The sequence below is a fragment of the Psittacula echo genome, assembly GCF_963264785.1.
Source record: "Psittacula echo genome assembly, chromosome: 18".
NCBI lineage: Eukaryota > Metazoa > Chordata > Aves > Psittaciformes > Psittacidae > Psittacula > Psittacula echo.
In genome coordinates, this window is record NC_137754.1 from 167,375 (window position 1) to 442,810 (window position 275,436).

General features: G+C 54.0%; 21 protein-coding genes and 1 pseudogene across 38 annotated transcripts; 9 read left to right on the forward strand and 13 right to left on the reverse strand.

The window, feature by feature from the left end:
• Window positions 1-13,636: 13,636 nt before the first annotated feature.
• On the forward strand, window positions 13,637-16,770 carry FOXR1 (forkhead box R1; the record flags this gene model as incomplete). The annotated part of the gene is made up of 5 exons (XM_080631623.1): window positions 13,637-13,754; window positions 14,118-14,149; window positions 14,583-14,851; window positions 15,203-15,435; window positions 16,664-16,770. The coding sequence occupies 5 exons, from the start codon at window positions 13,637-13,639 to the stop codon at window positions 16,768-16,770; spliced, it is 759 nt and encodes a 252-aa protein (XP_080487749.1).
• A 467-nt stretch (window positions 16,771-17,237) lies between these two features.
• CENATAC (centrosomal AT-AC splicing factor) lies at window positions 17,238-20,312 on the forward strand (the record flags this gene model as incomplete). The annotated part of the gene is made up of 9 exons (XM_080631534.1): window positions 17,238-17,557; window positions 17,624-17,789; window positions 17,862-17,924; window positions 18,094-18,158; window positions 18,469-18,574; window positions 18,933-18,963; window positions 19,328-19,414; window positions 19,520-19,652; window positions 20,048-20,312. 9 exons carry the CDS (start codon window positions 17,238-17,240, stop codon window positions 20,088-20,090), a joined length of 1,014 nt encoding a protein of 337 aa, XP_080487660.1. The 3' UTR covers window positions 20,091-20,312.
• A 396-nt stretch (window positions 20,313-20,708) lies between these two features.
• RPS25 (ribosomal protein S25) lies at window positions 20,709-22,552 on the reverse strand (the record flags this gene model as incomplete). The annotated part of the gene is given in 6 exon segments (XM_080631668.1): window positions 20,709-20,792; window positions 21,078-21,179; window positions 21,538-21,721; window positions 22,142-22,237; window positions 22,357-22,369; window positions 22,371-22,552. Coding segments are annotated over 5 exon segments (570 nt in total). The 3' UTR covers window positions 20,709-20,792; window positions 21,078-21,084.
• TRAPPC4 (trafficking protein particle complex subunit 4) lies at window positions 22,506-23,833 on the forward strand (the record flags this gene model as incomplete). Its single annotated transcript, XM_080631667.1, has 5 exons — window positions 22,506-22,680; window positions 22,750-22,924; window positions 23,002-23,105; window positions 23,197-23,323; window positions 23,719-23,833. 5 exons carry the CDS (start codon window positions 22,506-22,508, stop codon window positions 23,795-23,797), a joined length of 660 nt encoding a protein of 219 aa, XP_080487793.1. The 3' UTR covers window positions 23,798-23,833.
• A 1,607-nt stretch (window positions 23,834-25,440) lies between these two features.
• On the reverse strand, window positions 25,441-32,199 carry SLC37A4 (solute carrier family 37 member 4; the record flags this gene model as incomplete). Of its 2 annotated transcripts, XM_080631665.1 has the most annotated exons (8): window positions 25,441-25,635; window positions 25,922-26,060; window positions 27,330-27,443; window positions 28,315-28,400; window positions 28,754-28,912; window positions 29,965-30,208; window positions 31,396-31,628; window positions 31,710-32,199. In XM_080631665.1, the coding sequence occupies 8 exons, from the start codon at window positions 32,197-32,199 to the stop codon at window positions 25,469-25,471; spliced, it is 1,632 nt and encodes a 543-aa protein (XP_080487791.1). In that variant the 3' UTR covers window positions 25,441-25,468. The 2 variants fall into 2 exon arrangements, with proteins under 2 accessions (XP_080487791.1, XP_080487792.1); XM_080631666.1 differs by lacking the exons at window positions 28,315-28,400; window positions 28,754-28,912.
• A 15-nt stretch (window positions 32,200-32,214) lies between these two features.
• Window positions 32,215-45,629, reverse strand: HYOU1 (hypoxia up-regulated 1). Of its 6 annotated transcripts, XR_013958201.1 has the most exons (25): window positions 45,483-45,629; window positions 45,257-45,350; window positions 44,520-44,598; window positions 44,104-44,258; window positions 43,927-44,003; window positions 43,283-43,464; window positions 42,761-42,876; window positions 41,806-41,989; window positions 41,262-41,396; window positions 40,328-40,410; window positions 40,096-40,228; window positions 39,575-39,762; window positions 39,275-39,413; window positions 39,103-39,163; window positions 38,303-38,385; window positions 37,696-37,884; window positions 37,341-37,540; window positions 37,094-37,181; window positions 36,380-36,502; window positions 35,901-36,034; window positions 35,336-35,420; window positions 34,616-34,868; window positions 33,443-33,526; window positions 32,753-32,941; window positions 32,215-32,324 (listed from the first exon to the last, which is right to left on the reverse strand). XR_013958201.1 is itself a non-coding variant. In XM_080631662.1 (24 exons), the coding sequence occupies exons 1-24, from the start codon at window positions 45,553-45,555 to the stop codon at window positions 32,314-32,316; spliced, it is 2,949 nt and encodes a 982-aa protein (XP_080487788.1). In that variant the 5' UTR covers window positions 45,556-45,629; the 3' UTR covers window positions 32,215-32,313. The 6 variants fall into 6 exon arrangements, 4 of the variants coding, with proteins under 4 accessions (XP_080487788.1, XP_080487787.1, XP_080487789.1 ...); XM_080631662.1 differs by lacking the exon at window positions 32,753-32,941; XM_080631661.1 differs by having other exon boundaries at window positions 32,215-32,941.
• Window positions 45,630-46,439: 810 nt separating this feature from the next.
• Window positions 46,440-63,809, reverse strand: PHLDB1 (pleckstrin homology like domain family B member 1; the record flags this gene model as incomplete). Its single annotated transcript, XM_080631558.1, has 26 exons — window positions 46,440-46,580; window positions 47,105-47,190; window positions 47,285-47,504; window positions 47,614-47,760; window positions 47,841-47,931; window positions 48,043-48,334; window positions 48,745-48,789; window positions 48,986-49,079; window positions 49,193-49,309; window positions 49,624-49,788; window positions 50,185-50,340; window positions 50,849-50,986; window positions 51,784-51,906; window positions 52,216-52,305; window positions 52,489-52,599; window positions 52,680-52,835; window positions 53,979-54,107; window positions 55,963-56,100; window positions 56,183-56,320; window positions 56,393-56,635; window positions 57,368-58,452; window positions 59,836-59,961; window positions 61,687-61,857; window positions 61,936-62,059; window positions 62,451-62,552; window positions 63,723-63,809. 26 exons carry the CDS (start codon window positions 63,807-63,809, stop codon window positions 46,440-46,442), a joined length of 4,515 nt encoding a protein of 1,504 aa, XP_080487684.1.
• Window positions 63,810-66,704: 2,895 nt separating this feature from the next.
• ARCN1 (archain 1) lies at window positions 66,705-75,145 on the reverse strand. Of its 2 annotated transcripts, none has more exons than XM_080631789.1 (10): window positions 75,046-75,145; window positions 73,637-73,900; window positions 73,076-73,255; window positions 72,643-72,848; window positions 72,108-72,269; window positions 71,259-71,424; window positions 69,900-70,047; window positions 69,141-69,249; window positions 68,774-68,978; window positions 66,705-68,087 (listed from the first exon to the last, which is right to left on the reverse strand). In XM_080631789.1, the coding sequence occupies exons 1-10, from the start codon at window positions 75,046-75,048 to the stop codon at window positions 67,998-68,000; spliced, it is 1,533 nt and encodes a 510-aa protein (XP_080487915.1). In that variant the 5' UTR covers window positions 75,049-75,145; the 3' UTR covers window positions 66,705-67,997. The 2 variants fall into 2 exon arrangements, with proteins under 2 accessions (XP_080487915.1, XP_080487916.1); XM_080631790.1 differs by lacking the exon at window positions 75,046-75,145 and adding an exon at window positions 74,063-74,990.
• On the forward strand, window positions 75,053-78,786 carry IFT46 (intraflagellar transport 46). Of its 3 annotated transcripts, XM_080631792.1 has the most exons (11): window positions 75,209-75,306; window positions 75,381-75,575; window positions 75,644-75,771; window positions 76,003-76,077; window positions 76,188-76,281; window positions 76,605-76,733; window positions 77,133-77,254; window positions 77,436-77,502; window positions 77,746-77,806; window positions 78,065-78,150; window positions 78,488-78,786. In XM_080631792.1, the coding sequence occupies exons 1-11, from the start codon at window positions 75,298-75,300 to the stop codon at window positions 78,581-78,583; spliced, it is 1,062 nt and encodes a 353-aa protein (XP_080487918.1). In that variant the 5' UTR covers window positions 75,209-75,297; the 3' UTR covers window positions 78,584-78,786. The 3 variants fall into 3 exon arrangements, with proteins under 3 accessions (XP_080487917.1, XP_080487919.1, XP_080487918.1); XM_080631791.1 differs by lacking the exon at window positions 75,644-75,771 and having other exon boundaries at window positions 75,053-75,306; XM_080631793.1 differs by lacking the exons at window positions 75,644-75,771; window positions 78,065-78,150 and having other exon boundaries at window positions 75,053-75,306.
• A 665-nt stretch (window positions 78,787-79,451) lies between these two features.
• Window positions 79,452-81,355, reverse strand: TMEM25 (transmembrane protein 25; the record flags this gene model as incomplete). The annotated part of the gene is made up of 7 exons (XM_080631624.1): window positions 79,452-79,525; window positions 79,615-79,719; window positions 79,819-80,103; window positions 80,177-80,467; window positions 80,707-80,991; window positions 81,080-81,183; window positions 81,273-81,355. The coding sequence occupies 7 exons, from the start codon at window positions 81,353-81,355 to the stop codon at window positions 79,452-79,454; spliced, it is 1,227 nt and encodes a 408-aa protein (XP_080487750.1).
• Window positions 81,356-81,700: 345 nt separating this feature from the next.
• On the reverse strand, window positions 81,701-82,775 carry TTC36 (tetratricopeptide repeat domain 36). The gene is made up of 3 exons (XM_080631513.1): window positions 82,514-82,775; window positions 82,133-82,321; window positions 81,701-82,053 (listed from the first exon to the last, which is right to left on the reverse strand). The coding sequence occupies exons 1-3, from the start codon at window positions 82,623-82,625 to the stop codon at window positions 81,785-81,787; spliced, it is 570 nt and encodes a 189-aa protein (XP_080487639.1). The 5' UTR covers window positions 82,626-82,775; the 3' UTR covers window positions 81,701-81,784.
• On the reverse strand, window positions 82,770-124,619 carry KMT2A (lysine methyltransferase 2A). Of its 4 annotated transcripts, none has more exons than XM_080631511.1 (36): window positions 123,994-124,619; window positions 114,915-114,984; window positions 111,041-113,709; window positions 110,460-110,637; window positions 109,826-110,060; window positions 108,846-108,910; window positions 108,334-108,705; window positions 107,644-107,717; window positions 106,869-106,997; window positions 105,914-106,027; window positions 104,579-104,725; window positions 104,307-104,402; window positions 103,398-103,518; window positions 102,697-102,810; window positions 102,168-102,352; window positions 101,468-101,641; window positions 100,537-100,647; window positions 100,216-100,289; window positions 99,528-99,718; window positions 99,038-99,144; window positions 98,772-98,909; window positions 97,873-98,031; window positions 97,465-97,582; window positions 97,305-97,383; window positions 96,906-97,066; window positions 96,623-96,808; window positions 91,668-95,976; window positions 90,898-90,978; window positions 90,484-90,548; window positions 89,933-90,103; window positions 88,855-88,929; window positions 88,427-88,601; window positions 87,940-88,047; window positions 87,457-87,540; window positions 86,959-87,088; window positions 82,770-86,582 (listed from the first exon to the last, which is right to left on the reverse strand). In XM_080631511.1, exons 1-36 carry the CDS (start codon window positions 124,609-124,611, stop codon window positions 86,307-86,309), a joined length of 12,159 nt encoding a protein of 4,052 aa, XP_080487637.1. In that variant the 5' UTR covers window positions 124,612-124,619; the 3' UTR covers window positions 82,770-86,306. The 4 variants fall into 4 exon arrangements, with proteins under 4 accessions (XP_080487637.1, XP_080487636.1, XP_080487635.1 ...); XM_080631510.1 differs by having other exon boundaries at window positions 99,528-99,721; XM_080631509.1 differs by having other exon boundaries at window positions 99,528-99,721; window positions 100,216-100,307.
• Window positions 124,620-126,538: 1,919 nt separating this feature from the next.
• On the reverse strand, window positions 126,539-128,286 carry ATP5MG (ATP synthase membrane subunit g). Of its 2 annotated transcripts, none has more exons than XM_080631547.1 (3): window positions 128,144-128,286; window positions 127,219-127,379; window positions 126,539-126,723 (listed from the first exon to the last, which is right to left on the reverse strand). In XM_080631547.1, the coding sequence occupies exons 1-3, from the start codon at window positions 128,205-128,207 to the stop codon at window positions 126,625-126,627; spliced, it is 324 nt and encodes a 107-aa protein (XP_080487673.1). In that variant the 5' UTR covers window positions 128,208-128,286; the 3' UTR covers window positions 126,539-126,624. The 2 variants fall into 2 exon arrangements, with proteins under 2 accessions (XP_080487673.1, XP_080487674.1); XM_080631548.1 differs by lacking the exon at window positions 128,144-128,286 and adding an exon at window positions 127,465-128,133.
• On the reverse strand, window positions 128,252-136,991 carry UBE4A (ubiquitination factor E4A; the record flags this gene model as incomplete). 3 transcript variants are annotated; one of them, XM_080631545.1, is made up of 20 exons in its annotated part: window positions 136,899-136,991; window positions 136,607-136,765; window positions 136,350-136,526; window positions 136,059-136,171; window positions 135,644-135,796; window positions 135,360-135,519; window positions 135,047-135,249; window positions 134,624-134,815; window positions 134,151-134,484; window positions 133,799-133,925; window positions 132,665-132,972; window positions 131,939-132,071; window positions 130,811-130,998; window positions 130,387-130,487; window positions 130,172-130,285; window positions 129,672-129,846; window positions 129,411-129,591; window positions 128,901-129,048; window positions 128,511-128,668; window positions 128,252-128,390 (listed from the first exon to the last, which is right to left on the reverse strand). In XM_080631545.1, the coding sequence occupies exons 2-20, from the start codon at window positions 136,728-136,730 to the stop codon at window positions 128,252-128,254; spliced, it is 3,228 nt and encodes a 1,075-aa protein (XP_080487671.1). In that variant the 5' UTR covers window positions 136,731-136,765; window positions 136,899-136,991. The 3 variants fall into 3 exon arrangements, with proteins under 3 accessions (XP_080487671.1, XP_080487670.1, XP_080487672.1); XM_080631544.1 differs by having other exon boundaries at window positions 136,607-136,913; XM_080631546.1 differs by lacking the exon at window positions 135,644-135,796 and having other exon boundaries at window positions 136,607-136,913.
• A 1,778-nt stretch (window positions 136,992-138,769) lies between these two features.
• On the reverse strand, window positions 138,770-140,745 carry LOC308228334 (G protein-activated inward rectifier potassium channel 4 pseudogene; annotated as a pseudogene). Its single transcript has 3 exons — window positions 140,572-140,745; window positions 139,274-140,465; window positions 138,770-139,131 (listed from the first exon to the last, which is right to left on the reverse strand). The product of its transcript is annotated as a G protein-activated inward rectifier potassium channel 4 pseudogene (transcript).
• A 1,893-nt stretch (window positions 140,746-142,638) lies between these two features.
• Window positions 142,639-143,298, forward strand: CLDN25 (claudin 25; the record flags this gene model as incomplete). The annotated part of the gene is made up of 1 exon (XM_080631535.1): window positions 142,639-143,298. One exon carries the CDS (start codon window positions 142,639-142,641, stop codon window positions 143,296-143,298), a length of 660 nt encoding a protein of 219 aa, XP_080487661.1.
• A 3,081-nt stretch (window positions 143,299-146,379) lies between these two features.
• Window positions 146,380-168,302, reverse strand: USP28 (ubiquitin specific peptidase 28; the record flags this gene model as incomplete). Its single annotated transcript, XM_080631517.1, has 25 exons — window positions 146,380-146,555; window positions 146,954-147,152; window positions 147,684-147,807; window positions 148,816-148,895; window positions 149,202-149,280; window positions 149,364-149,542; window positions 150,270-150,365; window positions 151,635-151,765; window positions 152,059-152,253; window positions 153,652-153,880; window positions 154,196-154,266; window positions 154,503-154,705; window positions 155,210-155,389; window positions 156,117-156,212; window positions 156,364-156,491; window positions 158,438-158,586; window positions 158,961-159,037; window positions 159,536-159,609; window positions 160,041-160,178; window positions 161,014-161,100; window positions 161,982-162,144; window positions 162,723-162,834; window positions 163,935-164,067; window positions 165,277-165,354; window positions 168,264-168,302. The coding sequence occupies 25 exons, from the start codon at window positions 168,300-168,302 to the stop codon at window positions 146,380-146,382; spliced, it is 3,216 nt and encodes a 1,071-aa protein (XP_080487643.1).
• A 4,245-nt stretch (window positions 168,303-172,547) lies between these two features.
• On the forward strand, window positions 172,548-177,760 carry LOC308228282 (5-hydroxytryptamine receptor 3A-like; the record flags this gene model as incomplete). The annotated part of the gene is given in 10 exon segments (XM_080631554.1): window positions 172,548-172,670; window positions 172,673-172,772; window positions 174,523-174,686; window positions 174,858-174,902; window positions 175,238-175,347; window positions 175,920-176,089; window positions 176,275-176,435; window positions 176,694-176,904; window positions 177,061-177,294; window positions 177,462-177,760. Coding segments are annotated over 10 exon segments (1,617 nt in total).
• Window positions 177,761-183,200: 5,440 nt separating this feature from the next.
• On the reverse strand, window positions 183,201-235,482 carry ZBTB16 (zinc finger and BTB domain containing 16; the record flags this gene model as incomplete). 2 transcript variants are annotated; one of them, XM_080631580.1, is made up of 6 exons in its annotated part: window positions 183,201-183,430; window positions 183,706-183,873; window positions 185,666-185,836; window positions 200,290-200,376; window positions 208,780-208,877; window positions 234,221-235,482. In XM_080631580.1, 6 exons carry the CDS (start codon window positions 235,480-235,482, stop codon window positions 183,201-183,203), a joined length of 2,016 nt encoding a protein of 671 aa, XP_080487706.1. The 2 variants fall into 2 exon arrangements, with proteins under 2 accessions (XP_080487706.1, XP_080487707.1); XM_080631581.1 differs by lacking the exon at window positions 200,290-200,376.
• An 18,355-nt stretch (window positions 235,483-253,837) lies between these two features.
• Window positions 253,838-255,636, forward strand: NNMT (nicotinamide N-methyltransferase; the record flags this gene model as incomplete). The annotated part of the gene is made up of 3 exons (XM_080631625.1): window positions 253,838-253,997; window positions 254,232-254,439; window positions 254,534-255,636. The coding sequence occupies 3 exons, from the start codon at window positions 253,838-253,840 to the stop codon at window positions 254,967-254,969; spliced, it is 804 nt and encodes a 267-aa protein (XP_080487751.1). The 3' UTR covers window positions 254,970-255,636.
• A 988-nt stretch (window positions 255,637-256,624) lies between these two features.
• RBM7 (RNA binding motif protein 7) lies at window positions 256,625-259,943 on the forward strand. The gene is made up of 5 exons (XM_080631612.1): window positions 256,625-257,965; window positions 258,102-258,264; window positions 258,518-258,611; window positions 258,751-258,844; window positions 259,225-259,943. The coding sequence occupies exons 1-5, from the start codon at window positions 257,873-257,875 to the stop codon at window positions 259,567-259,569; spliced, it is 789 nt and encodes a 262-aa protein (XP_080487738.1). The 5' UTR covers window positions 256,625-257,872; the 3' UTR covers window positions 259,570-259,943.
• Window positions 259,944-260,148: 205 nt separating this feature from the next.
• On the forward strand, window positions 260,149-264,798 carry REXO2 (RNA exonuclease 2). Its single transcript, XM_080631655.1, has 7 exons — window positions 260,149-260,294; window positions 260,378-260,461; window positions 260,718-260,795; window positions 262,369-262,480; window positions 263,206-263,314; window positions 263,569-263,622; window positions 264,372-264,798. The coding sequence occupies exons 1-7, from the start codon at window positions 260,163-260,165 to the stop codon at window positions 264,499-264,501; spliced, it is 699 nt and encodes a 232-aa protein (XP_080487781.1). The 5' UTR covers window positions 260,149-260,162; the 3' UTR covers window positions 264,502-264,798.
• The last annotated feature ends 10,638 nt before the right edge of the window (window positions 264,799-275,436 follow it).

Below are 275,436 nucleotides of genomic sequence, written 5' to 3' on the forward strand. Positions count from 1 at the left end.
CCTGGGCTCCCAGCCCGGTGCAGGGTTCCCGCTCGCCGCCGCTGCCCCCAGTAAAAGCGGGGTTGTTCCAGCCGCAGCCAGACTTTCCTCCTGGAGCAGCCGAGCCGGCAGAAGCATTAGGAAGCACATCACCTAGCTGCTTTTATCCCTGTTTGCCCTCTCAGAGGATGCAAAGGAGATGCAGTGATCTCCAGGGCTCTGCATGACTGAACAGTGGCACGTGCACAGCAGGAGGGGACGTTTTAATTAAGAGGAAAAGGAGAGACTGTGGCTCCAGTGAAAAATGCCAAACAGAGCTTTAGCATCCAGGCACCAGAGTGAGAAAATGGATTTCTGCAGCATGCAATACATCTTCATCCCTGCTAGAACACGAGGAGCTCAACAAACCCTCCATCCCTGCTGCAGCAGTGCCTTACACTGGCTCCTGAACCACTAAATCACACCTTCCATTACAGACAGCCCTTCTTAAATACCTGTGTACAGATGCCTTCATCCACTTCACATCTGCCCTTTATGCGGTATGAACACCAAGAACCAGCCATCAAAACCTCTTGACTCTCCAAGGCAGAAGGCGACGTGAAGGGTTGCAGGAGAGTTCTGTGTCTGCAGCAAGGGTCCAGAACACCAAACACTGGGGCTGACATGGGGTCATTCAGATGCCAAGGTACTTGGCCGGGACAAGATCAGAGGCAGGAACTGAGTTTGGACAGGTACAGCTGGAGGGAGGCTGCCAGAACCCCACTGGCTCTCTAGCAGGGCAGCTATGCAGGGTGAGGAAGAGTGCTGGCCAGAGCGGTAAGGCTGAAGCAGCCTGGCTTCTAGCCCCACTACATGTGGGGCCAAGTAACAGAAGGAGAACCTCCTACGAAGGGGCTTGGGGAACGTCTCTCCTCTGCCACTGCCCCTTCCTCCTCCAAATCCAGCCTCTCTCCCAGTTTTAGCAAATAGGCTGTATTGGAAAACACCAAAGTGCAGCTACTTCTGGAACAAAGCAGCCAACAGAAGACAATTTGTTAAGGTGTAGGATCGCAATTGTTCACAACTTTCTGTGCATGCTCTTAATCTATCAGGCCAAGGCACGATCTTCCTGGACATACCAAAAGGCAACAAGAAGGTGACAGTGCAAGAGCTGGAGCAGCACTTCCTCCCTTACTGTCTCTCATCTGTGCAGCACTCATGACACCAGCCTGGTCTCTGCAGAAACAGGCAGGAAAATCCCTCAGCTACAGTGAAGAGCTGAGCATGTACCACCCTGGTGCTCAGAGAACTCAGACCAGGAGAGACCCTTGGGGTGAGTGGGTGGGCTCGTGGACAGTGGGGGTCCAAGACTCCCTTTCATAGGTGCGGGATGCAGAAAAGACCAAGCTAAAGGCCACATAAGCAGAATTACTTCATTCAGTCCTTAATGTTCTTGCTGTATTTCCCCAGTTCCTCTCTCTAACTGCTGCCTTCATCCTGGTTATCAGAAACCTCGTGAGCTTCCCCATCCTCTGACAGCCACAGCTGTGTCCAAGCTGGAAAAGGGGAGAGAGATGGGGAAAGGGATAAAGGAGTTTTTCCAGAAGCCAATGAAATGCAACTGTGAACATAGTTCCCATGGTAACAGCAGGATCCAGAGGAAGAAAAGGGAATGTAAATCGGATTATCAAGGGGATGAAAAGGGAGGGATGAGTGAACCAGTTGCATCCTCCAGCCCAGCCAGGCTGCTGGAACAGCACCCACAGTGTGTGCTCAAGCACCGCATCCCCTTCACACCTCAGCTCCTGCCCAGAGAGCCCCTTTCGCCCTGCATCACCGTCACCCCATGGGGCCAGGGCCCCACAGCACCAGGGCTCAAGGAGGGAGTCCTACCACCACCCCCCAGCCCAGAAACTTTCCCCTCAGTGGAGCAGTCCCCCTGTAATTGATGCAATATATTACTTTCATGCCTGACATCTTAATAGTAAATGAGGAGGAGGCTCAAAAATGCCCTGAACATCAAAAAAAAAAAAAAAAAAAAGAAAATCGAAGAGAACTAACTCATGAGACCCAAGATTTATGCTCCTCCACCCACAGGGGAAACTGAGCACTCCCCCGTGACATTCTAGCAAGGACTCATGAATACAATGAAATCAAGGTGGCTTTCAATAAAGCCAGGAGAAGCACAGCAACTCCCATCCGATGGATTTAAAGCAGCACAACCAACAGCAGCAGAGCCTGTTCCAGCTGGGTTCCCAGGCTTGGGAACAACCTTCCAAGCCTGAGAAAGGACTACAGCACCTCTGCTGCTCTCCAGATCTGGCCCTCTCTGCACCGCTCAGGCTGCTCGCTGCACACTCTCCCTGCTGGTGCTTCCCAGCCTGGAAAGGGTTAAGTCTCAAAAGCACCTCCTGGGGTTTTGCTGCTTCTTTTCTGCTCTGTTTTATTTCCTCAAAGACAGAGATCAGCTGCCTGGATCTGACTTGACCTCCCAGTAGAGCCCACAGCTGCCCTCTCTGCAGCACAGATTGCCTGCATGCGGGGGGGGGGGCGGCACAGGAGGGACACACGGATTTGCTGCTGGAGCCCTTTTGGAGAAGAGCATGAATATTTCATGACAGGGAGAAAATGCTTCAGCAGCATCATGCAGATGTGGATTTGCACTGTGCTGTCAGGGACACAAAAGGCCAGACTCCAGATCAGCACTCTGCAGTGCCCAGGGGCCCACTGAGAAGCCCTCCAAGGGTAGACTGATAGCCCTGTGAGTCCCCAGTAATCCTCTGTCAAAACGCTGCTCTGCCCCAAAATACAAGCTGCTACCAGACAGTCACTTGCAACTGGAGCCCAGGTTTCAAGGAAGGCAAAACATCCAACTGGAACCAGCAAAGGCATCTCTAGGGGGGCTGGACTGCATTTGTACAATCCCTATAGATGCCTTTGATTCAGGCACTCCATACCACTTCCACTGTTCAAAAGGAGAGCAAGGTTGGAGATCCCTGTTTTGACTCTTGGCAATATGTAGAGCGTGTCTTCTCTAAGGATCTCTGAGTCTGGCATAAAAGGAGCACTTGTGTCTCCAGGGCACGTGTAGAGGGCAGAAAGGAAATGGACTGAACAGCAGGAGACAACAGCCCAGAGCAGGGCTAGGTTCACCCCCAACTCTGAGGGGTAGAGTACCTGAGTGTGCTTCTATCAGCAATCCTGTGGGGATGGGCGGTCTGGCCATCCTGGTTCAAGTCCCCCCAAATCCAGCCATGCAGCAGTGATGCCAATAGGAGGAAGGAGCAAGATTTCAGGAAGGGGAGCCTGTGCAGGACCACAGCTCTGGAATTTAATTGAGACAAAGCTGCTACACTTTTCTTGGACATGAATTTGAGTGGGAGGTGTTTGCTACTGCCAATCCATTTTCCCTCAGACACAGCTCTTCCACATGAGGTTGAACCGTTAAGCACTGACAGTTCATCTGTTAAGATTGGCTCTAGAAACCAAATGTTCTCAAAAACAGAGAAACAAGCTGTGCTTGCCCTTCATTCCCAGCCATCCAGCTCCCAGTACCACAGGAAAAGCCACATGGAGCAGCCCAGATGCACACAGATGACCCAAGAGAGGCCATGTTCAAAGTACCCCTCTGTGTGAAAGGTGCAGCAGGCTGAGGAACACAGAGAAGATCCCCAAGGCAGGCAAAACTCGATGAAAGGGTGGCATGACAATGTCAGGATCATCTCTACTGACAATATAAGGCTTCAAGGAAAGGTCCTGCAGAAGATCTGGGGAAGGGCTCCAAACTCCTCTCCCCCTTTGTGTTTTCTTTTTACAACCACATTTCTGTCCTACCTCCCATGGCAGCTTCAGAAGGAATCTGTGCCCAGGAGACAGCACTAGGATCACCACAAACTACGAGCACTGGAAGAGGCCATCCCTGCAAACAGAGGAAGATGATCTTCCTCCAAGGTCATGAAATCTTTTCCTCAGAGGAAGTGAAAAAAACCCAACAAAAAAGAAAATAGAAAGGCCAATGCAGCCTCCTCACTTGACTCCCTTTAATTAGTAACCATCTGGTTTTGAGAGGAGCTGTCAACCAATGTAGAGCATTTGGCAAGCTTCCTCAGCTGCTGCTCTCCTAACATCAGCTCTTCTTGGAAACGCTTTAGGCCTCGAAATGCCAGAAGGAAATGAAAAGAAAGGCAAAAGAGTGCACGAGTGAAGCAGAAGAGCAGGGATGTGCTGTAACCCAGCGGACTGAGCGAGGCATTCTGTAGTTCCACTTCCAGGTCAGGGAGCAAATGCTCCGGCTGGCCATGCGAGAGGACCCTCACGCACTGTGTTCCAAACAAGCTGCTACAAACCTCTCACATTTTCTGGAATGCAGCCTGCTCCGTGGCCAAATAACCACTTAGGCAGTGATTTTCCATCATCTTCCTTAATTCCCTCCCTCATTTTAATTTCTTCTTTGTCCCAGCCACGCTGTGCCTGCCATCACATGTGCCGCTCTAGGACAGAGTTCATCATGGACACTGAACACCTTACAAACCCCATTCATTGTGCTCTGGGAATGAGCGCAGCGATGGTCTTCCTCGAGTCCTGCCCTGGCTCTGCCCCATGTCACACTCTTCTCAAACAGAGGGCTGCTCTGCTCCTCCAAGAAGCCACATGTGCAAAGGGAGAAGCCACACGGGCAGCACAGCCGAGCTACAGCACTTTTGTGTGCACTGCCTGCCTCATTAACATGCAGCACATGGCTCCTGCAGCTTCTACATTACTCCTTCCTGACTCTGGGACCTTGCCTGTGAGTCAGAGGCTTTGCACATTTGCTTTCCCTGATCCCTGTGAGCCCTCAGCACATGGCAAACTACATTTTGAACAGCCCCCTTAATATCTGCATGCAGACGGCCTTCTCACTTTCGCAAAGAAGCAGTCATCCCTTGCTCCCTCAGACAGCATCACGCTCACACAGACCACCACCACCCCCCTCTGCAGTACCCTCATGTGAGCAGGTACATCTGACTGCCCTGCACTCACTCCCCTCTATTTATTCCCAGCCCAGCTCCCATACAGTGCTTTAGCTCCTTTTCCTTTTTCAGGAAAAACTTCTTTACTGTGAGAGTGACAGAGCACTGGAACAGGTTGCCCAGGGGGGTTGTGGAGTCTCCTACGTTGGAGATATTCAAGGCCCGGCTGGACAAGTTCCTGTGTGATGTACTCTAGGTTACCCTGCTCTTGCAGGGGGGTTGGACTAGATGATCTTTTGAGGTCCCTTCCAACCCTTGGGATTCTGTGATTCTCTTCTCCAAAGCCATGGTAATGGGGTACCGGCACAGCTGAAGGAGAGCAGGATTCCCATGTTAAACACATTAATACCCCACTACAATCAGGGCAGATATTTCCCAATGATCTTCCACACATCTGTCTTATACGGTAAAAGAGTCTGAGATCCAAACCTAGGAGATCCTCCCATTACAACTGCCCCAGCATCCACAAGCCTGTCAGAGCATCAGAGCTGTCATCTCCTTGACTCCTGCCCCCTGTCACACCTGCTTCTTTTAAGACAACGGAGTGCACTGGTCTGACACTCTAGGGACTGAAAATCCCCATGCAGGGAACAGGAAGGCACCCAGGCAGGCCACGGAGAAGCGCACATGGGTCATCAGGCCTGGACCATCTCTCAGTGTCTCAACACAGCCAATTTACCTCAAAGAACCAAACACAACAGGTTGTGGATACCGTTCCTCTTTCTGGTTTCCCAACCTCGGCTGGGAAGAACAAAACTTCTCCTTTACAGTAACAAGTAACAGCACAGTACAGTAACTTTCCTCTCCAAGGCGCAGGAGCTGCCACACAATACTTCCATCTTCCCTGCTTTTCCTCCTTGCCTATTAGTGTTATGCAAAGTGCCCAACTGTCAATGTCAATGAGACTTCAGGCAGAAATCTATCTACTTCTCCCCTCCAGCTCTTAATTAACAGGTGGCCTTTAATTACATTTCCAGTTTTCATGACAAAATATGTCTCTGTCCTCCACTTGCCCCTCCCCAAGATCATTACAAGAGCTCTAATAATCATCATCATCATTCATCTACCTGGAGAGCAAGGTGGGGGCACCTGCTCCATCTTCCCAAGCTACTCCATCCCATACCTATCCCCAGTCACTCATTCCTTGGAGAGCCACATGCCTCGGTCCTGTGCCAATGGAGGGGGGTGGAAGCACTGCTAACAGGTTGGCACAACATATTGCCAGGGCTGCAGAGTGCCTGCAGGCTTTGGCTGCACTGGAAGACCATGCAATTCAAGCCTGAACAGAGAAACAAAGGCAATTCGGGGAGGTATTAGGAATTCTCTTGCTTTCAAAGGTCAGGATGCACCACCCTCCTGTTGAACCAGCTCTATCTCACTACCTATCAAAGGTGCAGCAAACACTGATAGGAAGCTGTGCAGTAACAGCTGCTCCACAGACCTACGCAGTAAAAAAAAAAAAAGGGAAAAACTTTCTAACCAACCTCCCCATCCACATGCATCCAGCCACCTGAAAATCACCTCAGTAAATCACAAAGCATCCATTTCCTGGGAGGAGGTGAAAACTGAGGAATTCTTTCCTATCCAGCCAGCCAGGAGCAGGTGAGGAGCCGGTCGGTTATCACTTACTCAAGCATGGACCTTGGTGCAGTCAGGCTTTCATGAAGCTCAGGTCTAAAGGCAACAAACTGCTGTCACTGTCCTCACAAGTCTGGGAACCTCATTCAGATGCAATCTGTCACAGCAGGGAGACAACTGCAGAACTTGACCTTGGATTTGCAAACTCAAGATCAGAATCAGCTCTCAGACCTAGTATTTTATCTGAATGTGCAAAATTCGCCAGTCAGGGGGCAGCTTTGTCCACTCACAGAGGCCCAGGAGTGAGATTTTCCTTAGTGCTTGTTTCACATCTCAGACTTTCAGTGCTCGTCGAAGACAGTCCCCAGCCCTCCCCGCAGCACACAGTAAGGTGATACTGAGTATGAAGCCACGCAGTGTTTGCTTTAGCCTGCAGACAGGCTGAAGACAGGGAGCTGCCCACCTCTCCCATTGCAGAGTTCTGAAGAATTATCACTACTTCACAGAGCAGACATGACATCAGGCTCTTGGGACAGAGACAGTAACATAAGGGCAGCATTGAAGCAATTGCAACACAGAGATACATGAAGGACTCAAAGCATGGCCCAGAGTCCTCGAAGCAAGGGCTGCATGATCCAAACATGGAGCTACAGGCATCACGTGTAACTTGGACAGCAAAAGCTCCCAGCAGAACTCCGTGCATGGGCAGCAAGCACACTACAAGCACAGAGGACATCTCTGCTGCTCGCAGAAACCCACATCCCTTCTAATACACCAACGATGCAAAAAAACCAAGTAGCTGAGTGAGCAAGAGAGCGTGGCCAAGTGTGGCAGAAAGGAGACGATGTCTCTTTAAATGTGACTAGAGTGTTGTCAATGGATCTGCCACGGTAGAGGAGTTAATCCCCCCCCAGCCCCTCTCAGCCACTGTGATGGGATAATTAGATGCGAGGGCTCAGCGCAGATGATGCTCCAGTTGCTTAGCAACTAATGGTTTCCATGGCAACGGCAAAGCACAGCCTTCGGAGCAGTAAGTGAGCAGTGCAGCAGGGCAGGGAAGGATGCCTTAAACTCCTGCACTGATCCTCTTCTCCAGAAACACTCCGAGGCCTTGAGGTATTTGGGGAATGAGGAGGGGGTGCCTTAAAGATACAACATCCTTGTTTTACCCACAGTAAAATGAAAAGGTTTGGTTTTTTAGACTAAATATTCCATGAGTCGGTCCTCCTCATCTCAGTGATTCTCTACCAGCAGGATGAGCGAGGCCGAACCACAGAGTGGTCTTATGCAAAGGCACATGCCCTCATACATGGGTCGCTATAAGCAGCTGAATGTGATTCCAGCATCAGCAATTCTTGCACCCAGGGCTGAGCGCTGAACATACACACACACACACACAGATGTATTTAGGTTTTCAGCACTGTTCCCTAAGAAGCCATGTACAGGCATCCAGCCTGGCTCGGAATCAGCAGCAGCAGGAGGTTTCCTCTCGATTCTGCAGCTCTGCAACACATACAAAAGTGACACCGGCCATAAACCACGAGGAGTCTCACCAGAATTACAGAGATCAGATTTATATACCTTAGCCCAAGTCTGTCATCTGGTACTTCCTTCAACATGACCAATTCCTACTGCTTTATTGCCGCTGCTTCCTGCACCGAGTCAGCATCCCACTGCTCCCTACATCGCAGTCATGACCTGCATCACTTCCCACTACACACTGCATGTGCTGGCCACGCAGCTGCAGTGCTGCAAGCCACAGTCCTGTCACCTCATGAGCTGAGTGGAGACAAGCTCAGTTGGCACTTTGATAAGAGAGCTCTGCACACTTAGGTGAGGTTGTTGATTCAGTACCAGGTGGTCTTTGGCACCTTTACACGCTGCAGGGATGACCTGTGATGTGTCATTTGCCTGCTTGCAAATAACAATCTTATGTGTTAAAGCTTTGCAAACATCCCCAGCCATGATGGCACAGAAGGAGGTCTGGAAACTCACATCACAAAGACAAGCCCTGCTCTCGTACCCTATCCTCCATCCTGCCCTGGTGCTTGCGACAGGAAGCATCCCTTGCAGTGACAGCAAGCACACTGTGCCTTGGGCAGTGGCTGCAGGACACTACTCGCTAATTTTCCTCTTCCCACCGGGGAGACTGGTAGTACATGCTCTGCACCAGCTCTGCCGTGTGCCCCCTCTCCTCGGCACAGAGCACACAGAATGGAGAACAGGGCAGAGCCCTCCCTCAGGCAGCAGCAGAGCCGGAGCTGGCACTGCCCAGCGACGTGCAGCTGGGCTGGGCTCTGAGACCCCCGTGTGCATCAGTGTAAGCCACCGACTCCGAGATGCTCTGTGGCAATTTCCTTCATGCATTACCTTGCCCTCCAAACTGGCTGTGACAGCCAGGAGGATGAAGCATCCCATCCGCCAGCCTTTGCCAACAGCTAATTGAGCTGCGAGCGAGGTCTCCTCCCTGGAGCCCTGTCCTGATCCCTCCAGCACTTCAGGAAGGTACAGGAGCAGTCACCAAAAAAGTTGCGGAGCGTTTCAGCCTCTGTCCCCTCTGGCTTTCAAAGGGGGAAATCAAAGGGAAGCGCTGCGCTTTGTTCTGCGGGGGAGCGGCGCGAAAGGTGAGCGGCGGCGAGCCTGGCAGAACCGGTCGCTTCAATCGTCCGCCAGCTCACCTTTGAAGTGGTTTTTAAAATCAGGGAGGAGGGGCAGAGACCTGAGTTCAGCTCTTTAACTGCAACTTCACAGACTCGGAGGACGTGGGGGGTAAGAAACTGCCTTTCCCTCACCAAAAAATAGCGTGTCTGTTCAGAGAGACTAGAATACAGCTAATAAAAAAGGCTGCCATGCTCATCAAGTACAGCTGTTGAGTTCTTTTGTCCTGAGGAGACTACAAACAGCTAACAACAGCAGCAGCATCTACCTACGGTACCAAGAGACCCACCCGGCATCTGCGGGATTAACCAGGCACTCTGACACTGCCCCAGCTCCAGTGCCAGTGGAGTCACCATCTCTCATCAGCCTTCTCTCTGCCTCACATTCCCTCTCCCCTTGCCCACCCATGTTGTCACCACTGCCTCTCTGTAACAGAAAGGACTGGTTTTAATCCCAGCCCATGCATATCCTGGGAGCTTTTTCTATATTACAGTCACAGCATCACCCACTTGCTGCAGCACCAGGAACTGAAGCAACACCAACACAGCAGGAATGATGCTGTGCCAGGACAAGCCAAGCACCTAACATACACCCTGTGCTAGGAAGATGGGGAAAAGTACCAATTACTTAATTGGAAATTAATCTCTGTTCTACCACAGGGGAAAATATACATACACACATATATATACACACACACGCATACAACCCCCACAGTTGATTGGCACAACCAGCATTCACAAGCCCAGAGTCCGCATCAAGTCCACCGAGCTTCCCTCTAAAGGAACACCATGAGCTGGGCAAAGCCAAGACAACAGCAGTACCCTCGTATCACCAAGGACAAACAGATGTCCCTCTGTACACATTCAAAGCTTTCAGGGGCTGTGGAATACAAAAGCCATAGAAGTCAGACTTCAATAAGAACCCTGAGTTGGAAGTGAAGTTACAGACCTCCCTTATCTTTAGGGGAGAGAGTGAGCTTTCATCCAACATCTTTTTAGAGAAGGGAGCTAATCCGGTTTCTCTGGCTCGCAGAAGACAGCATGTTCACATGAAGCCATCCTGGCCAAAGACATCCACCTACACCTCACATGCATGTGCAGAAGTCAGACAGCACAAGAAGTAATCGAGCACCTGGAATCTGAAATGTCTTTTCTCTTGATTTGCAAACAAGTCTTAATCTAAAGCACCAGAAGATGAGAATCAACAAGGAAAGAGAACTGTCCCCCGACCCTCATCCTGACAAAGCTTCCCTGTAGTTCTGCTGGTTACAAGGTGTGTGAGAGTAGGTGAGACTGGTTTTCAGCAAAAATATTCCATGAGTTGGCTTCCGCATGGATAACACTCACCTGAAAAGAGCCGGCTTTGAAGAATCCAGATGTCCCGAGCAAAGACGCCACTCGCTTGTCACCTCTGTACCTTTTCAGCTCCATTCATGATGCAGATAGAGATGCTGGCGACTTTGGCCTTCTGCACATGTCAGCAGGTTCTCTTCTAACTTCTGTCTCACCTTCTGAAGCTAAAGAGGGACCAAAAATGAGACAGCTTTAGAATACAAACATGAGCTTCTGCGTGGCACAAGGAATTGGCAGTCTTAGGTTTTGTTTGCCACAAGTTGACTCAATCAGTCTGATCAAGATCCCCCTCCCTGGGAAAGCAGAGAACAGGGGTTATGATGCTTCCACCCAGAATCTACAGTATACAAACTGATGGGATTGGGATTCAGCAACTGAATGGCCAAAGGCAAAATTAAGGCCTTTTAGCCTTTTCCTGGACTTAAGGGAAAAGTCTGTGCTTGCAACTGTATATATCTAAAACATTCTTATGCTTTAAGCTGGAAACCAGCACCTCTGTTTCCAGTTTTGCTAGCTCCATTGCACACCACGGGGCTCCTTTCCCTGCTTTACCTGTTCGTGTTACAGCAGCACCTCAAATCTCTACCAGTGAGAAGTAAACATTAGTACATGGGGAATGGTTTCCATCCCTGCAGCCCAGGCAGGAAATATCAGCAGGCTCTTTTCACACCTCATTTCGGGAGGGTGTTAAGTACAACTGCCCAGAGCTCCTCAGGGTGGAACACTGTATTGTATTAGGTTATGCCCTACCCCTGGCTTTTCTTACCAGCTCCACGGAAAGCTACAGCCTTCTCTGAAGACACTGAAAGCGGGGGGAAGATGGAAGAATGGAAGATCTTACAGCTGCTGCCTGGAGCTGTTTCTCATCTCCTTTATTGCTCTGCAGGAGCTTTTGCTGGGGAGCCCGCACCTAACTCCTGAGCAGCTACAGGTGAAACCAATGCGCAAAACACCAGCTCACACGGCCTCTTGTGGCCAAGCCACACGCCCTGGTTGTCCCCCTCCAGCTCTGCCAGGGCAGCTCCTGCAAAGCAGCACAGGGAACAGTGTCCTTCCCATGGACAAGTTCTATCCCCAAACATCCTTCTGCCTTTTATTCACATCAGTGTGCTGCCCTGCTTGCTCTTGCAAAGCCACGCTGGCTGAAGAGGAAGCAGGGCAAGACACTTCACCTGCATGCAAGATCCAGCTTTCGCAGGACCTCTTTAGTCCCCCCAAAATACTCACGTTGTTTCAAGATGATGGACATTGCTGCGCGCAGCCCAGCACTCTTGTGTGCATTTACTGTTGAAGTACCAAAGGTTATGTGGGTAGGTGAGGCATCAATTCACGGTGCACATAGATAACCACAGGCTTAATGAATTACTCTGCCTCAGCTGATACATACACCACTGTGTGAGAGTTTAGCTCCAGACAGAAAGGGGAAAGCAACTTTGTGGTGTGACATGTCCAGTGATACATGGTAAATTATTAAACTGTAGTAGCTGGATTGTTTGCAACACATCCCAAGTCAAACAGCAGGCTCCAGTTCCAGGAAGGGGAAAGGGTTTGGACTGGGGTTTTGAGGAAAGCAAGCCAGCGAGTGTGTCCTGCTCACACCCGAGGCATCTGACCGGGAGGGAGCACACATGTGTCTCTGCAAACAACTGAACTTTGTCACACGAGGGTGGGAAAAGCAGTGTGAGGAGAGCCTTTTGCATTTCACAAAAGCCACACCATACTAACCTGATAATCATGGAATGCCTAACAAGGACTAAGCAAACCTTAGCACAGCCGAAAAGCTTGGTTTAGTGTTTGACTCATTTTTTAACAGCCTGTCCCAAAAGATGTAAACACTCAAAGGTTGAGAACAGTGACAGCAAACAGGGCAGGGACATCTGGCCCAAAGCACTGCAGAGCAAGCCTGCAGCAGGGAGAAGCATCTCACCCTTTTCTTTCATTACACAGAAATAACTCAAATAACCCCAAGACAAACCTCTAGTGCAAGGGTCAGGGAATTCACTTTTAAGCTGAGATTCTCCCAACTTCATACCACCAATGTTATGACACAATCTTTTCCAGCAATTGGCAACACTCTGCCTCTTTCTGTCCAACTCCCTGCTACAGACTGGCAGCAAGTCCCTGCTGTACTCATCCGCTGCCAGCATAACCTGTGCCCTCCTGCAAAACGGTCAACATATATAGAGAGTCTGAAATCTAATTGCCTGCTGGTACACAGCCAAGCCTTGGTTTTTGGTGTGCAGCTGCTCCGTTTCCACCAGTGCCACCCGCCTCCCACATCCCCTCCCCAAGCAGAGGAGTGAGAGTGAGTGGGCCAGAAGGATGAGGACGTATGACAAGTATCCTTTACTAGCACAAACGACATCGCTTCCTTCATCAGACCTAGGACAGATTAGGCAGGGGCCATGCGTAAAAGATGTTGTTGAAGAAACAAAAGCAATCCAGGAAAGTGCACACAAAGTTTCTAAGAGACTGAAAGCACACCCAGGATCTACTCAACCTGGCTCCTTTACTCAGCTGTGGTCCCCCCTTGGTGTTTTGCCTAGGATGACCTAAAGCACTTTCCAGTCTTAAAACCCACTACTCCCAGGCAAGCAGTGTGAGGGAGCTCCTGGTACCTGAGCACTCTGTGCATCCCTCAGAGATCCATCCTGCTTCCAGAGACATTTATTTTCTCAGACCAGGTAAGTTCCTTGCAGAGTGTAGGTAAGGCTGTGATCTCATCATCAGAGGCAGAAAGAAATGAAACGTTAGCTCAGTGAGCACAGAAGTGGCTGATCTATCGAGACTCTAGCAAAGTAAATGGGCAGAAAACAGCCTGCATGGTGTGACCTATCCCACTCTCAATCAGCTCCCTTATTCCACCAGTATGGAGCATTGCCTCCCCAGAAGGGGCTCTAATAGGTATTTAGAAGTGTGAAACAGAGACCAGCCCTTTACCCACCTGTGTGATATCCTTTTTAAAACATGGGTGACACTGAGCCAGCTCCCAGGGCTCTTTAAGCTCAGGGGATCCTTTGTGCTCCCCTTGCAGGTCCTGCTGCCCTCGGCACCCAGAGGTACCTTTGGCACGCAAAGAAAATGGACTTGAGTTTCCAAAACAAGTCATTCTGGGAAAGCCTGCACTTACAACATGGCCTTGAGGACTGGGATATGGCAGAGGAGCTCAAACTCACCAGCACTGAAGAAGTTCTGCAAGGTAAGGACACAGATATAATTACACCTGTGCCCCCCAGATGCAGCCTTTCAGGTAGATAAACTCAAAAAGAGGGTGAAGGGGGTGAGCTGCACTCATCTGGCTTCACAGAGGAAAGAGAAGGTAAAATTTCAAAGCTGAGCACTGTTGTTTGGGCTGGCCTCAGTGGTGTAAGAACAGGCAGGCATGCACTCTGTACAGAAAACAGGAAAAAACCCACTATTTAGAGGGATGAGAAAGCAACTGGGGACCTTTGCCTTAGGATTTGCAGTGCATTAGAGCTTCCCCAGGCTGCCTGTGGACAGCAAGTCTGGAAACAGTCCTTGGGCAGGACTGGCAGGGTGACATGTCTCCTTCTCCTTTCAGGACAGGGTGCTCAGCCCCATCTGTGGATGTGGGTAAACCCCAGCCTGGTCTGTCCCCTCCCTGGGAGCCCTGGGGCAGACCCAGCCAGATCCAAAAGCCTGGTGGCCTCAGTTGCTGGTGCCACAGAAAGCTGCTCTCTGAACACATCCTGGGCTGTCTCCTGCTCTGACTTGGACTGCTCCAAGGAGGATGTGCTGTCACCTTCCAGTAAGGCTAGAAAGGTACACAGAAGGGAGCTGCCTGGGCAACGAGCGGGCTCAGCAGCTCCCATTCTAGCCATGGTCAGCCAATGCACGGAGCCCGCCTGACAAACAGGCTCAGAGTACAAAGTGCAGCGACAGAGGCTGAAATTTAAAGTGTATGAGCTTTCTATAAGCTCTCTACCAGAACAAAGCAGCTTATCCCTGTCCCTCATTCTACCCAGGGCTAATAAATCCATGTTCTTTTTTTCCTTCTTCTCCCCAGCTTACTGAGGATAAAGATGCTTCGTGTGCGGACATCCCAGTTCCTCAGGAGATGTCGAAAAGTCCTGAAGTCAGGATGATGCTGGTGCCTTGGAAATCTACACTCCTCAGTCCTCCAAGCATGAAGCTCAAGTGCCCTAGGCAGATGAGTGCCAAAATTGAGGGAGGCTGGCCCCGTCCCCCCCTTAATTACTGCACCCTCATCAGCCTTGCCCTGTGCAACAGTGTGGGTGGCAGTCTGACTGTACAGCAGATCTACCAGTTCACACGGTACCAGCTCTTCTCCCAGCTCCTAGTCCAGAATGAGGGGAAGAGGGACTGCAAGGGATACAGGAGTCTCTGATCTTCCACTGGGAAGCAGGGATGTGGCAGCCAGGACTCACATTTGGGTCTTAGCTCTGCCTTCAGCTCAAGATGCCGCTGAGGAAACTTTTTCCCCTCTTTGGCAACACCCAAACGTGTGTCTCCAGAGCTGGGATTTCGGCTTTGTGTCTCAAGTGCACCAGCCAGTCTCCCACCGCAGGGCTTGGGGAGGACCCTCCTCTCCTTCCCCCCATGTGTTTTGTTATTTATCACAGCCTCCAAGGGCTTCAGCCCAGGACAAATCTTTTCTCTCCGCAGGCAGCACTTCCCATTTTTTCAGACGTCCCCAGAGGGCTGGAAAAGCACGATCCGACACAACCTGTGCTTCAGCAGCTGCTTCGAGAAAAACACCCGCTTCACGTGCGCCAAAGGAAACCACAAGTCCTGCCTGTGGAAACTGACTCCAGGAGGACACAGAAAGTTTCAGGAGGAAGCACAGGCCCTGACTAAGGAGGCACTCGACCTGGTGCGCCAAAGCATGAGCAATCCCGGTACGTTTCTAAGGGCAGGAGCCCTGCAAACTGCGGAACGCATCAGGTTTTACGAGGTTCCCGCAGCAGGAGGGCACCCAAGCACTATGCAGCCACCAGCACTGTGGGACACTGCTCTGGGAGGTGACACCAGAAACTTGGAGATCCCTGCAGAGAGACTCCACAAGGAGGGCTTGGTCATTGGGCTGGCCAAGAGCCAAACACAGCGAGACAAGCCAACCAGGCTGCTTTCAAACACAGAGCTGTCATCTCAGTCCCTGCAATAGCTGGCAGTTTAATATGGGACAGGACTGCGGCTGCAGCATCAGTGCCTGAGCAGTCATTATGGTCCTTGTACCTATCCCAACTTCTTCTCACTCTCTCTTTTGCAGATCTGATGAGCTCTCTGTTTGGGCTATGATTCCTTCTGGCTCCCTGCTTCTGAAAGATGTGCCATGTGCTTTCAAACCAAACCTATTTTCTGAGGTGATGCCACAGGTAGCTTCACAAGAACCACATGTGGAAATTCTGAGCATTGTGACATCAGGACTCAAATTTAGAAGGGGGGGGAGAAGAAAGATGGAAAATACTTAATTTCCTTCATTAAGGTGAGTTTCTACCAGCCGCATGAGTTGCAGAGGCATTCTGCACCCGCTATGCCTGTAACACAAAGTCCTCCATGCACGCTGCTGCCTCTGGCAACGTCCCTGCAGTGCAGAGAACTGAGCTGCAGGAAGAGGTTAATCTGTGCCTTAACAAAGCACCTCAGGCCAGAGGCACAGAATGCTTTACTTGGCTGGGTGTGGGGACTCCCTACCATACAGATGTTATTCCAAGTCCATGCGCCTGCCCCCCGCACTGCAAACCCAGTGGGCAGGGATCTACATCACTGCTAGGCTGGAGGCTGGCTCCTTTCACCTGCGTGCCCACAGGAGCATGAAGGAACAGGCACATTAAAAGGGATTTAATTGGGTTTTAATGTGCACATTAGGGTGGCAGCTCCTTCCCTGAGCAGCACACAAAGCACTCTGTAGGGTGGCTCTGCACTGCTGGGTGCTAATGACACCTGAGCCACTGCAGGAGTGCAGGATGGCTGTCAGTCCCACATGTTGTGGGTTGTGCAGGTTGTCTGTCTGTATGTCCGAGCAGGACCTGACATAAGGTGAACAGTCTCTGAAGGCCTTAGCTGCCCTGGATGGCAGCACTGAGGTAACCTTGTGGCTGTAGTTTGACGCTCACCTTTTGTCAGGCCAGGCTGGAATTATAGAATCAATCAGGTTGGAAAAGACATTCAAGTTCATCAAGACCAACTTCTACCCCAGGACTGCCAAAGCCACCACTGAACCACATCACTAAGGGCCTTATCTTAGGGTTTTCTGAACCCATGCAGGAACGATGCTCTGGGCATCTGCTCACTGCTCTGGGCAGCTTTTTCAAATGCTTGGTTCCCCTTTCAGGGAAAAAATTCTCCCTAATACCCAGTCTAACCCTTCCGTAGACCATGAGTATCCCCTGCCCTCACTAAATACAAACCCCAAACACTTCAGATGCCCTTAGAGGTGCAGATGGGTAGGAAAACAGAGGCATCAACTGATGGTACCCAACAGACAGTATCACAAGGCGGTTAGGTGGGGGGTCAGAGTGTTTCGGGGATGTACGAGGCGGCTTCAGAGCAAGTCTATGCGCGAACTACGGGTGCTCATACTGAGGAATGAAAGCAGCCCGAAGCCAAGGGAGGTTTCGGGCAGGATCGTGGGACCGGGACACGTACACGCCGCCCAGCCTCCCGGCCGCGCCTGCGCAGTGCGAGAGGCGGTCCGGCCATGGCGGTGCACTACTGCTCGCTGTGCCGCCGCTCTTCCTTCTCCGGCCGCCGGCACCTGTACAGCGCCGCGCACCGGCGGCGGCTGCGGGAGGCGCTGAGCCGGCTGCAGGAGGAGGTGGCGGCGGCGCTGGCGGCGGCGGCGGCAGCAGGGGAGGAGGAGGACGGCGGCGGCGATGGCGTTGCGGCCGTGCTGCGCTACGACCCGGCGGAGCACGACCGGCGCGTGTGGTGCCCGTGCTGCGGACGCGGCGTGCGGCGGGACGGGCGGCGGGGACCGCTGGCGCTGCCGCGGGCTGCGCTCCTCCAGCACCTGGCCGGGTGAGCGGCGGTGGGGCGGTGGAGGGCGGGAGCGGGCGTGCGGGCGACGCTGACCCGGTCCCGCAGGCCCGAGCACCGCCGGGAGACGGCGCGGTTCTGGCGGGAGCACCGGGCGGAGGCGGCGCTGCGGGAGCAGTGCGTGGTGCCGGCCGAGGAGTACGAGCGCTACGCGCGGGCGCTGGAGCGGGCGGTGGCCGCGCACCAGCGGCGGGAGGAGGAGCGCATCCGACAGGTACACCTCGGACCGGCCCCGGCCCCAACCGGGCCCCCGCCCGGCCCGGCCTCACCCGCTCTCTCCCCGCAGATGGCAGCTGACATCCGGGAGGCCGAGCGCAGGCAGCGGGAGACGGTGCGGGCCGCCCTGCAGGTCGGTGAGCCGTATCCTGCCCTGGCTGCGCCCCGGTGGGGACCGGGCACCGGGACACCCACCCCCGCCGTAACCGGGCGTGCTCGGGAAGTGGAGGTGGGAGGGGATGGAGGGGGGTGTCTCTGCTCAGCACCAGGAATAGTGTTCCTTTTTCCTGAATCACACTCAGCTTCAAACAGAGCCAGAGCCTCGCGCAGGACCTGACTCCCATGGCCCCCCCGCAGCACTCCAGAGGTGAGAACCGCATCCCTCACATATACCCTGCCACAGCAGCGGCCTCGTTCATTTGCTGCTGCCATCATTAGCTCGCTCAGATCTTTCACAAACTTTTATCCGTCGTAAGAACCACAGAGATTCTTCTCCCCTCCACACATGTATAAGCACTGACAACCACAAAGTGATAACACTATGGTACCCCTAGAATACTTCTTTCCCTTCTTGCTCCAAAACTCTCCAAACACAAACTGCTCCAGAAGCCTCTGGACAGGCATTGTCTGCCCAGCTGCAGCTGTCACTCACCTCTCAGGCTGCCTCTGTGTTCCAGGGACACCTCTCATGATGCAGAGCAGCCTGGCCCAAGCGGGACACACATGGGACCTGACTTAAACTGGATGGAGCCTGGCCAGGCTTTGACTTTCATTGGCCACCAGGTAGGGGTGACTGGCTAATGAACACAACTTCTATTTAACCACAGGGTTACAGAGGGTGTTACGAAGGAAAACAAGGGGTTGTAGTCTCTGTTGCAAAAAACACAGCTGTGCGGATTCAGGCAAGCAAGGAGCTGAGGGTTTCACTCATCCAGCATGAAGCTGTGTTTCATTAAGCAAACGTTCTGTAACACACCCTATAAAAACAAATGTTCCTAAAGAAAGTAGAGGAGAGCCTCCCCCTTCGTGTGACAGAACCTGGCTCTGGAAGGGAACACACAGAGTACTTTTCAGTACTGGTCTGTTTAGGAACACTCTTAAAAGCATGTTTCTCATCAGTGTTTTCTGTTTCTGTTGACAGGACACAGAAGGGAAAGGGAACATTCACACAGGTACTTGCACCTGCAGCTCGCTCAGCTGGTGCCCTGCTGAAAGCTCTTGGCTTGTCAGCATCACAGGGGTAACTCAGTTATTTTGAAGCAGCCACAGCACAAGCAGGAAGTGCTTGAGCCTTTGCTGATAGGTGACATGCTAGAGAAGAAAAGGGCTCTGTATTTCAAAAACTCAGTTGGTGCTGTGTGGAATGTACGGTGTGGGGTATGCTCTGCCACTGCCAGCTGAGCAAAGCCCCAGGGTTACTTGTCCTTCACTGCTTGCTGGGTAGGGAAGAGCTGCAGGGATGAGGGAAGGGAGGATGCTTCTCCCCATCGTTAAGTTTAGGATAACTACAGTAGCTAAATACATTGTGTCTTCTAGGTGCAAAACCTCCGTGGCTAATGGAGGAGGAGGAAGAGGATGGAAGCAAACAAATTGGACCTTCATATGAGGAATTTCTCAAACAAAGTGAGCAACTTGTGCTCATTTCAGTTAACCTCATGTTCAAGTTTCCACACTAAAGAACCAAAAGCATTGTGACAGAAAAACTCACTGAATGAAAAACTTTTCTAGAGGAGAAGCAGAAGCTGAAGAAGTTGCCCCCCAAGCGTGTGGGCGCCAACTTTGACCATACCTCTCAGACCGGCGACGGCTGGCTCCCTTCCTTCGGGCGCGTGTGGAACCACGGCAGGAGGTGGCAGTCCAGGTGAGCTTCAGGGCAGCACAGGCCGCTGCGGAGCGCAGGGTTTGCGGCCTCCATCCATACAGGCCACTCATGGAGCAGGCTGTGTGGCAGCAGCAAGTGTCAGGAGGGGTCTCCCTGCATGGGTCACGCAATGCCAGCCTGGCACTGGGTTAAGCGCAGCAGTGGCTGCAGAGGCAGGTGCCTGCCTTACCTTCCACACCCATGTACTAGCCTGCTGGCACCTCTTGTATGTTACAAATCTGTGTTGGCTACCTGGAAAGGCTGCTACTGCTCTGAGAGCAAAACCAGAGCTGCTGTTCTAAAGCTGTGCACTCTTACTTGTCTTGTGGGATGAGGCAGTGTTCATTACCTCTTTCTAAAGGCTGCTACCTTCTGACTTCTATGCTGTCTTTCAGGCATCAATTTAGAACTGAATCGGGGGAAAAGAAAAAAAGGTGACCAGGAGAGGAGCAGGGAAGAAAACAAGCTCTGACTGTTGTGGGAAGGTGGACTGTAGGAAGCTGCAGCTTTGTCAGTGCTGCCGTGCGAAGTTTAGTGCTCTTATTTAATACATACATCTGGTTGTGTTTGGTGCTTGGCCACAGTGCAGCAGTCCCAACAACAACAGCTCTGGTGCCACGTGTCCTGTGCCAATGTGTAGCATCACATCCCATTAAAGACATGAGGTTCTGAGAAATAAACTTTTTTCATTTAGATAAAACTCTTCTAGCCTTATTTAGAGCTGCTTATCAACACTTCCCCCTGAGACACTAACGCAACATCTGCTGTTGCCTTGCACATCCGTGGCTACAGTTGGTCTGCAGGGACTTTAGAAATACTGAAAATACCCTGCTAGCACCTTCCCTAGCCACAGAACTGGGCTTCAGTTTTTCTCCAGCTGCAACTAAACATGGTTTAACATCTCTGGCTGCTGTAGGTGACACAAAAGTTCCCTTTCACAATACAAAAGCATGTTCACAGGACATTGCAAACACCATATAAATGCAAAAGCTGGCTGGTAGAGGAAGACAGCCACGACCTGTCCCAGAATCCACTATCAATAATGAAACATAGACATTCTTGAAAAGGCAAGAAAAATTATTTCAATAATTTTATTGTGCATCTACATAGGATACATTGCTGACGAGGCCACTGGGTAACCTGCAAGGCAAGAAGTCCTAAATCAGACAAGCAGGTCAAAACACAAACAGTCCGCAAGCTCTGCTCCAACAAGAACACTTTGAACAGCGCCCTGTGACAGCAGGGAAGGCACACTGATGGGATAGCACGCACAGGGACAATCACCAACTGCTCTGCAGCAGGAGTGATGTCCTCTAAACACTCGAAGGCACAGCCCACCCACAGCAGCACAGCCACCCAACGTGCAGCCACGTGTTAGCTCCCAACAAAGCACAACCTGGCTCCAACATGGAGCCACTGCCTCACCTCCTCGCTATGCGTCCTCCCCTGCGGCAGGCGCGTCTCCACCTTTCGTGTTCCTGGTGTAGATCACTTGCGCTCGGTGCTTGGACACCAGTTTGATCAAACCTACAAAAAAGGGAAATTATCTGAGTGTGTGTGTACTGGAGGAGTCAGGGACCTTGTGCTCCCTTCTGAGACTGGCCAACGTGTGAGAGGGAACACCAGCGCACCCAATCACACATGTGCTTGTGCATGGCTTTTGTTCAGGTCTGGGAGCGGTTCTGTCACCACCCATCCTTTGAGCAGCATTTCCTTAGCATGGCACACCAGTGAATGCAGAAGAGCTGCTGCTCCTCACTCTGGACCACTTTTGGAACACAAGCTAAAACAGTGGCTTGCCAAAAGCACACCGCTTTCTATTTCAGGTACAGCACGAGATCTGCCAGGACTGCAAGGAATGTACCCAACAGTTCTGAGCACTTACCTTTGCTGAGCAGCTCCTGGAGGGCAGCCCTCGCCAGGGAGCCTCGAATCTTCAGTCTCTCTGAGACAACCGCAGGTGTGATGAGCTTGTAGTTGGGCACTTCCTTGCACAGTTTGTCATAGGTGGCCTTGTCAAACAGGACAAGGTTGTTCAACTTGTCTCTCACTTTCCCTTTGGACCACTTCTACTTGGAAACAGAAAAACAAAGAAGCCCTAAGCCATCTTCTAAACTATAATGAAAGATCCAGCTTTAGAATGGCCCATCAAATGTCCCCACATCACATCCCAGATTAAAGGCCTAACAAGACACACAAAATCGTCTTTATAACATAAATATTGCAGATAACACCTTCAGCATCTCCAACCGATGGGACTAAAGCTCCGAAAAAAATCACAGCCTTTTCTTCCTCAGATTTACCACCACCACACGCGGCTTTGCTACCAGATGAAGCAGCTCCCCCAACACCACGATGTGCCCCCATCCCGCCGTGCACCAGCCACGGTGAGGGGCTGGGGGGGCCCAAAAGCCTCCCCTAGAGCCCGCGCCAGCCTGGCCACCCCCCCACCCCCCTCGCTCCCCCGGCGCGGTTCTCCCGGCTCCTACCTTCTTTTTGGCTTTGCCGCCGGACTTGTTGACCGGGTCTTTATCCTTTTTGGCGGACTTGCCCGCGTCCTTCTTCTTCTTGTCGTCTTTGGGCGGCTGTGGGGGGGGGAAGAGAAGTGCGGCCGATGAGCGGCCGGCAGCGGGGCGACCTCCCGAAGCTCCTTCGGGCCCCGCAGGACCCCGCCGCCCGCCGCCCCGGCACGCCCAGCGCTCACCATGCTGCGGCGGGGCTGCTCCACAAGATGTCGGCTGAGAAAGGAAGCGGCTGGAGCGGGGCGCAAGGAAACCCCGTGCTCGAGGGCGACTTCCGGGGCACGGCACGGCGAGGCGCCGCTTCCGGGCCGGTGGGCGGGCTGGGTTAATCATGGCGATCTTCAGCGTGTACGTGGTGAACAAGGCGGGCGGGCTCATCTACCAGCTGGACCACTACGCGCCCCGCGCCGACACCGAGAAGACCTTCAGCTTCCCGCTCGACCTCGTCCTGCGCCCGCACGACGAACGCGTCGTCGTGGCCTTCGGACAGCGCGATGGCATCCGCGGTGCGTCGGCGGGCGGGTGGGCCGGGGGCAGCGGGGCTGGGCCGGGCTGACCCCGCGCTGTCCCCGCAGTGGGACACGCCGTGCTGGCCATCAACGGCGCCGAGGTCAACGGGCGCTTCACGGCGGACGGGAAGGACGTGCTGGAGTTCCTGGGCAACCCCGCCAACTACCCCGTGGCTATCCGCTTCGGCCGACACCGGCTCTCCTCCAACGAGAAGCTCATGCTGGCCTCCATGTTCCACTCGTGAGCTGCGCAGGATGGACGGGACCGCGGGGCAGGGGCGGGGGGTGTGGGGAGAACTGAGGACCCTCTCCCCACAGGCTGTTCGCCATCGGGTCGCAGCTGTCCCCCGAGATCGGGAGCTCCGGGATAGAGATGCTGGAGACAGACACCTTCAAGCTGCACTGCTTCCAGACGCTGACAGGTACAGCTTGGCCCTGGGCACAGCACTGCTTGGCCTGGCCAGGGCTGTCACGGAGTTCAGCCTTCCTGACCTCCTGTCTTTATGGCTCCAGGGATCAAATTCGTGGTTCTTGCCGACCCGAGGCAGGCAGGGATAGACTCCCTTCTGCGCAAGATCTACGAGATTTACTCTGACTTTGCCTTGAAGAATCCTTTCTACTCCTTGGAGATGCCCATCAGGTAGAGAAAAGCCCACTTTTGATAATGCAGCTGCAACCCCTCCTCACTCTGCCTGTGCGGTAACAGATGCTGACAGCCCCTCTGTTTTGTGGCAGAGCAGACCCAGAGGTTGAGGGAAGGGGAGGACACAGCACATGGCTGAAGGGGCAGGACACTGACCTGTGCTCCTTCTGGTGCTGTTCTCCTTGGGAAGTGGGAGGCACTCTTCCTCGGCACAAACCCTCATGCCCTAATGTCACACTTGAGCCCATACAGGAAGCTTTAACCTTAATTAATGGCCAGGCCAAAGTTTGATAGCAGCAGGTCACGGAATCTCTCTTTGAAAAATGTGGAGATCCTGCCTTTGTTAGCCTGTTCCATAGGTAGAGTCAGCCCCTTCTGCTTTTCTGTTTCAGATGCGAGTTGTTTGATCAGAACTTGAAACTTGCTCTGGAGGTGGCAGAGAAAGCCGGACCCTTTGGACCTGGGTCATAGAGAAAGCCTCACCTGTTGCAATGATTCTTCTCTCCCCTGAAGAGCAGGGCCTCTCCTTCACACCAGAGACTGCATAGCCCCCAGATGTGCTCCACTATCTCCCAAGATACTTGTTTATCCCCCCCGTTGTGAGATTTACCTTCAAAAGATTAGTCAGGACTGTTTACACAGGACCACAGAGGCTTATTCTGCTGTGCCCTCGAGTGAAGAAAGGCAGCGAGGCGTGGGTCTGCAGCATTACTGCAGCTGATGGCTTGCTTTCATTTCAGAACTGTACATATGTATTTTTCCTGTATAGCTCTAACTTACGGTTTTGCAAAGGGTTTCTATGTAGGAGTAATAAATGTTCCTTGAAGAAGTGGATGGCTCTTTCCTGTTGGCAGGGTAAATTTGTGCTAGTAGCACCCTAAGAGGATAAGCAGGTTTGGGTGGTTCTGCCTGCACCATTCTCCCTAAGACAATCACAGCCCTTGTGACACTGCTCCATTTTTATTTCACACAGAAGATCAGAGAATTAAGTACAAAATGTAATTCACTTCCACTGTTTTAATTAAGGCTGGCTACCTACTCTTGCAACCATGCTGTTCAGCACAGTACCTGCATGCACGTTCTGCATGAGAACTGCCTCTTCCAGAGCCCTGAAGCAGTAAATCCTTTTGGAGAAAGCCAAGAATATTCAACTAAATCCTGGTAAAAAACCTGAGTATTCATTGCAAACAGTGCTGGGCCCAACTGCTGCGGGCTGCCAGTGGTGGCTCTGCTAAGGCTGACTCGGAAGTAGCCTGAGGCCATGCCCACAGCTGTGAGAAAGGCAGCTCTTGACCAAAACCACTCTAGACTATACTCTGTGTACTGACAAAACACAAGCCAACACTAAAAATAGGTGTTTTTCCAGAGACCTGGAAAAAACCCACAGCTGCTGTCACAATACCTGCTGCTGCATGTGTTTTCCAGGCTGACGGGCAGAGTGCTTGCTGCACACTGCCATGGCAGCAGCTGCCTCCCTTGCAAATCATTAACACTACACAGAAATTGCGACGGGCAGGATCAGTTCAATAGAAGGAGCTTCTCTAAACGCTCTCCCTTAAAGTGCCAAGGGTTTCCTGGAAACATGCCTGTTTCCAGGTGCTCCAAGAGCCCCTCCGCAGCACCACACCAGCGTTCCACCTCTCTGGAGCAAAACACCTCCATCTCTCCTAACAACTAATCCTGGGTCAAGCTAAAGCCACGCTGCTCTCAAAAGAGCCATGAGGCCCAGCTTTAATCATCACCATTCACTGCTGTTCCAGGGCTGAGAGCGAAGCAGAATCAGAAAGTTAATGGCAAAGAAAAGCAACAGGGACAAAACTCAACAGGACAGCACCTGAAGCCAGTCATTTCAGAGTCCTTTCAGCAGAAGAGCTCGGGCTGCAAAGCCTGCGTGCTTCCCCAGCAGTACTGTGAGGAGGTGCAACAAAATCACTGCCCGTGTAAACTACCTGAATTATCACATCTTGAGGGAAAAAGTGATCAGCAGCAAGAACCTTGTGCCCTCTGGCACCTGACAGTGAATGAGAAATTGAGATATTTTTATCTATGTTGCAGCAATAGGTAAACTCACTCCAGTTAAACAAAACTCCGAGCATCATTCCCATCAGTGAGAGAGGCTCCTTTTCACTGAGCAGCTTCTCCTCAGTCAGCCTTCCTGGGAATCCGGCCCATCTTGGTGCGGATGTTGCGCAGTAGGAAGAATGCCACTGTGCTGCCAGTGCAGGTGATTTCGGCTACCCAGAAGGCTGTGGCCCAGCTGTAGTGCTTGGCAATGGTACTGAAGGGTAGTCCAGCCAGAAACCCCCCAACTGCAAGGAGAAACAAACAGAAACCCAGCAATGCTTGTGCCTCAATTTGATCTGCTGATCCTTGGTTTTGCATATGTAAAGATTTCTCAGGCATGGTTTGGACTTAAAGCACAAGGCAAAAGCCCATCAGACACAGCAAGAAGCATCCCTGAGGCTCCCAGCTCTACCACCTCTGCTTCCTGAGAGGCTTCCCATGACCAGGAGCTTGGCACCCGGCAGTGGGCAATGCTCCAGCAAGAACACACGTGGGTTTTGTTTGGTTTTCAGGGAAATGAGCACTACTCACCATTGGCCATGAGAGCCACTATGGCATGGGAGGTGCCGCACAGGTTGGCAGGGGCACTTTCGTTGGCGATAACCCCAAACAGGGAGATGGGCCCGTACGAGGAGAACCCGAACACAGCTCCCAGAGTCAGGATCCACAGCTGCAAAAACACGTTAAGATCAGAAACAGGATCCGTGCACCCTCCCCTGTCAGTCAGCAGCTGCCAACCAACCGTGACACTATGCGCGGGATGGGGGAGTTTTGACATTTTTGGGCTGACACCGACTCCCTGGCCTGCTGACAGAAGAGCTCGCCTGTGACAGCCCCCATGTGGTGTTCTTGGCCACCGTGAACCCCCCTCTCTCCCACAGTTCTGCCCCTACCCCGTGCCCACACAACAGGAGCCGTTTTGCACGAGAACCAGATCATTGAGGAGAGATGGACAAAACTGCAGGGGAGGTGTGGATCAAGTCGCTTTAAAACGATCCCGGAGTCACCAGCTAAAAGCTTTTCTCATTTTAGATGCAAGCAACCGGTCAGAGCATCTTTATTTGCAAGAAGCCACCATCTGATAATCTCTCTGTTACTAAACAAACACAAACCAACCCAAAAAAACCCTGACAGCTTGAACTTCAGTGTTAGCTCACGTGTGAAACGACAGCAAAGGGTAACTTGCCCTCCTCAAGGTTACAGCATGCTTTCTGAACTACAAACACCATTTCAAGACGTGCAGAAGTACGTAAATGCCATCTTATTTTCCAGATGGGAAACAGAAACAAAGAGTTAGGAAAACACTTGCAGAAAAGCAAGCAGGAAGGCATGTGCAGGAGCAGGGTAATTCCTCCTGAGCCCACTCGCAGGACTCCTTCACTGGCTGCATTTTAACTGAGGAGCAAATGTCCTCAGAACTTCTGAAATAAGAATTTGCAAGTTTCATATCCAGACTTTTAAAAGTCAGTCAGTGTAGTCAAAAGACTACAAAACTTACAGTAATCTCAGTGCCCTGGTTTTAAGTTTTGTACTGCTAACCAATTTCCCAGGACAGGAAAAGGGGAGATCAGCAAAAGCAGAAACAGGCAGAAGGAGGAAAAATGCAAGGCAGAAACCTCATGTTCCTTGAGGCCTGTAAGGTCAGCTAGAGGTTGCAAGGCTACAGTCCAGAAGTGATTTTCCTGAAGAAGAAACAAAGGAAAGGAGAAAAGAGGTTTAATTTATCCAGCAATCACACAGGCAGAGGCAAGCCATGTCAATGCTACAGCAGGTAATGAAGGCCACCCACGCCAACCTTGGCAGAAGCTGCCCAGCCCAGGCCAAGGGAGGCTGCTTCGCTGTGCCGCAAGGCAAGGGTGAAGACAACAGGCTCCCTGCCACCAGTCTCCTGGTGGGGCCAACCTGACCAGGTATGGTCAGCGGCTCACACATGGATTACCTTGGGAGACTCGCTGGTGACCGTGACTCGGAAGAGGAACATGGACACGCACATCCCAGCCATCATGGAAAGCAGCAGCGCGTGCCGGGGGTTCCCGTAGCTCGACAGACCCACCTGCAGCAGAGGGAAGGAAACAGGAGTGGAAGCTGGAAGGACTCTTGCTTTATACTGGTGGTACCTAATGCCATCCACACTGTCTGGTCAGACATACGGAACGTGAGCCAAAGTGGACCTTTCAGTGAGGCTTCTTGGTTCAGTTCAGTTTGCCCGCAGTCCAACTGTGCTAAACAAGATGCTCTTAGTGATAAATGATACTTCTGTTATCAACTGCACCATACTTCAACCCTGAATTTGGCTTCAGGTCCCACCACTGGATTTTAATGCAGGTTCTTTTTCAGCCAGAAGACAGCTGCCAACAATCAGATCTCCTTCAACAGGGAAACATGGGGAGCACAGTAAAGCCAACAAATAAAACAGATCAAACATCCTAAACCCAAACATCTTCAAAAAGGGTGTTTGGCAGCTGTCCTCATGCACCCAGCAGAGCTGCTGCGGGCCTATCTTTCAGCTGTACCAGGCAGCAGCACCACCAGCCTGACTGAGCACCTTTCTGAAGCTGTTGAGATGGGTCCTGTCCCTCCCAACCCACCCCTGAGTGAAGGAAGAGAGATGGATTAGTCAAGAATGCTCTGATTTTCAAAAGCCCCACCTCAGAGCAGGGTAGTTTAGACACAGAACTGCTTCCAGAAGAGCAGCTTGGGAAGACAGAAGAAAGAAACAAAGCCCTGAGAGTGGCTGCTCTGTAGCATGAGGCAGCAGCTCCCTAAGTCTGCATTCTGGGTATCCTGAATCTCCAGAGCAACATGAACAAGGTAAGTGTTCTGCTCCACTGCTGGTGTGGGTATTAGAGAAGGGGGATATCTGCAGCAGTTCAAATCAATGCTGTGATAACTGCCCAGCACACCTGAGGGTCCAGGTTACTTACTCTTGCTACTGCTCTGTCAGAGAGATATCCAGCAGCAATGCTTCCCACCAGACCCCCGATCTCCAAGGCACTCATGTAGGAACTACCTAGAACGCAGGTGAAGCAAACGACAGGCCATCAGGTTTGGTCACGAAGCTGCTGCATGCTTTAGACTCAGCTCAACCCTGTCAGCTCCCAGCAAGCTCAGAGCAGCTCTGCTGGACAAGACTCTCCAGCTCATCCTTGTGCAGGGATGCCCATCTGCCAGTCCCATGAGGGCCCTGGCACTGAGGCTGTAACTTCAGCACTGACTTATGTCAATACCTACATGCACCTATGCAGACAGTTAGGATGTAGGTGAGCAAGTCCCTCAGACAGATTCCTGTGTCCTTTTCCTGCTCCCAGTCAAGCTCTGGGCAACAACAGCCACACAGCTTAATAATGCAGCTTCGCATCTTACCCACAAGCACAGATTGTCCCCTCTCCTGGATCAGAAAGAGCTGTCCCCAGTCGGTACAGCACGTTTTCACTCCAAAAACAACCAGGTAGCCTGTTGAGAGCACCCAGAGGTACGGCGAGAGCAGCAGCTCTGTCAAAGTGCTGTTGTCACTGGAGGAACCTGAGAGGAAGATCAGGAGGAGCATTACCCCTGCTTGAGCATTACCACAGCCTGAAGCACACCAGCTCAGCAGCACTACAGATCTGTGAGCAGGATTCATGCACAAGGACATCCCTACAGAGGAGGATATTCATAAAGGGAGATATTCATAGGGAATGAATGGCTTTACCTCCCCCTTGTTCTGGGTTTGCTGTGATTCCAGAATCTTTTCTGTCAATTTATTCCACATTCATTCAGGATTTCAAAAGAATAATCACAACACTCCTCCCAGCAACGTTCTGTGTTGGGGCTGCCAATAAACCCTCTGCAGAGGTTGCTAGGGAAATTGTCTGCTCCTCCAGACTTTGTGCTAATGTTTTCAGCAGTGCCTGTGACAGCCACTACACAGACCCAAGCCAAGATGCTGGCTTTCAGGTCTTCCCTTGATTTTTGCTTCAGTCTGCGAGGAGCACCTACAAACATAACCCATCCTCCCCAGAAAACGCTCTGGGGAAGCAATACTGCTTTCTTACACAGAGAGGTCAAGTCTGGGCATCGCAGGACAGTGAGGAACATAGGCTGAGTTTCCACTGGCCTCTCAAATCCTACAGCAAACTTGTGTTGCAATTCCCCTCTACCTGTTCTGCTTTCAGAAAAGCACCATACTCAGTGGTCTGAACAAACATTTACTAACTAGCTGTCCTAGGCTAGGACACAAAACCCTGAGCAGAGTCCACCACAAGCCAGGGGTCAAGAGAACTTACACAGGGTAAGGGGAGATTTGCCCGTCCTCTGCCAGCGTGGAGAGGCAGGTCAGGCTTAAGGAAGCATTCCCTGCTGTTGCACTGCTGTAGCCCAGACACAGTCCCCTTCCTGTAAGATTACACTTGAGCTTGGTTTAGGACTTCAGCATTCAGAATAAAGCTGCTGAAAACAAGGCCTTGCACGTGCCCGCCACATGGTGACTGCGGGAATTGGGATGGAGGGCTCAGGACACCGGCAGCAATGCGCCTCTGCTGGAATACACACAGAAGGCACCACGGGTGCCGCTTACAGTGAAGCCTCGTGCTCACCTTTCTTCCCTTTCTTGGCTGCTTGGTCAATGTTGGGCAGCCCCACATCCGACGGCTCGTTCTTAATGAGGACAAGGCAAGCAAAAGAGACAACCACGCAGATGAAGCCAGAGCAGGACAGAGTCACGCGCCAGTCGTAATTCTGGGACGCGAGAGCAGCGACAATGGGACCTAAGCCTCCGGCCAAGTTCATGCTTGTAGACAGGATTGACCACCATGTCCCGAACTGTGACGGCTCAAACCACTGTGCAACAAGAAGAAAAAGGGCATAAGATCTGAGGAAGAGAGCAACACTGCGCCTGAAATCCTGCAGTTGAGACCCACACTGCAGGTTTGGGGCACTGCAGGCGCCCACAGAACCACAGAATCAGGTAAAGGGAGCAGCCACTGACAGTCCTGCAGGAAACCCCACATGGCTCCAAGGCGTTGCCATTTACAGACCATGAAAGTGAGACGTGGTCCGGGAGAGGCAAACTGGAGAGCAGAGGGTTCTGCACACCCCCTTGCCAGGAACAGCGTCCTCCTGGAGAGGTCTGCTGGCACGACACTGCATATGGATACACGGGGAGTCACAGGGTAACTTTAGGACTCCCTGCTAAGAACCAGGCACGATTGGCTCTGCACTGCAATGTGCTCTCAGAGCCAGAACCGCTGGGGTGCCTGCTGTCAGCGGGAAAACATCTGAGAGCTCCATTCACACACGTCTTCAGCCAACACTCTGTTGTTTCTGTGATTTGGGCCCTTCCTTTGTGTCCTTTTCTGGCCGGTTCTTTTCTGGCCAGCTAGATGAGCCAGATGCCGTGCAGAAGAGCAGGGCAGTTGTCAATCCCTCCCCCCCATCCTGCAAGCACGTGCATTCCTGGATCTGACATCTTTTCAGAGAGGCACGTACAGAGCTGACCTCCCTGCCTTCTGCCCAAAGGCGCCAATCAATCCGATCCCAAACACACACATGAGCTGGAGGCTCAACTCCCGCTGTTCCTCCACACGTTACCCGCTTTTCTACCCGGACAGGCTGCGGTTTGCAATTCCCGAGCTCCCTGAGCGTGCGGATGGAATTCTGCTCATCGCCCTTTGCCCAGCAGCAAACTGCCACAACAGCAGAGAGACAGGCAGACCTCTGCCTTCAAGCTGGATTCCCATGGAGCACATCTCTTACAGTGCAGAAAGTCTGTCACCACAAGACATGATTTTTCAAACTGAACTAGAACCAAGGCACCTGCACGCACGGGCTGAGAAGCTTTTGGGACCTTTGCCACAATAAACAGATCCTCATACATGGGCAATTGCTGCGCAGGCACAAGGCTCCCAGAGACTTCCATCTCCTTGGCTGGAAGGAGGCGGGAACAGGCGCGAGTTGCTCTGGAGCTGGAGCTCACGTTCCTGCATAGAGCAGGAGCCGGGAGCAGCTTCCCCACCACCCGCGCTCACCTTCCGCAGGATCTTCCCGCAGGGTGGCCAGCCTAGCCCCTGGGCCAGCCCGTTGAGGAACCAGAGCCCCGCGAAGGCCGTGACGGTGGAACTCCAGGAGAAGACCACGTTGACCATACCCACCATCAGGAGCCCGGAGGAAAAGAGCCAGCGGGCGCTCGCCCGGTCCGAGAGGACGCCGCTGACGAACTTGCTGATGGCGTACGCCGCGGACTGGCTGCTGGTGATGAGACCTGCGGCGGGCCCGCCCGTGAGACCCCGTTACAGCGAGCAGCGGGGCGGAGGTAGGGGGGAGCGCGGGGACCGGCACTCACCCAGCTCGTCCTTCCCCAGCGGCACCTCGGCCATGACGGCGGGCATGACGAACGAGAAGGTTTTGCGGTTGAAGTAATAGAGCGTGTACCCGGCGAACATGGCCGCGAAGATCACGGCGCGGTGCTGTCTGTACCCGCCCGCCGCCATCCCGTCGCGCTGCTCCGCTGCCGGGCAACGGCGGCCGCAGCGACCTCGGGACCGGCAGCAACAGCGAGAGCAGCGACCTCCCGCCGCCCCGCCCGCCAACGCGCCGGACCGCGCTCCCATTGGCAGCCCAGACCCGCCCTGCGACCCGCTTCCGGCCCGGCCTCCCCGCGCCTCCCATTTGCCGCGGATCACCTCAATCAGCCCCGGTCCGTCCTTCCCGCCGCTGCCATTGGCCGCCTCGCTCCGTTCTGTGCCCGGTGAGGCAGACGAGGCACCCCGAAACATGCCCGTGTTGCTCCTGAGCCGCCGCCGCGCTCCGCATCCCGCACCCCCCTCGTCCATTCACGACCAGCGCTGCCCCTTCCGAACTCTTTATTTTACAATCAACTCGAAACACAAGCGTTTTGTCAGCTCCCGGGTTTCAGACTCCGCTACAGCGCATGGATAGAGATGACTTTAACAACAACCTGTGGAAAGCACATATCCGTATCGTGCAGCATCAAGGGTCCGCCCCCCCGCGAATGCTGCACCTTCCAACAAGTCCAAATGAGAAAACACCCCCAGCACTGAAATCACACAGTCTCTTTTAAGATAGGGCCTCACACGCAGAGACAACACCATCTCAGCTACAAATGCTCCCACATCGATCCCATTTATCTTTGCTAGAAGGGATGTGGCACAGAGTTTGTGGTCCAAGTTACTCCCTAAACTCAAGATGTTCCTTTCTGGCTTTCTCTCCACAGCAAAGTCACTTTGGTGACTTCTGCATGGAAACAGACAATTCTTGGTGGGCAAAGTGCCACCTTTAAACACGTAAGAAAATGAAAACAAACAAAAACCCCCAATTTACTAAGTTAGTAGCGGCAAAATCCCCAGAAAGAAAATAAAAATGTACATCTCTATCCCACTGTGCTGTCAGACTGGTTGTTGTGTTCATTTACACCATGACTTGCCAGGTCCGTGATAAAAACAAGAAAGTAGCCATGAAATAAATAGCTGTTGACACTAGTGGGATCTCAGGGGTGTTATAACTCATCATTTTTCCTTCTCTCTCCTCCACCTTCTCTCTTCTCTTCTTTGGACCCTGTGTAATGAAGTAAACTCAGTCACACACCACAAGTGTTTACAGCGTACAAAGCAGGCCCTGGCGTTCACCAGGTACACATCGAGCTCTCACTCTGTGGTACAGAGGTCAGGGGGAAGCTTTGGGGACTGACACTCAGCTCCAAAGCGCTGAAGCCATTCCTGCCCTCCTGCTGAGAACACTGCTGGCAGAACAAACATGCGCCTGCACATCAGCTCCTCAGCAAAGGCAGGCAGGCAGCTGCAGGGCTGGCTATGAACTGCAGCCACACAGGCTACTGGGGGAGGAGGCAGCAGCAGGCCAGAACTTCACACTGAACCGTGAAGAGAACAGTAATGAACCCAAATTCACATCTTCCTCCTTGCACAATTAATAACCAATCTGCAACTGGGGCTTCTACCACCCTACTGCCTCCTACAGCCAAAACCAGGGGAAGAAGCATGCGGACAGCTTGCACTTGTAGCTACCGAGTTTCAGGCCATTAGTCAAACATTTACCCACCGGAGTCTGATCCAGGCTCACTGTCTATTGCTACTTGCTCCGCTGCAGGAGGTTCCACAGCTGGACCAATATCTTCAGGTTTGTCTACATTGAAAGCAGAAAGAAACAAAAGTGAAGGGAGAATACAGAGCAGGCTACTTGCAGGCAGATGAGGCCACCAGTGGCAAGGCTTACAAACAAGCTGTGGCTCCTCAGCGAGACTGCAATAATCCATTCTCACAGTGGGTCTCTCTGTGACACTCAGAAGTTGTCATCAAACTGCTCCTCGTTTCTCACTCTCTGTCTGCCAGGCCTCACATCCCTGGAAGCCCTGGAGATTCACTGGTTACACAATGAAGGCCAGTCCCCTTTGGGGTCTCGTACTCAGGCCAGAGGAGCCAGCAGGGAACTCTGCTGCCAAACAGCTGTCAGATGTAAAAGGACCAGTGTGCCCAGAACCCAGGGTTCTGACACAGTTCGGGAAGTCTTCCTGTCCCAAGAGACTTTTTTCTTGTCTAGGGTCCATCTGAGCCAGAAACCTTCCTCACTCTATTCTTTGACATAGGACAGGACATGAATACTTGGCTCTGGACACCCAGAACACAACTGATGGCTTATCCTTCTTCTAAGGCAGCCAGCCAGTGAGACAGATACTGATTAACCCCCCCCAGGAAGTTTATAAATACTTTCTGTTCCTTCACAGAAAAGCACCCATGCCAGTGGTGAGGGGAAAAGGACATTGCCACAGCTAGATTTCCCCAGCTATCTCTGAAAATTAAGAGGATCATTTATTCCTACAGTTATCTACTGTCTTCATTTATTTAGCTCCGTTTCACTGGAGATATGAGTGTGTTACACTTGAGGGAGTCACCCAGAAGGGACTGATTGTTGCTCGGGCAGGTGGTGAGCAATTGTGCTGTGCATCACTTGTATTTTCTGAGCTGTCATTGCTTCTCTTATTGTTTCCTATTCTCATCATTGTTGGCATTATTTTTATTATCACTATATTTTACTTTATTTTGATTATTAAACTGTTATTATCTCAACCTGTGGGGTTTAGTTGCTTTTGATTCTCCTCCCAATCCTGCCCTGGATGGGGAAGGGGGGAGTGAGCGAACAGCTGCGTGCTGCTGAGTTACCAGCTGGGTCTAAACCACAACAGAGGTATATACACGTCCCCCACCCACTCCTTACCTTCTTGTTTCCCCTCCGTGGGAGGGATAGTGCTCTCGGGCTCAGAGGCTGCTGTAGCATTCTTGCCTGAATCAGTTTTTGTCGTGTTCTTCTCCTTTCTGGGCTTGGGTTTTGCAAACTTGGCCTTATTCAGAAGATACTGCACTTCCCTGTCCAGGGCTGTGATCTTGAGCTCTATATCTTTGGACAGCAGGACAGGTTTCTCAGTGGGAGAGAGCTTGTTCTGTTCAGCCAGTGTCTCGTTTTTCCAGATCTGTAGAAATGACAGGAAAAAGTGCTTTTAAATCCTTTGGGTTCCAGGAACCCCTATATATCACAGTATCCCAAAGTCATCACTCCTGGACCTTCTAATTTACTCAGGGTAACACTGCTCCCTGCTACACTTCCACCAGCTTCTTAGTTACCCAGACATGGGACAAAACCGAGACACAAACCCCTCAAAACCCAGCGACTGCTTTTAAAGCCTGTAACTGGGTACAGTGGTAACCACCACTGCTGGAGACAACCCTCGACATGCAACTCAAAACCCATTATCCCCCTAAAGCAGTCTGGGGTCAAGCTGGGTGTTAGAAAATGCTAGAATGCACAAAAGCTTTGCTGGTGGCACAGAAACAGAATGTGCACACGCTATCCCATGGCCTTCAGTGGAAGGACAGGACAGGAAACAGAACCCAAACTGCCTCCTCCACTGTCCACAGGAATTGTTTGATCCTTCATTACCGTTGTTTCATTGATGGCTTTTTCCAGTGTACTCAGTTCCACCTCTGTGAATATCTGGTCAGACTCTGGGATCATTCGGGCTCCCCTTAAAGATAAGAAGTTTATTTTTGTAAAACCGAACAGACTGTACCTGGGCAACTCAAGTGTTTACAGCTCCGGCAAGTACAGTAAGAGCAACACCACTGCACACAGCAAGCAATTAGTCCATTTTACATTTATGTCTCTTGCATCTGCAGGAAACACAGTCCTAACTGATCTCTGGATGCTAAGAATGGAATACAGAGCCAGCAAATGCAGCTGTCATGAGATCAGAAAAACAGGGAAAGGCTAAGGCCGTAAGACCAAGAGGGAAAAATCTGCTTGAAAACAGCGCGTAAAGTGGAGACTTCCCATACCCCTATTTTAAAAAGAGCTTGCATGTTTCGTTAACAGGTTCTGCACAACTCAGCACTAGCAAGGAAGATTTTGGTCGCCTTTTTCATACCGTGCTCAATATTGCCGCATTCTGTTGGCATCTCTTACATTACCAGCTGCACAACTCTCCTTCCCAGCAGCTTGCTCTTACTTGAGAAAGATGGCTGAGTGGTTGAGCAGACCTTCCAGGGCAGCCAGGCGTTCCGGCCACTTCCGTCGTTCCTCGACACGGAAGAAGAGGTTCCTACAAAGCTTCTTCAGCTCTGAAAGCTTGTCTTTCAGCTCCTGCAAATATGGGAGAGGGGAAAGGAGACAATCAGTTTGTCTAACACTGTAAATCTCAGAAGTTAAAACGGTTTTCTCATTCTCTCAAATACACTATTTCACTACAGTAAAAAGAGCCATGTGACTAAGCTGTATGCAGAATCAACAGGTTACTGCTGAAGTTGTTCCAGATGCACATATGGCTGCAAGAATTTTGTATTTTTTTCTATGGATAATGCACAGGGGAAACAAGAGTTTGCAAAAAACAGATTACAAAGGATCGAGGTGAATCGATCCTCAATCAGCCTGTGTGGTCATTTCCTTGTCAGGGACAGCACCTGGCATCCTGAATACACACAGCAGTACCTTAGTTGTAGCTGCATAACCCTCCTCCTCCATCCAACTGGAAGCCTCACTAAGCTTTTTGGAAATCTCTTCTCTCTGCTCCTCTGTTGAGACAAACTGATATTCCTCTTGGTAAAGCTTGTCCTGCAAAGAACAAAGCAAGCACTCCCGTCAAATACCACTGAGCGTGGAAGCATAAAACCACCCAGTCAACCCCTTTGTGACCATTCCAGAACATGGACTCCTGCAGTGCTGCCTGCACTGGCCAGGAGATCCTCACTTAACCCTCCCAAATCCAAGCTCCTGCTCCCAGCATTACCAGGAGCACGGTGGTAACACAGGAGGTGTATAGACACATGCACACCAGGCATGCGATGGTAAAACTGCAAAAACTGTAATTTCACATGCACTTCACATTAGTTGCCTGTTCTGCACAGCAGCTCCTGAGAAGCTGTAGCTTCTTTATAGTCTAAAATGCACAGATAAGGACACAGAAGAGATACTGTGAACCTAAAACTTAACGTGTTACACACGCTTGGGGAAAGTCTTCCTTTTATATCAAGTCCACATGGGCCTGGCAGGCCTAGAGGAAAAATGACTGAAAAATGAAAGCTGGGCTCTTCAAATCGGCTTCGCCCAGCTCAGACAACTCCTCTGCCTTCAGATCAGCCAAGCTGCACAAGACACTTCCACTTGCTCTCCAGGCAATCTCATTTCTTTATATCCCTCTCTTACCTGGGTCTCAAAGATGAATGACTCCAAGCTGTTGGCTGACTTCTCTCTTTCCTGTTTCTCTAGATCTCTGACCGTCAAGTCTTGGAGTCTAGCACAGAAAGAGAACAGAAATCAAAGGCAGTAACTGAGCAGCACATCATATGCATCAGCTTTTGATGACAGCAGTGATACGTGAGCCACCACCATTCCAAGGCAATTCACTTCCCTTATCTGGAGCTTTAGCCCAGCAGAGCCATTTCAAACATACTTTTTCATCGAGCTCTTCAGTTCGTCCTCCAGCAGGTCAGGCACGTCGTTCACATCCAGCTCCATGGTGATCTCATGCACAAACTTCTGCTTCTTGGATGCTTTGATCTTCTTCTCTTCCTCTGTTTTGGTAACTGTGCTGTCACTAGAACTTTTGGATGGTTCTTCCTCTTTTGCAGTTTCTCTATTTTCTTTGGGATCCTGTAACAGGAAAAGTACATTCTCAGGCAAGGGAACAGATCTGCAGGTTCTCCAACATTTTCCAGGGCAGGGCAGAAACAGGGAGCATTCTCCCAAGAAAATTCCACTTCTCAGTCACTGAAATAACTGTCCTGTTCCTTCAATGTGATGCTGACCTGAGACTCCAACTTCTCGCCTTCTTCCTTCTGCTGGGACTTTTCTCTGGGAGAGGCAGTTTCTGCCTGGCCTGAAGACTGCTGCTTCTCTTCTCCCTGCTCTTCACTGGCACCTTCCACACTGTTTTTTGGGTCTTGTTTCTCCCCCTGCTCTTCTTTCCCCGTTTCTGCTAGGCTCTCTTCTTCTTCCTGGTCACCACAGGCAAGCAAAGGGGAAACCAAACCAGGTTTTTTGATGCACATGTTTGTTTCACAGATGACAGAACTCTGCAAAAACTGTATGTAAAGCAAGGAGCCTGCTAGACACTTGCACAGACAACACATGGGCTGAAGCTTATCCAGAGAGCACCAGGACAATCTAGAAACAAAAGACTTCCCCAGAAATGAGTCCTGGAACATCAGTCCACCCCAGCTGGACTTCCCAGCAAAAGATAACAACCTTCTTTAAATGCACATTAGGTGAACCTCAAGAGGAATACAGCACTTTCCAAAAACATTTAAACTCCTGCTGTGCTGTCAGACACCTTTAGCTCTGCTTACATCAATCACTGCCTCTTCAGCAGCTAGAGCATGACCCACGAGCTCCCTCCCGCATGCTGGGACCCACCTGAACTGGGTCTGTCAGGTTCTCGCCGGTCTCTGCCACTGGGCCACCACCCCCGAACAGGCTTGAGATGGTGTTTCCAAGTTCTGCCAACAGGAGACAAGAAAATCCAGAATATTACGTTCCCAAAGGATGAAGGCAGTCACTGTCAGCCCTCAGTTCTTCCCCTCACAGCCCTAACAATCATCAAGGAGCTCCCTTGGTGGTGTAAGTTAGCTCCCTACACTCTGGAAACTCATCCTTCCCTGGCCTCACTTTGGGGTTTTGTGTGTGTAAAGCGGGGTCTCTATCACTGCTGTAATATGACCCAAAATTTGCAACTTCAACTAAAACGCTTCAAGCTCCAACCTGTGGCTGCAGAAGCCATCCCTGCACCTCTCGTTCACCTCAAACACACAGATACAGGGAAAATTTGTGCTCTAAAACCTGAGCAACACAAAGCACAGATCAGGGCTTCACAGTCCAGGCAAGATGGGAGAATGCTGTGGGGCTGCGGATGCAGGATTTCCCTTCAGGACAGACCTCCTGAAATCAGCAGCTGTGGCTGAACAAAGAGGAAGCAACTCCTGTTTGCAATGCATGGCATGGCCACCTTTGGAGCGTATGACATTTCAGAGCTCCTGGCAGCACCCAGCAGCCACTCAGAAAGTGATTTAAAGCATTTTTGAGCTGTTTGCACAATCAGAGGCTGTGGCTGCTTCACTTCCACACCGCAAGACAAAGGAAACAGCGTGCCTGCAGTTACCTCAGCCACTCCAGGTAAACCACAACAGTGAATATGAATACCAAAGCTCAGCACTTACTTGTCAGTGTCGACTCCTCCTCCAGCTTGTCTTCCACCAAGGTCTCAAACACAGATTCCACCTTGGAAAGAGGAGCACAGAACTAGTTTTAAGCAGGTACCAGCAACACCAGAGAGAGGGATAGAACTGGAAAATACACAGGCTGACGAACATCACAACAGGTGGTGCTCACCCGGTCAAGACTTAGAACTCCACTCTCATCCATGTTGAAGTGAGCTTTGATGCCTTTGGATTCATAATCCGAGTGTTTCTTGAAACTGTCTCCAACTCCCTTTAGCCTCACGGTAGTGAGATTGAGAGCACCAAAAACCCTGGCAACACAGAGACAAAAAGCAGAGAGAAAACTCAGGATAACAATGTTGCAGAACAGCTACACACCTCCCACAGTCACGTCTGCAGCGACGGACAATGCACAGAGCAAGTGCCCACGGTTTGGTTTGTTAAAGCACAGAATGATCTGGGCTAAACTCACTGCATGTCATCGTGGTTCAGAAAAGACAGATCTCCATAGTTGACATAGAACTCAAAGTCGTCTGTGTAGCGGTTGAAAGTGATAACTTTGCGCTGCGGGTAGGGCGCCATGCGCTGGAACAAAATCCTCTTGTTGTACTTTAAACTCCTGGATTTATCATCCTCCTCAACTTCACGAGTAAACTCCACCTGCATCACCAACAGAAAATGCATCTCAGCAACTCCAGACTTCCTCTGCGGCATCTCACATCAGAGGTTTCTGTAGTGTTTGGCTCTCTGTCACACACATAAGTCAGGGGACAGCAAGTGTTTCTCAGCAGCTGATGTTCCTATGCACCCAGCATCTTGGATATAGCACTTGTACAACACAGAAGATTTTCTTCTGCTTGCTTTACTAAGATTGGCACAAAGATCTCCACAGCTTCCTTACTAGAAGGAAACTGCAAGGTTGCCTGGAACATTTCTCCCAGCATAGCCCCATTTACCCAGACCCTGCACACAAGAAAGCAAGCCAAGGGTTACCTGGATAGGAAACACAGCAGCATCTCGAACAACAAAAGGCTTCACCTTAAAGGCTTTGCTCAGAGCAGCTGCCTGGTAGACTGCACCCATAGCAGCAGCCTCATCTGCATTGATATTCTTGCCCAGTTCTTCTCTAGGGAGCAAAAAGCAACAGGCGTCAATTTTGCAGCCACTGCTGCCAACAGCAAGCTGTCCATAGGAGAGAGACTAGAAGGGGGCCTCACATACTCACTTGCCCACAGCTTTCAGCAAAACTTCCTGCACTTTGGGGACTCGTGTGGCACCGCCAACTAGAATCACCTGGTCAATTCCATCCTAGGGATTGGAAACAGTCACCTTGTCTTGAGAAAGCAATTTTGGACAGCTAAGTTCAAGGCTTCCTTACGCTCCTTCCCTGATCACCACACACTGATGCAGTGCTCTGAGAACACCCACACTACATCCTGCAGTCCCAGTGCAGGTCAAGGCCTGATAGATCTCAGACAGGCTGACAAGAGCCACACCAACAGGAGGAACGTGGAGTCAGGCCTCTCAAACAGGGACAATGTGACCACTGCTTCAAGTCACTTGCTTCAAAATTACACAGACCAGAGTTTAAAACCAGAGGAGGCAGTGACTCAGAAAGCAAGCGGGACCAGAACAGACAAAACCCAGACTTTAAGAGGTGACTCAGTGTCCTGCATTGCACACCAGAGCCAAAAGATGCTCAAGAGTGCCCTGGCACCCTGCAAGTGAGCATTTAACAATGCAGTAAGTCTCTCCAAAGGACTGCATCACGTTTGGCCCAACTGCAGTCTGCAGTGGGGTTTCTAAAAGAAGCACTCAAAGGGGAAGCCTGAACAGCAGTAGCTCCGTGTCCAGGCTCTTGGAGTTGAAGCTTCATGAGCGAGACCGGAATAGCTCAAGAGTAAAGTTTTTCAACTGAAAGAACCCCCTTCTCCGAGCTCTTCATTTCTGGTGGGTAGCACAGGGAGCAGTGACAGACTCCTGCTTAACACTGCAGCAAGTAAATTCTCTGCAGCACCAACACCACTCTACGGCCAACAGCAAGTATTTGTACCTGCCCAGCAGCACTGACAACACGTTCACTGATGCCTCGATCAGGGTGCAGCAGCAGCTCCCCACATATTAACTACAGGCTTGTTAATGCATTCCCTTAAACTTACCAGGCTCATCTCTGCGCTGCTCAGAGCCTGCTGCACAGGTCCTGGGACTCGCTGGAACAAGTCGGAGCACAAATCCTCAAATTCTTGCCTTGAGACCTTGGCCTTGAAGTCGATGTCATCCAGGAGTCCCTCGATCTGCCCAGAAAAAAACAAGCCAGAACAAAATTACTGGTGGCACATTCTCTTTGCCTGACTTGCCCAGGGTGCAAAAAGTTCCAGCTTCCTAAACACACCAAGGACCTGAACCCTGCCATTGCTCAGGTGACAAGAGGAACGTAGATGTAACAGATGGCTTCCAAAGTGAGTTTATTAACAAACTCCACGTGAATAACTCTCCTCCAGTTCACTCATTCACTCAAGTCACCAGTGCTACCAAGTGGGGAAAGGTTGAGGGGCCACCAGTGCTGCCCCCACCCCCCGCCCAGAACACCAGGAGCGATGCTCTTCAGCACACCAGCGCTGCAGAGGGACAGCGTTCCCACAGCTCCGTCCCTGCCCCAGCCACCTCTCAGTGCTACAAAAGGAGAAAGGCAGAAGGCCAGACCTGTGCCATGTGGTCAGCATTGGCGCTCAGGACGGTTTTCAGGCGGTTGGCCTCCTTCAGCAGTTTGGCCATGGCCCGCGGGTTCTTTTGGACATCTTTTGAAGGGTGCTGATCATTAAAGAGTTTTGCCAAATAGTCCCGCAGGCGAAGCTCCATCTCTAAACCTCCAAGAGTACGGTCAAATCTGAGCAAAAGAATGAGCAGAGATGTAAAGATGTAACAACCTAAACAGGGTTGAAATACAAACTTATTTCACAGATATGCAGAGCAGCAAGTGGTCAAAAGTAGCCGCATTATTATCGGCTGTGATGGACTGTGAAAGAATAAAGGTTGTTCCAGAAATAACACATCACAATGAAACAAAGAAAAGAAAGATTCACCACCACAACAGCCGCTGAGCAGGAAACGTCAGTACGTTTACGGTAAACGTCTTATTGCCAAGCATGTCAAACAGCTGAGAAGCTAATAGATAACTGCCTCAGGTCCCAGGTATTTTCTTAGCAAGAGCAGTGTAAGCGCTTTGGAGTTAAAATTGCTGGGCTGGCTATTTGCAGCACCTCGCTCCATGTCTGGCATCGTGTGAGTGCACTGCAGTTCCATTCTCCTCTAGAAGGACATTCCACTTCTCCAAACTGATACACTCTACTTCTAGAAGATTATATGACATGGAATTAAGCATCAATGGCTTGAGGCTGTCAAAAAGCAAGCCTGAAGCAAACTAAGTACACTGGTTCCCTCCTGGGCCCTTGGAAGTTCTCAGTTATCTTCCGCATAAGACAGTGATACCAGAATTATAACCAACTGGAGCCTTCTTGCTCCAAACACTTCCCACTCTGCCACCCAAATTACTGTGCTGAAGCCTCACTGCCAAATCCTACATTTAGAAGAGACCATGAAAAAAGTGGTTTCTTTCCTGAGACCTGTGGGTTTTGTGCAACTCATGTTGAATTCTTACCCAATGCCCTGGATCTGCAATTGAGGCTGGGTTCCCGAGTCCTTAGTTTTCACTGTCTGATAGGTAACAATAGTACAAACGGTGCTTCCTGCTCCCATGTCGTAAAACATGATATTCTGAAAAGAGAAGCTGGGACGGTGAAGCAGAAACACCTGGATATCCCCCATGAATAAGGAAAGAACCCACGGCTTTCCAAGCTTGATATAGGCCAAGACTATCTGCTCCCTGGACTGGCTTTATACCCTTACGACAGGACTCGTACTTTGATCAAACGCAGGAGATGTTCAGGGTCATACTTGACACAAGCGGACAAGAAAGCTTTAATCATTCTGCAGATCAAAACTCAAAGCTTTGCTCTCTAAAAGTTTCTTCTTTGCCTTGTCGATGAGCACGTGAAAACAGGAGACTGGCTGACTAGCAGAGTCCGCTTTAGCTCAAGGGCTTTTGATTTTATCTGCTGCACTTCCTCCCCCACATGCAGGCACTTGCTCAGGACTCTCTGTATCTCCCAACTGTACCTACCTGGGCGGTGGCATTGATGTCTTTCCTCCTAAAAACTCCATAGTTCAGCGCTACGGCTGTGTTGTCATTGATCAGCTGCAGCACCTTCAGGTCAGCCATGCGAGCAGCATGCAGAACCGCTCTCCTCTCTGCCTGGTTGAAATAGGCAGGAACCGTGATCACTGCATCCTTGATGGGCTGCTCTGAAAGAGTCACAGGGAACACATTTTTCCACCAGCGTAGCAATGTGGCAAAGACTCATTATAATGGGGTGCTGGTAGCAAAGCCAGAGAGTCCAAGGTAAAGACTTGTACAGAATCAATCCTGCAGCAGCAACCAGGATCATTAGGGGCAAAACTCTGTGTCCAGGCAGACTTCATGTCTTCACAGAGCTACATTTCTGCTGATCCCTCTTTCATGTTAGGATACTCTTCAATGCAAAGCTGGGTGGGATCTGGGGTGCCCGTCCCCAAGAATAGGACTAAGACCCCAAACTTGTATATTATAAACAAATCATGACTCCATAGCTGCTAAGGTCCATAGCTGAAGAGACCCAACATTCTGTCTACAAAACCCGTGGGTTTTCAAACAACTTCAGTCCCTGCTCATATCCTATATGATACAACACACACAGATACTGTGAGAAATAACTGAAGCCTTCCGACCTGCAAATTCCTCAGCCAGACCCCGTGAATAGTTCAGGACCATCCCCAGCATCTCCTCCGGAGAATATTGTATTGTCCTATGAGAAACAAACAGGAAAGAGAATTATAGCAACAACAGAGCCAGCTCTAGCAGCCTGATAGCTAAAGTCCACAAGGAACCCTGAAGCAGACACTTACTGGGACAACTTGAAGATAACAGTCTGCCTTTTCTCATCCTTCACCAGTTCGTGCTCTGGGAAGCGGGACTGGTACAGCGTCACATGGGGGTTATCCATACGCTTACCCAGCAGATCCTGGAAGTATCTGAATGCTACCCTCGGGGTCCTTATGGACTGTGGAAAGAGAAAGCACATCACCCACCTGCACTGCTGTGGCTTTGCTGCTGTCAGACAAACCTCTCCCAAGTTATGTGGTGAACAGCCCTTGCTACAGGAGCTGAGAGCACATGACCAGTACACAACAAGCCAATTACACGCCAAGGAGGTAGGAAGAAATAAAACTTCCTAGGTCACCTATCACAAAGGACCCAGCAGTGGGAGCTCATATTCTGCGTATGGGAACTGCAGCTGGCACAATGAGCAACAAGAACTCACCATTCCCAGTGCGCTGTCACCAAAGAGACGTTCGTTCTCCTTCAAAGCAACAGCCACAGGCGTTTTCCTTCGTGATTCTCTGTGTGGGAATAAACCAGTTGAAACAGGTGAATGTTCCATACACGGTCCCTAGTGAGGAAGGGCACTGTTTCCATTTCAGAAGATGCTCAGATACCACCTATGGTGAAGGCAGCCTCCATTTACCTGAAGGGCTGCAATAGCAGCACCTCCCTTCAGAGCTTCCACACCTCCTGGTGTCCCTCATGACATGGGCAAACCACGTGCTTTACCAAAACACAGACAGACAAGTTTCCAGTTCACAGTGGAAGGCATGGGGGACACATTGTTATTCTTCCCATAACACATGAGAACTCAGTAAGAGGTGACTCCCTTCCACTCCGATTCGTGTATTAGCACACCAAAGTGAGTGCCTCAGCACTCTCACAGGGAAGAACTTCTGCTTAAGAACTCATCTCAGTCTCCCCTCTGGCAGGTTAAAGCCATTCCCCTTGTCCTGTCCCTCCATCCCTTGTCCAAAGCCCCTCTCCAGGTTTCCTGGAGCCCTTTAGGCACTGGAGCTGCTCTAAGGTCTCCTCTTAAGAAGCCTTCTCTTCTCCAGGCTGAGCCAGCCCAGCTCTCTCAGCCTGGCTCCAGAGCAGAGCTGCTCCAGCCCCCGCAGCAGCTCCGCCGCACTCCCGACACCGGCACCGCGACACGATGGAGGCGCAGCCTCTCACTTGTTCAGGACGATCTCCATGGGCACCCCGGGCTTCACGATGGCGATCTTCATCGACTCACTGCCCACATCCACCGACATCACGGCCACGGCCTCTGCCGACAAACCCACCCCACTGTGAGCCCGCTGCCGAAGCGCAACCCCCGGTTCAACCGGCTCCCGGGCTCCGAGGGGCCGCGCCGACCGCGCCCCCCCATCACGCCTCTCCCTCGCGGCACCGCACGCACCTGCGCCGGGCAGGCGGCAGGAGAGGAGCAGCCAGGCCAGCGCCCAGCCGAGCCCCCGCACCGCCGCCGCCATGCTGCTGCTGCTCCAGCTGCCGCTGCTCGGCTCGGCTCGGCCCGGCCCGGCCCGCGGCCCCGGCGCTTCGCGCAACCCCCGGCCCGGACGCGGCGCGACCTCATTGGCGCGGCCGCCGGCGCCAGGGCCCCGGGCGCACCCGATTGGGCCACGTCAGGGGAAGCCGGAAACGGGAGCGAAATGAGCTTCGGCCCCATTGGCCTGAGCGCGGCGGGGCGGGGCAACGTGCGGCGGGCTGAGGGGCATGCGTGGTGACGTCAGGAGCACCCGTGCGCACAACAGCGTGCCGCTACCGCCCCCTGGCGGCTGAGAGGCCCGTTCCTCGGGCCCCGCCCCCGGCGCCTGCCCGGGTCCTAGCGCTCGCCCGCCCGCCCCTTCTCACGGCCTCTAGGTCGGCCGCACCGCCCCGGGCCCGATCCGGTGCCGCAGCCCCGTGTCCCTGCATCCCGAGGCAAAGCTGCCAGGCCCGAAGAGCAAGGCACAGCTTCGCCAAACGCTTTATGGCGTTCCGGGCAGCCCACCCCACACTCACTGTGCAACCTCGGCACAACACAGGATCACAAAAGAGTTACAAGGTCTGGTTCATTCCTCTGGCATCGTGGCAGCATCCTCCCAAACCCAGCACCTCCCTGCAGCACAAAGCTCCGGGTACAGGCAGCTCTTTGGCAGCTCTTTATGTTTCAGCACTTGGATACGTTTCCAATAAACTTGTTTTTAAAAAATCAACTTAAAAAAGAATTCTTCCCTTGGCTGAGCAGACGATGCTGGTGCCACACAATGCGGGCGCATGGCCATGGCACGGGTCCCCCAGGGCATCCCCACAGCTTGGGGAGCTCAGGAGTCCATCACGCTGGTGGATCTGGGGTGCGCAGCACCCGCCACCCTCAGTTCATGAACTGAGTGTACCCCTCTGCCCCGGTGACGATGACGTCCATCCAGATGCGCATGGCCTCGGGTGAGGGGGCCACCATGTAGTAGAGGCGGTCGTGCGTCTTGACACAGAAGGTGAGCGCGGGGTTGGGGCTCTGCGAAGGAGGAAGAGGATGGCATCAGTGCTCTGCCCCCTCTGAGCAGCACTGTGCTCCCCTTTCTCCTCCCATAAGCCCCAGCACCAGGCTCCTGCCATTCGCACCCTGGGGAGGAGGTGCAACTGGGGGTCATGGATCATGGATTTAATGGCTTTAACTGAGAAACAATAGATTTAGATTGGATATTAGGCAGAAGTTTTCCCTGTGAGGGTGCTGAGGCGCTGGCACAGGGTGCCCAGAGAAGCTGTGGCTGCCCCATCCCTGGCAGTGTTCAAGGCCAGGTTGGACACAGGGGCTTGGAGCAACCTGCTCTAGTGGAAGATGTCCCTGCCTGTGGCAGGGGTTGGAACTGAAAGGGCTTTAAGGTCCTTTCCAGCCCAAACCATTCCAGGATTCTATGATTCTATCACCCCGGGAGCATCCCCGGCATGAGCTGCCCCAGTGCCTCCTGTCTGCATGATGGGGGTTGACGGCAGGAGGTCCCCATGGGCATTGGGGCAGCAGCAGTGCCCAGCTCTCACCTTTGCAGCACTGCGGAGGTGGTCGTAGTAAACCTCTTCGATGGCTTGGAAGTAGATGACGCCCTTCAGCTTTGTCTCGTGTTTATCTGCTCGAGAGAGGGAACCAGTGCTGATCACAGTGTGCAGGCGATGACACAGAGAGGGACATGCGGAGGGGCACGGGGCAGCACAGGGACTCACCCGCATAGTAGGAGAGGGTGCGCTTCAGGCGGTCAAAGACAAACCAGCGCTTCTTCCAAGATTTGATCTTGCCGCCCATCTTGACCAGGTAGCCCTTGCACATCTTCTCTGTGAGGATGACATGGTAGCAGGTGTCCACGCTGTGTCCTGAGGACTCGATGTGCAGCCGCAGGTCAAAATCCTCTTTGCGGATTGGGAGGTATCGCGTCAGGGGACGAGCCTGGAAAAGCAGAGCCCTGCAAAGCCTGCCAGTGGGACAAGAGCCATATCCCCCCCGGACACGGGTGGGGAGCGGGGAGCCCATACTGGAGGTGGCACCAGCCCCACACCTGTGAGAAGTGCTTCTCGCGCAGCTTGACCTCCTTCTCCACCAGCTTCTGCCTCCGCGTGGTCTCGTCCTGCAGCCGCCGCTCCAGCTGCTCCCGGCACCGGCGCTCGTCCTCCAGCACCTGCCGCCGCAGCTCCATCTCCCGCTCCTGCCGGCACACGCAGCCGCTCAGCCCTGAGCACTGGGACCTGCATCCCGGCCAGCTGCGGTGCTGGTGCCCCTGCTCACCCGGGACTCCATCAGCCGCGACTTCTCTGCATGTGCCTCCTTCAGCATCTTCTCCATCTCCTCGATCTTCCCTGCCTCCATGCCACTGGCACTGCAAGAGAGCTGCAGCTGCCATCCCAGCGGGAAGGAGCTCGAGCTGGCAGGCAGTGTGGCCAGCAGAGCAGGCTGCTCCTCTGGCCGCGGGAGCTGGCCCCAAGGTTACCTGGAGATGTTGTCGGGTGAGCAGGCAGAGTTGTTGCCAGTGGAGATGCTGGTCTCCATGCTGTCTGAGCTCTCCAGGCTGAGGGTGTCATATGCGTGGTCCAGCTCCTCAGTGCGGCGCCCACCGCCATGGGGACGGTGGTGGTGGAGGATGGAGTGATGCACGAGGCGGGGGAAGGCGGTGGGGAAGGGGGGCTGCCCGTGCAGGGCTTCCCACTGGGACTGAGCCTCGGCGGCTGCTTTCTGCTTCAGCTCCGCCAGCCGCCGCTTCTGCTCCTCGATCACCTGCTGACCTGGGCCATGAGAAGACAACCACAACTGAGCGCTCCGCACTCAGCGCCAGGCCACTGCAGGTGAGGGGATGGCACTGGCAAGAGAAGACACAGCAGACACTGCTGGAGCTGGGAGGGATGGTTGGTGCAACGGCGAGAGCCTTCACTACTTCCTGCAAGCAACACGTCTCTAGGGAGGAGGAGGGGGTCCAGGCAGCCAAGGGGGGCACATGCACCAGGCTGGCAGCAGCAGGCTGGGCAAAGCATTAGCAAGTTTGGGATGCACAAGGCTGTTCTTAAGTGGATGCCTGGAGGCACCTGGGGTCCTGGGCTGGTCATGCCCCTCCTATACATGGCAGCCAGTGCCAGCTAACAGCCATGCTGCTGCCTTTGGGCTGCCTGAGGCAGGCCAAACCGCCTCACATCTCTACCTGGTAGCTTGCCCAACTGCAAGGGCTCTGCTGGGAGTGGCTCGGCTGCAGACACGCCGTCGGGTGGAGGGGTCGGGAGGGAGAGAGGGGGAAAAGCAAGAGACCATGAGAGAGGCACCACGTCCCGCCGGAGCGCCGCTGCTTCGGCCGGGCTCCCCTCTCCATTGCCCGAGCAGCGGCAGGGAAGAGTGTCCCAAAGTCCCACCACACCACAGAGCCAGGGCACAGAACCGGCGCTCACCCTTCTGCTGCAGGGCCAGCTGGCGCTTGGTCTCGATGTCCTGCAGCGTGGCCGCCAGGTTGTGGTGCAGACTGCCCGCCGGGCTCAGGGGGCCCTGGACAAGACGGCAGCCACTGGGCTGTGGGGATGGACATGGGCTGGCACCGGGTGCGCAGGAGTCCCCATGCCTGGGGCCACGCAGTGCCGGCTCCCCCCCGGTAGCAGTACCTTGGGTGAGGGGCTGCGCCCCAGCATGGAGAGGTTGAGCTGCGAGGATGAGGGGGTCCCGCTCTTCATCCGAGGTGTGAGGACACCGGCGTCACCTTCTGTCTTGGCACGATAGAGCTGGGCACGGAGAGACCAAGGTGAGAGTTGTGGGGGGCTGCAAAACACCCCCTGGGCAGACAGCTCAGCTGTCACTGGGGCTGAGCATCCCCGCCCCAGATCCTGCCCCTGTGTGGATGCCACCTTGGCAGGGGTGCACGTAAGAGGAGGCAGTGGCTGCCTGCCCCAGGCGTACTGCCCGCTGCAGGTCTGTTCTGCCTCTGCCTTGCAATACCCAGGATGTGGAACCAGCAGGAATACCCCCATGCTGTCCTGTTCCTGCTGCGGCCAGCAGCCCCAAAGCCTGAGCCCCAGCAACAGGGAGCTGGGATTACCTGGAGAGGCTTGAGAGAGAGGTGAGCTTTAGCTGGAAGCGGAGGAGGGGAAGAAGGAGGAGAGACAGAGGAGGAGGTCTCAAAGCCAGCCATGACCTCCTGGTACCACTTCTCTAAATCAAGAGCCGGGAGCCACACGGAGCCCCCTGGCAGCTGCTGCTCCATCTGGAGAGAAATGCCGCATAAGAAAGGACAGAGGGCGAAATGCAGTGAGAGGGACAGACAGACATAGAGAGGTCAGAGCATCCCTGCTTGCACCTGCACCACCCACAGAATGGGACCTGCACACCCCAAGGACCCTGCACCCTCCCTGGCTGAGTCCTGCAGCTCCAGGACCCCCTTGGCTGCTTGCAGGGCCCGCAAGAGCCAAGGGAAGTGCCAGGAGGGCACAGAGACCCCCTACCCCACACGGCAGGCTCAGGCAGGCGCAAGGCACTAGGCAGGCAGCTGGAGACAGGCCCCGCTGCTGCTCAGCCTCATCTGCAGCTCACCCCAATCCCTGCATCCCCATCACCTCCCGGGGAGGGCAGAGGAGCAGAGGGAGGGAAAAAGGGCACAAACCTCTGTAGAGACAGAAGGAGAAGAGAGAGATGGAAGAGGAGGAGGAGTAATGCAGCCTGAAGGAGATGAAGGAGATGGAGGGGTGCAGGCCAGTGGAGAAGCAGCAACGGGGTGGAAGTGGCCCAGGATGCCTGAGAGCTGCTCAACGGTCACATACTGGGCAGAGAGAAGCAGATTAAACTGGGAGAAGAGGCTCTGAGCAAGGGCAAGCAGGCACAGCAGAGTGAGCAGATGCCTCCAGCCCCCAAAATAGGGTGCCACGTCCCTGGGAGGCAGGGAGCTGCTGCTGGGCACCAGCTCTGTCCCTGCCTGCTCTGCACCCTCCTCTCCTAGGACTGGCGGCCAGGACTGGGTCCAACAGGCAAAGAGCCACCCTCCCACCCCACTGGGCACCCACTCTGCTCCCCGGCCCTGCTGCTGCCACCCCAGCGGGCACAGCTCATCCAGAGCTGCTGAGTAGCGCTCCCAACAGGGAGACTGGGTGACTCCAGCCTGTGCTCCCTGCTCAGCTGCAGCCAGACAGGCCCCCACAGCCCAAGAGAGAAGGGGGCTCTGAACTCCAGTGCACAAGGGGAGGCCACGTGCTCTGCAGCATCCTTGTTGCTGCCTGGGATGCGGCAGGCAACCCAAGGGAGTGAACCCGAGCATGCTCTGGAGAGGGTACCTCATCGGCTGCGGGAGGTACAGCAAGCAAGAAAGAGCGTTGAGTGGCAGCAGAGGCAGCAGCAGAAGCTTTAGTGTCCGGGCTGGGGCCGTGCGCATTGCTGCAGAACCTGAAAACGTCAGACAGCCTCATGTACTCCTAGAAATCCACAGCGGAGGAGAAGGAGGAGAGTTAGACCCATGCGCTGGCATCATGGCACCGACTGCAAAGCGGGAGCAAATCTCCCCACATGCACACGCCCTGCCGCCGCCTGCCCAGCCCTCTCTTTCTCTTCCCTTCTCTACCCTTCTCTTCCCTTCCCTTCTCCATTGCTCGCCCGGCCTGTGGCTGCCAGAGCTAGGCTGGGTGTCCCAGTTGCCTCACTCCCGCCTTAGGTGCAGCTTTGCTGGGTGAAGGCTGGAGATGGAGCCTGTCCTGACAGTGCACCTTCAGCCATTCCCCATCACCCACATCTTAGGATCCCCAGCCACAAGCTCTCCCTGGTGCGTTAGCACCAGATGAGGCCCCCACCACAGAACTCAACCTGTTCTAAGCCAGTTTAAAATCCACTTCCCTCACTCTTTTTGAACCAAACATGCTAAAGCTGGGGATTTGCTCTTTTTTCTGGCTAGCAGGAACCTAAAGGATGCTCCCAGGAACAGCCCAGCTGCAGGTCAGCAGCAGGCAGGGGGCAAGTGCAGGGACGCCTATGCCACATGGGGCTGTGCCGGGGTTAAAAACCAAGCATCAGGCTCAGGAGAGCACCTCAGGAGAGTGTTAATGAGCACAGTGGCTGCAGAGCTGAATGAGAAATGGCCCAACCATGCCACCACAGCCACTGCTGTGCTGTGGGGATGCCCTGCTGCCCGACGGCGATGTTAGTGCAACCAAGGGGTCTGACGGCGGCTCGGCTGAGGACGGGGTAAGCGGGCCAGCACGTGCAGTTAGTCTGTTACCTCGTGTGCCCTGGGGTAGGAGCGGGCGGCAGGAGAAGCTAAGGAGGCAGCTGCAGCTGGCGGGGGGCTCAGGGGCTTAGTTCCCTCCAACAGCTCATAAGGCTCTGAGATATGGAGGGTCTCCTGCTGAGGGCAAAGATCACATAGGCAAGGCAGGCACAGGCAGCAGCAGAAGCCCTGCTGCAGGCAGGTGCCAGGGGACTGCCATTCTGCCCTTCTCTGCAGCAGCAGATCGGGTGGCAGTGGGTCCCCAAGGGCATTGTGGCTTCGGCTTCCCATTCAGAACCACAAGCGAGGCAACAGGGTGACCCACTCCCACCTACAAGTCTTTGGACATGAACTGGAAGGAGTCCCCTGTGCCAGCATGAGCAACAGTGCTTGGGGTGGCAGTACAGCAGCCGTAGGGACCGTACCCCCCCTCTCTTCACTTACCTCTCTGAGAGCTGAAGACATTTTGGGGAAGCTCCTGCCGCCAGTGACGAGCTGGTATCGCCTCTCCAGAGACATGAGCTTCTCCTTCTCCTGAGCACGGGGCAACAGTAAGAGCAGAGGTAGCTGATGGCTACCGGCCCAGCACCCCATGCCCAGCCCCCCAAGCTCACCCCGACTGCCAGAACCCCAGCAAGAGCCAGCACAACCTCACCTCCCGCCTCAGGCACCCCTAGGGCCAGGGAGCACACATTGCCCTGCCAATGGCTGCATTACCTTCTGCAGGAGCTGCAGGACACCGTTCCTCTCCCTGGCCAGGTGCTCGGCCTCCTGGGCACTCTGCAGCCGGATCTGGGCAGCCTGGGCATCCAGGGCAGCCACCCGCTCCTGGGAGCAGGAGTGGGAATGAGCTGGCTGCCGGTGAGCTGCGGCACACAGCCTGGACCCGCTGCTCTCTCCTTCCCTACCTTCCTGCGGGCGATGCTGCGGTGGCACTCGGCCCGGCTCTGCAGGAGCTGCTGCCCCCGCGCCTCACGCTCCTCCTCAAGGCGGCTCTCCCACTCCAGCTGCTGGAACTCCAGGTCCTCAAACAGCTTGGCCTCGGTCTCCAGCACCTCCGCCTCCTGCAGACACACAAGGGCACAGTGGGTCACTCTCTCTGGACAGGCATCCTACAACGAAACCTCCTGACGTGCTCTCACGACCTGCTGGTGCTGGCCAGGAACAGGAACCCATGGCAAAACCTATCCCCGGTGGCCAGTGCGGGCAGGCAGGGAGCTTTCCTTCCTGCTTGGCACCAGCAATGTGGGAGGGACATCAGCTACCTCTACCCAGCTGGAGAAGGCGATGGAGGTGCTGGGCACAGACCAGCACAGAGCTGTCACCCTCAGGTGACAACAAGCTCGCCATGGCTGGAGACTAGATGCCCCCATTGAACCACATCCAGGCCAGCACCATGCCCTGCCAAGCAGCAAAACACCATATGCTGACATAACCCCCAACATGCAGCCCTGCATCATCAGCTGATGGGCAGCATAGCCCTCATGGATGAGCACGATGCTGGACAAACAGCATCCTCCCAGCCTTTGAGCACTGACAGCACACAGCAGCACCCTGCTCAGCATGCAGAAATCACACCACGCTCACCATGGGGATGCACTCCATCCTGCTCTGGGAGCAGGGCAGCCCTTGCTCTCGTGGCATGGCATTGCACCACCAGCGTGGTGGCTGCCGAGGGCTCCCACACACTGGGACAAACCCATCACCATCCCTGCCTGCTGCACACTGGGACCCACATCCAGCATGGGTGTGCCTGCCCCAAGCAGGCTGCAGCAAAGAGGGTTCACTGCACAGCAAGGGCTGGGAAAGGTCAGACACTACCGGCAAATACCAGATAATGGGAAAAAATGCTGCAGACTGGCGGTAATGTAAACTGACGGCACCGTGTAAATAAACGCTCTCAGGAAATAGCTGGAAGCCGCGGGATGAGGACCTGGCAGTCCCCGAGGCTCCCCAGCCTGCCCTCCTTTCGGGGCAGGACCGGTCCAGAGGAGCATGGCAGCTCCCTGGCGATGCTCTGCCAAGCCAGCACCACGCCCCGGGCCTGGGCGAGTGGAAGCTTACCAGGACGGCGGAGCCCGGTGCCAGCCACCTCCAGCCCGGGTGTGATGCTCCCCATGCGGCCCCAGCTGGCGGGGAAGAGCTGGCCTAAGCTGGAGCGGAGGGAGGTGGGCCATGGTCCGGGAGGGGTGGGGGGAGACACTGACCCTTCGCATCTGCTCCCGCAACTGTTCCCGCATTGACTCAGGGCACTTATCAAGGCGGCTCTTCGACTCATGGTAAAGTGCCCGGAGTTGCTCTAGCTCCTTCCTTTCAGCATCAACCTTTGCCCTTTCCTGAATCGGGGGAGAACGAGACAAAACAAAAAGTAGAAAAGAAAACAAAAAAAAAAAAAGAGAAGAGAGAAAACACTTCTCAAGTCGGCGCCATGCAGAAGCTGCAGAGTTAGAGAGGGGCTAGGCTGAAGAGGAGGCTCACAGGGAGGAGCATCACAGCATCTACAGAGGCATTGAGAGGAACAGCCATGAGGACCCAGGCTGGGCAGTGTTAGAGGGGTTATGGCCAGCCCTTGACCTCAGCCTTGCGTTCACATGCCAAAAGCCCACTTGTGGGAAGTGAAAAGGTCAGTGCTGACAGCTTGGATAAAGTCATCCCAATCCTGCAGACGGCTGCACCACAGTGAATCACTCTGAATCACCACTAACCAGCTTTGCTACCTGGTGCTCACCATCCGAGATGCTGCCAATTAAACACAGCAGGTCCCATCCACATCGACTGAGGCTGAGGGACCATGGACCACCCCCATCCATCAGGAGGGGAGGGCTGCCTGCAGGATGGCAGTGAAAACAGGAGACTGAGGTCCAACCCTGCTATCAGAGGTGCTCAGGCTACACAGAGTTAGTGGCAGACACTTGCTCCTGGACCTGGGAGGAGGGAGAAACATCCCCCACCCTCCCTCCCATAGCCACAGGAGCAGCACAATGGAAGCCGGCAACATTGGGCTGGCATACAGGATCACCTCCTGGAGGTCTGGCAGCACCATATGGCAGTCAGGCACTGGGAAACACACACTGTGGCAGCACAGACACATGGGGGATCTATGAACAGCGATACAGGAGGGTGAGACAGGGGCTGTAGTGTGCCTGGGAGCTCTCAGGCACGCAGAGGTGTCAGAGGTGCTGGCAGACTTGAGAACAGTTAGTGCAGGTTGTGCAGGCTGGTCAGGAAAGCGGGGGTTAGGTCAGCAGGTCAGAGCTGGGTTTGCCTGTGCTCCTCTCCTAGCTCTGCACGAGGCTGCCCCTGCCTAGAGGAGATGCCTGCAAAGGGCTGGAAGACCAAAACAGGACAAAACCCCCAAACACCACACAGGCACTGCTGGCAGGCACCGACGGCAGCTCTGCCCAGCCATGGGCAACCAAACAGTACCTACAGACACAGGGCCAGCCAGACCCCCAGGGACATCAGCACTGCATCACGGCAGCACAGAGCTGCCAGCAGGACCCAGGCAAACAGAACAGCTCACCCCGGGCTGTGCCACGCTGCCAGCAAGGCTGCAGGATGGCTGCAACCAGTAGCCAGGTCAAGCGGCAACAGTGCCTTCAGACAGGCCTGGAGATCACAGCAGCAACTGCACAAAAGATGTCAAAACCACTCCAGGGGAAGGGGGCCAGGACTCCTCTCCAGCCACTGAGCCAAGGGAAACATCCACCGCGATTTCCTGCCCACCTCCAGTGAGCCGAACACTACAGCAGCAGCCACCATCATGCATGAAGATGCCCCAATGGGCAGCACACTGGGGGAACTGGCCACAAGACAGAGCCCACCAGCAAGGGCAGGGAACAGGGAGCACTGAGGACCCCACTCCATATCAGTGATGCCCACTGCAGGCAGTGGGTGTCCAGGAAAGCCCCACACCATAAAACCTCCTTGCAAGACCCCTCTGGTGTGAGACGGTGGCTGAAATGTAGCCCAAGTGCCAGCCCTGCCCTCCTCTGGCAGCACTGTTGGACCTGTCCCAGGCAGACAGCAACAGGTCCCCCCAGGACGTGAACCCAGCGTGGATGTTCCTCAGCGCCCCTGCAAAGCCCAGGGACAGTAGAACATGTCCAGATGGGAACACTGTAGCACGGAGCACCACAGCACCACTGCAAGCACTGAGGAGGGCATGACACAGCCTGCCACAGGGCTCACCTTGTCCCGCTCCTTCCGGATGCTGGCATCCAGGCTGGAGAGCTTCTCCTGCAGCTGCTGCACTGCCTCCTGCTCCTGCCGCAGCCGCGCCTCCTCCGACTCACGCTCGCCCTGCAGCAGCGCCCGCTCCATCTCTGCCTGGATGGGCACAGCCACGTCAGGATGGCTGCCCCGGCCAGGTCCAGCTCTGCCCAGGGGACAGGGCTCCACATCCCCTCACTTCTCTTGATGTCTCCTGCAGGTGCTGCTCCAGCTCCTTGACACGGCCCATGAGCTGGTCCAGACAGCTGAGCACGTTGGCGCGCTCCTCCTCCAGCCGCTGTGCCTCCTTGGCTCGGGGGCCCGCCAGTTCCTCGTGCTGTAGAGAGAGCAGGTTGGCATGGTGCAGCACAGCATGGTGCGGCACCGCATGGCACAACCATCCCCTCACCTCGTGGTGGGTGCTCTCAGTGCTGCTGCACTCCTCCTTCAGGTTCTCCTCATCCGACCTCTCCAGGCTCTCCCTCTGCCGCAGCTCCTCAGCAGCACGGCCCAGAGCCACGGCACGCCTGGGCACCTGCCGGCCGGCATCCGCGTCACCAGCCAGGAGCCGGTGCACGTCACCTGGCTCGGTGCTGTCTGTCTTGGTGTACTCGGCACAGAGGTTCAGGATGGTCTCCAGGCGCTGCCGCTCCTGCAGGGAAGAACGGTCAGTGTGGTGCGCATCCTGGCACTGCCACTGGCAGAGCCCGCAGGACCCTGTGCCAATAGCAGTTGCTGGGATGCAGGCTTGCTCCTTGCCCTGCCCACATGCTGGGCTAGGGACATTGCAAAGCCCAACAGAGCCCACTGCCAGGCACACGCTGCACCGGGAGCTGGGGACAGACTAATTCCAGGCAGCAGTGCTGGCTGCCGAGCACCTCTGTTATTTCCAGGCAGTGAGTCAGGCCGCCCGCACCGGCATGAGTCAGGGCTGAGCCAACAGAGCTCCAGCACGGCCCCAGCAGATGCACAGGGCAAACCCCACCCAGGCAGCTGCTGGCGCTATAAAAACTCCATCTACCCTAAATATAGATGTGATGCCCACAGAGCCACAGCACCATCACTGGCAGACACGGCACTGGCAGGGCAGGAGGACACGTGAGTGGTTTTGCAAAGGCAGGAGTGCCACTATTTCAGATGTAGCCCCACGGAGCCATGCGGCCGACCCATGGCTGTCCCTGGGCTGCTGCAAGCTGGGGGCTTTGTGCTGCCACGCACTGATGGCTGCTCCTGATCATAATCCCCCCAGATAAACCAGCAGCTGCGGCAAATCCCTGAAGAGCAAGGGCCAGGTTTTAAAGCAGCAAAAGCCAAAAGGCATTTGCAAAGACGGCATCCCACGCTCAAACATGGTCCCATGTCCCTCCCCGGCCGCAGCACTCACCAGGCGCTCCATCTCCTGCTCCCGCACCCGCTCCTGCCGCTGCCGCCGGTGGTACTCCAGCAGCTCATCCTCATTGTCGCTGATCTCGGTGATGCTGTTCTTGCGCTCCCGCGGCCCTGCAGGCAGTCGGGGGTCCCCCAGGGGCTTCCTGGGGGTGCAGGGGCTCTGCCGGGGCGAGGGCATGGCCATGGAGCCCAGCCCGTATGCAGGGCTCAGGCAGGAGCCAAAGCTGGGACGGCGTGGGGGGGTGTCCGCCGGAAGCGGGGGCGAGGGGCTCCCGGTGCCCCACGGCTCCTCCGGGCCCTTGCGCCGGGTGCAGGGGCTGCCGGGCACCTCCCTGCCCATCCGGGGCTGCGGGGACGGGGCATCGGGGACCACGCGGGGGCTGGCGACACGGCGCGACAGGGATGGGCTCAGTGGGGGCAGCTCCCGCATGCTCTCCATGTTCCTCCGGGCTGCCCGCAGGCTCTCGGGGGGCTGCAGCCGGGTCTCCGGAGCTGCCCTGCTGGGGGGCTGCCGGCCGGGGACCAGCGGGTCCCGTGGCTCCCGGAAGGGGCTGGGGGGTCGCTCCTGCAGGGCTGCCCGTGGCCGCGGGGCTGCTCTGGGGGTCAGCCAGGGGCTGCCTGCCTGGTGCTCCCCAAGCCGATCTGCCGGCCAAGGGTCGCCAGGCCCCCCGCCAGGCATGGGTGGCGGCTGCACGGCATGGTTGTAGCTGGAGGAGCGGAGTGGGACAAGGGGTGGCACGGCTGGACCCTGCTCCTGGCTGCTGGGCGAGGGGCTGGTGTAGCCACCGCTGCTGGCTGGTGACGAGAGCGAGGAGAAGTTCTCATAACTGGAGCCTCCCGACATGGCTCCGGGGCTGGGTGGGGGGGACAGGAGGCAGTGCCCACCCCCATTCACCACAGGGGACAGGGGAGACCGGCTGCGGGCAGGGGGCTTCTTGCCAGCAGGAGATGCCGGCTTCTCCAGCACCAGCGAGTCCATGATGTCCTGCAGGTCCTTCTCGATGGAGCTGACAAGGGAGCTGTGGCTGGGACACCCGTGCTCTGGTGGCTGGTGGCCACCATTCAGCAGGGGCTCGGGCTCTGTGGGGAGACACAGAAGCAGGTGTCAGCATGGGAAGACCCCCCACAGCCCCTGCTTGGGCTGACATCCCACAGAGCATCGCCCCTTGATGCAGCCTTGCAGAGCCAGTGCCGGGATTCAGATAGTCTCACCCCAGCCCCACTGCCACCATTTCCCACTCTGGCTGGGGAGCCAGGCCAAGGAGGAGGCCGGTATCCTGCTGGCCCCATCATCACCAGGGAGACAGAAACCTGATAGCATAGCCCAGCCGCCTGCTCCTGCTCCTGACATCCCTGCGCTGCCACAGCTCCCAGCCCCACTCCCTGGGGAGCAGCTGCCTGTGCCAGCCGCTAGTGCCCACCAGTCATCCCTGGCACGCTCTGGCACCCCAGAAACTGGGCAGAATGGGCAACTAAAAGCAACCGAGCACGGACCTGCAGCATATCCAGACCCACTGCTGCATCATCTGCAGCCTTCCTGTGTCCCCAGCCTGAGTGCCCCTGCCCAGGCTGCCCTGTCCTCCCAGCGCAGCACTGATGTGCCTGTCACTCAGGGGACGAGCTAATAGCGGCAGGCACGGAGCCTGGCCAGGACAACGTGCCACCCGGGCTGCGTCACCCCTGGCACCCAGCAGCTCCCCCGCGGCGGCCGGCAACACCTCTGTGCCCAGAGACACATGCCTCAGCACGGCCTGTGTGATCCTGCCTGGTCCCACCGGTGCCTGAGGGACCGCGCAGGGCCCACACGGGATGCTCCGCGGCCACATCATGCTACGCGGCCACGCCACCTCCCCACATCCCTCCTCCCGTTCCCCAGCTGCGGGGTGTGCTGCCTTCCCGACACACACGTGGCATGGCAAGGCTGCCAAGCTCCTCTCTCCGTGCCAGGTCGTGCCGGTCGGGGCAGTGAGAAGGGCTACCAGCTCAGGGATCGCTGCTGGGGATGTGAACATCCCTGGGAACCAGGCATGGCACCGGCACAAATCCTTCCGGCCCCGCAGACAGGCAGACACAGCAAGATAAGCAGCCAGCAAGATGATTGCAGCCGGGGAAACGGCCTTCACAGCATCTGCGTGGCCACCCCAGCACGTAAACAACCGCTCCAAGGCAGCCGGGGGGCCCAACACACCCATCCCCAGCGTGAGCTGATGGGTGATGGCTCTGCTGCGGCCAGGCTGGCCAGAGGCAAGAGCTGTGCCTCGCTGCCCTTGCCATCACCCTCTCTGAGGCGATGTTAATCATTAATGAACACCAGCACAACTGCTCTGCCAAGACAACGGCCAGAACATCTGTGGCCAGGAGTGAGCCCTGCTTCCAAACACAGCGGACAGGGCTGGAGAGCATTGCGCAGCGGGCAGACTGTGGCATGGGCCAGCGTCCCCACTGCCCCACTTGGGCACCTACTTGCTGGCAGCCCATAGAGAGCCGCTGAGCTCCTGCCCCCCGCCGGGATCATGCTCTTCATCCACTTGGCCTCAGCGGGGTGGTTGAACCGGAGGAAGGTGGCCTGGCCCAGGCAGATGGTGCACCCTGCAGAAAGAAGGGAGAGGGCTCAGCCGCTGGCCGCAGCGATGCCAGAGAGAGGTGAGGCAGGAGTCAGGCAGTGCCCAGCCTTAAGGCACATCCCCAGGAGGGGAGCGGGCTCCTGCCGTCAGCAGCAGCTTAAGGGGAGGCTGAAATCCAGGTCACTCCCCGGCAGCTGCCGGCAGCGCATCCCCGGCACAGGCACAGCTGGGGTCCCCGCGGGGGCCGCACTGCTGCGGCGGCGCTGGCGATGCTCCAGGGCCTGCGCGGCTGCCAGTCCCAGACAAGACAGCTCCTGTCCCCGGCCCGAGGCGCAGCCTCTCGGGGGAAGGTGCCGCGGGGGAGCAGGGCGGCCCGGGCAGAGGCGCGGGGCCGGGAGCCGCGTGCCGGGAGCGCCGGGCGGCTGGAAGGCTCTGCGCTGCTGCAGACACACCCCGCTTTGAAGCACCCGCCAGAGCCAGGGGGAGAAGCTCGCTCTGCACCGACAGCCGAAAATCCCTCGCCGGAGGGGACGTGGTTTGTGGAGCACCCAGCGACCGAGATGCCGAGCGGATTAACGGCCATCGCCGCTGCGGGGGCCTGGCTGCCTTGTCCGAGCGCTGCCGAGGGAAGGAGTCCTGCTCCCCAGCAGCACCCCGGCTTGTCAAGAGCATCCCACCGGCTGGGTGGCAATGCCAGTGCCCAGCCTGGCAATGGGCGACGGCTCCTCCAGCTCAGGGCATCAGCGACCTGCAGCCTTCCCGCACATCGGCACCAGCAGAGCCGCGCACCACCACAGCCAAGCGGGGTAACCCCGTCCCACACCCCGAGTGCCGGCCTCGCAGCTTGTCCCGCTGTGGCCAGGCACAGACACTGACCCTGCCCTGCGCCCTTCCTGCTGCCCGCAGGAGAACCGGAGTCTCTGCCTGCACCCCAGCAGACCGCGGCTCCCACCGCCCGACCTTGGAACACCGGGACCCGCCGGGACCCGCCTCACCGGAGCCGTCGCGCCCGTCCACAGGCAGCTTCCCACAGGCGGGTTCGTGGCTCCCATTGTCCCCTGAGGGGCCGCCCCCCACGGCGGGGTCCCCCCTTCCCCGGGGTGAGCAGGGGAAGGCGCACGGGCTGCACTGCGGCCGCCCGGGGAGGGCAAAATCGGGTCCCCTCGACACCACCCCCGCCGCGGGCACGCGTGGCCCCTCCGCACTCACCGAGCCTCCGCAGCCGCCCGGGCAGCGCCGCGCACCGCCCCCGGGGAGGGGCGGGGGGCGGGCGGGGACGGAGGGGGCCGGGCCTCACGCTGCCCCGCCGCCGGGCGGGGTCCTCCCGGGAACTTAGACGCGGGGCCCCCGGCTCTGCCTGCGGTGCCCCGGGAGCGGTGGGGGGGGGACACAGCAGGGTCCAGGCCCCTCCGGCCATACAAGCCCGCCGGCAGCGATGCCCAGGGAAACCCGGGGTGTTTTCTCCATTCATCCCCTTTCCAAACCTGGCTGAGCACTTCCACTGTTGGCTGGGAAGTGGGTACAATGGCGGGGACCAAACCCTGGACGGCACACTTGCTTTCTCTCTCCACATCTCATCAGCTCCCCAGCGGTACCAGCATCCGACACATCCCCACCCCCGGGCAAAGAGACAGGAACATCCCGTCTGGGATGTGCGAGTGCAGGATGGATCCACAAACACCCCAATACCTAAGAGCACACCACCGCGAACTGGGCCCTGCTCCAGAGCAGAGCAGAACAGTGTCCCTACCTTGGGTGAGGCGCGTGGGCCACTGCAGCAGCACACCATCAATGGCACAAGCATTGCCACAGGGGTGCAGGGTGAGCGTCCCTGCCGCATTCTCGATGTAGCAGTGCTGGGGAGCCAGCCCAGCACCCTGCAGGATGATGTCTGTCGTGGCCGTGCCAATGGTGGTCCTTCCTGCTGGCAGAGAGAACAGCTCAGCTTCCCTACCACCGGCAGTGTGCCCATGGGGACCTGATGGCAGCCAGCACTCACCTTCCTCCAGGGGCAGGAGCGTGATGGCAGTGCTGAGCCGACCACTGCCCAGGCTCACCAGATGTGGCTTCTCCGTCTGCACCTTCAGTCCCTTGCCTGTGTCGATCAGGTCCAGGGGGCTGTTCTGCAGGAGGAGAGGGAGGGATGCTCACCACCCCCATGCCTGCAGCCTGCTCCCCTGCACCGCCCACCTGGCCAGGTGCAGGGAGCGATGCCCAGCACAGCTGTGTGCCTGCAGGACAGCCCAGCAGCAGGATGCAGGAGCTGAGGGCTCCATCCCACCCGTGCTGCCTGCCCCAGGGAGCAGAGGTGAGCTGCTGTGGGAGCAGAAGATCTCCATGGCTTGGGCTGCATCTAAGAGGATCCGAGACGCCAGCCACTTAGCTCAATGGGCTTTGCTGCCGATCCCGTAATAGGATTGGGATGAGGAGAGGCCAGAGAACAGCGCCAGCCACCCCTGGTAGGGCTGGCTGGGGTGGAGAAGGGGTCCTGGTCCTGTGGCCCTATGTGCTTACCTGGATGATGGTCTGGACTCCACGGGTTGGGCTGGCAGGGGTCCTGCTGGGTGCCTCCATGGTGCCTGCTTGGAGATGCCGGGTGCTCTCGGACACAGGCTGCTGCCAGAAGAAACAGCACATCCAGGTGACCACGTTGGGCATGGCTCTGCCGTGCTCCTGCTGCACATCCCTGCAGCAGCCTGAGCAGCCAGCCTCACAAACCCCATCCCACACCAGCATTTCCCACCATGAGGATTCCCCTCCTGAGCTGCCATTCCCAGCTGCTCAAAGGCATGAGCATCCCACCTGGCGAGGCACGAGCCCCCATCCCCAAGGAAACCTGTGTACTCCAAGCATCAGGATGGGACATGGCACCAGAAGGAGCCAGAATACCAGCTCGGTTTTGGGGAACCGGTGTAGGAAACGCACACACTAAACACAGAGAGCAATGGGCAGCCAGACCCCAATTGCCACTGATGGATGAGGACCCAAGAGGACAGCATCCAGCTGTGCCCAGCAACATATGCCTAATCCCCAACACACCGAGTGCCTATCCCAGGCGCACACCTCCCTTTGCTCCTGCACAGCCCAGCGCAGCAGCACCTCGGGGTGCACAAACTGAGCTGAGCGCACCGTGTCCCTGCCTGCACACTGGCGCCCGTGGCCACGGGAGGCACAGGCAGGAGGTAGCTCAGGGAGGAACCATTTCCGTCACCCGGTGCTCACGCCACAGTCGCAGCCCAGACTATGCTTCGGGGTTACTAAATTTACCGTCTGCTGCTCCCCACGTCCCTCCCTTCCGCCCGGGCCCGGCCGAGCGCGGCTTAACCCTTCCCGGGAAGGCCGGGGCAGCCGCACGGAACAGGGGAGCGCTCCCACAGCCCGAGGCAGCCCGGTCCCGGGACAGCCGGGGACTCCGGGGGGAGCGCTGGGCTCGGCTCCCTGCAGCGTCACCCCCTGCGCCGCCAGCCCCGCACTCCGCGGGGCGAGGGATCCCCCCGGCTTGGCCAGAGCCGCGCTGGGCTGCGGGGGCGAGCGGGCGGCTGTTACACACTGCGGAAAAAATGAGACGCTGGAAAACACCAGGCGTGGGCTCCGGGCTGGAACAGAGCCCAAGTGGCTCCGTGCGACACCAGGGCCGCCTGCCCCACAGCCAGGGCTCCGTGGGACCGCGGCCGCCCCACGCAGGGTGGGGACAGCTCGGCTGCAAGGGGATGCGGAGACGCGGTACCCCAGGAACACCACCCCGCGGCCCACTGGCTGCAGAAGCAGGACCCTGCTTTCCCTTACCTGCCACCTCATCCTGGTGCTGAGCGAGACCCTCCGTGGTAGGGTGCCCATGTCCACCGGGCGCAGGGGGGCAACACTTCCCAGCATCCGGAGACCCCAGAGCCCTGCCGAGCCCCTGACCCTCGCTGGCACCCAAGCAGAGCCACAATGTTCGGGAAGGAGGAAAAGCCAGGAGGGGCTAGGCGGCTGCATAGGAAGGGAGCGGGGCCGGGGTGGGATCCTGAACCGGCGTTAACCCCTTCCCAGCACGGCTGTGCTGGTGGAGGTGGGTGGGCATCTGGGGAGACCCCAACCCCATGCTCAGGGAGTCACCCCCACTCCTGCTGCCCAAACTCGCTCCACCCAGCACCCCTCGCTCCACAGGCACCCCGGGAAGTGACCCTGGCATCCGGCTGCTCCCCGATGCCAACACTGACGGGCATCAGCCCCTCAACACCATCCTCCACCGGAGCCCCTCACCTGGCTCCTCACTGTGCCAGGGACGCCCGCCGTCCCCCTGCCCGTCCTTCGGGGGTGCAGCCCCTCTCCAGCCGGCTCTGCCGTCGGAATGCGGGACGGGAGCGCGGCTGCCCCGGCCGGCGCCCCACCGCTGGGCGGACAAGGCTCCCTTTCTTCTCCTGCCGCCGCCTGCAGAACGCGCCGCTTGTTCCCGCCGTGAGAAGCAGTGAAGGCAGCAAATGCCAAGGGATCGGGCTCGGTTGCCGCCAAACAGCCCCCGGCCGCCGTGCCGCCCGCGCGCAGGGCTGCCCTCTCAGCCCCGGCCTCCCCGAGGACAAAAGCCCCTTTCTTCTCCGGGCGCAGGCAGAGGCCTCACCTGGGTGGACGCCCAGCCCCTGCTAACGCGGGGCCCCCGCCGGTGCCAGACGGGCTGCACTGTCCCACCACCACCGCGCTCCCCTGCACCACTGCGCCCTGCCTGCCCCCACCGCACAGGGTCTGCCCCTGCCTGACCTGTGGCTGCCCACCGAGACTCAACCTGGCCACAGCAGTCGGTGGACAGACCACGGAGCCGCCACGTGTGCTACCGGCTGGAGCACAGCCAGGGCACGATCAGTCCACGGTCACACAAGGGCCATGCTGATGCAGAGGAGCACAGCCTGGCACACCCTGCCATGCATCCCTCACAGTGCCAGCCATGCAAGGATGCAGCGTGCCAGGGGTCCTGGCATCCCAGGACATAGCCTCTCCTCCCCACTCATGGCTGGGTGAGTCACAGGAGGAAGCCAGAGAGGCCAAGCTAATGGACGCGCATCACAGAGCATTGCAGCCTCCATCCAACTTGGCTTCGTGCTTGCTCCCCATCTGCTAACGCGCTTAGGGCGCGCTTACCCCTTCCCACACCCTCCACTCCAGTAAACAACCGGTCATTCCGCCGGCAGCTGGGAATGGGGAGCCCATCTCCAGCACAAAACTGGAGGGGAGTGAGAAGCCTGCTCCTCCAGACCTGAGGCTGCCCCACATTGAGCAGGGAACACCGAGCCGGCGCCATCCCACCCAGGCGAGGGGCTGCAGCGGGGGCTGCATCGCGGTTGCTGGGACAACGCAACGCTCCTGGCAATAACATCACCGTAAATCAGCTGCCAGACGGCTCCGGCGGGAGCGGAGGAATCCCGGCCGCACCCGCTGATCTCAGCGCTCCCGGGAAGTGCTCCCGCTCCTCCGCAGCGCAGCTGCATTCGGCTGAGCCCACGGCTCTGCCGGCATCATGCCCCTGGCTCTCTGCGTGCTGGGGGATGCCCGAGTGTGCTTGGGTCAGGCAGGGCATGCAGCCCAGCTTCCTACACCCAATGCTCCCCACAACGAACCAGCTCCGTACATGGTCCTGACCACCGCCAGAGCTCAAGCACCAAGCCCAGCGTCAGCACATGGCTCTGGCCACCACAGCACGGACAGGGAAACCACAGCACTGAGTTCTGCAACTGGTCCCTGGCACAATCTTGTTACCAGCCCTAGATTCTCTGGGAGGGGAGGGGTGAACCTCACCTCTCCAAAACGTGCACCGCTCTGGTCCTTGCTGGTGTCCTGCCATCAGCAAGCACTGCTTGGTCACACAAACCCATGTCTCCATCACCCTGCACACTGCCGCCCCGCACACACAACACATGGCACCGTGCGGCAAACCCAAATGTACAAGGAGCTGCCGAAGCAGCCCCGTGGCTGCCCGTGCCTGGGGACTTATGGGTGCTGCAGGAGGGCGAGAGCGCAGCGCCCTGTGCACAGCAGCTGAGCTCCTCCTGGGGCTGCCAAATTCCTCGGGCCTCCTGGCAGCGGCGCAGGACCCGTGGCGAGAGCGTGTCAGGAAGCCGGAGTAAACAAGGTCCCGCTGCAGAGCGGGGTCTGGCCAGGCCAGCGCCTTTCCCAGGCTCCCTGAGAGGAGCCGGGGACAAGGGGGGACAGGCTCTGGCCAAGCGCCATCCCTGCCTGCGGCCACCCACGATCCCGGTGGGATTCGGGGTCGGGAGCGCCTGGTCCAGCCTCCCACATGGGGCTGGATGCTCTCAGGGCTCCCACACCGACAAACCCAACATGATGTGGATCCCCAGACCCAGGTCCCAGCCCACCCGTGTCCCTCCGAAACGTGCCACAACGGCTAAAGGGTTCTCCTGGTCTCCCGCCTGCAGCTCCTTCCCCACATCCGTTCTTGGGAGCCCCCGGTCAGGGACTGGCACCCCCACCACATCCCATGTCCCAGTGCAGACACAGAGGCCCCTCCCCACCCCGTACCCCAACGCGTTGCCCTTGGGGGAGTCCCCGCAGGCCTGGACCCCGCTCGCTTCCTGGGGGAAGCGGTTACAGGGACAAGAGTGGGGTCCCCCCGCCACGAGCCGCTCCCGGTGCCCCGACCCCGGCCTGTTCCCCGCCGCCGCTTACTTCAGCTCAGATCCTCCGGTCCCGCCGCCGTTGTCGGCGGCCGCCGCCGGGTCCGCCCCGTTCCGCCCCCCGCAGGGCTGAGCCCGAAGGAACGCCGCAGGCAGAGCCAGCTCCTCCGACAGAACTCTTTATTGGGTTAAAGACTCGTATCTGTGTACACTGGAATGTGCTCTAGTCCCTAGGCCAGTACAGGGTTACAAAAGGGGATCCCGGTTTGGCTTCAGTGTGACCCTCCAACCAATTCCAGGGAAAAAAAAATGAAGAAAAAGCTCCAAACTAACCTCGACTCCATTTTAACATATGGAAAAGCAGCTCTCCACCAGGACCGAGCTAGTGGGATTTGCCACCTACTTTGCTTTCCTAGGAACAGGGTTTGCTCTCCCACCCTTCCAGGGCCGGGATGAGGGATGGTTCCCTCCCAGGTGCTGCCAACAGAGGAGAGACCACGAACTTCTTCGGCAGAGGGCCCCAGGGAACAGAGATGCACTCTCAGAGGTGCTCCCAGGAACCTGGTGTGTGTGCCTTCAGAGTGCTCCCTTTCTGTGACCATGGGGGCAGCCCAGGCAACCCAGCATCCACGGCTCCATGCACCAAGGCCTTCCCCTGGCACCGAAAGAGCCGCAGGAAGGACATGCAGCTGGTTCTAACCTACACCACCTCCAAAGCCTGGCCCAAGAGCAGCTGCAGCAGACAGTGAGCCTGTGCACAGGGACAGTCCCTCTGGATGCTCTCCATCAGCAGCAGGAACATGCCGAAGTGTGTCCTGTGTCACCATGGAGCCCTCTCGGAGCCAGAGGCGAGCCCAGCTCCAAGGGCAGCAGTAACTGTGCAGGGCAGAAGGATCGAGCACTGTGACCTTTTCCTGTGCCAGACCCCCTCACTCAGAACTGCAGCCAAATTGCTCTGCTGCCACCAGACAGGAGGGTCTGGAAGAGCCAGGCGCCCCATGCACGTCATCTTAATGCCAGCTTTCATCAACAGAAACAGGAGTTGAAGAAGGTCGAGGAGAAACTAAAATGGCAGCAGCACCATGAGGGATCGGCACGTGATGCTTCAGCAGGGAGAGGACGATGGCTGGTGGGCGCTGGGACTGGGCGCCAGGTGGCTCCAGGGGGGACGGGGACGGGTCAAAGGCAGGCTCCCTGCAGTGGAGGTAGTGCTTTCCTGCCGGCCAGTGAAAATCTGCCAAAGAAATTTGTAGCCTTTCCCCCCGTGAGCACGTCAATTCTATGCCAAAAGTGTCTGTGCCCTGGGAGTGCTGCAGGCGGCAGAGCCACGCATCTTCCTCCGCGGGGGGGCTGCGGCATTCCCACATTCCCAATCAACTTCGGCCTCTTTTTTTTTTCTTTTTCTTTTTTTCTTAAATTTAAAAAACCTGCCTCCACTGTGGGCCCTGTGGGCACGTTACAGCACCTCGTACTTGTCCACCAGGAAGGTGGTCTCAGTAGAAAACCTGACAGGGCTGTTCCCATCTACCAGGGTCACTTTGGTAACCTGCAGGACAAGAGGCAGAGTTAGCTCAGTGCCGACACCAGGACGCTCGCAAGGACAGTGGCAACCAAGCGCTTTCAAGCTGCCAGAAAGAGCTTTCTTCTCAGGAAAGCTGGAAATGGGGAAGGGTTCTCTGCAGTAGCTGTGTCTCTGCTAAAAGTTAGCAGCAGCTCAGGAGGGACAGACAGAAGCCATATAGCAGCATGGCATCACAGACCAGTTTGGGTTGGAAGGGAGCTTAAAGCCATCTAGTTCCAACCCCATAACACAGGTAGGGACACTCCAGTAGACCAAGTTGCTCAAAGCCCCATCCACCTTGGCCTTGAACACTGCCAGGGATGGGGCAAGAGACAGAGACACATGTTTTGGCTTGAAGGCTGACAGTTTCTCTATCAAAGTCTGAGGGGAATTAGTGGTTACCAGAGTCACAAATGCTCAGACCAAATGGCCAGTCAGCTTTGGGGAGCTAAAGCTGCCAAGTGTTGTCCACTGGCAACCCAAACCCAGCCAACACAGAGGAAACTTCATGCCAACACAGAGGAAACTTCATGCCAACACCTGAGCCTTCATCAAGAACAGCAGCAGCGCACAAGAGGCCACCACACAGCCACTTATAGTCATGACCAAGGCAGCTCGGAGGAGCAAAGAGTGGCAACATCACACCCACAGAGTACCAGCAGCGACCATACCTGTATGTTGCAATAGTTCTTTTTGGAGATGAAGGAGACTTGCACCGGGAAGAAGTCATTTGGCTGCCCTGCTATGCTGAACTCCAGGCTGCCGCTCTTGTTTTTGGCATCTATCACTGGCAGGCACCACTCGAGGAGGTTTCTCCGGCTGTCATGGCGATACTCACCGTCAATCTCCCCAATCACTGGAGCACCAACACCAGACCTAGAGTAGGTAATGAGAAGTTACAACAGCTCAACTGCACAGAGCTAAGGAAGTGCTTTTCCAGCCTGTTTGCTTGTCCAGACTCACAAACCAGGGAGAAGAGAGAAGCAACGGGATCCAGGCAGACGTGATAATGCTGCCTGGACAATGAGTGTTACTTACGGCAAGGGGATGGTGATGATCACATCGTTCAGCTCCAGGCTCTCCTCTTGCAACTCATATTCAATGTTAATATCACAACTGTTGCCGCTTTCTGATGGCCAGCAGTTAACTGAGGGCACAGAAACAGTGAGTGAACCACACGGGCTCCCAAAAGGCACTGCAAAGTCATCCCCAAGAAATCCTGACTTAAATAAAAGCTTTTTCTTTTCTTTAAGAGCATCACACAAAACACTTTCCACCAAGAACAGGCACTATCCAGGGAAACACATCTCCAACATCTCATCTGAGAGTATGGCACACTCCAGGCAGCCCAGCTGCTGGAGGCTGGCTACAAGCTGGCAGCCCATGGATCACAGAATCCCAGCTGGTTTGGGTTGGAAGGGACCTTAAAGCTCATCGAGTTCCAATCCCCTGCCACAGGCAGGGACACCTTCCACTAGACCAGGTTGCTCCAAGCCCCTACCAACCTGGCCTTGAACACTGCCAGGGATGGGGCAGCCACAGCTTCTCTGGGCAGCCTGTGTCAGTGCCTCAGCACCCTCACAGTAGAGAACTTCTTCCTAATACCAAATCTGAATCTTCTCTGACAGTTTAAAGCCATTCCCCTTGGCCTGTCCCTACAGGCCCTTGTCCAAAGCTCCTCTTCAGCTTTCCTGTCAGCTCCTTTAAGGCACTCGAAGCTGTTCTAAGGTGTCTCTGCAACCTAATGCACATCAGCCGATTTTCCACCCGATCTCCCAGCTGCACACTTGCACTCACTTGTCAATGGAATGAAGGACTCCTCCGTGGTCTGCAACCTCCACTTCAGCACTCCCACATCACTGTTAATAGGGAATGACTTCTCTGGGTTCTTCAAACCGATCTGCGACTCTGTAGTGAAGAGCTTCTTGTCCACATTTGGGTGAGTCTGAAAGGGGAACATATGCCCAGGCTCCAACTCTGAGCCTAAAGACAGAACTGTCGGAAGGCAATGCGGGCTCTAGTAAGGCAGGATGACACATCCCAGGGTGATTTACTTGACACACATCAGGTTTGCTCCTGGCTCAGAAGCCCAGCAGGAGCACATCTGCTTATCAACCTGGGATTCCTTCCAGAACACACACCACTGCACCAGACATGCCAGCAACGCATGTCCTGGGCTGACACCTAGAGAGCAACTTTAATGACTCTTAAAACCTCAAATGCCATCCTGAAGACCCACAACAGAAGAAAAAGCAACCTAATGCTGCTTGGAACACCCTGAAACCGCAAAAATCCTACTTCCCTCCACAACCTTAACACATTACATCAGCAGCCAAACTCAATTTAAATATTCTCTCTCCATAAGCAGCTTTGCAGAAGCAGAGGATTTTTGCAAGTCAACCTTCAAGTTATGCTAGAAAGACAGGAGTCAGCACTGGGTTTGATCTTGTCTTCCACCTGAAGCAGCACATGTGGGAGCGTTGTTAGGAACTCCCTCACGAGATGTGCCAGTAAGGAACCTCCTAGCGTATAAGCCAGCAGCAGACAAGCCAGCCATATACAGGCAAGCTCATAGCAAGGAGGAGGAGGGAGGGTGCAAAGGAGTGTATCAAAGGAGCACAATCTCCAGGTATCAGTAAGGCCACAGAGAGTGGGAGAAAGGGGATGTGTCCTTCAGAATCTTCCAAGCTGTTATCACTGGCTGCAATCATGGACTCCATCAATTGCCTCCAATGCAGCAGTGATGGCACACAAGTGACCCCAAGAGGTAGCAAATTCATTCCTCAGCAGCACAGGACCCCACACTAAATTCTCCCACTCCACAACTAAAGCTCACATCACACCAACGAGCACCAAGCAATGCACCAGGCTGCTGCAAGGTCCAAGTGTGACCAGACGGCACAGCAACGTGCACCACCGGGCAGATAAGGCACCGAGGGCAGGGAGATAAGGGCACGAGACTGGATTTCTCAACTGAACTTCAATCTTTCCAGTGTGAGCTGGCCCCACTGCGCTAACATCTGCAGTGACTACTCCCATTTTCAACTCATGTATTGAGACAGCTCGAACATGAACACAGGACACTGACATGCTCACATACTCCCTGGAGAGGAGCAAAAGCACATTTGAGAGCACAGGACACTGAACAGGCTTTACCTGTAGCTGCACTCCCCTCTTGTCCTCATTTTCCACATGCAGGCGAATCCGTGCAAACTTCTCATCAGCAATGTGCAGCATGATCATGCCGTGCAGCTCCATGCTCTGCAACCCTCCGTCACGGCCGCAAGTCAGGGAGATTTTCTCCTCTATTTTCATGTGCACACTAGACAGACAGAAAGTAGGTGTCACAAGTGCTATGCTTGGCATCCAAGAGGCCAGATGAGAGAGCAGTGGTCAGCAAGGAAGGCTGCACGTAACGAGACAGAGCCCCCAGGAGTGGGATGGCCCCAATGGAACAGCACAGAGGGCACAGCAGATGCTAATGCTCTCCCCCAGGTCAGCTCCAGGGATGTGAGTCTGCAATGGGTGGAAGCCCACATGAAGAGCAGTGATACAGCATCTCAAGGGGCTGTTCACCCAAAAATCCTCTGCTGACAGGAGCACAGCTCACGGTGCTAGAAACTTCTGAACTGCTATATATAAAATTATCTATGAACGTGGCCATCCCAAGCTACAATTTGGCAGGAGTTCTGCATCTGAAGAACAGAAAAATAGCAGCTATTTAAGGGAAAAAGGCATAGGAAAACTCCCAACCTCAGCTGAACAACGGATGTACACCTGAGTTCAGGTAAGTCCTACTGAAAGGAGCTGTCTGCCTTTTCCTGCTGTGCTTCCCAAGGTTTTGCCCACCACAATTTAAAATGAGAGCCCGAGAGAGCACATGGGACCTGAAGGGCAGGAAAAAGCCTGTTCTGAAAACAAGAAAGGAAGCGAGCTCAGGAAGCCACATGTGCACCACACAGCACACTGCAGGAACAATGCTTCCAAAGCCAGGGCAGTACCTACCTCTCCATGTTAACAGGAGGAGCAAGAACTTTGGCTGCTTCCGTGGAGCGCTTCCCTACAGCAGTCAGGATATTTTCTCCTTCCAATTTCAGCTTGTCTACGAAGTTGTCCACCTCCTTCCCCTTAGCACCAAGTTTCAAGGCTTTACTGGGACCCGAGGGCCTAAAGAAAAGGTGTAAGAACCTCCAGGTCAGATCATGGCAACAGATTCCTCCTTACCTGCAAGCGCTGTATCCCAACAAAACTATTTCACCTCTGCAGCCTTTTTTCTGGGAGAACATGCTCAAAACTAATATGTAGGCTGCAAAGTTGTAATTTAGGTTTGGATTCTGTTCTGCGTATTACCAGTAGCTGGGACCTCTTTTTCTTACACAGGTTGTGGATCCCTTCACCTATCAAAGGCTCCAGAGACACTCTGGAATGCTAATGTGGGACGCACCACAAATGCTACTCAACAAGAAAAGGGCCTTTACTGGGGCATGTCCTTCCAGCTCTGCTGACCCCGAGGCCCACTTGCTCCCTGCTGCACACTCACCTGGCAGGCGCTGGAGCCACTTTGGGCTTCTCCGTCTCAATGATGGTCTCCGTGATCATGGTTGTCGTCGTGCCCCCGGACACAGCCACACTCCCAAAGCCGCCGAACCCAGGTGCCTTCTTGCCCTGCCTCTCTGCGTCCCTCCGGGCCTGCTGCAACTCCTTGGCTTTACGGCGCATCTCAGCTTTTGCTTCGCGTTCCTGAGTCTGAAGTAAAAGACAAGAGGCTGATAGAGCTTTGCAATCTCAATCTCATTCTGCTCAGGAACCAAGTGCATTTGCCTGTAAACCCTTTGTGAAGCAAAAGGGAACATGAGATTAGCACTTAGTTTACAGAAAAGTGAAATCATTTCTGGGCCACTATCAAAGCTGAGCAGCAGTAGCGTCTCCCAGAGTGGGTATGTGTGACTCAGCTTGCGGTTACTCCTGCTCACCTCTCGGACTGCTCGGAACACCTTCTCTTCATGTGACTCCATCTCAGTGAAGGTCCGAATTTGGGCCAGATTGACGTTCTCACGGTAGCCCAGGGCAACAATCTCATCAAAGGCAAAAATCAGGTCGAAGCAGTGCTCAGAGATCTCGTTCTCCTCCAGAGCTCGGCAATATTCAGGGATCTGGATAGGAGAAAACATTTTGAAGGGGTATCTGCAGACAACACTGTGTAAACACTTTCTGTCTGCTACCCCCTGACTTCAAAGCAGTGCTAGCCTCTCCACAAGACCAGCGCACTGTCAAGCTGCTCTTACGTTGCTGATAAACAAGATCAAGTTTTCCCATGATTAGTTTTCCTACACTACAATACCTTGGACAACCTCTTAGCTTCTCTGGAACACTAACTCAGAGGAACCTAAGCACACACGGGGGCCAGCGAATCTCCTGAGGAGCCCTGAATACAGAGAATATTTAATGCTAACTTTAGCAATCACCCCTTTGGTCTCCCCATCAGAGCTGACAGCAGGAACTCTGCAGTAAGCGAGCGATCCTTAGATCCTTACCACTCTGGAAAAGAGTCGGAGTGTTTCCAGATCTTCCAGGATGTTGCTGTTCTTGGTGGTGATCAGCACCATGTAGAGCTTCTCCATGGGCTGATAGACGTACCGCACGCTCTCCGTCTCCACAAATGTGTGCTGCTTCCCTGTGTTCATGAGCTTGGGGAACGCCGCCAGCAGCCCCTCGATGCGGGTGCGCGTCATCTCCACGAACTGCCGGGACACGATGGCCTTTCCCGCTTTCGTGCACACGGCTGCTGCCAACAGCACCTGCGGAGGAGGCGAGGGCCGGTCAGCGTGGGAGGAGAGGAGAGCATCGACTCCATCCCAACTTCACGAGTAGCGCATCCCAGCTCAGCCTCCTTGGACACAACTTTCAGCCTTTTGCTGTCACCAGCACCAGTAACTGCGCTATGCTAAAAGCAGACTCACCTCTCCTTTGCTCTGTTACCCTGAGCACAGGAAACTGGCCCCTTCCTACACACATGGAGGTGGCACAACCCACCCAGTGCTCTGGGGAGGGTCCAGGTTACCGAGCTTCTGGTCAGTCTCACCCCAGCTTACAACTAAACACAGAAATGTTGTAAAACAGGATGGTTCTTCCCAGGGCCACATCCACGGCAAAGCCACATTAATGGAAAAGTGCCAGCTGCATTAACCACAGCCTCTGGATGGCTCTCCTGGGCACCTCTAACTGTTATCACACCTCCAATACAAAGGTAGTAAAGCGACTGCAGCCCACGTCTTCTCGTTCTCTTGGACTACAGAGACTTCCTCCTCGCATCTCCCTCTCATAGAACAGCTCTTAACTTTGTCAGAATAAGGCTGTTGCTGTGCTGATGATCTCGTAAATCCCCAACCGCTGTTATTAACAGGCAACTGCTGGGAACTCTCAGAAACAGACCAAGTTTCACCTCAGCCCCAGGCCGGCAGCACTGTGTGAGGCCTCGGGGACTTGCAGCTTGACAGCTCGGGGACAAACGCATCCCGAAGTGCTTTTATGTCAGGACGAAATTTTATCTCTGTAAGTACTGCCCCAAAGCACGGGTCACGGTGCAAGGTAAGCGGCACCGGGGGTCCCACTGCTCCGGGAGCACACGGCTCTGCTCTGTTACGGAGCGGCCTCCCAGCCCCGCCGCCCGAACCCGCGGTGGAACAGCGCTGGGGACCACAAGGCGCAGAACCGGCTCCTTCCCGCAGCGGAACGGTTCCCGTGCTCAGGCCGCACCGGCCCAAGGGCAGCGGCAGCAGCCCCGCCTGTCCGGGCGGCAGGACCTGCCGCAGCGCCCAGCTCTGCCCCGCAGGCCACGGGACTCCAGCGCCAGGCCCGGGCGGACGGCGGCAGCGGGGAGTCCCCCGAGAAGCGTCCCTTCCCGCCGCTGTTTCCCGCGATGGGCGGCAGAGCGAGACCTTACCATGGCGGCGGCGGCGGCAGCAGCAGCGCGGGCCTCCGCACTCGGTCCCTGCGCGTCCCTCGGGCAGCCGCACAAGATGGCGGCGCCAAGCCACGTCCCCAGCCGGAAGCGCCGTAACGCACGGCGCGCGGGGCGCGGTTGGCGGACCGCGGCCGCCCCTCCCGCCAGGGAGCGCCACGGAGGCCCGGCCGCTCTAGCCGGCCAGGGGCGGCAGAGGCGGGCGCGTCGCCGTGGCAACGGCGGCGGGGCGGCATGGCGGAGGTGAGCCGGGCGCCGGGCCGGGGTGGGACCGGGGCTGGGTCCAGGCCGCCGCCTCACCTCGCCGCTCTGCCTAGGCCCGCCTGCCCGAAGATCAGCCGTACTACGAGCGTTTGGACCTGCCGGAGGCCGAGCAGGCGGGCGGCGCTGCGGGGAGGTCAGCCGGGGCCCGATCGCCGCGTGCAGGGGGTATGGGCCGGCCCCAGGCCTCCCGCTGGCCGGGGCATCCCGCGACCGATCAGAGCAGCGACGAGGAGGGCAGCGGCAACAAGGTAGGCAGCGGATGGAGGGCGGCCTGGCAGCGGGAGGGCGGCCCCGTGAGGCCCGGTCTCTCTCCTAGAAGGAGGTGGTGGCTCGATCGGCCGCGGCCGCCACCCTCAGCGAGGACGAGGGCTCGGAGGACTCGGAAGACTCCTCGGAGACTGACTCGGAAAACGACTCGGAGGAGCACGGGGCTGCGCTCACGGGGTGAGCAGTTATCTGGCTTTTGACACCCCTACACGAGGCTGTCACCACAGGCAACTCAGCCAAGTGCCAGCAAAACAGGGCCCAGTGATGGTTCTCCTGTGCAAGAGGGGACTCCCTACCTCGGTGTTTCCACTTCCTTCATGCTGGTCTTGCACAGCAGGGTGCTGGTTCCCACTTGTAGACAGCCTATTGCATGTTAATCTTTGCCTGCATTTCTCTGCCTTCCTTTAGGGACTTTAGTATAGCAGATTATGACTACCTGCCGGTGTCTTCTGAAATCAAAGAACTCTTTGAGTACATCAAGAGGTGAGTGGAAGGGGTTTTAGCCCACTCCTTGCTCTCCTGTGTGTCAATTACTGGGCAAGTGTTGCAGGACAGTCCGTAGCTGCTCCCACAGTGCTGCTGTTTTTCCCCAGGTACACTCCCAAACCAATAGAGATTGAGTACAAACTGCAGCCTTTCATCCCAGACTTTATTCCTGCAGTTGGAGACATTGACGCGTTCCTAAAGGTACAGTTGCTTTGCTTCCCTCTATATGTGCTGCACACGAGCTGAAAAAGGACGTGGTATTGGCCCTACAGCCCAGTGGGCCCTGCCCCTGGGCTGTCAAACAGTCACTTCTCAGGCATAATTTGGGGCCAGGGCCATGTTTCCCTTGTCCAACACCTTGTGCTTTTCAGGCAGCATTGTACTAACAACTCGTATTCAAGAGAGCAGGCCTGCCAATCCCTTTTAGGGTCTGGTTTTTAAACCACGGGGAGGCTCCCTCCAAAACAGCCCAACATCCCCTGCGCTAGACTCCCGCAGGAAACAGGACCTCTGTTTGTCTGCAGGTTCCCCGTCCTGATGGCAGTCCTGATAACCTGGGCCTGCTGGTGCTGGACGAGCCGTCGACCAAGCAGTCGGATCCCACCGTGCTTTCCCTTTGGCTGACAGAGAACTCCAAGCAGCACAACATCACAGTGAGTCAGGGAGGGGGAGGCTGCACTTGCTGCACACTGCCTGGGGTGAAAACATTGCATTTTGCTCTTACTTCTGTGACTAGTGTTGCAGCACAGCTGCTAATTCAGCTTCAAAGGCAGAAAACACTAACTGTTTTCTTTAGGCCATGGATCTATGCGATGGATCTATGGCAAAGCTTGGTGCAGGCTTTGGTTCAGTTTCCTTTGAGGGAAGATTTGTTTCCTTTTGGTTATCAGTACCTGGTTTTCCTCAGTGTTCTGTTTGCCCATGGCTCTCCTCGGTTGATGCAGTGCCACTAGGAAAGAGAAAATGCATGGTTAATGTGGAGCCAACGCAGGGGTTTCAGAGAAGCCCCCAAACACCCTGAAATGCTTCCAGGTTTGTATTTTTGTTCTTAGCAGCAGATAAAAGTGAAGAGTGTGGAGAATGCAGAGAAGAACCCTAAAGCCATTGAGAGCTGGATTGAGAGCATCAACGAACTGCACCGCTGCAAACCTCCTGCCACAGTCCACTACACCCGGTGAGCTCCTCTCAACGTGTACAGCCCCAGCTCAGGCCACGGGGAGCCTGGTGACATAGTCCAGGAGGGCTGAGCACTGCTATGCTCAAAGGGAGCTGGTCCCCTCTGCAGCAGCCTGGCAGCAGGAAACTGTTTCACTTGTGTGTGATCCTGAAGTTTATGTCCTTTTCTTCCCTGGCAGGCCAATGCCTGACATAGAGACCCTGATGCAGGAATGGTCACCGGAATTTGAGGAGCTCTTGGGAAAGGTATGTTGGGAGCTGGTTTGGTGCTGGTGTTATAACCACCTTCCATGAAAGCCAGGGGCCTCCAAAGAGCTTCATTCTGGGCTCTGCCCATGGCCCGGCTCACTCGGGTTTGTTCGTGCTTCCCGTCTCTCCCATGCCAGATGGGGGAGCAGCTTGGTGCCTCCATTCCTGGTGGCCACTGTGCTTGGCCCGAGAGCTGCGCTTGCCATACAAGGACAGAGCTGACTGCTCCCTCTTTTCCAGGTGGGGCTCCCAACGGCGGAGATGAGCTGTGACCTGGCCGAGTATGTTGACATGATCTGTGGTAAGCCAGGGGCTGTGCTGAGGGCACAAGTGTGCTGCTGCCCTGGCACTGTCTCACTTAAAGCAAGGGACTGTTAGGAGCAGGCTCAGCCCTGAGAAGTCGAGATCATTCTCTGCTCTCTGCAGTAGGATGTGGACTCGTACCACGGGTACCTGCAGTCTTCAGTGAGGGAAGGCCCCAGTAATAGTGAGCAGGGGGAAGTTCAGTCTTTACCTGCAGCACTCAGGTGCTCCCACATGCTTCTGCTCTTGCTTGTAGCCATTCTGGACATCCCTGTGTACAAGAGCCGGATCCAGCCTCTGCATATCCTCTTCTCTGTCTACTCTGAGTTCAAGAACTCACAGGTACAGCTTCAGGCAGGCACTGCTCACCCAGCTGGAAGCATCACAAGGCTTCTCTCCTCATGTTTGTCTTTGCTATGGGTGTCTGTGAGGGGGTGGCAGGCCGGACAAGGGGGCCCAAAGAACATTTTCTAAGCTGCTTGATTTGCTGGTACCTCAACATTGCACAAGGAGCCCCTGAGGTTTCGCGAGGGTCCAGCATGAGCCCACAATGCTTTTCCCACCAAAAGCTGGAGCTGCCAAGCCCACAGGTCACGCAGAGAGGTAGCATTTTTACACACACACCTGTACTCTTGAATGAGCACCAAATCTTTGCACTAACATGTTTTTTCCTCTGCAGCATTTCAAGCCCTTGTCTGATGGGAAGAAGGGCAGGAGCCCACCATCCAACCCTCCTTCGCAAGCGGCAGAGGCAGAGGTGTTAAGCTTTACTTGAAGCTTCATGTTAAACCCTCATCTCTGGATCAATCTCTGCTGCTATCAGCAGCCTGTGAAGCAGAGCAGAACACATCAGGAGCCTCCCTGGCTTTAGAGACACAGCTGAAGTGTTCTGTATTCATAGAGTAGGACTTATTGCATTGTTGCAGAAGCTGCCTAATGGCTCCAGTTTTGACTTGTTGCCAAGGAGTTCAGCATTAAACCAGCCCTTTCCAGTGACAGGCTCCCTGAGCTGTAGCTGCTGCAGAGCTGAGGCTCCTCGAGTGCACATGACAAGTGCTAGAGCAAGTGGGAGTAAGTTCCACCCTCAGACATGACTCTCGGATCTGCCCAGTGCCTTCCACAGCCTGACTGGGGGTCTCAAACTTCTGCTTCCTCTTACTGAGCCCCTTTTCCTATTCTCAAGCCCCTTAGCTGCTGCCAAGGTGAAATAACCAGCGTGGCACCACAGAGACACTTAAGTTTAGTTTATTGCTGTGGGGAGGACTCCCTCCAGCCCCTGCCAGCTGCCTGTGTCCACTCATCTGCCACAGCTCTGGCAAGGATGGCAAGGATCATGCAGTGAGGGGGCCATGAACCTGCTAAAGCAAGGCTGGTGCTTGGCGTTACCCCAGGAGGAACCTTGGTGCTGGCAGCAAGGCTGAGTCTGGCTATAAACAGCTTTGATGCATCTGTTCCTAAAGTGAGCAGGCTACATAAAACCATGCCTTGGCTCACAGTGCAGCTCCTGGGACCTGCGGTGCATAGCTGAACGTAGAGCCAGGGCTGGTCAACACCCTGCACAGCCCTCGGCACCCACACTGTTCTCCAGGGGCTGGCACATGCCTGGGGCTGGGCAGCCCTGCCTCAAGGCACCACTCTATATCTCACAGCCAAATCTCCTCGCTGCTCATGCTGGGCACTTTGTAGATGCGCCCAGACTTTGGGAGCTGGATAAAACCTGCGGGACAAAGACAGCTCGTTGCCATTGCCCTTTGGAGCAGCCGCAGAGGCTGGCATTTCACCAGCACAGCACAGCACAGCACTCACCCGCCTGCACCCCCTCACCGAGTTTGCTGAGGACCAGGGAGTTCTCCAGCCCTGGCCATGTGCTCTCCTCTTCCCCAGAACCGGCTCCTGCGTCCCTGTAGGAAGCTGCAGGAAAAGAAAGGGGCAAGAGCCATACACGGATCCCTCACCCAAGTAGGACCCATGTCACTCTGTCTCCTTCCACACTGGCACCCGGGGTCTCACCTCTGGCCTCCTGCGTGAGGTCGCTGAGGTGCAGGTCAGGTGGCAGTGACCGGGTCTGGCGGGGCAGACGTGCACCATCGGGCTGTGGGAGTTCAGGGCCGCTGCAACGGGAGCACCGGCTGAGCAGGCTGCTCCCTCCCACTTGTCCCTCGCCAGGCACCGGCTTGGGCTGTTGGCATGCCAGGCCAACGGCACAGAAGCCCAGGCTGAGCAGGGCAGACAGGGCCAGGGCTGCTCCGACTGCAACACCCAGGAGAGGCAGCTCCACACGGGCATCCAGCAGACCTGCACGGGCAGTGTGGCCCCCTCAGCACGCTTTGGCACAGCCACGGTGCTGCACCTACCCCCCAACACCTACCTGGCAGCAGGAGGGAGGTGGTGGTGACACCCAGGCTGTTGGCAGCACTGACAGAGAAGTTGCCAGCCGCAGTGTCGAGGTGGATGCGGAGCGAGTGGTTGGCCAGCCCCGGGTAGTGTGTGGTGTCCAGGAGGAGGAACTCTGAGGCGTTGGCCATCACTCGCCCATCCTCGTCCACCCAAGTGATGCTGGCGGGCGGGTTGGCTTCCACCAGCACAAAGAGCACCAGGAGGAGTCCCTTGCCCTCAGCCTCCTGGTAGTGGGCATGTGCCTGCAGGATCTCTGGCTTATCTGCACAACAAACATAGGCAGTGAGACAGGCAGCAGAGACAGGGCCACACAGGCAGGAGCAGGATTTGTCTCACCAGAGGCTGGAAGTGCTCATCAGCTGTGTCTGCACAGGACTGATGAGATCCTGCCCTGCTATAGTTGCAGCAACCACAGGTCACAGTCCTGCTGTGGCCAGGCAGCAGCCCCATGCACCCTCCCTGTGCCTCCATCTGGAGCAGGGCCAGCACCGCAGACCTTACACTGCACGTCGAGGAGGATGGAGGCGTTGTAGGTCTGCCCAGAGGCTGGGTCCGTCAGGGAGCAGTTGAGCTCGTGGTCGCTGCGCCGGGCGGTGAGAGTGAAGGTGCTGGTGGTGCCCACAGCAGAGCAGTTTGCCTCCTGCTTTTGGCCATCAAGGTACCACGCCAGCATGGCACCTGGGGCTGGCTGGGGAGCCCGGCAGGAGAAGACACGGCTCTCCCCCTCCCGCAGCGTGCACACTGCCAGCGGCTGCCCATCGATGGTGGGACCCGGCTCCCCCAGCCCTGCCGGAGAGCCCGTGGCATGTCAGAGCTGCAGCAGCATCCCGCTGGTGCTGCCAGAGTGCTGGACCTGCCCCCCCTGCAGCCTCACCTGCCAAGCAGAACGCCAGGAGGCCCAGCAGCAGCAGCAGCCGGGCAAAAGCAGCCGCCGGCCGGCCCCAGGAACACCACATGATACAGTGGCTGTGTCCAGTGCTAGGAGACATGCAGCTGGAGCAAGGATGTGGCGCTGTTCCCAGGCATCCCAGCATGCAGCAGGGCTGGACAACAGAGCCGCACTGCACCTTATCTGCAGCACAGCCCGCAGTGCAGCTCTGGGCCCCGGCACACAGGGCTGCGTGTGCGGCGCAGGGGCAGTCCCCGGCATGGCTGCGAGCATCCTCCGTCCGCCCTGCAGCTGCCATCCCCGAGCAGGGCTGTGGTGCACATGAGCGTGGCGACAGGCCACCCAGCCAGGGCTGGGGATGAACAGAGGGGGACCAGCACCGTGCTCAGCCTGACCTCATGCCTGCAGGGTTGCCTGTTCTCTGTATGTGCTGCTCTGCACACATCAGAACCGCACCGCAATTACCTGCAACGCCACAAGCAGAGCCTGAGTGCCAGGGATGCAGGCAGGTTTATTGGGGATAGAGTGGAGCTGAGACAAAGCAAGGCATTTTGGTACCTCCCATCCCAGCTGTCAGCCAGAGATGGAGGAGGAGCAACAGTAAGAGGATCTCTGGCACCAGAGATGGACCTTCTTTGGTGGCCAGGACATGTCTAGCCCACACACTGCTGTTCCCTTCTCCTGCCCATCTCACTCGCTCACGGTGCTGCCAGGGTTACGGAGCCGCCCCAGCATCTCACAGAGCATCTGGTTGCAAAGTGCTGAGTAGGGGTTGAGCAGCACCAGCTGCCGCCGGGCAAAGGCACTGCCCAACCGTGCCGCACGCTCGAAGTCCTGCCACGCATCCTTGTCACGGGCATGCAGCCGGTGGATCAGCCCACGCTGCACGAAGCTCTGGCAGGCGGCACGGCCGCAGCCCCTGCTCAGATGAATGGCGGCATCCAGGTCCCGCAGGGCGCCTGGCCGGGGTGGGAGATGTGTTGGGGCGGGGTGGGGGATACCTGGGGAGGGCACCCATGACCCATCCGCACTGCTCACCTGCCACATCGCCCCGCAGCCGCAGGGCCTGGGCCCGGTTGTTGTAGCCCGAGGCGCGCTCGGGCAGCAGGTGGATGGCTTCGCTGAACCGCTCCAGAGCTGTGCTCACATCTCCCGACTCCGCAGCAGACACCCCCTGCAGCTCCAGGTCCTGGACCTGCTCCAGCAGCTCTGGGGGGAAGGCTGCCTCTGTGGCAACGCAAAGGGGAGCTCATGGCCGGGGAAGTGTCCGGCACCAAAACCCCCCTGTCAAGTGAGGAATGGGCATCGGGTTGTGGCTGCTCCCAGCCCCCAGAGCCTCCTTCCCCTGCCCATGCACCCTGTGGCATCACAGGGACCCTGTTGCCCATGCCAGCCAGAACCCATGCAGTGTCTACTCACTTTCCTCCTGGGTGCCATCCTCCCCTTCCTCGTCCAGCCCAGGGATGTCCTCGAAGGGGGTGCTGGGGTTAAAGATGGTCTGCAGGACGGCCCTGTCGTTCGCCGTGGCCATGGTGCCCTCCCTCTGCGACAGCCCCTGTCAGGACATGGGCGGGTGGCCCTGGGCAGGTTAATGTTCACCCTGGGGCGCCGCTTCCCCCTTCCCCGTCCAACCCCAGGCCATGACCTGGCCATACCATCACGGTGAGCCCGGGCACGAGACTTCACCATGGCCCAAAGGCTCTTCCAGGAGCAGCTGTGGCACACGAAGAGCACCTTCTCCCCCCCTCTCCAGGAAGAAATGGAGACGAGACCTCTGCAGCAATAAACTTGACATGTTTATTAATTAAACTATCACTTAAATAAAAAAAAGTGCATAGAAAATAAACATGTTTAAAAACTCCTTTGTTTGGTTTTTTTTTGGTTTTTTTTTTACAAGTATGTACACTTTTTTTGTTTTTACATTCAGTCTTTTGCAGAGCTTTCAGCATTTTTTAACTGTTAAAGTATTTCCTTCTTCCCTGTGCAGGCAGGGAGTTAACACTGATGGACTTCAGACACGGTTCCTCTTTTTTTGTGTTTTTTTAAAAAAAACAACCCGACCAGAAGCTTGGAAGAACACAAGGGAGAAGAAGAGCTCATTACACATGATCAGGTGTCAAGAAATGTACTTCTAGAACATAACCTTGCCTTGGCAGAGTTTTTTTTTTGTCTTTTTATTTTTTTTGAAACAATTATTCACCTACCTGTAGTTACTAAAGAGACTGTTAAGTTCAATAAAAGAAACACCACAATATAGTTCTCGGTTGATAGACAAAGCTACTGCACCTCGTAAAAGAGACCAGGAAAGCACAGAGCACAGTTCCCCATATGCAGGTGGTACCCCAACATTCATAACCAAAATGAGAGGAAGAAGAGGAAGAAACCAAGTTGTACACGAACCGACTGGGCACAAGAAGGGCGAGAGGGCCGCATGGCCTGGCTCCCGCCGGCGGTAGCCACTGGAACACGATCCTTACCTATAGTGTTAAGAATTAAAAGCCATGGACCGATACTGCACGAGGTGGCGTTACACGGTGCGTTTCTATAGTAGTTCCTATATATATCGTATTTATAGCTATAAAAACCTGGCAAGTGCCGAGTGAGCAGTAGTATGGATGTGAATGGTGCGATGCCGCACAGAGACCGTCCCGCTGGAGAACCTGGTATTGCTTCGAAATGAAAGAAACCAGAAAGGAAAGATACCCAGCCCTTTGCAGTGACCCGCTTCTCCTTAGGAAACGAACACACACAACAAAAATAAACGCCCCAAGGGTCCTTTTTTTGTGGTTTTTTCAGTATTTTCAGATACTGTGATCTGCTCAGTCCTTACAAAATGTACATTCAGACACGGGGCAGCGGCGTCGAGCCCACGCATTCGCTGCTGCGGCTCCTCCAGGCCCTGCAGTGCAGCACGGCTCCCGCAGTACAGACAGTTCCACTGGCCCAGCGGCTCCCGCCGCAACGGCAATAGCAGCAAAGCGGCAGCAGCCGGGCCCGCCAGAGGTGCCAGCGCTCGGCTCTCAGGGGTCCCACAGCCGCTGCTTCCCCCACACCGGTGGCTGTGGGCAGCGCTGCCCAGCCGGAGCCTTTGCCCACCACCAGGCCGATGGATCAGGAGGATCCATGTGCCAGGGAGGATGCTCCTCCTCTGCCATTCAGGCACGGAGGAGAGAAATGGCAGCAGAGCCCAGCTACTGGGTCAGTTTTGGGCTTTGCTGGGCTGACCCAGCGCTGCCGTCAGAACCAGGACAGGAAGACCAGAGCAGCTGTGCCTGGGCACATGGGATGAGTCCCCGGCCCATGCTTGCCGGCCTCCTCAAGGTATGTGCGTTCCCAAACTGTCAGTGCATCATCAAATCATCTCAGTGACAAATGCAGTGTCAACACGACTCCTGCCAACAGCTGCCACCGAGTCCTCGCCCCACAGTGCAATAACGAACAGAAACCAGCAGCTCCTGACCCGCTAAAGCGGCGTTCCCAGCTCACAGGAAGAGGCCTCGGGTGATCCACTGCAGGCACAGGGAACTCTGGAGGTGCTCTCAGCCCTTTCCCACGTCTTGGAGCTGCCGTCCCACCCACCAGCGCCCGAACGGCTGCTGACCTACCCGCAGGGAAGGGTGAGGGTGCGTCCCGCTTCCTCTTCTCCATGGAAAGACTCATTTGCCTTCAAGAGAGCGCCTGCGGATGGGGCGCACGCCCCAGCCAAAAGGGGTTGGGGCTCAGGGCTCCCTCATTGTATCTCAGTTTTCCCTCTAAATCCAGGCAGGATGCAGAGGCAAGAAGGATGCTCAGTCAGAGCCCACCTCCTCCTCAGCCAGGCCATGCTCCTTCCTGCCCCCATCTCACTCATGAGTTACATCTCAGGTCCAGCCAAACCTCCTGGAAACGGTTACTGAAGTCAAAAAAGCAGAACAAGAGTAAAAAAACCCAAAAATAAAGTGTACCACCCTCTCTGGCGAAAGGGCCGGACTGGATCCGGTGTTTCCTACAACCGTCCTAGGAAAATTAAAAAAACCCTTAAAAAGAGATTCTCTTAAATTAGGATAATACCACTGTTTAAAAAGCCTCGTCATAAGTGCTTTCCCCTATGAAGTGCTTCTCATAGAAAAATATACAAAATATATTTACATTTATAAAACCTTAAATACTAAACTGTAAACAGAACAGAGCAAAACCCAGCATTGGTGCGTGGTGGGTTTGGGGCTTTCCGTTCTCCTCGGGGCTGGCCCAGGCGGGAAGACTTGCGCTACCTGACGGGGTGACAGCGGCTCTTCACGTGCTGCTTAACGCAAGCTCTCACCCCAGCTCTCCCCAGCCACGTCTCCCCTCACACTAGCTTTGTGGTGGCAGAGAGATGGAAACCTGGAACGCCTTGAGCTGCTGGAGACAGGACCTGGGAGAGGAGCACTTCCCTTCTACACAGCCAGAGAAAGCACCACTGAAAGGAAGCCTTTGCTTGCAAAGATCTACAGCGCCCCAGCTGCTGGCACAAGCCCTGTCTCTGCCAGAAACCAGCAGGAATTCCCCTGTGCTCAGGCTGGGATTTGGCAGCAAAGCGTGAGCCCGACCCTTCGGTCTAGCTGGTGGCTGCTCTGCCCTGCTCCCCCTGGCTGAGCCCTCCCAGATGAAGGCAGACCCATGCAATGCAGCAGCCCCCTGCACGCTGGCTCTCAAGTAGTGTTTTGCAGCACAAGGAACGATGGACACGCACGGTCCTTGGGGCAGGGGGCTGGGGCTGCAGCCCTCGGAGGGAAGCTCACTCCAACATGGTGCTACTGAACTTCTGACACAGCCCTCGCAAAAGGAGAACTCCCTCTGAGCCATGAGCCAGCAAGGACGGACCCGCAATTGCTCCCCCATGCTCAGGCCTGTGCCTGGGCTGACCTCTTGCTACCCTCTCCTAGCATCTCCTGCTTATTAGCCCCATGCTAGAAACAAACACAGGGGTCAGGGGAAATGAGAACAGCAAAAACACAATCATGCTGAGGCTCTTCTCCAGTCGCCCATGTCTTTCACAAGGGTAAGTGTGCACATGCGAGACATGAAGATGTGGACTTTGACAGAGAAACAGCTGCCAGCCAGGTCCCGGAGCCCAGCCCATCTCCACTCCTGCCTCTGGCCTCCCCGGCCCGGCTGAGTGGCCGCAGAGGGCGTGACACGAAGCTTTGGTTCACCCTGGCCCCTTGGGGCTCCCTTGCTTCCAATTGAAGTTCTAGTTTAAAAACTTCCTGCACTTTTTGGCGCCGCAGTTACAGGGCAGTTTGTTGCTGGCGTCCTCGATGGGGAACTTGTAGTCGTAGGTGAGCTCTTCCCCGCGGTAGATCTTGCGCATGGCGAAGATGACGATGTGCTTCTGGCCGTCGATGTTGATGACCCGGGAGTAGCAGTTGGGCTCACAGGAGTGGTTGATGAAGCGGGCTGCGTTCCCGTGCATGGTGGCGTCCACCACTTCCGAGTCGTCAATGCGGAACATGTAGCAACCGATGCCCTAGGCACGAGGACAGGGAGAGGATTACCTTAGGAAGTGAGATCAGAGCCACCCTAGCAGATAGCCTAGCTCGTCACAGCCACCCAGTGTCAAGCACAAGGGTAACTGCACCCGCTCTCTGCTCATTCACGCTTCAGCCATTTCACCTCCATGGTCTTTGGGTCTGCAAGACTGGACTGAGACCCCTTCCAGCCCACATGAGGAAACAGGGAGTGCTTGTAGAGCTCTGGCAGGAATGAAAGTATCCCGAAGGAGCTTGTAAGCTCAATTCACAGTGCTCTGAATGTGGTTTTCACAATAAGCCTGTCCTACCTTCACAGCCACTTTCTAGCTCTCCTAAAGTCTTTAAGAACTTCTGCAAAAGCCCACAACTCACCTTACTGTCGTAGTATTTCTCTCGTTTGTCAGTGAGGATGGAGCGAATGACATTGCCTGAATATTCGATCACCATCTCACCTGCATCGATGTTCCTTTTGCAGAACAGACCCCGGCCATGGATGGGAGACCTGAGAAAGTGACAAAAACAGTGACTGTTTCAAAGGGTACAAGTGAAGCTCTGCAAACACTGCAGAAGAGGGGTTAGTCACCACAGGGATCACCATGGTACCAGCCCTCATCCATAACATAACACTAACGCCATGTCCCTCCTGCCTGCCTCCAAGCATATGCCTCAGCCACTCCAAGGTGACCCAGCGAGGAGTAATGTTTGTGATGAAGATGGCCTTTCAAATACATAACTTGTGCAGGGAGAAGGAGGAGGGACAACCCCAGAGCTGCTTTATCCCCCCTCAATCTTGCAGTCTGTATTCCTAGAAGGTTTCCAGATTTCACCTTCCTCTGTGCCACAGGCAGTGGCACCAGAGCAGAACCGTACCTGTAGACACCAACTGCCTCCTTGGAGGTCTTCTTCAAGTGTCGGAAGCGCATGGGCATTGGCAGATCCATACTAGTCGCCCTCCTAGAACAAAGAAACCCTGCTGAGTGACAACCTTCGCTTGAGAGCCTGTGGCACGTGTTACCTGGGAGGCTTTCCAACATATAATCATCTAGATGCTGTGACACATGCAGCCCACAGAGAACACAAAGTTATTATGGTGCTTTCATATATATGTAAAAGACAATTTCTTCCATTTTCTTGCCCAAATTCTCCGCAGATGGTTTCACATTAGCAAGGAAAAGAAACATTCAGAGGAAGACTGGTCTGTTGGTCACCTTCAGCTGACAGCTCTCTAGGAGTCTCGTCTAGACTTGCTCTAACCACCACCTCAAAGAACACTGTGCATAACTAAGGCCCATCAGCTCCTTCTGACATTGCAGCCCTATTTTCCCCTTTGAAACTTTAAACCCTGCTTCATACCGGGCTGATTTCAGCTGTACTTCTTCCTCTTCCTCGTCATTTGGGTTGTATTCTGGTGGCTGTCGGTGTTTAGAAGCCAAGAAATTAAACATATCAAATGCAGATTTCCTGCAATTTAAAGAGACCAAAGGAAGTTTGCTTTACTGTCAGAAGATAAATGTGGCCGCCACAACAGTTTGACCCTTTTACACCTTCTCCAGTCTGTTCCCTCTTAAAGCCTTCCAAGCATCAGGGCAACACACAAGTTTCTGAGAACCCTGAATGAAAGCAGCAGCCAGGAGAGCTTTGTTAAACAAAACAACGTCAACAAAGCCACAGAGAGAAACATGCTAGAGGCAATATAACTGATTTACATGTGAAACTCACAAATGTTCTTTTTAATGGAGAGCTTAAGTGCTGTAGAGATTTGCTGATTATGCCCCTTCATGGAGTCAGTTAGTGGAGCAAATGGGCCATTAACCTGAAGGACGACAAAGCTCACACTTGCCTCAAGTGGACTTCAGCCCTGGCTGAGCCGTGGGGGTTCAGGGGAGGTTCATTGGCCTCCTCTGGCTTATGAAATCTGAACTTGTAGTTGTGGCAGTGCTTCGCTCCATACAGTTGCTCAATCAGGAACACGACAGTATCATGGATAATGCCCAGCATCCTCAAACCGTTCACACCTAGAGCAGAAACAGAGCACAACCAACATAAACTCGCTGACAGCACCAACCTGGAGCAGGAAAAGGCAGCAGCCTCTCACACACAACAGAAGCATCCACATAACAGCTTTCAATCCTTTCACTGGGAAGAAATTATCCCCTGTAAAGCAGTCAGAGACTGCACTAAGCCTCTAAGGCTCTGTCTGAGCCCTTCCAAACAGGAAGATGTGCTCACTCTCACATGGGCAGAATCGGGTTGGGCAGTGGCTATTACCTGCAAAGGAGAGCTGCTTCAGCCGGGCATTGGATCGGGCTTCTTGCACTTTGTCTGTCAGTGACTTCCAGGCATCTGCAGACACACAAACAGAGCACAACAGTGAGATCATGTCCGAGTGGGGGTACTAGGAATGCCAAACCCCGTGCCTTGCTGCACCTCTTATTTTGCCACATCTTACCAGCTTCCCAGTGAAATGACATACCACTGGTGGACTTCTCTATGTACACACATGGTATGTTGCTTTCCAACAAATTCTCATATTTGTGTAAACTAATTAGGACTATGAAGTTTGCATCCTTTCATGGTAAATTAAGGTCTTCGTATCCAGTTAATCATAGAATCATAGAATAGTTAGGGTTGGAAAGGACCTTGAGATCATCTAGTTCCAACCCCCCTGTCACGGGCAGGGACACCTCACACAAAACCATGCCACCCAAGGCCTCATCCAACCTGGCCTTGAACACCGCCAAGGATGGAGCATTCACAACTTCCCTGGGCAACCCATTCCAGTGCCTCACTACCCTCTCAGTAAAGAATTTCTTCCTTATATCCAATCTAAACTTCCCTGTTTAAGTTTGAACCCGTTACCCCTTGTCCTGTCACTACAGTCCCTGATGAAGAGTCCCTCCCCAGCATCCTTGTAGGCCCCCTTCAGATACTGGAAGGCTGCTATGAGGTCTCCACGCAGCCTTCTCTTCTCCAGGCTGAACAGCCCCAACTTTCTCAGCCTGTCTCCATACGGGAGTTGCTTCCCTCCTCTCCAAAATTCCCTTTGGCATAAAGTAAGCACCTTCAGCAACTGGTCTGAAGTAAATTTAGATACCCCTCTATCTGATCCACATGGACTACATAGTGACAAAACATGGCTCAAAACCAGTGGTCAACTGACTAAACAATGAGATATATTCACTGAATATATTCTACTGAAAAAAAAAGTCATCAGCAGCATCCAGCCACTGTTAGGAACTCAGGTTCTTCTGGGGCTGTAATTCAAGACTTTGATCCTTAGAAGTTCTAACTTTACTTCTAGCACGGAAAGCTAAAACCAGTGCAACCAAAAGCCCACGGTTCTCACCTTCAATGCTTTCTGCGCAGATCTGAAAACCATCATCACTAGAGATCTCAAAAACCAAACCTTTCTTGTGTTTCTTCTCACCCAGACACTCTTTTCTCTTTTGCTCTTGCTGAAGCCAAAACATAAGTGGGGAGCTGAAAGTGCTCTCTTCTTCCTCGAGAGCTTTTGAGCCTGGAAAAGACAGCAGCCAGCATGAAGACCGAAATTGGGTCGAATGACATTTTTCCACTGGTTGTTCCGTGACTGAACATTCCTGACTAACTTGCCTTTTGACCCATACACCTGTCCAAGAAAAAAATCTAGAGAGTGCTGTAGTAAGTGTGAAATCTCAAGTGCTGAAATTCTCACAAACTTAAAATAGACATACAACTGTTTGTCCCATATCTATTAATAGCCAACAAACCTTTCCTCCCCCCACAGCAAGAATACCATGGTTATCAGCTCTGAGGTTTTTCCCAAGAGAGCGAGACACACAAGCCCTGAACTTCCAGGTACTCATCTCCCAGACCTGGACAATTCCAAGACTTGGTGCTTTTGAAGAAGTGACATACCTGCATTCTCTTGCTCACTTGTTGCACTTTGTGTTGACTGAGATTCTGCCAGGACTGATGCTTGCCTTTGGGGGGGGAAAGAGAGGAACACAGAGAAAAAATATTTAACAACCTTCCTCATTTCCTCACCAGGCTGAAGAGTTGCCTATAAAATCTTGAGAACTAGACAGATACAATAACCTTTATGCTCTGACATCAGTTCTATTGGAAACAAACCAGCAGGTTCTACTCAGTGGCATTCCTTTCTGAGGCATCTATTTCTCTGTGGGTAGCAGTCTAATCCAGTACAGTCTGACCTGCTCTCTGTGTTAGCCCGACTCAGTGATCGATGCTCAGCCAGCACAGGGTGAGGGGTCATCTCCTCAGCCAGCTGTAGCTTCCCAGAGATACACACAACGTCTGTTGAATGCTTACCCTGCAGACCGGCCACATGGCTTCTGCAATGGCTGATTCACGCTTGCTGGATCCTGCGTATCTGCCTTCAGAGGAGGAGTCCTGTAACAAAAAAAATTAGGAACACTGAAAATATCTGCCAAGCCACATGTGCTGTGAGTGAGACTGGAAAACGGTAACAGATCCACTGGGAACTGCTGTGAGCGATTCGGAACTGCAGGAGTAGAAACAACCGCTCCTGAGATATGAGGAACCAGATCACACTTCCAGCACCACAGCAGAATCCAGACTTGCACTGCAACAGAGAGGAGGAGCAAAAGAAAGAGCTCTGGCTGTTTCAAAAGGTTAAGCTGTTGAAAAAGGTCTGGATCAATGTTTTACAAACCAGACTCATTACAAGACAGGAAGACAATCAAGGAATTGCACAAGTGATTGCAATGTTTCTCAGTTGCCAGCAGAGGGATGTTACTTTCAGTACAAGCAATCAGTTTGGAAAATCTGTCACCCTTTGGAGTGCCATTTTCTCCTCTACTATCTCTAAACCACTCTTTAATTTGCCAGAACTGTCAACAATGAATAATGTCCTCACAACCCTGATCCTCAAAACCTTAAGTTTTGCATCCTTCCCCTTTCAGAAGGGATACTCTTTTACGTATCTACTTTCTGCTGGCAGCTGTGGCTTTTATCTTAAAAATTGCCCAAGGGAAAATTTGCTGTAGAAATGACTGTGAGATTCTTCCTCATATCGTTACAAAACCACAGGGATGAGCAGAACCAAACACTCCTCTTACCCTGCAGCTGAGACCTGGGGTACAGCGACAGCTCCTCTCTCAGGAGCATGTGCTTCAGAGGAACCGGTCCACAAGTGAGATGTTTTGTGCTTCTTCCCATTCCCTTTGTCTAACGACGGCTGAATGCGTTTGATTTTCAGCTTCGTTTTTGTGGGAGCCAGTGCGGAGCTGCTGGCCGACTGCTGGCCAGAGGAGGGGGAGCCTCCGGGAGATGCAGAGCTGGCATGCATCATGGACGAGGAAGCCTTGCTTTGCTCCAGTCCTGTGTTACTGGGAACATCGACCAGCTGTGGAAAGCTGGACAACTGTGTTGTGGCCGAAGCTGTGCCAAGGTCCAGCTGGGAGGAAGCCACCCCGGTTTTGTTGGCCAAGAGCTGCGTCATGTGCTGAAGCTGGTAAGAGCCTTCCGGGTCGGTAGAGGAGGGAGCAACTGTCATGCCCATCGTCTGTGCTGAAGGCAGAACGCATATGCTTGATGCAGCTGTCATTGCTGCTGTAGATGGAGTCTGGGATGCTCCCAGTTGTGAGAACATCCCAGAACTTGGCGGTAAAGTCATGTGCTGCTGCTCCTGACCAAGACCAAGGCTTTGCTGACTAGCTTTGATCAGGAGGTTGCTTATCGACCCTATGTCCCCTAATAATCCAGGGCTAGTTAATGTTACCGAACTTTGTCCCAGAACATGACCGGGAACCGACCCACCAGTGCTCGGTGCTGCCGTAGCCTGCATGGACACGACGTTCAGCACTGAGGAACTCGAGGCCAGGCCCGACACAGGCCCTGCGGGGAGGTGACTGGCCTCTGGCCCGATAACGCTGGAAGACGTGCCCACGGCAGTGGCGGTCCCACCTTGTGGGAGCAGTGGCGTTTGCTCAAAGTACATGACCCCAGACTTAGACCGTTTGATAATATTGGGGACGGTTCTGTGGGATGTGGAGTTTGCAATAGCTCCCAAATCCAGCGGGTGGCTGGAAATTTGGGAAGGAGCAAAATTAATTAAGGTCATGTTGGAGACCATATCAGGAGGAGCTATAGCAGAAGGAGCTCCTGAGGGAGCCAGTTTCTTGTTCTTCCGTGACTGCAGGCGAGATATGGGCCGCTTCTTGCCCAGGGCAGTGCCTGGAGTAGTGGCAGCACTACCCAGGTCTGTCCTCTGACTAGCTTCAGACACTAAGAGCTGAGGATCAGGGGGTGGCTGCACCCCGATGAGAAGACCTGGTGAAGGACTGCTTATGTTTGGCGGGAAGCCAGTCTGAGCGCCGGTGGAGAAGGGATGGATATGTTGGTGATGGGACATGGGCAGCAGCCCCTTGCTCGTGGGAGGGAACAACGACTGAGACGAAGGCAAGCTTGGATTTAATCCTGTGGTCAGCGTAAGGCCGCTGCCCATGGGCCCCAGCACCGAAGCGCTGGTCTCCATCACGCTCTGAGTGGAGCTAACGGAAGGTGTTAGCTGGATCTTCTGAGTAACGCCGTTGGGAAGAGTTTGGAGGACGTACAGTGGCTGCATGTTTTGGTTGACTACAAGCAGCTTCTCTGCGGCTGGCTTGAGGTGGGGTGGTGTTGTCTGCACCGCAGCGTTGGAGATCTGCGAGGGGCCAGGGCTGTCTGTGGAGTTTGGCACGTACTTCTGGCTCTGGAGGGGAACTGTGGGTGATACTGGCACCTGGATACCTGGAGTCCCGCTGTTCCTTGTTAAATCCTGGTTGCTGCCGTGCCCTTGCTCAACGGGGCCTGGCTGTGCTATGTGCTCTGTGTCTATGTGACCCTGGATGAAGTGGTCGGGAGTTATGTGTCCTTCAGGGCTGGGGTCTACTCCTGGGCTCAGGAGAGCCGCATCACCTTCCCCTGAGGCAGATTTTTCTGTGACCGTCACTCTCTTTTCCCCAGACTCCGTGGAGGGCAAGGCGAGCATTGACCTCTCCCCCGAGGAGGACAGTGAAGACTCTGAGATGACAGCGAGCCTACTGTGATTCTGGCTGGGCACTGTAGGGCTGCGAGTGGTCAGAACAGAGAGGTCGGAAGGAAGCTCCAGCGGCAACTCAAACTGCTCCTCTGCCGATATGGAGGACGAGACGCTGCTGTCCACTGGCTCGGCGGTTGGCAGCTGCTGAGAGAACACCTCAAACAGACCCATATCCTTCCCACGGTTGCTGTCAAGACCCAAACCTTCTCCCAGCGTTAGAAGTTCAGAGGATGAGGACTCTGGACTTTCTCCCAGCGCCTGCATAGATGGTGTGTTCTTTAGTACAAAGTCCATGATGTCGGAAGGGAGGATGTTCCCACAGTCATCGCTGTTGTTATTGTCAGAGTCAGATTTCAGGAGTTCTGTGTTGAAAGTGTCCAACAAGTTCTTGTCAGAAGGTGTGCTGGCATGAGCCCTGCGGCTTGTTTCCAGCGAGCTCAGCTGAGCTTCCAGAGAGTCCTGACCTTGCGCTTTAACCCTGCCCACTGGATGGCAGTTATCCATCTTTGGGTCGCTTTTGTGGACAGAGGAGCTCTTGGTGACTTGCACTTTTTCACCAGCATCTTCACCTCTATCTAGCTTTAAGTTTTCCGTTCCATTTTCCTTACTGCTCCTTTTACTTACTTGACTGACTTTTCTTGTGGTTGCCGTAACGCTTGTATCACTTTCAGTTCCATCATCCACACCGTCCAGCTGGGAGATTTTGGGGAGATCACACTGCTCCTCCTCCCTGAACAAGCTGTGGGATGCAAGCCTCTCCTCCGTGCTCGAGGAAACCACCGTTCTAGTGAAATTGTAGTAGTACAAGTCGTCTTCATCTGATGTGCTCAAGTCATCTGCGCCGTCCACTTGTCCTTCTGCAGACCGCTTCCCCCGCTTCTTCCCAGTCGAGTTACTGTAGAAGGGAATGTCTTCCTCTCCGTAAGACCTCACACCATACAGAGGAGTCAGTCCAAAGAACATATTGGATCTGGCCCTAGCACTTCTCCGTGGATACCTCCGCTTGTACGAGCTCTCTTCTTGAGCTTTAGCTCCATCCTGGAGCATCAAGTTGTTATCTTGAACAGACAGGTTTTCATACGTGTTATTCTGTGATTCCTGTGCTGGTGCTTCATTTGGACTTCCCTGAACTCCAGGGTTATCTTCCTGGCTTTCCGAGATTGAGGAGGGTTCTGCCATTGCAGCCAGTTCTGCCCCTGCAGGCTGAGCCTCAGCATCGCTTTCTGGCTGTGCGTTTTTAGACTGGTTTTCACCTTCCATCTTGAGCGGTGTCAGAGTGACTTTAATGGTGCGCTTTCTAGGTGCTGGCGATTCCTTGGGGGCCACTTCGATCTGCGCTGCAGAACCTTTGGATGGCCCTTGTGAAGGTGGGGACTTCTCGCCAGCTTTTTCAGCAGGAATACTGTTACACAGCCTCTGGCTAAGCTGTTCTGTTGCCAAACCCTGATTAGTGAATTCTGGTTTCAGGTTTCCTTCACCGCTGCCTACAGCTTGACTCGAATCTGTAAGAGGTTTCAGGGAATGCTTCTCTTTAAAACTGTCTTTCACTAACTTCTTCCCCTTCTGACGCCTGTCTTTAGGGGCAGAAACCACCTGCTCACTTGCTGCAGGAGACCTGCTATTTACTCCAGCAGACTTCAAGGTCTTGGCATCCATCTCATCACCCACTGTCGTTTTCTCCAGCTGCACAGGTTCCATGTGCTGATCCTTGTCTTTCCTTGGGCCCCTCTGATGCAAAATTGGAAAGGATATTGCCTCTTTGGAAGAAAATGGTCCTGAACGTTCTTGAAAGGTTCCTACTTTAACATTCATCTCTGCGCCCGATGAACTGGTTGGTTGAGTGGACATTTTGGAGTTTCCTCCAGAAGCAAAACTATGAGCTGAATAATCTGGGTCCTTCAAGGTCGGTGTTTTTGTCTTCTCTCCCTTAGAAGTCACACCTTTGGCTAGCAAATCAGAACTGGCTGAATGTCCTTCTGTAGACTGAGAGGCATCCAGCTGGTAAGTTTTACTTCCGCTTATAGCTGCTGTCTTCTGGGAGCCTGAACCAGTGGAGCAACTTTGAACTGGAACACTTGGAGTACCCATATTCACCGATCCCACAAAGCGGTCAGTGCTCTTGACGCTTGGCTCGTGTTCTGAGGAGGACCCCATGCTGGAAGCTGAAGATCCGCTGTGCCTGGAGTAAGTGTTCCCAGCTCGTGTAGGGGAAATCATCCGGAGTTTTGATTGCTGCTGTGACAAAGAGGAGGTGCTGTGTCTCCGAGAACCGATGCTCTTCAGTCCAGAGGACAGCAAAGGATCTCCTACAGTCACTATTTCATGGGTCACTGGCGTAGGACTTCCTGAGAAAATAAGGCAAGAAAGACCGTCAAGTGATCTGAAGGCTCCATGATCAATGCACTCCCAAGCCCTTCAGTCAAGACACCAGAAATTAAAACCTTTCAATGCAATAGCATTCACATAATGATGATACCTGAGCTGGCTATTAAAGATCTGATACTGTCAATCAGTGTTCAGAAAGAAGACTTGACAGGTTTGCATCTCAGCATTCTGTACCTCAACTTTTGATCTGAATGTTCAACACTGCTTTGAAACAAAGTGCGACCCATTGATACAGAAAAAACAGCAGCTGAGTTACAACAGCAGATTACCAACTCTCCCTAGATAAATGCCAACTGAGATGAGAAAGTCCCTAACCTGTACTACAGGTCTTCTGCAGTGTTGCTACTGTACTGCTCAAACACGGCTTTCTTCATCCCAGGCAGTTTTTGGTTCAGTTGTACATTTGTCAACAGGCCATCTCTACTCTCTATTTTCAGTTTCCTTCCCTCAACCCTACTGCCACGGCACTGTTTTCTCCAGAAACAGAAAACTAAACACATTCTGAAGGAAGCCATAAAAGAAAGGAACCAAACCAGAATTATTTCTAAACAAATAAAAGAAACCTCTCCAAAAAACAAACGTCAAATTCAACAACACTTGAAGTACCTGCAGAGGGTAATGGCCTCGAGCCGGGAGACCTCTGTGCGGACAGGTAAGTTGGTGTCCTGATCCTAGGACCCTTCGAGACCAGTGGATAGTAACAGGAACTAGAGGTCTGAGAATGCAAGGGACGATCTGGTGACGGTGGGTTTACAATTTCAGGTGTATTTTGGCTCTCTTTAGGTAGAGTTTCTGTTGTTGTATAAAAGAGAAACAATGGTATAAGCTATCACTGAATCCTAAAAGCTATGATCTGATAAAGTACTTTTGGGAAGTCTTAAAAGATAACCTGTAAGGGGAACTGGGCTGTGGGCAATTGTTCTGTTATCATCATGCTCTACGGTGCTGTTGATGTCAGGTTCTACGACTGGTGGTCGGCACTCCATGATCTTGCAGGTATATACACAGCGCTTTCTGGCATCTGTTGTGCTCCAGTACACCCTGGAGCACCTGGAAAATAATTCCAACATAAACCAATTTACTCAACAGTTAAGCAAATCTCACCATTCCTACGCTACGTTTTCAGTTTCTCAAAGGCTTCCTGGCACAATGTGCTGCACACCCAGTTTAGCTGCGAGATTCCCAAACAGCAGAGGAAAGCTACAGACCATTTTAACTGATGTTACTTCAGTGCTGGTTTGGCATCTAACATACTGAGACATCTAATCATGAAACAACTCATACTCACTGATAGCCGATGGGAAACAACTTATCCTCACAGTCTGAGAGGTCATTCAGAATTCCTAAACAGTCTATTGTCATTGAACCTGAGCAGAAAGAGGAACAGAAGTCTGTCAACCAGATTCCAGCACCAAAGGTGGATTACGTGTGCAGAGACCGGATCTTACCGATCATCATGTGGATGTTCTCTGGTTCCAAGCCACTGAGAAATTTTCTTCTCAAACTGATCCCTTCAAAGTCCACAAAGACTCTCCTAAGAACTTCAAACCCATTCTCAGGAACCACCTGGAAGAAAGATCCACAAAACTAGCTGTTATTTTTAAAGGAACCGCTACATGTATGCTACATAGCCTGTCTTACTCAAGCCTCAGGTTGGTCTTTAGGTTTTTCAGCTGCCACACAGTGTCACCTGCCAAACCTCACCATACCAGCCCTATCACTGACTTCTTTTTAGCAGCACTGTGGTCAGGCCACTGTTAGGAAGGAACACGTTCAACATTAACTTCTAAAGAGTGCTGACAGTTACAGGCCTACCCCACCTTCAGATGAGGCAGAGGGTGAAAGAAGAATCTCACCTCTCCTTTGATCAGGTCACGATGCCTTTGGCAGTAAACTTTCTTATCGTCCAGAAAGACGCAGTTCTTGGCTCGTGAGCACATGAAATGGTAGTTACTTGTACAGGAAGTGAGGCAGCAGCCTACTGTGGCACCCGACTTCTGGCAGAACTCACATCTCTACAAAAGCAGAATAAAAACCAGTTGACAATTAATCTCCTTTACACCCAGGCTACCATTACCGTTGTCAGTTGGGTTTTTGCAACAGACAGGAGTTTAGAGTAATGCCTGACCTTCCACTTCACTGCCGTATCCGTGACTCACATGCATGAGCGAGACATGGAGGAGGAGGTGAGAGGAAGAAGATCCCTCACACACAACAACTTTCGCATTTGCAGACTGCTTCCTCCAGGCCCCAGGCTTCCTTGCTTGTACTCCATATCCAGGTGCCATATTTGCAAGTTTCACTGATTCATGTGACAACTATTTCTCCTGCACAGAGTATTCCCCACATGGGCAGCTTACTAAGAGCAGCCCGATTCCATCCCTTATGCTGTTTTAATGAACATTTAGGACCAACTGATGCAATACTAAAACAAAATTTGGACAAACTAATTTCTAGTTGTGCTTCCAGCCTCATTTTGCTCTCCTGGAAAGTAACCATCAACCAATTCACAACAGGAAGATTAGTTTGTTTCCCAAGACTGCGTGGCAGTTCAGAAAACGGGTGCCACTGTCCTTCTTTTTGCAGTACTTAACAGAGTAGCTACATGCAAACTCGATGTCAACATCCTTCATGTATACTCAAAGATGAAAATGCTCCCTGATATACAATACACACAAGGAATCTTTTAGCTGGGTTTGTGTCTTGGTTTTGTGTGAGTGTGAAGCTTAATCAAGCATTCTTCCCTTATACCCACCAGCTGCTTTCCCCGGATCACAGCCATATGCACGTTCTTCAGAGAACCATCATCATCTTCAAATACTTCTGCTGACCATAAAGCACAGTTCACGTGTGTCCATTCGTTTTGGCCAATGTAGAGAAGACGTCCAGCATCCTAAAGAACAGAAGGAAAAGTTCTTTTTGAATGTTCCAAGAGACACATCAATGCACAAGCAGCACCTGGCCTACCCATGGTAGTACTTAAATGAGCTCCCATTACACAGGCATGGGCCAGGTACTCACATTAGCGCTGTCGTCGCCGTATTTCAGGCACAATGCACACTGCCTGTTGTCTTCTACATCTGGAGGTGGGTTAAGCTCAGGACTATCCTCTCGGCTTCTGTCAGAGCCTTACAGTTAAAAGAGAGAACACTGTTTATTCTTGAAAGCCAGGGAGGCAAAAATTCATCTGGAAAGACTGTCAGTAAGAGAACAGGGTGGAGGAGCCAAACAGTAGCCTCGAGTTGTCAAACAGCCAGCTTGTCAAGCAAGGCAAGGCACACACCAGGCTCTACACAGCCCTTCTCTGGGGGAAGCGAGGCAAGTATGTCTGGGCTCAAGCTCAGCTCAGAAACATGGCATGTGTAACAGCCTCTGAGCAACTTCAGGTCACAAAGGTCTCCAGAACCCTTCAGTCACATACAGAACTAGTACCACTCTCGCTTTACTACTAGGAGGTTTGGAACGAAGCCCTCTGGGTTTGGGACTAAAGTGCTGCAATCTGTTTTCTTACTAGAGACAGGTGGTGTAGGAGGATGCAGAGGAGTGGGTGAATCTGGCTCTCCAGGCCCTTTGGGTTTTGGAGCAGGGATGATCTTCTTCATCAGAGGGGGCTGCTCAGTGCGGTTGTTCTCTTCACGCTCCTGCCACTGAGCGTAATTGTGGTCAAGTGAAGGTGGCAGAACTGCGTTGGGCAACATACCACTGCTGAAAAGCAACAGGAGCAACTGTCAGACCTGACTGCACCAGAGGACCTTGGGCCCTGGCTAGCAGCACCACTGACATTCAGTTCACAGTAACAACCCCTTTAACTACTCACAGTCCCCGCATGCTCTCAACAAAGGCCACAACACTCACATTTGAAGGTTTGTGATGGCTGTTTCTTTTGAGGTTAACAGATGCAGAAGGAAGGCCACACTAAATGAGAGTGAGGAGGAGCAGCGGGAAGGAAAGACAGGACTGACAACCCAACAGACAACACATCTAGATCTAGATAATGTTTTTGGTTACTCTGCTTTAGAACAAGGAAGTGTATACAAAACCTGGGGATGGGATTACTGTTTAACATCTTAAAACCAAAACAAAACAAAAAAAAAAAAAAAGGAAAAGGAAAAAGAAAACCGAACCCTTTTGTGATACTTTTTGCTTAGACAGCTGGCAAACCGCAGGGTGCCACAGTCAGAGGCAGAACAATTACTTACTTGCTTGTTACTTTATTTGGCTCCCAAAATCTGGACTTTTTTACACTGAACCATGGAAAAACACGCTCCATTTGCTGAAGGAAAACAACACTCTGTTAGAAACGTTATAAAACATACCAAAAATTCAAAGACATTCAGGCAAGATCTGCTGTAAATGCACAGCCAGTAAGATTTCATTAACATCAACAACTCTGACAATGTATTATTTTATTCCTGGAAATACCCAAGCAATAGCAAGCGTGACAGACCCTTTGGATTCCAACAGCAACAAGCAGTAGTATGATACCAGGCAGATTTCAAAACAACTGTAGTTCAGCTCACCCGGATGAAGAAGGACTTGACCATGCTATTGGCTTTCTTCACTTCTGGCTGCCCTCCATCAGAGTTAATGGCCGCTTGAATGATCTTCACGATATCATCACTGAAATCCAACTGTAAGAAAGCCCCAGCATTTCACGTCAACAGGATGTCTCTTGCACAGCTACACCACCCACTTGCTTTTTAAGGCATCAAGCGAGCATCCAGATGACCAGAAGACTGAACCAGAGCATTGACTTAAAGCAGAGAAAGGATCTAGCTGTAAAGAAATGAGCAGTCCTCTGCATTTGCACCCTGGCTGCAAAACTGCTACACCCATCACTGTTCACTTCTTCCTTCTATCAGGACATGACTGCTGTGTAGTTTTAAACCAGCTAAGCTGGCTAACTCACAAGGACTTGGCTAAAACCTGGCTACAGCATGTCTGCCCAGTGCTTTGCAATATACATTTCTCTTCAGGATTACAGGCTCCATAGGGAAAAAAAGAGGAAGAAGCTGTCCCCTACAAAGAGAACTGGTCCAGTCAATGCTAGTGTTGTGTATAAATGATCCCTAAAGAGATCACCCCTGCACAGATTAAGTATCAGCTTCCAGATAACTGAATGTCCTTGGTGTTACCTGACTAGGCCTTCAGCTAGAACTTGCACATGAAGGATGCCCCATCCTGTTTTCATCAACATCAACACCTGACTAAGAGCTAAAGGGATTCAACCAAGTGCTGCTGCTGGTTAGAGTGACCCATGCAGAAGTGTAAATTCTCTGTCTTTGGACCAACGTTAACACGAGCACCAGTCACAGTAATTTTTAGCAGCACATTAACCTGTTTCCTTGTTCATAAAGAAAAGGCTTAAGCACGCTCAACTCTAAATGCCATGGGTCATAAAACTATTCATAGGCTCTGTCATTTGAGGGGAACACAAAAGCTTTGACATACCACGGAAATGTAACTTCCTTGATCCATTTTTCTTTTCACTCCTTCCAGATCCAGAGGTTGCTGCTCCTCCTGTTTAGTGACTTCTGTTAGGACAGGAGGGTCAGGACCTTCAGGAGAGCTTCTGGATGGGATACTCTCTTCTGTCTCGGGGTTTAAATCGGGTGGCTTTGCTGCCTGTTAACATCAGCAGACAGAGGGACATCGGCTAATGAAGTGTGGCTGCTACTTGTGACATACTCCCAGGCACACTTACAGGCCCAGAGATTCTCACTAACATGAAAGAAAGGAGACTCAAGTTCTGAATAAAGGGACAAAAATGAAAAGGTCTTAACCTTTCTGCCGCTGACCTGCAAGGCATACAGCAGGGCAGTGACCACCTACCAGGATCAGACTCATCTTTCAGAATTCTTATTTCTGAGTAAGTATTTCAAGACTAAGATCCTGTTTATCTGTCAACAAAACACCATCACAGAGCTAAATCCTCCCACTCTTTGAAGAAATCTACCCTGCTTTTTCCTCTTAGCCTCACAAATTGTACCGTAGATTCCCACTCTTTTGTCTCCATAGGAGTGAAAAAAAGAAAGAAAACAAAACTTGCAGTCTGTGTCATTCCAAGTACACTAAAGGCAGTGAGATGTACAGCGATGCCAGGCAACGCTTCAGGCCAAGAAGACGTGAAGGGCCATGAGGCTCCATTTACCTGCCGATAGCGCAGCAAGTGGCTGGTAGTTCTGGAATTCAAGAGGGCTGTTAAAACCTGCCGTAGGGAAACCTGCAGCTCCTTCTCCAGCGCCAGCCGCCACTCCGCAGGATGCTGCTCTGTGCAGTTAATACAGGTGTACGCTACGCTCTCCGGCAAGTTTGAGAGTATCTCATACATTTCATCTGGAGATAAGGAAAGATAAAATAACAATCTGAACTACTTTACTGAAGGACAGCTACAGGGAAAACCCCTTCTCTGCACTTACTACCTGAAACCCTTCCCATATAACAAAAGCATCTTGTGTGCTAATTGAGCAACACTGTGCTTGATGCAAGTCCTGCACTTTCAGGACACTACTAGTATTAGTCCTGGTTTACCTGTAGCCACTCTACAGATGGTCTTGAGGTAGGTCACAACAGGTGAGGGTGCTGATATAACAGTCTAGCACAAAGATCCCAACATCGATCACTTTGGTCTAGTCACTGCCCCATGTTCTTAGTGCTGAGGAGATGAGAATTTGCCTTACCAGAGAGGTTTTCACATTTGGAATGGACCCAGCGGTCGCATTTCCCACACTGCATCATCTTGCTCTCGTAATCATCATCATCGTAACATTTGTCACAGAGAGGACAAAAATTTCCTGCCAACAAGAGGTGATGTTTATCAGGAGTTCAGCTGCCACACACATCTGTTAAAGGCTATGTGGTTATTTACTAGGGTGCCAAAGAAGCAGCTCTCAGCTGCCAAGACAGCTGCATCTGCTTTTACAACACTGCAAACAACAGCTACAAAAATAACCTTCTTAGAAGAATCCTTACTGCTCTAGAATACCCATTTTACCGGGTACCCATTTTTTGGGAGTGAAGAGCCTAACAAAATACTACATGCTGTTACCTTTACCAAGTAAAGCAAAAGCACAAAGGTGACATACAGGTGGAAAGAAATTAGGTGGAACAATCAAGATTTTCTCTCCTGAGCTTCTTTCCCAAAGAGCCCAGACCCTCCCATGTACAAAGGCATCATGTAAAGTAACTAACACAAGAAGGAACAACCGCTTTACAACAGGAATTCTGTTACTCCTATTAAGTCAGGAGTCCTTAGGCCAGGTTCAGATCCTTTTTGCATGGTGAGCAACTCAGCTGCCCGTCTGCTTGCTCTGCACTGATGCTAACTCAAACCCGAGCACCCGGCAAGGCTCCTGCTGTAAAGAACCCCAACAGTACATACCTTTAGCAAAGAGTTTGGCACAATCGTGACACAGCGAGAAGTCATGGGACCACTGAGCATCCCACCCTTTGCCTGGTGTTGTTGATCCACAGCTCTTGCAGCGAACACATTTGGTGCATATCTGGAAAAGGAACGTGTTTGGCAAGAGTTATTTCTGTTACCCAGAACAGAAATATCCTTATGCTTTGGTCCCAAGGATACAATTCACTGTTTTTCTTACTTAATGAGTGCAGGGGGCTTATATAGCAGCAGAAGGAGTTTCAAATACTGAAACTCTCACTAAAAAGAGAAAGAGCTCCCTCCCTTTATGATAAGATGGTGATAATGCCACAAGAAAAAATGAAAATAAATCACAGTAGAGTTTTTCTGTCCTCCTATTTGCATTGACAAAAATATCTCCTTTCCTTTCATGCAAACAGCACACATAGTTGTGCCATTTCTTCTGACCTGTCTTCTTTCAACAGTTTTCCAGCTCTGAGAATGTTGTACTACAAAACACCTAGAACCTGTTAGCACTAAATACAAGTGCACTACAGGCACTTGCTCAGAACAAAAGCTCTAGAGACACAAACCAGTGCATTAATGCACGTTGTCTCTTGCTACCAGTATCTGCTGGGAACTCTGTTAACAAGGCAAACACTTTCATTCTAAAGAGCTTCTTCTATGTCCCAGGACTATGATCAGAAGAATTACCACAACTAAAAAAGGTGTCACCTCTTTTAAAAGTCCTGCTTGTTTGAGATCTTATCTACAAGACACCTATTTCCAAATGTACCTTCTGATGCAACAGGCACCTGCCTTTAAAAGTGAAGTGACTGCATCAGAACAAGTCATGTGCAGAGCTCTGGCCCGCAGCGTTATCATCAGCCAACATGTGAATCACCCAGAAGGAAATAAAGAAACCCTCACCCAAACTTTCTTTTTCTTGGTGGGCTTTGTTGGGTAGTTTGGGCCCAGGCACTCCGGGTGATAGCTGTTTCGGCACTTGTTACACTCCAGCAACTGCTACAAGAAGGAGGAGAAAAAGCATTGGGGCAGAGACCCGTCAGAGGGGTGCAACCCCCGCCTGCTTTCGGTTACATTTGATCCCCCGTCGGGGCAAGAGGAAGAAGCTGCCATGAAGCAGCTTGCACGTGTCCTGCCCAGCGTGGCACGGGGTCCCTGCCGGGGTTTGGGGGTACCTTGGTGGCCTGGTGCTGTCTCCCACACACGTGGCAGAACTTGCAGCGACGGCAGCACCAGTTCTCCAGCTGATCCTCCAGGGGCCGCTCGCTCTCCTCTAAGCAGAACTTGTGGAAGGGCTCACAACAGACCTGACAATATACAAACTGCAAGGGGGGAGAGGCAGGTTTTAGCAAGTCAGAAGCTGCTCGGAATTCCCAAACAAGCCCCCTCGTGCTCCAAACTACTTTGAATTCTGCTCTACAGCTGACACAACGAGGATTTCTACTGGCATATTTTAGGAGGGAAACTGTGTGCGTACTTCAGATCGCCCAAATACAAGCTTGTCTACCCAGAGACTTGCCTCCTAGCAGCAAATGGGAGTGTGGAACATTTTATCAGTGTTCTGAGCATTGGCAAAGACCTATAGGGCTCTTCAGGATCTCCCTCCCTCACTGTACCACAAGCCAACTGCACAAGAAGAAACAGTGCAGAAGGAAGGGGCATGCAGAGCAAAGAGAGACATCTCTCCTTCCATTCAGCTTAGGTGGCCCATTTGAAAGCTTTTCTAACTTCTACGTATCACCCTACAAGGCTGGTCACATCACAGAAAGAATCATCCTTGGGGCAGGAAAATGGCAGGCTCACGCAGGACATCAGAATAGTCTGTCTCCGTGAGCAGCCTGACTGAGAAGGAGACGTCTCCGTGACCCACTGGACCTTCATGGTCCTCAAGCACGTGCGCCGATGTCCACACATATAGGACTCAACCTTCTTCCCCCTCAGGTACTGGGCACTCATAAACAAGCCTTTTCTAGAGTGTTACCATCACCTTTTGATGGCAGCTAGCCGGAAGATGTTGAGAAGCACTATCTGTACCTGGAAATGCATTTAGCACATCTTATTGTGGCTCTTTGTACAGCACCAGAATCTTTCCAGTCACATTTCAGTAAGTTTGTGGCTCTCAGTAGATACAGACGTATCTGGGAAAGCCAACACCACCTGAAGCCCTCTAACACTACTGGGCAGCCTTTCTGATATCAAGTGAAAAGTAAGCAAAGCCCCTGCTTTATATCAGATGTGAGATTCCAAATTAAGAGGAGATGTGGGTGCTCTCTGATGCGCTGCTACTCTATATGTACTACAGTTCACCTCTAGAGTGAGCAGCTCAGAAACTGATTTTCAATACCTTGCATTTTAGCATCTTGGGACAAATTTTACAAAGACAGATTTACAGGTATTATTTTCATTTCTTGGGGATTAAGGTCACGATACTTTCTGCGTATGGCTGTATTTATGTCCGTAACAACACGGTGCTGTAACTAAGCGATTGACAGCAGAACGCAATGCTTTACCTCCACATGTCCACTGCTGGCACAGAGAAAACAGACCACCCTGGGAGTAATAGGTACCGAGGTGACGATGCCTAACCCACCCATCTCCCAAACATTCTCCACTTCACAGTCCTCCTGAAAGCACAAAAGGACACATCACCATGCAGAACAAGGCAATACAACATCAGTACAAAGTGCTCACACTGCTTTACACGCTCAGGGCCTGCAGTTAAGCGGCTTCCAACTGAAACCATTTCAGCTTCTACCTTGGTCTACTTTAGAGTCCCACCTCGGCGCTGGTCTTGCCGAGAGAGCTCAGCAAAGCCCTAGCCTTCCTCTATGGAAAGCAAGCCTAAGGAACGAGACAAGGCTTTTCACAATTGCACAATTAGTACTGAAGGTGGAATTTCAGAAGAATTATACTTTATTAAAGCTCCATATTTTATAAAACACTTACGAGATCCCACTATAAGCTCCATTAGCAACACTTATAGATGGACTGAAAAATTCTGATTAGGAAAATATGCATGTTTATTATTTCAACACTGTTGTTCAAAAAAGTACAGGATTTCTCATTTGAACCCCCAGATATACCCCAAATGTCTTGAATTACAAGTTACTAACATTTCCCCAAATCTCGTTGGCTCAAGTTGTGGCAAGGTTTTATAGTTCCATCTTAATGGAATCATTCTTCATAAACCTCACATTCTTGCCCATGCTCACACATTGACAGTTAAGGTTTTAAAGCTTTAAGTCTCTCTTCGTCCAGTATTCTAATTATAAGGAAAACAAAAAGGCATAACCAGCTTCTAAGAATCAATCGAGTGACTTGTCCTGAAGGCTCCTATTTGCAGTTCTCTCTGAACGGAATCAAGACACACACACTTAAAAGTCACTGCCAGCACTCTTGAGGGACTCTAGCTCCAGTGATTAGAGGCAGGTAACATTCAAAGACTTAAAACATTTTGTCCTCTACCTTGAAATCCACTCGGATTCTGTGGACTCCATCTGTAGGTGGCTTTTGCTTGGAACTGCTTCCGTTAGTCAGAGTGCTGAGCAAATTCAGCGTGCTGCTCTCTGGCTTGCTTATAGGAGGGGGCTTTTCCTAGTCAAGTAAAGGAGCCGGCATTAATCCCAACCCTGAACGTCAGAACTTCACCAAAATCACATGAAATGCCGAAGATGATTCACAGACAAAACCCCCAAACCTCCGCGGAGTTCAGAGCGTGTGGAAGGTGCAAGTCACCATTCTGCAAACCATGCCTGGGGGCATTCCACACACAATTACATCTCTAATTCAATTTGCTGCTTCTCCTCTAACATCATGTTGCTCTCTCAGGAGAGCACTGGCTTTCATTTTGCTGCAGTGGGGCAACTCTGGGCTCAATGAGTCCCTATGCACTTCTCTCTCAGATTTAAGTAAGACAATTCTTTTAGGGCTTGCTGGTTTGTGGGGCTTTTTTCCATAACAGAGTTGTTTCCAAGATGAAGGCAGCTCCATGTTCCATGGAGAAGCTAGCCTCCACCCCACAACATACAAATCTTAGAGAACAAGTGAACATCTGAACTGAATCTTAGGCATATGCTGGCTATTTTGGTATCTGCATCCTGCCACAAGGAGAAACCTAACAACTCTAAGTACAAAAAACATTAATCTGCACACAGGTTAAGTAATACCATTCTGCTTTCTAGAAAGGCTGAAGTTCCAGGTCCCTGAAATGTACTGACTGGGTACAAAAAGCAGTATTCACCTTTTCTTTTGGTTTCTGTTTCACAGGGAAAGTTGGACGGGGAGCAATTTTTTTCTGTTTGCTTTGTTCTGTGCCTAGGAAGGGGGAAAAATTATGAGTATTTCAAGTAACTAACAGCCACCTGTAGAGAAGAAAAGGGAAGAAAATCAGCTGGGTAACGTGCGAGGAATTTTAGAGCAGAATTTTTCCACCCCCTTCTGTGACTGCACCTCACCAACTACAGCTTGAGCAGCCTCCTTGAGGCATGAGCAGGAGTTTGCTCCACTAAAAGCCTGAAGCCAAGGGTGTCAAGGCACAGAGGTCGCAGAGCTGCCTCGCTGATCACTGCTCAAGCTCCTCTGTACTATGTGCCATAGCGGACTATGGGCTTGTAGCAAAAGCGTACATTCCTCTTGTTTCACATCCAGACTGTGAACAGTCACCAGACCTAGTGTCAGTGACATATTGCTTGGGGACTGCCCCAGGCACGTGACTGCAAGCCCCAGTGAAGCTGGGCAGCTTTCTCCCCGCCCCGGCACACAGCACAGCGCAATAAAAGGAAGCCAGATATAAGCCACATTTCCAAAAGAACCTCCTGTAATTTCACCAGACCATTGAGCATTTTTCGGGTTTAAAAGCCAACAGCTTTTAGCCGTACTAATATCGTTACTTAACATGACTCAAGTATTGAGGAGAAACAGTCCCATTTACCTATTTCTGGCTGGGGAGTCTGCTTTTTCTTAGGCTCAGAAGTGGCAAGTTTAGGTGCTTCTTTTTTCAAAGGTCCTGAGCTGGGTGGCTGAGAAGGAGGCAGCGGCACTGGCTGGGCTGTCTGCTTGCCAGTCTTTCTGGTTCCAGGTGCAGGGACCTGTTTGGGCTCTGGCACCAGAACAGAGGAATTCCCATCTTCATGCTTTTCCTCAGCAGGCTTACGGGCAGGCTCGCTGCTCTTCTTTATCGCATTGTCTTCTCTTGATACGACACTCTGAGGAGTTGGTTTCTGTCCAGAGTCCAGCTGGTTCTTTCCAGAATGGCTTTCTTTCTTTTCATTTGTCTTCGACTTCTTCTCTTTCTTTTTTGCAGCTAGGAAGAAGAAGCATCAATAAAGCAACACTGCCAAAATGTCAAAACTTCAAATTATTTGCCACTTCTTTAAAACAAAGCAAGTTAAGAGAGGAAACTTTCTCTCTGGTGCTACACGTGAGCCAAGTCTTTTAGCCTACCTTTAGCTTGCTTCTGGAGATAGGCTTTGGAAGGCATCCACTGTAGATTCTGACATTTCCTCATTCTAAAAAGAAAGAGCATGCCATGAAATCAGAAGAAGAACGCAGGCAGTGAGAGGGCAATCCGTAAAAGCTCCATGTGAAAACTTGACAAAACCATTATCAATACACCCACTACTTTCTCCCAAGCAACTCCCCCACCCTTCAAAGGTGTGTAAAGAAAATTCTTATTTTCTTCTGCGTTTTCCCTTTGGTTTCCCACACTCTCAACACATGGTTTTGAAACCTCACCCGCAGCCTGGACAAAGCTGCTGCATTCTCATCTCACAAGTGAGCACTGCACAGCGATCCCCACAGCTACGCTGTGGAAACGGCTCTCATGCCACAGCACTCACTATTGGTGCCACTTCAGCTGCTGCCTTTTCAGACAAGATTATCTTGTCTGGTAAAATCAATTTAATGTAGCAATTTGAAAAACCAAAAGGTTCAGGCTAAGTGATATGTGTGAAAACTGATAGGACAAAATGTGGAAGGGCAGTATTGCTTAATGACATCCAGAGACACCTTTGTTATACCAAATGTATATACACCAGATAAACATCATCTCCAAACCATCAGCTCTACATGGATGCAATGTGGGAGAACGAGAGAGAAATATGTATGCCTCTGCTGCCTTCCCCACACAAACCCACACTGCCTAACCAAAGTCACTGGTCCCACACCAAACGCTTTCCATGCCATACCAGTTCCCATCAAGCTGGGGAGAACAAACCAGAAGCGAACTTTGGAAACAAGCACATCTTGAAGCGGGATCTCCTCTCCTAAATCCCATTGCTCACATTCCCCTGCTGTGACCCAGCCTCAGCTCAGGGCAAATTCACTCCAAGCCCATGATCCAGGGTTCCCTGTCCCAAAGCGCATGTGCGCTCATCCCAGGCAGCACAGGGATGGGCTGAACCGTTTCTCAAACACACACTTACTTGCAGCACTGCTTCTTTATGTTGCGCCCACCAAACTTGGGTTTGTCTAGACAGTTGGTACAGACACCGCAGTCCTCTGGAACCTGACAGCCTGAACACTGCCCACAGCGCCTCGAGCGTCGGCCCTTCTTCACTGGAGGTTCTTGTTGTGCCTTATTCCTGGTAACCGGCTTAATCGGCTTGATCGGTGGAGCAAGAGGTTCAGCCTCTTCCGAGCCAGCTATCGATGACTTATCTGCCAAGAAAGTTTCTAGTCTAAATTCACTGACGGCAAAGGATGTTCCAAGTGTCTAATTTGCTCATGGAATTTATTCCCTTAAGGACAAGTTCACCTGCAGAGCCACACGAGGGGCACATGTGAGTGCAAGCGCGCACACACACGTTGGTACCTGTACATATGTACATGCACACACACCCCTCAGCAGAAGAGAAGCTCAGCGCAGAACACATTTATAACAGCTACCAATGGCAGACAGGATTCACCCTGTTTGAGCAGCACTGTGACAGTGAGACTGGAGCTCTTTAACACACTTTCCCTCCCTCCTTAACAAGTCAAAGCAGTTCTTGGCTTAAGCAGTCAGTCAAAGCTGGCTTTGTATGAAGCCAGAGGTGAAGACTAAAAACTCTAACTCACCATCATTTCCCATGGAAGACAGTATCTTCTCCCGCTCTTCCCACGGTAAGGCACTCAGAGTGGGCATGTCATCTGGGAAGACCGCTCGTTTGCGGCCCAGCGCAACAGCTGCTCTCCTGCAAACGTGTTTGATTCGTGGTCCTCGGACCGATGTTTCCGATGAATCGCTCTCTTGTCCCTAGAGTTCAGAACATGGGAACAGACAGTATCCCTGAGAAAGGCTGGGAAACATGTAACAAACTTCTAAACTACTGGAAAAGAGTTAGTTTGTATCTTGCACTTAGCGAGAATTGGGGTAAAAATAAGGACTCAGCCTCGTAAAAAACTCAAAAGAACAAGAGGTTCTACTAAAAAAAGGACAGGGCTCCCCCCTCCAGGTGGTCACACAGCAGCTCCCTCTCCCCCTCAGCTTCTGCCTGGGGTTTCTTGATCTTGGGCCGTTTGCCATCTGTTGCACTAACAGCTGCCCGGCTCTGCGCGTTAATTCTTCACACGATATGAAACCTACCGGTGATTTCCAGTGCGAGTGTAAAACAAAATGCACACCAGCAAATAATAAAACAATTTGGAAAAGGGAATACCTGTGCTTTTGGCTGATCTGCTTGCTTGAGGGACTTGCTCTTCTCAATCTTATAGAGCTGAGCTTTTGCCTTTTTCAAAAGACTGGCCACCCTCTTGTCAGTCATTGGCAGTTTGTCTGCTTGAGCCAACATAGAGCTGATGGAAGAAGCGGAATGTTTAACGGTGCTGGACGAAGGAGCAGAGAGACGCAGGGCTTTTTCCTTCTCCAAAGAGGGCACGGCAGGACTGAGGTCCAGGTCCGACTTGTCTAACCCTCCTCTACCTTTCTTGGATGTTTTGGTTTTGCTGGCTGCTGCGTCGGCCAGTGCCACGGCAGAAGCGTCTGCCGCAGGGTCAAGTGCCGCAGACTTCTTCCGCCCGCCTGTTTTTTTGGCAGATGATGATGCTGCAACATCCTCACTGACAACTTTCTCTTTGGGCATTTTACCTACAGGGAACAAGGCAGAGCTACTCTGGATTTCCGACCCTTTCCTCCTTTTCTCCTTCCTTGACTCCCGTTTGTTCTCCTTCTCTCTCTCTCGGTCTTTCTCTCTGTTCTTGTCCTTCTCCAGGCTTTTGTCAGCATCTTTATCTTTGGAGAGTTCCTCTGCCGCCCTGTCCTTGTTCCTGCCTCTCTCTGTTTGGGGACTTGACGTGAACCAGGGGAAGAGAGGAGCAGGGCTGCTGGAAGAGAAGGGCTCTGCTGGAGTGCTCGTCTGCTTCCTTGGTCTCTGACTTCTTTCTGCTGATTCCCCAGACGGCGTTAGGGAATGGGAAGGAAAAGTGAAAGTTGAATTTAAGGCACTAGTGGCGAGAGAACTAACAGAAATGCTTGTTAATGAGGAAGAGACAGAAGACTGGGGGGTGAGTGTTGTCAGGTCAGAGGTACTAAGTCTCCCGCTTCTTGTCCTCATGGAGTGCGAAGGAGATCTGGGTTCTGAGCGGATAGGGCTGAACACTCTCCTCTTCCGCTTCCGAGAGGAGACACCCGTGGCAGAGGCCCCTGCAGTGGTGCGACCGACTGATGAGGGCAGAGTGACAGATTCAAAGATCCTGGAGTGGGCCTCGCTCGGCGTGAACCTGGGTGCTCTCAGCAGAGGACTTCTCTTGTGCATGTCAAACCTCGCTCCAGACTGAAGAGAGAAGAGGCGTGCAGGAGCCGTCGCACCAGGTGTTGAGAAACCAGAAGCAAAGCCGACATCCTCTGGTGTCAGTGGTGGGGGCCTGAAGTTATCGAATATCGGTTTGCGAATAAGACCCTCTTTGGCATATTTTGCTGAGGAGAAGTACTGTGGTTCTGAACGGGAATGCTTCAGGGAGGTCCACCTAAACGTCGGCTCTCGCAGAATTGACTTACGTTTCTCTTGCATCGGTGCGGCAGAAGCGGGAAGGAAGGGGGAGGCCAATGGTATGGTGGGAGGCATCAGCCAGGGGGTATGGTCCGAGATGCTGGAAGCGGGCTGCAGTGGTGGTGGGGGAGTGAGCAGGGGGGGAGGAGGAGAGGAGGAGGACTGCTGCTGTGGCACGCTGGGCAAGGCCGACAGCTTTTTAGTAGTCCTCTGGCCAAAACTTCTTTCTGTTATCGAAAACCTCCTGTTTCTCCTATCGCCGTTATCATTTTCGGGGGACTGAGAAACAGGCAGCGGTGCATGGACCTCTGGAGTGTTGCTCCGCTCCTCAGAAAGCGTCTGCAGCTCCTCAGAAGCCTGAGAGTCTGTTGATGTGTCCACGCTGGGGCTGCTGGATCGCGAGGAGTCTGAAGACATCTGGGACGAATGCTGGGAGGCGGCGCTGGACTTCTCGCTGGAGCCGCAAGACGTGGCGCTGAACCTGCTGTTGGGTGTGGATTCCAGTCTGGATATCTTAATGGGAGGATCGTAGTCTTCGTCCTCAATAAACCGCTTGGGTGTTTTGATAATCCGTGAAGAGATTGCACTCACAACCGGCATGATGAACTGACGGATGTTCTTGAGCTGGGTTCTGCCCTTCCTGCCCTGCAGTTTGGCCGCCTCTTTCTCAATCTTCTTCTGTGCCCCCTTTTTAGCCCTCTGCAAAAGCTGCTTCGCAATTGTGGCGTCCGTCCTTTTGGTGGAAGGTATAATCCTAACGGGCTTAATCCTGCGTGGACTTTGCCTGACAGCTGTCTTCTCCTCCTTGGTAAGAGGTGGTGTGCCATCCTTTTCCTTGCGAATCCTCTGGGGCTTCTCCAGCTGCGAGTTCATGACCAAAGTGGAGGACGTCTTTAAACGCTCAGAGGATGGTGGACGGCCTCTCCTGCGCACGATCTGAACGCTCTTCCTCCCAATCTGAAGTTTTGCCCCAGGTTTAAATTTAGATTTCAGTGGGGAGAGTTTACTAGTTCTTAACTTCTTGATCTTTGTTGCTTGCTGAAATGTAGTGGATGGTGACCTTTTGATTTTCTTCAGACTCTCTTTTTCCTCTTTGCTGCCCTTCTGAATGTCTGACGAGTCCTTTACTTGTGACAATTTGAACTTCATACTTGTAAGCGTTGGAGGTCTTCCTCGCCTTTTTTCCCCACTCTTCAACTCCTTCTTCTTGACTTTCTCCATAGATGTGGTTTCAGACTTGCTTGAAGGGGAACACACTGATGATGAGTCTGACAGTACAGCTGAACTCCGGTCAGAACTGCTCCGGGGCCTCCCACGAGGCTTGCGTGGACTGGGTTTAACTGGGAGGGAAGCAGAGAATGCAGAGTACACATTAAACTGCCCGAGAGCCTGATCAGCATCACCCGTGTCACACTGGACTCAGTGTCAGTCACACTGCCTGTATGAGTTGCAGTTTTATCAATACATGCGAAGAGCACAATCAAACAAGGCTGGAAACAAGGTTTCCCAACAAGCCTCTCTGCCTTTTCACAAAGCTGTATGTGCAATGGCACAAACCTACTCTCAACCTGACGATGAAAGGGAACAATAATTCCCAAGGGCATGTGCCATCTTTCAAACACATTAAAAGATATTTTTTTTATTTCTTTCTTTTTTAAGCATATCACAGCTAGTTGGAGGGGAAAAAAAAATCCTTCTCCTCTAGTACCATCCATCTGCACTGCTGAGAGATGGGTCAGTAACACAAGAACAACTACAGGGAGGGGCTGATACAAGACAATTTACTAAAACCTACCCTAGTTTTAGCTTTGCAACACAGTTTGCACTTGACATTGACTTGGACTCACAGGCAGATGTGCAAGACTTGATTACTCACCCCTACCAGGTCATTTAAAGGCATTTTCCCCAACCCAGCTACCCCTGGGTAGCTCTGGTGCTCCCAGAGCTCTGACCACAAGCATGGTTCTTCACATGGAACACCCTGCGAGCAGGGCTCTCCAAGGGCTCCTCTCCGGTGAGGCCAAGCCACATAGATCGTTGTGAATGAGCAGTGCGCTGCGGTGAGAGCATTTATTGACAAGAACCTAAATCAAAGCTGAACTCATCCACCAGCAGTCCCATCATGGTTTGAGCCTACCTCTTGAAAGCTGAAAATGCAGCAGCTCAGCTACAGTCTATCCTCAAGAGTTCTGTACTTGTTTTGTATCCAAAAAAACAAAGGTTCCAGTTACAGGCAACAATGAGTATACTGAAAGATACTGAAATACTCAAACCAGTTTTAGATCCTTACTATTAAAAGAATTGCCTCTCCAAAACACTCGCATAAGGTTTCAAGCACTGGTTTCATCAATATCACTCTCTGACTCAGTTTCCCTGTTCCGTAACAGACCAGATTGACAGAGTCCGAAACTAAGGGAGTCAACTCCAAAGACAGGTGTGGTTTTTACAGTTGGTCAGATTTGATGGAACGAACAGGACAGGCACAGCAAAGCCGTCACAAAGGAGAACACAAGTGTCAACATCCCATCCTGTCCCTTGAACGTACCTGTGGGGGACCTGGCGGGACTTTGCACTTTGACTTCTTCATCTGAACCAAAACCTAGAAACTGCTCATCCTGCAATGAGAAAGAGGGTGCAAATTTGAAGACGTGGCTATTAACATCGAAACTAACTTCACTGTGATCAAAGCATGAAAGGATTCGAGAGGATCTTCCCTCCCCCAGTGACATACACATGCATTTGTTCTTCTACCAAACAATTGCTCAAGAGGAAATACAACTTTTGTATATATGCATAAGGCTGCTACAGAACCATCAAAAAGAAACAAAGGGCAAGTATATATGGAAACAAACCCTTAATGCACAAAATCTGCTGCTCGTATTAAAGCACAAATGCCTCCTCCTCCAAGCTATTTATCAAACTGCGCTAAAGACATACTCCAGCCAAAGAAGTGTCTCCAGGTTTATTTTTCTAGCACAAATGTCAACCAACTTCCTCCAAACTTGTGCAAAAGCCTCTCTGGATGAGCAGGAGCATCTGAGGTCTATAATTCAATGCTTATGGCCTCTGGAAGGAAGCTGCATGATTTCAGGGCCTTTTTGGACTCTCCCGAGGTCCATGTGCCTCCTGATGAATCCCATCCATCGGCTCTACCACACAGGAACCTCCAAGCCTGGCTAAGGAACAAGTTAGGGTAAAGCTACTGATGGGAAGGCAGAGCCATCCCCAAACGTGGACTTCGCTCATGCACCCCAGGAGTCAGAGCATGTCACAGCACTAAACAGCACTAGAAACATCACAAACTGGTAAGATGGCAGAACAGGCTTTCTCCCAGCGGCACCACAGGGTGTTTCCTCTCCTGTGTTTCCCAGCAGTCACCACTAGGAAGGCACTTCTTGCTCAGGGACCACAACCTTTACTAGTTGTTGTATTTCAAAGAACAATTAAATTAGTAGCCACATAGGGAACATTATGGAACATCAAGGGCACTCATGTTAACAACTGACCCTTGATTACAGGAAAAGTGGTTTCTGTTGTTGGGTTGGGGTTTTCTTTAATTCACTTCAGGCTTTGTCTTCAGGAGAGATGTAAATCTGACTTCATCAAAGAGCTCTTCTCTCTGACACTAAAGGCACTCTGCTCACATTCAGACAGGTTTTCCAGGGAGGGTGCAAAACCGTCAATTCTGCTCATCTGCCACCAGAATTTGTGACACGGTTTTGTTTGTACGTTGCTCCAGCTCTCCTAGTCTGATTTCACCTCCAGTGTTTATGTTTGCCAGCATTAAGTTGCCTCTGAACTCTGAAATCAGGGATGTCACTTGTTGCTTGCTTCTTTAAAGCAACATGTCAACCTGGCTGCATGCTAGTTATTACTGCAGCGCTGGCTCCTCTCAGGGCTCCGTGTGGACTCAAGTTGTTACAGACACAGCACCCTGAAAGCAAAAAGGTGCAACATTCTGAATAGGAGAAGCTGAGCTGTGTAAAGAAATGACCTTTCCTGGAGTAGCTGATGAAACACTTTGGCAAAACAGTGCTGTCTTCTGCCTCTGCTTTCTACATGACATTTCCAATTAATCTCCCTCAAGGATGGACCACAGGGAGAGTCTTTGCTACTGAAAGCACAGTTTAAGGACATTAAAATACATGCACAGAGACCTGTAGTGTCTAAGAGGTAAAAAGCAGCAAGGCCCAAGACACACTGTTTCTCAGTCTCAAACAATACCAATACAGTGAACAGCCTGAACAGAAGCCATTCAAGTTTTCACCACAGATAATGCAGTTCATCATCCCTGTAAGAAATTATCAGCATGTGCTGTCGAGCAGGGGACCGTTCTGCCCTTCCTCCTCACATCCCTGTTCCCTCTCTGCTCTGTGCCATTGCAGCAGCAATGCCCAGAAAATGTGAAAAAGCAATGACAAAGCCATCCAAAAGAAATAAAATTACACCAAAATGTGTTGTTTCTACCCAAGGATCATCAGATCACACAGACACGCACCCAGACCTTTCCCTACCACCACTCCCCAATGCTGATCCTGCCACCACAATCCCGCAGCGAGGAGGAAAAGGGTCCCCGGCACTGCCACGGGGAAAGCCTGGTGACAGAGACAAATGGAGGCTGAAGTGGCCCGAATGCTGTGGATGCAGCAAGGAACAGCAGGCTGCCCACCAACAGCCAGGGTCAGGAATGCAAAGGGAGCAGCCACTCACCTTCCTTAACCCGCCAGAACCGAGATCTGCAGCATTTCCAAACACACAGCACGTGCCCACAGCGCACACTGAGCGCAGAGACACGCCGAGTGAAACCAACTCCTGCGCGTGCGAGCACATCTCCCACGAGAACACAGAAATTGCTGCTGCCAGCAGAAGCCTCTCAAGGCACGTGTACAGCCCCTTGGAGAACCCTACAGACTGCTCGGTGAGCAAGGACAGCAGAAGCACACCTGAGACGCAGAGCCCACCCTACGCAATGCCACTGTACCTGGCTCTAAGGACTCATCGCGTTTCCAACACACAACTTAAACCACCAAACACTAAAGCAAACAAATGCTTTTCAGGAAGAGTAACAGACACAAAGACTGATTTCCAAGGCTGAGTAAGAGCCCACCCCTGCCCAGAGAGGCAAGTTCAGTGTCATCTAAAATAATAATCCCTTACACTAAAATCAGTTCCTGGCACCCAACTTAAGTGTGTGTGAAAGGCTCACTCTTGGCCAACAACTGCAAACTTCTGGTAACCAAGAGCAATATCCAATAGAGCCTCACCAGCTGCAAATGCAAACAACCTCCCATCTAACAACAGAGCTGCAAGGGACTTAGTGCATGCAACTGGGAACAAGGATGCACCTGAGGTTGGGACCTGCCAGTTTGGTGTCCAAAAGTGCTTTTGTCACACCACAGAAGTGTATTTTCTGCTCGCTGCTCTTCTGCCCAGAATACAACACTGGGCCTGAAGGCAAGTGAGTGCCCACTGTGATTTCAACAGGAGGAATCCTCATCCCTGACCCAATGTCCTGGGAATACTCATTTTTTATCACCTCCTACTGAGCAGCCACCAGAACTGCCTACAGTGAAATAGCTCCCTCCACAAAAGCCTCCCTTTGGCTCTGTTTGCAACTACAAGTAGCATGGTCGGTACGTTGTTCACATCTGCTCTGTGCTGTTCCTGACTGTACCGGTGACCTCAAGTCACCACCTGAGAGGGCAGCCTTGGAACACATCGGGGAAGACAGAGAAGGCCATCGAGCACCGCCAGGCCACTGAGCCGGCATCGTGCGTCAAACACAGTTCTGAGGCACAGGAAGCAGAAATATCCTTCCCCCAGTTTTCCAGAAGTGACTATAAAGCCTGACAGATGGCGAGTGATTAAAAACCATAATGATTTTGAGCGTGACCTCATTTACCTGAGAAAGAATAATGCAACACAAAAAAGGTCACTGGGGATGATACATAAACAGATGAGATAAGGTCTGCCTCAGATGCAAGACATGAAGCCCAACAAAGCAGGCAAGGGTTGATCCCTCCACAGGCAGCAGAGCTTCCACACTTATCTCCTACCCAAACATTACTCGACCTCAAAGCTGTGAGCAGATGAAGAAGGGCTTTTCCTGCAGTAGCCCAGCTACTAGGAGAACAGAAAAGTTGCAAGCGCATCTCTATTGCAACCTTCTTGAGCAAACCTACTTTTCAGAGAATTTCCAACTAAAGATCTCAGAGGAAAACCCACCTTCAAGAGAGGAACTATCCTGCAGGCACTGCCTGATGTTCCAGCCTGTGTCTGTGGAGTAACACTGCAGCCCGTACCACTGCAGGTGTGCAGAGTTGCACAGAACTGTCCTCAAAGCTGTCAAAAGCACTAAAGCAGCAATGGAGCTGTTCAATCGGCTCTTGAAAAGGTTTGTTTAGTTTTACAAGAGTCATCTGAACAATGCTGCACTTCTCTTCCCGTCCACCATCTTGGGTTTGGCCCCAATTACACATCTTCTTGGAAAGAGGGAAGCTATTTATAGCAGCTCGCTCCAAAGCCTGCTTGGTAACTACAGCACAATATGGAACAGACTTCTCTTCCTTCAGCAGGGTAAACATCCTCGGAGGTTGGCAATTAGTAACCCCAAGATAAATGCTGGGCACGCTCTATGCTCGTGTAGGGAGCAGTCATCTGGGAGCTGAGGAGATGCTTCCCAAGCGGTTGCTCACGATGCAGGATCGCTAAGGAGCAGTGGAGCACTCAGGGTTATTGTTGGGTACGGAGTTGGCTGAGGGGCTGCCTGTCCTTTCAGTCTCTCATTAGAGGACAGCTCTGAATGGGAGTGATGGGAGAGATGCATGACTCTGCAGGGCCTTCGCCATGAGACAGCACTGACCTGCACAGTGTGTCCTGAGAGCACAGAGCAGGTCTCACCTGGTCACTGCCACACAACCACCCCAAACTGCATCAACGGGCAGGTACACCCTGCTGCTGCCATGCAGTGTACCATCAGCAATGCACCATGAGAATACAACCATGAGCAGGGCTGCAGCCTCCTGAATGAGCCCCTTGGACTGCAGGATTAGGAAGAGCTGCTGTTTATGGAGCTGAAGCACAGTACCCCCATCCTGGCAGTGTTACGAAGTGTGCAGAGCAGTCTCAGCTGCCAGGACACCAAGAACACCCAGTGTCAAGAGGTTACAATCAGCCAGACCCCTGCCCACCAGCCAAGTCACCAGCAGCAGCCCGTTAACCGAACGCAGTTGGTCCCTATTTTCCACAGAGCGCTGGTGGCCCCCTGGCTGAGAAATTCCCTTTTACGATTTCCACTCTGAAGCTCTGGGATAGCCTTTAGAGCACTGGAAACAGTCTCATTCAGGTTGCAACAAGCTTTCAATACCACCTCCGATGAAGGGGGGCAGCCAGGCTGTTACATAGAAAGATTCATTCTGTAACCAAAGCATGACCAATGCTTCCCAACCTCTTCTAAGAGATCACTGGCAACATTATGCCCTGGCAACTGTAATCTGTCTCTCCTGGTTCCATGACAGACAGTTAGAAAGTAACACTTCACAGAGACTTGGACAACTAAGAAAGGGAAAGATTTCTAGAGCTTGTTGCTAAATTAACACAGATGTAACAAAGCTGCCCAACACATCAAAGCAGCTGGTTGGAAAACTTCAGATATGCCTTAAAGTTGTTGTATCGATGCACTAAAAGCCATCTTCAGCAGTGACAAACTCATCTTCCACTCCTAAAGAAATGCATCCACCCGGCAAAGCACAGAAGTGGTGCTAAAGTCAAGCTCTGCTCTGCAGCTTGGTTCAGTGGGGAACAGCTCGCCCCTATCTGGGAATTTCATGGTATCCTTCATCCTTAAGGTTTGAGAATTCACTTCCTGCTGGCGCACAGGACTGACTCGGGGGGACTGACCACAGCAAGAGGCTGTTCTGTGCTTCCAGCTGCAGGAACCCAAGTGCCGAAATGCCCCAGAGCAAAACTGTCAGTACGCATTGAAACCACCTCACTTGCCCATCACTGCCGCCAGTGACACCACTGCCACAGAAAACAGCTTCTCACAGGGAACCCCACACTCCTTCCCCCAAAAAGCTTCACAAAACCACTTCCGACAGTTTCCCATATGGTGTAATGCTGCCCGAATTGTGGACACTCGCCAGGATGGTTAAAACATGCACTTTATCTTCAGGTTTCTGACAAAGGAGCACCTGAGTCTTCAGCAAGAACAAAAAGCACGCAGGAGCCCTCCACCTCTGGGTCTGTGGTCCATACTGCCTCCACCGTGCCTCTGGTTTTACATCAGTGCCTATGGGCAGTTCCCTCCCCATGTGCATGCAGTACCAGGCAGGGCTCAGCACCACAACCTCACAGACTGAGCATCAGGTGGTTCCACAGCAGCTGCCCAGCATCAGCCGTGAGAGGGACTTTGGAGGCAGGCGGCAAAACTGTAATGCCTGTGGAGGAAAGGGAGTATCAGCACTCGCAGCTGAGGCGTGACCATAGCAAGAGCGCAGCCACTCCTTCCTCCCAGCACATGGATCTGGTACCGACTCAAAACAAGCCATGGGTGTACATCCCTGACTCCAACACACACCTTGTAAAACATTACAAGTTGTGTATAACTGCAGCAGCAGCAGCGCTACTACAGACACTGTCACTGCCACCACGTTCCGCTGCAAATCTCAAGTCCCTGCAGCTCTCAAGCCCATGCAGATTTATGGAGTAAACTGTCAACATGCATCCAACATGCTCAGCTTTTATGTCCCAAAGCTTCAATTAAAGTTGAGAGGCGGGAAGGGAACTCTCAACTGACAGGCACAGCAGATATCTAACAGTGATGCGCAAGCTGCTTCTATACCAAGTATTGATGTAACAAATCAGGAAAGCACAGCCAAATGTCCCCTGTTGGGAAGTGCCACTCACTTCAAGCAGAAAGGGTGACACATAGTGCAAATGCTGCCATGTTCAACCACTTACAGCTTTATTGTGCAAAAAGGCCACCATCTCCCACCTCAACTCCTGTGGTGCCAAAGTCAGGTATTGTAATGTCGCTCCCTTAAAGCAAGCTGGTTTCAGGATAAGTCAGTGACACACAGAGCTGCAGTGGCAGCCAGGGGTTCCAACAGTGTCACTTGAAACCCGGGAGTATGCAGGGCCACCCCACAATTTGGGTACCTTTACATCAGAAACAAAGTCTGCTCCATCCCACGACACGACTGACGAGACGAGGTGAGGATCAAGTGTAACAGGTAGTTACACAAGTGATCCCTCAGCCCCACAGAGAACCGTGAGAGCACCAGGCACTTATTCAAAGGACTGGTGAGCCCTGGTCTGCAAGGTCTTCTGGAAGCCCCTTCCTAAAAAGAACATCTCCACCCAAAGCAGGGTACCACACAGCATCAGAACTTCACCATTTCAACACCAATGCTCAGCTGCCCCCTCCCCTAAGGGGAGCATGGGGGTCATCCACGTGTGCTGGAACTCTTTCTGCATCCCCCACACTCACCTCGCAGGAGGGAAGAGCTCGTCCTGCTGCTTCTGGTGGCCAGCAGCAGCACTGCCATCTTCACTATGACTATAACACATGCAGTCATGCTCAGGAGAATGAGGTCCTTCAGTGCAAAACTGCTCCATTTCTCGAGCATCACCCCAGGAAAGAAATCAGCTTGGTGAGCTAACTGAACCTGAATGTGCACCCGAGGACGCCAGCACACTGTGCAAACCTGGGGTGAGGGAAAGATCTGGGGTCTTCCCCTTCCCTCCCTGCTCCTGAGAGCCCAGATGAAGCTCAATCTACTGACACCAAGCCACAAAGACACGAGCATTACTTTCCACTGTATGTCATGTTAATAGACAGAAGTTTTTAGCAGCTAACTAGAAAAGCAATGCAAGAAATAAACTCCAGATACAAGAGGCCCTGTCTCCATCAGCTGCTGGTACCATGAACATATTGATGCTATTTTAAAGCAAGGATGCCCCAGAGACCAAACTCACATAGACCTTCTGAAGATGTTTTACAGGGATTCTGAGATGCAAAAAAACCACTTTAAGACAACTGGAATTAAAGTAAAACCCAAGCAACCAGTGTCACCTCAGAGAAAAGCAAGCAAAAAGCAGCTCGCCTGCCTCCAACCCCTCGTGACTTGTTATCTCTGTGGTCGGGTTGGTTGGCGGATTTCAGTCATTTCTGCCAATGAACCAGCACTGGAGATGCACTGACTACTTTCAAGTAGACCTGGTAAATTCCACTGCACTCAGTCTACTGCAGACAGAGAAGGTACAAGTGCCCTAAACCGCAGCCCTTCAGACTTGGGCTCTGGGTAACAGCACTGGGGACGGCAGCTCCAGGTGACATCCGCAGTGGTGGGCACCAAGGTGACAAGTGCTCCAGGATCAGTCCTGGGCATGCAAAGCCAACCCAGTACCACAGCCAGAACCCTGCAGCCCAGGAGTTACTCCAGCTCAGCCGTGGGTGAGCAGCTCCACTGCACGGCACTCAACAGTGCGGGCCCAAACCAGGCTGAGAGGCACAGAGACCTCTATTTTTAATAAATGAAGTTTATTTAACAAACTCTGATATAGCCAGCAAGGGAGAAACCAAGGAAGTGCTCTTGAAACCACCAAAACATCAACAAAGATAGGCTCTCCCACTCTGCAGCTGACAACCTGCCTCAGAAGAACAGAAAGACCTGGCCTTGAACAAACCAACACAGCTCCTGCCACAGAGGCCCTGGGAATTTTCGTGCTGGCGCAAGGACGCAGCTAACAAGTGATGCAAAGCGAGGGCTGGGGGAAAGCAGTGCTGCAGCTCGTAGTAAGCAACACACCCCCATCATGTCTTCCCTGTGCTGTCAGTGGGTGGGCTGTTGTCAGACTCCTGTGCTCTGGCTGCCTTCGAAAGGCTTGGACAGAAATTAAAATGAAGATGAAGGCAGGAAAAGGAACAACTACGGGGAAAAAAAGGAGGAAAGCCGCAGCCAGCGCTCCGAGTGGCCGCGGTCGATGATTGCCCCGGACCCCGCTGCACCGGGCTGCGAAGAGGAGGATGCCCGCGGTCCCCCTGCGCCGCCTTCCCCGGGGGAAGGCCGCGTTTCCCCGCAGAGCATCCTCCGCAACCGGGAGAGACGCGCGCTCGGCCCCGCATCGCCCCCCGCGGGCAGCACGGCCGCCGCCACCTCCCGGCCCCGTCCTACCTCCCGGTAGCGGGGAAGCGCGTCCGTCCCCGCGCGGGGGGCGCGGGAGAGGGAGGGAGGGAGCGGCGCGAGGAGGATAATGGAGGCGGCAGCGGGGAGGGCGCACCGGCGGCAAGTCGCGTGCGCGGGGAGGGACCGCGCGGCGCGGAGGGCGGCCGTGCCCCCCCGTCACCCCCCCGCCGCTCCGGGCTCCCCCCGCGACCCCCTCCCCTCCCCGCCCGCGGGCAGGCGGCGGCGGCGGCGGGGCGCGCCCTTTGTGCGGGGAGCGGGAGCGGCGGCGCGGGCCCCGCGGGCGCGGTAGGGGTAGGTGTGTCCGTGCAGCGCGGTCAGGGATGTGCGGGCAGGGGGTGTGCCCGCGCCGCCGCCGCGGAGCAGGGATGCTGCGGGCCGGGACCCGCGGGCCGCGCCGCGCCCTCCCCCCGCCCCCGCCCCGCCGCCCCATCTCACCTCTCCGCTGCCCGCCTCGGCGCCGCAGGCCGCGCGGAACCGCCGCAGGTTGATGCCGATGGCGGCCGAGACCTGGAGCGCCGCGTCGAAGCCGGGTCCCACCCCGGCCGCGGGGCCCCCGGAGCCGCCGGAGCCCGGCGCTGCCCCGCCTCCCCCGCTTCCCGCCGCCCCGACGGAGCACGGGCCGCCGCGCTCCCCCTCGCCAGCCGCCGCCGGCGCCGCCGCCGGCTCGGCGGGTCGTAGGCTCCGCACGGCCGGCACCCGCAGCCGGGACCCTCCCAGCCCCCGGCGGCCCCAGCCACCGCTGCCGGGCCGGGCAGGGAAGCGCCACCGACCGCTGTGCGCCATCTTTACTGTGAGGCGACGAGCCAGAGAGCGGGGCCGGGCCGCACCCCGCGCCCTGGATACCGCCTCGCCGGCCCTTAAAGGTGCTGCATAACAGCGGTCTCCATGCAGGTTGCGGGGCCCCGCCATTCCGCTGCCCGGGCGCCTGAGTAAGCCATTCGCGACGGGTGCTAGCCCGGCATAATGCTGGGCGATATGCAGGGCCCCGGGCACGAGATCCAGCGGGGCCCCCTGTCCTGGATAGCGCAGCCTCCCGCCGCCGCACAACATCATAGCTCGGAGGGCCATCCAGGCGAGGGGCCCCTCGCGGGCGGGCCCCGGAACCTGCTTGCCGCAATATCGGACCGCAAGAAGTCCGCATAACCGCGGCGGCCATGCCGAGGGAGGGAGGGAGGGAGGCGCCGGTACCCGGGGTCGCGCATAAGGCATAGGCGGCCACACCACCCGCGTCCTTAGCGCCAGGCCCTCTGCGGGGCGGCCCCGGGTCCGGCATGGGGCGAGGAGCGCCGGCGGGAGCCCTGCGTGCGGGCGGGGGCGCGGCGAGCCGGGAGGGCGCGGGGAGGGCCCGTCCCTGGGCCCCGGACTGGGACCCCCGGTGGCAGCCACCCCTCACGGGCCGGTGCGGAGACGCGGCCCACCTCGGGAGAGCGGCGGGAGCTGGAGCACAGCGGTACCGGTCACACAGCGCTCCGTCTGGCGAACGTGAGATACCTGTGTCCGGCAGAGCGCAGCGGAGGCAGGCAGAGCGCGGCTGCCCCTCGGCGGAGGCGACCAGGCAGGGGCCTCTGCGGTGTGAGCAGCACAGGATTGCTCCTGGAAGCCACGGGCTTCAGAGATGCTGCTTCTGCTCCTCTCAGACCGGGGTGCTCAGGGGCTTCCCACGAGGACTTCAGGGAAGGAAATCACAATTGGACTGTGCCTGCCTTTCAAGGGAGCATGACCAGGACTGGAGCATGCCCAAGTTCTACCCTGCTTTGCCAGTCTGGTTTAACCCAATCCTCCCAACAGAGCCAGTCTGACTTACCCCACAGCACAGAGCCCTCGCCAGTGCCTGTGCGCATCCGTCCGCCTCAAGAGAGAAGCGCACAGGTCAGAACAAGTCCCTCAGGGTGGGCAGCCTTTGAGCAAGATCAGGCAGAGTCACTCTTTGGTCCAGAAACCTTCTGTGAGTCAAGATCATGCTTTAAATCCTCCCTGTCCATTTTGATCAAGAGCCACCTCCCTGTGCTGAAAGGCCGGGCAGTATCTACCTGCTGGGCAACAGCTTTAAGAAAAGATGAGTGAAAAGCTCCAGTGGAGGTACCATTTTCAGGGCCATCCCTCAGTCTGGCTAGCTCAGGCACGATATTTGGCTTCAGCCCTGGTTAGATTTGCACCAAGCATCACCTCCTCAGAGGGGAGAGAGAAATCCATCCCAGTCCTGGGCAGCAAAGGAGCACACAGCAAGTCCCAGGTACCAAAGAGGTTCTCCAGAGCTGCTGCCACAACCGAAGTTGTGGTCTCCTGGGTGGGCACAGGACATTGAGGCAGCAGACTCACCTATGGAAGCTGGTGGGTTTCTCTACGTTTAGTTTCCCCATCACTTGTGAGCCACCATCACTGTGTCAGGAGCCCTTCTTTTCAATCAGAAAAGCTTTGCCACTGATGCCCTGCCCATCACCCAACACACGGTGCTGTGAGCTCACCTGCACCACTCATCTTCATGGGCTTCTTGCTGGGGTGAAGCACTGAGGATGTCAGCTCTGTGGTAGGGAGGAGAGGAAGCACGATGCCCCTGGCACAGGTGCTCCCAAAGCATCAGGGGCACTCAGAACAGCCAGGCTGGGGCCTGTAGATCCAGTGAGCTGAACAAAAAGCCTCGAGAACAGCATCAGCAAGGAGCAATCCTGGCTAGAAACTATCTCCCAAGACCATAAAGGGAGGCAAGTCCTACCCTGGCAGGACTGCTGGCCCAGGACTACTCCTCCTGCATAGGAGTTTCTGGAAACACGTGAGCGAGCAGGCACTACACTGGGTTTTGTACACAGGAGCTGGCTGAGAACACGCAGCCCTGGGGGCTCCTGGGCAGCTTGTGCTGGTGCTGAGCTAAGATGATGGGTATGGTCAAGCTCAGCTTACCCTGGAAGGCTCCTGCTCCACCGAGCCAGTCTCCACCACCATCACATCCGGAGCCCCAACCACCACAAAGGACCACGACAGCTCGACACCGGTTCTGGCTTTATTGTCACCCACCCCGATACAGACTGGGGACATGGCCCTAAGAATGGTGTTACTGAGGATGAGCCTTCAGACACTGTACCCAATAATGCCACGCTTGCCTATGATCTCCCCGATGTAAAACCACATCAGCACCTCTGTGGCCACCAGCCCGTTCCTCACTGCTTCCTGAAAAAAAAAGAGAAAACCTGCTTCAACTCCCAGCTCCTTCAGCTTCACTTCTCTTGTGAGCAACTCCCTCGGTTTCCATGGCACCAACAGAGCACATCAAGTCAGTGTCTTAGGAATTACTACAGAACCCAGCTGGCAGGACCTCAGGAGGCTGCAGAACCTCCTCAGAGCAAAATAAAAAGGATAAATGTAAAAGTGTATCTTGTATCATTTAGATTTATAAATATGGCTCTTTGGAAGCCCGGCACCATCCACCACACGTCTTTGGAGGGTCAGACATGTGGGGACAAAGCCCACTACAGCACGCACGACCCCTGCGGGCCCTGTCTCACACTGCATGGATGTGCTGCTACACACCGGCTGCACAGGGAAGGGGGAAGAGGCAGCGGCCTGACCCGTGGGCTCAGAGCCCAGGAGGAGCCACAGGGATGCTGTGGAGAGATGCCCGGTCCCTCCCCGGTGCTGTGCCCCCAGCTCCCGCCCCGAAGTTACCCTGACGGTGAGCTGCGCCAGTCGGCCGGTCTGGAAGCCCCTGATCAAGGCTTTCATGCTGTCAATGGCCCGGGGGATCTCGGCGGGGGTCGGCGGGGCCAGCTCCACCTTGGCGTAGTACCAGAACGTGGCCAGGCGCGGCTTCGAGTACGCCACGGCGGCTGCGGCAGAGGGGAGGGGGGAACACGCGTTTACTCAGCGGCTCGCGGCCCCCCCCGCTCCCCGCTCCCAGTTCCCGGCGCTCACCGCTGAGGAGCTGCGGCCCGCGGGTGCTGAGAGTCTGCACAAGCTTCTGCGCCATGTTGCAGCCCCGGCCCAATGTCACCCCGCCGCGACCGCGCCCAGCCAGGCCCCCGCCGCCGCGGCTGCCCTTCGCGCCGCCTGACCCTGCCCTCTCCAATCAGGCAGCTGCACGGGCAGCCCGCAAAGCCCCCGGGCCACGTGCACGGGGCGGGGCTCGCCGCCACGGGAGCCGCGAGTTCGAGACCCGGAGGTGCCGCTCCCGCCCCGGTACGAGGCTGTCCTACAGCTAGCGCCGCCCCGCCGCTGCCAGACTCCAGCACCAGCTCTAAGATCATCTCCACCTTTAATTTCCAACACCCCTCTGTCCCCAGCAGTCACCAGGAAAATGAACCAGCAGGTACAAGTTGGCAAAACTGCCCTACGTCTGACCCTGGGGACAGCAGCGCCTTCACACTGAGCCTATGGGTGCAGAAGGAACAGAACAGGGGGAAGGTTTTGGTGTCGCTGGGAAAGAACAAGTGGGAGAGGGCCGGTGCCCTAGAACACGCAGAGAGGCTGTGCTCTTCCCTAGGCAGAGGCTCAAAGCTGTAGTGCAGTGGAAAGACTTAGTATTAAACAGTAAGTCTCAAAAGGAAGAGACAGAACAAGGGAGGAAAGGGAAGGTCCAAGGAGAGACTCTAACTTGCTGCATCCTCAGTCAAGGTGGCGACTTGCTCTGGAGCTCCAGCCGCTGCCCCACGAGGCATTTAGCTGGCCGGTGATTGTAGGTCTAGGGCCAAGATCTCTGTTTTCAGTTCAGTGTATCGTCCAGCTCCTCCTTCTGCTTCTTCCTCTCTGCAAGCCACTGCTGGATCTTCTCTTTAAGCTCTGTGTTTGGTCTGATCTGGTCCATGGTGAGCGGGCTCCGGTTGAAAGGGTCTGTCTGATCACTGAAAGACAAGGCACGGAGGGGATCATTTGGACAGTCCCAGTGCTAGAAATAAAACGAGGAGGAGAGGCCAGGAGGAGGCAGGGGATAAGTGAGACAGGCCTCCAAAAGCGCCGTGTACCTGAGGAGGTGCCGGGCTATAGTTGAGCGGTCCACAGTGACACGGGATGAGGGCAGGATCACGGGGTCAGACATCAGTGTGCTCATGATGGGATCCAGGAACTCGTCACAGGCATCTGCGTATGTCTCCTCCTCCTGCTGCTGCCGGTCTGCAAGAGACTGGGGGGCACGTGGAGCCTTCAGCCGCTGGGGCTCCCAGTTCTTTAAAGCCCAGGTTTGCTCCTAGCCCACAGCTAAAGCGTTTACTGGTAGGTGCTGTCCCACGGGAACCTCAAAGCCCCATGCCCAGAAATCCCTCCCCACAGCAAGACACAGGGATACACAGGCAGAACAACCACATCAGGAATCAGTCCCTCCTTCTATGTGTGCCTAAATTCAGTGGGGTTCTCACCTTGATCCTCTCAGCCAGGTTGCTGAAGGACACGATCATGTTCCCAGGCTTGTTGATCTTCTTCAGGACCCGGACGGTCTGGGCGAAGAGTGTTGGCGAGTAGGAGCGGCCATCCTTGGGCACCGTGGCACAGAAGTTTTCCTCATCCCTGGGCCACAGGTGGAAAGAGAGCAAAAGTTTAAGAATCCACATGTATCAGGCTGCAAAACAGTCCCCAGGACAGCAGCACTACCACAGTAGAGAACTCCAAGCTAGAGAAAAGCCTGCCTGCAATGAAGTGCTTCCCCCAGGTCCTCTCCAGAGTGACTCACAGTATGAACGTAACCATGATAGTGTTTAGCTTCCAGCCCTGCTACCTGGGCTGCATCTGACTCCCTGGGGTCATTGACGTTAAGATTGTTACAGAAGAGCACAGCATGCTGCCAAAAAGCCCACCAAGGGCCTCTGCTAGCCACAGTGTCCCCAGGATGTCTCCTGCCACCCCACGGACCAGCTCTCCCCATCACATACCCAAGGTTCAGGTAGATGGTACAGATGTCAGACACGAGTTGCTGTGGCTTGAAGTCAAACTCGCTGAAATCCTTCACTTTCAAAGCTCCCATTTTCGGCCCAACCAGGTGTTGCAGGAAGTAGTTGAGCATGGAGATGATGCGCTCCGCGAGGAATGGGTGCACAAACAGGGACTTAATTTCTGGAACAGAAAGCAGCAGTTCCCTGAGCTCCAAAGCCACCGGGGCGTCAGGTCCCAGCAAGGGTTTTTGCTCTTCCTACCTGAGGTGAGGAAGGCCAGCGTGCCAATGGTTTCGTTGGACATGATGTTGTGGAAGCGTGCCAGCTGACCAAACATCTGCAGACTAGACTCCTTCTCGCGGCGAGCCTCCGGGGACAGGCTGTCCCACTCGCCACGGTCCTTCTCGATCTGCTGAACTTTGATCTTACTGAGGTACTGCAAAGACAGGGCAGGGAAGCAGCTGGGAGAACAAGCTGGCAAATGGGCAGTGGTGGCAAAGCCAGCCTTGTCCCACACTGGGCCAGCACCAGATGAACACCTCATAAGCCCAAAGGAGAATACCCTGGAGACAAAGGGCCTTTGTCAGGATAACACCTGCAGCATGGCCAAAGGGATTTGATACTCAAAACCCCCAGAGGTTGTTTAAAGTCTGGCTGCGTCAGGATGAGCAGCAGGGAAACTTCCTTGTGACTCCCCCAAGCATGCTTCATGCTGGATCTGACAAAGCCCCTGAGCTCCTCTTCAGGATGCTCAGCACTACCTGTATGGCTTCATCCAGCAGGAAAATGGCATCGTTCATGAGCAAGTTGAGGAAGCGCAAGAAGAGAGGGGGGTTCATTGCCTCCAGGTTCTCTGAGGCATAATCAGCCAGAGCCTGGAAGGAAGGAGCAAGTGTTGAGCGCCATGGGAGAGTCCCGGCCAGCATGCTCCCTACAGAGCTGCATGCATGCGCTTACCAGTGCACTCCCGCCTCACCTTTATGCTCTGCCGGTAGGAATCTGTGCCCCACATGTACCTCAGGATGGGGTACATGGGGCGGCGGTAGTTAAACTTCTGCTCAAACTGGTGCGGATCACCTACACACAGGCAAAGAAACGGCTTTCCACACTGCAGTGGGCATAGGCAATGTCATGGTACAACTGACTCCACTCTAGAAGGGGACAGGTGAGAACCCAATGCTATACCATTGCCAAGCTGAAAAGCTTGAGCCCCAGAGGTTACCCTCTCTGGATATACAGCTCTGCACAAGCCAGAAGTTTGGCAATACCACTGTTGTGCTGGAATGCCGCCGGCCTGATGCAGCCAAGCAGCTTAAAGCCAGAACAGATCTGTTTCAAACCCTGGGGACGCTCCCCCTGCAGCTGCTGCAGAGGGAAGAGCTCTTCCCTCTGGTGCTCACCCGTAAACTCGATATCCACAAAGACTCTGATGAGGGCCTCGGCCAAGTGGGGGGCATTCTGGTACGAGCAGAACACGCGCTTGCGATGGAACACACTCGAGACGAGCGGGTTCTGTGCCTGGTCCAGGTGAGGCATCACAGCTTCCAGCACTTCTGCCAGCTTGGCTCGCAGGTGGGGGTTCTTCATCCTGCAAGAGAAAAAGAGCAAATCCAGTATGTCAGGAGGCTGCGAGATCAGGGAATGCTCCAGGAGCTGCGTCCATCCCTGCAGGAGTGCCACCCTGCTGTGGACTGTCTGTAAAGCTAATGCTGGTGTCCAGAGCTTACTCTCAATACTGGAGCCACAGGCAAAGGCACACACTCAATACCACAGTTAAACTAGGCAGGGAGGACAGAGGGTGTGGGAATGGCAAAGCTGTTGCTTCCATCCCTCCCACAGCAGCTTTCTGGCAGTGAGAACAGCTCACAGCCCACACTGGCTTGTTTGCACCCAAGCAAACTTCTTGTTTATTCCGCAAATCCAAAGCACTTCACCTCCTGCCCAGTGCAAATCACTGAGGTAAGGGCACATTTCTCTGCCACACACATGGAACAGAAGCCAAACCCCCTGCCCGAGGCAGGAAGAGCCACAGCCTCCCTCTGCCAGGGCCAGCGGGAGCAGCAGGAGCTGCCAAGCAAGTGAAGCCTCCAGGACCCTGCTGTGTTTACACACGAGAATAAACAAAGGAGAGCAGAAATGCAGGGTCTGCGGCAGTGTCGTACTGGGAGGATCAATACCACTGCTCAGACCTGCTCAGCTCCCACAGGAGCCTGCACAGAGATACTCCAAACAGATCAATCCCAGTGCCTTCCTCTAACAAGGACCAAAGGGGCTCCAGCTGACAAGGCTCCGGTGTAATATCACCAAACAAGTATTTAGACACTGAATCCCATCTACACCTCGTGTGACACCTGGGCCCTTCAGGCAGGGCCGCATTCCTTGTACCTCTTACAGGCAGGACTGAGCTTTTCCAAAGGGATAAACCCATTCATGGCTGCATAAATCAGTGCCTCTCCTGAAGTCTCCCCTCCTAGTCCCCCTTTGGGTGCTCTGCAGGCACACAGGGCTCACACCGCGGCTGTACGTACCTCTCCACATCACCCATGAACACAGTGACAAAGTGAAGGATGTGCTCCAGGGAATCTGCAGACGCCTCCAAGATGTCATCAGCAAAACGCCGCAGGAAAATGAAGAAGTCACCCAAATTATCAGCAAAGAATTCTGCAAACAGAGACTGTGCATGAGCTCCTCATGAGAGGCAGCTCTTCTCACCCCTCTTCAGTCTCCCGTCCGCTCTCCCCTCATCACCCTCATTCTGATTAAAGCTTTGGGAGCTAACTGGCTGTGTTGGAACATCCCAGACATGAGGGAAGCCCAGCCTGATCCACACAGGATTCACTCCATCTCTCCCAGAAGTCAGGACCCAGCAGCTGTCTGCCCATCGTACACAGTTACACACATCTCGAGACAACAGAGGACACAAGGAGGACTTTGCACATGGAGAGACCAGTAAATTGAGATGGTATTTAGTGGAAGTTTGCAGCACCATGCCCTGCTGGGGTCAGCTCTCCCAGTGCTCATCCGAATGGCACCAGGATCACAGCCTGTAAGGGACCCTGGAGGTCCCAGCTGCCTTCAGAGCTTCTGACAAGTTGCAGCCGACATTCCCTACACATCCCAGAACTTTCTTTCCAAGGGCAGAATGTCCTTTAAGCACCTCAGTGAGGAGGTGCTGTGCACATCCTCAGGAACCAGGCCTGCACATGTACACTCAGGCCCTGTGCAGGGTGAGCAGCACAGCATGAGGGTCTCACCTGGTACATATGCCAAGGCGCTGTCCTGCACCGTGGGCAGAGGGAAGGTGAGCTCCACCGGCTCCGTCCCACGGTTCCCCACGGCCAACTGCACCAGCAGAACTGCCACGGACACCTGCAGGTTCAGGCAGTTCTGCAGCATCTGCGGCTCCGTCATGGCTGTCTTGGTGGACAGATAGATGGTCATGAGGCGCTCAAACTGCTCCCTGAGGCTGTCGGCAGCAGGGCTGGAGCTCTGCTGAGCTTCTCGCCACGCTACTTGCAGGCGGTGAAGGCTTTGGTTTATCTTTACCATCTGGTCGTGCAACCTACCCAAAAACAAGGTGAGGAGGTGAGACAAGACTGCAGAGTGCCCGAGAACAGCATGGGCTTTATCCTGCTCTGCCAGTCACACTCAAACCCTTTCCTGGGGATAACCTCTTTGGGACACCAGCAATGGGAAGCCTTTGGGGAAAGGCAAGCAAGAGCTTGGGGGATTCCAGAGCCTGCTGAGGAACTGCAGTGGTCTGTGGAGTGGTCTGCACAATGCCGCTGTGTGCCATGGTCAGGGATCCAGCAGCATGTAGAGTGACACAGGCAGTTTCCTGGCAACAAGCCACTTGTGGAACTTTTCCATTGAGTTCCATGTTTAGAGAATCAACCAGAAGGGGACAGTGCTGGGATCAGAGGTGACCTCAGTGTATCCAGGCAACCATTTGCAGAGGGAAGCTGAGAGAAACAGTGTGCTACAGTGTCCAGAGAAACCCTTTCCTGGCAGTGGACAGCAGGAAGCTATATCTGCTTCCCATGCAGTCTGGTTCGGGCAGCTCAAAGGGGCAGAAGCTCTGATGCAGAGGCTTTCTAGGGGAGAAGTGAGATGCCTGCAGCCTGTTCCCTGAGGAGAGGGGGAGGCGAGTGGCCCACGGCACACAGCATTTGGCTGTCAGGTTTCTATAAGCAGTGTGGCACCTGATGGACTGTCAGCACTGACTGTGAGCACCAGCAAATGGAATTCCCTCCAAATTCAGCTAGCCTGAGGCCAAAACTTCAGTGCTTGGTACTCAGTAGTTCAAGCTGCCTGCTCTGCATTCTGAGTATTCACTGACAGCTTAGCAAGTGGTGGGAATAGCACTGGGGGGATCTGCGAGCACCCACCTGTGAAACCCCAAGTGAAGGGTGTACTGTGTGAGGACCAGGTTTTCTGTCACCAGGTTGTAGCTGCTGGCAAACTCAGGCTCTTGCTCACTCAGAGCGGGTACCAAACATGTTTCCTTTTCCAGACCTGGAATGAAAAGTGTCTCTGTGTCAAGAGCTCAAGAGGGCCCCTGCTGAAGACACAGAATGGCTGGTGATGCCGGGGAGCCTGTTCTTTGTGTTTAGTTCTCCCCTTGCTCCTCCCCAGTCTTCTCCCTTTACCCACACATGTGGGGAAGGCACTACTGGGAGCAGCAGGGATCAGAGGAGGTTCCCCTTGTCGTTCCCTTGCTGTCTCAAGGTCTGGACGCACCTTTCATGTGTACGTTCTTACTCCTCCTCTCCTCTTCGTTCAGCTCCTTCAGGGCACAGTAGGTAGGGTTGAAGGTCAGCAGCCTGGCAGATTTGGGTTTGCAGAAGGGCTGGCACAGCTTCAGGAGGGCAGCTCCCAGGTTGAGGAAGAAGGCATCCGAGGCATACATCTGGAAGAAGATCTCTGGCATCTGGTTTGCCCAGATCTTGGTGCGTCCTGCGTTGGCGTGGAGACAGTTTCCCAGCCAGGAGAGGATCCTGTGCTTTGTCTCTGGGGACAGCTGCAACAGGTTCTTCAGCATCTGGTAGGTCTTCTCATGGAACTGGGCCATAAACTGTTGCAGGAACAGAACATGTTTGAGGGATTATGAAGAAGCCAGGGGTGGAACTCAAGCCCTGATACCACATCTTTAACTCTCAGGCACCAAGAGGCCACTCAAACACATCAGAAAGCACCGTCATGCTTCAGCTCACCTGATGGATGTTGGACTCCTGCACTTTGATCTCCTGTGGGCTGGATCGGGATGGGTTCAAGAAGTAGCCATGGTTCTCCACGACACCAGGGGTCTTCAGCAGGCAGGAGATGTTTAAGATGGTGCCTAGCAAAGTCTTCTGGTACATCTGTCCATTGCTGGGATCCTTGGGCTGGATGTAGCCTGCAAAAACCTGGGGGACAGGGCAGGGCATGCTGACAGCTGCCTAAAATCCCAGTGAAATGAAAACAAACACAAACTGACAGCTTTGGGCCAGGCAAAGAGAAGGGAGGAAAGGGGTAAAAGAACACACAGAGGGTGTTACTACATTGAACTGCTGTTTGACCTCCCCAAATTAGGTCCTACAAACATGCTGCTGAGAGGAGAACCTGTGGGGAGTTCCTGACCAGGCTGAGGCAACCACCTTTGCAATGTCCTTCTGCTTGGTGAAGTAGAGGAGCACGTCGAGGTATGTGTAGAGCAGGATCTGGCAGAGGTCCAGCTCCTTGATTCTGCCCAGCAGGATGTCAAACACAGGAACCATCACCTCCCCAAACGTCCGCACCTCCTCGTCCATCGTTAAGGCCTCTATGACCTCCTCCAGAAACTCGGTCATGTCTTCAAACTCTGGCAGGGAAGCGAGAATTGCAGCGTGCTACAGGTGCTGCAGCCTAAACGCTGCCTTCCCTTTTAGGACCAGGGACAACCCAAGCTCTGCTCCACTCAGCTGGACTTACGGGCCCCTCTCAGTGCCTCCAGCATCAGGTCCACCAGCTGCTCGTACACATTCTGGTTGACGTAAATCTCCGGGGTGAGGAGCACAGTGCGAGTATTTGACACCGTCAGGTTCCGGCAGCGCACAGCAAAGGGCAGCAGGTTCTCTGGGACCTTGGTTATCTGCACAAGAAGGAGACAGAGCTGGGGCCCTGGCATCTGCTTCTGGCCTCTAAAAGCTCAGCTCAGTCACTTCAGCCCAGAACGCTGGGTGACAAAGCCGCCCTCCTCTGAAGCCCCTGCCAACCTCTTCTCTTGCCCTCTGGAAACAGGCATAGAGATAGCGCAGGATCTGCCTCTCCCCAGCGTCCCGGTCGGCAGAGAGGTTCTGTGTGCTGCTAGAGGTCATGTGAATCAGGTGGCTTCCAGGCTCCTGCAGCAGCAAGCGGGCGAACAGGGCCTGGGCAGATGTAGGTGGGAAGTGAGGACAGGGAGACAACCCCTCTGGGAAACAGTCCCTGGCACCTCCTTGTTTATGCTTGGAAAAGCTCTCTCCATCCCTCTTTAAGTAACAGAGCACTAAGCTGAGAGCTCCACCACAGTCTCCACTCTCATAAGAGCGGCAGCAGACCTGCTGCATCTGGGATGTGCCACAAGGAAACAAACACAGTTCCTAGTGCTACAGCAGTATAAGTCCTGGAGCCTGTGGCAGGCTGCCCTACCTGCTCCACGTTGTCCATGTCCAGCCAGTCCTGGGCATCCAGGTCCGCAGCCATTTCTTCCAGGTACACGCAGCGCGCTGGGATCCCATTCCCACTCTTCATGCTGGGGTCACCTGAGACAGACACGGAGGGACCCATTTCACCCAGAGGGACACAGACTGTGCCGGGGGGCAGCAGAACCTGAAGGCAAAGTGATGTTCCCCTCCCAGCTCCCCACTCTCTGCCCTTCACAGTGGCGCTCCCCAGCTAGGTACCACCCCTCTGCTGCTGGGGAACGGCTCCAGCACTCACTGTTGTCGAGGGTGATGAGGAAGATCCTCTGGATCATGTGGTTGATGTTGAGCTGCTCGCACAACTCCCGCTGCGAGCAGAACGAGCGGCTGATCTCAGCCACCGAGTAGTCGCAGTCGTCCAGGCTCTCGGAGACGCTGTTGTCGGAGTCATCCTGGCTGACCGAGGTCTCATCGCCTGCAAGCAGCGGGGGAAGGAAGACGCTCAGCGCCCCGGTGGGGACAGCGCCCTCCCGCCGCCGGCCCCCCGCCCCGGACCTGTCAGCTGCCGCAGCTGCTGCTGCTTCTGAACGGCGGCGAAGTGCTTCGCGGCGGCGACGGAGCCGAAGAGGGCGGCGAAGGGGTTGCTGGAGATGCTGTTGTTGTTCTCCTGGTCGGTCATCTCCCGTCAGCGCCGCGCCATGCGGGGGGGCCGGGCTGCTGGGAGAACCGCTGGCAGTGCGAGGGGGCCCCCGGGCAGCGAGGCCGGGACCCAAGCGCCGCCGCGAAGCCGCCGCGAGGCCGAAGCCGAAGCCGGAGCCGCGGATCCGGGCCCACACAGACCACTCACCTCCGTCGCCGCCGGAGAGCACTGCGCGTCACCACGTCGCAGCGCAACTGACATCATCGCCATGCGCCGGAAGAGGGGGTGGTGTGATTTTTGGGATCGGCTGGAGCGGCGCGCGGAGCGTCGCGACGGGAGGCACTTCCACCTGGCGGCGTGGAGGGCCGATGACACGGACCGGGAGGACACGGACACGCGGGGCCGAGCCTTGAGCGGCTCGTCCGGTAACGGAGCGTGTTTGGGGGCTGCGGGACGCGAACCTCTGCGGAGGAACAGAGATCGCACAGGGTCATTTGCATATTAACGATGTCCAATTAACATGTAAATTAAGACTTCGTGACTTCATTAATATGCATTTTGCTCATTTGTATATCTGATCTGCTGTTTGCAGTGCATAAAGATGGTATAAAAGCCACCATGGTCTTTAGGTGTAGGCTTTACTCTTTTAAAGGGTATGGGTTTGAAATTGAGCCACTCTGTGTGTGTTTGTGTGTGTGTGTATGTGAGAGGTGTGTGTGTTTGTGTGTGTGTGTGTGTGTGTGTTTGTGTGTGTGTTTGTGTTTGTGTGTGTGTATGTGGGGTGTGTGTGTGTTTGTGTGTGTGTTTGTGTGTGTGTTTGTGTGTTTGTGTGTGTGTGTGTTTGTGTGTTTGTGTGTGTGTTTGTGTGTGTGTGTGTGTGTTTGTGTGTTTGTGTTTGTGTGTGTGTGTGTTTGTGTGTGTGTGTTTGTGTGTGTGTTTGTGTGTGTGTGTATGTGGGGTGTGTGTGTGTTTGTGTGTGTGTGTGTGTTTGTGTGTGTGTTTGTGTTTGTGTGTTTGTGTGTGTGTTTGTGTGTGTGTGTGTGTTTGTGTGTTTGTGTTTGTGTGTGTGTGTGTTTGTGTGTGTGTGTTTGTGTGTGTGTGTGTGTGTGTTTGTGTGTGTGTGTGTGTTTGTGTGTGTGTGTGTGTGTGTGTTTGTGTGTGTGCGTGTGTTTGTGCATGTGTCCAAGGTGCCCATGCAGCAGCTTCACTGCACTGATTCAGCACAGACTGGGTTGGGTTGGAAGGAACCTTAAAGCCCATCCAGTTCCAACCCCTGCCACAGGCAGGGACACCTTCCACTGGAGCAGGTTGCTCCAAGCCCCTGTGCCCAACCTGGCCTTGAACACTGCCAGGGATGGGGCAGCCACAGCTTCTCTGGGCACCCTGTGCCAGCGCCTCAGCACCCTCACAGGGAAGAGCTTCTGCCTAAGAGCTCATCTCAGTCTCCCCTCCGGCAGGTTAAAGCCATTCCCCTTGTCCTGTCCCTACAGGCCCTTGTCTAAAGCCCCTCTCCATGTTTCCTGTAGCCCCTTTGATCACTGGGAGCTGCTCTGAGATTGCTGCCCCCAAAGCTGGATGCAGGACTGTGGGGGGGGTATATGGGGGCTGTCTCAGCAGAGCAGAGCCCCAGCCTGTGTCTGTGCTGGGGATTGCCCTGAACCAGGTGCTGGACCCCATGAGGATTGCACAGGCCCACCCCATTAACTAACAAACTCCACTGATTTCAGCCCGTCGGGCTGTGCCCCAGCCTCGCCCCTGGCTGTGACAGTTCCATGATGGGGATGAGGGCCTGAGGGGTACTGTGGGAGGGGGGTGCTGTGGAGCGATGTCTGGGTCCACGGGACAACAACGGGGGCTCTGGAGCCCTGTGTGGGTCTCATCCTGTGCATGGGATGGGGTGTTTGGGCTCTGGCCCCTCTGCCCTCCTGCCTCACACCCAGTGCAGGTGTGAACAGCCCCCACCAACACAGCACACACACAGAGCTCATTTATTGGTGGGGGGGGTTTAATGTCCATCACCCTTCCATCACCCGTCCATCTCCCGCTGTCCTGGTTTGTGCCCTGGGGGCGAGGGTGGGCTATGGCACTGTTGGTGCTGGGCACCCACCCAGCTCAGGCGCTCCCCCCCTCTCCAGCAGCTCGTCCCGGCTCCCGGGGATGCTCAACCCTGGCAGAGCATTCTCTGTGGGCCCTGGCAGGGCGCAGGGCTGCAGGAGGTGGTCCCAGTAGAGGCTGAGCGTGGAGTGCTCCTGCTGCTCCAGCTCCTTCAGCTCGTGGAGCTCCTTGGCGCTGGCTGCCGGGGTCTGCACCTCGAAGGTCATCTCGAAGCGGCTGTAGTCCACCCGGAAGGCGCCTTTCTCCAGGGACATGCAGGGCTCGAAGCGGTACCCCCAGAGGATCTCATCCTCCGTGTATGAGGTGCGGGCTTGGCACGTCATCCCTGGGGTGAGGCAGCACCTCAGTGCTGGGTTACCGCAATGAGCCACCCGCTGCCCCACGAGGGGTATCCAGCCCTGGGTCACCCATTGCCGGGGGGATGCCAGCCCCAAGCCCAGGTTCCCTCCCTGACCCCACAGACCCACCTGTGGCTTCCACAATGCCCTCGAGGATGATGATGATCTCAAACTGGTCCCGGCGCAGCGACTCGGCCGACATGTCCCAGAAGGGGCTGCGGTGGTTGATGACATGGCAGATGATCTGGGGCTCCACCAGGAACAGGCGGTCCTCGCCCGTGTCGTAGCCCAGGTTCAGCTCCGACTGCTCCAGGGGGATGAACTCGCCCTCGGCCGTCTGCCGGGACTTGATGAGCTTGGCCCGGATCTTGGCGTCCACCATGTGGCTGTCCCGCAGGTCCCCCACACGGAACATGAGGCAGAGCTGCTCGTCCCGCTGGGAGATGACGCAGTTCTTGCTGAAGATCAGGGTCTGGGCACGCTTCTTGGGCCGGGAGATCTTGACAAACATGCAGCCCACCATCAGGGCGTCGATCATGGAGCCCACGATGGACTGGGCCATGAGCAGGATGACGCCCTCGGCGCAGTTGGCCGTCACCATCCGGGAGCCATAGCCGATGGTGCGCTGGCTTTCCACCGAGAAGAGCAAGGCGGACACGAAGCCGTCGATGTTCTCGATGCACGCCGGCCACTCAGGATCGCCCCGGTGCCTGACGTCGCCCCGCACCCAGGCGTCAAAGAAGTAGATGGTGCCAAACACCACCCAGGTGACGATGTAGCACATCATGAAGACGAAGAGGAACCAGCGGTACTTGAGGTCCACGATGGTGGTGAAGATGTCTGAGAGGAACCGCTTCTTCTCCTGGATGTTGCCCAGGTTCACCTGGCACTTGCCCACCTTCGTCACGTAGCGCTGCCGCTGCCGCTTGCCAGCCTGGAGGACGGGGCCATCCTCCTCCAGCAGCCTGCGGCGCCGGCCCTGCAGCCCCTCAATGGTGGGCACGGTGGTGGCGGCACTGTTGCGGGCAGGGGTCCTGCCACGCACTGAGCTGGGGATGTTGGCCATGCTCAGGGCGTGCAGCGGGCACCAGCAGGCACCACTCTCCTGTGCGGCAGCTGGCGGGCACCAGGGCAGGTCACCGGGATGGTGTGGGGTGGCCACGCTGCCGCGGCTCCGCAGCAGGAGCGGCTCACTGGGGGTGATGCTGCTGTGGCGGGGTGGGGATGGGTAGTTTGGCATCAGGACGCTTCTCTTGGCAGTGGCGGTGGCTTGCGGGTGGCTGTCCTCCGCTAGAGCCCTGGGGGCAGCTGAGGGATCAGGCTGCAAGGGAAGAAAGGAGCCCATTGGTGAGCAATGACCTTGGGCAGCACCGCGGTGGCATCCTGCCTGGAGGATGCCCCAGAGCCCCAGTGCAATCAGTTCGTACCTTCTGGGGGAAGGTGCCGTAGTGGCTGGTGTCGGTGGGCGGCCGCGGCAGGTAGGCCAGCATGTGCTTGGCGGTGGGGGTCTGCGCTGCGGGGATGGAGTTGCTGCGGCCGCGGGGCTCCTGGAGTGCCGGCTGGCCGCTGCCAATGCTGTTGTGGGTGCAGGGGAGCACCATGGTGGGGCCGGGGCTGGGGCTCAGCCCCGGGCTTGGCACAGGGTCCTGCCATGGAGCACACAAAGCAGAGGGTTATTGTGGACATGGAGGGTCCCTCTCCAAGGGGCAGGATCTGCTGTGGCTGCCCTTGCCCAGCAGCTCGTGTGCCAGCCATGAACTGGCACCAGATGGCTAAGCCCATTAGGGGCTGTAATTGCATTGCAGAGGCCGGCAAGGAGGTGCCCACCTCCCTGGGGAGCAGCCCCAGCAGTGGGCAAGGTCCGAGCGAGCACCCGCAGCCATGCTCTGTGTGTGTCCCAGGCCCTGCCTGCAATTGCCAGCTCTCTGATAAGCTACAAGCAGAGACAGGCGACCCTGGGGCAGGAGGAAGGGCAGCCCATGATGGAGACACAGACCCACAGGGTCCCCACAGGGGGGGTGTGATGGGAGGTCACCTTCCTGGCAGACAACCCGGAGAGCAGCGAGCCACGGGGATGAGCTGCACGGACACAATGCCTCCTCCCAGCATCCCCTTGCCTCTGCCAAGGAGGAGGCCCAGTGTCCTTGTCGCGGCGATGGAGGACGTCAGCCTCCGGATCCACCTCCTGCCCCCAGCCCTGCGCAGACCCCTGAGCGAGGGGCACCCACCTCGTGTCCATGTGGATCGGCCACCGTGCTGGCAGATGCTGATCTCGGGTTGCGGCTCCTGCTCTGCCCTGGCAGCCACTGGGCATCTTTCCACCGGTTGCGGATGGGAATCCTCTGCTGTGGCCAGAGGGAGGGAAGGACTGGGAGCTCGGCTACGGCCGCCAATCCTGCTCCAGCAGCAGAAGGTGGCCTGTTAATCTGTCTCAATGACAGGCACAATTACCTTGAGACGATTTAATCAGAAAGAGCAGGCGCCCCAAAGCCAGGCGGAAGGAGCAGGAGGGGTTTCCCAGTGGATTTCCCTGCTCTCGGGATGATGCTTCCCTTCTGCTCTTGGGGATGGGATGGTCAGCAAGGGCTGGAAAACATCCCCCCTCTCCTGAGTGGTCCATGCTTCCTCACCCCCTCCTTCTGGGAGCCCCTTGAGAAGTCCCACCCCGGTGCTCACCAGGGCTGGACCCTGGCACCAGCAGGACTTGGTAATTTCCAGGCTGGGCCCCAGTATTCCGTTGATAAGAAAGACGGCAGATGATGGAGAGATTAGTCATTAATCTCCTGGGGAAGATGAATCTGCCGCTGGACCCCAGGGAGGGACATGGAGGGGGTGGGTGGGAGCTGAAGTTGAGATTTTCCTGGTGGTGCTGCCCATCCTTTCCCCATCCATGTTTTGGCAATTGGGCACCTTCTCCCAGGGCAGTGTTCCCCCACGTCAGGCACCAGGAGCCATGTGCCTGGTGAGGGTGCAGGGCTGGGCCATCGGTGCCTATCTGTGAGCAGCGGGCAAAGCCTCCCCCTCCCTGCGTCCTCAGCGCAGCTCTCGAAGGCTCCTTTTCTGATTAATTTAACGAGTGAATGAGGGTCGATGCCTCTGAGGGGAGCCTGACGCCGGCTCTCTGCTGGCCGCATCGCACCTCTCGGTCCCCTCCCGGCCCCACCACGGCTGGAGCTGCGCTGCCGGGGGGCTCCTTCCCTGCCAAGGCTCCGGGATTTGCGTGCCTTGGCTTAACCCTCCCGGCCCGGCGCGGCAGCGGCGGGAGCGGGGCCGCAGCCACGGCAGGACGAACCCGGCTTCCCGTGCGGAGAGTGGGGAAGCCAAGGGCGGCTGGAAGATGACGGTGGCCACACCCCGGCGGCGGAGGAGCACGCTTCAATCCGCCGCCCCGCGCAGCAGACGCGGCCGGCGCTGCTCCACAAGCGTTAATGCCCGCGGCCGCCTCTCAGGGCGGCTTATCCCGGCCCGGCGCGCACTCAGCGGCCGGCGTGAGCATGGCTGGGAGCTGGCGGGCGAAGGCGCAGGCGGGGGGGATGCTGCTGGCGCTGCTCGGCTGGGTCTCCTCCTGTGTCACCACCTTCGTGCCGCTCTGGAAGAGCCTCAGCCTGGACCTGAACGAGCTGGAGGTGTGGACCATGGGGCTCTGGCAGGTCTGCATCGCCCGTGAGGAGGGGGTGGTCGAGTGCCGGGCCCACGGCTCCTTCCTGGCACTGCCCCCCGAGTTGCGCGTCTCCCGCCTCCTGATGTGCCTCTCCAACGGGCTGGGGCTGCTGGGGGCCCTCCTGGCCACGCCGGGGATGGAGGGCTGGATCATCTGCGAGAAGAAGCCCTGGCTAAAGCGGCGGCTCCTGCTTGCCGGGGGAGCGACGTTTGGCACGGCCGGGATGGCCACTCTGGCTCCGGTGTCCTGGGTCGCCTACAACACTGTCCTCAACTTCTGGGACAGCACCGTCCCCGATATCGTGCCCCGCTGGGAGTTTGGGGAGGCCACGTTCCTGGGCTGGTTCGCCGGAGCCTTCCTGGCCGCTGGCGGGCTCCTCCTCGCCTGCAGCGCCCGCACCACGAAGGCCTCGATGCCGCCTGTCCCCACCTGCCGCCAGCCCCCTGCCGCGGGCCACCACCCGCTCCCCAAGCCCGCAGACCTGGTCATCTAGGGGCTCCGGCTGGCTCTAGAGGTGATCTGCTGACTGCTGTGGCCGGGCTTTCCCTCCCTCTGTGCGCCTGCTTCGCGTTTCCTTTCCAAAGGAACAAGGGCTTCGAGCAGGCAGCAAGGCAGGGGCAGAGCAGCAGCAGTGGCACTGGAGCACGGTCACTTGCGGCTGAGGCAGCAGTAGCATCCCTTGCTAGACCCCCATTGCCAAGTCCACTGTGGTCAATGTCTACGCTCCAGAGTAGCATCTCACCCTGTGCATGTCCGTATCACTGTGATATACCCACAATAAATTATCACAGTTGCCAGCAGCGTGTTTCTGTGCTCTGAGTGTACAGCTGCATCTTGCAGAAGGCGCAGCATGAGTGTGAATGGAGGGTGGGAGCTGCAAGGGGCAGTGCTGTTTGGTCTGTCCAGAAAAGACTGGAGGGGAGTTGAAGAGGGAAAGGTGGAAAACAAGGGGAGAAGGAAAACAAGAGATGAGGTGGTATCAGAGATGGCTCCTGCTACAGAGCAGGACACCAGCGGCTGCATCCCCTGCAGTAGCCTCATCTTCTCAGGGCTAAGACATAAAGCTGTCAGCATGACACAGACCCTCTGTAGGAAGCTCCTCAGCTGCATTCACTACCTGTGCAAAGAGGTGAGAGGCTGTTTGGTGGGTCTCCTTAACCATTTCTTCCACCTTTTCCTGACCCAGCTGTAAAACTAAAGCTTGCTTGCACGCCCCTGGGCGATCGGCAGCATGGACCATCAGCCTGGACTAACACTCGGCATCCCGACAGAGGCCAGCCCCCTGCTACAGCACTGATAAAAACCAGAGTTCACTGCTGGTTTAATCCCTGCGGCTCAGCGCTGCAGGCGCGTGACTGCTCCAAAGGAAGCCCCCGACCGGCACCGGCATTCCTGTGGGAAGCAAAGTCCTCTCTCCTACATCGGGTCCCTTTCGAAACCTGCACTTTGCTCACTGAGAGGAGAGGAAGGAGTCAGAGGAGAGGGATCATCCCTTGGTGATTCTCACGCTGCCCGGGCTTTGGACTGCCCTGAGAGCCAAGGGGGGAGAGGCAGGTGCTCAGTCCTTCCTGAGGAAGAACAAGGGATCAAGGGAGGAAGAACAAGGGGTGGGAATGTGCTTTGCAAAGAGCTGTGCACCCCAGGGCTCCAGCTCAGCCCAAGTGTTGTGACTTGCCAGGCACTGATCTGTGCTCCTGGGAAGCCTTTGCTGCTTTGTGTTTTAAATCAGGCTTCGGGTATGTGAACATTTCAATTCCTGCAGCACCACAGAGAATGGGGCAAAGCCATTATCTTGGGATGGTCGGAAGAACCAGATTCTTTCCCTAAACCACATCCTACCTCCTGCGTATTGCAATGACAGATGGCATTGCAAACGCTGTCTAGAAATGACAAGTCTGCTGGCTGGGAGGGACGAGCAAGGCACCACATTCTCACCTGCTGCAGCCAAAGCACCCTGAGAAGCAGGTTCTGCTCTCCATCACAGCAATGGGGGACAAAGCAGAGAAAGCAGCAGCAGCTCTGCAGCATCCCAGGGCCTGACACAGGCCCGGCTGTTGGGGCCCCAACAGTTCCTGCAGGTAACAGCGCTTCTGCCTCATGTAAAACCACCAAGAGGATGCAGGATTATCCCTCAGGAGCCCTTTATTCCTAAACAACAGGGAGTGCACACCAACAGCAAGGAGGGACCATGCCGACAATCCCCCTTCTGAGAGCTCTGCTCATTACAATGAGTTTGGTGCTGGGAATGAGTCCTGGGGACACGTGTCCAATGTGCTGGGATAAAACCTCACCCCTGCATGTGTCCCTCTGGGTCTCTCCCCTCCTCCTGTGCTGCTGACAAGGGATCTGTGCTTGATCAGAGCAGAGCCAGCAGCAGCAGGTAGAAGGGTGTCATTACAACACAGGGTCATGGTATCAGCTCAATAGGCAATTAAATGTTTCAAGTTCCTCATCAATGAAGAAAACAGAGGTTTTGGCTGCAGGAAGGAAGCAATTGTCCCTCCTCTTTACTCATTTAAGTGCAGGCTTCCTCTTCCAAAAGCCCCTGGGCTCCTGCAGTGGAGCTTGCAGCGGGAAAGGGCTCAGAGAGATTCTGGCATTGACAGTGAACACAGGCACTTCCTCAGGACCGGCTCCGCTGCACGCCTGCTCCATGCTGGGCTGTGCTCAGAGGCACCAAACACAGACAGGTTTTTGCTAAAGCACAGGAAACCCCTGTCCCGGTGGCCTCCTGGGGACCCAAGATGAGCCCATGCCCTGTAACACCAGAGTGGAGTCAAACCACAAAGGAAGCGTTTTCATTCTAACATAGAACAAATGCTTTTATTGCACTTTCAGAACAACTCTGCATAGTCTGAACAAACAGGGTCCCAACAACTGCCGCAGCCCAACGTGAACAAAGGTGCCCACCAAGGAAAACGCAAACAGGGCACTTGTCTTACAGAACATCAACACGAAAAGCCCACCACCACAAAAAAGGAGCCCATTCCAGCCCTCAGTGGTTGTCAATGCTCATCTGACAGTGAGCCTCCTGAGGGGAGAAGGACGTTTGAGGGGGGGGATGTTCTTTGGATCTCCCTTAGGCAGAAGAGAATCTCCTCTCACTGCTTTCTCAGAGGAAGACTCTTGTGTATCTGCTCCTGCCAGGCAAAATACAAAAGCCCCAAACCTGCTTTACTTGACCAGAATACTCAGCTGCCAATAGGACAGAGCGGGAGCCACCCTCCATCCCTGCTTCCTGATGACACAGCCCCAACTCCTGCTAGCAGGAGCTTGGCAAAACCTGCACTTCTTGTCTCATCCCCCAGGATGATGTGAAGGTGTTTGACAGGCAAACAGCAGCTCGTGGCCGCTCACCAGGAGGGGACCCTTGCTCTGTGGCTGTCACAGGCCTCAGGATCCGTGCCCAGGAAGCTGTGGAAGCAGAACCCCGCTTTATGTGGTAAGGTTTTGTTTCTGCAGTGCAATCCTGCCTCTTTCACTGGCTCGTACGTACGAGCAGCAGAGCTGCCCCTTCCCTCCCCACTCCCTCTCAAGTGCTGCCGGTGGAGGACACGTGGTGCGCAGCCACAGCCTATTTCACAGTGACAGTCGAGGCACCGTGGATGGACTCCATGACGGCTGCAAAGCGGCTGCAGAGGTCATAGGGGGAGTTGGGCCGGATCTTCGGGGGCTCCTTCAGGACAACAGCCTCGCTGGGGCAGTCGAGGAGCTGGGGCAGAACCTCACCCAGCCTCATCTGCAGCTTTGCTGTCGAGGGGAGAGGAGGAGGCAGTCAGTGGCAGTGCAAGAGTAAGACCCCAGATGGCTCTGGGGCTGTGGGCTACAAAGCCACAATGGGTGTTAAAGAATCAGCTTCTGGCTCCTGAGGGCAGGGGTGAGCGCTGTTGGCCCCCAGCCCTGCCCGGGGCCCAGAGAGCAGGGACACCCCGGGTGCCCTGGGGCACAGAATTGGCCTTCCCAGTAAAGCCAGCTCTAAATCATCACACAAAGACCCCTGGATCTGCTCCCCACCTAGCATTTGGCAGCTCTGGCTGTGCTTCTGGCCACTGCTAAAAGCCCTTGCTCCCTCCTGAAGAGGAGTTCAGGCCTAGACGCTGCCCTGCCCACAAAGCCACAGCAAAGGCAAGGCCAGCACCATGCCCTACCGTCCATGTCTTCGCGACCCAAATAGGAGCACCAGCGGTTTCTCATGACCTCGATGGCATCCATGTCCTCTTTGGAGATCTCAAAGTTGTTCATGAGGTGCATGCAGGGGATGATCAGCTCGTTCAGGATGCTAATGCCCTCTGCCACACGAGCTTCTTCACAGCTTATGAACATAGATGCTGCCACTTCATTCAGCTTCTAGGTGAAGAGGGAGAATCAGGGGACAGAGCTGTGACAAGCAAGCACAAGAGCACACATCACCAGAACGTGGTCAGGAAAGGCCACAGCTCGGGGACCATGCAGAGATTGACAGAACCAGTGTCAGGTTCACACCACAGAAAACAAACTGGGGTCTTGGCAACCACGGAGCGTGAACTAAAAGCAGTCCTCATTTTGATGCTGTTGTTTTGCCCCCCGAGGAACAAGAAATCATCATTTGCTCAGAGAGAACAGGTTGTTAATATCAGAAATAAATACTGGGGGAGAGGGATGGGAATGGACAGAAACCAACATGACCGAGTTAACACAAGCACTGAGCTAACAGCCAAGAGCACGCTCAGCAGCACCTGAACCTTCTCCAAAGATATGGCATGTTAATTACATGTGCTCCTAAAAAAGGGACACCCCTAAAAGGGGTCTGGCTCCCTGGGCAATACCCAAGAGCAGCCAGGAAGTGAGCTGTAGCATGGGCTGCTCCCTCCTTGCCTCTCCAGGAACAAGCATACTGACCAGGAGACAATTCCTTCTGTACAAGGCAATCAGGGATTCGCTCACTCCTCTCTTGGTGCCCTTCTGCAGCAGCTTGGTGTTGCTCTGGTAGGCGTACACCAGGTAGGTGAGTGACTCCTGGTACCTAGGAGAAGAGTGTCAGCTCCCCCGCCAGAGGCTCGTGTCACGTCAGGAAACACTTTCCTCTTGGCCTGGATGGTAACTACCATCAGGCCCAACAGGAAGAGCTTCATTTCACTGCCAAAGCCTACACGAACAGATGCCCTCCATCCAGGAATTAATGGTCCTTTTTGCCCAGGGTGCCAAATGAGCACCTCAGGAACAGCTCTTTACAGCCAAGTTTGAGTGTGATGTGCCCTGAGCACGACTGCCAGCACTGATGCTTTCAGGATTGCTCCAGGACATTTGCCCTCTGTGTGCAGCAGCAGCAGCAGTGTGTTCAGTTCCTGCACACATTTCTAGCCTCTACTCCCCCAGTGAGAAACCAGCACAGCTGACAGGGATCTGGTCAGGGCAGGGCAGCTCTCACCCCCCCTCTTGGCAACTTGCCCACCTGAATTTGGTGTCTCATCACTTCTAACCCCTCAGGACTTGATTCTGTCTCCATCCACAAAGAACTTCTGAAAGCCAGTTTATTTTCTGGATTGGAAAAATCCAGTTCCCAATTACAAATCCATCACAAACTGGCACCGTCCTGCCCCACACTGCACTGTGTTCATGTAATATATGGGTTCTGAAATAGTGAGGAGGAAACCAAGGCCTTTTTAAAGTTCTCAAGTGTCTAGAGTACTCCAAAGCATGTGTTTACACTAAGCAAAATGCCCAATTCAAGTTTAGTTTTAATACGGGAGTCCAAAGGGGGCACTTGTTCCTGCAAACCCATCTCTGGGAATGCTTCACAGTGCATAAATTAGGGGGAACTCTAAGAACCTGCTAAGTATCTAAAGTGCTACGCAAGGCTGACCGTGGATTCCAGAAAGGGCTATCAGCAAGCTACAAGAAAGCCTGCTGGCCTGAAATACATGACTGAAGAGAGAGGCCACCATGGGTCAGGAAGATGAAGTTTGTCCAAGTGGCCTTTACTATCAGGCCACAGCTTATCTCACCCGAATGCACAGCTGAAGGGACTTACTTCCTGTTCTGGTACAGCTCCAGCCCTGTCAGCAGGTAAATGGACACCTTGCGGAAGAGGCTGTAGTCTTCGTGCCATCTCTGCAAGGAAGCAGAGCATCAGTGTCACCCAAAACACCCACCTCACATTCCTTCCCAGCACCAAAGCGCATCACATCCTGCCCTCTGAAGGGCTCAGGCACCTCTCATAAGCGACACATTAATCAGTGCAGTGAACTGCATAGGCATTCCTCCCAGCTGAGAAGGTGTCCTGTGCGCCTGCCGCCCACTCAGCTCCCTGCTGCAGACACCACGGATGTGCCAACAGCCATGCCAGCAAGTGCTCCCCACCTGGACAGTGCCAGTTGTGAGAGCTGAGGGATCAGGGGCAGCACTGGGGTCCCTTACCTTGTACTCCTCCATATTGACATCGTCAGGACCGATTTCTCTCAGCTTTGCTCGAGCTACCTTCATGATGTTAATGGACCTGCTCCATGCAAGCAGAGAGGAGACCAAGATCAGAAGAGTGAGGCCCCAGGAAAAGCCTCACCTCGGAATCGGGGCACAAACCTTTCGTCATAGCTGAGGTTTTTGTCTGCAAACTGCTCCAGGAGGGTGCGTTCCACGACCTGCTGTGGAGCGTTGTTTTGGAGGAAGTAAATGAGCACATGCTGCAACCGGGCGTCGTTCTGAGGGGTTGGGGTCTCCTTGGAAAGCAAGTAGAGCCGGGAATACTCCTCGTGGAATGCCTGCCAACAAAGCACAAGGGCTAACACGGGTACTGGTGCCCCAGGCAGCTCTGGCAGCCCTCCTGCAAGTGCTCGCCTTGTACAAATCAACTGTAACATGCTTGTATCTGAAGCGAGGTGCGAGACTATCTCGTGATTTATGTTCCTGTAGATTAACAGCACGGGTTGCTTCTCCCATGTGGCACACTTAGCTCAATCTACCTGCCTGTAAAATCTAACCCCAGCTTCAACATGCAGCAGCGCTTACTCCTTCAGATCCCTCTGCACAATGCAGACGTTTCTCAAGGACACATCTTACAAGAGCAGTCCCAGAAAGCATGCTCAGGACCAATCAAACTTCACAAGTGCTGGTTTGTTTCCTGCCTAGACAGCGGGTTCTGAAAGGCACCCAAAGAAAGGCTACTTTGTGGTACCCAGAGTGAGGGAACTGCTGGTGCTAAAAGAATAAGCAGGAGAAATAGCAGAAAGGGAAAAGAGAAAAGCAGGAGGCAGTTTCCCCTGGAAGGACAGGGCTCTTTCTTACATGGTCTAAAGACTGTTTAGAACCCATGGATCTGTAACCACAATGAGAGCAGAAACCACAATACAGGACAACAAGGCTGTTAGCTAGAAGGAAAACTGCACAAACCATTCCCTCCCCACTCCTGACATGTCAATGCAGCATAGATCCTTCCTTCTGTGAACATGGGTATCCATATGAGTAGATTTAGCAAGCAAATCAAGATACCTTAACAAGCCCTGCTTCAGACCCATCCCGATCAAAGGTCTGGCGGGCTTTTGCAATAGCCAGGATGACACCTTGCATGGCTGGACTCAGCATCGCCTACCAGGAAAGCAGGGAAACAAACAGGAACAGGGAACACCGTAACAGACAGGGAAAGAAGAGAAGGCATGGTGAAGAACAGAGAAACTTTCACGAGAGAAGGTTTAAAGGAAACTGTACAAATACAGGCAGAATAAGCCAGAGCTGCCATTTGCTGGTATACTACTTACTCCATCAATCACATGCACTTTACATGCAGGAGGCCGCTTTAAGGGCTTAAGGGTCTAAAGGCTGCTCATTCCACACCTTGAGTTTGTAAATTGAACAAGTGAGAATATAAAGCTCACTTGCCACGTGCCTCTGGGCAAGGTCAATCTTCTTCAGCCATGCAAAGGAGGAAGCAGGGCCTGTGGGGGAGCAGCTCGTGGTGCCAGCTCCACACAAGCATGGATTCAACGTACTCAAGCATGTATTAAATATACTCAAGGAGTAACGGTCACTTGTGAAAAAAACTGAACCTCCACACTGCTGCTCGGGTGCATATGAGTGCGGTTAACCAGGCAGATTCTAAACCTCAGCAGCCGGGCGCTCTAAGTCATGCTGTCAGCAGTCAATGTCTTTGAGATAGGTATGAAATTGTAACTGGAGACAGTGGGGAGGCCTGTAAATAGATTAATATGGCTGGGTCCAATTTGGACATAGCTGTGCCAGAATGATGACCCACAGGTGCAAGGTGCAGCTCTAAGGACTGGGTGCTTTCACAGGGCTGATTTTCTGGAGCCATTTAGACACAAAATTAGTCAAGGATTTGGTCTGGCCGTGTCCATTCTCATGATGGGAACAGGCACTGTGCAAGCAGCAGTGTTTCCACTGCTACTGCCCCCAGCCTTAGCAAAGCTCAAAGCTAGCTAACTACAAAGCCAGAGGTTAATGACCAGCAGCAACTGACCCCTGCATTGGGATCTGTACCTCCTCATTATATCCATCTGCATCGGATCTAACAGAAATCTTCCCCACACTGGGGATTTCCACCTCAGAGACCTGTGAGCTACTGTGGGCAGCAGGCTCTGCTTCATTAGCGTCCTGGGGTTGCTCTGCCTGACCCGCAGGGGCTGTTTCTCCCGCCTGGGCCTTCACTGGCTCTACCTCCTTGGGCTGTGGCCAAGAAAAAAGAAGAAAAGGAATAAGGCGCAGTACAGCAAAGCACAGGAAAGCAGAAGGGCACCGAGTGAAGGTGGCACAGCTACAGCATCGCACAGACATGGAGAAGGCAAGGAGAGCAACACAAGAGAAGAGTGGGGCGTGCCCCAGGCCAGGCTCGGGTCCTACCTCGCAGAGCGCTGCCTCGACACCGCTCCTGTCGTAGGTGTCGGCGCTGTTGGCAATCGCCTTGGCCGTCTGCTCCTGCGCGATGCGGGCGTGCTCGGAGGACAGGGAGCGCGTGCAGCTCAAGGGCTGGTCTGTGCGGCAGAGCGGGGCCGTCAGTGAGCACAGCCTGCAGCATCACCCCCCCCAAAGCCTCTCTGCACAGGATGGAGTGGCTGCTGCATTCACCCCGGAGGTGAAGGCTTGTGTGTGCCCCATTCCTGTGGGTCTAGCACGTGCTGCCAGGGATGGCCAAGTAACGCTCTCCCTCTCCAGAGGGCAGCACTTGAAGCATTTCCACTTGGCATTATAAGAAATAAACCAGTCTGGCAGTGAACTGAGAGTAGCTCATGACCATTAAAAGAACAGAAAACAACCGTGGCGTTACCTGGGCCTGATTCAGAGGAGAGATCCTGCGAGTCAGAAGTGGGCGAAGGCTCCCTCTGGGGAATCTTGCAGGACTGCTCCTCCTCCCACTCCTCAGCCTCCTGCTCGAGCCGCCAGTTGTCCTCCTGGATGAAGTGCCTCAGGTCCAGGGGCAAGTCTTCAACTTCCTTTCGAAACTGCCCAGCCCCTGGGGCGTCTGGAAGAAACAGGGCTGGCACATAACGGAACAGTAGCAGGGCACCACCACTAGGGACCGAGTACACTGCACTCAAACCGGGTGAGGCATACATGGGGAAAACCTCAACTTTCTCCTAGCTTTCTAACTTAGGATGTTTCATTAAAAACAAGTGCAAAAATAAAGACAAATCTCCAGAGTTATCTGCAACAAAACCCAGTTTTGTTCTACCTCTGGACTGCATTTACCATTAGGAGTCCAGAAGCAGCACTTGCTGATGCAGTCGGTCAGAAATGCATCCTTACTCAAGGGCTACAATTGTACAGAGAATGGTATTTCAACTGCCAATAGCTGGAAAATTCACAGCCCACATGGAGACATCATGCCTAGGACCCTACACAGCAGATAAAGGTGGGGAACTGTGTGGGTTCCATGGCATGAACCTTGCCCTGGTGTTTTTCAACACCTTTTAGATCTACTTCAGTATTGATTTTAAAATAGCACAAAACCCCAGTAGCATCAGCTTGAGACAAACCCTAAAATGTACCAAAAGCAAATGGCAGTTCTCTACACTGGAGATTTCTTATGCAGCCATTGTAAAAGCATCTTCAAAAACCAACAAAATTGCACTAAATAGGGGGAAAAAAAAACCAACCCCAAACCAAACCATGGATTCATTTCAGCAACAGAACTGTCATAGGCACCAGACAAAGAACGACCTCCAGATCCTCATCAGCCACATTTAGCGATGAACAGGATGACAGTTCTCCATTGTTTCTTCTCTTTAATACATCAAAATGAATCACGCGTGAAATTATTGGGTTCTTCCACAGCTGTTTGCCATGTATAGTGCCACATGCACAGTAATTTCTCCACATAACTATTTTTATACATTGGCACTGCACACATACTTGCAAGTCTAAGCCACTGCCACCAAAAACTCACGCAGCAGGAAAGGCTGCATAAAAACCCTTAGGTTCAATGTAATGGGATCACTAAAAACCAAGTGAATGAGTCAGAAAGTGATGAAAACAGGAGAAAGAAAGCTGGAAGCATTTCACATGCCCTCATAAAAGCAGCACTGTCATATAAACTACAAGGAGAGTCAAAGTGAAAACCACCAGCACTAGCGGCACATTGAAAGTGGCAAAAGGGGAGAGCTTGAATGTTTCTACATGTTAACAATGCCCTGGACCTACTCTCACCAGTAGAGTTCATTCCTCGCTTTTCAACCCTATCAAGGATTTAGAAAGGAATCGAGTGTGAAGCAAATTATTTCACTTCTACCTGGAACGAAGTTTTTTGCGCTGTCAAAGGACAACTGTGCCAAAGAGAAGCGGAGGAATGTAACGGGCACACCAGCTAGAGAGACACGGTGATAACCAGCATGTGACTAACCAGCAGCTCTGGCACCAGTACCTGCCGCAGAGCGGGACACCTTCTCGCTGATGTACATCAGGCAGTAGGCACTGGCATTCCTCAAGCCCCCGAATGAATCTCTCTCCACCTCTTCCCACGAGGATTCTGTCACAGAGATGTCGTTGTATTTGAGCCAGCTTTTCCGAGCCTGGTCGTATATGAAGGCCCAGTAGTGACCAGCATTTGCTTGCCCTTCGTGCACCAGGACTGCATGCAAGCGATAGGGAACCTGCAAGTGCACATGGACAGTGTTCAGGGGGACACCCAGTAAAGGATTTTCTCTGATCTCTGTGCAAAATTTACAAGTAAATTCATAGCTGTAACCTGGTGCAAGGCACTTGATTCATTTGGTAAACTTTCCTACAGAGTGAGAACTGACTTGTGCAGGGAAAAGCAACAGGATTTTCATACAGAATCCTTTCTCTGCTTCACCACTGGGATTTTGAAATACAACAAAGTGGACCATTCTAGCTGACAGCTACTAACAAAAACCAGTAACAGTAACATCACTTTAATATTTCCCCAATGCAGCTGCATCTCCTACCTGCTGGAGGAGAGGGTCACAGTATATTTGCTCAATGGACAGGCTGATTCTGGCAATAGATCTCTTCAGATCTGCCAAGAACATCACAAGTGAGAGAAATACATCAGAATTCATGACTGCTCATCAGCCTATTCCAGCCCCTGTCACCTCAGAGTCTGAACCCTGCAGTAACTATCAAAGACACTTGACAACAGAGCTGAAGGGTGTACAAGGTTATTTCTAGTTCAGGGTGTATCTGGCTGGAGCAACAGAGGGGAAGTCAGGCTGGCACTCAGCAAAGATCACAACAAATATGTTTGGGGCCAACCTTGCATGTCTTGCTCGATCTCGTTTCTCCATCGCTCCAGACAGGTCCGAACCAGATTCAGCTCCTCCTTGGAAACCACATGAGGAGCTGGATGCTCAGACATTGCTGGGGCTACACCAGAAGGCTGGAGCGGAGCACTTGAGTCTTGCTGAGGCAAAGAGAAAGCTCCATCTTCTGTCCTACTGTCCCTCCTTTCCAGTGTGCTGTGAAGCAAAATCCAAGAGCAGTGGACAAATAAAAGCCAGAACTCTGCAAACACATATTCCACAATGAGCAGTTCTAAAAATTCCTTCCCTTACTACGAGAAACTCATGTATTTACTCAGCTTAAATTAAGAGTGTAAACCAACCATGGTGGCCAGGCTTGTAATAATTCACTATTGCAGTAATTTACTGGTTGATGAAGCAAAAAAACTAGTAGCCTAACCAAAAACAGGACATCATTTAACTCAGAACTGCTGCAGAGACAAGGAATATGGTGATGCTTTTGGAACAGGAAAAGGAACAGACTAGATGCAGCATTGTATTTACACAAACAGAATCAAGTCAGGAGCAAAGCAGTGAGCGAAGCTTGTGTGCGCCTTCAGACAGCCCAGCCCCATGCTCCCAGTGCCAGACAAGTACCCCACTCTCAGGATACAAACCAGGAGCACTGGGCTGAAAGGCAAAGTGTTCTCCTGCACACTGTTCTTACTTCTGTTTACTAACCCATTTGGTTGTGAAAGCGTGTTTGAAACACAAGGCTCGGTTTGGGACTGCAGGGGCGTTGTCTGGGAGTCCTGAGCAGCAGGCAGAGCCACAGCTGGCTTTGTGGCAACAAATTCCAGCACATACTGGAGCATGTCGGGCAGTGGGAAGCGGGCTGGGCCGGAGCCGTACTTCAGGTATCTACAGGAAAATGCACAAAGGATTGTGAATGGTTAAACCTGAGGGGACAACAGAAGAGCAACAGGGAGGAATTCTCTGGGTCAGGGTGGAGACAGTTTGAGCAGCGAAGGAAGGAGGAGAATATCCAGGTGCTGCAGAGGGACAGGACTCACCCTCCCAGCAGCTGACCTTGAAAGCTTTGAGGCTGTGGGGCACTGCTCAGCAGCAGCTGAACACTGCTGTGCTATCAGCATGTTTTAGTCACAAACCCCAGCACAGGACCAAGCTGACTGCCACGCAGACCATTGACTCCATCCCAGCCTGTCGCTGCAGGATGCTACACATGGGCTTAAATGCGAACTGTTTTCATAGCACCCCCGAGCCCCTTGCTGAGCACAGATCCCATCAGGGCCACTGTGACACAGCACACCTCTGCCTGCCACTCGTTCACAGCACTGCCAGTTCGAAGAGTGCTAGCTGTGAGTAGGCTTAATGCCAAACAAAGGGACTTTTACACAGAGCACCTGGGATGTGAAATCTTCTGCCTGTCCACAATTGAGGTCTTTCCTACTGATCTCCTTCCTTCCCCAATCAATAATGCCAAACTCTAAGCCAGAGAAGACATCTAATAGTAAAAGTAATGCAGATGCTTCTTGGAAAAAGCTCGCTCTGTTTCTCCTTCCCCTCTAAGTTTTGATTCCATTAGAGCAGGCTTCCAGGGGGTACAAAATCAAAGCTGACTCCTTACCTCTCCAGTTTCTGCTGCAGAATCACCAGTTTCTCACTCAATCTCCTAACCTCTTCTCTCTTCTTCTGAATAAGCTCTTTACTGCAGTAGAGGTACCTAAGCAGTGAAGTACAGAGCCAGCTGAGATTTGTCTACTTCTAACATTCGCTGTCTTTTGTAACTGTTTTAGAATCCCTCCCTGATCACCTGCATGACCTTTCCAATGTCTGTAATGACAATAACACCTTAAACATTCCACACCACTCACCTGTCCATGTAAATGGTCTGGGGAAATTCCAGCTTGGTGTGAATCTTCTCGGGCTGTCCCAGCGACTGATTGAACTCAAACCGGGAGAGCTCAAAGGTCAGCACAGGGGGGAGTTTTGTAAACCAGCGCTGGAACAAAAGCACAAGTGCCCCCAGAGGGACTCGGTTCAAGGTGACTGATCCTCAGTGATCTCAGACTCATCCCAAACGTGTCTGCCTTCAAATACCAAACCAGTGTCTATTTTCTTTATGGAATGATTAGTCAGAAAGCCAGATTTTATGAGGTTAAAATTTCCGCTTCCAGTTTACATTTGTACCACAACAAAGCCTCACAATAGCTTTCAGAAAGTTCCTTTTCATTGCCTGATACATCCAGCTTGATGTATTCTTAACAGGTCCAGCCCTGAGCTTTACAAAATTAGCAGACACTGCACAACCTCTGCATGTCAGCTAAGAGAGCTCTTTTCCAATGTGGGTCACATGCAATGATGAAGAACAAAAAGAAGTCCTCAGGCAATACCTGATCCCTTTCCTCTCTCAGGCTATTTACAAACTATTGGATTCAGGAGGGTCAGAGGAAACCCTCACTTCCTGTGTGATCCACACACAGATTCAAAGAGCCAGGCTGAAAGAACAACTCCTGGCTGGATTTACACTTCCTCTCTTGCTGGGTTCACAAATACCTCCAGCACCCTGTGCCAGAGGTTTCCTTCTCCTGCCTCAGCCCGCCCTACGCCGGCAGTGCTCCTGCCTGGACTCGGGATGAGCACACTAAACTCATTTTCCTGTGCAGGATTCATGTCAGCTGTCCTGCCATAATAAATCTGCCCCCACACCAGAGCTTTCCCAGAAGCAGCCCATAAGCCCAGAGGAGGAATGATTTATGCACCTATTACCTAGGAGAAAGGCAAGTTCTCATTAATCTCACTGATGCTCAGAGCTTCAGCACACTCACCTACGTTCTCAAAAGACAAAATGCACCTTATTCTCTATGTCCCCTATCACGCAGTCCTCTAGCCACGACACCCTAGGAAGTGAAATTAAGATGCACAGTGTTTCCAGTCAGATTTCTTAGGGAGAAAGCCGGAGCCTTTTCCTTCTATCTGTACAGACACCAATTAAAACATCTCCACGATCAGTCCAATTTCCCTTATTTTTGATTTGGAAGAACTAAAAAGCTTGGATTGAAAAGGACCGGCCCAATTAGCTCCCTACAGCCCTTTGGCACCAGCCTACCGTGGTTTCACCTATGTGGGCTGTAAATGCATCTGAACACTTTCAGGCAGGAACTAGGAAAAGCAGAAACAGGATTTGAGTCTATTGAGTCCAGAGTTGGGCAAGGCTTGCCCATCCCAGACCTGATTTCTCATAGAACTGAAATAGCTTTCTCTGCCCTCTCTATGCCAGACCCCTTTGCAAATGCCTTCATGTAAAGTCCTAGTCTTTCTCTGAGCTAACTTCTCAGCTGTAATTGCACATGCAGGATGCTGAATGTGATGGTACACCTTTGCTTTCCACTTTGCTGCAACTGAGTATTTTATGATCTGTTTGTGATTTGCAAGATTAAAAAGAAAAACACCAAAAAGCCACCAAAAAGAGAAAAAAATCAGCAGAGAAGATAACAGTGGAAATGAGAAGAAAAAACAACAACAAACACACACTGTAACAGGGAGAAAGATACAAATTCCAAAAGGCATACCATAAATTTAAGCACTGTACTTTTACCCTCCAAAAAGAGGGAGGCAGTGGTTCTCCCCCTACTCAGGTACAGGTAGGCTTCAATAGAGAGACTTTACCACACTTGCATGAGCAGCAGATGTTCACCTTTTCAATTTAAAACATCCTCCTCAAATTGGTTACACAGGACAACACATCTTTACAAATAAGCATGGACTTGGTGTCTCACCAGTCATACATTTATGTGAGATACAAACATACCAGTTTGTACTAATTCATAGAGAATATTTACAATTGCCTTTTAGAGTTGTTAGAATATGCTGAGACACCCCTGTGCTATATGTGTTGCATTTTCTGCAGCAGGCAACCAAAAGCTCAACACAAAAGGCAGAACTAACCTCCTGCCTGTACTTGCCCAACTGAGATGTGGTCACCTCCTGCATCTCTCCCTCCATCATGGCTCCTTCCAAGCACTCATTCAAGTCTCGATAACCATTCACCTGAAGAGGATACTGACCAAAGGTTTCGATCTTGGAAAAACTATTGCCTGGATAACAGAAAGGATACAAAACCCATGAGTGAAACTGAGAGAACAAAACACTCTGGTTAACTCAAAGAGTTTGATGCCAGCACCAGTCAGAGGTGCTACCTGCAAGAACTGACTTACATGTAGCTGCTCACACCTGTCAGGGTAAGCCTCCTTACAACCAACTGCTTTCAAAGCATGGGTACTTGCAAGCATTTAATGTCTTCAGAAGACAGACTTTGTAAATGTTATGGTCCATTTTATCAAGACCATTTGCAAGTTTACAGAACGAGGCAGTTTCATAGGGAACATGCAACAAAATCCTGCATCATCGCTGCTATCAGTTAAAACACTCAAAGGAGCTGAAAAGGGAATCTACCAAAGCCTCAACTCACCCTCATGGACACCCTCCGTCAGAAAAGTCCCATAGAAAAGCTGTACCATCGGGTTTTCAGACTTGTCCTCGGGGCTCCTGTTTCAGAAAGACAAACCACACATCCATTACTGCCGAGGGCTGCAGAAAAGCCCCAGTCATAATCTAAGCCTTGGCCTGGGAACTTGCCTGCAGTCCCCAAAGTTTTCTATCCAAGCACAAAATACAGAGGGATCTTCTCACGCCCAGAAGCACATTATAACATTTGCACTGGCAAGGCAGGGTGGAAGTTACAGCACTACCTTTGGAAATGAAGTTCCAAACCCCCAGATCTTTCATGTACACCAGTTCTGTTGAGTCCCCTAAAAAGCTTATTTACCCTGCAAGCCATATGGGCACTGATCAGAGTCCTACATACAGGAAATGTAGATGTAACACTTCATGAGCATATTTTGAGCTTAAGGAGCATCATCCTCAGGCAACAAGGAACTCTCATTTACTCCAAATTTCTGTGTAAAGTCCTCTCATTTATTAAGGCATCACATTTAAAATCTGTTTCTCCTCAGCATCAAACTCCCAGGACCACAGGAAACTCACTTGGCATTCACAGTGAGCTGGAATGCATCCTCCAGCCAGTCCAGTAGTTTGTGGGTAAATTCACTCACATCTTGCTAGAAGAGAGACACAAGTCGAGAGTCAAGCATACCAGCAAGCAGTGAGTGCCTTCACAGGCTGCTGGTCCCGCCACCCTCCAGCACATGACCCAAGCGGTGCTGCTGTGCCCACCCTGCTGAAGGAAGCCTGCAACTGAAGTGCTGATTTAGACCCATAATGAACACTCTGCTCGTCTGAAAACTAGATCAGAGGGAATTACAGCGATGGCTCCCCAACGGCCCAGCTGGCGCTGGCAGCGTGCTGCTACGCTGCCTGTTTAATTAGCAAGCACGTACATTTCCCCTAAATGGCACAGGGACAGCTGCTTGTCACTTGACAAACATGGGAAGAGGCCTCTGAAAGCCATAGTGGGATGAAATGAAATAGAGTTGTTGTGGCTGCAACTGCTGCTCTGAAGAACGCAAAAGGCTTTTCAGCGTGATTTTACCTGCTGTTCCTCAGTGGATCTGAACGCATCCCTCAAGAGTTCCAGTGCTACAGAAGGGTCTACAAACTTGCGCCGAGTCCCCAGCATTAGAGCAAACAGACACTGAAGTTCTAGCATGAATGCAATGTTTCTTTTTTCCTGCATTGCAAAAAGAAGAAAAGCCAAACCCTTCCCGCAACTGAAAAGAGAGCATCTTAAACCAAAGTGCTACAGAACACCACTTGCACACACCTTGGGAAGTACGCTAACAACCAAGGGAAGGGGTGACATAAAAGGACAAAGCAGAAGGACATGCAGTGGGGGACATGCAGTGGCATTTCTTGGAAGCAAGAGGGATGCATGTAAGACACAAAATTCACCAAAACAAAACCTTGAGAGACAACAGTACCAGAAGTAATGCTTGCTACAACAGAAAGCAGAAGCTGGTGAATTTATGTATTTATTCTGTCTGCATTTGAGGATTTTTGGAGCATGAAGAGCACACAGGGACACAAATAAAGCAAAGTCTCTTAAACAGCAGCGGCCACAAGGCAGAATGATGCAACAAGTGAAGGGTTATTCTCCTTTTGAGCCTTTTGCTCTAAACATCTAAGCACCTTCTGCTGTGGATGCTCTCAGCAGGCATTGGGGGTAAAGGGACCCTCAGCCTGGCTCAAACACCAGTTCTTCTACAGTGCACGCGAAGAAACAAACAGTCTGGAGCTACCAAAGAAGTTGCATGGCACAAATTTCTCCCCACGCCACAGTGAGAAGCTCTAGAGGGAAAGCTTTAAAAGAAGCACCCTATTTCTTTTCTACAGTGATTCTGTCTTTGAAAAGCATTTCCCAAATTTATCTTTAACATAATCTGACAATTTGGAAGCCATTAACACAGGGGTCTCAGATGGCCCCAAATTAAATCTGCTTAGGGAAAGAGCAGAACAGGATACTGCAACAGAGGGGAACTTTACAGTGTCTCTCGATGAAAACTTACAGTGCGAGTGTGACAGCTTTGAAGCACAGGCTCTGGGGGGGAGTACCCAAGGACCAGCCTCCGGAATTCTGGCAGCTGAAACAGAGACTGAAAGGAGAGGAGATGCAAGGAGCAGTCAGTGTCTGCGAGTATTTGAATCCCTGCCCCAGAGTCACTCTTTTACCCGACAGCTTCTTCCAACTTTTAACACTTCGATGGCCTCGTGGTACTAAATGAATGTTCACCAAGTGAGCAGTCTGTGCGCTGGAACTGCACATCTGTACTTACCACTATTTCTGGGAGAGTACATATATATACATATATATATATATATATAAAAAAATAACCATTTTAGGAAAGAGTATTCTATTTGCCATATGCAAGATTGGGAAAAGCATTCATGAACAAGTTCCAGTGAGAAAAGGACCCATTTGAAGCTTCCTTAATTCCTCTCAAAGCTGGAGACATGACTAATATCTATCTGATGATGTGAAATGGTTAGAAGAGACCAATCTCCTAAGTTCCACTTACTGCTGTCCCTTCTTGCTTAGGTTATCACTAATAATATAAGCTGCCTTGCGGCTTATGCGTTCCAGCATCTATGCCAGCATATTCCATTAACTGGAATATGATACACTGTGTATTATGGAGCCAACAGTAACTGCAGTAAAATTAAATTATCAGTGCACTTTGCCAGTCCAGCTTGTCATTCAGTAAGCATTTGGACATCACCACACCAAAACCCCTGCATACATATGCACAGATTATATGTATCTCTATCTATAGTTACACAAAGTCCATTTAACTGCTCTTTGGCTCCTTCTGTGCACGCCCAGAATAAATCACAATTGTATCAAATCAAACCCGAAGTCTCATTTGAGCACAGTCACGCTCCTCCATTCACGATGAGCTCATGATGATCACTTCACAGAGCGGCTGCATGTTTATTTCTGACTGATAAACACTTCGACTCCAAGACATCCAGTTACCTGTATGACAGCACTAAACCAACACGTGTTTCCAATGTTTTTCACCCCAACAGGCCAGTTGCCCACTCTCCTCCAGTCACTGTGCTTGGGGCTCTCTCCCCAGACTTCACAGCGTTTCCTTTTGGAGCCGCTTTTGCTTTCAGCAGAATGTGCTTCCTGTGGCCTGTCACGAAAGATGCATGCCATGCTGTGAAACACCATCTCACACAGGCTCTCTGCAACTACAGCTGTACCCTCCCCTAGCCATGAGTGAGACACTCAGTGAGAGCTGGGTGCTGCTGGATGACATCCAGCACAACAGACAGCAATGTCTTATATGACTCCAGAGTCAGATAACAACATAGGCATGTTTTGTTCTGTGAACTGGCTGGACACAGAACTGGTGGCCTCAGTCATTCCTGGAGGCAAATCTAACCCACAGCAAAAAGGAAACAGCAAGGTACTGACACAGGGAAGTGAATCAACATGTGAGATTTCACGGTGTTTCTGCAGTAGGTGCTGTAACACCAGTACAACCGAGTAGGCCACCTTGAAACCTGCTCTTTCTACTTCAACAATCACGCTGAAGGGCTGCCCCAGACATAAAGGCCTAAAGACATAAACTACCCAGGGACAGTCATAACCCAAGCACCTTCTAAAAGCAGAAGTAGGTAGGCAATTTCAGTTTGTTTTGCAGTAAACGGCTGAAGAATCCACTTACAATACCCAGGAAAACCAAATGCAATTCACAGAGCCACTGACCTCTCCAGAGCATCCCTTTCTGCAGCCTGAGTTTTTGGTGATTCCAGTGGTGAGAACGTGTCGATCGCACGGAGGTCGTCTTTGTTGTTTGAGGTAAGTGCAGTAGTAACATCTGGAAGCAGAGGCAGTGTTCAGTTTTCTCTTTAAAAGGAACCCCTAGAAAATGTTACGCTTTACCAGTATGTTTTTTCCGTTGATACAAGCAGCACTTCCTAGCTCAGGCTTTAAATACAAATCCTTGTGGCTTGGATCACGCCAGGGAACCTAAAAAGCCACTGAGTGGGCTGGATGAGGAGAACAGGACAGACCTTGCAGCTGTCTGCTGGCCAGATTTTCTTACAGCCAAATTCAGAGCTTGAGGGAGCATTACAATCCTCTTGAAATACTGAAACAGGCACCTCAGCTGCTGCTTGTATTTGCTATGTCCTGGCATAGCGCTGACAACTGACATAGGATTGCAATGAAATCAGCACCATCGCAGAGAATTGCCTCCCTTCACTCATGTCAGGATGCACAGCTACGAGCCATTTCATATACTAGTTATATAGGCAAAGAGGAGAAAGGGAAAGGAGTTGCTCTGGAAGAGATGGAAGCCTTACATGGCACAACAAGGGGCAGCCATGCTGTTCTGGGTGCTGCTGCGAGGCTCCCAGCAGACATTTGGCACTGTGAACCTGCCCATGATGGTATCACTTGGGAAAGCTCCAGTTAATAGATGTGTCATTAGCAAAAAGGCTTAAAGAAACTACTCTCAGCTACCTCAGTCCACAATGACACTCCTCACATCTGAACGTACCAAACTGATGGCCGCTTCTGCCAATACCCATAATGTTTACAGACATGTTTTTCACGTAGTCAAATTGCTGGCTCAAACACTTTAAGTTTCATCAAAATATGACAGCAAATACTCAGAGTGTCTGCTCTGCCAGCAGATGCTGTTGAAGGCAATGTATGCCCTGACAGGGATCCCCTTTTCCATTCCGCTTCCTCTGCTTTAGGAGCTTTCTGGGATTTCTGTGCTAGCCAAGACCAACTGTTTAGAAGGAGGGTAGCTTTGTAACTGTGATGTGCCACCTACAGTCACTGCTAAACCCCTGGTAAGTCACTCTCCTCCAGGGATGTGCTGGTGGAGGCAGAAGGACCCACACTTCCCCTTGCAGCTCAGGCTGGAACACGTGAACCTGCAGGGGCGAGCAGAGGTGAAGCACTCACTCCGTGGGAGCTGCTTGCCCACTGCGCTCCCTTCCCACGTGGACGGCTCTGCAGCAGCCACATCCTGAGCTGGCTCCTGGGTGTTCTCCTCTGTCAGGAAGGTGACTGCTTCCATCAGGTCTCCATTAGCAGCCTAGCAGGATGATAAGGGAAAACAAACCCATAGTGGCAGGGTTATTTTATGCATGATTGCCTGGCATTTAATGCATCTGGGGTAGAGATATGCACACTACCACCAACTGTGCCTTTTCCTGGCTATGGAGCGAGGAACCTGCTGGTGCCAAGCAGGAATAAAATCCCAAAAGAATAAAGGCCAGAAAGTCTCTGTGGGAGAGCACTTTGGCTTTGTTACTAGACATTGCTGACTCCACTAATTTCATTTCCCTAACGAGATCCCCTTACAAGTCACAGTAGGTATGAAGCACGACAGGACACTGCCACCAGGAGAGACTCCCAGGAATCAAACTCTCTGTGGATTTCAAGACCTTGCCGAGTCTTCTACTGAGCCAGGGCTTTCTTCAGAGCAGCACTACAGGCTTTAAATGTATTCTAATATCTTCTGGACATTACTGCTTAATGAGATATTTACAGATTTTGGTAAACAAACCTCTCTGTGTACTATCAGCGCAAGCCATATCATGCTGCTATGTCTCAAGGGAAGGGATGGAATGCACCTGATGGTTCCAGACTGATGCAGTTGCAACCACTTTAAGACCACAAGTTCCAAATCCCAAAGCGTGCAGCATGAGGAGGACTCCTTTCAGGTACACATTGCTTCTCCAAGCACCTGAGATTCCCACATCCCCTTGCTTTGGAGCAAAGACTGTTCTGGTGACAGACAACCACCAGCCACAAAGCTACCGATGTTTCTGCAGCTGTCCACAACTCCCACAGCAGTGTACATGGACAAAAGCCTCATCTGACCTGCTGGGTGTGTGTTTTCCATCCCTGGGTAACAGCCTGGTGCACAACTCCCAGGAAATGTTTATGAAGTTTTAGCCCAGAACATGTTGCTGCAGCGCAGGTTTTAAGCTCCACTTCCAGAACAATGAACTGCGCCCTGCTTAGTGCAGGGCTTTTGCTGCAGATGCAGGTGAACAACCCTATGAGCCCCAAAACCAGCCTGGCGTCTCCACCTGCCTCCCCTGTACACCTGGACAAGGCACAAGCAAAGGGCAGAAAAGCAGTGAGGATTTGCCCACCACCCTCACAGGATGCACACTGCTCCACACAGCATACACCGAATCGCTGTCACAGCTGCCCACCCAACCCATGCACTGTGCTTCGAACTTGCCTGACTCTCAGGTCTCCTTCCCACAGAACAATGACAACAGGCACCAACCTTTAGAGCAGCATGAAGGAAAGAGGAGTCTTGAATTCCTGTGATCTCTTTCAGCTGGTCTAAAAGCATCTGGCAGTCCTGTGCACAAGAAATAAAGAAAGCTTATGTGAACAGGCGACCAGGACAGACACCAAGCTGCTCCTGTGAGGCTCACTGAGGGCTCACCAGAGTATTGCTTCTTCCTTTCCCTTTTACTGACAGCCTGACACAAAAACCTGCTCACACTTGTTTGATGGTAACACCAACATCAGCTTGAACATCGTACCCAGATCTTCCCCCTAAACCTGCAAGCTGAGGTTCAAGCCGCTGTACCCCATGAGGATGGCAGCAAGCCTGAGAGGCTGTGGGATGCTGGGCACCTGTGATAGGAAGGGGTAGCCCTCCCTGGGGAGCCCGGCATGTGCAGCAGGACATATAAGGAGGATGCCTGCTGTTGGGGCATCTGCAAGGGGCTATTTTAAGTCTGGCTGCACATGCCATTTGTGCATGTCATTTCTCACTGACAATGAGGTGTCAGGAGAGGGGCCCAGGAGCCTGCAGCCACTTCTCCTTTCCACGCAGCCGCTCGAGGGCCAAGGAGAGCCTCACTCAGGCCCTAAGCCATGGTCAACAGCCTGCTCTTTAGCTCAATCACTTAAATAAACTATGACAGAAATGTTGCTTCTCAGACAACAGCCCTGCCTTGTCACAGATGCAGCCCTCTCAAAGGCCCCCCCTCCAGCAGCCAGCCCCGATGCCATAGGTCCCCTTCCATGGCCACTGTTCAGCTGCAGCACCAGTATCTCATGGTAAGGATGTTACAGCAGGAAAACCAGCCAGGCTGCATCATGTCTGCCTGATTTATAAAGGCTATCCAGGACCCTGCTGTCAGCACAGGCCAGTGAATCCCAGCTCCCAAAGATCACGTTTAATCTTAACTGGATGGATAAATTCACGTTTCTACTTCCTCTCATCATTGGCAGACAATGTAGGATGCTTTCATGCCACTGGAGCTTGGGCTCCACCCAGCTACCTACTTCTTGGGCCACCACCCATAGTGCTGACAGATACTACTCCATACACAACCACCACAGAGACAGCATGCAAGAAAGTGGGTAACACACAAAAAAGTCCTGGACTGTTTTCTGATGGGAGCTCCCCCAACAAGTTATTCCCACCTGGAATCCTACTTTTGCTCAACTTGTACAGGACATGCTGGAAAGCCTCAGGCCCAGCAGGCAGTAGGGTGAGGAGCCCCATGCCAAGAAGCCAGGGCTCAGGGCATACATACCTCCACAATGGCAAAGCACTGATATCATGTTGCTAATTCTGCTGCCTCAGTAAGCGGCCAACCCCACCAAAGGCCGCGGGGCACGTTTTTCCATTGGAGCAAAGAACCCTGGCTAAGGAACTGTGCTGCAGAACAAGATCCAGGGCAGGACAGGGCATGATTCTGTGCTCCACCAAAAGCAGACCCACAAAGTACTGCAATCACAAGTGCTAATTACAGATCCGCTGCTCTAAGCTACCACCAAACGTACTAATGATTTCTAGCATGATTTAATTCAGCCTGTGAGGAGGAAGGTTTGTGTTAACAGCACAGCGCTCATCCCATGCAGCCAGTTCCCAGGGGCAGCACACAGAAGCCACTGGGAGCACAGCAGCAGCGAGCAGCTTTCGGGGCACACACATGGTGTTGTTGCTCTGACTGTTTTGGCTGGTGGCTGTTTGAGGTTACGCACTGCGGTGCTTTAAAACAAGCTCCAGAGCTGGTAATTAACACCAGCGTGCTGTCACTATTAATATAAACCACAAGGAAAAACCAAACCAGAGCCCTACCTGCCAGAAAAACGACGTGGACCAAAACACTATTAGTATTAAATTACAGCAACAGGAGAGGAGTGCACAACCAAGAGGCTGAGAGGAAGGAGGGCACTGGAGGTGAGAACTGCACACTCGGCCAGCGAGGGATGGCACAGAAAGATTCTGCCCTTTTCGCACTCAAAGGTGACTCACTGGGCTCACAAGTAGTTTGTTTCAATGAGAAGCTAGATGCAGGGGTCTGAGTGCAACACAGCAAATCAAGGGGGTTCCAGAAATAACCGCAAGCAGAGGAGGAGGAGGGTGGCGGTATGAAAGAAGCTCGCAGAGCCACAGCCTTCAGCCTCAGCACCTCAGGTGCACTTTCCATGGCGGCAGGAAATGGATCTGAATAGGACGAAAATCCCAGAGGCAGCAGCAGGAACAACGCCCGCGTTCCTGACCAAGGCTTTTACCGACCAGTTCCCATTACAGCCGGTGAACAACTCCGCCAACACGTGGTCCTGTGTTGTCGTCCTGACATCGTCCGCGCGCAGTCAGGAGCCCGCACAAGCGCCGCTTCCAAACGCACAACGAAGGGACCGGGGCCCAATTCCCACTCCCGCGGGCCTCTCGGAGGCACTTCCCTTGCATCCCAAAACACCACAGCAAAGCGCAGACACCGCTGTAAGCTGGGAACAGAGCGGGGCACGGCGGAAGAGCAGCGAGCCACGCTGAGCCCTCCGCTCCGGGTACCCTGGGAGACAACTTCAGCAGAGCCCCGCGGGCTCAGAGCAGCCGTTTGTTAGTGGCAGAAGGCGCTGGTTTAGCGATGGGGAAAGCTGGTTACTACCCCGAGCCACCCCTGACCTTCCCGGGATGCAGCCGGTGCGCTCCCCAAACCGGAGCACCCGCGTCCATCTCTACAAAGGCAAAGACAAGAGAAGCCAGGCGAGCGCCCGGAGGCGGTTTCAAATGAAACCGCTGCAACACGGGACGCGAACCGAGCCCATTGCTCTGCGGGCCCCAGGGAGGGAACCCGCAGCCGGGGACACCGAGCGGGGGCTGCAGGCCCGAGGACCGAGGCCGCGGGGCCCGGAGATGCCACAGCGAGGGGCTGGGGGGGCCGAGCCGGCAGCAGCCCCGGCCCCGCTGCTGCGAGAGCTGCCCTCTCCCCGCTTCCCCCTCGACCCCCACCGCCGTCTCACCGCGCCGCCGCCGCCCGGGGCCTGCAGCTCGGCCGTCATGCGGGCCCGCAGCGCAGCCGGCGCATGCGCCCGCCCACCGCCTGCCGGGTGCCGGCGGCACCGCCCCGGTCGCGGCCTCCTCCGCGGGATGCCACCGAGCATCAGAACCGGCCGCAGGTGGGGCTCTGTGTGTGTATTGCTGCCCACTGGCACACCGAAACCGGTTAAAACACTCAAACAATCACGAGTTTCGTTTTAAACCTACCTCGGCCCCGGCCGCCCCCCGCGGGCACGGGGCACCTCCCACACCGGCGCTTTCCCACGGGGCTTCCTTACCTTAAACAAGGAATTAACCCTAAAACTCTGAGCATCCAGCTGCAGAGAGCAGCTCAACCTCATACTTGGAGCACCAGGTTTGGGGGGTGTGTATATTATATTTAGCAGCCTGATTAATGCCGCTGTGACTAATTAGGGTGCAGGACAGACACTGGCTGTTTACAATCAAGCTCCATTAGATCAAACGGTGGTACATCCTCAGGTGAAGACCTACCCCTCCCTCCCTCCCTCCCTCCCTGTCCAGGGGCCTTTCCAGGCAGCCTTGTCCTAGCAAAAGGAAGTGATTTGCACTGTGGGTGCTTTAAAAACTGAAAAACCCCAACCTGGAATGGTGTATTAGCGCCAGGGGAACGGCGTGGCAGGAAACATCAGTGGGTATCAAACACACCTGAGACAGCAAATGATCCATGGAAGGAGGAATTTGTCACCTGATCTTGTCTGCAGCAGGATGAAGGAGGTTTCACTGCCCCTCGATCACATCCCAGCTCCAGGACTCATCACCCACAACTCATGAGCTCACCAGGCATGGCGTCTGTGGTTTTTCTGCAGGGATTCCATTCCTATTCTCAAACAGAAGCAGTGGGAAGTTTTCATCTCCCCTTTGGCACAGAACCCACCCCCCAACACAAACATCTCACACTGGGCTGTCTCCAGCTCAGCACCCAGGAACAGAGATACCCCTAAATTCCTGCTTCGTTTAAAATCCTTGGCTGCAGAGTGATCAGAGCATGATCCTCTGCATACAGCCTGGACACATTCACCTTCCCCTTGACACCCAGAGCAGCAGCCCAGCCATCAGCAGCACCCTGCACGCAGCTGAGCACGTGTGCTAACAGCCCATCTCTGGCCACTGTCTCCTCCAGGGCTGTCCTCATGTGTTGACCTTTCTGGCCCTCCTTGCCTTGCTTCACATCTCTGCCTTCCCTCCCTGGCCTGAGAGCCAGGGATGCTCCCTGGACCAGAAGCATCCCCTAGACCTGCCATCTTTCCCAGCACCCTGCAAGACCAGCTCCCTTGTCCATGCTTCTTGGGGAAGGAGAATGGCTTCCTTTGTGGGAGCCTTGACCAGGAACAGGACTTGCTGAGGCACCCTGGCAGGGCTGGGACCCAGGCTGCAGGGCAGAGCCCGACTGCTGCTCCCGGCTGCTCTGGCTGCGGGTTGGACTCCAATGGAAAAGAGAGGAAGGAGGCTTTTTGCGAGACCTTTTCAAGTGTTCTGCATCCAAAGCTAACAGCCTTTCCAGCCGAAATTAACCTTTCCGATTCACTTGAAATCTTTCTCATTTTCCCTGGAAAATGAAGGGAAAAATACCCAGCTGTAATGGCCAACGTAGTTTTACCCACATCCAGCCTGGAAGCGCTGTGGTTCCTGATCTCTTAAAAACTACAGGAGAGCAGAAGAGCTGGGGTGAGAGGTGAGGGGGCAGACACAAGGGGTTTATGCTGCAGTAGCCGGTGTGTGCACAATCCCTGCTGCAATCCTGCCTTTGGGAAGGTGTCACACAGCCAGTGCAGCCACAGCAGCGATGGAGGCCAGCTTCCCTCTCCCACCCTGTGGCATGCGTGTCCTGTAAAACTAAGAGGAAAAGGAACAGTCACACAAGACTGAACACTGGCCAGGTCTGCTCTCAGCAAGGCAATTCCTGCCTAACCTCGGGTGACATCGTGCCTGCAGTGCGTGACTGCTGTCCCGCTTGGGATGAGCTGGATCTCCTTCATTAACAGCAATTGGCTCCAAATTCCTTCATGTGCTTATTATTACCTGGCTTTAATGGACAATGAAATAGTGGCAGAATATTGCTAACACCTGAAGGGTGTCTAATGGGGAACAGGACTGGAAAGAAAGTGCTCCTCTCCCTTAACTAAGGGATTTAAAGGCATCAGGCTCCTTTGCTAGTGAGGTGAGGACAGGCTCAGTACCTGCCAAGGATGATTTTTTGGCCACTCCATGGTCCATGGGTGATGCACCCCCAGCATCATCCTCCTCACCACAAACCTCGCTGACCAGAAGTGCTTGGCCCCCACGCTCGTGGTCCAGCACTGCAGACCTGAAATAAAGCTCTGCTGCCTTTGATTGTGGTGTAAATCACCACCAGCCTCCATCGACAAGCACTGCATTGGGGTGAGAAGCCTTTTACCTGCAAGGGTGCTACACCAAGTACCCGCTCCTGGCATTTTGGTCTCGGAGCTGCACAAGATGGGTACCTAAGGAAGACCCTGGGTGCCCCCAAGAGCAAGGGACCCCTGCAGCACCCTGGGGATGCTGTATGCCTGAGAATCCCTGAGGACCAGGGACCACAGGAGGGTCCTGCATCTCCCAGCGCTGGTGCAGGGGGCTGCTGTGAGCCTGCCCATGGCGGCACGGCCAGCCCTGCCTGCACACGGTGTTTATTTCATGTCTCACAGTGTTAAATCATAGTAGACATGCAATTCGGGGAGTGTGAGGCTCCCTAATGGGAGGCCTCGGGTGCGTGATGGGGCTGGGGCCAGCGGCAGCCGTGCTGCCAGGGCTCCTCCGTGATGCTTTATTGCTTTTGACGCTCCAAACACACTCAGAAAGGCGAGTCCTGGCAGCACGGAGGAGGCTGCTCCCCTCTCCTGAGACCTCCTGGTCCCACTGCAGCACCCATCCTGCACAGAGCTCAGCCACACACCTGCCCTGGCCCCTGCAGCCCCCAGCTTGGTTTCCTTCCTGGAAGGGCAGGTTTGGGTGATGGGGAATTGCTTGTCCCATTGCAGATGGGGGATTCTGAGCATCACTTATCCCAACTCATGGCAGGGACCCTGTGCCTGGCTCCTGTGCTGTCCCCAGCCTTTTCCATCACTGAGCAGGACGTGTGGCTGAGCCTCGGAAAGCCCCAGACGCTCGGCGCTTCGATTCCCAGAAAAGCAGTTACCACGCAGCAGATTACAGGGCTAATAAAATCCCATTACGCCATTTCAGAAAGTAAATCTGATCCGAGCGCTGCCGATTGGAATCGGCCATCCCACAAAAAGTCCCGCAAGAGCCTCTGCATAGGATGAAGCTACAGTAGATCACACTAATGAGACATCTGATAATAGGAGGACTGAGAGGAACTACATTAAAATCTTTTTAAGATGAAGACTTAATACTCAGGGGAGAAAATCCAGAGTTAATGATGCTGCAGCAGAGGCTCCACTTGCGTGGTCCTCGCCCCCTTGGCTGCATCCTGCCTGCTGTGGACGCGGGAGGCTGGGGCACTAGGGGCAGAATGTGGAAGGGTCCCCAGCACCGCGGCGGCGCTGCCCGTGATTTTCATTACCCAGATTCAATAAGGGGAAAGAGCTCAGAGCTGCCTGCGGTCCCCGGGAGGTGACTTGCCAGTGCTAACGGAGCCGAGAAATCAAATTAGCTCCAGCTCTGCTCTCTCCCTGACACCGCTGTTGGCAGCCGAGGGGGAGTTCATCAGCGCCCCGCACTAATTCTTATCTCGTTTAAGTGACTCCACGCTGGCATCTGATGCGATTTGCTCCACGCCACCGCCGCAGGCTCCGCACTCTGCCCGCTGCTTCCCCAGCACTTCCAAAGCTGGCAGCTTCATGGGGGCACAGACACCTGCAGCACACACAAATGCAGACACAACTACACAAATACATGGGACAAAGAGGGCTCGGGAAGAAGCTTCTCTGGCAGGCAGAGGGATGCCATAGGGTGCAATGGGAAGCCTGGTACCCCTGGTGCACCCCATTCCCTTGGCTGATGGAAACCCTCCCGCAGTGACATGTTCCTGTAACCTCCCAGGACAGACCACCCTGTCTCTGACTTGCCAACTGTTGAGTGTCTCCTTGCACCTGCAGCATCCTCTCCCTGACTCCTGCTCCATGCAGGCAGGATGCCTGCACCCCAAAACCCTCTTTCCCACAGCCAGGCGCCTGGGCAGCGGCTGGGGGAGCCCCAGGGGAGCCGGCGGGGTGGGCTCCTCTCACATCCTCCCAGCCTGAAACTTGATGCATCGGGAGAGGCTGATCGCGAGATTAATTGGGCGTTCTCAAAACCCCACGGCAGGAGGCAAGCGAGCACAGAGAGCGCTGCCTGCCTCCTGCTGGGGGCCACTGCTGCAGCGGAGGCTGACGGCAGCGGCTGCAGCCAGCGCAGCACCAGAGCCATGACACCCACCGCTCTCGGCGTGCTTCTGGCCCTGCTGCCTCTCACCTCGACGCTGCAGAGCCAAGGTAAGGCAAAGGGGATGGAGAACTGGGGAGAGTGGGGTGCTCATGGCACCAAGAGGCACGGTGCAACCCCTTTCCAAACCTGAGCAGTGCCGTACAGCATGCCAAGGATGCTTTTAGACACCTCAATGCTATTGAAAAGCAACGTACTCAGGAGAGCCTGAGAGCGGGAGAGCTCTGGTGTGAGAGCCTGGAGCTGCTGCATGATGGAGTAGCACAGGGTGACATCGGGATGGGGCTTCGAAGTGCTCTGGGAGCATGCAAAGTCCCAGCTCTGAGGACAGAGAGTGAGAAACAGGGTGATGTCCTGCCTGCCTCCCTCTGCCTGAGCCCTCCACCCCATCCAGGGATTACTCTAACATGATGTTTGATCCCGCTTAACACAGAGCTGGGTTTTGGGGATGACAGCCTGCAGAAGCGATGCTGTGCTGTAAGAGATCGTAATCTCAGCTCTGCATGGTGCAAAATCAACTGCCTAAACATTCCCAAGCTATCGCTAGTATTTTCTTGTTTAACCTTCCTGAGAAAGAGTAGGAAAATCATTGAGGTGCTCTTGACCAAAGGAGATGGAAGTTTCCAGTGGTTTGTAACTTGGGTCAGACAGCTCCACTCATCAGGGCACTGCTCCCCTCTCCTGAACCTTCTCCCACACTGCTGCAGAGGAGAAGCAGGGATGCTCTTGCCCTAGTGATGCCGGAGGGACACAGACCTGCGGGGTGTCTGTGGCAGATGCACAGAGCAGCCCATTCCTCCTTCTGCAAAGCCATCTCCCTGCTGCCAGAGCATGCAGACCTGGAGCTTGCGAGTGTAAGGAGAAGCGCAGGCACGGGTCAGCTCCACCAGCTGCAGCAGGAAAGGCCACTGGGCCCAGCCGCAGTGACAGCAGCGCCTGTTTTCCTCCCCTCACCCTAACTGCTGCCTCACCCCCCTTTGGCTCCATCCATCCACACACTCCTTCCTGGGCAAGGGTCATGCGCCTGGCTGGCTCCCCGGCATTACCGACCATGTGCAGCGTTGGAGCGGCTGAAGCTGCTGTGAGTTTTGGGGTTTTTTAGCTTGAAATACAGATTACAGTTTCCTTCCAGCAGCTTTCCCCAAGTTCCTGCAGATCTATTCCAATTAGTCCCTTTCATTAAGTGGGAATTGGACATTGGGGCTGGGCGTGCTGTAGAGCAAAGCCACGAGTGTGGCTTCACTGCCCTGGCTCAGCTGTGGCGTCACCGACTGCCCTGCAGTGAGGACATGGGCACCATGAGCAATTTGCTCCACAATTAACGCTGCCGGCACGGGCTGAGGGATTGTTTCCACAGGAAGCAAACGCCAAGGCACTAATAAATGAATTTAGCATCCTGGTTCATCTCTAACCTCCACCTGCTGAGCAAAGAAGGATGCACTGGAAGGAGCGAGTGGTAGGAAATGTACCTGGGGGCAGTGGTCCCCGCGGCCACTGTCCTGGTGTCTGTCCAGGGTGGTGGAAGATGGCAGCTCTGCCCTCCAAGGCTGGGGGAAGGTCACAGCCCTGATCGTCTGCACAGCAGAAGATACTCGTAGAAGGTGCTGGACCTGGCAGGCACGTTTCCCATCAGGAGGCTCCTATTGAACTTTGATGGGAAAAGCCCAGCTGGTCAGGGAGGGATTGGGATGGCAGTCAGCAGCATCCCACGGTCACAGCACAGCCCAGGGTGATTGCAGCCACTGCCCCAGTGTGCGCAGCCCTTCATTCCTTCATCCTCCTTCCTCTCTCTGCTGGCAGGTACCCGGCAGCAGGGCCGGATGCCGGAGCCTGTGGAGCCCGCCCTGCGCCGGCTGTCCCACTACCTGCTGACCCCCTACCAGAAGGGCACCCGGCCCGTGCGGGACTGGCGAACAACCACCAACGTGGCCATTGACCTCATGGTCTACGCCATCCTAAGCGTGGTGAGTCCTCTGCTCCCATCCCAGCTTCTGGGCTGCCTGGAGGTGGGCAGCTTCTGCGTGTCCACAGCAAGGGAAGGTACCGCAGTGTGCGGCATCCTCCTGGCACGCTCTGCTCATCTGCTGGAGTGACAATAATGCCTGTGCCAACATCATGTTCTCTTCTTCCTGCAGGATGAAAAGAACCAGGTGCTGACCACCTACATCTGGTACAGGCAGGTGAGCACATGAGACTGTGAAAACTCACCCTTCCTTGCCTGGCACCCCTGCAAACACAGGTTTCCCATGGGAGAGGTGTCCAGGCCTGCTGGAGTGCAGCAAGGTGGAAGCCATCCAGGGATGACAAGATCTCTGTAGGGCATGAACCTTGAGGCACAGCTTTCATGCTCCATGCTTCACCCTGCTGGGTAGTAATAGCTGAAGGATGAGGTTTTCCTCCCTCCCATGGTTGGCATTGAAGATTGGTTCCTATGGCTGGGCACTAGCTGGGAGGGTTTGGGTGCCGGTGGGGTGGCAGAGTCCTCACCCTCCAAGCCGCTTCTCCCGTGTCACAGCACTGGACAGACGAGTTCCTCAGGTGGGACCCTGCCCGCTTTGACAACCTGACGCAGATCTCCCTCCCCGTGGAGAGCATCTGGGTGCCCGACATCCTCATCAATGAGTTGTGAGTGTGGCCAGAGGCCAGAAGGGACATGATGCGGGGCTGAGCTCCCTTGCCCACTGTGGGCACGTGCCGGCCGATGCTTTGTATTCGTGGCACAGAGCTGGCAGCCTCCCCGCACTGGGCGAGCTGCAGATGGGGAACAGCACTTGGGCCATTTCCGATGCTGGCTCACCGCAACTGTTGGTAATTACCCTCCGTGCTGGGAGTGGGATCCAGATAGCTGCAGAAAGGCTTTGTGAAGGCAGCACAATGCGAGGGCAGCTGCAGAGCTGCTGGCCCTTCCCTCGAAGCCAGCCGGCATCCTGCCTGTTCCGTGGGAATTTAAGGTGTTCCAAACCAGCTCCAGAGAGTGTCTGGACAAGGACACAGATCCTCCTTGAGCTGGGAGAGGGCAGCAGCCCAGGCAGCCCAGAGGTGATGCCATGCAGGTGCGCCTGCACCAGAGTTGCCCAGAAAGCATTCCTGGGGGCAAACCCCCTCCTCCTGGGCAGGTCCCCTCCCAAACACAGCTCGGCAGCAAGGAGTCCCTGCCCAGCGCTCCCCAGCCCATGTCTGTCCCTTATGCCCTGCAGTGTGGATGTTGGAAAGTCCCCCCATGTCCCCTATGCCTACGTTGACCACCACGGGGAGGTGCAGAACCTCAAACCCATCCAGGTGATGACCGCCTGCAGCCTGGACATCTACAACTTCCCCTTCGACGTCCAGAACTGCTCGCTCACCTTCACCAGCTGGCTGCACCACAGTGAGTGCCGGGACGCCGCGGCTCGGCGTGGGCAGGACCTCGCTCCCCTCCGCTGGGCTGCAGAAGGCGGCTCGTCCCTCTAGATGGCCCCAGCGGACCGGGGATGCGTGCGGGGAGGGCAGGCGCCCAGCGTGGAGGATCTTGGGGCCGGGCACCCTGGCCCTCACCTCTCCTCTGCCCCTCAGTTCGCGACATCAACCTCTCACTGTGGCGGCAGCCGGAGCTGGTCAAGTTCGATCGGAGCGTCTTCATGAACCAGGGCGAGTGGGAGCTGCTCTATGTCCTCACCCACTTCCGGGAGTTCAGCGTCAAGAGCAGCGACAGCTACGCTGAGATGAAGTTCTACGTAAGGGTCTTTGGTCACCATGCTTCTTGGGGATGGGGTGCTAGGGAAGGGACTTGCCACTGTTCCTGTTGCCTGATCACCCAGCAGCCCTGTCCTGACGTGCTTGTGCTTGCAGGCAGGAGGTTCCCAGCGCTGAGCCCTTCCTATGGCTCACTTTAGTGCATCCCATGACCCTTGCCTGCCTTGGCAGAGAGCTGCACCAGCTCACACCCTAGGTTTCACCCTTTGCTGAGCCTCTCCTGTCTCTCTGTCCTGCAGGTAGTCATCCGGAGGCGCCCCCTGTTTTACACCGTCAGCCTGCTGCTCCCCAGCATCTTCCTGATGGTTATGGACATTGTGGGCTTCTACCTACCTCCCAACAGTGGCGAGAGGGTCTCTTTCAAGATCACCCTCCTACTGGGCTACTCGGTTTTCCTCATCATTGTATCCGACACGCTGCCGGCTACTGCTGTTGGCACCCCATTAATAGGTATGGTGGCACTACCTGCCAAACCGGTTTGGAGCAGCAGGAGCTGCTGCCTGGTACAGAGATCCCAGGTCCCCTAGAAAAGTGGGAGAGATTGCTGGGTACCACCCTTTGTGTATGAGCCTTTGCAGGCCACTCACCTCGCTGACATCTCTGCAGGCATCTACTTTGTGGTGTGCATGGCACTGCTTGTCATCAGCCTGATGGAAACCATCCTTATTGTGCGCCTGGTGCACAAGCAAGACCTGCAGCCCCATGTCCCTGCGTGGGTGAAGCACCTGCTGCTGGAACGAGCCACCGTCCTGCTCTGCATCCGGAACAGGAAGAAATTCAGCCAGACCAGGACACAGAGCTCAGACATCTCCAGGCAGGTGGAGAACAATGACAGCACAGGTAAGGGCTGCACAGATAGGGCCCATGGGATCCTAAGGGGACTAGATCCTACTTATCCATCTACGAAGTCCCTGTTTACACAGTGATCTGGATGCCCAGATCACCCGCAGGAATCCCAGTTCTCTGTCTAAAAACGTTTTCCTCCCTTGCCTCTGTTGATCCTGCAGCCAAGCTGAACCACTACGGCTGTGAGGACCCCCGGGAGTGTGAGGAGGCAGGGGGCATGAGGCCCACCCCAGCCTTTGCCAGCCAGGCAGATGGCTCCCTGCTGATGCATGGTGTCCTGCGTGAGATCACCGCCATCCGCCAGTTCCTGGAGAAACGCGAGGAGTTCCGAGACGTCGCCCACGAGTGGCTGCAAGTGGGCTACGTGTTGGATGTCCTGCTCTTCCGGGCCTACTTGGTGGCCGTCCTGGCTTACAGCATCACGCTGGGTACCCTCTGGTCGGTGTGGAGGGATGCCTAAGAGGTGCCCGCCTTTCAGGGCAGGGAAGGTGGGCACCCCACACGCTGCCTTGCTCCATCACCCACTCCGCAGCTCTGGGACTCACCGGTGTTTGCTCACCCAGGCTGGTGCATCCACTGCCTTCCCCCAGCTCCGGAGCATCAGCACTTGAGCAGGAAGGCAGAGCTGAGGAGAGCCCCCAGGCACCCACGACCCCTGCACAAACCTTGCAAGATGCTTCCTCCTCCTCTCGCCCCAGCCCGGCGCTACTGCAGCCGCCTCTTCAGCACCGTGGACAGCGGCCCCGCCGCCCTGGGTCGGGGCTGCGCCCGCCTGGGGGTCCCGTCCCTTGCCCCTGGGGCTCCCTGCCCCTCGCCCCAGCTTCCCCGGGGAACCACCCGCCTCTGTGCCCGGAGCACCGGGAGCCACATGCATGTGCCCCGTTCCTTCCCCCTGCTCGTGGTGCTCCCGGCAGGTCTTTGTTCCGCCTACCTAGTCCCTGGGCACAGTTGCTCAGCAGATGCCCATTGTGCTCTTGCCCTGCACACAGTAAGCTGGCAGAGCAGCAGTGCCAGCCAACAGCAAATTAACTGAGGCACAAGCGGGACTGGCTCTCTGGACAGGTGGTACTGGAAGAGACCTGGAAGGTCACTGATTGCTATTGATAGTGTCCCCCTCCCCAGCTCCCACTCTCCATTGCTGCCAGAGGATGTGGCTAAGAGGAGATGAAAGAACGGCTGGCTGCATCCCAGAGCAGGGAGCTGAGCCGAAACTACAAGGAGCAGAGCTGCTCAATGCAGTTACCATTCCCAGAGATAGGAGTGTTGTGGCAAGAAACACTGATGGTCTGGTCCCCAGCCCCGAGTGCTTGCCCGAGAGACTGTAAAGGTACAGCTCTTTCCTCACACTGGTAACATACCTGAGCATGGGCACCGTCCTCAGAAGCACTGGAGATAATGGGAGAGCCCGTCCCGGGTTCTGGGAGCATCACTGCATACAGTTGGTCTGCTGGTGGTGGTGTGGAGGTGGACTGACAGTGGCTGGCTCTCCTACATCCACTTCTAAACCCACCAGCCCCAGACCAAGGGCCCCGCACAGTGTCCTGGAGCCGTCACCTGCAGGAAAACTTCCCACTGAGTGACGGGGGGGCTGAGGATGGACGCAGCAGGCTCCTGCCAGCGCCGGCCTGTGCTAATGCGCTGATGGTCTGTAAGTGGCTGCCTATTGATGAGGTGTCCAGTTAAAGAGTTCACGAGACACTAAATCAGCCCATTGATCCTGCCGAGATCGATGGTGCTACAGACCTGATCACTGCAGTGGGCAATTAACACCCTCTGGAATGAGCCGCCTTCATGTAACATCAAACGCTCTAACAGACAAATCCAATGGGCCCATTGACCTGGGCAGGTGATGCCGCCCAGCCTGCGTGTTCTGGGGGGACATGGGGTGACAGGACCCCCAAGGCAGCCTCACCAGCCTGCTCCTGCCTGTGGGGACCCACCTTGAGATGCTCACCTGTGCCATCGCATCCCATGGACCACATTGGTGGGGGCTTGGTCCTCATCCTTCCCTGCACTAGGAATCCATCCTGCATCCAGCCTAACCCCCTTGTGCAACTCCACGGTCCTACTCCCTGTAAGAGCAGGTTGCCCATGCTGGAGGAAAGATCCAGGTTCTCCCTTTACCCTCTTGCTTTGGGAAGTGCTGCATGTGGGAAAAAGTTCCAGGCATCTCTCTGAGTGGAGCCTGGATTTTCCTCTTTAAAAAAAAATAAATCAATAAATCTGAATCTAATCTCCTAATAAAGGTTTAATGAGGACATAATGTTGATGGAACAGAACATTGTTGCAGCATAATCGCTCCCAGCTGCTGCGCGAGAGTGCAGACAAAGGCCTGGTCCTGCGATGATTTCCCTGTTATTATACCACTGCCTTTGTGCCAGGCTGAGCGCCGGAGCTGGGCTCCAGCCCCTTCTCCTGGGGTGCTGCTGTGGCACCACCTCTGCTTGCCTGAACCTGGCACAAAAGTCTCTCCCCTTTGCCCAAAGCCTCACCTCAAGAGCATTGCTGGGGGAGGTCTGGGAGGCAGGGACCAGCACCAGGAGCCGGGGTGTGCACACAGACCTCAAACCTGCTGGGAAGCCCTAGGGCATGGGATGAGCTTGGCCCCAACACAGCTTGGCCTGGCACACCTCATCCGTCCGTGGGAAAAATGAAGTGAGGCTTTGCCTGCAGTGATACCAACTGTGCCGTAATGAATGTTTAACTGCATCGTCATGCGCAGGTGGGTGTTGGGCAGCACCCGTGGGGTGCAGGCAGCACCCATCGGGCTCAGGCATGGACGAGTGACACCAGCAGCACCCACCTGGAACCACCATGGCGGTCCATGCTGTGCCGTACAGTTTGCTGCAGCACAAAAGGAGAGCAGGCGCTGCTGTTAATGTAGTCAGTAAATAAATAAAGGAGGGCTTAAGCTTAGTGTACAGCAATCAGTCGAGAACTACAGGATAATTAACGCAGCAGGGGGCCAGACTACTCTGCAGTCAGGTTTAAATGAACGAGTTCACTTTCATTGAGGCAAACTTGCTCAGCTCCCTGGTGAGGCATGCAGGCAGGCAGCGGCGTGGGCAGCGCTGCGGGATGGGGAGCTGCACATCCCGGGACATGGGTGCGGGATCGCTCCCTGTCTGCAGGGAGGTCAGCATCCCCTGCCCATCGGGGTTGGTTTAGGGATGGGACCCCCCCGCAACAGCCCCAGCACCCCCAAACTCACCACTGTGGTCCCCCCGTGGCTCGCCCCACACTGATGGGATGCTTCCTTCCTCTTTCTCCTCGCACAGGCACAGGAACAGGAGACATCAGGCCGAGACAACGGAATTAACTTTATTGGTTGTTTTTTGTTTTCTAACTGCAGATTCAAGGTATACAACTGAACATTTCTATTTTCCTTATGAGACTTATAAATAAAAATACAAAAAATGTTCACTACAAAAAAATCTACCGTTAGTAGGATGTAAAAAATATTCTCTTTGCTATAGAAGGCACGAACTTCACTTAGTGACACATGGAGAGAAAAAAACCTGCAGCAGTATATTCGTCTTCTTCTTCCTTTTTTTTTTTTTTTTTTTTGTCTTTTTTATTCCTCTGTCAGAAACACTGAAGTCTTACAAAGAAATGCATCTGAATCTACACAGGACGAAGGCAGATGCGGAGAGCTGCAACTAGGAGACACCACAACGGTTTTTATTAATTTTATTTTTTTTTCTTTTTTTCTTTTTCTTTATTTTTTCAGGAAACTTTTAGCTAACGGCATCTGTGGCTAGAGGACAGAAAGGACTCGCAAGCAGAACCGCACGGGAGCGAACGGCAAGGGGAGGGGGCCCAAGTTGTACAAAAAATAGGAGCCAATAGATAGATACTCTGAGAAAACCCACGGGGAACTGGGGCACCTTCTGCGCCCGGGCTCAGAGAGGTGCTGAGGTAGACGGAACGAGGACAGCGACAGACCCGGACCACGAGCGAGCGGCAACACAGAGCAACGGGACGGGCGGGTGCTCACAACACCGACAACAAGCCAGGGGAGAGGGAGCCCGGGGCTGCGGGGCCCTGCGGGGCGCTTGGTCCTCACTGCTATGATACACATATATAGACTTCTATATATATATGGGGGGTGGTGGCACCACTCCGACGCCGAGCCCAACGCCACTGCAGCTGAGAGGCTGCGGCACGAGGGCACAGAGGGCGGGATGGAGGAAGGGAGTGGGGCAGCAGGATGGGAGGGGAGGTTAAAGCAAAAAAAGCCACATGAGCTCGCCCACGTGCTCTGCGGCACCGTGGCACCTGCGGCACCGCAGGGAGCGACCGCGCACACGCTGGGGATTGCAGCAACTTCCCGTGTCAAAGAACTGGGGGTCTGTCTATAGTTTTCTATATTTTTTCTTTTTTTTCTTTTTTTTCTTAGGCACAACAATTCACCAAGCCGCTTTCCACAGTCACATCCCGGATTGTACAACAGCAGCGTCCACCCCACGCCGAGCAGCAAAGGACCCGCACACGGAGGCACATACGTGTGCAAAGCCAGGCTGGGGTGTGAGGGAGGGTGCTGCTCCCACAGTCATCTGCTCAGCATCGGGAGAGGCGGGACGGGCACCCCAAACCGAGAGGGGCCAGCGGCACCCCTCTGAAGCGCATCCAGGTGCCGTCCCGCTCGCCCTGACTCTTTTTTTCCCCCCTTATCACCCAAACGCAGCAAAATGACAAAAAAACCCAAACTCAAGTCACGGCCACCAGCACCCCACAGGACGGAGCCTGCGGAGCCCGCAACCGCCAAGGAGCAACACAACAAAAACCAACACAAGAGGTAGCTTCAGAACCAACGCCCCCAGCCCCATGGGGCTGGGCAAAAAATACCAGTTTTGGTAAGGATAATGCACAACGGGAGGCACGCGCCTTCCCGGCCATGCCATCCCCCTGTCCCTCCAAATCAATAAAAGCTCATGAGGTCACAAAAAAAAGAGGTAATTTCAAGTAAAATGTGCTAAATGCGGAAACATTCCAAAAAGAAAGTTCAACAAAACCCAACGAAAAGCAAAAGCAGCGGCAAGCAAAGCCACCAGGCGCCCCTCGCCTGCGGCTTCTGCAGCTGAGCCCGGGCAAAAACCCACGCTCCGCACCCCCAGCGCCCCAGTGAGCAGGATAAAGAGGATCCTTCCGCTGGGTGCGGTGCTGCGGACCGGCAGCACTCACAGTGCCACCAACTGCGCATCACCGAAGTGGCTGCATCCCCTCACAGGCGCTTTGCCCTCACCCCCCAAGAAGGGGAAATGCATAGAGAGGTCTTTGGTCAGGGGAGGGCGGCAGCCGGCCCCTACCCCAAACACCCTCCTCTGGCTGGGATCCCCGGGATGCTCTCACCAGTGCACTCACAGCTCGCCTGATGCTGGCACTCTCCCACCTGCGATGCTGCAGCCTGGCAGCATGGGAGCCATCCCAAAATGGGGTCCAAGACCCACACGTGAGCTTGGGTCCTCGGCGGGGCATCCACGGTGGGGTCAATGTGGTGATAGAGGACACCAGAAATTAAAGCCTTCCCACAGCACCGGCCATGTGCATATTTCCAGGGAAGCGCATCGTTCCACGTGGTCTTCCTGGCAGCACCAATGGCTGGCAACAGTGGTGATAGAGGGGCTGGCTGGGGAGCAAGTTCCAGGGGGGCTGTGAGGGGCGAGGGCCACCCCATAGCGAGGGGGCAGGGGCAGCAGGCGCACGAGCAGCTGGGGAGGGGGTGCGGATGGGGCCGGGAAGGGGCTGGTGCATTCCCATGCCCTGGCACAAGCCGCGGGATCCTCCCGGCGAGAAGCAATGAACGAGAACCAAAAACAAAACAAGGCCGTGGACGCTGCGGGTTTGGTGTTGGGTTTTTTTGCCCAGTCCTCTGCCACTCGGCCCCGCCGCCTCATCCCTCAGACGTAGCAGAGGTAGAGATAGGTCTTCTCTATCCGCCAGTCGGTGGGGATCTCCTCCGGCTTGTGGCCCTTCATGTGCTTCTGCATGGCGGAAAGGCTGGGGCAGTACTCCAGGCAAATGGTGCACTGGTAGGGGGAAGCGCCGTTGTGGGTCCGAAGGTGTTTGATCATGGCTGAGTAGTCCCGGGAGCGCTGGTGGCACAGCTTGCACTCGAAGGGCTTCTCGCCTGTGGGAGACGGGGCATCAGCATGGGCCCATGGCCTCCGGGCTGTAATTAACTGCCTGGCTTCGACAGCCGATAGCCGGGTAATGAACAGCAAAACCGATCTGACTATTGATCCTCTATTTACAACAGCTACGCGCCGGCACATCCGATGGGTTGTTACCCCCACCCGCCACCGCCCTGGTCCATGCTGCCGGCATCTCTGCCAGGGGACCAGTCCGGCACCAAGGAACCAGCCCAGCACTGCCAGCCTCATCGCATAGCCCCTGTGCTTGTACCTGTGTGGACCCGGTAGTGGGTCTCCAGCTGGTGCTTGAGGCTGAACTTCTTGCCGCAACCATTGCACTCGTAGGGCTTCTCGCCAGTGTGGATGCGCTTGTGGCCCTTCAGCGTGCTCTCGTCCCGGAAGCAGCTGCCGCAGAACTCGCACTCATAGGGGTGGTCGCCTGCAAGCACAGGGGTGGGTCAGAGCCCCAGCCAGCTCCCCAGCATGGAGATACCCCCGGCACCCACTGCCACCACTCCGGGGGTGGCCCAGCCACCCCACCACGGCACCCGGCTCCCTGCAGCCTCATGCTGGGGTCCGCAGCAGGGTCAGGGGAACAGGGGCCACTGTGACCACCCCGCCACCAATTCCCAGCCTTTCCACCTGGCACAGACCCGGCCCCGGGCATCTTCCATGCTCCAGACTGGGCGGCTGATAAATGAACTCTGGTTCGGCACCAAAGGCAGAATGATTTGAAGGAAAGGTGAGGGCTCCAGCTACTTATTTATTACAGCCGCGAAGGCAAGGACAATAAAGATAGATTGATCGTCCAAGACTTTGTTCATGAATATTTAAATATTACTGATTTGTCTTGTCACTGTAATTACAATTTCTCTGTGCCGCATACCCTACAAGCACAGTTTATGGTAAAGAATGGCGAACTGTATTTCACTTGTCCTGCTGCAGATGTGCGGAGCTGCCAAGCGTGTAATGTTCCCTGCATTTCATACATTTTCTTCAGCTGTGAAGGCTTAAGTCATCCACAATGACCTACGTTTTTTCATTATCCCCGTGTCAAACTGAACTCGTGCCTGGGCATAAATTGTCCTTCTTGTTATATACTCACATGCGTGCGCTTTCGCTTCCTCTTTAAAATGATATTTTACTCTCTCCCCATGTGCTGCAGCAGAGTCCGGCAGCCCCTGGCTGGGCACTGCGGGAGGAGGAGGAGGATGCTCAGGGTGCCTTTTGGACCCCCCTCCAAAGGGAAGGCAGGTGGTGCCTGTTGGCAGCTGTATTTCATCTCCCTGTGCCCAGTTCCAAATGTTCACCTTGGGTTTTGATCCATGTGCTCCATTTTTAGGAGAAGCCATGTAAATGGGAGCCAGGCAGTGCTCTGGCCCCAGGAGGAGCACAAGCATCCTGCATCTGGGTGGGATGAAGCCACTCAGCATGATTAAACCCCCCCAAAGCACCGAAGATCCTGGTGTTTTTTCACAGCCAGGAGCTGCTGAAGCAGCAGAGGTTGTGGTGGGACAAGCATGGCCTGACCTGCAGCCCAGGTCACTGGATTACCGGCTATAAATAGCTCTAGCACTCAGCATTAACGTGCTTATCATCGGCACATGATTCCCTTTCTCCACACCAGGACCCCAAGCCCAAGCCCATGTGTGGGTCTGTCAGCTGCCCACCACAGCCCAGATGCAGCGACCCTCCTGTGATGCTGCCTGCACATCCCCAGCAGCCACTTCAACGTCACCTTTTGAGGCTGTATGTGCATGCTGTTAACAGGAGAAAAGAGAGGGGGCATCCTGACTTGGGACCCATTCTGCACCCTGCCAGCAACAAAAGCACAGATGAGGAGGGTGCACGAGCCTCCAGCTGATGTTGGATGAGTGAGGAATGCTGCTGAGAGCTGTGGTGCTGGCTGCAGTGCACAGCAGAGCTGCACAGCACTGGGCAGTGCCCCAGAGCACCAGCTCCACCTTGCGCAGGTCACCCTAATCCCATTAGGGCCCAGCACCAGCTGATTATGTGCATCTACCACCCATAAGCCGATGAGCGGGTGTGATCTTGCAGCCCCTAAGAAGGTCACATGCCACCTCACACCCGATCAGCTTCTTACATGCTGCTTGTTTTCCACTTTTAACTCCAAACAGCCTCAACCGCCGTTACCTCGACACTCTGAAGACAGTTTCACCTTTCTTTCCCTTTTTCCCCCACGCCTGGAGCAGAGCTGCCCAGCGCCGTACCTGTGTGGGAGCGGAGGTGTCTCTTGAGCGCGGTGTGGCTGGGGAAGGTGCGGTTGCACTCGCTGCAGATGTAGCTGCGCACCCCAGCGTGCACCTCCATGTGCTGCTGCAGGGCGCTCTGCGTCTGGAACCGCTTGCCACACAGCAGGCAGAAAACAGCCATGTCCGTACCTGCGGGAGAGGGAGAGATCCGCCTTTGTCACTGCTGGCATCACTGTACCACCTTGGGACCCTGTTCTCACCGGCAGCAGGGATGCTCTGGCAGCAGCGGGGACCCCAAGAGCTACAGGGCTCCGGCTGTGTCTTTGAGGACTGTGGCCACCCTAACCCTGCTGCTCCTGGCCCTATAAAGGGAGCACCAGTGGAAGGGAGGGGTCTTTTATTGCCTTGGGGGCAGCTGGAAGCCCCAGCCCTGGGATGCCCCAATGCAAGGCAGCTGTTGGTCAATCACTACATCCCCATGCACCTGCGAGAGCTGCAGAGCTCAGACCTTGTAATGCCCAGGGGAAAAGGGAATCACGAATCACTCTGAAAACCACCCTGAGAGCAGGGATTGGATGCATTGTCTGCAATCCTGAGCCCCAATACAAACATGAGTCCATCTGACCGGCCATGGGTATAAGAGAGGCTGCAACAAAGCAACAGCAAAAGCAGGGAAAACCACCTCAACTCAGATCCGTCTACACCACCAATAAAGAAATCAGACCCTTGTGTTATTAAACTATTTGTTTTCGTTTATGCATAGCTGATTGTTCAGAACCGGTGTGTCAGTGCAAATTGTATTACGCAGAGAGATTAAGCAAATAAACGCGAGCTTTTTGGAGGCATTAAAATGTGAGGACTGTGGAAATAAAATTATCTAGAAAATTGTATTAGCAATTCATTAGCAGCAGCAAGATGTTCATGGTAACCAACGGATCTGCACTGCCTTTAGGAACAGCAGGGTGGGGGAGCTGCTTGCCACGCTGCCAAAACCAGCCCTGGGGACCATACTGGTGCCACAACACCATGGAGCAGTGGGCACCTGCTGCAGTGGTGCCAGCACTGCAGTTCTGCCTGGTCTGCAGGCAGGTGCCGGCTGAGGATGCGCTGGCAGCATCCTCCTGGCCAGCTCCACTCCTCTGGCATGGGACCATCCAGGAGATGGGCAGCAAGGAGACATGTCCATGTGCGCCGGCATCGCACTGTCACCCGCCATGGCGTGGTGGCACACTGCGGCTCCAGAGATGCAGGAGCTGCGGAGGGATGCTCAGCCCCAGCCCTGTCGAGGCTGCCCAGAAACGCCTTGAAATCCACAAAACCGCCAGTGAAACGCGAATAAAAGTAGCAAGAAGCAGCCCCGCACGGGAGCTGCCTTTCTGCCTCTGCAGGGATTTATCGTGGGGGGGGAGCGGGCTCCGTGCCCCCCACGCAGCTGCGGACAAAACGCTCCCGAGACAAAAAACATATCAAAACAATAAAGAAGGAGGCGGCAGCGGCGAGCGGGCCGTGCAGAGCAAATCCCAAGAGGTATGCGGCCCCGCAGCCCTCGGCGGCCCCGGTGGTGACAGCAGGACGGGTCAAAGGTCCCCGGGGCTGAGCCCTAGTGCCGCGGCCAGCTGTGGAGCGGAGGCCCTGGCCGGCGGGACGCCGGCCCCGATAAATCTGCCGGCAGCAGCCCCCGCTGGGGTTGGGGACAATGGGCTCCCGTGGGGGCGGAGGGCAGGACAATGCTGCCGGCCGGCGCGCGGGCCCGTAACAAATCCTCCCTGGCACCGTAGGGCCCTCATTTGTGAAACTAATTGGCCCCCGCTTGAAAGAAGAACGTTCCAACTCCGGCAGGCACGGCGATGGGGACGAGCGGCCTCGTGCACGCATGGGAGATGCACCCACCGGTCCATGGGGACGGTGCTGGTGTCCCCCGGGCTGGGTGTCCCCCAGTGGTGCTGCTTGCCACAACCTGCAAAAGGCATTTCTGAATTGTATGTGTTTGGTTTTTGGGTGATGCATTAGTAAATAAAGCAACACCCTGAACAGGGAGGTCAACATCCAACAGTACAGCTTGCAGTGCACCCAGCGCCAGCCTCCCTCTGAAAGCAGAGCTTCCACAGGGTGTGAAGGCTGGTGTCAGCCCAGTATGGAGGATGGGTCTGCACCCATGTCCCTGCTTCTTTGGAGAGCGGATGGGAGGTGGGAAAAGACGGGAAAGCTCACGTGAGGGTGTGCTTGCCACAAGGAGAGCCGCAGCGGGCAACATGGGGACTCACCTGGTGCCCGAGCTGGAGCGCATTGCTCTGCTCCCACCCTAAGTGCATCCTGAGCCAGCCTCAGCCATCAGAAGAAGAATCACCCCTGATAAAGGAACGCCACCGCCCCAAATCAGTGAGAGATGGATTTATTCATTTCCCTGACGTTTTAATGGTTTCTCCCCTTTTTGCGGGAAGATGATTACAAATTAAGCGGCATTTAAACGCTTTTTACTGTCAACAATTAAAAGGGGTGAAGGCGGGCGAGCAATTCATTCCCCGGGAAACACGCCGGCTCCTGGCGGGCGCTGCTGGCCCTTCCCTCTACTGTACAGCGCACAATGGCCCCGAGCGCGCCATCAATTTTGCAGGACGTTCAAAAGCAAATTAAAATATAAAAAGCCTCCGGGCACAAAGATAGACACCGGGGGGGCGCGGGCAGGGCCAGCTCACAAATCGGTCTTAGCAACCAGGGAGGTGTAATGCGGCCCTGGCATGCTGTGCGCAGCAGCCACCTTCACCCATCTCCCCCTGTGCCGTGTATCTCTGGCAGACCTGGTGCCATTCACCATCAGCCATGACCTATTAAAAGTGCGGCTCTTGGCACTGCCGCTGGCTTTGGAGGTGGGAGCCAGAGAAGGTTGGGTTTGGATGCCAGTTGGGCATCTCACAGGGCAGTTTTAAATAGCGGGTGGTCTGAAATGTGCTTTTTAGGGGATGGATGAGTGCTGGAGGGAGGAAGAACCCTACAGCTGCAAGGATGGAGGCACACATCCCAGTCCTCCAGCGGCTTCATCCCAAACAAGCGCAACTGTGAGATGTAAAGATGAGCAAGACGCAACGCGCGACAGCCAGAGGTGCTTCCGTCCCTGTCCAAGCCATGGCAGGGATGCTGCAGGCACCATGGCATTGAGGCCGCTGCCTCCACGGGAGGAGGGATTAGAGCAAATCTCTGTGTCTTGACGGGTTAGGGTGGGCTCCTTCCCGTGCCGTAGAGGAGCCCGGTTTAGGATGCAGGAGGTGCGCCGGCGGGAGAAAGGCGACACGTCCCCTTTAAAAGGAAATATAATTTACAGTGTGCAGCCAGGCGGTCCATAGTTTCAATCTCGTTTACTATAGAGAAAACTCTGCTAGCTGTTCTCTATCCCACAAATCCGATTTAATCAGACAAGCCAGCCAGCGTGGCTTGAAGTAAAAACGGATAATTAGTAAACAGAGAGCTACTTCAGTGCTTCATTGGCATTCGAGCCGGGCTAGTGTGTCGCATTTAAAATGCAGTCTGATGAAGTTTACAAAATCAAACCATTTGTTACTCCTATTGAAGAGGCTTCAGGCCACTTGCAATTAAATTGGAATTAGTGCTCAGAATGAGATACAGCAAATTCATACTAAAAAGGGATCTGACTTTCAGACATTTGACTTCAAGTTCTTCCCCCTGTGCATGTGCACACACGCGTGCGCCATCCTCCCAGTTCCCTGCCCGTCTCCAGACCCCTGGCAATGCTCCGGTGGCAAGCAGGGGACCAAGGGGATCGGTGCCACCGGAGCACCCTCCGCTGAGCCCAGCACGGTTCTGGCAGTCTCCAGGCATGGCTGGGATGCGCAAAGCCAAGTGCTCCTCCCCGAATCCTCCTCTTGATGCTGCCATCTTTTCCCTGTCTTTCCTCAAAGCATGCTATGAGACTCGAAAATGAGGCAGATGTGTCCATCCACCGCAGCAATAATCAAGAGGATTAGAAACCTCGAATCAAAGGCTGCGGAGGTGCACATCAGGAGGGCTCCATGGTACAGCAGGCACGAGGGCACAGGCATCGAGGGATGCCGACAGAGCCCATCGCTGCCCCTTTCACCCACCATAAAACCCCCAAACCCTCAAGTCATGTCCTGCAAATTCAGGTCTCCAACAAGACTTGCTCCTCCTTCCACCTTCATATTTAATGTAACCTCTTACGTGATGCTCATGCCACAGAAGTGCACCAAATATCCACTGGGGCTGAGGCGGAGAGCTCCAAAGCATTCTGGCCACGCAGAGCAGGACCCAAGGGCCGTTTGCTCCCTGAGATGAGATTTCAGGGACATTTGACGTGCTTTTGTCAGCGTGTCAAAGGCTCCCTATCAGCCTCCACCTCCTGGACAATGCTGCTGGCTGCAGCTGCAGAGAGGCTGCAGGCTGCTGCCATGCATGGAAAGCAGCATTAGGGCAGGAAGAAACTATCAGTGACTGCAGCTGGACAGCTGCAGGTAACCCCCTTCCCAGCCTGCCTGTGGGAAAGCTTGGCATGGAGGGCTCTCTGGAGCTGCTTGTGTGTCCCGCTGGCACCAAGACAAGGAGGAGGATGAGTGATGAAGGACAGGTAGAAGCAGCGACCACCAGCATCCCGGGATGCTGGTCCATGGCATCAGCACTGAGTTTTGCCCTGGGAAGGCAGGAGATGCACACTGCTTGGGGTAAGAAGATTAACCCAGTTTCAGTGTCTGTTTTCAGGATTATTATGAAACCAAAAGAAGCATTTTTTGGTGGCATCACAGGGGCAAACCCACAGGGCAGTGCAAAGGAGCCCTTCCTGTGATGCTGATGTGGGATACGCAGCGCCTGCACACACAGATGCACGGGTTTTTAAGGGTGTCATGTCAGGATGGCAGAGACAGCCCTTTATACCCCCACTGCTCTAGTGCTGAGGGGGCACCCACTATGTGCCAGCTGCTTGGTTGGAGCCCAACAGCCCAACAACCTTCACGGTTAAGTAGAAAGGGGTGGGGGGAAAGAGGGAAACCAGATGATAACCACACAAGATGTGTTTTGTGCCACAGTTACCAAATCATCCCAGTTTCAAAGGCTGCCTCTGGACTCTGTGGCTCAGCTTCTGCGCTAATTATGGAAGGCAACTTCTCCCAAGGGGGCATTTGTTTGATTATTATTATTTACTCCCAGATAGGGCAGCTTTCTTCCCAACTTTAGCCGACTATGGGAAATTAATTCTTAAAAAGCATCCAGTGCTGCCTGCTCCACGGATGCTGCTGCTTTTCCTTCAGGGTGGATGTGGCTGCCCTGGCTGCAACAGGAGGGCCATGCATGCCTCCCCGTTCTGGCACCTACTCGCTATTTTACCAATGTTTAAACAAATTCAAGCATTAAACTCAAACTCAAGCATCAATTCTGCTCCCACAGCGATGCACAAGATGATTCCTACCCAGCCCATCACCAGCTTGGGATGCACATGGAGGATGCTCGAAGCACAGGCACCTGCAGCAATCCCAGGAGCATCTCTGGCATGGGCGGCTCGTGCCCGCTTGGATGCTTTTTTCCAGGGACCACCTGAGCCTGAGGGAAAATGCGGTCCTGTACTCCAGTGACCATTGCATTATCACAGCCTCCCTTCTCAACCTCTCTGTCTCCCTTTGAGTGCAGTGGGATGGGAGCATCCCATTCTCACCTCCCTTTCGGGGGTTCCTTTGCTGCCCCGATCCCATCAGTGGCACCTCTCCCCTATCCCCACCACCACAATCTCCATCACCATCACCATCACCTTCCTCCATTGCGCCATTCTGCGATTGCTCAGGCAAGAATGATGATGAGGGAGAGCGAGCGGGGAGGAAAGAGCCCAGCAACTATTAGCGGTGGCGGCTTTATGGCAACAGGCACACAACTCATTCGTTTCATGTTTCGCGGAATATAAAAGCGCCGAAACATTTTAATTTGAAATTCTTATCATTGAATTTACTGCTTTTCTCTCGCAATGATTTGTGTTGCTTTTTAATTTTTACAGTCTCTACAGAAGCCAGATGCTACCGCCTAGGGCCAAAATAATAAAAACCCTCCGCAGTCGTGAGTTACAGAACAAAAAGGAAACGCGCGGCTGACAGAAGTTAATATCTCAATTTAACAGAGCTGCTCCGCTAATGATCCTTTGATATGTGTTTATTTAGAAAGGTCTGATCTTGACCTTGAAAGCAAACTAAACCGCGAAGTCTTTATGAGAGGAGAGAAAGACTTTATTTATAGACTGGCTTTGCGTCAATCACGGCAGCAGCTGGACCCACGCTGGGCAAAGCACTGCCAGGCAGCCCGTGGCTCCAAATGAGCCTTAATCGAGGGATACATTTGGGATGGGGGGTTCAGCTGCTAAGGAGGACCATGGCATGTCCCCTATCTCTGGGGTGGGATGTGGAGCCCATGCATGGAGCCCTGCCTGCAAAGGAAAGGATGCAGGCAGCTCCTTGCCCTGTGAGGGATGTTCCCTGGGGACAGCATCGATCCAGGCACAGGGGACAGGTCATCCCCAGGCATCTCCTGCCCAAGCCCTTCTCACAGTACGTGGGAAGAGCTGATTCTGCGCTCCGGCTGCTGCAGCATCCAGCAGCATCCTGCCTTCCGGAAGGATGGGGCGTGCTCAGCACTCCCCAAACCTGCACTAACAGAGCATGAGCTGGTTTCCCTCCTGATGAAACCAAGCACGGCACAAACCTCACACTCAGAAAGGGAAACCAGAGAAAGGTTTTAGGGGCCAGTTCCATTACACTGCGGTTCCACCTCCCAGCTGGGGGAGGCGAGAGTTTCCCGAGCTCTCAACGCCACAGGAGCCCGGGAATGCACTGCGGGTGCTGCACACCTACAGTGCACTGTGCTTTTGAACCTAGTTTCTGGGTTTTTAGGCCAAACAGTTGGTTGAAGATGTTTACAAACCCTAAGGCCCTCTGGTGAAAGCCAGAGGCACGCCCTCCTCCCCAGACTGTAGTCCCTAAAGCCTCTTCATTGTAGCATCTCTCAAAATATATCAATATATATATACAAAATACATATGGCCAAGAACATAGCCCACCCACGGAGACACCCTTCCTTTTCCAGAACCCATCAGACATTATGGTACCAACAAGCCACACTCACAGGAAGCCCTATAACATCAGCAATACAGTAACCCATTCTGGGTATCTACGTGCCACATCTCTCTCACTGACGCTTTCCCCTAAGCCTGTCCCATCTCTCTCCATGCTGGAGAATGCCACATCCACCCCTGCCATCCCCAAGGAAGCCACACACTGCAGAACCATCCCTGCCCTTCCTGAGGATGAGCGTTTCACTGGAGCGGCCGGAGGCAAACTTCAGCGAGGCTTCTGTCCGCCACATCAGAAGAGAAGCTGTCATCTACTCGCTTACTCGTCATCACTGCACCGGCTTCCCAGATTTCCTCTTCCCAGTCGGAATTTGGAGTGAAACCAGCTGAAACAACAATCTGACTTTCTGCAGAAAACCCAGTGTATTTTCCCCACTGCTTTCTGAAGCAGAGTTAAACTGATGCATTAGAAACAGCTTCATCTTTAAACAAAGAGCTTCGGTGAGGAGACCAAACCCTCACCAAGTATTTCTGGACCACCAGGAGCATCCTCCGGGTATTTTTGGCCACAGATTCTCCACCATAAGTGTTTGCCAACTGGCACATCATGGTGGGCACATGATTTTCCCTGCCAGGAGGGCTTTAGGGAACAGCAGATCCTGTCCCTGGTCACTGGCATTACATCCTGCCCTCTGTGGTGCACTGCAGCATCCCACCCCATGGGAGACCACAGTCACCATCATCATCATCACTACCACCATCACCACCACCCTGCTTGGCACATCCTGCCCATCACCCACCCACGCCACTCATGGATCTCTCCCAGCCAGCCTGGCACCACTCTGGCATCCTCTGTCCCCGTGGAGCCCCAGTTCACATCGCAGCTGATGAAATGACCCTTTTTGCTGCCGCGAGGCACAAAGCCGGGATTCGCAGCATCTGCTTGTGCTGCTGCACCCCCATCATTAAAAAAAAGAGAGAGAAAAGATGAAAAGGCCCCTCGGTAAACCCAGGGAGCCGCGAAACAGCCCCAAGAGCAGCCTCTGCCCCGTTTCTTGGGGGGGTTTGTGTAAAGCGGGGAGACGCGAATCCCGGGGGACAAAAGTAACTGCTAAGGTAAGTTAAACCTTGTCGAGATGAACTTTCCTGCTACTTTTAATTAAAAGTTCTTTGGAATTAAAAAGGACACTATTCAGGAAAGGCTGAAAAAAAAAAATTCATTGACACCAGCCCTCCCCCCTCCCCTTTTTCCCAAGGAAAAGAAAAAGCTGTTTTTGTGTGTCTGCTCACCCAGCCCGCACTGTACAAAAGGAAGCGGATTTGCAGCAAGACACATGAGATGACCTCCTGACCCTGAGCCGCTGAAAAGTCCTCAATGGCATAAATACCAGATAATCAATCACATACCAGGAGGGCCGGTCCCCCTGCCCTCGCCCCCGCCGCCGGGTTTATGAGAGATGCACTGTAAATGGACACCGGCTCCTGACGGGAGGCCCCTCTCAGCATTCCTGCGCCGGACCAGGAGACCCTGGCCGCCTCCTCGGCCGCACTTATCCCTGTTCTATAAAGCCCTGCGAGCATCCTCCAGCTCACCCTGGACCGTGATGGCCGGAGTGTGGTTTCCTTCCTGCTCCAGAGCAAAACGAGGAGCGAAGGGGTCTGAGAGGCATTGCTCCGTGCTCCAGAGGGATGGCCAAGGTCCTACAAGCCTCTCCAGGCAGGCACATGGCCAGCACCAAAGAGAACCAAGGAGAAGCCAGCTCCATCTACAGAAAGCTTTGCTTTTGGAGGATTGCTTGCTATCTGAAGCCTTTATGGCTCTAGCAGTGACTGTAGCAGGCTGGTTTGCCTTACAGGCTCTCTGACCAGCCTCCCAAATGTGAGCAAAGGAGGGAAGCCACATCCTCCCGTGCTCCAGGGGCAACAATGGACATTCAAGCTTTCAAGGGAGGGAAGGGAAAAAGAAAATGCTGAGATTCTGCCCTGGTCCAGTTAAATGGGAGCCACTCAGCAACTAAATTTGATAATGCTTTTGTCCGCGGGTCAGAGGTTAAATATGTTCACACTAATCCCCTTCATCTAGAATTAAAGGACAAGGAAGATTTCTCCATAGCTTAGCGAAAGGGCTTTTCTCATCGCGCTCTAAATAGTATTTGCACAGGAAAATTACAGGCTGGGCATTGGCCACTGCTTGTGCCACGGTTCTGCCACGTTCCCATCTCCCTGCTTGGTGCTGGCAAATCCGCACGAAGCCCGACCTCACTGCGCTTCCCCATGAGTCCACCTTGCAGCACGGGGAATCACTGCGGCTGTGGTTTGGGAGGCAGGGAGATTCCCAGTGTCAGGAATGCATGCCAGGACTCGGATTTCAAGCACTGTCACAGGACATTACTGTCAGACAAAGGGGCTCTGTGCTGCATCCCCAGCACCCACCACCCCGAGACCCCGTAGAAGCTGGGGCCAGCGGCACGCATGGAGGTGGCGGGGGCAACCCAATGGTCACAGCACCGCTGCTGGGACCATCAGTTACGCTCCTGAGTGATGGAGACTTCCAATGGGCACAAGCCACAGGCTTGCAGAGGTGCCTCTGGTAGCAGTTCCCCAAATCCAGTTTTCCCAGCTTGGCCAAGGATTCCCTCTGGGCACTGTCAGTGTTCGAAGGTGCCTGGAACCAAGTCTTTGCACCCTCCATGTGCAGCAGTGATCCAGGTTTGTTTCCTAAGCTCAGGAGCCACAGTTTGAACCAGCACAAATTTTCTCCACTCCAGTGCATCACAGGCACTCAGCATCGTCTATAGGAACCGTGATCCTTGCACCAAAACCAGATCTCATCTCAGCCCTGTGCTTGCTGCTTGCAGTCTCCTACAGAAGTGTTAAGGGACATCAGCACACTGGGGAAGTGCACAGTGGCTTTGGAGCACTTCCATACCTGATCACCCAAAATCCACACTCACATCCAACAGACAATCCACAGAGCATGGTCTGGGCATCACCGTGCAGCATCGCCTACTCTTGTGCTCCCTCCCCAAGCCGGGACCATGGAACACAGCCGAGCACGAGAGGGATAATTACCTCTAAGCGTACTTAATACTACAGTGCATTAGCACTGGCTATGGAGAAAAATGCTATCCCATGTATTTCCCCCAGAAGCCCCACTGAGCTGCGCTCCAGAAACTCCCCTGAGTCCCATCAAACAGTAATAGAAAGTCACAGGCAGCCCGGAAAGACACCGGGTTGGTTTTGGCAAGGAAGCACCCTGGCTGCCCGTGGTCGGGCACTGCTCCGATGGAGCCATGGGAGGATGCAGAGAGACAGGAACCACATATCCCAAACCCGAGTCACCTGGAGCAGGGACACTGCAGACGGCTGCTGGTGCCACCAGAGGCAGAGGAGCATCCTGGCACATCCCATGGCTCGCGGCACCACGCTGAGCTTAAGGCAAACAGAATTTATGCTTCAACATAATTTATGGCTCGTGTCACCCAACTTCCATGTCATGTTCCACTGGCTCAAAATCCTTAATTCCCAACACTGAGAAAACCAGCGCAATGCACATCAGTTGCATCGCTGGTGTTTTAAGGTGGGTACCACTTGGAGACAGAGAAACTGAAACAAAAGAAAGGACATAAAGAAAATATGTAACAAATTGGGCTAAATATTAATTTGCCCTGTGTGGCGGCACAGCTCCGGCGTGGTACCCCCTCCATCTCCTCCGGGTTCCCAAGCACCCCCCTTGCAAACCCAAGACCACAACAGGGTTGTTGGGATGCTCTTCCACTGGAAAACACTGGATGCTCTGGTATTAAAAAAGAGAATAATGAAAATAAATCAGTGCACCACCTCAGTGTGCGTTTAGAACAGGAGCAGAAATTGCTTTGGGGGCAAAAAGTGGTTAAAGCCCCGCCAAGGCAGAGAGGAAGGCTGAGCTTCCTGAGGCTTTCCACAGAACCCGGTGCAGGGCATCCCACCGGCACCACCGCTTCCTCACCCAGGTTCTTGCTCTCATGAGTCGGGTTTTTCTCCCTTTGTACCTCTGCTTCTACCGCATGACTGTTTTGAATCTCTGAAATAATGTGACAAGTTAATGATGGCACAATTATCTAAATGTTTAACAGACATGTTATCTAAGTGAATCGGATTGAGATTCCATCCCGCTGACAATAAACATCAATGGGAGAGCAGAAAGTGATAGGCAAATTATCGCCAACCCTGCAATTTCAATGCTATTAAATTTGGAGGAATAACAGCCCTGAGGCCTGTAAACTCTGAATAAAATAGACCCTTGTGTTTGGCCAACTATTAAATCAAAACGCTACCAACATCTCAGCAAAAAAAAAAAAAAAAGCAAGGAGGGGGGAAAGGGGGAAAGATTTATAGCTTTTCAATTTTCAGTTACACGTTGGTTTTATTAACTCTTCTCTGATGCCTGCGTTCCGGTGCAGGCATCGACGGCAGGGGCTGTGGGCAGGGGATGCTGAAGGCTCCCGTGCACCCTCCGGGGAGCAGCCGGGGGCACACGCTGACCTCACAAGTCAAAGAGCCAACTACACACCGAACAACAAGCACACGGCACTGGGTGTCGAGCATGCCTGCGTGCAGTGGGTCGGGAGCAGAGCTGCGCTGGTCCGCTGACCGCCCCACGCACACACTCGCCTGCGTTAACTGCCTTGGCATACAGGAGGAAACTCCAGACGAGTCACCTCTGATATTTATAAAGCCCAGCAACGAGCCCAAACCCATTAACACCATCACAGGCCTGTGAGCATCCCTGCAGTGCTGGCCGGGGGTTCTCAGGCTGCCTTCCCAGTGCATTTCTGTTTTTCCTCTACATTTTAGGAGAAGGGTAAGGAATTTTCCACGCTCCCCCCCGCAGCGTGGCACCGAGTGTGCGCTGCTGGAGGATGAGCCAAAACAGTTGCTGCTTTTCCTATTGCCATGGGACAGGGGCCAAGGACAGCGAATGCCCGGAGAGGGCGTCTCAGCCCCAAGCCTGTGGGGTTGGAACAGGCACAGCAGTTCTGGGATTGCACACAGGAACTCTTCGTTCGCTCGTTCTTATTGCTTTTAGTGTGCCTTAGAAAGCAGGGCGGAGGTTTTCTGCTGTGAGAGACGGGCGGTGGTTGATGCAGCACATGTACAACAGGCTTGCCTTCACATCTTGCACTATCGTTCAGAGGACCAATAAGGGCAGTAGGAAAAGGTAAGTGTAATAAAGGGGGTCCTGGGTCCTAGATCCTGACTGCTCACCTGAGAAACAACCCCACTGCTGACAAGAAACCCCGAGAACCTTTCAACGTGCCCACCCCTTGCAGAAAAGCTTGGCAGCAACCAGTGCTGCATCCTCCCCTAAACCCCATGTGCCTGAGCCACGTGTGTGCATTCAGGCAGCCTGTACCAGATACACCTTGCTCAATTTGTGATGCCATCTTTGAGGGAATCCACCTGTATCTCTAGCAAAAAGGGCTAATTTTTCCCCTGGAAGGGTGGAAGGTCTTTTGCCAACAATCCTGCTGCTAAGGGCAAAGGGAGGACGCCCAAAAAACACCCGTTCTGGCAGATGCCGTTATTTGGGAACAGGGTTAATTATAGCAGTGGCAGGGGAGGGATGCTTTCTGTGCCAGGGCAGGGCCCTCTGCATGCCACCCGAGGAGAGGAAGCGATTCATTTCGGCTGCCCTGGCCACCCAGCCCTCCTCTGCCACGTAACTGAGCTGAGCTGCTGTGTTTCCAGCTGGAGGCAGCGATGATAAACCAGCTCTGCTCAGGTCACCGTGCCCCTCGTGCTCCGCTTCCCCAGCGCCCTTTGAGCTTTGGCATGCTCCAGCCCCAGGTTCCAGAAACCGAAGGGGCTTTAATCTCTGCAGGAGTGCCAAGGTTGGTAGCAAAGGCATGTGGCTGCTCCGCATCTGTAGGATGTTTTTGGGTGCTGTCACTGTTAAAGAGCTGTTCAACAGGCGGGCTCTCACCTGGGATGCTCAACAGGTCTGGGAAGTACACGGGACCAGGGAGCTGCGTGCTTGGCTGTCTGTAAGTCCCTGCTTGGGCTTGATCACTGATTCCTGAGCAGAGTCAGCCTGTTCAGTTCACTGCTCCATCACAAGCCTTTTCCTCCTCCTCACCCTACAGTACACAGGGTTCTTCAAAAGCCCCAGAGCCGCAGAGCTGGCCTGCAGCCGCACAACATGGGATAATAAGGAGAGCAATTACTTTACAATTTATGAACTGATGCCGGGCCAGTGCTGCTCCCGGATCGGATGACAGCCGGAGCTATTCCCACCCGTTGACGCAGCACTTTGCATCGCTGCTGGGTCCTCAGCCCCTGGCCAGGCTCCCTGTGCCAGCCCAGCGGCTGAACCGCCGCCGCTAGTGGCATTTGTCAGGGTGTTCGGTGCTGAAAGCTGAGCCTGAGCTCAGTTAAACAGCTCCCGATATAGCCCGAGGAGGAGCGGGCTCTTTGCCCTGCTCCAGGCTGTTTTGGGGAGGTTGAACGGCTCCACCTGGGACCCTCCCGGCCACAAACGCTGCTGTGCCCCATAGCAAACCCTTCCAGGGCAAGGCAGCCTTTGCAACGTGCATAAAGAGCTCCTTGTGCTCCGTGATGGCAAAGGGCTGGGAAGCGCAATACGAGGAACGTGGCAGAAGCCAACTGCCAGGAGCCATTTGGAAAGGGACAGGGTTTTGCTCGTGGAGGGGACAAATTACCTCACATTTGCTGCAGCATCATTTCCCACGTGCGTGCACCAATGCTGAGCAATAAACACAATGGTGCCGCTCAAACCAGTGCCTCAAACCCGTGCCTAAGTGGAAGAGGAGCTGGGAGCACAGGACAAAAAGCTTCCCTGTGCACAGCAGGGTCCAGATCTCACCAAACCCCAGTCCTTGGGTCCAACAAGCGGTGGCACACCCACTGCCCAGCCCTATCACCCAGCAGACCCTTGCAGCCATGTTCACAACAGACACCCCAAGGCAGCACCACAAAACCTCTCCAGATGCAACACATTTGTTCCTATTATTAGGAAAACAGCAACAGACCTATGGGCACAGGCTGGGATTTACAAATCATTTGTAACTCATCACTCATAGACTCTCAAGCAGCCAAACAGTCCTGACAAGGGTATTTATCCCTTGGGAAATTTCTCTTACACCCCTGTAGTGACCACATGCTGTGATGCTGGTGGAATTCTGGTGCATGTGGCTTAAAAAACCCAGGGGGACCGTTGTGTGGTGCAAGGATGCTCAGTTCAACCCTGGAGATGGGTTGTGCTCCTCCCGCTACCAACAGCACCAGCATGAGCTCAGCAAAACCAGGCGAAACCCAGTCAGCAGCAAACATCCAAGACCTAAAGGTTTCCCTGACAAATGCCACACACGGATTTCAGTGTAAGTACAAACCCACTTCCAATTAAGAGTTAACTTATCTTAACCAAATGGAAGGCAAGAAGTGGAGCTGGGCAGGTCAGAGGTGGGAACTGCAAAGGGTTGAGCTCTCCCTTGGGCAAAGGGTTCCAAAGGCAGCCTAAACACTAAACTTGTTCCTAAGCAAAGGATGGAAAGGGAGGGCCACATACCTGTGTGCGTCTGCCTGTGCGTCTCCAGGGCATCTTCCTTCGAGAACTGGGCGCCACACTGATCGCAGACCAGGGCTTTGGCGCCCGCTGGGGAGAGAAAGGGAGAGGAGGGTTACTCGAGGGACGTGGCTGTGGACACCCGCACTGCTACAGCCGCAGGACCTGTGCAGTGGAAGGGCCTCACATATCCCTTGCACAGCCATGGAAAGCAGTGCTGTGCTTAACCATGAACATTATTATAATTTTTAAACCATTAAACATCAACGTGTTCCACTAACTTTGTAACCCATCTAACTGCAACTGGCTTCCTGCTCCTTCCCATTGCAGTCCCTGTTGCTGGTACCGGAGGGTGGTACCCTAGGATGCATCTGGTCAGAGACGTGGCTGGAACGGTGTGATTGAGCTCGGAGCTTGGAAGCACCATCGACTGTCAGAGAGAGGTGTGGTACTGAGGGAGTTCTTAGAAAATCTCTATCAACATGTGCTGCTAGTTCAGGCAAGGAAAAACAGGATGCCCAGCATCAGATCAGTAACTTCCAGACGAAAACAGATTAACGATACACGCCACATCTGAAGCACCACTGTGGGACAAAGCTGTGGGCCCGCTCCTTAGATTTCAGGGTTTGATTCATCTGCTGATGAGGAGCTGAGTGTGACAGAGCAGCCTCTGAGGTGGGGGCACTGCTCCACAGCGTGCCATGCCACCCATTTCCAGGGGTCCAGACAGCATCTCCCATCCCCTTCCACCCCTGGTGGGGTGGGATTCGGACAAGGGTGCACAGAAAAGGCGACAGAGAGGGAGGGAGGTATCATGAGATGCATTAAAAAGAGAATTCCTTCGCCTTTAAATTGTCTCAGTAACGGCTGGCTCGCAGGCAGAAATATTTGGCAGCGGTGAAATTAAAAGTGATAAATTTTCTCGCCAAGTGCTGATCGATAATAGAGGTCTCATCTGTTAATCAATATGACAGTCTGCCTGTTTACTGTGCATATGTTGTTCTCCGCCGCCCTCGCTGTGATGTCAAGTTTGCATTCAAAACAACCCGGGTGTGCACGGGCCACATGGCCCATCAAGAGGGGACAAGCACAACAAAAGGGCTGTGGGGCACCACGGGGAGGGTGGTGGGGCAGCTCCTGCATGTGCTGCCGGGCGAGGGGATGCTCTTGGGGATGTGGGATGCTGTAGGGATGTGGGTGCTGCCTGTGGGCTCCTCTCTTCACCCACGGCAGAGAGAGGAGCGTGACCACGAAGGGCACAGAGACCTCCTGGGACGGCGAGGGGCTGGGGATCGATGGGGCAGTGGCCGTGGGCTGCCCTCCCTGCGGCACGGGCGATGCGCAGCCAGCAGTTGCCAAGGCAATGACTCTCCATCGCCACTCCATGCTCCCAGCCCCACCACGGTGAAGCGTGATCCACGAGGATGCGGCAACGCTGCACAGCAACAGGTCCTCACAGGCAGTGCATCCCACTGGGTTCGGGGGGTCCTGTGCCTGCCCACGGGCTGAGACCTGCGGGGATCTGGCTGAACGTGGGGTTTGCTGCTGCTCCCTCCACTTCTACATGGGGTGAGGGGAGAGGACACGTGTGCTGGTGCTCCCCAAAGCCACACAACTGGAGAGGCAGTGGGAGCCCACAGAGGCACAGCAAGGGAAGGTGAAAGCAGCCAGCATCTGGCTATGGGGTGGTGGGGAAGGAGAAGGGGGGGGCAGGAAAAATTCCTGGCGAGGCGAAAATAAACAGGGCGAGCGGCGGGAGGAGCTGGCTGCGCTCACTTACGTAAGGAAGCACAGTGTGTACCAAAACAGCGGACCCAAAAAAAGCCGGAGCTGTCAGAACAATGAGTACAGACACGGGGCATTTTACAGCAGGCGCTGCCGTACAGTTTTATTTACAGTACCTCTTATCAGCGCGGGAACAGTACGCCGCCTGCCAATTTCCAAAGGCCAGGACTGCGTGTTCTTTCCCTCAGTGGATGTGTACTCCAGGCTGGGGGATTTTTTTATCTCTTTTTTTTTCTCATCGGCAAAACAAAACCTGATACAGAGCCAGGATTCCTGTAATGTACACACGCTCGGGAGCGGGGGGAGCGCAGGGGGAGGAGGAGGAGGACGGAGGGCGGCGATTGAATATGTAAATAGTTCAAGGTTAATTTTACTATGTGAGTCACCGGGAAAAATGTCATCCAACATCTGAGCTTATTATAACAGGGCTCAGAAAAAAACCACCGCGGCTTGATGGTTGTTATTAAAGGGAGCAGGACATGTTGGAAGCAGCACATCCACAGCCCGTGTCATGGCTTTCTGCCCTCACCCCCCCCCCCCCCCCCCGCTTTGAACGACACCCATCGAAGCCATTAGCTCTCCGAATGTAAGCACACGTTCAGAGAGGGTATTTTTAGCAAGTGCCTCGTATCGCCTACACTACACAGATATCTGGGGATGATCTTCCCGACGGAAAGGGACTCCGCGTGCTGCCAAGGATCGGCCGTGTTCCGGCGCGAGCCTCGCGGTTGGCACCAGCCCCCCCGCATACATTTATAGCCGTGCGAGAAAATTTATAGCTTGTGCCTCATAAAGGTGCCTGCGAAGTGCGGAGCCGCGATGCGCAGAGTCATCGCTGCCCCTCCTGCTCCCTCGGCAAGGTCGGTGCTGCCAGGACCATGGTGCCCCCAGTGCAGCGGTTCCGAGGGGCAGCCCTGGCCTGAGTTAATAGGCCCCAAAAGAAAGGCAAAGGAGCAGCCCAGCGCCACTGGGGCTTAAGGCAGCGTTGAGAAACAGGAAGAGCACCCAAAGGGCATCCCCATAAGCTGAGCCAGGCACCATCTTCAGCCCCCTCCCCTCGATGAGATCAGAGCTCCTCCAGTTTTATCCGCTATCATCCCAACAGTTCCTCCCAACACCCATTCACTTTAATTACTTTATTGGGGACCAGAAACAGGCTCTCCAGTTTTAGCACTTTGGATGGTAGGAAGCAGTAAAACATCCCCAAACCAGCTACAAACACCACTGCTTCACCTGCCTGCCCTTGCTGCTGCCCGGCCCCTAACTGGAGGGCTGCAGCCCCTCAACGGCCATGGTCTCCCAGCCCTCTCCCTGCCAAGGCGCACAGCAGAGGGGCCAGGCACAGCCAACGCCTCCTGCCCCTTCCCAACTCAACCTACCCGTGCCCCCATCCCTGGCCACGAGATCAACTTCCATGGGGCTGGAAGCCACGGGGCTACAGGGAGAGGTGCCCTGACAATACAAACTATATCCCAGGAGACAACAAGGGAAAAGGAAAATGAGTTGCAGGGAGCATCCTCTGGAGGAGGAGGATGGGTAAAGTGAGAGGAAGATAGGAAATAGGTGAGGAGGTGGGGGGGGGAGGACCCAGCCCTTCCCCACCGCGCTTGCAGCACACCGGCACTATGCGACATCTATGTCCCTCGCATCCCCAGCACAGGGGATTGACAAAAATTTGGGATCATATATTATTAACAGATTGTAATTGGCGAGAAGGTGGTGGTGGTGGGGAAATATGGATTAAAAAAAAAATTGCCAAGTAAATTTATGCACTGTCGTCGCTTTACTACCTAATTAATTCAGTAATTTCAAAAACAATTTTATTTATGTTCCATTTACCACATCAAAAGTGCAAAGAAAAAAAGCACCAAACCACAGTGTTGCTAAAATAATACCTCAAGGCGTCTATTTTTAATCAGCGAAAGGGAAGAAAAGGGGGGAAGCAGCAGCGGCGTGCCCTGTGCGTGCGCAATCTCTGCCGGGCAGACCCCCAACCCGGGCACAGCACAGCCGAGCCCTCTGCCAGCGCCTTCCTGCCTGCCCAAAACAGCGCTCCTCAAAAAAACACAAATCCATAATGGCCTGAGGCTCCTCTCCAATCTATTTTCTGCTCAGCTGGTTTTAAATGAAGTTATTATGAGTCATTAAAACACCCGCAAGCCTGTGGAAGTCAGCCAATTACAATTTTAAATTTAGCCTGTTCTCTACCCCATTCTCTTGTTTTCTTCTTTTGCCCACATCAAGCTGCTTTTAGATTTTTATTATTGCTGTTATTATTATTATCATCATTTCCCTTCTCCCCTGTTTCACCCTAGTGCAAGAGACAGCCATGAAAATCTCTGCACCAAAAAAATGTACCAGAGAAACCCAGGAAGGGCCAGAAAAGGATGGAGCTGTGGAGCAGGCTTGGATTTAGGAGGCAAAGAGCTTCACCTCTCCTCCCCCCAGGGTGCTATCAAAAGGCAATAACTGGATACAGGAAAAGGAGCAAAGTGCAGGCTTCAGGAGGTCTGAGAGACCCCAGAGCCGAGCCTGATGCCCAGCTAAGCCAGTAGATAGGATAAGCCCAGGCGTGCCACCGCTTCACCATCACCCCCTGCCTTCCTCTCCAGCTTCAGGGAGGGACCTGGGGGTCTTGGTGGTTCTCCTGGCCAAGCATCACGAGCATCACCTGAGTGCACGCGGACCACGGGCAGCTCTAATGGGAAGGATGCTCCAAGCACCATCTCATGCATCAGCAAGGCTTGGGAAAACACCTGGAACGATAGGGTGGGGGCTTGGGGTGAATGACAGGGGACCACCAGAAACATCACCACCAAACCTTCGCCAGCTGGCCCCACCAACCCCATGCCACATGGCGATGGGTGGAGCAGGGGGCATTTCCATGTGCAGACAGAGAAAAGCATCCTGATTTTGAGCCGAGGAGCCATAAGGGGCCGGTTCCTGCATCATTCCCCCCTCTCCTCATAAGGGGCTGGTTCCTGCACCATTCCCCCCTCTCCTCTGCTGCTCCCTCCTCTCGGTGGGTAGAAGATGACAAACCCCCTCCAAAGCCCTGGCAGGCCCGTGCGGCGAGCGAGCGAGCACGGCGCGTACTGCACAGCCCATAAAACTCCAAACAGCCTCCAGACACTCCTGCAATCGTCCTCCATCAAAACACTTTGTCTTGCATACAGAAATGCGGCGGGGCGCCGCGCGGAATACCAAATCAGCCCGTGACGGTGCGGGGAGGCGGCTCCTTGGCAACCGGGGGGGGCTCTGCAGCCGCGCGCTCGACAGGAAACAAAATCTGTCAAGCCTGTTGGGCAAATGATAAACATTAGTGGTATTAAAGGGAAAAAACACACCACAAAAGCCGCATAAATGGCTGGCGAGCGCACGGGGAGGGATGCACGGGGTGGGCAGGGATGGGGGGCTCTCGCCCCCCATGTACCCAAGGATAGGGGGGGCTCCAGCGTCACGACCTCTGGGGAAGTTTGGGAAGTTTCCCCCACCCATCAGAAATGGCAGCGATGGCCACGCACGTTCAGTGGTAACAAGGCAGAGAGATGCCCCTGCAGTGGGTTTGGTATGGGGAGCACAGCGACGTGAGGGGTCTGGGCTCCCCGCACCAAAACCCATCGGTAACAAGGGGCAGCCGAGAGGGGGGAGCGGGGAGAGGTGGCAGCGGGTGAAAAATCGATGTGTTTCATCAGGTAAGGGCTGTGGGGGGGTGCAAGCCACTGGCTCCGAGCCAGCACCCGGGTCCAGGAACTCAGCCAAAACAGGAGCTCAAAAGCAAACCATATTCTTCTGGTCACAGCTCAGGCTCTCGAGGCAGAGGGGATGGGGAGGGAGTGAGGGGAGGGGGGGAGAGAAATGTATTTTTCATCAGCCAGTGTATAATTTATAAACAGCATTAAACAGTTTTTGTTTTCTTTCTTCCTCTCCCCCGTGTGCGCGGCTTGGCCGGCAGTCAAGCCTGCATTAATTTCTGCTGTGGGTACAGTGTGTTCTTGGATGCACATCTGCGGATGATCATAAACGCGGGAACGCTGGCAGAACATCCAGACCTGCCGGCAGGCCGCTGACATCACCCGGGACTGAGCACGGGACGCCGGCCAGCCGCGGCAGGGGGGACGCCTGCCCCAGAGCCACCACCGGCCGGGGCGAGGGGCCCGAGCTGCCATCGCCCCACCGGCACCACGGGACAGAGGGGTGGCGATGGGGTGAGCCCCCCCTCCCCGACCGCAGCACTCTCCTGCAGCCCCTCCTAAGGGAATGGGATGAAATGAGCACATTTGGGTGCAGAGGGAAGCCCGTGGCTGTATGGGCAGGGGGCTGCATGTGTGCTGCCTGCGTGCTGCCCACCTGCATCCCTGTGCGCTGCTGGTGCTTGCCCCCGTTCATAGGGATGCCACGGCAGCCATCTCCGTGGCAGATACTTCTGATGGATAAGAGGCAAAGCAAGGGGGGGCAAGGCAGAAACCTGCCTTCCTTCCTCCCTGGCCTGGGGAGTAAACCCAGCTCAGCACAGGTTGGGAGGTGACTCGCACCCCTGGATGCCAGCAAGTGCACCCACCAAGCATCTGCTTTGGAGAAGCGAGTGGTGGCACCAGGACCAGCCTCCCTGGGTCACATCTAAGGCACATCTCAATCACACCACCACAGAGCCGGGTTCTCCACCTTCACTTCATTTTCCAGGGAAAGGGGCATCTCAGCATTGCCTTTACCAGTTTGGGAGCGCAGGGCTGCAGCACACAAGGAAAGGCTTTACCAGCATTAAAGGCTTTCCGTTTACGCTCCCTCCTGGAGTGTAAACATTCGGCTGAGTATCTACCTCGCACCTGCAAGGCCACAGCGGTAACACCACCGAGCACCCACCGTCTTGCGGGGGCACCACAGCCCCATGGGCTGGTCCCCAATTTAAATGCTCCTTTACCATCAGGTTTCTCCATAAACACTTGCCAACCTCTCCTAAACACAGCATTTGCTGCCTTTGGCACAGAGGGTTGCTGAAGGGGGGGCACAAGCCATCACCATGGGGTGACTTCCCAGTTAAACCCACCGTCCATGGGCGCCCTCAGAGCGCTGCTGCACCGAAAACAAGTCCTTGTGCAGCCGCTCCAGCACAACCCCACTTCATCCCGGGCCAGTGGAGGGGGAGGCGAGGGGAGAGGTGCAAAGGTCTCCTGCTTTAATAAATAACAGCGCTGGAATCCGCGGCGGCTGCTTGCGAGCCCTCCCCGCCCCCCGCCCGCCGGACCGGCAGAAATCATAACAACGAGAGCCCCGGCGAAGGCTGCGGCTGCGGCGCTTGGCTCTGTGCTCACTGTACATACTGTACCCACAAAGCTGGCTGCCCGCCAGCACGGGCTGCGAGCCAACGCCACCATAACAAACATGAGCTGCGCGCGCCAGTGAAGGGGGGGACCAGCATCCCGGGGACCAGCAATAGGGGGAATAGCATCCTGCACCCCAGTGATGGGCGGGACCAGCAACGGGGGGGGACCAGCATCCTGAACCCCAGCAATGGGGTGGGGACCAGCATCCTGGGGACCAGCAACGGGGGGACCAGCATCCTGCACCCCAGTGCGGGGGTGGAGACCGGCATCCCGGGGACCAGCAATGGAGGGGACCAGCATTCTGCACCCCAGTCTGCAGGGGGGAACCAGCATCTTGGGGACCAGCACTGGGGGGTGGGACCAGCATCCCAGGAACCAGCCCCCGTAGCCTGGTGCTGCCTGCAGGCCCCTCAAGGAGCTGGTGTCCATCCCAAAAAGTGTTGGGGTGGATTTGGGGTCGGGGCCAGCTCCAGCACCATGAAAAGCAGAAGACAACCCCTAGCCAGAAGGGACATGGGGAGGTACAACAGCCTCACGCTGCTCCGTTTGGTGTGGGCGAGGTATATCTCTGCCCTGTGCCCCTCGGTGCAGGCAAAGGGCAGTGGGGAAAAAAGGAACACTAAATTAGGGGAAAAAATAGGCAAAATCTATTAAAAATGTAAAATACAATCTAGCTTCCTTGCAAAGCCACCTGCAAGCGCAGCTTTGGCTTCAGTACCTGCATCCCAATGATTTGCCCTCAAAGGAGTGGGACAATGGCTCCCACCTACGTTTGAGCAGAGGGTCCTGTGGCCACCTGCACTTCTTCACCTTAACCCCTTGCTGTACAAGGGCCCATGTGCCCAAACATCGGCCTCCATTGACTTGTCGAGCACAAGCCTTCCCACCAGCACAGTGCTCCAGCCCTTCCCTATCTATTTAATTGAAGGGCCTGCATCATGTGAACCTGCTGGTTAGATTCATTAGGCAGAGAATGCCTAATTCCACAGCAGTTCTGCTAATGGAAGTGAAGTGGGTGCCTGTTTGCAGGGAGCATGGCGCTGGGATGCGCATGGGATCCGGCACTGTGGCGACACTCATGGAACAGGCGGGGCTGGACCAACACAACACGCAGCTGTGTGCATGCACAGTTTGTTATTCTGAGCTGCTCAGCCTGGAAAATATTCCCCAATTAAGGAATTGAAAACAAATTCCAAAAAAGAAAAATTAAATCCATCAAATTACTGGGCACGGGAGGCCAAGGCTGCAACGTGCTGCCCTGGGAAGCGCACAGCCGGCGCCACATGCTTCTGCTGACAGGATGTGCGAGCCCGGCAGGCGCAGCACCTCGGCACAGAGAGCCTCCTGCCCTCCATCCCACCCGTGCATCCCCATCCCGACCCACCTGAGTGAGCCAGTAAGTGCATTCGCAGCCGCAAGCTGTCGAGGAACCGCTTTCCGCACAGCTCGCATCCGTACGTCTTCATCCCGCTGTGCAGCTTCCTGGGGGACAAGAGAGAGGGATTAGTCCTCCTGTGTGGAAAGCTCATCCAAAACAACACTGATATTCCATGCACCCCCCACGCTGCCCTGCACTAGTCCTGGTTTGAGGAGCCCTGCAGGAAAGGCATGGATGGGAGGTCCTGTGTGACTCCCCATTGGTAAGGTTGCCTTCTCCTGTTTAGTGACTGTCATCATAACTATAGTTGCAGCCTTTAAATAAACCTGATGAATCTGAAATCAGGAGTTAATGCAAAGGATGTGTTGGCAAACTCCCCCCCACTCCATGCACCGACTGCTTCTGAAAAAGGTACTGTACTCCAAAGAAATAAGAATAAAAAAAGATTTTAAGAGGTTGTTTGTATGTGTTTGTAACTGAATCCCAATTTCCATCCAAATTCAGCATGACACAACTCATAAGCAGAAACCTTAGCCACAGCTCACAAACAGGAAACATGCCACTCACCATTTCCTGGCACCACGAGGTACAGACTGAGCTACGCCTGGGCACCTTGCGCAACCTCCCAGCTGCATCATCCATCCTGCATCATGCCAAGGGCTGAGCATCCCCCTGCACCCAGTTACCTATCACCGCATCTCCCTGCCATCGTGTGCAGTGGGTGCTGGGCTTGGCCACAGCAGCCAGACCCCACGCTGCTTCCCTCTCTTTGCTGTGAAGATGCTGCTGCTCCATCTTTGGGTACCCAACCACCATGGCATGCTGGAGCTCTCAGTGAACTGAAATAACCTGTAATGGGGCAGTGCTTGCATAGACCTGGGCAGGGGTGTTGCCCAAGTCAACAGTGACCAACCAAGCAAGCTCCAACTCACTCCCTGAGCCATCACTGCCTCCCAAGGGCGATCTCTCTCCCCAAACAATTCCTTCTCCCAAGCATCGCTCCCCTCTAAACCACCACTCCAGGAGCGTAGATGGATATGCAACACCCGGAACAGTGCTCATTCCTTTATTTCACCATGTTGGTGGTGATAGACAGACACTTTAGCAAAGCAACCCAGCCCTGCGCTCGATGGCAGCGTTGACAAGAAGCCCCCTGGTCCCAGATGCCTCCGTCCAGTGCGCTGGCTGCTGGAGCAGCCACACCTTGGTGGCCGCTTGCGGCTCGCGCCAGGCACACGTGCAGAGTTTCAAAATTGGATGCTGTAAACAGAGAACTATTTGTATGTGTTTGAGGAGCAACGCAGCAAATTGCTGCGTGCCGACCTCTGATCGCATCCACCATTTATCATCGCCCTGCAGCGAGACGAGCGTATTTTTACTGCCTTGTTGCCAAACACAAAACAGAAATGCTCTTGTCCAAGGCTGGATGCTGAGGTGGGGGGCTCAGGCTGTGCAAGGACCTTCCACCTGGCCCAGAGGGAGATTTACCTCAGTGTGAGCTGTACTTCCCACTTCCAAGTGTGAGCTTTACCAGTGTGAAGCTGCTGCTGCTTCAAGCCCTAGCAGGATCATCCCTTGCAGCTGCAGAGAGCCTGGAGCCCCAAACCTTCCCCTGTTGGGTGCTGTGCAGGCTCCAATTCCCCTGCAAGAATGCCCCTGTGCAAAGCAGCCAGCCCTGCATGCCACCCGGCCATCCCGCTTTCCAGGGACACTGAGCAGCAGCGCGGGAACTGCCGTACCATGGGAGGAGACCCAGTGATGTTCAGCAGAGGAGCAGAAAGCGAGCAGGGAGGAAAAGAGCAGGAGTTTGTTTCAACTCTCAACTTTGCTGTATAATGTAATTATTAATCAGGCTTGTCCTGAATTCACTGTGTCATAGCAGAGGATTAAGAGTCATGCACGAATTCAGGCCAAGAAGGTTTACAATCCAAAGGATTTATCTGCCTTGCAAAAATAAATAAACCACCAGCCTCCTGACAGACTGGGGCTGCCAGCAAGTCAGCTCAAGGAGCGACAACCTCCTCCGTTTGCATGTTTAATTAGGGACATGCCTGCCACGCTTCCCCGGCTCGGGCTCAGCTCGCTCCTGCACTTAGCGCTGGGTTTAAACCATTTTCCTGGGAAGGGTGCAGCATCCCTGTGCCAGCTCCCACCTCTCAGAGCCTTTCAGTGAATTAAAGTGTAGTTGGTTAATTAGTCCAAGGAAACATGGAGGTTTGGAGGTTTTCTACAGTGAGTCTCAAGAAACAGGGAAGAAACAAAAGCACAAGTCTCCTTTCTCTACGTCGCTCAAGCCTATAGAAATAACAGCCAAAGCAACCTTGCTCTGATCATGGATACCCAAAAGCCGGGTCAACCCGAGACCACCTTCCTGGGGCAGCCATTCATCCTCTATGTCCATGGTGAGATGGGCAACAGCACAGGCCAAGCCAGGGCATGCGGGCAGACCTCCATTCCCGCCTTCCCCAGCATGGAAAGGGGAAACACAAGAGCAGGGTGCCCAAAATCCGCATGTGCGGATCCCTTTCCCGAGCCTGTCAGCTCCTCACTAACCTTAAGGCATCAGGTGCTCCAAGAGTAATTCATTTGCAATATCTCTATCAACAAATTTCAGCAGCAACAAAAGTTTTCCGTTCAGCGCCTGCCTGCAGGACGATCTTATCGCTCACCATCTTGCACGGTCCCTTTCAACAAGGTCTTAAAGTGCTTTATCTGCTTGGTTTCCCGGTAGCAAAATATGATTGAAATGTTCTATTTCTGCTTGCCGGATTAAGGAGATGTTGCAAAACTGCACAAAAACCTGGCAGATGTAAGCAAGGTATTACGGCTGCTTGGGCTGTTAAGATCTGAGGGGAAAGATCAATATGTGCTTCTAAAGTTGTGCCTCCAGAAAGGGGGGCGCAGGGGGAGTTGAGGGTGTTAAAATACATCACAGCTCTGCAAGGCTGCCCGAAGTCGAGCGCGAACAGATAAACTATGTTTTATTATTCCAACCTGATGCTGCTCCACATACTCCCCTTCTCCTGCTAGGTCCCTGCGAGTGCATCAGCTGAGAAGACACCAGTGGGATGGAGAGCAGCAGCATTGGGGAAAGCACCTTTCCCCAAGTAATTCCCACTCAACACAATGTTCAGGGTACACAGAGACATGACGATGGCCAATGCCTCCAGGTCACAGACATTCCTGGAGGATGCTCCAGCATCCACCCTCTGGGACAAGGGTGACGGGGAATCCTGAGGCTGGAACCGACCCGAGTGAGCTCTGGTGTAGGGCAAAGGGCTGTCCAGGCAGGACACAAAGTGGTGCTGGGGCAATGTCCCCTCCCCACCCAGCGCCGGCAAACAAAAGCCAGGAGGGAGGCTGGCCCCTCGCAAGCTGCCGGTAATTAAAAGGGCCTGTAAATGCTCCGCAAGAAGCACTTCAAAGGGACAGCGACTCCAGCGAGGCCATGCCGTGTAAAAATTATGAGCTCTCCCCACAGGGTGCTTTGTGTGAAGGGCCGGGATCGGTGGCAAACGCCTCTGCCCGCTCCCGGGGGATGCGGGGGCTCAGCGGAGCATCCCAGGGCTGCACTGGTACCCAAAGACCCTACACGCAGCTCACCACCAACATCCAGCATCCAAAGACCTTCTGCTACTTCTAAGGGGCTCCCATTTCCTGGCCCCTCCCTGATGCCACTTTTGGGGAGTTGGGAGGAGACTCCCTCTCCTCCCCTCTCCTCCCTTCACGCCAAAAAAGAAGCATGGCTTTTGGCCATTTGATTACTTTTAAGTGTATATTTTCCCCCTCAAACAGAGTGAATACAATGGTTAGGAAATTCGACAGAAAACTATTCCGAGCCATTTATTGCCTTAATGCGCACCTTTGTCCAACAGGCAGTTTTGACAGGAGCGATAAATTCCAAATTTATGTCAACAGAGCATATGTTGAACACCTCATTTCTGAGCGAAAGCGGCATGCTGCCCCATAAATCACCTTTCTGTTTGAAATGAAAGTAGATTACGGGCCCATGTTATTGAGCAGTTAGAGCCATAGTCGTATAAATCAGAACTTTTAACTCCAGGCGATCCGTTCTGCAATTAACTAAAGGGCACTTTGTCATCTCCGGGCTGGGGCGCAGCTTGGCAGGGCAGCCGGCTACTGGGGAGAGGCATAGATCCCCTCCTCACCAAGGAAAGGCTCCACCACAGCCAGGCTGTGCTCCATACCTGTTGGAGCAGGGAACCCTAAGGCAAAGCCCCGAGCAGGGTGCGCTGCTGCAACCTGCCTGGCCTCTGGACACCAGCACCAAGGGGCTTTGGTGGTTTGCACAGCACTGGCTTCATCCCTCCTGGTCCATATTTTGGCAGCCAGCTCAAGCTCAGCAGGGGAATCATGAGGCTGCTGCATCACAACAAAACAGCAGAGTACCAGGAATTTACAAGCAAGACAAAAATACATATTAGTGCAACATCAAGAGTCCTGCACTGACTCGGAAGCGAAAGGCAGAGAGAGAAATCTGCTCTCCTGAATTCTGCAGTGCATCCTGCATCTCTCTTGCACCTCCCAATGCCTGTGCAACAAGTCAAGACCCTCATCCTGCTGCATGCCCCCTGTCCTGTTGCGCTCCCCAGGGATGTGGATGAGGATGCAGCCACAGCAGCTCAGCCCCACACGTGTCAATGCGGGGCTGCGAGGGGCTGCAGCGGGCGAGGGGCAGGTTACTGTCTGCGGGAGCAGCAGCACTATAAAAAGATTCAGACGCTAAGTATTTCCTTTCCTATAAAATATTCATTGCTGTGCATGAGAGCCGGGGAGCAGAAACCTCAAGCGGTTCTAACTTTGTGCCGCAGCAATAACAGAGTTTTATAGGAGCCTTCTGATTTTATTTATACTGGGCTGTAACGGTGGTGCCCTGGCGGAGGGGAGGCTGCTGTCGGTGCATCCCCATCACTGAGTGCACGGTGCACAGCATTGGACACCCAAACTGCGACCAGCGGCTTCGCATCCCCAGTGCAAGTGGGTTAAGTAGTTCCCCCAAAACCACCCCACTGCCTGATTCCCACCCCGCGCCTCCCTCACCCTGGCAGGTCGATATGAAAATCCATTCATCCCTTGATCTATTTTATCAAGATAGAGGCGGCAGTGCCACGTCTCATTTGCAGCGGGGATCTCACGGAAAGCCAAGGTCAGCAGGCAGCAAGCTGCCTGCAAAACCACCTCGTACACCCTCTGATAGGAGCTGTACATCCGTGCTGGGGAGGTGATGCACCCCCCAACACCACTATTCATGACACTGGGTGGCAGCGGCCCGGCCATGGGATGCAGTGCTGGGGCCACACGGCTCCTGCACAATCACCGCTCTGCCCTCACTCCCAGCCAGAGGATTAAAATAGCAGGAGAGCTATTAAGGGCATGGGGAAGGGGGAAGGGAGCAGAGACCTTCCTTTCGCTTTAATAAATTACGAAGGAGAAAATAAATAAATAAATAAAGTCTGCCCTCAACCCGCTCCTGCTGCTCAAAACAAATATGAAATAAATCTCACAGGGGCTGGAAATAAAGATTTTACTATTTCTGAAGGGTTTTTTTTAAAGAAGGGGGTGGAGGGCAGACCTATCAATAGAGTGCACTGGAACGCCCTGCCCGTACTGTGTTTATATTTACCATGAGCTAATTTATGAGCCCAAACCAGATGCTGTGGCATGACATCATTTCAGCACGATGCCAACGCTGCTTCCCCTTTGCTAAAGGGCTGAAGATCCCTCCTGCTCTGCCTCACCTTGCAGAGAAACCAAGCAACAACCGCCACTGGCATGACCTAAACCCCTGCACACAAACAGATGTGAGTTAACACTGCAATAGGGCAGAACCCCCCCCCCCCATCACCATTTACTGTCTGCTTGGGCACTGCACACGCTGGCAGCATCTTCCACCGGCTGCTCTGACTGGAACCCAGAGCAGTGCCTGTTCAGGCCTATGGGCTGGGGAAAGACAAGCCAGCCACAGCAAACAGGGCAGCAAAACCACTATTATTGAATTTATTCCACTGCCCTGCTTTCAGATCAGTGTTCAGTATTCATTATTGAACAGGACTTCCCAGGACAGAGCTTTATCGCCATCAGCACTCCCCTTGTGTGTCTCAGCCTGCCCAAGGAAGGGGATCAACAGGCTCACACTGAGATGTTCCCTAGTGCACTATCTCCCATCCACTGCAGATGGACCACACTGGCACAGATCCTGCCCCAGCTCCAGACCCAGCCTTGGCTTTCAGAATGGGATTTGGAATGCTGCTATGACACAATTCCGTCTGTCCCAAAGGTCCACCGAGCAATAGAACCAAGTGGCAGCGTTGTCAATACTCAAGACCAATGAGAAAAGTTCCACAACTTCACACTGTCCTCATCAGGCCTGAGTGCAGCCACCGAGGGGTTAATGCATCACAGCCCTGCTTAGAATAACCAGCGCTAATTCAGCTCCCAAAATCATCATCCCCATTCTCTGGGCATCTGGCAATGCTGACGTACGGAGCGCGGGGGAGAAGGGAAGAGCACCGACCCTGCAGGGCTGTGCTGGGCATTGCAGCCGCTGTGACTGGTGCTGAGCAAACATGACACGGGTGTCAGAGGCGCCAGGCGCAGCGCCGCGGGAGCTCGCGCTCCAGAATAACACACAATCCCAACAAAAAGGCAAAGTGACCTTAGCGCCGAGTACATCTGCGCAGCAGCGGCGTGATTATGCAGATGTTTGGATTCCTAATTCAGAAATAATAAGCAGTTCATGGATTCCAAGTTTAAAAATATATTCATCAGCTGGTCCTCTTTGCAGCACGCGTGCCGGTGGAGCACCAGCACAGACCGCAATGGCAAAGCACCAGCCTCGGCCAATCATCCCTCCTCACCCCATGGGATGGTCAGGATGCCTGGCTTTGGACAACCTGGTCTAGTGGAAGGTGTCAGTGCCCGTGGCAGGGGTTAGGACTCGATGAGCTTTAAGGTCCCTTCCAACCCAAACGGTTCCATGGTTCTGTTCTAGACACATGGAAAGCACTCAGAACAGTGCATCAAATGCTTTCCAGGAAGGTGACAGGAAGGGTCCTAGGGTGGTCCAGGCAGATGGGTGCTTCCTTCCTCTCCTTACGGAGCTGCAGATGCCCCTCCCTGGCGCATCCCTGGGAACAGGCACAAATTCCAGGCAAAAGCTGCTTTTCCCACGAGTGGCCCAGATCCCAAGGAGTTTCACAAGGTAATCAAATATGCAAGAGATTCAACAAACTAATTTCGAGCACACACCTGGGGTCCTCTGATAATGTCGGTTGTGCCTATGCAGCACAAGGATTAAAATTTCATAGAGTCATGATTTCATCAGTCGCTAAACTACAAAGGATTAATTAACAGCCAGGGAAGAGCTCATGGCTTGGAAATACAGTCTTAAGGAAAGTATCTATCTCCCCTCTCCAGATGTCAGTGCACAGACGAATACAGCACTTTGATGAAAACACTTTCTGATTATTAGCAACTCCAAAACATGGCGGCTTTTGGCTAGAGTTAAGGATGCCCAATCCCTACCTGCTGCTGCCAGCTCCGTGTGCTGCCCCGTGCCCTCTTGAAGCACTGCTGCAAGCTCCCATGATGCGGGTATCAGGCACACAACCAGGTTCTACCCTGTTTCGGGCATCAGCAGAGATGCCTCCTCCATCAGTGTCAACATTTGCCTCCAGGCTGAACCCTGCCAAGCAAACCTCAAATGGACCTGTGGCACTGGAGAGGCGATGGGTGCAGCGTGTGCGGTGCGAGCAGAGAGCAGCAGCAGGTCCCCTGCCTTTCCTGGGAAGATGAATTAGGGAGCTGTCAGCCAGGGACAGCAGCAGCAGTCGTGTTGCTGTAAAGGGGCAGTGGAAGTGTCTTTGATTAATGAAACCATAACATCAGCTGTTCACAGCCCTTCTTGGGCAGGGAGAGGTGCCCTCGGATGGGATGGAAAAGCCACACTCCAAAAGGACTCTTGGAACTTCTCCTGGCCAAGAGCTGGCCTCCTCCTGCCCCCACCAGCACCGCAGCCTGTGCCCGGGTCTGTGTCACCGCCTCAGGAGTTCCTGGGGCTGATGAAGAACTAATTATTTCTAATTAGAAGCCAGGAGATGAACATTATGCACTTTGTTAAGCCAGTAAATTAATGCATCTGAACTGCACTGGGCTTTGGTGAGAGCCCAAAGTGCCCAGGGCAAGGAGGTGGCAGCAGGAGGAGCGACACAGTGGCACCACAGCCTGGGGATGGTGAGCCAGGCACGCCAAGCCCTGGCACCATTTGGTTTATGTCCAGTATTGGCATCAATAACCAGCAACCAGCCAGGGAGCACCACAGAAGGGTTCTTCCCTCCTGAAGATGCCAACTGCCCTCTCAAGATGCTCCAATGACAGCAAAGACCAGGATCACCAGGAATGTGGGGACAACTGACCAGGAGGACAAGGAGTACTTTCACCTGGGCTGTTTGTGCAAACCACCCAGTTTCCCACCCAAGTTCCAAAGGTGGAGACACAAAATGCTCATTATCGGACACTCAGAGGCACAACGTTGTGCTGCGGAAAACAAGGGAGGTGCAAGTGGGGTGGGAGATGCTGGAGCCCGGTCGAGCAGGACAGCATCCGTGCGGACAGCCGGGATGGAGAAGGGAGCCAGGGCTTGGCCTGAGGCCAGCGCTGTCCAGCCAGCAGCAAAACCCTCCTATGGAAAACATATTTCTGGGGAAGGACCATGGGAGCAGGAGGTGTCAAACAAGCCCTGGTGGAGCTGCCGGCATGGCGCGGTGTGGCATGGCATGTGGGGCTGCCTGCATCGCCTGCGCAGTGTCTGGGTTGGCCTCACTCCCGGAACCGCACAAACATCTGCACTGGAATCATGCTGGAAACTTGTCATCTCATGGAAGAACAATGTGAGCAGATGCTGCTGGCTGCAGGCAGGCTCCAGGCAGGTTGCGGGCAGTGCCGCACTGGGGCACGGCAATGGGGACACGAGGCTGGCAACTTGCTCCTCGGAGGTTTTACGTCCTGCATGAGCCGGTGCAGGACCAGAAGAGCTGCCTCGAGGGCTCTGTAATGAGCTTTGCTCAGCCCATGACTTGTTTTGCTTTAAAATAAATAAATAGGCTCTGGGCGAGCCAAGCTGGGAGCGGGACGCCAGCGCTGCCGGCACGCTCTGCTCCCCGGCCCCGGCCAAGAGAACGCGGCGTCCTGAAGTGAGGAGCCGGGCGTTGCTGCCGCCTCCCCGAGGAGCCTTGCTCACCACTCACTCACTCAGAGCCTCACCCCCTGCCCAATGTGCACAACAGGTTCCATGCAAATTTGGCAGCTTTTAAATTATAGCATTAATGAAAGCAAATAAAGGTAGTTAAAAGGCAATTTGCTCAATTGGTGTTAATATTTAAGCACAGCATGTGTAAAAACAAGATCGCAGGATTCGGTTGCCCCCTGAGAAAACTTTTGGTCCCGACTTTCCAGCAGAAAGGATGGAGTGCACCCAGTGACAGCTCCTACTAAACCAGACTGCTCCAAGCCCTGTCCAGCCTGGCCTTGAACACAGCCTGGCCCAGAGTCCCACCACTCTCACAGTAAAGATTTTCTTCCTTATATCCAACCTGAACTTCCCCTGTTTCAGTTTGAACCCATCACCCCTTCTCCTATCACTACAGTCCCTGATGAAGAGCTCCTCTTCAGCATCCAAATGGTAGTGGTAACACATTCTACAAGACAAGCAGCAACAGCAATCCAGCATCAAATTAACATGGGCAGAAAAAGGCCATTATCACTTCCCCTCACCAGACAGGGAGCAGGTCCTCAGTGGAGGAAGCAGTTTTACACTACACAACACAAAGGCTGCAGAACCGCTACAGCTCCTCCGGTGTGTGAAGCATGGCTCCAGGCAGCTCGCCCCTTGGTCAGAGCTGGCGCTTGGCAATGCCCTGTTTGGCGGGTTATGATGCTCCCGCATAAACTCGCTTTCAAAACAGGAGCCGCCGGTGAATGAGACCTCAATTTCTAATGGTTGGAAATATTTTGTACACTCTGCTGCTCCCTCTGTACCCCTTTGTCGGGGCCAAGGTCTGCAGGCTAAAGCGGGTACCAAAAGACCATCTGTAGCTCCCGTCTTTACAGAGGAGTATAAATAGGGGGATGAATGAGCACAGGAATTAATGAATGATAAAGCCGTATGGTCTCAGTCAGCCTCCTACGCCTGTATGTGGTATTCAAACCCTCCCAGCCTTCTGCCACAAAGAGAGGTTTCTAAGCTACAAAAAAAAGGGAAAAAAGGGGTGGGGAGGTGGTGCGTGCAGGTTTTTAACAACAAACCCTGGGACTTGCCTCAAAGTTCCCACCGGGTTTCCCTGCTTCAATGTGGGGGAAAGGCAGGCACACGTTAATGCAGAGGGGAAGGAAGAACAGGGGTTCCCCCCTCACCAAAGCTGCCTCCAAAACCCCCTTTGATAGCACAATGACTGCAGGAGAGTCAGCTCTGGGCTCCTCAGTGCTAACAGGCTCCAGTGACGGGGTTCACACCAACAACGGCAGGCAGGTTCTGGATGATCCGCCTGGACCAACTGCACCACCATCCTCTTCACCAGCCTTTGGGGTGTCCCACCCCATCCATTTGGTACTGAATAATGGTGCCTGGTAAAGGCTAACAACCCTGAAAGGCCCAAAGGGGTGTTCAAAGCACAGTCAGGGTGCACCCCATGCCCATAGGCGCATCATTATAAAGCAGCTCCATTAAAAACACAAGATAAGAAAGCCGAGGCTAGCACAGGTTTGAGGGGTGCTTGCAGATATGAAACCAACTTCCCTCCAGCCCTGCTCGCTGAGCATCCCCAAGCACCCAGGGCAGACCCTGACCAGCAACCGCGCCACACGTACCAAGTGCTGAGTGATGCCGACCCGCTCCCTCTGTAGAGAAGATGCTCACGGTGCTGTGAGCTGGAGATTAACAGGTAACATCCATGGAAAGACAAGGACATGGACGGAGTCACTGACTTCTCTAGCTAAAGGAGGGCTCCTGCCAAGGTAAACCTAGGATCAACTACCCCAAATCTTCTCAATTCCTATTCAAGAATCAGGGGCTGCCGGGGGTGGGAGACAGCTTCTTTCCAAAGCAAACCACAAGAGGCCGAGGCAGAGGCAGAGGAAGAAGCACGGCATGCCACTGGAACGCTACTCTTATTTTAAGAGCCGTCATGTGTAAAGCATTAGTGTTTTTGAAATTGCATTCTCGAGTTAATTAAATGGACAATCTTTTATACATAAAAAGTGAAAGCACGCAATTAAAAGCTAGGCGAAGAGAAAGCGCCTTTCGGAGTTGTCACCACTCCCTGGTCCTGATGGAGCATACCGGGATGCCACTGTCCAGGCTGGTACAGCACTAGGGACACTGCCTGCACCATGGCAGTGTTTACTCACAGGACCCAACATCACAAACCCTGCGCTGGGGTGAGGAGCTGAACCATTCCATGGGCCCTTTTCCCCATCCCGAGCTGCCCATGGAAACCACCTGCCCTCAGCTCATGGATTTCCTACATATGGGGATGTTCACTGGCTTGTGATGGTGTGAAAACCCACCGCAGTTATCTGTGCTGCAGTAAACCATCGACCTTCAATTTTTGGCAGGAGGTAAAGTTCACTATCAATTGGCCCCACCGTAACCTGTTTATAATTACCATTATCTCCCAGTTAATCTTGTGAGAGGTCAACAGTTTTACAAAAATCTCACAAGCCGTGTCTTTTACCTCCCAACTTCATATCTGGGTCAAGAGGTCAATTACCGCAGCTTGCTGACGGGAGATTTCCCAGGAAAACTGGCTGCTCCCACCCCAAAGCCACATCGGAGCAGGGGGATGCAGCCAGGCGGGCACCGACCCTCAGCACAGACACAGCACCCAAACCTTCGCAGCATCTGGGCTCTGAAGTCAAGGGAAAAGATTCCTTGCATCAGGGCTAGTCCAAGCCACAAGATGAATGGGGTGGGGGCCTCCACCACTGGTTGGGCATCCCCTGCGCACAGGGATGCAGTCAATGGTCCTCAGCATCACACTAGCCACATGGTTCCCACCAGTTCGTGTGGCACCACACTCCAAAGATGCCAGCCTCCCCCCATGCAGCCTCCATTCCCAGGTGCACAAATTGAGCCTGTAAACCCCTGTACCAGCTACAGGGAGGTGACAAATGGAAGTGGAGCAGAAACCTGCAGGGGGGCTGGGAGAAGCCCCAAAGATGGATGAAGAGACAACCCAATCTCTCATCCTGCCAGCCTCCCCATGCTCACTATCATTAAATACCTGCCCTGGGACAGGATGCTGCTGGGTGGCTTGGGGAGCAAACCTGTCCATAGGTGCTGCTGCCACCTCCCCTGCGAGGGCAGGCTGGGTTTCAGGGGAGGCCTGGGCACGCAGAGCATTGCTCAACTGCTCTGCAGGCAGGTGTCATAAACAAGCAGGCACATGGCAAACACATCGATTTCCCAGAGCTTATCGCGCAGCAACCAGTGCTCAGTTACCAGGCTACTTTAATATGTAATTTACTGCGAGAAAGCAGAGCGGGGCTGAGGGAGGGCGCCTGAAATATTTGCCACGGGATGGATGGGGTGGCTGAAGGTGCCGCAGGCGAGGCCTGGCCTCTCCTGCCTCCCGCCATCCTCAGGATTTCTCAACGATCCCAAACTCCCCAGCCCTCGCTGCTGCGATGGACTGTTTACACAGATGCTATTAATCTTCTTCTGCAACTGTTTACGCTATGAAAATAAAGTCTCAGCCGCCCGGGCTCTCCGTCTCCTTAATTTAAATTCAGATGCTTAATTTCTGTCAAAACAGAGCCCTCCGAAATTACCTCCATCCATTCATTTCTGGTGCTCCACTTGCCTTGTCATCTGAGTGCCGCCCAGCAGAGCTGGGCCGGAGCAGGGAAAAGCAGCTGCTTTCCCAAGACTTCTCCAGCCTGCCCAGGACCAGCCATGAAAGTGAAGACCAAAGTCAGACCATTTCACACTCCCAGCCTGTGGGAACGCTGCCATCCTGCACCCGGTGAGCTCCCCTGGACCAGCAAAACACACTGGGCAGAGGGGATGCTTGCCCTAAGTCAGCCGCTGCGGCCCCACAGCAAAAGCAGGAGCCACTGCCTCCAGCTAACAGAGCCAAGTCACCATGGCGAGGTGATCACCCATGTCTGGATGTGTTTCACCAGCCAAGCTTTACTGAGGAAAGAGCTTCACTTTTCCTCCCTGGCACCGCCAGCCTGCACGGGAGGGTATTTTGCAGAGGGACCTGCAGGAAGTTCGCCTTTTCGGAGCACTGAGCTTTAAAAATCCTCTTTCTGCAGTGCCTCTCAGTAGATCTTTTGGAATTTACAAGATAAATACTGGTAATTTGATTCTTATCTTCTTCAAATCCAATTCTAAGGCAATTCTGTGTAAAGGACACTAATTATAGCTCGAGGGGAAAGAAAAGGTAACCCATCAGTGAGAATGCACTTGCAACGTTCAAAGGGGTATGGGACACTGAAAAGTTCAATACATTTCAATTCTGCTCTTCCAAAAACAATAATCTGTTGGGTAACAATTATCCTCTGCACCCTTCCAATCCCTGTCATGTACTTTGGTGGTTGGCCAGGCCTGTGGCAGAGGTAGCAGCACCCAGGTCTGCACCCTGCAAAGTGCAGAGACGCTTTGGTCTCTGCAGGTCTTCTAAAGGCTGCCTGGCATCCAAGAGCAAGGCCAAGAGGGACAGCAGTGCCAGGGAGAGCCAAGCCTTTAGGCACAGACACACTGCTTATTTCCCTGGCGTTATTTACTAATGAAAGTCACAAGTTTATACGCATAGGGGAAAGTGCTTGGCAACATACACTAAGTGTAGCAAACCCATTACTCCTTAGCCCAAATACTGCGCATTCTCCAAACCACACACCTAAACACAGGCCATTCTAGCAAAGAGCCCAGCTCCCAGGCTGCTGCTGAAGAGCATCCCTCCGAGGAGGAGAAGGAGGATAGTGGTGAGACCACGCTGGCTGTCACCACATGACACTGTCCAAACGTTACAGCACCTATAAAATAATAAAACCCCAACCCCAGGATGCGGAGCCAGGATGTGGCAAAAGATGATGCAGGAAGAATCAAAGGGATTTGGCAATCCAAACAGGGTCTTGCTTAATGAGCTGTCGCTCTACAGAGCCCTGCAGAAAGGCCCCTGGACCCAGAGAGGAGCTGGGATCCAGAGCACAAGCGGCTGCAGCATCTCAACAGAAGAAAGCTGAACTATTACCTGGGCTGAAAGATCAGGATGGCAAAGCCCATGATTTATTCATCCTGGGGGAGGTAGGAGAGTTGCTGGTTCTAAACTGGTGGGGGACTGGCCCTAACATCCATCCTCACCATCCCTCCGAAGGCGATGCGATTATTTAACACGGTGACACATGCAGCTAACTCATGTCTGACCGCGCCAGCACGGGGCAGACACTGTACCAGAGGTGACCAACACTAATTGAAAATACAAGTGCTGTGGACTGGAGCAGAAAAGCTGCCTCAGCACTGGCCCTCACTGCAACAGGTGAGAGCGATGGTGCACAGACGACAACACACACATGGTAAATCAGTGCTTTGCTGAGGCTGCACGCTGGGGATGGGCACAGTGGGCAGCAGAGCCACAGTCCATTCCGCATCCTGAGTCACAGACCCCATGCAACATTGCAGCCAAAGGACAAAAAGCACCCCAGCCCACTACAGCAGCTTTAAACCCAGCCTTTTTCCTTTTTCCCAGCATCGTGTATGCAAATATTTCCTATTACCCTGTTTCCATGATTCAGCAATTCAAGTCCTGGTAATAAGAAGTGTGGTAATCCACACATTTGTGAGAAAGAAAGGCAAATTCACGCCTTCAATGACTTTTGAGAGCTGCACTATTAAGAAAAGACATTTTCCTTTTCTCGCACTGCAGGAAAAATACAGTTATTTAAAAATGGCAAAAGAATCGGCTCATTAGTTAATAACAGCGACAAAACCCCTACCACGGGAAAACCACGTGGCTCAGAGCGAAGCAGGAATTACACCAACATATGTGGAGAAGGAAACACCCCCATGTGTGCCCGGCCCCAAACCGTAACCGAGTGGGAAGAGAGGAAGGATGGAGCTGGGCTGACCCCAGGGATGCCTCGCTGTGTCCGGCCACTCTTTGTCTGCTCGTCCCTGCCCCTGCCTGGCTCTGGCCTTGTCATCGCTGTCGCTTCTCTTGCCCTCCGCTTACTTATGCGGAAAACGTGGTTTCCGCGTGAGCTGTCACAGCACAAAGGGCCCATGCAACGATGTGTTTGCTGTGTGTTACACCCAGCGAGGAGGAACTGAAACCCCCAAAACCCCACCGGCAGCAGCAGGAGACAGCGGACGGCACATGCTGGCGAAACACCACGAGGAGCATCCCCCTTCCCACAGTGGCTGATGGCAAAGCACGACTCTGCACAAGAAATCCTGCTTGCACACACACGTGCCATCCTTTTGGTCAGGTGGAAAATCACTGCCTCGCACCAAAGCCCAAAGGGGCTCAGTCCCATGGACTGAAAACACTCATCCATGGGCACACTGAGGACGCAAACCCAACTTGTGGCACACTCATATGAGAAGCTGCAGTGCTGAGGACTGGTGCCTGGGCCCAACCCACCCCAGAGACCCCCACCCCGGCCATACAAACACAATGAGTTGTGGGTTGCTTTAACTTTAGCAGGAAGAAAGTCCCCATCGCTCACCTAGGTCAGTGATCCTTATCAGCCCCCACCAACTGTATTTGTGGGTGGCATCAAACACCCAACCAAATTAAGCAGGAGAGAAGGAAACAGTTCCCAGCCCACGGTGCCCATCCGCTGCAGGGCAGTGAGCAACCAGGCTCCAGCACACTGGTACCCACAGTCCTCCCTACTCACATGCTGGATGAGTCCCTCTCCCAGTGGCAAGGTCCAACAGGAGCAATCCTCCTGGCTCTTGGGGAGCAATGCTCACACCAGTGGCACACAACCCACCATCCACGTGCACCACTGCACCCGCTCTGCTCCAGGGCAGCCCGCAGCAACTCCCACCCTGCTAAATAATGCATTGGCCAGCCCTGATGAAGGTGAGGGAAGGATGATATACATTCCTGGGCTGCTTTAAGTTACGTTTGGTTAGACGTTGAGGGAAGAGCTGCCTCCAGCTAAAGGGTCAGATAAGCCAGAAATCAATACAAGCGGTCGCCTCTGCATCCCGAGATCAAGACGCTGCTCCACAGCTCCCGTGGCCAGGGCAGGGCACGGGCAGCCTCAGTGGTGCCCTGCTCCAGTGCCACTGACTGAGCAACCTGCCCCTGGGAGTTACTGGTGGCCCAGTTCCCACCAGGCACCCGTTTCCCACAGCCTCTGCCCTACACGTGATCTTCCCAGCAGCCCCCAGCAATGCAAAGCCCAAATCTCCCCAAAAAACCCCAACCAAGTGCTGCCCTTCAACCAGTGCGGCATCGAGCCAAAAGGTGTGGCAAAGCCGGAGCGGTGCTTCCCCATCCCTCCCCCTGAGAGCAAGAGGACACAAGGAAGCAAGCCAACAAATCCTTTTTGCTTTTTATCATGGCAAAGCTTTTCACCTAAGTCAAGATCTTCCCGAGGAAGATTCGTGCTGGAAGGAAGGGCTCTGCCCATGCAAGATAACCCACATGCAAGCCAAGCGGGAGCGCTGCACACTACAAGCACCTTGTTCGCAGAGGGGCCCTCCCCTCCCGCCCGCTCTTGGCACTTGGAATATTTTCTATGAGCAAGGGGAAGGAAGAAAGAGAAGAGGAAATCACTGCGGTAGTGGTAAAAATAGCAGAGCACCCGCGGGAGGTACGGGGGGTTTCTGCTCAGAGCCCTGCACCGTTGCACAGAAAGGGGCCCCCACGTGCACTCCCCAACCACCCCATGCTGTGGTGCACTGGGCTTGCCATGTTCCACCAGCAGGGAGGACCTGCTCCGGTGCTGGCGATGCTGTAGCACCATCGCCCATGTCCTGGGCGACCGCAGCGCGGTGCGAGCAGGATGGTGCACCGCTGCCGGCACGGGTGGAGGGGGCCGGCAAGGTGCAGGCGTTGCACAAAGCCTGTGCCTTATCTCTCCCGCGCCAAGGCAGTTTGTGTGTGTAGCGCAGAGGCTGCGACCGCAGCCCGTGCCCAGCCGGAGATAAGATCCATCACCAGTGCTTGCTGCACCGTGCTGCTGGTGAAGTGAATTCACACGCAGCCAGCCCGAATTCACACCATTTGTGAGCCCTTTGCTGGCTCTGCCTGCACCCAGCATCCCCTCTGCACATCCCCTCGCTGCTGTGCCCCCAGCAGGATGCCCTTCTCTGGACCAGCTCAAGCATCTTGCTCCAGACCCATGATGCATCCCACCAATTAGGATGCCCTGAATCACAGCCGTCCCTGCTCCTGCGCCAAAGCAGGTCCCAGCAAAGCCAATGGACCAACAGCGATGAGCTGGCCAAAAAGCCTCGTGCTGCCACGTGTGTGCACTTTCAAGAGCACTGAATGGGTTTTGGTTGGACTTTTTGGTGTACTGTGGTAAAACAGCATTTCTGAGTTGCAGGCTTCATGCGTTTGGTCTGCACACGCCAAAATTAGTACAACCTGTCCCTAAATACCATAATAAAAAACATGTAGTAAGCACTTTGCCTTGATTTATGTCAGCACCGGTTTCAGGAGGATGAATCACGCTTCCTCCCTAGCACTCCTTTTAATATGATTTACTATAAATAATGCGTGGGGAAAAGAACAAGGGAAGGTGACAAAGGGCAAAGCGCACAAAGCTCAGCCCCGTCCCCAAACTTGGCGGCAAGAGGATAAAAGCACTTTCAACAGTTGTGATGGGGCTGCAAACAGCATGTGGGTTGTAACTGGTGTAGTACCCTGTGCTCAAATGTGAATCTGAATCAAAGTTCAATGACAGGGGAAAGTGACGTGTTTGTTTTAGATCCATACATGTGTTAACTGCACTGTGCCTTTAGAAAAGCCCCTATTTTAAGTAATTCCACTTAAAAATCAACACAGGCTCTCAGCAATGGGAAACCACTTGTAGCCTTTGCAGAGCCCCAGCGTTGGGCATGGCGACATCTGCCATGCCGGGGTCGGCTGTGCCAGCTGAGGGGCACTATGCCAGCAGCCGGGTAGGTGGCTTGCCACTGCCTTTCTGCAGGAAAACTGGCTTGGCCCTGGTGGCATCACCTGGTTATCTCACGTGAAAGCGGGAGCCCAGCACTCTCCCAGTGGCAGTGCCAGCAGGCACCCTGCACCCATCTTTGTGCTCTTCCCAACCTCGTGAGCACGAGGTGATGGCAACGATCTGGTGTTCTGTGGGGTTGTTTTGAGTTTCTCTTTGTTTTTCCATTCAGTCGATGTTTGCCTTCTTTATAGGTCACCGAGGTGAAAACAGGCCTCCTCCTCCCTGCCGGAAGTGTGGTTGCAGGGAGATGGAGGTGTGTTTTGTTGGGGAGATGCAGAATCCCCTCCTTGGCACATAACTCAAGTGCCATGGCCCATTACATGTGCTGGGACCCAACAGTGCTCCCTGGCACTCTGCCTCACACACGGCGCACAGCAAGGCAGCCGCTCCTTGCACAGCACTCAACAGAGCACAGGGTTATCAGCCCGGCTGATACACGCCGATAACCAGCCCATCTCCCGTGCTGACACCAGCAACAAAGCAGGGTGTTTAACGCTGATTTATGGAGGGTGGCTCTAGCGAGGCTCAATGCGCCTTACAGTGCTCGTGCCTACGTGGAGAGGTATTTCCTCAATTGCATATCGCCGACTTGTTTGCTAAAAACGTGCCAATAAAACAGCAATGACACGGCGAAGACCGGTGGAAAACTACACCAGCCCAGCGGGGCGTGTATCCAGCCATAATCTACTTAAAATCAGTTAAGAACACTACAGCGAAAATGATACAGGCGGCCCTGGCCCCCAGCCAGCGCAAGTGCCCGGGCTGCAAGGCTCGCTTCTGCAATCCAAATGGTACAGCAAAGCTCCCTCCTTCAGCTGCACAGCGACCGAGCCCGCGGATGCTCTTGGCAGAAAGAGGAATTCACCTTCACTTGTGATAGCGCATGGTCCAACAGCACATCCTGCCCTCACAAAGGGACCAGCTGCTCCCCGCAGCACCCAAAACACTGCAAGCACAAACCAGTGCTCAAAACCCACACCACACGTTCTGGGAACATTTTGGCTTAGATAAAGATGATCCAGAACAAATATGCACACAACGTTCCTCAATACCCTGAGGCAGGTCTCGACAAGCAAGCTCGAGCCTGGGCAGTAGAGTCACGACTGCACTGGAAGCTCATAAACCATATTAGAAGGCGCACAACCACACGCAGATTTGCCTGCCTTGTTTGCATTTGGTCAAAGGGATGTACGAGCCCTGCTGCATCCCTCATCCTACTCCAATCTCTCCCATCTGAATTTCCCTACGTGCCACCCTCCTTGCAGCCCATCAAAAGGCTGCTTTGCAGCTGCTGGTCTCTACCAAGGCTGGAGCACAATCCCAGCCTGGCAAAGCCGAACAGGAGGTGGAGGATTCTGCTGCCTGCATTGGCATCTCCCATCAACCACCGACTGCAGATGCCCATGACAGCGCAGGAGGGAGCAATGCCCAGCAAAGGGCTGAACGCTCCATAAAGCACTGAACACTGGGCCGGGGGAAAAACCCCCTCGCAGGCAGAGTGACACAAGCCAGGACTGCTGGGCAAGGAGGAATGAATGGAATAGGCTAATTTACACAGGAAGTGAGCACTTACCAGACCCTTCATCCCAACACACAAAACCCTCTGCCATATCTGGAAGCAATTACACCCAGTTAACATGATCTGCCTGCCACTAAAATTAACTGCAAACAGAAATATTTTTCACTTTTGCAACAGGAGATGCCATGGCCCCGTGTTTGGCTGCCGGGAAATATTTAGTAATTACTCATTTAAAGCCTCTCTTGAAGCTGTCAAGGCCGGGGGGGGTGTGGAGTGTGAAAGAAAAATCCTGCTAATTGTGAGCAAAAAGGAAAATGCAGATCCTTTTACTCTATCCCAAGGAAAACAGATTTACGCACCAGTGTAACTAAAGAGCCAGCCTTGTGAGGAAGGCTGCAGGGATGCTCCATCACAAACTACCCGGGCTGCTCCGCACCGCTTCCATGGGGAAAGGAAAGGAAGAGCCGATAGCATCGCCTCTGAACCAGCACAGGCTCACTGAGGGTCCCCCTGCGCAGCCAGCGAGCACCTTTTTAACCAGCATCACTCTGTGAGTTGTAACGAGAACTGAGAAGGCTCCACAAAGCTGATTGACCTGCTGCAGGTGATGCCAAGGAGCATGCTCCAGGCAAAGAGCCCTCAGGCAGGCAGGTTTTATGCATCAGGGTCCCACCCTGCAGCCAATGGGGATCAGCTGGTGCAGATCTGCCTGCCCTGGGCCCCAGAAAGCAGCAGCATCCCCACTGCCCCTTCCCTGGAAGCCCCTCTGCCATCAGTGAGCCACAGGGCATCAGAGCACCACCAGGCATTGCTGGCAGGAGGGAACACACAGAAGTATCACTGGGCAAGGGGAAATAGAAATAAAATATATAACACTGGTGTTTTCTATGATGGGACTCTCAGGGGCTTGCTTTAAAGAGCATCACAGGCACAGCTAAGCCAATGCAGGATAATTGATGGAATAACACGGAAGCCAAAGGGGCTTTTCCCCCTCCGCGCCAGGAGCCAAGTATGGAAATGGTTAAGTCCCCCACTGAATAAATCAAAAGTTCAAGGCTGCACATAGCCTGCTGTATTCCCCCTCTGCCTATGACAAGAACCAGAGAGCCCCCGAAATCCCAAGCATCCTGAGCAGGGTCTCCGCCGCACTCACAGGTTACACGCTTGGGGTCAGCGCCGCGGACCTTAGCTGCAACATTCATTTCCTGAGCAGGGCACGTCCCCCTGCCCATAAAGCTAATAAGAGCTTCCTTGCCCCGCGCCGCGCGGCAGCGGCCAGGCAGCCGCAACGCTGGTTTCCATTAGCCCCTTATGATGCCAGGTGCCGCTAATAAGGCCCATCAGCAAGAAACAAGAGCTGCCAAGTCATCCTTGGACTCTGGAAGTAATCACAGGCAGAGTTTGGGGGGCTCTGGCTTGGGTTTTCCCTCCCTCCCCCCACCTTTTTCTTCCTTTTTTCAAGTTTCAGCCGCAGTGGGACATAAATCGCCGAATGCTTAAAATAAAATAAAAAACAACTACTGTACCAGGCGACCAAAATTAACACTAATAACATCGCACAAAGCACTTGGGATCCGATTTATCATGTTTATTGCCTTAATGGTATACTGCATCTGTTTCTCACTGTGCCATGTCGAGCAGTGCCAACGTGCCTAATGGCATTAGGAGTATGAGGCTCAGCTAATCCAGGCAGCGAGGCTGGTGAGAGAAGAGCCAAATGCCGGAGCATTTCCCTACGTGGCTACTTCAGGTTTGCTCTGGTGTTAACATTACAGCTCTGTGTAGAAGGCAGACAGACCGGCTACACACCACGGGGACTGCAGGATCCCATGGGAAGCTGTGGGTTTCCCTATCAGGAACACTTTGGACCAATGGGAGCATTAACTCCTGGTCCTGGATAGATCTGCTGCTCCTTGGCACTTCAGAAACAGCACAAGAGGGCAGAAATGTGCATTCTGGGATGCTGCGGCTGCCAGCAGCCACGGTGGAAGAGCAAAGCCCCCTCACTCCTACCCTTAGCACTGTCTTTTAGGTGACAGCTCAGCCATGAAGCCTCAAAATGCAAAACTCAGACCCAAAACCAGGAGCATCCCCCTGTGCAACAGTGAGGACGGGCACCTTCTGGCCAAACCCACTTCACAGCGAGCGTTTGCAGCCTCCACCAGGACCATGGCCACAAAGCACTTTCATTTTCCAGCTGAGCATCTCCATCCAGACACATGTGGCAAAGGCTGCCAGCAAGCTCATCACCGTAGTGGGTAGATACCTGTGTATCACCGGGCTGTGGATGCTCAGCATCCACTAATGAACCCAACTGAATCCGATCCCCATCCCTTGCTATCGACACTAAAAAAATGAAACCACACCTTTTATAAAGTTTTAAGGTATTTGACATCCCGATGACAAATTACTGTGGGCTCAGTGTGGCACTCATGTCGCAGCTCGGGAGGTTTCCCTTCACACAAAGAGGCCCAAAAAGGGCTGCTGAACTATGGCTTTTTTTGCCTGCAATTAGAAGGGGCGATCGATGCTAACATTAGATTAAGTCTGAACTTTGCTGAACCTAAAAGGAAATCTTTTATAAAAAAAATTAAAGAGTTGCTGACTCAATATACACTCGATTACTCAAAATTATAAGCTCGGTGAGGAAGAAAACAGTGACCATGCAGCAGCCAGTGGGTTCAGGGACCTGAAAGCCCTGGTGAGAGCCAGCGCCGTGGCTTGCAGCCACTCGGCCACCAAAAGGTCACACTTCAGCCCTCTCGACTCACCCACGTGGTGTGCCACGGCATGGAGGATGCTGCCATGAGCCAAGGGTGGCCGTGGAGCCGCGCTCCTGCATGGCGATGGGGCAGACCATGTCCCTCAGGTCCCCTCCATCACTGGGGCGAGCACCCCCCATGCTTGCCAAAGCTGGTGAAAGGCCAGCTCAGCCCCCTGCTCCCCTCATTCCTGTGTGCACTTCCCATACCAGTGAAGAGAGAACAGCACTCAGAAGGCTCTGAGACTCTAAACATATATATTTACCCTTATTTAGGCATGTGTGTGTGTAAACAAACAGACCCACCATATGTATACGCTCGCCTGCGCGATGTAAACAGGCATGGTGCACGTCAGCTCATTGAGCTCAGTGCCGAGAGTGGCAGCAGCTCGGGGGGGCTCTGCCTGTCACCTGCTGGGGCTCAGCACATGGGAGCAGGGCACCGGGCAGGCGAGCATCCCGTGGTGCTGCGTGGTCCCCTCCCCGGCAGCTGGGAACGGCTCAGCTCTGGGCACCTCGCGCTCCCCTCAGCACCGCAAAGCAAAACCACAGCAGCGAATGCACAGCAGAAGGAGGTCAGCGAAAGCCACTGCTCGATGAGCGACACCGCGGTGTCCCCAGCACATCCTGCCCCCGTCGCCAGCCAGCCCAGGGAGGGGGTGCCAGGGCCTCGGTGCAGCGCACAGGTTCCCCCAAGCCACCTCTCCACCAGGTACTGAGGTGAGCAGGAGCCTGTAGCCAGCACGGTGCAGCTGCTGCCACCACCAGAACAGCTCCAGCAGGGAGTTACAGATCCCAGTCCAGCTCAGAAGCTGTTTAACAGCTCCAGGAACACAATAGGATCCCACAAATCCTCCCGAAATGGTAATTTTCACAACGTATTAGAAAGGAAACACTATAAAAAAGCCACATGAGACCCCATCTGCACATAGACTGCCTGGATTTAGACTTGGGAGGAGGACAGGGGGAGTAAGCTCATCTCACTGCTGCCCAATGCCTTTCAACATGGACGGTCTTAGGGATCAGTTTAAAAATGGCTCAAAGGATTTGGCTCTCCCTGCAAAGTTGGCCAGTGCCAGGTTATCTGTGACAGCAGAAAGGGCGAGCGGAGCTCGGCTCTGGCTGAAGCAGTTGCCTTCGAGGCTTTGCTCAGCGCAGTGCTGGGGTCAGCCCCTGGGAGCACAGCACGTACCCAGCCTCCTGATAACCATCAGGAATAAACAAGAAATAAGCTGCGGCCGTGGCCGTACTTGTCAAAACGAGCCAAGCCCAGGAGGCACTGACACAGGGGCTGCTGCACTGGACAGCCTGGGCCGTGCCCCCCATCTCCCAGCCCTTGTGTGCATGGGGAAGGATCCGACCTTCCAGCCCACCCTGCCTCGGCACAGACCCCTGCAGCTGCATCGGTCGCTGCTCTCTGGCTCGGAGAGGGAAAGGGAGATGCTCGAGCCTGTGACAGAAAGGCACGTTAAAATTCTCCCTGAGCCCTCACTGCAGCTCTCCTCCGGTGACGTTCGGTCTGCATCAACGCACGGCACGGCCGGCCAAGAGCTGCACCGAGGCACCTCCAGGCACACGAACCGGCCCCAGCACCAGCTCCCTGCTTGCGAGGAGAAGGAACAAAACAGCAAGCAGCAGAGCACCCATAGGGAGCCGGGGACCCCTGCGAGGGGCCAGGGCTGCTCCCACGGTGTGCACAGCAGCTCCAGACTGAGGAGCGATGCTGCCGGCACTCAGCGGCTGTGCCCCACACTGCAAACATCATGGGCTGAACACGCGGGGAGCTGCTGCTCTGGCACCCGACACCGGCTCCGGTGCATCCTGCCCTGCACGCAGGCAGTGAGCATGCAGCAGCACCGCCATCCCCGGAGCGCGTTATGTGCATCGGAACTAATTAACCTGTTGATTCATTAAAAATCTGACAGGGTGCAGAGCAAGGGGAAGCTGCGAGCGGCTCCGGCACTGCACGGTGCTGCCGTTGTCCGGGCAGCACACTGCTGTCCTGCTGCGGGGCTGCAGCCGCGCTGGGGCCAGCACTGCACAGTGCTCAATAAAGCATGCCCACCACCAAGGGGGCTGACCAGCGATGCTGATTTAAGAGCTGTGATCAACGTGGCTCCGTCCCCCAGGCAAATTTGGGAAGGAGCTCCAGTGCCTGCTGCCGCGATCGGGAGGCAGCAAACAGGAGAGCACTGAACTCACACGCCACTGACAACCACCACTGCGCTCCCACCCGCAGCAGGTCCTGAGGTGTGGGTGAGCACAAAGACCCCCCCACCCCAAGCAGGGGAGCCCCGAAATCACACCCACAGCCACCGGAGGTTCAAACCTGAGCCAGTTCCTGCAGTACCGGACCCACTGTGCTCGCCCCGGTGCTCCCCAGCCTGACCCACACGCTACTTTGTGCAAAGTGCAAACATCCCCCAAGCCGAGCAGCATGGAACCACAGGGAACAGGGCGCTGCACGCAGCCATCCCGAACGTCACCGCTGCAGCCAGGCACAGGGATCCCACCGATCTCTCCCTCCCAGTCCCACATGGATGCAACGGTGATGGTGCAGGAGGGATCGGCTCTCGGTAGTGGGTGGGCGAGGGCTGCCCAACCCCACAACATCCCTTTACACACAGATCCCCAAACTCAAAGGGCAGCAACAGGAACCATTCAGCAGATGCTGACCAGGGAAACCATTGGGGTTCATGCTAGTAGGAAACACTTACAGCAAAGCCCCGTCCAGGCTGCCCTCCCAACCAGTGCTTGCTAGAAAGAACCTTCTGGCATGGCTGCTGGATGTGGGACAGTTGCAACAGCTGTTCCTGGGAGCACGGTTTTGGGGTACATGGCAAGAACTTTGTACCGACACACACGATACCCGTCCGGAAACCGAATCCCAAAGCAAGCCTCCTCCCTCCCACCCAGCGCGAAGGCAGCATCATGGCCTGGGCACTCACCGGTGCTGCTCGAGGGTCTCGTTGTCCGGCAGCTCTGCCCCGCACACGCTGCACTGCTCACTCAGGGCTCTGCTCTCCGTCTTCATGCCGGCTGCCAGCTCCCCCAGCTTGCTGAACAGCTCCCGCTGGATGAAGCCCTGGGGCAGCAGCCCCCCATAGGCACTGAAGTCCATGGAGACGGCCAGGGCTGGCTGCACGTGCAGGGCGGACGCCACGGCAGGCGGCACGCCGAGCACCGGCTCAGTCTTGTGGTTCGGCAGCAGGGAGTAGATGCCCAGCGGCTTCTCGCCCTGGGCAGCAGCGGATGGCTCCAGCCCCATCGGCAGCCCCTGCCCGGGCTCGGGTGGCAGCTCGGAGCCCTCCTCGCGGGCATAGTGCAGTTCACGGGCACTGGTGATGACGCTGCCACGGGTCGGGGTGCCAGGCCCGTCCTTGCCCTTCTCGTCGGGCTTCTCCCCACCAGAGGCGCCAGGCTCGGCCGCCCGGGGGCTGTCGCGGCCGGAGGTGTCGTCCACCTGCATCGCTTCGGTTTTGGCCTCAGTGAGGCCGGGGGCACGGCAGGTGGCTGCGGGGCGTGAGTCCTCGGGGCCAGCGGGCGGCAGCGTGCCCTGCAGCAGGGACTGCCCAATGGTCATCAGGCTGTCCACTGCCGCCTTGGTGGGGCTCATGGCCGAGAGGGGGCCGCAGGAAGCCGAGGCGGTGGGGCTCTGCTCTGACGTGGCCACTGGCAGGCTCTGGCCGGCCACCCCAGCATAGCCGCTCTCTTCATTGGCAGGCTTGGAGATGAAGAGGCCCTTGATGTACCTCGATTTCCTCTCCTCCTCTTCCTCGGTGGCTGTGCCTCCATCGGCAGCGGCGCCCTCGGTGTCATTGTCCTCAGAGGCCTGGATGGTCTCCAGGATCTTCAGGCACTGCTCCTCCAGGTACTCAATCTCCAGGATCTCAGCGGCGTAGAGCAGGTCGTCCAAGTCTTCGACCTTGGCCTGCAGGGTGGCAGTGTAGGCGTACTCCAGGATCTGCTGGAACGTCTTTGGCGAGAGGAAGTCCAGGGTGTAGTGCTGGCTGTTGCGGTGGAAGAGGATCTCGAACATCTTGCTGGTGCAGGCCAGCACCGTCCGGTGTGCGTGGAACTCCTGGCTGTCCACCATGATGACCACGTCGCACAGCGTCCCCGCCAGGCGCATCTGGTTGGCTTTGTGCAGCAGCCCGGTGGGGTGGCAGGGGTTCTGCAGCTGGATCGTGCCCATCTTAGTCACATCCATGGCGCGCCCGGGGCTCGCTCATCAGGGTGCCTCGCCGGCGGCCGAATGCGGGACCAGCTTTGTGTGCCGGCTATCTGCGGAAACAAAAGGCGGAGGGGGAAAGGAGCGGAGAGGAGCGGGAGGGAGGGATGGGAGGGAAGGGGGACAAGAGGAGCACCGGGGGGAGAGGGGAGCAGAGAGGAGGCCGTTAGCTCGCAGCCGGCGACGACTCGCCGCAAACTTTCTCACCGAGCTCGGAAAGCCGCGTCCCCGCCGCTGCCGCCCGCAGCCTCCGCCGCCTCCCGCCCAGCTCCGGCGCGCCCGGTCCGGTCCGGTCCGTTCGCGCCCAGCCCGCCCCGTCCCATCCCATCCCGTCCCGCCCCGCCCGCGCAGCCCCATCAGGTGCACGGCGGGTGCCGGTGGCCGCGGGGGGGTCCCGCACTCACGGCGGCCGGCGGCTGCTCCGGCAGTTCGCACTGCCCGCTCTCATCGCCGCCGCCGCCGCTCGCCGCGCCGCGCAGCAAATCACGGAGGCGCCGGCCCACGGGCCGCCCCGGCACCACGTCAGGCGGCCCCCGCCCCTCGCCGCCCCCCCGTGGCTGCCGCCGCCGCCGCCCGGTCCTGCGTGCGGGCGCCCCCCCCCGGCCCCGCCCCCCACACCGGCACCTTGCGGGGCGGCACCGGGCGGCGGCTGGACAGCGCTGCCGACAACAAACATGGAGGAGCCGCCGCCGCGCCGGGAGCGGAGCGTCTGCCCCCCGGCCCCCCCCCACGCGAGACAAAAGCGGCCGCGGGGGGAACCGGCGCCGCCGCGCACCCGGGGTTTGGGCACAGCCCCACCAGGTCTCATCGATCGTCGCGGAGCAGGCTCGGCTGAGCACAAGTCACCCCAATGGGGCGCGTTCTGCCCTGAGCTGGTGCGTACCCCACGTCAGCGTCACCCATGTGCAGGGTTCCTGCACCCCGGGTGGGAGACGGGCAAAGATTGGCAATAGCAGCTCCCAAAGGGAGCCAAACAATGAGAGGGGGAACGCTGGCCCCACCGCCACACTGCCAGCATCCAAAAAACACCGTGAGATGCCCTGTGCCAGGCGCACGTCACCCCAACAACGCACATTCAGCCCAGATGAAACGTGTACCCCGCACTGATGTAGGGTTCCCACAGGTCCCCACACCCTAGGTCGGGCAGCAGAGGTCCATAAGCAAAGACTGGCAATGGCAGCCCAGCAAAGGGAGCAGAACAACGGGAAGGGTAATGCCAGCCATGACACCATCCTGCCAACAAATGCCCTATGCCAAGGGGAGCACTGAAGCACTTAACCCCCCACATCATCTTTGGGGCTGCAGCGACACAGACCTCTCCCTTCCTCTCTCCCTCCCCAGCAGCACCATGGCTCAACGCAGCTAGTGCCGGGCTCGGCGTTGTCAGCTAAAACAACTACGGACGGTATTAGTACAAAGATCCCCTTGGGGTAAAGCAGCGCAAATGTAATCTAAGGAGAACGTTATGGGGAAGTGTGTTTATAATTATAATGGGATTTAATGTACTTTGGGAGCAGATGATAGCAGTCATTTAACGAGAACAGCCTAATAACAGCGGCCCCACCACGGAAGGCGGCGCTGCTGGGGCTATTAGATGCTCGTGGTGTGCACTAGGGGAGGCAGCCGCTACCCTTATTTTGGGGGGTTATAACTCGCTGGTGTAATTGGCAAGAGCAGGGATGCAGTGCGCGTTCAGGCTGCGCTTGTTGGGCTGGGAATTGCCTCAAACTGCTCGAATTCCTCCCCCTCCCTGACTTCTAAATCTGAGCAACAGGGGAAGGAGGGGGGAATAGCGAGGCAGCGCCGGTTCAGGTGGTTGTTTACCCTCCTCCAACTTCTGAAAGGCTCCATTTCAGGGCTGGGGTTTTGCAGGCAGTTAGGGGTATGTTTTTAGTGTAGCTCGCATGAAATTAAGCTGCGTGAGTCCCATTAGCAATAATGGAAATCCCACGGCTAAATTCCCAGGCAGCATCCTGAAAATTAACCCCCCAGCCCTCCCTGTCAACTGGTGCGTTGCACTTTTTGTTACTCCTCTAACACATACAGTAAAAACTACTGAGTTGGTTAAGAGACTGAATTCCCACAGTGGCACCAGACAGCGTGTCTGCCCCAAGCAGAGAACCCCAGGCTGCAGCATTCCCAAATCCTGCCCCAGGTTCACTGTGTGCTGGTGCCTTTGAAGACCTCCCTGGACAGCAGAGGGTTTGGAGGTGAGACTGTTTTGCTTTGAGAGGTGAAGCAAGACAGCAGAGCTGGTCACATGTGGCAGCCAAAGCCAAAAGGATCCCCCCCTTCTCTCAGGGCTTTGCTCCCTTGCCCACCTCCATTTCCCAATGGGCTGCACCACAGCCAGCTCTGGAAGCCACTGAGCTCCCCAGAGCACCACGGGGCTCTTCCCGATGACCCCTCTGCCCAGCCCATGCTGGCTCTGCCCATATTCAAGTCCAGTTTCCCCCCAAAGTCATACAGTGCCCCTCAAACCCATGCGCACACAGAGCTGGGAGATCTCTCGCTGGGAAGACCGCATTGATCATAACATGTGTAAGCCAGGAAACAGCAAAAACTCTCGCCCGTGACCTCAACTCTCAGCCCCCTTTTCCCCAGCAATGCCCCACTCCTCCCTGCAGAGCCTCAGCCAAGGCACCCGCACCCTGCTCTGCAGCAGACTGACCTGGATGCATTCACAAGCCAAAAGCAGAAGCAGCTGCTTGCCTCAGTGTCCCTGAGAAGGGAAGAGCAGCCATCTCCCAGGCTCAGGCATCAGTCCTGGCTCGGCATGGGAGATGCTCACAGAGCTGCCTGGCACCCACAGCCCCTGGAGATGCCCACGTGGAGCTGGGGAAGCCACAGTCTGCAGGGTCATTCCCCACACCCCGGCACAGGAGTTAATCCCTCATCACCCCCCCCAGGCACCTTCCATTTCCCTCCATCTCTCCCCATCAGTTTCCAATTTATTTACTTTTCTGATGTTAATCCCCACCTTGTAGTGTAACGTGTTTATTAGAAAGGAACCGGCACGTTAAATGAAGCCAAGCTGGGCTCTCGTGTTTAATAGCAGTCACGCCCAAGTGGCTCTCCATGTGCCATTACTCCAAGTGATTGAGGCAATTTCTTCCTTCGCCACGAGTTTCAGTTGTAAATCTCTCAACCAGATACGGGGGCAATGATGTGCTGCCTGGTGCGATTATTATTAACCTCCAGCATTAAACTCGGGAGATGTCTGTGCTTTCCCGGGAAGGTCTCCGCTGCAAGGACCAGGCAGAGCACAGGCACCCTTCCTGGGAAACCTACAGATCCCTGCACATTCCCTTCTCACTCCCAACCCTTCCTTCTTTTGGACAGGGAGATGCCAACATCCACTTCCCCAACAGAATAGCCTGGCAAGGATCAGCAGACCCACGGGAAGGAAAGCTCCACAAAGCATGGACAGGACAAAGTACTCATAACCCATAAGTACTCCAAGAGACAGAGACAGGGGCAGCTTCAGGATGTGCCAGGCCCACGGGAGGAGCAAAAGGAGAAAACAGAAGAACCTCCAGGATCACAAGAAAGGAAATGCCTTGATCAGGATGCTCAGACCACAAATAAACATCACAGGAGATGGCTTCAGAAAGAAGGTCCCCAAGCTTGGTGGGCCCCAACTTGTGTTGCCCTCCCCAGCTCTTCCCCCTGGACCTCTTCTTTCACTGAACTGACTTGCGAGGGCACAGGGCAAGAGCACAATGACTTTCCCATGTCACAACCATACATGTTCCTAGGTTTGTTTCAGGGTACTGGGAGGGTTTTCCAGTCTTGCTGGACTGGAGCTGAATCCTGAAATGCCGGTGCAGGGATTTGTGCACCACACACAACATCAGATCAGTTTTAATCCCAGTCAACAGCCCACGACTCTTAAACCCTGATTTTGGGAATCACTCCAGACACTGAAAGTTCGTAGCATCCCAACCCTTGCCTGCGCACCGCACTCGGAATTCTCAGGCGCTTTATCCCTGCTCAGAGCCAGAGCTGTGCCCGGCTTTCACACGCGGTGAGCTGTCAGCTTATGAAAAGATGATGGAATGTGTCAGCCTTTGCTTCCAAACCCCCGGCCCAAGGGCACAAAGCTGATGGGCAGGGGGAGGAGGGTCGCCCCTGGAAGGCTGCACAGCATGCGGCCACGGCATGTTAAGCTTCCTGCGAACCCCATTGATCCGCTCCGGGAGCCGCACGGACACCGGACCCGCGCGCATTGTGGCGGCACGAGGGAGCAGAGAAGCCGGGAACAGGCTCCTTATTGTGCCCCCACTGCACAAAGGGAACCTGAGAGTCATTGCGAGGATGCAGCTGGTTCTGCCGTGGGGCGCAAGGTTTGTGCTCGCCTGCAATTGATGCCAGAGGAGATCTCGCAGGAGCTAGGCTGCAGCCAAAGCCAAGGGACCTGCGCAGGAGCTCTCCCAGTGCCACAGAAAGGTGAACATGTAAATCCAGTAACTGAGATGGAGTGGACTGGACATACATGGACTGTCGCACTGCAGAAACCATTGTCCACCCTGCCCCATGCGCCTGCCTCTTCCCTACAACCTACTAGCCCTGGCTTGGCAAGGGATAGAGTCTGGCCAGTGCTGGAGCACACGACAAAAGCATGGCAGCAGCAATGAAGATAACAGCATCACCGACCTCGTGACCCATGCAGCCTGGCAGTCATGAATCATGGAATGGTTTGGGTTGGAAGCAACCTTAAAGCTCATTTAGTTCCAACCCCTGCCACAGGCAGGGACACCTTCCACTAGACCAGGTTGCTCCAAGCCCTGTCCAACATGGCATTGCATCACTGTGCAAATATCTGCCGGGCTGAACAGTGCTGCTGCATGTGTGAGTCTGTGCTTCCCAGCTGGAAAAACCCTCCCTTTAAACCAGCCTCCTTTAAGGGATACAGCATCTGAACAACAAATGGGGGGCACTAAAACCTTACACTACTCTGAGTTACAACTTTGCTCATGTGTGCAGTGGCTCCTGACTGTACATTTGTGCTGCAGCGGGGACAACTGGACTTGGACACAACCACATTGATGCCATCACATCAAAGGAGCGGGTAGCATCCTTCCATCCCTCCCGGACACCAGGGGCCAGGTTGTGATGCACACAACATTGGTGAAAGCAGATCCAATGTGTTCCCAGGAGCGCTCCCTCCATCCCCCCGGCTTTGTGCGGGCGATAGATGCCACACAGCCCCTGAGACAACAGGGCCAATTAGCAGCTTAGGGCCCTGAGCCTGCGAGGCCAGCGGATGAGTGGGAGCTGTGACTCAGGAGGGCCGCAGCCCCGGCCAGCCTTGCCGCATTCCTGCCCTAAATCCCCCACACAAAAGGGAATTTAGCCACAGTGACTCAGCGAAGGAGCACAAACTTTACAGCCGGGTTTGAGCTCCGTGTTTATGTGTTCCCCCCCAGCAATGTGCTGCTGGCTTAGTAATTAAATAAAAACGTCTCCCTCTAGCAGGCTCTGACCTAATCATTTGCACAGCACCTATTTTTAGCATCACCCTTTGTACGTGTGTGAGTGAGCCCGAGCCAGAGGCAGCAACTTGTGAAGTCCTAACAAGCGGGAGGGGGTCACCTCTGTGTAATTTACTGTGTAATTATTTCTCCTCTTTCCCCCGTCTCTTGGCCTAAAATATTTGCCATCCTGCACGGGACACAGAGCGGGATGTGCCGCGGCGTTAAATGTCAGCCCCAACCGCACAGCACCGAGGCGGCGGCTGCGGGCTTGGTAAAGTTCATCCTGGAATAAAGCCCTTGAGCAGGGCAAGATCTGCACCGGGGCCTCGCTTTGCCCACCAAGATGGGGGATGCTCCAACACAGTGTGTTTCCCACTTGTGGCCTGATTTCTCTCCATCCCCCTAAACCGGCTGTTGGTTCTCTGCAGGATTAACTCAGCGCTGGCAAAGGAGATGGTTTCAGTGTGTGAAGACATTCCCAGTGCTGGCCAGTCCTCCTGCAGCAGGGTGCAGGGCTGCACCTCCACCCAGGACCTTTCTCCTGCAGGAGGATGGTGCCCAATTTCGGGCACTAACAAGAGCTGTGAGTTAAATACCCATTTGGTGCTTTTCTGATTAACATGTCATTAGTGTATTGCTGAAACCTCTTTCTGCCTTGAAACAGGACAGTTTTCAAGAGCCCCTGAGTGACTCTGGAGTTTCAAAACCCAAAGTCACTTAGGACCACAAGTGGCATGAGCCATCCCATGGGAAGCAGCCAGTTCCCATGCCTTCATGATAATCAAGTCCATTCACTGGAGGGAGTGAGCCAAATCCTGAATTCCAATCACTGAGCAAACACCTTTACCCCTGATTTCATCTTTCCAGCAAGTGCAAGCTCAATGTCCCATTTCCAGTTGCATGAGTCACCTGTTCCCCTTTCCAAAGGGAAACTATATACATATATATATATGTGCCTGTGTGTGGGTGCACACAGAAATGCACTACCGTTTCTGACAGTGCAAACAAAAGCCCCCGCTTGTGGAAGCCTTTCCTTCCCCCCCTTCCCTTCCCAACATATCTGTGCATTAGTTATTCACACAAAACGCATTCACAGCTGGGGAAACTTCAGCCAAAATGGGCTCCTCCTCCTTCCCTTCCTTGCACCAGGACAAAAAAATTCTAGTGGCTGAATCACACATCACAGATCCTGTTTCCAAGATGATCGAGCTGCATAATGAAGGCATTTTAGTCCCAGATTAAATCCCTGTTCATCTCTTCCATCACTGCTGACAGCCATCTAAACTGTACAACCCCAGAACATACGAGAGAGTCAGAGCAAACTGTGAGGCCAAATGCTACAGCCTAGGTTCAAGGTTAGATATTAACTGATTTTATTTTCTTAATTGCCAGAAGACACAATAAACCCCCCATATCTTATCTGGTCACAGATTCCTAAGTGACTGAAACCCCAGATAACATTGGTGCATCAGGACAGCTCCCAAACCACCCTTTTCAGGGCAGATATTTATGAATCCCTTGTGAAGGTCTGGAGCAATCCAGCCCCTTCGAGCTCAGTGCTCAGACACGTTCATCACCACGGGTCCCACAGACATGGGCTCTGCAGCCCGGCTGCGTGGTGGGGTCAGGACTGGGAGAAGAGCACGGAGGAGCTGTGGTGCCCTTGGACCACACTGAGTTTGTTCATGCTGGAGACGGCTTGGCACAGCCTGCCCTCAGCCCGGCCACATTCCCCGCTGGAACGGCTCGATCGGCCTCCCAAGAATGAAAGTAAACACTCCTGCAAAGCCCTTCCTGGATAAGGCCTATCTGCCCAGGGCCAGAGGTTCACACGTGCTCCTGCAAGCACTCGGGATGCAAACAGGGAGACACAAGGGTTGCGATGCCGGCGGCTGCGTCCACAATCCCCCTGACTCTTCTTGGGGTACAAAGTCCATTTGGAAGCACAGCCCGGTTTTTCCCACTGCATGCAGCTCCTTCAGTGCCTCTGCTGCTTAGCGTACCTCATCCTTGGGCTGGGAAATGCCAATCCCACTGCAGATGGACCAGAATTCCATTTCTCTCCACCATTTGAAGGGTCACCAGAGCATTCACATTCACCACTCACAGTGCAGAAATGGATCCAGCACCACTGGGTTGCTGTGGGTCCTTGGTGCTGGGCAGAGAGATCAACTGGGAGGGCAAGGAGCCTGCTTCTGGCACCACAAAGTGGAGTGGCTTTGGGGGATTTCAGCTCTGGAGCCTTTGGAAAGGTCATTTTGGAAACATCCCTTCAGGCATCTGAAGGGGAGAAAAATAAATCACAGTTCATGAAAAAGTAAGATGGCAAAACCAGCCAGCACCTTTCCTCCCCAGGGGCACCTCACCCAATAGACATGCTCCCCAACAGCACATGGGTGGCACACAGGATGCACTACACAGCAATAGGACCAAGATGCCAGATGGAAGGGGAATTTGCAGCCTTGAGAGAAGGGCACTGAGGCCACAGAAAGGGGATGTCAAAGTGACCGCGGGGGGGAGAAGCTCAACCCTGGTGGCAGATCAGGGGCATGTGAACGACTCGTGGTTGTGGAAACAGGATATGGAAAGGAAAGTTTATCCCCCGGCCAGCTGGTCCGCAGAATCCATATGATGGCACTGAGCAAGGGGAGTTACTTCAATACAGTTTACCAGGTGAGAAATGCCTGACTTCAGATGTTTTCATCGAGGGTGGAAGCAGTGCAGATTCCATGCATGCACCATACCCAGCTCTGGGACTCCGTCTCTGGCCACACTCATCCTCCAGTCGAGCACTTTCATTCCCCAGACCTGGCTTTGCATACAGTGCTATGTGCCATAAGGTTCAGTAATGTACACGGTGCATGTGCTCCCTAAAAACTGGCTTTATTTCAGCCATGAAGCGCTGCTGAATTAACTGCGGGTGAAATCCTTCACTGGCATTGCTCAGAGTTCAGCTGAGGTGATGAGGAATAATCCTCACTGGCTCTGAAGCCCATGAGTTTTGCAGTGATACCGCTCCTCATCGCATCCCTGCCCAGGAAGAGCATTTCCAGCAGGACACAGGCAGCCCCTCAGTAAGCACTGACAGATCAGCTGCACAGACCCAGCCCAAAGCCAGAAAGCCAACACCGGGAACCAGCTTGAAGAAGGGTAGGAAAGAATCGGCCTCGCATAGGCATAGAGCAGGCATTGGCCAGGAAGTTACTTGTGCCTCGAACCCATGCATTTTGCCCCATTTCCTGAAATTTGGAGGCTGTGATGGGGTACTGTAAGAGGATCAGAAAGGCTGGTTTAATCTGGGCTTCCACACTACTCTGATTTAAATTGTACTTTCTCAGCATCACCTTTTGAGCATGGACAGTGTAAGGGAATCTGGTCACAGGGCAGGAATAAATGCATTTTCCTTATGTGTTGGCCAAATGGTGCTCAAGATGAGACAATTCAAGTCCCTGTGACCTGAAATGCTGCCCCTGTCTCTGGTAATCCTAATCCTGCTGGAAATAGGAACCAAGCACAAGCGTACGTGGCACACTGCTCGCAGCCTGGTCTGCTCGCAGCTCTAGATACCCTCCAAAGGCCACTAAACAAGTGTGCGACCAAGAGCTTTCCTTTTCAGGGTCAGAATACTTAACTTGACATTCAGATTTGCTCATTCTGCTGACACAACTTCACCCCTTAAAGGTCCTTCTTCAGTGTGGGAATCAATGCTGCATATCCACTCTGGAACCCAGCGCATCTCAGTGCTGTGGCCAGAACTGTTCTGCAGGGATGAAGTTTGGATGGTAATAAAGGACAATTAATGCCACCCAAGAGCTGCAGACACCAGAAGGCTGGGGCCATCAAGCCCTTGTAACAGTCAGGAGATAAAGACGAGGCTTACACAGAAGGTGGGTCCTTTACTGTTGAGCTCCCAACAAGGTCCATGCTGGGAAGGAGAAGGGGGAGGAAGGAAAGGAGATGAGTGAGCATGCTGCCTGCTGCAAATATTGACAGAACCATTATGGGCATGTATAAAACTCCCATTTGCGTGATGCAAGCGTGATATTCTTTGAATACTTCTGTCTCGAGGAATTCTTTATTTTGCCATAGAAGAAAAATGTTTTCATATTCTCTCCTGCCATTCAGACCTGCAACCCGGCGAGCCCTTTTGCCCTTGAGAGCCATAACATTATTTGTTAACATTTTTATGATGCCAAATGGTCTGTGCTAGAACGGGTGCCATTCTTTAGCTGGGAAACCATATGGCATGCCGAGTAATAAATAAGGTATTGTGATAGTTAATGAACCTAATTGCTAGCAAAGGCTTTAATACAGGGAATGTGCTGCTGAGAATTTAGCACCACATTAGAGATGCAGCAGAGCTCCTCTGACTTCTGAGGCTTAATTTAAGTTCTATATTGCAAACTCCAGAAAATAATTCCAAACCCTCCTGCTGGAAAAGCAACCTGCTGGTAGACTGTGATTATACTGAATTACTAAAATCGCAATCAATTTTACACACTCAGTTAACCCTTGCTAGGGAACTCGCCTCTCTGCCCACAATGTGAGGGAGAGCCCCTTCGAGGAGGTGCTGGAGCCAAGTGAGTGAAGCATCGTGGTCACCATCATCCTTACCAAGATGGGTCCTCTCCCCAGCATCTCCTTCTTCTGGGAGCAACCCCTATGCCTGGCCTCTCCACCTACCAACCATAGGCAAAAGCAGACTGAAAGCCATGACTAGGAATGGTCACCACTATTTCCCTCCATGACTAACTTATTAAGTGCTGTGCTTGCCCCACGGTGGTCAGATGAGGCTGGAAGTGCAGCGCACAGGCTCCGGAGAAGCGCTCACACCCCTGGGAACAGCAGCGGGAGCAAACTTAGGAATAAAGTTAAACTCACCTTGGCTCCTCGAGCCCCGGAGGAGCTCTTCTGTCAATGAAATCCCTGGCATCGCTACGAGTGGAGTTTTAAAACGCAAGCCCTGCCAGCCTGGAAAAGCCTTGGACAGCTCATGCCTGCAGAGTGGCAGTGGCGCGATGCTGTCTGCACATCTCAGGTAGGTGTAACCACTGCTCCTGCCCTCTCACACAGGGGCTGGTTAAAGCAGCAAAGGGAGGTGCAGGAAATGGAATATGCGTGCCCATAGCTCCTCCAAGGACTGCTCCAAAATGCTCACCAGTATGAGAAACCACCCCTTAAACTCCACATTTTGTCAAACTCCATCCCCTTTAATCCCCTGTCATTATACCTAAAAAGCTGCCCACTGAACAACAAGCCCTTCTTTAGGCTGCAGCCTTCCTCGGGAGGACGGTGCAGGGAGCCCTGGCCACCTTTCAGAGAAGAGCAGCACTGCTCCTTCACTCGCTCCAGAGGGGGGAAACCTGAGGTTATTGGTTTCTTCCCTGCTCTGATTGCACTCGGCCATCCTGCAGTCACGTCCTTCTGCTGACAGCGGGCGACTCGGCTCGGCAAGGCAGCCGCATCCCGGCTGGAAGCACCAGGGAGGAGGCGAGAGGTCCCCGGTGGGGCTGCCCTTCTCCACCCCTCCATGCCCGCCTGCAGCCCTGTCCTTGGCCACCTGCAGACCTCTCCCACCCCATGCTCCGGGCAAGCCCCAGGAATGCCGGTGTCAAGGTAGGAGGTGGCTGCAGCCAGCACCCGGTGGTAGCATCCAACGGGGAAGAGTGCAGAGATAAAGAGCCGTGCTGGGCGGATTTAATACTGTACATAAATACACTTTACAATCGGGGGAAGGCTCGGTGCTAAGAGGGAGCCATTGGAATATTTTATCGTGATGCAGATCGAGTGAAAAGACTGTGAATAAATAAAAGGGAAGATAATTATTTGATGGAGTTCTCTTAGGATATGCCACAGCGGGGAATACTTACAGAGAATACATATTACTAGAGAGACTCAGCTATTCAAGCATCAAACTAACCTATAAATTGTCAGAGGAGAAAATTGGAGGAGAGGAATGGATGGGGGTTTGGGCACCGTACTCATCGGTAATACCGGGTTGCGCTTCCCACCTTCCCCATCGCAATTCCCCCTGCCTGAGGAGTCACAGTCCTGGAAAAAGGGAAGGATGCCTCTAATAAACGTCTCCCAGAAATTACAGCCGAGCCACTACAGTACAGCAATGGCACCGTTCATCTCCCCACCATCTGCATGGGCTTGTTTGGTCAGGTGGCAGCCACCTGCTCCTGCGCTTCTGCAGGGTGAGGGGGGTCCTCAGCAGCACCCCACACCCCTCATCTCTCACTGCAGCCTCCAAAACAGGCTTTCACCTTGCCCCATGCACCCTGTTTCGCAGGGGAAGCCCCATATGGGAAGGGGTTTCGCGCTCTGGGACAAGGCAGGGCCATCTCCCAGCATTTTCTCCCTCGACTGGATCATGAACTGCTGAGCGGAGGCTGTTCCATAACAGGGAGCATCCCTCATCCCCTAGCCAAGGGTGACCAGGAATGTGCTTTGCAACCGCACATGCACTGGAGCGACATTCCCTGTTTTGGGGAGAGTGGCAGTGATTTCCCTGAGGTCATAGTGCTTCCTAGAGGCAGAGCTGGAGAGTGCCCAACACTCCCCGCCTCCCGCCAGCACAGCTCCAACCAGCCCCGGCTCCCTCCAAGCCAGCTACAGGTTCACATCTTCCAGTTCACAATCGGGTATTCATCCAAGCGACTGCACTCACCCACAGTCTTAACAGCCAGCTGCAAACAACCCACAGACACCAGTGCAATGCAGAAATGGAGCAGTTGCAATGCTTGTTCCATGTTAATTTATACTTATCAAGGCATCGAGCTCCAGAGCTGCACCAGGGACCCAGCACGATGCCTGGGTACGGGGCTCACGGCCCTGCTGTAAAAGCTGGTGGTAATCACAGGCAGACAATAAAAGAGCCGCCCTTCTTTTGGCACTGAGCTGTGCTTTACAGAGACACCTCAAACCTTGTCCAGAGGTGAGCCTAAGGATACCTCAGCAAACAGATGAAAGGGCACAGACACAACCGAAAGTGAGCTGAGGCTGCGGGTAACAAGTTTGTTACACACCTTGCTTCATAAAGTGCTCCTCCTGTATTTGTCCCTTTCCCTGGGGTTTTTGGCTCCATGCCTTACCAAAGCACCCTTTCACCATCCCTCCCACACAGCACTGACCCTGGTCCTCGGAGGCAGCTGGGATGCTAGAGAATGAGGGGAGTGGGCTGAGGAAGACCTCCCACCCCACACCTGCTGTGAAGGGGAGAGACCAGGTCTGTATGGGTGCAGGTGGGTTTATGCCATCTATTGATGGGGCTAATGCCATCAGCTCCAACCATTGCTCATCTCCGAGTGAAGGAAATCTTTGGTTCTTCAATGGGGAAGATGCGAGACGCCTGCATTGAGAACAGGCAGCCTCGTGCAATTAGCAGAGCTGCTCATTATTTTAAGTGAGACTCGCCACTGCTTCCAAACCCCTGAGCAAGAGCAAAGCCAGCACCCAACGCAGAATACCTTTAAGGCTGGCTCAGACAATAAAATCAAAGGCAGCGTGATGCTGACAGGTCTCCCTCCCTCCCTCCACCTGCCAAGAGGGAATATCTCAGTCACCTGCACCCAGAATAGGACTTTGTCCCTGTTCCTGTCATTGATTTATAGCCTGTGAATTAGTGGGGCCCTGGAGATGCTCAGATCCCACCTGTTCCCACCATGCGCCTCCCCGCGCCCGGCACTGACATTTGGAGCCGCAGCAGCAGGTACTGGCACCAGCAAACGCTCCCATAAAGCATTGCTAATGGGGAGCCTGCCACAGTCCCTGCCGTGGGTGCTGCTGTGCATGGGCACCAAGGGGAGCACCGCGCCTGGTTGGTGGGGATGGACACGTGCACCCAATGCACTTAGACAGGAGCTTTCAGCAGGGCAGTGGTGGGATGCTCAAAGACACAGTACAAGGCACCCAGAGTTCAGTCCCATGCAGCACCCTATGCCACTAAGCCACAGCAACCTCCCCACCTGGTCCCATCCCTTTGGTAGAGGTGCTGGTGGTGGTGCCTCTCCACTTATTCCCAAAGCACAGCACTCTGTTAATTGCTGCCACTCTGGACACCAAACAAATTGGCCCTAAATGTGTTTTTGCGAAGCAAGAAGTGTTTTGTTAAAAGGGGCCGGGAGGAGGGTGGGTTTGAAACCACTATCACCGTAATGCGATGAAATTACCATGTAGCACGCAGGGGGCTGAAAGCTGCAATTAATATCCCACACCTTTCCGAATCCTTTGTGTCATGACAGTGCTGGGAAAACAGCAGCTGCTCTGGGTCTGCATTAGGGACCAATCCCTGCCCTCCCCTTGGACTCACAACAAATGCCTGGAAGCCAAGCACCTCATCCCCTTCCTTTACACACAGAACCAGTGATGCAGGAGACCCCCAATTGCCTCCCCTTTCTCACCATGGATGTTGGCTCACTTCTAAAGGATGAAGGCAGTGGCAAGCATCTTGCCCACTTGATGCTTGGGCATCCGAGCCAACATCAGCCACATTCAGGGATGTCGAGCACAGCACATCTCTACAAGCTTCTATAGCCTAAACCAGAGCCACTCACAGCACTGCCGTCAAAATAAGAGCTCAGGCAGTCACGAGACACCAGCACTGAACCCAAAGGAACCTCTGCTCCATCAGTTCTACTGCTACCTGTGGAGTGAGGGAACATGTTACCCAGCACCCCGGAGCCTTCCCCCTCAGACATGGCCATGTGCTGCTTCACCAGAGGAGCTCCTACACCAGCCCAGCAGGCACCTTCTCAGGTCTCTGCTCCAAGGCTCCACCATCCCAAGCAGCCCCAGCGCAGACACCCAGCCAGCACCCCACTTGCTGAAGCCACCTTCCACATCCCCCCATGACAAAGGGATTTATTTGCCAGCTGGGGTATGAATAACTCAGCTGAGCACCCTGCTGCCACCCTGGCCCTTCTGCACAGCTCTGTGCTGCCAGGCAAAGGGAAGACTGAGGTTGGAGATGAATCACAATGTGATTTCTAGGCAAAGTCCCATTAATGCAACTGCTCAGAGGCACTGCAGATCCTACCCGAGTACTGTAGAGATGAAAGCCTTATTTATGAGTAAGATATATCTGCAGAGGGAGCAATAAACCACAAAGCAAAGTATGAAGGTTTGCAGCAAATGCTGTAAAGTTTTACACTCCCAAAACTAGGAATAAAAGATATACCCAACCGAAACAAAGCGGATGGAAAGGGTTTCCACAGGACTGTAAAACAGCCTTATAACAGTTAATTGCTAGCTCCCTGCTGCAGCACAGAGAGATTTAAGCCAGGAAAAGAGCGGTGTAAATCTCCATTGAAGAGCAGGAGAAAAGAAAGGGGAGCAAAGGGAGAAGAGCACCAGGAACATGAACCTTTTGTTGGGGATCCTCTGCACCGTGCAGAGGAAGAGGAAGCTTTTGTTCCCAGCACTGTGTCGCTGGCCCCGCTGCTCCGACCAAAGATGCTTTGGGAACAAAGCCATGGGGTGAGAATGGGCAGGACCCCAGCAGCCTGCTCCTTCCTCAAGGACTTAGGACATAACTAAATCACATCAATGCCCACATAGCAGGGAAAATCAGGCAGCATCAGTGCTTGTTTCTGCCCCCAGGAGAAAGGGGCACAGGGAAAGGCATGGCACCAGGGCGTTATTCCTCAAGTCCAATGGGGAAACTTCAAGTGCAATGCTTTTGACCAAATGAAATACAGGAAAACCTCAAAATGTTCTCCACAACCACCAAAGAACCCAACCAACCACGGCACTTCAACCAGCTCCACCAGGACTCAGTGCATTACAATTACCCCAGAAGCTTCCACCCTTGGAATCCTAACAATGCTTGCAAGAGAAAGCTGTGGAGTCTGCAAAAGCCCCTGGGAGGCTGCTGCATTTCAGAAACCGAGCACATTTTATCCTGAAGAAGCACAAGTGTCTCCACCTCTCTTAAATAACCAGTACTGCCAACAGAAAACTTGCTCTTTTCTCCATCAAGTACCTGAGCCTGGAAATATTTGCTTTTCAGGTGCTTTCTTTACACATACTCCTGCAAACACGAAGGAGAAGAGCATCCAAAGCTCAGACCAGTAAGAAGCACATAAACCAGAAGACACTTCTGCTCCCATCCTCTGAGCACCATTCCCAGCACCCCAGCTCCACTCTGCCTCACAATATTCGCTGCTGCTTTGCTTACCTCCCTCCTGGGATGTGGGCTCAGCAGGAGGATGGGAAGGGTACTGGGATGGGCTGGAGCATGCCGCACAGCTCTGATGCTGCTGCAAAGGCTGGGACGAGTTCTGGGGCTACTAAGACTTAAAGCCAGGTCCCAGGCTGAGCTCCCACTCTGAGGCACAAGCCTGCTGCTTTCAGACCAGGTCTCAAGCATAGAGACAAGCTCTTCTCCCACAGCAGACACCACCAAAGCCCAAACCTCAAACACTATGAGATGCTGCAACTGCTGAGACCTCCCTCTGCCCCCTGCCCTTTATAACTTCCTGGCTGCTGCTACACAGGTGATGGGACGAGGCCAAGGTGCCGCTCCTTAGGCTGATGGGACACAGCCCTGTTTCATCAGGAAGGGCTTTGCTCTACCCCTCCCTTCGGCAGCTTTCTGCAGGCACTTCTCCTTTTTGTGCATGGTTTTTGCTCCCTGCAATGGCAGATTTTGTGTTACCCACGGCTGCAAGCAGAGCGGTGCGTTCCGCAGTGTAAATATCAGAATGGTGTTTATATCAACCAGAGGAGCATTTAGGTGGAGATGACAATGGAGCCCGCGGAGCACTGATCACACACTTTGATTGAAACAAAAGTACGGGGGGGATGGAAATCAGGTGCCTGGAGCTGCTGTTTCAATAGAGGCAGGAAGTGCCAGCGGCAGAGTGGTCCAGGGGGCTGCGGAGTCAGGATCTGCATCCCGCTGCCAGGAGCTGGGCATGCAGAGTGGGGCCATGAGATGCTCACAAACACCCCAAGCTGCTCTGGGTGCTGGCAGTTTACATTCCCAAATCATGTCCCTCAATGAATGAAACAGGCTCTGAGGGCTGAAACGGCCACACTGCACCGGCAAACAGCACCAGAGACAAGAAGGAGCCTCCCATAGCAGCCAGCCACAGGGCTATGCTGCTTCCACACACCTCAGCCCAGCTTAAGAAGTCATCAATCCAGAGCCTGGAAAGGGCATCTGTGTTTAGGCTTGGCTCTGGGGCTCAAGCCCTGAGCAGGTTCCCCTGGGAATGGCTGGAAGGAGCCCCCAGCCCTGCTGAGCTAGGAGGGAGAAGCGAGTGAGCCAAGGGAAAATAGAGCTGTACCAGGAGCATTGAGAATAGGGACCCGCTCTGGGCTGGCGTGTTGGCCCTGGGGCTCATTCCCACCCCCAGCACTTCCCAGGGGGCACAGACTGAAGCATCGCTGGGGTTTAATGTCTGATTTTCAGTATCACTTTGCTGCTGGCGCCTTCCCTTTCATGAGAGCATCCGCTCGCAGCCTGGTGTGCGTGACAGGCAGGGTGTGAGCCTGGGTATGGTGTGCAGCACCTCAAAGGTTCCTTGAGTGCTCCTCTCCTCCTCCTGGTCCCTTTCCTCTGCTGGGGCGCAGGCAGCAGGGACAAAACCACCAGCATCAATGGAGTTTATCTCAGGGCTTCCAGCTGCAAGGCTGGGAGTGCCTGTGTCTGCTTCAGGGGCTGATGTCCCACGGTAAAGACAACCCAGGTCTGCTTCCCATGGCCAAGGAGCTCTCATGGAGTCAGTGGCTTTTAGCTGGGGTCTTGTCACTCGAGTATCAGGGAGGACTTTGCTCTCAGGAGAAAACCTTTTCAATGTGTTCATCCTTCGAACTGGCTTCCTTTTCATGCTTCCTATCACCATCAGCAGTATGCTGTGCATAGGCAGGCCTGGCTGTGCATGCGGTGTGGTGAGCAGGGTTTGTTAAACAAAGTCACTTTGGGGTCTAAAATAGCGCTTATTAGTTTGGGGATGCGGCGGCGGCTCCTCTGCCCGTCATTCCTGACGCAGCTCTTTAGAAAACCCAAAGGCCAATTATATAGAGTTGGCCGGTAATGAGCCTAAAACTGTTTGATCATTCCGGCTCCCGCTGCGCCAGTGGGAAGAGGACGAGACGCTGCTGCTGCGAGAAGCGTGGGGCTCTGCTGCCTCTTCGTGGTGAGGACGGCGAAGGAGCCGCTACCACCGTGTCCCCTCCATGCCACCAGGACCCTGCGTGGGGCTACTGGGGCATGGTGCAGGCAGGGGCAGGGTCTGTGGCCAGCGCTGGAGGCAAAACCCAGGCAGCAAGGGTGGGAACGTGCTGGTTGTTGGGGGGAGGAGGAGAAGTTTCATTTTTCCACGGAAAAGCTGGTAAAAATGAAAGCAACGAAATGACTGAACCAGATTGGGAATGTCAGCAGGTGCTTCTCATGGGCTGGCAGAGCTTTCTCCTTCCTGTGGAGACACGGACAGCCCCCCGCCAGGGCACCTAATGGCCTTAAAACTTCCTTGCACATCCTATTACCAAACATGCCAGCTTCAATCTGCAATTGAGGAGCACAGGTGCTGGACGTGCTGATGTTCACAGAGCTCTGGGGCTGTGAGCACCCATGACACCAGCTCATGCTGCTTCACTGCCATCAATTACTGTACAAACAAGGCTGGGAATGTAATCCCAGGGATTGCTGTTAATCACGGTAGGCTTCCACAGAGAGTTACTACAGGCAGAGTGAGGCTTGGTGCAGCAATGGAGTGTGGGAGAGGGCACTGCTCGGGAGCGGAAGCGTGTCCGGAGCAGAGGACACAGGAGGGTGGGAAAACCGAAAGTACAGGCGGGCTGCGCTGCGTGCGGCAGGAGGAGCGAGCACAGACCTTGCTCCCGGCAGGATGGCCGCTCCGGCTGCCTTCACGGACGCTGAGTTTTACCAGCGCAGCTTCGACCCGCAGGAGTATCTGAGGGAATTCTGCAGCCTGAGCAGCGTGCAGGGACAGCCAAACACACTGCTCACACAGAGCCTCAGGAGCCTCTTCAACATGTTCGCCCTGGGTGAGTACCCCATGCCCCTGCCCCGAGTTGGGCAACAGCAGCCAGCGCCATTTGCAGGGCTGCGGGCTGCTGCATGTGTGCCCAACACAGCCAGACATTTGATATGTATATAAACGTGCATACATATCGTGTATTACATATAGTATAGTACATTATACAGCAGAAATATCCGGCTGGATGTTTCTGACCCGGGACACAGCCTCACTGGGATGGCCTTTCCCTCCTCCACACCAGACGGGCTCAGTGGCCATACCCTGATAGATGTCGGCTGCGGCCCCACCATCTACCAGCTTCTGTCCGCCTGTGAGTGCTTCCAGGAGATCATCTCCTTGGACTACACAGACCAGAACCGCCGGGAGCTGGAGAAGTGGCTCAGGAATGAACCAGGAGCCTTTGACTGGAGCCCGGTGGTGAAATACGTGTGTGAGCTGGAAGGGGACAGGTGAGGCTGGCTGCCACTGGCCATGGAGCATATGAAGGTGCTGAATAACCCCATCACGAGCCTCTGGCTGGCTGGCTATTTATTGACTTGTCAGGGAGAAGTGGGCTGAGAAAGAGGAGAAAGTGAGGAAGAAGGTGAAGCAAGTTCTCAAGTGCGACGTGACCAAAGCCAACCCCACAGCCCCCGTGTCCCTGCCTCCCGCTGACTGCATCGTGTCCACCCTCTGCCTGGAGGCTGCCTGCAAGGACCTGGCCACGTTCCGCAGCGCCCTGAGGAACATCAGCACCCTGGTGAAGCCAGGGGGGCACCTGGTGATGGTGACGGTCCTCCAGGAAACCTTCTACGCCTTCAACAAGCAGGTTTTCTCGTGTCTCTACCTGGAGAGAAGCATGGTGGAGGAGGCTGTGGAGGGCGCTGGCTTCGACATGAAGCTCAGTGAGGTGCAGCCGTACGTGCCCGGTGATGCCCGCACGGACTGCAGAGCCGTGTTGACCCTCGTGGCACGCCGGCGTGCCTCCACCACCGCATAGCACATGGGCTCCGGGGCCAAAAAGCAGCAGCGTGCTCCGTGTCCTAAATCCTTGCCCATGAAACCCATCCCTTTATCTGACAGCAAATAAACTCATGAGTGCTCCAGTGGTGTTGTAGGCTGGGATTTGTGCTGGGAGCTTGTCCAAACCCAGACCCATTTCTGGTTTCTGGGCACATCCCATGTGCCCTCTGAAACGCTGGGCGGGAATGGGTGCTGTCAAGGGGAGCAGCACACCCTGCACCCAGACAGGCCCCAGCTCCTGCAGAACCAGGGGTGCCTGCCCATCTTTCTGGGTGTAACAAGTACTGGGGACAATGCTGTGGCCGCAGCAGTCTTGACCCGCTGGGCACTGGCAGAGCTGCAGAGATGGAGCTCAAAGGGTTGGTGCATGGCAAGGATGCTCTTCCCAAAGCAACCTCCTCTGCTTGCAGCCCTGAAGGCCACACACAGCTGCTCTGCCGCCCTGCAGACAGCCAGACCTGCGACATACCAGAGATTCAGCTTAGAGACACTCGAGCCAGGGCATTTTCAGTAAGAAAGAATTTGTCTCAGTGCACTCCACATGCCTCAACCCGCAGCAGCTCTTAAGGGCAGTGTGGGATTGGCAGCTGAAGCTCCTCCCTTGCTCATACCCGCTTTCTTATGGGGTAGTTTTGGTTCAAGAATGAATATGGAAGTGAGACATTTTCTCACCCAATACACAGGTGGAGTCCTGTCACAAACTGATGACTTATGACAGCTGTAAGGGAGCGAGTGTGAAACAGACCAGGAAGAGTCTGAAGGTTGGAATGAGTCACATTCCTCAGATGCTGTACAAAGTGCACAGTGCTCAGCACACCCTGTAGGAATCAGTGGCACTTGCCTTCCTCTCCACCCCTTGCCTTTTAGTTTGTTGACAACAACCTGATTAAAACCCGTCCACCAAACCATCCCTGGAGCCAGTGGTGCTTGTTTTCGGCACTGCCGCAAGCACTGGGAACAGCCTTGCTGCCCGGCTCCACGACACGGAGCTGGACACCAGTGGTGGTTCAGAGGCTGCCCTTGGGCTGCCCCACTCACTACTTACCTCTGGATGTAATAGTTAATGCTGGATAGTAGCTGCTGCTTCTGAAGGCCATAAAGCCCCCCTGTGCCTGCCAGGGGTGCAGCAGAGGCAGGAATTCAGCAGCTGCTGCCACGCTCTCTGGAACACGCTGGCGTCTTCAGTTGCTGTTTAACTGCTCCAACACGGGCATTGCCAGGTTTTTATGGTCTGTTTCAAAAGCACAACGATTCCCTTCACGGGGAAGTTTGTAGCTACAATTCCCCTTCTGTCACAGCCTGGAAGAAGTGCTGGAAGGCTGTTCTGGCCAAGAGCCTGGTGCTGTTCTGCTGCTGTGTGTGCCCTGTCTGAGCACACAGCCACAGCAGTGAAGCAAGACCATGGCCCAAGCCCAGTGCATTCAGTACCAACTGCGGGTGCTGGTTTTGGCTGCTCCCCTCCCTCTCTGTGCAGCCTCAGATGCTCCATGGCTGCAGCGTTGTGGTGCTTGTTTGCAGGAACATTGATGTGCCCTGGACCACCATGCCAGGCTACGGACACAGGGACGCAGAAGGAGTAAAACACCCAGTGTCTCTTCTAATGCTGCAAACAGAAAATGGAAGTGGCTGAAATCTCAAGAGTGCCTGTGGATTTGGAGGGAAAACAGGCACTGAAGGAGTGTGGTTTGCCCCCCAAAGCGAAAAACCATCTGGTTTTCCATTTTGCTGCTTTGAACAGCAAAAAGGGCAAGAAACAGTAACACAAGAAGGGAAAAACAGTTCCCTGCTTCCTCACCTCGTGGTTTCTCAGGTCTGGGATGTGCTGTGCAATACCTGAGCCATCAGTACCTGCTGCAGGTCAAGGCTGGCTGCGGATGGCCCTGGCCTGGCCACAGGGTGCCCGGTGCATGGAGCGAGCTGGTGGTGGTGTGGACGTGGCACGGGCTCCAGCAAGCCCAGCGGGACACAGAAAGCAGGAAGGGAAGAAAGCGGAGGGAAGCAAATGAGGCTCTAGGGAAATTAAGGCAAAGTGGGAGCCCTGGCAGGGCGAGGTAATCATTTCCTTTCTGAACGAGCAACTGGTTAGAATCTAACCAGGCGCACATGATTAAAGCAGATGAATATAAATTCTAGGTGCGGCAGCAAGTAATGGAGTGAAGAAAATGAACAGCACCTCATTAACAAAGAAAACAGGATCTGCCATAACGCAGTGCAACCTAATGAAAGATGAAGGCTCAACTTCCCCTCCCAAACTTTCTCCAGATGGGAAATGCCCCGGGTTTACACCCCGCACCTTCCGAGGCAGCTGCGGGATAGCTGCCACTGGGAAGGGCCACTGCAGAAGGCACAAGGAGGACGGGAACAGCCGGGAGACGCTGCCCGGTCTAACGAGGGACCCAGAGGCACCCCTTCCATGATACCTGCCCTCAGCGCTGGCCATGGCACATGGGCGGCAGGGGGATCCGGCCCGGTGAGGCGCCTGCAGCAGCACCCATGGGATACAAGGGACAGGAGCCCCAGGAGAGGCCACCCCGCAACCCCGCGGGGATCCCGGGTATTGGCGCTTCCCCCCCGCACACAACCGACCCGGGGCGTTCAAACCTCGGTCACGGTTCTACAGCCCGAACCCACCGGCCGTGCCCTGCTGCAGCCGCGGCCGGTGCAAAGCGCACACCCGCTGTAGCGAGAACCCGCATTTACTGTGACAACCAAAGACCAAACGCCGCACTGGTCACCGGCCGCCGGTTGCCCGTCTCCGGTTCCTGCCCGCCGGTACCGGCCCCTCTTCAGGCCACGCCCACGGAAAGGGCGTGACACGCACGCCACCGCACTGACGTCAACGGGGCGGCGCCGCGGAGCGCGGGCTGCCCGTGCGCCGTCATGGGCGCGGCGGCGGAGCTGGACCGGACGCTGTTCGTAGGGAACCTGGACCCGCGCGTCACCGAGGAGCTCATCTTCGAGCTGTTCCACCAGGTACCGGCCGCACCGGCGCCGCCCGCCCGCGCCGCACACCGGGCAGGGCCGCAGCTGGAGCGCGGGATCAACCCCGGGTACGGCGGCCGCCGGAGGACAAACTTATGGGTTTAACGCTTGTGCTGGTCGGTTGCAGGCGGGCCCGGTAATTAAGGTGAAGATCCCCAAGGACCGGGATGGGCGGCCCAAGCAGTTCGCGTTCGTGAATTTCAAGCACGAGGAATCCGTCCCGTACGGGCTGAACTTGTTGAACGGGATCAAGTTGTACGGGCGGCCCATCAAGATCCAGTTCCGATCAGGTACCCGCGATGGGGAACAAGGGGAGGCGGAAGCAAAACTTTATCTGCATCCTCCTCCAGACAGCATCCAATGGCACCTTGCCTCGTGGGCAGGACAGTCGTGGTGGCATGCTGGGCTGCGTGCTTTTGCAGGTCACTGATGAACCTCAAGAGCTAATGAAGCCTGTGGGAAAAGCATCCCGCACGTTCACTTCATCCCCGAGTGCTTCCAACTCGTGTTTCCTGGTCTCACAGAACATTTGTTTCTCTGCAGGGAGCAGCCACGCGGCTCAGGAGTCTTGTTCCCCACATGGCACCACCGGCACCAGCCCCTTGGGTGCACCGCATCCGCCATCCACTGGCAGCAGGTATGGGCCCCGGTGTTTAGTTTCCAACAGCAAAACACAACTGTGATGCTAGTGTCCCTTAGACTGCTGTAGTCTTGGTTTAAGGCTAACATTCCTTGTGTTTAAGGCTGACATTCCTTGTATTTCTCTTCTCCTGCAGATACGACAGGAGTCCTGATGGCATGGTACCAGCGGGGTTCCCGTCAGCGCAGCGGTCTCTACCGCCGGCTGACAACCTCCAGAGACAGGCAATGGTACGCCCTTTGCTTGTCCTAATGGTGCCCATAGCTGGGAAGTGATGCATGATGGCGTCACTGGTTTTGAGCACTTGTTTCCTATAATGATCCTGAGAGGTTGTGGGAATGGGGTTTTGGGGGGGGTGGTGGTGGTGAGAAGACAGTTCCTGCTTAGCTGCTTAGCTGCGTGACACGGGGAGGGGTGTTGAGGTTTAGGAGTGTTGCTGTAGTGGAAGCAGCCAGTAACAGCTGCTCTAAGGTAGTGTTCAGCTCTGTTTTGGAGCCAAACCCCTTCAATTCCCTTGTATTTAGAGTGGGATGAAGGCTGGTTTCTCCACCACAGAATGGCTCAAGCAAGTGCACCAAACTCACTGACCCTTTTCCTCTTCTCCCCACAGCTGAACAGCGCCCCGTGGCCGCAGCCTCATTTCGGGGGCAAGTACGAGCAGCCCGGCTTCAGCCCTCCCGGCTACCAGCCCCCTGCTCACAGCTACCAGCCCACACCGGGCTGCCCGCTGCCACGGCACCCAGAGCTACTGCGCAAGGGCCGGCTGAGCACCCACCCCTACCACCCCGACGGACGGCACGGCAGCCGCGAGCAGCCCCGCTTCGGGGAGCGCGGCCACGACCACGAGCACCGCTACCGTGCCAGCAGAGAGGACCCTGGCTACGACGACCGGCACCGGGATAGCTGGAGCCATGACTACCGGAGAGAGCCCAGGTGGCACCCGGCGCGGCATTAGCCCCTCGGAGGGGGCTTTGATGGACTCCATGGCACAGAAAGCACAACCCCTTTCTTACCAAGTATATGTGTGAAACCCCCCCCCACACAACCTGACAGCGTTACCTTTTAATGTTTGTACAAGTCCCAGCAGCAATCCCAAACCCGGCATCTCCACTTTGAACGTGTTAATTGTACCTCAGGGCTTTTCACAGGAGAACCAGTGTTTGGGGCAGTGGCAGCCGTGTGCTGCTGTGATGGAGAAGCTGCCAACACCGTTTGTGTTCCATGGGAAGGCGCCATGTCCATTTACTGGTGTCTTTAATATCTCTGGTGGTGTCATTGATACAGAACACTCGAGTGTCTCAGAGAAAAGCATTAAATCCTCCCTGGAAATCCCCTGTGTGCAAACTGTCCTTTCCCTCCCCTTTGAGCCTCCCTCTACCGTTACCCGGGGGCGGGCGAGGCCGCGGTCCAGCGCAGCGCAGTCTGGCGCCCTGCTGCCGCCGCGACTGCATCTCCCAGCATCCCCTGCGCCAGCCACCCGCCTGTCCATGGGTCGCGGGACCTGCCGGGAGCTGTAGTTCGGCGGCGGCGCTTTGCGGCCTGGAGGCGATGCTGGGCGGCAGCCGCGCCGGCCTGCGCCGCCTGCGGAGCTGCGCCGGGCGGCTGTGGCGGGGCCGGCGGCGGGCGGCGGGCATGGCCGGCGGCGACATGGGCCAGCGCATGGTCTGGGTGGACCTGGAGGTGCGGGCAGCACGGGACGGGAGGCGGCGGGAGGGACGGGGGACCCGCGGCCGCGCTGACGGTGCCGCTGCGCTCTGTGGCAGATGACGGGCCTGGACGTGGAGAAGGACCAGATCTTGGAGATGGCCTGCCTCATCACCGACTGCGACCTCAACGTGCTGGCCGAGGTGAGGGGCCCTGCCGCCGGCACGGCCCTGGCTGCTCCCGGCGGTGCTGGGGGGAGTTAGCGGCCCTCTCTGCTCTCCACAGGGCACGGGAGGAGGGCGTGGGGCGGCCGCCGGCCCTGGGCAGGGCTGAGCCGCCACTTCATGCCCTCAGAACGGCTGCTCCTCCCGCCCTGGGGATCGCCGTGTCCTCTCCGGGTGGAAACTGCTCCATTCCAGGCTCGGTGGTGTTACCTTTGTCGTCTTCTCTTCCCGCCAGGGCCCGAACCTGATCATTAATCAGCCCGACGAGCTGCTGGAGGGCATGTCCGACTGGTGCAAGGAGCACCATGGGAAGGTAAACCTCCCTAGAGCAAGCATGCTGCAATTCCCCTCTCTCTGCTGCGGTGGGAATGATGTGTCGTTGAGGATGAGGAGTTGGGGTACAGCCACCTAAAAAGCTGTGCTGGCCAGTTTGCAGTAAGAGGGGATAAAGAACGGCAGACAGTAAGTATCACCCTTAGTTTGTGCTGAGGAGGTGATGTGTCCAGCTTTGTCCAAGGTCTCGTGTGCAGCTGCAGATTGCATCCCTGAACCTTCACTCCTCATCCAGTATCTCAGCCACACAACGGCCCTGAAGTGGCCCGTGCCTCATAGCCTGGTCTTGAATCAGTTTGAGCAGTGTGGGAGATGCTGTGTGAGCTGCAATAGCCGGAGCAGCAGCTCATGGGGGAGCTGTGAGCAGGGTGAGACAGGCGACTCTGGCAGCTCCTCTGGGTGAAGCCTGTTCTGTGCTGCACAGAATAAAGCAAAACCATTCCAGTGGGGAACGGGAAGGTGTTGCTTGAAGTCCCAGCTGAAAACAGGCACAGGGTGGGTGTAGAGTAGTCCAGAGCCAACAGAGTGCACATTCCTCAGTGCATATTCAGGTACCTGCAGGATTAAAGAGGCTGAAGTGCTGTAAAGAGGGGTTGTTATTTCTGCCTGTCCCCTCAGCACTGTGACCCCACTGTTAGTTTTTCACTGAAAGCTGAACTTTTGCAGCAAGGGATTATTCGTATTAGTTCTTCCAGCCACCGAGGAAAGCCTCCTTGCCAGCAGCAGGAAAGCGAATGGATTTTCCAATCCCTGATTGAGAATTGAAATTCAAGTTACTTTTCAATTAAGGCTGAAGTTTGAAGATGCTGTAAGCCCTCCTCCCTTTGGCACCTCGCTCTCCCCGGGAAGGATTAGCAGGAGTTTGGAAAAGGAATATTAATTTACCGTGCTGGGTGCGTTTCCCCTTCCCCAGCGGAGGACTCGAGCTCGGCCGCGCTTCAGGAGTGGGTTGGAGACGGCAGCGCACGCTGCCGCTGCTCCTCAGGAGCTACTTACTTTTAATTGCCTAAAGAAAAGAGAAGCAATTAGAATATAGATGAAAATGCAGCCACATAATGAATTTTTTAACCACCACTTGGATCTGTCAAGTAGAGTTTTGCGGCACAGGCGTGGAAATATATAGCGCAGCCAGATGGAAATAAATCACTGTGAGCGCGTGCAGCAGGTTTGACATTTAACTGGTGGGAAAAGGGGAGGGAATGTTTCTGATTTATAGGACTCTTGGTAAACGCTTGAGCAGGATCCTGATTCTTTCTGTTGGTTTGTACCTCTGCGCTGTGCTGGGGCAGGTGAGTGCTGCTCGTGAAGCAGGGAGAAGCAGGACACTCTCCTGGATCACCCAGGTGCAGGCGAATACACGGGGCCTCTGTAATATCTCGGTAATTGAGAAGCACCCCCAGCAATTACAGCACCCAGGAACAGAGAACTCCCAACCCCCAGCAGTGGCAGTGTTGCGAGGCCTGTGCTGCAGCCGCCTTGACTCGTGTTGACTTTTACTTTCTAGGAGTATTTTCATGTGTTTGTGGTTGATGACACCTGGCTCTTTCTTGCAGTCTGGCCTTACCAAGGCTGTGAAGGAGAGTAAGATTTCCCTGCAGCAGGCGGAGTACGAGTTTCTGTCCTTTGTGCGGCAGCAGACCCCGCCGGGCGTCTGTCCCCTCGCAGGTACTCGTGTTCTGTCTTACCCACAGCGACAGCAGTGCTGGTGCTCATGGTGGGGTGTACTGGTGTCTGTGCAGGCAGATCAAATCCTGCTCAGTAAGGAGGGGCTCAGCCAGGGCATCGCCCATTGTGCAGACTCCCTAAAGTGGCTGTTACACATCGTTGCAGTTTCAGTTATTTTGTGCATTAACATTTCTGTGTACACTTGCAATTGAGGCAAGCAGCCTAACTGCTGACAGCCATCTCTGACCATAGAATCCCAGCAGCAACCCAAAGGAGTCTTCTCCTTGCTGTGCATGGAGCCCATCATCAAATACAGATCTTCCCATTGTCCTGCCACATCATTCCAGCCATTCACGTACAGTCTTGGGACTGGTGTTAAGTGAAATTAATACCAGGGCCCATTTTCCCTCAGCAGAAAAGCTGATGCTTGTGTAAATACTTGTAACACAGGCAAATAGTTGGATACCTACCTGCGTGACAGAAATGGTAGGAGCAATCTGAATTATTATAGAGGGATTAAGTATTTGCACCATGCCTGATCCCACAAGGAAAATCTGACAAACCTTTGCAATCATATTTGCTAGAAAAAGGGCTAAACAAGCTGCTTGGGAATAGCTTGTCCTACCCTTCATCTGTGCCAAGCTCGCTCAGCCGTTCCCCTTAAGTGTCATTTGCAGGAGCTTTGCAACATCGCTGAGCTAACATCTTGTTTTGTGTCTCTGTAGGTAACTCTGTTCACGCAGATAAGAAGTTTCTTGACAAATACATGCCACAGTTCATGAGGCATCTTCATTACCGGATCATCGACGTCAGCACTGTCAAAGAACTTTGCAGGTCAGTGTTCCCTGCAAGAACCAATCCTGTGAGAGAGGATCCAGGGAAGCCTGTTAACATGGTGCTAATGGTGGTCTTCTCAGATGAGGTTGAAGGCTGCTGCCAGCCTCCTCCTCCTGTTGTCTGCTCTCTCCTGCACAGGATGAGCCCTGAGCTGCTCTGAGTGGTGTGTGCTGGGGTTTGCGATGGCAACAAGCCCACAGAAGCCACCTGATGTGTTTTTGAATCCCATTTCTCTTTTTCCCCACTTACAGACGCTGGTATCCAGAAGAATACGAGTTTGCACCAAAGAAGGCAGCTTCTCACAGGTGGGGTTGCTGCTTCTGTCTGTACTGGAGTCATGCAGGAACCGTGCTCTTCACGAGCAGAACGTGGAGCTTCTTTTTGAGTTGCAGGCACACTGCTTCCAACACAGGCAGCAGTGCTGCTGTTCCCCGTCGTATGTTCATATTCTCCTGTCTGAAGCCTGGTTAGTGTAGGGAAAGGGATTATTAAAACAGTTTCAGGAGTTCATCATGTGTCAGGGTGCTATTTGGTGCTTGGAGCTTTGACTGTCCTAAGGGGCAGTAGGAAGGAGTCACGGAATCTTTGCCACTCTGCTCTGGCACAGTGGTGCTGGGCAGGCGAAGGGGGATCAAGTACAAGGAAAAGAGGAATGACTGTTGTAGTGGTCTCCATTGAAGTGGCAGGGGGGTGTCTGTTCTGCACAGCGAGGTCACTGCTTCGTATGGACCTTGCTGTCTGGTAGAGCAAGACAAAGCAGGAGCTGGAGCAGGTCTCCAGGGCCCCCATCTCTTGTCTCAGATTGAATTGCTTTTAATAGCGGAAGCTGTAGAACCTGTTGGCTTTTGGGAGCTTCCGTGTCCCACGGTGCCATAAACTAATAAGCCGTGTGTTCCTGTCAGTGCTGCTGGACTTTTATTGCTCTCCATGTAGCCGAGACTGCGAGGGCTGTTTCGATTTCCAATGGAGGTGCGATCCCTGCCTGTCAGAGCTGGGTCTGTTACAGCCAGAACCAAGATGTAGCTGGAGATGACCCTTCTCAATTCTCTTTCAGAGCACTGGATGACATCAGGGAAAGCATCAAAGAACTTCAGTTCTACAGAGATAGCATCTTCAAGAGGAAAACGGATGAAAAGAAAAGGAAGCTGATAGAGAATGGAGAAAGCGAGAGGAGCTCCAGTTGATCGCTCGCCTCGCCCTGCAGCCCGTAGCAAATGCTTAGAAGCATCTCCTGATTCTTTTCTGTTTGCCAGCCTCTTGAGAAGCTGTGCCCTTTCCTTACCTTATTTCTTATCAGCTGTTAACATGCAGGTGGAAGCCCAAGTTACCTCTGCTTTTCTGTTGGAGGATGGAGTCGATGCGTGCGAGCCTCAGCAGTGCCCTTGTCTGTCTCTTAGGTAAAGCACACGGCTTGATCCTCTTCTTCGCCCTGTTTTAGATGCAGTCTTTCCCAACACAATTAAAATAGAGTTCTGTTGAAAGATGGTGTATCTGTGCAGCCTTGTTTTTGCGCTCACTGTAACTGAGTGAACTGGTGTTTGATAGCTTGGCAAAAGAAAGTGCTCTGGGAGGTGATTTTTGTTCTATAGACTGAGCTCTTTGCTAAGGACAAGAAGGGGTTTTCCTCTTCCATGGATGAAAGCATGGGCAGCATCGTCACAAGCACTGTTAGAGAGCAGGTCACAATGTGACTGGATGTCTCTTCTCACCGTTAATTGCTGAAGGACATTGAGCAAACCCCCAGTACCAACATTGCCTCTTTTTTCCGCTTCTTGGTTCCCTCTCTGGTGCCTGGTATTGCCATTGCTCCCTCAGCAGTGCAAGTGAACAGGCTAAAAGCTCTCTGAACACTGTGCAAGCTTCACATGAAGCACCCAAGGGGGCACATTGATTTAATGGAAGTATTTATGTGCCCACTGAAGCTTTTTGTGTGCTCAGTGTTTTCAGACAGATGTTCCTACATGGGTTAGTACATACACTCCTGCATACACGATGACAGCCACAAGGTGCTGTGCAGGCTGTGAACTGCCCTGGTGGGACAAGGGCAGGTTTCCCCTCCTGTTACCAGTATCACCACAGCCTCTCACATCACCAAAAATGCTGCCTCAAAGACTCCTCATTGCCAGCAATAAATGAGTTTGCAAATCCTCACATCAGCTCACAGGTCTGGCCATTAAAAACATCCTGCTCCTCCTAAACAGAGTCAGTTTTAGCCAACAGCACAGTGGACAGGAAAGCTCAGCCGCACGCTGCTTTTGAAGAGGGCATTTGCTGGAGGAGATTCCCCTCTCCCTGCTGCAGTGCACTACTGGTCACTGCTGCCACCAACCTGCCACCAGCCGCTCCAGGGAAAGTGCTGCCAGGCTACGAACCAAAACGGTATCAAAGAGCACACAGGGTGTACGTCTCCCTCGTTTGCTTTTATTATGGGTATTAATAATAATGACCATCTGAGGCTTCTCAATCACTCTGATTATTTGAACACCTGCTCTTCTAACCATGGGAATGGTTGTTATTGGAGAGAGGCCATTAAAATGGTTAATGGGGCAAATAAATGAGTCTTTGAAACGTCCCTCTCCTCTGCCACTGATGCTGCTGGGTGAGTGGGAAGTTTAAATGTGGTTCCTTTATTTCCTGCACGCTGGTACCTGTGGGAGGGCCCAGACCCCTCTGGCCGGGCGGTTCCAAAGGGCATCTCCAGCAGCCTCCAGCCCTCCTCACGCCCACATGCTGCGAGGGGTTATTTGCCACAGCCAGTGCCTGTGTAAACGCCCAAGGTGCATCCCCACAGCTCTCTGCCCACCGGAATGGAGCTGGATGAGACCAAGGACATGGGGTTCACCCAGCAGGAAGCTGCCTGGAGCCACGCGCTGGCAGGATCCGCTTTGTCTTTGATTTCCGTTTTGTTACTTTCCCCCTTTCCTTTGACGGCTCCTTCCTGACCCACTTCTCCTCCTTTTCATATTTTATTCCTTTTTAAGGGGCTTTTATTTTTCTCAAAACACTTCTCTTTTTTAGGGAAATCTGCCATCTGTGTTTATCCATTTTTAAACGTTGTTTATTCTGCTTCTGAAGCCACGGTGCTGTGTGAAGGATTTTTATCTGTTTCCTGCAGTAGCATCCCTGTTTCTGTGTGCTGGCATCGTTTAAGGTTCTGATTTAGTCCTAATTTGTCACACGCCTCGGCAAAGCGGAGATAAAACCCACCAAAGCGGGTGGCACTTGTGAGCTGCAGCAGAGCCCTGTCCTGCACCAGGCTTGGGATTCGCTTCATCAAAGCGCTGTATGAAAATTACCAACTGATTGAAATGGCCTCGCTCATAAACAACCAACCACAACACACAACAAAGCCTTGTCCACGCTGCCACAAGGACACCTCTTCCACAGGAAAGCTTTCCATGCTGTCCCGCATCCCATGCCCGTCCCGGATCTCACCCAGCAACGTGGTACCCAGGCTGTGCCTGCATCGGCATTCCAGCCCGCCTACAGCCCCTGGGAATGGTGATGCGAGTAACAGTGGGTATTTGGACATGGTAGTTAAAAAAGCAGAATCACCTGAAGGCAAACACAGAGTGTGCCTGGGTTTTTCAATTTAATTTAATAAATTATCTTGGCTCCAGTAATTATTTATTTGAAACAGGAATTTGCTCAGAGGCCCCAAGTTCTTTTAATACTACATTAATAATGTAACCACAGATTACTGGTACAATTCCAGAGCAAGCTAACAGACTGCAGTGATTATCCCGACCAGGGTTTGAGCCATTCACACCCTGAACACACAACTGCTCCGGCTGGAGCACCCGCCCTGGTGCAGCAGAAGCATCATCCCACAGTTAAACATCATCAGTAACCTCGATGCAGCCTGCCCCAGGGAGGAGGTTTACTGATAAATAGGCTGGCAAATACTGCGTGCTTCCCTTTTCCAGCCCTAAATCAACATTTTCCCCACGCTCTATCAAGCTCTAGTTATATATATCTAGCAAAAATACCCCAAACCCAAACCAACCCACCCAGACAACCAGAACAGTTGCTGACTGGCTCCAAATCCTGTGGGAGGTTTTAGCACAGCTTAAAATCTCACTTACAATTCCCATACCAGCTCTCTGTCCATGTTAGTGACAGCATCCTCACTCTCCTCACACACAACCACTCCAGAGCAGCACTAGCACCATCCCCATCCATCCACAACCCTTTTTTTCCTCCTCCTTGCACCTCTTAGTCTGTCCATCCATCCGCTCTGTGCAACCTGGGTGCAATTGCCCCATCTGCATGCTCAGGGGACAGGGATGCTGCAGCAGCCAGTGCTGGCACCGGGTGCTGCTGCACAGACTCAAGGTCAGCCACAGACAGCCAGGAACAGAAACCCTTCATGCAGGTCCTTTCTCATGTGTTCTTCCCTCCCGCAGCAGTTGATGATACCCTTTGACTGGAACAACTCGCTGGTGCTGACAGATGAGCTTTCAGGATGCTGAAATCTCCGTGACACTTTAAGTGCCCTACGTGACAAAACAAGGACGTGCAGAATTACCCCACCAGTATTCCGTGAAACACAACTTGTCACAAACCACTGTGCTGTGAGGATGGGCCAGCCCGGCCTGCATGGGGCAATCCTGCCCATGGAACAGCCCGCATGGGCAGAGGGAAGGGGGAGCAGAGGGAAAAACATGGGTCATGGCAAGGAAGAAACTCCTGAAGAGGAAGGAGCCTCCTTCAGGCGTAAGGGAACCAGCGCTTCCACGGGCAGAGCTGCCTCTTCCTGCCCCTCGGTAATGGATGGCAGCCAAATGGCTGGAAATTGCTGGGTGCTGAAGAGATGCTTTAGGTGTTGTGCTGCAGAAGCTCAGTGCTGTGTGCGGGATGCCAACTGTCAGTCAAGTGCCAAGGGAGGTGGGGAGGGAGAGGTGACAGTCGAACAGATCCCTCCCCAGCACTGTCGGGGAAAAGGGAATAAATGGGCACCAGCAGCCGGACGTGGTAATGGTGGCATAGAGCCCAACAGAGAAATTGTTCTGATGACTCCAAAAGGCCATGACAGCAAATGGATGATTGATGTGCAAAACCTTCAACACTTCCAGTACGAGGCGCCTGCCCGTTGCGGATGCTCTCCCCACAGACCCCAAAGCTGTGCCTGGGCTGGGACACAAATTCCTGCTTCTGAGCAGGTCCCCACCCACAGTGCAGCCCAGGGTGCCGATGCCCCACAGGCAGTGCTGCTCCCAGGCCATGGTCCCTCGCTGGGGCCATCCACAGCACGTTATGGGATAGGAATTTCCCAAGAGCTTCTAATGACACCGCACACTGAGACAGGATTCACCAGGGCTGAGCCTCCCTCTTCCTCTAAAGCCAATGTTTGCAGAGTGATTGGTCAAGGAGAAGGATCCACAGAAATGATTGCCAGTGCAGATCAGGCTGCAGGAAGCAGTCACTGCACCCAGCTCTAACCCGATGCAATGTTTTATTGAGTGAAAACCAAAGCCTTTCCTCTGCACAACTCTATTTTGTAATGAAAGCACAGCCTGCATGAAGGCACAACTGATATCTCCCTGCAACTTCCCCGGCCACCGCTCCTCTCCCGCACTGCGCCAGCTCCGTGCACTGCACTGGAATCAAAGCAAATCAAGCGAAATAACGTGTGCTCCCGACCCAGGCAGACAAGACCGCAGGGAGGATCAAGCTCTCCAAACTTTGCAGAAGGGAAATGAAGCGCAGAGAGATGAAGTGACCTGCTTAAGGTCGCATGGGGAGTTTGCAGAGGAGCCAGGAACCGAGCCGAGATCTCCAGGGTCCTCATCTACTTCTTCCACTGCTGCACATCACCTCCTCCTTGCCTCTGGATAGCCAAGTTAAAAATAAAACTGCATTTCCTTTCCCTCTGGCAGCAACACGACTTCAGTGCCGAAGTCTGAACTGCCTGGGCGCAGCATCACCAGGATGCTGCTGTTTCTCTGCAGTGCTCCCGTGCTCTGTGGGCTTTAGGGGATGTGTGTGTATACACATTTGTTTGCATGTATTAATTAGGTTATACAGCACTTTCCTCCGCAGAATTAAAGCGGAGCCTCTTCACAGGCCTGTTTGAAGCAAATCTCTACCGCTTCAGAGGAACTTTCATCACCAGCCAGCGCTCCATGGCTCCTGTGCGCATTGTTCCCATCAGTCGGAACAAAACTCCTCCTGATAACAGTGCAGAACAAGGCTTTCAGTCCCCAGCGCTGCCAAAGCCTGTGCTGGGATGCCAGAACCGGCCCCCTTGCAGCCTGGGGAGGGGGGAGAACCAGGAGATGAAGGCTTTGGTTTGCCGGTGCAATCTATGCCGTGTGAACCGGATGGGAGCTCCCTTTGGCTTGTGGCACATCACAACCTGATGCTGCCATTGTCTGTTGGGAAGGTGGGCTGGGATTGCTGTGGGATTGCCTCTCCTCCCTACCACTGCCTCCTTCACCCTGGGGGTGCACAGGCTGCAAGGTTTGACTACAAAGCACATCCACAAACACCCTCCTGTTTCCCCCACAGGAGTTTTGATGCTCAAGTCTCTGCCTACGACCACAACCCCAAAGCGAGCCCTGAACTCAACAGAGCCCCAAAACCAGCCCCAAGCAGGTTCTCCCGAGTGCAGGCTCCCCAACACATGGAGCTGCTGTTGCTGTGTTTGGTCTTGTGGTGTCTCCCGAAGACAAGAGCTGCAGAGCTGCGAGTGGAGGGAAAGGGGAAGAAGAGCAGCTCTGCTTAGGGAGCAGGGCAATGAAGCCAGGACAGAAACACCACTGGGAGCTCACAGGTCTCCCTTGGGTGGCTATTGTAAGGCGGCACAGCTGCTCTGATCGAAGGTAGGTACTAAAGGCACATATTATCCTTCCAGGTACAATCCCCTTAGCTTCAAAACGGAACGAGAAGCTCCTGCAGGAATGGAGATTGTTTTGCTCCTCGTTTGGAAGGAGGACAGAGGGGTCCTGGCTGCATCCCTGTGCTGTGGAGGTGCCTGCACGAGCCCAGCCCCATGCCATGGAGAAGGAGAGCATCCCACTGCTTCAATTCCCATGCACTAGGCATCATCATTCCCATCTTCTCCCCTGCTTCCTCCATATGTGTCTACCCATCACTAACCCTCCTTCAGTGAGGCGAGACCTCTCCTGTTCCCGGCTCACCCCAGGAGTGAAGCATCAACAGCATCCCATGGGAATTCATTTAAACACACAGATACACACCCAGATAGAAGATTCCTGCAGCCAAACCAAGCCTACAGCAGCTCAGCTCTCAGACGAGCTCAGCCGAGGTCCTTCTAGAAGATCATCTCTCTCTAATGGATCCCCTTTAATGTCAGGCAGCCAAAATGCAAACAATATGGTTTGGAACAATTATTTCCCTTTCCAGAGGAACAAAGTCACTTGTCCTGGGCTCTTCATCGTGTCCTCTGCTGTGTGCTGTAATTGCCCTGAGATGCTCTACCTGGGGAGAGCCTTAATACATAATTATATACCATTAGTGATGAGAATAACATGACAACTGCTTTGGATAATCACCCAGAGCAGCGTTGCTGCCAGTCTCCTAGCTACTACAGAAGTACGGGTCTCATTTTGTACGAGAGGGCACTTTGGAAGAATTATTTAAAGCCGATAATGGAAACTGCAGACACAGAGTCCTGGTTTCACAGGGCTCGGATGCAAACCAAAGGGAAGATTCACTGCAAAGGCCAACCAACCAGTACGGGTTTATATTAAAAACCAAAAGGAAACAAACCAGCGGATTAGGAGCAGAGTTAATGCAGCAAAGGGGAAGGCAGCCTTCAGGAATTGTGTGCCTGGATCCCTGGTACTGATTTAAAGACTCCAAGAAGCCATCCCCAGGTGAACTCTTCTCATGGTTTACGACCGTGCTGCTAGGAATGTGTCCCATATTTCCCACCCGAGTTTGTCCAACTTTCATTCCTTAGCCCAAGGTACAGTTCTGCCTCTCCCTGCTCTGCTCGAGAGCCACGTGCTGCCAGAACCTCCATCTCCTCCCGTAACCGGGGTGAAGACAAGTGCTCCCTTAGCCACTCCTCTCGGCACATCTCACCCAGTTTCTTTTCTTTTTCCAGTCATTTTTCAGCACAGAGACTGGGATGAGGCCAGATTTTTCCAGAGCTGTCAATCCCTGCTTTCTGGAAACTGCCGTTACCATTTCACCTTGTGAACCCCATGTAACTGCAGGTGGGGACATGCCAAGATCTGTCTCCCAAAGCCTGAAAACATCTTTCTTGTCTGCAGCACCAGGGCTCACATCTCACCCACCTCCAGGACCTTCTCCTTTCTCCTCTCAACAACGGGACCAGGTTTAACTCCATCACAACAGCAAGAGCAGCAGCACATACAGTGTCCCACAACATTTAAAGGGGGTACACCTCGATGCTGGCTCTTCCCCATGACAGACAGCTGTGCAAGAATAACTGCGCACCCCATCAGCAGGCTGCTGGCATCCCCTCGATGCCCTTTGTTTGTAACAGCATGGTCCAGCCAGCCCCATGAGTGCCTTGGGACCTCACCGGCTCCATCACGCCCCTCCAGCTCTCCCCCTTCGGAGTGTTTTTCACCCTGAAGGATGGGACTGTCAGCCTGTCCCTGGTGAATAAAGCAAAGCAAGCTGAGACCTTGGGAGGTGCTCCGAGTCCCAAGGACAAGGCTGGCTGCTGCCAAGGTCATAGGCACGGTGATATTCATCTTCATTCCTCACCATCACCATTCACAGCCTTAGCCGGAGAGAAGCGAGCCGTTTCCGGGCTGCGCGTCTTTAAAGGATGAGGGAGCACAGGATGGTTCAAGAGGAGATTGCTTCATAAGACAATGGCTGAGCTGATAATGCCAGCTAAAGTCAGGCCACCGGGGACCTCTTACAGTGTTAAGATCCAATCAACTTTAAAATATTACTGTCTCAGGCAGGCGGCGAGTCTTGGAATAGAAAACAAGCGTCCTGTTCCCTTTACCGGGAGGGAGAAAAAAACCAAAGGCCCGTTCTGCCTATCCTCACCTACCTATTGAAATATTTATGGTGTTTGTGCATGCTGCTGTGTTAACATCACATTTCCAGAGCTCAATCTATAAAACCTCTTGTCAAACCCCTCGGCACGACGCTACCAGCTGCGCGGGAGAAGCGAATGGCAGAGCTGCGGAGAGCAGAGCAGCAAGGACATGAAGCAGTGCCTCGGGAGAGGCAGCAGCCACAGCCATCTGCATCTTACCCCCCTCCATATGCAATACACTGTATTTCTGGGTGCCAGAGGACACACGCCTCCCATGTCCCAGGGGGGATGTGCTGATATCCCCCTTACATTGCCTATCCACTGGGATGCTGTTACACAGCTTCAGGAGGCTCTTTGCAATGAGTCCATGCTCTATATACCTCTGTTACTGCCTGGGAAGAGCTGATGTGACACACCATTACTTTGCCTTCTCCGGTGGCCACAGTGGGATGGCAGTGGTGATGGCTGCGTTATATATTTTATCATAAAACCAAAAGCAATGACTACAACTGGCTCTTAATAAAAATGTGTGTCTCTCACCGGTGCAGAGTGTGAGTTAAACACTGTGTAACATCAAGCAATTTGTAGCACCTGCACACGCTATCATGCAAATGTCCCCAAAGTGCCCCATGAAAAAGTCAATAACATCAATAAAATCAACAACAAATAGAAAGCAGCCTGGCTCGGCGGCAAACTCTGTTCAAGGGGAAACATCTCAGCTGCCTTCTAAACAGGCTTTAGGGCAAGAAGCATCCCCATGCAGCACGTCATGACGAACATTAACAGAAGAGGGCACGCAAGGCAGCATCACCCCACCCTGCTCTCCAAGGCAACACCAGCCTTTGGATCAGAAACGACATGCTGCCACCGTACATGGGATGAGGAGCATCTCTGCACCTCTAAGGGCACCGAATCAACCCAGGCACCTCTGGAAACTACCACAACACAAACAACAGGTCGGCGCTCTCCTTGCCATCTACCACTTCTTGCTGGGGTTTAGAGGATGTCTCCTAAACGTCTTCCTCACCTCTTTGTTGTCTGATGCTGCCCTGCTCTTCCCGTCTGTCTCTAAGTTATGCCACTTCTTTTATTGTGTACCCATTCATCCATCCCCGAGGTTCAAATCCATCCTCCTTTATGAAGAATTAACTTGTTGCAGCTGATTTATGAAGACTGGCAGGCACCTGTGCTGAAGCAGTGCTCTAATACGTTCATCATGAAGTCCTGTAGTTATTCCTAAAAGAGCTCATGTTAATGCCTCGCATTAAAATTCATATTTTATATCTACATAACTAGGCGTCTCTCTGCAATCTTTCAGATATGCCCTTCAGAACCTGGAGGTTTTCCTTGGCTTTTTCCTTGATCAGGGATCAAAGCTATGAGGGTGACAGCCACCCATAAACAAGGGTGGCATTGGCACAGGGTGGCAGGTCATGAGGGCTCTATGCTTCGGGTCTGATTGACAGCTGGGACTTGTCAAATGACATCCTCCATCAAAAGTGACTCACTCCTGTTAACGCAGGTAACGGAACCGTTTTCCTTAAGAATACAGCCTTCTCTAAATCTCCTCTAACTGAGAGGAGCTAGACTGCATGGAACACAGAGGTTTCAGCTTGGCATTCTTCTGGAAGACTTCCCAATTTGCAAACGGGCAAACAGAGGACGAGCCCGGAGGAGCAGCTTTGAGGAGCCTTTCATGTGAACCAGCTGGAGGAGGAAGCAATGGGCATGAAAGCAGAGCCATGGGGGGGTAAATCCTCAATAGTTTGTGGGAATATTTTTCTCTCTTTCAATGCAGACATATTCCATTCTCACAAGTCCCTGGTAGAAATGAATCTGCTGGAACCCAGTGAATCTGGCACGAGTTCAGTCCAAACCCTAATTGGCCTGTGTTCACTCAAGCTGGCCCAGGAGCCCAGCCCCGCATCCCCCTGTTCTCCTGTTTTCCCAACAGGTTTCCCTTTGAATGCCAAATGTTTGCCTGTCTGCTCCGGGTAGGGCTGCTGCAGGGATCTGAAACCTGCCCGAGTTTGCTGGATGGAGCAGAGCAGCTCACGTGCCCAGGGACCTCCGGAATCCCTGCTCTTCACTGCTCGTCACCCAGCACCCTGCTGCAGAAGATTCCACCACCCTCAGCCAGGCGCTCCCAGCGCCTGGTTCCTCATCCCTGCCTTCCTCCCTGCTCCCCTACCCTGGTATCTTTTCCAATTCAATGTGTTGGGCCCCGAGGCCTCACCAGGAACCTTCGCATCTCGTCCCATTGCTGCCCGCGTCTGCAGTGTGCCCTGCAGGAAAGCATCAGCAGAAACAAAGCACCTTGAGCTCATGGCCGAGGCCAGTGTTCTGCTGCTGATCATAATTGACCACTTCAAGCCTGAGCTGCAGCACTAATTTGGTAGGACTGCAATCAGTGCTGTTTCTCTCTCTAAGATGCAGGGAAAGAAAGAAAAGAAGAGGGAAAGTTAATCTGAATTTGTTTTGCTCACCAGTGCAGCAAGAAAACTTTGTCCCTTGTTGTTATTTATGTAAGGAGCAGGCTGCTTTGTTGGAAACACTTGCACGTGGATAACCCCTGCTCCAAAGCAGGTCCATTCTCAGCAAGGCAGACATGGAGGTTTTCTGAGCACGGCCACTGTGTGGCTTTTAGCTCTCTATGAGGGATGTGGCACTTTCATGAGCCAAGAAGCCAGGATGGCTTTGAGCAGGACAGAATGCCAGGAGGCATGGCCATCACCCAGCCAGTTCAGGGAGCGAGTGGATGTCTTCATCTCGCTCCCGCCCCTGGATCTGATCCAAACCAGATTGAAGCCAGTGGAAATCTTCCCATTGGCTCCCCTGGGCATTCAGGCAGACGGTGAGCGGCGCATTGAGCTCCTTGGATGCAAGACGGAAAGACAGACGGAAAGCCCGAGCAGAGCTGCCGCAGGACTCCCTTGCAAATGCACAAGAGGGTTTTGCTGCACAGAGGACACGAGCACAGCCCTTCACAGCGCTGCTGCTGCCGGGGAATCACTCGAGACCTCCCCTTGGGAATCTGGCATCGCTCGGCACACTGAGTCCCCTCCTGCCCCTGCCTCCTGCCTGCATCCCGGCTTGTCGATGGTGATGCCCAGCTCCGCACCACAGG

Coding starts and splice junctions, on each gene's coding strand:
- HYOU1 (XM_080631661.1), bottom strand. CDS start 45,555: ATGGCGGCGGCGGTGCGGGGGCTCGGCTGGGCGCTGGCCTGGCTGCTC. Junction 36,503..37,093: donor CATTCATCTTTGAGACCCAG/GTAAGAGAGGGA, acceptor TGTTCTTTGCAG/GACAAGCTTTACCAAGAGGA. Junction 32,942..33,442: donor TGAGCCTGGATCAGACTCCG/GTGGGTAAATGT, acceptor TTCATTACACAG/GGTCCAAAGAAGAGAAGAGA.
- ARCN1 (XM_080631789.1), bottom strand. Junction 73,256..73,636: donor TCCGACTCTTTTCCAGAGTG/GTAAGGATCTAA, acceptor TCTCCTATCCAG/ATCCCTGAATATTGCCGAGC. Junction 70,048..71,258: donor AGAGGGGAGTGCAGCTACAG/GTAAAGCCTGTT, acceptor TTCCCCTTTCAG/ACTCACCCAAATGTGGACAA.
- IFT46 (XM_080631791.1), top strand. CDS start 75,122: ATGGCGGCGCCAAGCCACGTCCCCAGCCGGAAGCGCCGTAACGCACGG. Junction 77,503..77,745: donor TTGAGGAGCTCTTGGGAAAG/GTATGTTGGGAG, acceptor CCTCTTTTCCAG/GTGGGGCTCCCAACGGCGGA. Junction 77,807..78,064: donor GTATGTTGACATGATCTGTG/GTAAGCCAGGGG, acceptor TCTTGCTTGTAG/CCATTCTGGACATCCCTGTG.
- TTC36 (XM_080631513.1), bottom strand. CDS start 82,625: ATGGCCACGGCGAACGACAGGGCCGTCCTGCAGACCATCTTTAACCCC. Junction 82,322..82,513: donor GGATGGCACCCAGGAGGAAA/GTGAGTAGACAC, acceptor GCGTTGCCACAG/AGGCAGCCTTCCCCCCAGAG. Junction 82,054..82,132: donor GCTGCGGGGCGATGTGGCAG/GTGAGCAGTGCG, acceptor CACCCCGGCCAG/GCGCCCTGCGGGACCTGGAT.
- KMT2A (XM_080631509.1), bottom strand. CDS start 124,611: ATGATGTTGTGCGGCGGCGGGAGGCTGCGCTATCCAGGACAGGGGGCC. Junction 88,602..88,854: donor GAAGCAGCTCTCCTTTGCAG/GTAATAGCCACT, acceptor TTTCTGCTCTAG/GTGTGAACGGTTTGAGGATG. Junction 88,048..88,426: donor AGGGCTGAAGTCCACTTGAG/GCAAGTGTGAGC, acceptor TTTAAATTGCAG/GAAATCTGCATTTGATATGT.
- ATP5MG (XM_080631547.1), bottom strand. CDS start 128,207: ATGCCTCGTGGGGCAGCGGCTGGAGCTCCAGAGCAAGTCGCCACCTTG. Junction 127,380..128,143: donor CTTGACTGAGGATGCAGCAA/GTTAGAGTCTCT, acceptor CCTCTGCCGCAG/CCGCCGTGGCGTACTCGAAG. Junction 126,724..127,218: donor TGGCGCAGCTCACCGTCAGG/GTAACTTCGGGG, acceptor TTTTTTTTTCAG/GAAGCAGTGAGGAACGGGCT.
- RBM7 (XM_080631612.1), top strand. CDS start 257,873: ATGGGCGCGGCGGCGGAGCTGGACCGGACGCTGTTCGTAGGGAACCTG. Junction 257,966..258,101: donor TCTTCGAGCTGTTCCACCAG/GTACCGGCCGCA, acceptor GGTCGGTTGCAG/GCGGGCCCGGTAATTAAGGT. Junction 258,265..258,517: donor CAAGATCCAGTTCCGATCAG/GTACCCGCGATG, acceptor GTTTCTCTGCAG/GGAGCAGCCACGCGGCTCAG.
- REXO2 (XM_080631655.1), top strand. CDS start 260,163: ATGCTGGGCGGCAGCCGCGCCGGCCTGCGCCGCCTGCGGAGCTGCGCC. Junction 260,295..260,377: donor TGGTCTGGGTGGACCTGGAG/GTGCGGGCAGCA, acceptor GCTCTGTGGCAG/ATGACGGGCCTGGACGTGGA. Junction 263,623..264,371: donor AAGAAGGCAGCTTCTCACAG/GTGGGGTTGCTG, acceptor ATTCTCTTTCAG/AGCACTGGATGACATCAGGG.